At 43.2% G+C, this 261538-nt stretch overlaps 8 protein-coding genes, 1 long non-coding RNA gene and 1 pseudogene across 25 annotated transcripts; 5 read left to right on the top strand and 5 right to left on the bottom strand.

The window, feature by feature from the left end:
* Positions 1–36411: 36411 nt before the first annotated feature.
* On the top strand, positions 36412–82760 carry LOC139387284 (uncharacterized). Its single transcript, XR_011629150.1, has 3 exons — positions 36412–36551; positions 60559–61865; positions 82344–82760. It is a non-coding gene; the product is annotated as an uncharacterized lncRNA (long non-coding RNA).
* A 10894-nt stretch (positions 82761–93654) lies between these two features.
* Positions 93655–120334, bottom strand: LOC139386917 (solute carrier family 25 member 42). Of its 4 annotated transcripts, XM_071132801.1 has the most exons (11): positions 119920–120312; positions 117784–117832; positions 117503–117614; positions 117280–117377; positions 111606–111773; positions 108998–109112; positions 108871–108896; positions 108055–108221; positions 101097–101213; positions 97955–98106; positions 93655–94783 (listed from the first exon to the last, which is right to left on the bottom strand). In XM_071132801.1, the coding sequence occupies exons 5-11, from the start codon at positions 111687–111689 to the stop codon at positions 94458–94460; spliced, it is 987 nt and encodes a 328-aa protein (XP_070988902.1). In that variant the 5' UTR covers positions 111690–111773; positions 117280–117377; positions 117503–117614; positions 117784–117832; positions 119920–120312; the 3' UTR covers positions 93655–94457. The 4 variants fall into 4 exon arrangements, with proteins under 4 accessions (XP_070988902.1, XP_070988903.1, XP_070988904.1 ...); XM_071132802.1 differs by having other exon boundaries at positions 117503–117832; XM_071132803.1 differs by lacking the exons at positions 117503–117614; positions 117784–117832.
* Positions 120335–121622: 1288 nt separating this feature from the next.
* Positions 121623–125690, bottom strand: LOC139387249 (armadillo repeat containing 6). Its single transcript, XM_071133359.1, has 8 exons — positions 125622–125690; positions 125131–125293; positions 124901–124977; positions 124210–124768; positions 123939–124084; positions 123115–123246; positions 122859–122996; positions 121623–122708 (listed from the first exon to the last, which is right to left on the bottom strand). The coding sequence occupies exons 2-8, from the start codon at positions 125249–125251 to the stop codon at positions 122493–122495; spliced, it is 1389 nt and encodes a 462-aa protein (XP_070989460.1). The 5' UTR covers positions 125252–125293; positions 125622–125690; the 3' UTR covers positions 121623–122492.
* A 10242-nt stretch (positions 125691–135932) lies between these two features.
* On the top strand, positions 135933–149491 carry LOC139386499 (MAU2 chromatid cohesion factor homolog). 2 transcript variants are annotated; one of them, XM_071132073.1, is made up of 19 exons: positions 135933–136264; positions 136515–136532; positions 136691–136756; positions 137168–137263; positions 137460–137554; positions 137713–137740; positions 138039–138194; positions 143863–144009; positions 144102–144192; positions 144363–144466; positions 144547–144624; positions 144756–144821; positions 144934–145017; positions 145120–145169; positions 145263–145340; positions 145512–145623; positions 145755–145845; positions 145916–146043; positions 146412–149491. In XM_071132073.1, the coding sequence occupies exons 1-19, from the start codon at positions 136031–136033 to the stop codon at positions 146487–146489; spliced, it is 1800 nt and encodes a 599-aa protein (XP_070988174.1). In that variant the 5' UTR covers positions 135933–136030; the 3' UTR covers positions 146490–149491. The 2 variants fall into 2 exon arrangements, with proteins under 2 accessions (XP_070988174.1, XP_070988173.1); XM_071132072.1 differs by having other exon boundaries at positions 135946–136264; positions 144756–144830.
* Positions 149492–152673: 3182 nt separating this feature from the next.
* Positions 152674–179458, top strand: LOC139386669 (transcriptional repressor p66 alpha-like). Of its 6 annotated transcripts, none has more exons than XM_071132444.1 (11): positions 152674–152893; positions 168483–169046; positions 170447–170588; positions 170890–171018; positions 171231–171308; positions 171407–171535; positions 171827–172042; positions 174332–174605; positions 175495–175937; positions 176131–176374; positions 177068–179458. In XM_071132444.1, the coding sequence occupies exons 2-11, from the start codon at positions 168487–168489 to the stop codon at positions 177202–177204; spliced, it is 2352 nt and encodes a 783-aa protein (XP_070988545.1). In that variant the 5' UTR covers positions 152674–152893; positions 168483–168486; the 3' UTR covers positions 177205–179458. The 6 variants fall into 6 exon arrangements, with proteins under 6 accessions (XP_070988545.1, XP_070988548.1, XP_070988547.1 ...); XM_071132447.1 differs by having other exon boundaries at positions 152708–152893; positions 176131–176260; XM_071132446.1 differs by having other exon boundaries at positions 152711–152893; positions 171851–172042.
* A 170-nt stretch (positions 179459–179628) lies between these two features.
* On the top strand, positions 179629–180979 carry LOC139386825 (NADH dehydrogenase [ubiquinone] 1 alpha subcomplex subunit 13-like). Its single transcript, XM_071132658.1, has 5 exons — positions 179629–179765; positions 180082–180160; positions 180270–180341; positions 180464–180533; positions 180723–180979. The coding sequence occupies exons 1-5, from the start codon at positions 179672–179674 to the stop codon at positions 180840–180842; spliced, it is 435 nt and encodes a 144-aa protein (XP_070988759.1). The 5' UTR covers positions 179629–179671; the 3' UTR covers positions 180843–180979.
* A 3030-nt stretch (positions 180980–184009) lies between these two features.
* On the top strand, positions 184010–187241 carry LOC139386778 (yjeF N-terminal domain-containing 3-like). The gene is made up of 6 exons (XM_071132588.1): positions 184010–184137; positions 184942–185050; positions 185138–185245; positions 185347–185460; positions 185920–186070; positions 186716–187241. The coding sequence occupies exons 1-6, from the start codon at positions 184010–184012 to the stop codon at positions 186907–186909; spliced, it is 804 nt and encodes a 267-aa protein (XP_070988689.1). The 3' UTR covers positions 186910–187241.
* Positions 187242–199135: 11894 nt separating this feature from the next.
* On the bottom strand, positions 199136–203955 carry LOC139386579 (cold-inducible RNA-binding protein B-like). 8 transcript variants are annotated; one of them, XR_011629075.1, is made up of 8 exons: positions 203877–203953; positions 202988–203097; positions 202784–202890; positions 202441–202582; positions 202090–202270; positions 201903–201964; positions 199480–199559; positions 199136–199379 (listed from the first exon to the last, which is right to left on the bottom strand). XR_011629075.1 is itself a non-coding variant. In XM_071132237.1 (7 exons), the coding sequence occupies exons 2-7, from the start codon at positions 203085–203087 to the stop codon at positions 201548–201550; spliced, it is 627 nt and encodes a 208-aa protein (XP_070988338.1). In that variant the 5' UTR covers positions 203088–203097; positions 203877–203955; the 3' UTR covers positions 200578–201547. The 8 variants fall into 8 exon arrangements, 3 of the variants coding, with proteins under 3 accessions (XP_070988338.1, XP_070988341.1, XP_070988340.1); XR_011629074.1 differs by having other exon boundaries at positions 202420–202582; positions 203877–203951; XR_011629076.1 differs by having other exon boundaries at positions 202468–202582; positions 203877–203951.
* A 24524-nt stretch (positions 203956–228479) lies between these two features.
* Positions 228480–229845, bottom strand: LOC139386777 (zona pellucida sperm-binding protein 3-like; annotated as a pseudogene).
* Positions 229846–236144: 6299 nt separating this feature from the next.
* On the bottom strand, positions 236145–246573 carry LOC139386776 (zona pellucida sperm-binding protein 4-like). The gene is made up of 9 exons (XM_071132586.1): positions 246029–246573; positions 244998–245113; positions 244735–244922; positions 240427–240524; positions 240134–240291; positions 239823–240015; positions 236638–236782; positions 236463–236538; positions 236145–236230 (listed from the first exon to the last, which is right to left on the bottom strand). The coding sequence occupies exons 1-9, from the start codon at positions 246571–246573 to the stop codon at positions 236145–236147; spliced, it is 1605 nt and encodes a 534-aa protein (XP_070988687.1).
* Positions 246574–261538: the final 14965 nt, after the last annotated feature.

Raw genomic sequence — 261538 nt, 5'->3', positions numbered from 1 at the left:
AATTTGAAGATACTTCAGTATAAAAAATATGAAAATATATAAATCTCCATCATCATTCTGAGCCTGCCTGTCCTTCGCCTGTCTGCTTTTCTTTTGTCATTCATCCATCTGTCTCTCCCTCTATCTCACCATCCATCCATCTGTCTCTCCCTCTATCTCAACATCCATCCATCTGTCTCTCCCTCTATCGCACCATCCATCCATCTGTCTCTCCCTCTATCTCGCCATCCATCCATCTGTCTCTCCCTCTATCTCGCCATCCATCCATCTCTCTCCCTCTATCGCACCATCCATCCATCTGTCTCTCCCTCTATCTCGCCATCCATCCATCTGTCTCCCTCTATCGCACCATCCATCCATTTGTCTCTCCCTCTATCGCACCATCCATCCATCTGTCTCTCCCTCTATCTCGCCATCCATCCATCTCTCTCCCTCTATCTCACCATCCATCCATCTCTCTCCCTCTATCTCGCCATCCATCCATCTCTCTCCCTCTATCGCACCATCCATCCATCTGTCTCTCCCTCTATCTCACCATCCATCCATCTGTCTCCCTCTATCTCACCATCCATCCATCTCTCTCCCTCTATCGCACCATCCATCCATCTCTCTCCCTCTATCTCACCATCCATCCATCTGTCTCTCCCTCTATCTCGCCATCCATCCATCTGTCTCTCCCTCTATCTCACCATCCATCCATCTCTCTCCCTCTATCTCGCCATCCATCCATCTCTCTCCCTCTATCTCGCCATCCATCCATCTCTCTCCCTCTATCTCACCATCCATCCATCTGTCTCTCCCTCTATCTCGCCATCCATCCATCTCTTTCCCTCTATCGCACCATCCATCCATCTCTCTCCCTCTATCTCACCATCCATCCATCTGTCTCTCCCTCTATCTCACCATCCATCCATCTCTCTCCCTCTATCTCGCCATCCATCCATCTCTCTCCCTCTATCGCACCATCCATCCATCTCTCTCCCTCTATCTCACCATCCATCCATCTCTCTCCCTCTATCTCACCATCCATCCATCTCTCTCCCTCTATCTCGCCATCCATCCATCTCTCTCCCTCTATCGCACCATCCATCCATCTCTCTCCCTCTATCTCGCCATCCATCCATCTGTCTCTCCCTCTATCTCGCCATCCATCCATCTGTCTCTCCCTCTATCTCGCCATCCATCCATCTGTCTCTCCCTCTATCTCGCCATCCATCCATCTGTCTCTCCCTCTATCTCGCCATCCATCCATCTGTCTCTCCCTCTATCTCACCATCCATCCATCTGTCTCTCCCTCTATCTCGCCATCCATCCATCTGTCTCTCCCTCTATCTCGCCATCCATCCATCTGTCTCTCCCTCTATCTCGCCATCCATCCATCTGTCTCTCCCTCTCTCTCGCCATCCATCCATCTGTCTCTCCCTCTATCTCGCCATCCATCCATCTGTCTCTCCCTCTATCTCGCCATCCATCCATCTGTCTCTCCCTCTATCTCGCCATCCATTTGAGCATTCTGTCTGACCAGTCTGTTTATGTGGAGATTATGTAGACAGGGGTTGTACATTTTTCCGCATTACAAACCGTCGTTCCACACAGTAACAGCATGCTGTACAAATGTGATGGCTTTGTACTTGACCGGACGCTAAATCACCTCTTAGCACTGGAGGATTTGTCTAAAGTGTATGTGTGGGCTGGAGGAACAGGGAATGCAGGGCTTGAATACTGCTTCAAGAGGTGCATGCTTTTGTTCTAGCACTAACACATCTGATTCAGCTAATCAAGGTCTAGATGGTTACTTCATTCATTGAATCGAGCGTGTTTGTGCTGGGCTTGAACAAAAGCACCTCCATCCGCTCTCCAGAACCTGGGCTGGTGACTACTGTGTTAAATGTTATGATATCTATGATACCTCACTATGTGGCTGCAGTATACCTCCAGTTTCTTCCCTAGCCCATCCCCAGTCTACCTACTGACTCAGTGTGGTCTGGTCTGCAGTGCTCAAGGTTGCACTGCTCGCTAATATAAACAGACCACAGGAGCCTCAGGAACTGCAGGGCTGAACTCTGATCTCTGCGGTGAAAGGTTGGCATAATTGAAACCTGGAGAGAGCTCTGGAGAGCTGAACAGTATACTGCGTCAGAGAGAGTCCTGACCTTGAAGGTCATCTTCCTCCCCCTTCCTCATCCTCCCACCTCGCCCATCTCTTTTTCTTTCCCCTGAGCTTCCTTTAATGATTTGATCATATGCACCTCGCGCCATCGGAAACTCCACACCTGAACGGTGTCCAATATTCACCTCCTTGCTGTCATGGTACTTACTGTATCAAATTCTGAGAGGTCTTTGGAGAAGCTAACCTGAAGGACACAGAGATGCTGAATGGTGAAAATCCTTGTTTGCTGTGGTTTTATCTTGGGTGTCCCCAAAACACGTGTAAATAATGGACTATTCATTTTGCCTTCCTTTCTTATACTGATGTTAAAATGTTTATTCTATTCTACTGAGCCATTTACTTTATGTTCGTATTCTTATATTTCATTACGTCTTATTGTTGTTGCATTGTCGAGTGGGAATCTGCCAGTCAGCATTTCATTGGACAGTGTATATCATGTGTATCCTGTACATACGACGAATGCAACTTGAAAATTGTTAGGGTGTTCTGCAGAATCAGTTATTCTCGTCTGTAAAAGCAACGGAAGAGACGCCTAAAGCTCAGTTGGTAGAGCATGGCGCTTGCAATGCCATGTTTGTGGGTTCGATTCCCACGGTGGACCAGTATGAAATGTATGCATTCACTACTGTAAGTCGCTCTGGATAAGAGCGTCTGCTAAATGACTAAAATGTCAATGTAAAAATGTAAAGCTATTCTGACGGTCTTGGAAAGAAGCAGACATGCCATTGGCTGACCTCAAGGTGTGAGACACAATATATCATTGTACAACAGCTTCGCTAAAAAACACTGCATCCCAGTTTGAATACCTTAAGGTTTCCTCATTGCTTCCCTCCTTGGCCCATCTGGCTATTCTGGATTGGTGAATGGAATAAGGAAGAACCAAACCTGCTTGGTAACATAACAGATGTGATTGTTGAAGTGGATTAAAAGCCTGCCCACACACTGTGCTTCAGCAAGGCGGCCAATGGTCGCCCCCTAGTGCAGGGGTCCTTGCAATCTGAGATCCATTGGACGTCCAACTCTGATGTCACCCCTTTGAAGATTGAATTTAAAATGGTTAAGGTTAGGGTTTAGTGTAGGGACATCCCAAGGATCATGGATAACACTAACCCTAGTGTGGGATTGATTGAATAGTATCGCCATCCAGTGGAGGCAGTTGGGGACACATCCAACACACTCAGACAGGAGAGAAATCCTAAGCAGTGAAAACTCATGTGCCGAACTGGGCAGTTCAGTGCCATCTTGATTCAGGACAGAAGGAGAGACACTCAACTGGAGAGGGTTGTACAGCAGCAGCATACTATTCCACACTGGTTTTATCGACACCCAAAAAAAACACTATTGGAAAAATATTGACCGGAGAAGAATACATATGCATATATTCCCCCTCATGAGACTGAAAAGGTTTGGCATGGGTCCTCACATCCTCAAAAAGTTATACAGCTGCACCATCGAGAGCATCCTGACCGGTTGCATCACTGCCTGGTATGGCAACTGCTCGGCCTCCTACCGCAAGGCACTACAGAGGTTACTGTGTACCCCAATACATCCCTTGTGCCAAGCTTCCTGCCATCCAGGATCCCTATACCAGGTGGAAGGCCCTAAAAATGGTCAAAGACGGTTCTCTCTGCTACTGCACGGCAAGTGGTACCGGAGCGCTGAGTCTAGGTCCAAAAGGCTTCTTAACAGCTTCTACCCCCAAGCCATAAGACTCCTGAACAGCTCATCAAATGGCTACCTGCCCCCCACCCCGACCCCCTCTTTTACGCTGCTTCTACTCTCTGGTTATTATCTATGGATAGTCACTTTACCTCTACTCACATGTACATATTACCTCAATTACCTCGACTAACCGGTGCCCTCGCACATTGACTCTGTACCGGTACCACCTGTATATAGCCCCGCTATTGTTATTTTACTGCTCTTTAATGATTTTATTTTTATTTCTCACTTATGTATTTTTTACCTAACACTTGTTTTTCTTAAAACTGAATTGTTGGTTAAGGGCTTGTAAGTAAGCATTTCACTTTCATTTCACTGACAAATAACATTTGATTTCATTTGACTTGATTTACATTGGATGCTGTAGCAGGCTATAATCAATCCACCATCCTATAGTTACTTGTTATGAGCTATTCACATTTTTACCACGAGGTGTCAGGCTTTCCCATAGCAATGACAGCAGCCATACGCCAGCCCAGCTGTAGAGGGATTCACCTTTTCGGAGGGAGTTTGCTTCCCTTTCACCAATCTCCTTTTATTCACATTGAGACGCATTGGAAAATGAAACAATGCATTTCAGGGGCCCAGTCACTGACTAATATATGTAAAGGACCCAGTCACTGACTAATATATGTACAGGGCCCAGTCAACTGGCTAATAAATGTAAAGGGCCCAGTCACGGACTAATATATGTACAGGGCCCAGTCACTGACTAATATATGTACAGGGCCCAGTCACTGGCTAACATATGTAAAGGACCCAGTCACTGACTAATATATGTACAGGGCCCAGTCAACTGGCTAATAAATGTAAAGGGCCCAGTCACTGACTAATATATGTACAGGGCCCAGTCACTGACTAATATATGTACAGGGCCCAGTCACTGACTAATATATGTACAGGGCCCACTCAACTGGCTAATAAATGTAAAGGGCCCAGTCACTGGCTAATATATGTACAGGGCCCATTCACTGACTAATATATGTACAGGGCCCAGTCAACTGGCTAATATATGTAAAGGGCCCAGTCACTGACTAATATATGTTCAGGGCCCAGTCAACTGGCTAATAAATGTAAAGGGCCCAGTCACTGGCTAATATATATACAGGGCCCAGTCACTGACTAATATATGTACAGGGCCCAGTCAACTGGCTAATAAATGTAAAGGGCCCAGTCACTGACTAATATATGTACAGGGCCCAGTCAACTGGCTAATAAATGTAAAGGGCCCAGTCACTGACTAATATATGTACAGGGCCCAGTCAACTGGCTAATAAATGTAAAGGGCCCAGTCACTGACTAATATATGTAAAGGTCCCAGTCTTTTGGCTAATGAATGTAAAGGGCCCAGTCACTGGCTAATATATGTACAGGGCCCAGTCACTGGCTAATAAATGTAAAGGGCCCAGTCACTGGCTAATAAATGTACAGGGCCCAGTCACTGGCTACTATATGTACAGGGTAAGTATGTGTGTGTGTGTGTGTGTGTGTGTGTGTGTGTGTGTGTGTGTGTGTGTGTGTGTGTGTGTGTGTGTGTGTGTGTGTGTGTGTGTGTGTGTGTGTGTGTGTGTGTGTGTGTGTGTGTGTGTGTCTTCGTCGGTATCTCACTGTATGCCAAACTCCCATGAAACTCCTTCAGGGTGTAGCTGTAAAACCAGACAGTTCTATTTCCTCTGTTGACAAAACACAACTACTGAGACAACCTTTGTGACGCAAATAGGTTTCACATTAAAGGTTGAGGAAAACAATAGGTTTCACATTAAAGGTTGAGGAAAACAATAGGTTTCACATTAAAGCCATAAAGCTTCTCTATGTCCCTAATTGAAGCCTGTCTATTTCTATCTCTCTGGGACCCCAAAATGACGTCCCCCCCCAAATGAATCACAAATTACCCTTCTCATCCATGGCTGCTCACCCTTTCCCACCCAAATCAAAAGGGGGGGAGTCACTAGAGGTCATGTCTGGGCACCCCCCAGGAGAATAGCAGGGTTTCTGTCTGCCCGTCCCTGCCCAGCCCTTTAACAGCTCTCTATGGTCCCTATAGCAACAGCCAGGGTCTAGAGAAGGCCCCAGACTGGGGTGTCCAACCAGATGTCCATAATTAACGTTATTATACGGAGGTGTCAGCCCAGCTAGTCTCCCCTTAATAGATGCAGACACTCTCCCAGACCAGCCAGTCTCATCTCCATAGAGGCAGACACTCTCCCAGACCAGCCAGTCTCCCCTTAATAGAGGCAGACACTCTCCCAGCCCAGCCAGTCTCCCCTTAATAGAGGCAGACACTCTCCCAGACCAGCCAGTCTCCCCTTAATAGAGGCAGACACTCTCCCAGACCAGCCAGTCTCATCTCCATAGAGGCAGACACTCTCCCAGACCAGCCAGTCTCACCTCCATAGAGGCAGACACTCTCCCAGACCAGCCAGTCAGTCTCATCTCCACAGAGGTAAACACTCTCCCAGACCAGCCAGTCTCCCCTCTATGACTGGCGAGCGGAGTGTGTGTGTGTGTGTGTGTGTGTGTGTGTGTGTGTGTGTGTGTGTGTGTGTGTGTGTGTGTGTGTGTGTGTGTGTGTGTGTGTGTGTGTGTGTGTGTGCGTGTGCGTGTGTAGGCTGGGTGAAAATGACTGTCCAGTGATCACATTCCATGTTTTCATGTGACCCACCAGTTGATCATAGTGATGACGGCTCCAGCCATAATGAGCCAGTGTTGAGCCACAACCCAGCAGGAAACACCACCTACACACCCACTTAGAGAGCACTGCTTTAGGGGTTCAAATTGACTACATTATATATCATTATAGCGCATTCTGCAGAATCGATTATGCCTTTTGTCTGTCTGAGCATTAGTGAGGTCGGGCGCTGATATTGGACGATTAGGCCTGGCTCCGCATTCGGTGTTCCAATTCATCCCAAAGGTGTTCGAAAGGGTTGAGGTCAGGTCTCTGTCAAGTTCTTCCACCGATCTCAACAAGCCATTTCTGTATAGTCCACGCTTTGTGCAAGGGGGCATTGTCATGCTGAAACAGGAAAGGGCCTTCCCCAAATTGTTGCCACAAAGTTGTAAGAACAGAATCGTCTAGAATGTCCTTGTACACTGTAGAGTTAAGATTTTCCTTCACCGGAGCTAAGGGGCCTAGTCCAAACCATGATAAACAGCCCCAGACCATTATTCCTCCTCCACCAAATTTTACAGTTGGCACTATGCATTGTGGCAGGTAGCGTTCTCCAGATTCCTCTGTTGGACTGCCAGATGGTGAAGAGTGATTCATCACTCCAGAGAACGCGTTTCCACTGTGGCAGAGTCCAATGGCGGTGAGTTTTACACCACTCCAGCCAACACTAGACATTGCGCATGGTGATCTTAGGCTTGTGTCCGGCTGCTCAGCCATGGGAACCCATTTCATGAAGCTCCCAATGAACATTTATTGTCCTGACATTGCTTCCAGAGGCAGTTTGGAACTCGGTTGTGAGTGTTACAACCGAGGTCAGGCAAATTCTATGTGCTACTAACTTCAGCATTCTCCGGTCCCATTTTGTGAGCTTGTGTGGCCTACCACTTCACGGCTGAGCCGTTGTTTCTCCTAGACGTTTCCATTTCACAGTAACAGCACTTACAGTTGACAGGGGCAGCTCTAGCAGGGCAGGAATTTTGACAAACTGACTTGTTGGAAAGTCACTGAGCTCTTCAGTAAGGCCATTCTACTGCCAATGTTTGTCTATGGAGATTGCATGGCTGTACACCTGTCAGCAAATCCACTAATTTGAAGGGGTGTCCACATACTTCTGTATAAATAGTGTACATACAATTTACAGTACAAAATCATAGAAATAGCATGAGTTTCCTGCCCTCATCTGAGCTCCAGAATAACTAACTGAACCATTGTGGATTAGACAGCAGCACATTTCAGAAGATCAATCAAGGATCACTCAGATTTAGCCCAATCAAAGGTCAACACAATGACTAAGATATTATCGCCCCTGGCTTTCTATAGGTCAAGCCCTGACCTGGTCAATCTGATCAGCCCTGATTGGGTTAAAGACGCATTCGTCTGCTGTCCGTCAAATGACATAAGAGGTCACTCAATCGATGCACTGTCCTATAGTTTATCAACACTCTCCCTGGTCACCGACACACTCCCTGACCATAAAGGTCAAGGGGTCATCTGACTCTCTGTCCCTGACCAGTCCCACTTGTCTGCGTTACATAATGAGTTTCAAGCAGATTTGTCTGTAGACAAGTATTTTACAGCCAGGCAGGCAGTCTGTAAAAAGGACTGTACAGCCAGGCAGGCAGTCTGTAAAAAGGACTGTACAGCCAGGGAGGCAGTCTGTAAAAAGGACTGTACAGCCAGGCAGACAGTCTGTAAAAAGGACTGTACAGCCAGACATCAGTCTGTATAAAGGACTGTACAGCCAGACATCAGTCTGTATAAAGGACTGTACAGCCAGGCATCAGTCTGTATAAAGGACTGTACAGCCAGGCAGGCAGTCTGTAAACAGGGACTAACGGAGCCACTGAAATGGTAGACATAGTGTGTAAATCATGAACAACAGAATGGCCAGTTGGTGATCCAGTCAGTGGTCTGTACGGCTCAGTTGTTTATTTGTTGGTGTCATGTGGATTTCAGCCCCAGTCCAGTTGTTTATTTGTTGGTGTCATGTGAATTTCAGCCCCAGTCCAGTTGTTTATTTGTTGGTGTCATGTGAATTTCAGCCCCAGTCCAGTTGTTTATTTGTTGGTGTCATGTGAATTTCAGCCCCAGTCCAGTTGTTTATTTGTTGGTGTCATGTGAATTTCAGCCCCAGTCCAGTTGTTTATTTGTTGGTGTCATGTGAATTTCAGCCCCAGTCCAGTTGTTTATTTGCTGGTTTTTTGTGTTCAATAATATACCATATGAAAAAATGCATACATACAAAATGTGAACAAATAAAAACAGTTCATATACATTAGAAAACATTCTAACGTGTATTGCCTTCGTCTGGTCCACAGCACCCCAGTGCCTTTGGAGTGTGTTCTCCGATCCTGAACCTGATCGAGTTGCAGCCCATCAGTAACATACCTGATTGGGCTTGATTAGCTAGGTTAGCCCTGGGGCTGGAACATAAATATGCACATCACAGCCCGTGGATTTGAAGATTTTCATAGATTTCTATGGGATTTATTCACTTTGGGGTCAGGGGTCATAGAGCCAGACACGATTTTATGGGTCCTCAAATAGAGAGAAATGGGGAGGCATGGGGTGTCTGGGCGAGATCAATTATAGGGTGGCTAGACACATGACGGTCACACTCCATGGTTCTCCTCTATGGTGTTTCTCATGTTAAAACTGAATTCCTCTTACGGTGATTCTCATGTTAACACTGAATTCATCTTGCGGTGTTTCTCATGTTGAAACTGAATTCATCCTAGGGTGTTTGTCATGTTAAAACTGAATTCATCTTAGGGTGTTTCTCATGTTGAAACTGAATTCATCTTAGGGTGTTTCTCATGATAACAAGGAAATCATCTTATAGTGTTTCTCATGTTAAAACTGAATTCATCTTATGGTGTTTTTCATGTTACCACTGAATTAATCTTATAGTGTTTCTCATGTTAAAACTGAATTAATCTTATAGTGTTTCTCATGTTAAACTGAATTCATCTTAGGGTGTTTTTCATGTTACCACTGAATTCATCTTATGGTGTTTCTCATGTTAACACTGAATTCATTTTATGGTGAGAAACACTATAAGACTAATTCAGTTTAAACATGAGAAACACTATGAGATGAATTCAGTTTAACATGAGAAACACTATGAGATTAATTCAGTTTAACATGAGAAACACTATGAGATTAATTCAGTTTTAAAATGAGAAACACTATAAGATTAATTCAGTTTAACATGAGAAACACTATGAGATGAATTCAGTTTAAACATGAGAAACACTATAAGACTAATTCAGTTTAAACATGAGAAACACTATGAGATGAATTCAGTTTTAACATGAGAAACACCCTAAGATGAATTGTTTCTGCAGCATTGACTCCCCTGTACATAGCCTTGCTACTGTAATTTTATTGTTGCTCCTTAATTATTTGTTATATTTCAACAAACAAAAAATCTTAAAACTGACCTGTTGATTAAGAGCTTGTAGTCAGCATTACTGTCATGTACCTGTTGTAGTCAGCATTACTGTCATGTACCTGTTGTAGTCAGCATTACTGTCATGTACCTGTTGTAGTCAGCATTACTGTCATGTACCTGTTGTAGTCAGCATTACTGTCATGTACCTGTTGTAGTCAGCATTACTGTCATGTACCTGTTGTAGTCAGCATTACTGTCATGTACCTGTTGTAGTCAGCATTACTGTCATGTACCTGTTGTAGTCAGCATTACTGTCATGTACCTGTTGTAGTCAGCATTACTGTCATGTACCTGTTGTAGTCAGCATTAATGTCATGTACCTGTTGTAGTCAGCATCACTGTCATGTACCTGTTGTAGTCAGCATTACTGTCATGTACCTGTTGTAGTCAGCATTACTGTCATGTACCTGTTGTAGTCAGCATTACTGTCATGTACCTGTTGTAGTCAGCATTACTGTCATGTACCTGTTGTAGTCAGCATTACTGTCATGTACCTGTTGTATTCAGCATTACTGTCATGTACCTGTTGTATTCAGCATTACTGTCATGTACCTGTTGTAGTCAGCATTACTGTCATGTACCTGTTGTAGTCAGCATTACTGTCATGTACCTGTTGTAGTCAGCATTACTGTCATGTACCTGTTGTAGTCAGCATTACTGTCATGTACCTGTTGTAGTCAGCATTACTGTCATGTACCTGTTGTATTCAGCATTACTGTCATGTACCTGTTGTAGTCAGCATTACTGTCATGTACCTGTTGTAGTCAGCATTACTGTCATGTACCTGTTGTAGTCAGCATTACTGTCATGTACCTGTTGTATTCAGCATTACTGTCATGTACCTGTTGTAGTCAGCATTACTGTCATGTACCTGTTGTAGTCAGCATTTCACTGTCATGTACCTGTTGTATTCAGCATTTCACTGTCATGTACCTGTTGTATTCAGCATTACTGTCATGTACCTGTTGTAGTCAGCATTACTGTCATGTACCTGTTGTAGTCAGCATTACTGTCATGTACCTGTTGTAGTCAGCATTACTGTCATGTACCTGTTGTATTCAGCATTACTGTCATGTACCTGTTGTAGTCAGCATTACTGTCATGTACCTGTTGTAGTCAGCATTACTGTCATGTACCTGTTGTAGTCAGCATTACTGTCATGTACCTGTTGATTAAGAGCTTGTATTCAGCATTTCACTGTCATGTACCTGTTGTATTCAGCATTACTGTCATGTACCTGTTGTATTCAGCATTTCACTGTCATGTACCTGTTGTAGTCAGCATTACTGTCATGTACCTGTTGTATTCAGCATTTCACTGTCATGTACCTGTTGTAGTCAGCATTACTGTCATGTACCTGTTGTAGTCAGCATTACTGTCATGTACCTGTTGTAGTCAGCATTACTGTCATGTACCTGTTGTAGTCAGCATTACTGTCATGTACCTGTTGATTAAGAGCTTGTATTCAGCATTTCACTGTCATGTACCTGTTGTATTCAGCATTACTGTCATGTACCTGTTGTATTCAGCATTTCACTGTCATGTACCTGTTGTATTCAGCATTACTGTCATGTACCTGTTGTAGTCAGCATTACTGTCATGTACCTGTTGTAGTCAGCATTACTGTCATGTACCTGTTGTAGTCAGCATTACTGTCATGTACCTGTTGTAGTCAGCATTACTGTCATGTACCTGTTGTAGTCAGCATTACTGTCATGTACCTGTTGTAGTCAGCATTACTGTCATGTACCTGTTGTAGTCAGCATTTCACTGTCATGTACCTGTTGTATTCAGCATTTCACTGTCATGTACCTGTTGTATTCAGCATTTCACTGTCATGTACCTGTTGTATTCAGCATTTCACTGTCATGTACCTGTTGTATTCAGCATTACTGTCATGTACCTGTTGTAGTCAGCATTTCACTGTCATGTACCTGTTGTATTCAGCATTTCACTGTCATGTACCTGTTGTAGTCAGCATTACTGTCATGTACCTGTTGTAGTCAGCATTTCACTGTCATGTACCTGTTGTATTCAGCATTTCACTGTCATGTACCTGTTGTATTCAGCATTTCACTGTCATGTACCTGTTGTATTCAGCATTTCACTGTCATGTACCTGTTGTATTCAGCATTACTGTCATGTACCTGTTGTATTCAGCATTACTGTCATGTACCTGTTGTAGTCAGCATTTCACTGTCATGTACCTGTTGTATTCAGCATTTCACTGTCATGTACCTGTTGTAGTCAGCATTTCACTGTCATGTACCTGTTGTAGTCAGCATTACTGTCATGTACCTGTTGTAGTCAGCATTACTGTCATGTACCTGTTGTAGTCAGCATTTCACTGTCATGTACCTGTTGTAGTCAGCATTTCACTGTCATGTACCTGTTGTAGTCAGCATTTCACTTTCATGTACCTGTTGTAGTCAGCATTTCACTGTCATGTACCTGTTGTAGTAAGCATTACTGTCATGTACCTGTTGTAGTCAGCATTACTGTCATGTACCTGTTGTATTCAGCATTTCACTGTCATGTACCTGTTGTAGTCAGCATTACTGTCATGTACCTGTTGTATTCAGCATTTCACTGTCATGTACCTGTTGTATTCAGCATTTCACTGTCATGTACCTGTTGTAGTCAGCATTACTGTCATGTACCTGTTGTAGTCAGCATTACTGTCATGTACCTGTTGTATTCAGCATTTCACTGTCATGTACCTGTTGTAGTCAGCATTACTGTCATGTACCTGTTGTATTCAGCATTTCACTGTCATGTACCTGTTGTAGTCAGCATTACTGTCATGTACCTGTTGTATTCAGCATTTCACTGTCATGTACCTGTTGTATTAAGCATTTCACTGTCATGTACCTGTTGTATTCAGCATTTCACTGTCATGTACCTGTTGTATTCAGCATTTCACTGTCATGTACCTGTTGTATTCAGCATTTCACTGTCATGTACCTGTTGTAGTCAGCATTACTGTCATGTACCTGTTGTATTCAGCATTTCACTGTCATGTACCTGTTGTATTCAGCATTTCACTGTCATGTACCTGTTGTAGTCAGCATTACTGTCATGTACCTGTTGTAGTCAGCATTACTGTCATGTACCTGTTGTAGTCAGCATTACTGTCATGTACCTGTTGTAGTCAGCATTACTGTCATGTACCTGTTGTAGTCAGCATTACTGTCATGTACCTGTTGTATTCAGCATTACTGTCATGTACCTGTTGTATTCAGCATTACTGTCATGTACCTGTTGTATTCAGCATTACTGTCATGTACCTGTTGTATTCAGCATTACTGTCATGTACCTGTTGTATTCAGCATTACTGTCATGTACCTGTTGTATTCGGCATTACTGTCATGTACCTGTTGTAGTCAGCATTTCACTGTCATGTACCTGTTGTAGTCAGCATTTCACTGTCATGTACCTGTTGTATTCAGCATTTCACTGTCATGTACCTGTTGTAGTCAGCATTTCACTGTCATGTACCTGTTGTAGTAAGCATTTCACTGTCATGTACCTGTTGTAAGTCAGCATTACTGTCATGTACCTGTTGTAGTCAGCATTTCACTGTCATGTACCTGTTGTAGTAAGCATTTCACTGTCATGTACCTGTTGTAAGTCAGCATTACTGTCATGTACCTGTTGTAGTAAGCATTACTGTCATGTACCTGTTGTATTCAGCATTTCACTGTCATGTACCTGTTGTAGTAAGCATTACTGTCATGTACCTGTTGTAGTCAGCATTTCACTGTCATGTACCTGTTGTATTCAGCATTTCACTGTCATGTACCTGTTGTATTCAGCATTTCACTGTCATGTACCTGTTGTATTCAGCATTTCACTGTCATGTACCTGTTGTAAGTAAGCATTTCACTGTCATGTACCTGTTGTATTCAGCATTTCACTGTCATGTACCTGTTGTATTCAGCATTTCACTGTCATGTACCTGTTGTATTCAGCATTTCACTGTCATGTACCTGTTGTATTCAGCATTTCACTGTCATGTACCTGTTGTATTCAGCATTTCACTGTCATGTACCTGTTGTATTCAGCATTTCACTGTCATGTACCTGTTGTAGTCAGCATTTCACTGTCATGTACCTGTTGTATTCAGCATTTCACTGTCATGTACCTGTTGTAGTCAGCATTTCACTGTCATGTACCTGTTGTAGTCAGCATTACTGTCATGTACCTGTTGTAGTCAGCATTACTGTCATGTACCTGTTGTAGTCAGCATTTCACTGTCATGTACCTGTTGTAGTCAGCATTTCACTGTCATGTACCTGTTGTAGTCAGCATTTCACTGTCATGTACCTGTTGTAGTCAGCATTTCACTGTCATGTACCTGTTGTAGTCAGCATTACTGTCATGTACCTGTTGTAGTCAGCATTACTGTCATGTACCTGTTGTAGTCAGCATTTCACTGTCATGTACCTGTTGTAGTCAGCATTACTGTCATGTACCTGTTGTAGTCAGCATTACTGTCATGTACCTGTTGTAGTCAGCATTACTGTCATGTACCTGTTGTATTCAGCATTACTGTCATGTACCTGTTGTATTCAGCATTACTGTCATGTACCTGTTGTAGTCAGCATTACTGTCATGTACCTGTTGTAGTCAGCATTACTGTCATGTACCTGTTGTAGTCAGCATTACTGTCATGTACCTGTTGTATTCAGCATTACTGTCATGTACCTGTTGTAGTCAGCATTACTGTCATGTACCTGTTGTATTCAGCATTACTGTCATGTACCTGTTGTAGTCAGCATTACTGTCATGTACCTGTTGTAGTCAGCATTACTGTCATGTACCTGTTGTAGTCAGCATTACTGTCATGTACCTGTTGTATTCAGCATTACTGTCATGTACCTGTTGTAGTCAGCATTACTGTCATGTACCTGTTGTATTCAGCATTACTGTCATGTACCTGTTGTAGTCAGCATTTCACTGTCATGTACCTGTTGTAGTAAGCATTACTGTCATGTACCTGTTGTAGTCAGCATTACTGTCATGTACCTGTTGTATTCAGCATTTCACTGTCATGTACCTGTTGTAGTCAGCATTACTGTCATGTACCTGTTGTATTCAGCATTTCACTGTCATGTACCTGTTGTATTCAGCATTTCACTGTCATGTACCTGTTGTAGTCAGCATTACTGTCATGTACCTGTTGTAGTCAGCATTACTGTCATGTACCTGTTGTATTCAGCATTTCACTGTCATGTACCTGTTGTAGTCAGCATTACTGTCATGTACCTGTTGTATTCAGCATTTCACTGTCATGTACCTGTTGTAGTCAGCATTACTGTCATGTACCTGTTGTATTCAGCATTTCACTGTCATGTACCTGTTGTATTAAGCATTTCACTGTCATGTACCTGTTGTAGTCAGCATTTCACTGTCATGTACCTGTTGTATTCAGCATTTCACTGTCATGTACCTGTTGTATTCAGCATTTCACTGTCATGTACCTGTTGTATTCAGCATTTCACTGTCATGTACCTGTTGTAGTCAGCATTACTGTCATGTACCTGTTGTATTCAGCATTTCACTGTCATGTACCTGTTGTATTCAGCATTTCACTGTCATGTACCTGTTGTAGTCAGCATTACTGTCATGTACCTGTTGTAGTCAGCATTACTGTCATGTACCTGTTGTAGTCAGCATTACTGTCATGTACCTGTTGTAGTCAGCATTACTGTCATGTACCTGTTGTAGTCAGCATTACTGTCATGTACCTGTTGTATTCAGCATTACTGTCATGTACCTGTTGTATTCAGCATTACTGTCATGTACCTGTTGTATTCAGCATTACTGTCATGTACCTGTTGTATTCAGCATTACTGTCATGTACCTGTTGTATTCAGCATTACTGTCATGTACCTGTTGTATTCGGCATTACTGTCATGTACCTGTTGTAGTCAGCATTTCACTGTCATGTACCTGTTGTAGTCAGCATTTCACTGTCATGTACCTGTTGTATTCAGCATTTCACTGTCATGTACCTGTTGTAGTCAGCATTTCACTGTCATGTACCTGTTGTAGTAAGCATTTCACTGTCATGTACCTGTTGTAAGTCAGCATTACTGTCATGTACCTGTTGTAGTCAGCATTTCACTGTCATGTACCTGTTGTAGTAAGCATTTCACTGTCATGTACCTGTTGTAAGTCAGCATTACTGTCATGTACCTGTTGTAGTAAGCATTACTGTCATGTACCTGTTGTATTCAGCATTTCACTGTCATGTACCTGTTGTAGTAAGCATTACTGTCATGTACCTGTTGTAGTCAGCATTTCACTGTCATGTACCTGTTGTATTCAGCATTTCACTGTCATGTACCTGTTGTATTCAGCATTTCACTGTCATGTACCTGTTGTATTCAGCATTTCACTGTCATGTACCTGTTGTAAGTAAGCATTTCACTGTCATGTACCTGTTGTATTCAGCATTTCACTGTCATGTACCTGTTGTATTCAGCATTTCACTGTCATGTACCTGTTGTATTCAGCATTTCACTGTCATGTACCTGTTGTATTCAGCATTTCACTGTCATGTACCTGTTGTATTCAGCATTTCACTGTCATGTACCTGTTGTATTCAGCATTTCACTGTCATGTACCTGTTGTATTCGGCGCATGTGACAAATAACATTTGATTTGATTTGATTTATTAATCACAAAATTCTGAATGATGACGATGTCTTCTGTCAGATAAGATTCCCCTGTTCAATGCCTTCCCTTCACCTGGCATGTGGCTAAAACAGACTACTGTGAACCCCAATGCCTTTCCACAAAATTAGGGGACTTCACTCCTATAACAATTCAGGGGATCATCAAAAGCATAAAAAAGACCAATGCCTTAGAAATGGTCATGTCCATTGATTTAAGGCACCTGCCCAACTCTAACCATAAGAGCAAACAGTTCAGAGTGCATCAGTTCCAAATGAAAAAGTGAAAAAAGTTCATGCAAGAGCTACAGTTTACAAGCCCAGGCTGGACTACAGTAGCCTGCAGTGCCTTCAGTAAGTATTCACACCCCTTGACTTTTTCCAGATTTTGTTGTGTTACAGCCTGTTTTGTTTTTTTTGGTCACTGGCCTAGTCACAATACCACATAATGTCAAAGTGGAATTATATTTCTATACTTTTTTACAAATTAAAAAAAATATATAATGTTGAAATGTCTTGAGTCAATAAGAATTCAACCCTTTTGTCATGGCAAGCCTAAATAAGTGCAGGAGTACATATCTGCTTAACAAGTCACATAATAAATTGCATGGAATCACTCTGTGTGAAATAATAGTGTTTAACATGATGTTTGACTACCTCATCGCTGTACCCCACACATGCAATTATCTGTAAGGTCACTCAGTCAAGTAGTGAATTTCAAACACAGATTCAACCACAAAGACCAGGGAGGGTTTCCAATGCTTCACAAGGAAGGGCTCCTATTGCTGGATGGGTAAAAAAAAAAAGAGCAGACATTGAATATCCCTTTGAGCATGGTGAAGTTATTAATTACACTTTGGATGTTGTATCAATACACCCAGTCACTACATGATACAGGCGTCCTTCCTAACACAGTTGCCGGAGAGGAAAGAAACCGCTCAGGGATTTCACCATGAGGCCAATGGTGACTTTAAAACAGTTACAGGGTTTAATGGCTGTGATAGGAAAACACAGAGGATGGATCAACAACATTGTAGTTACTCCACAAGACTAACCTAATTGACAGAGTGAAAATAAGAATGCAAGTACAGAATAAAAGTAGTGCAAAACATGCATCCTGTTTGCAACAAGGCACTAAAGTAATACTGCAAAAAATGTGGCCAAGTAATTAACGTTTTGGCCTGAATACAAAGTGTTATGTTTGGTGTAAATCCAATGCAACACATTACTGAGTACCACTCTCCATATTTTCAAGTGTTGTGGTGGCTGCATCATGTTATGGATATGCTTGTAATCATTAAGGACTGGGGAGTTTTTCAGGATCCTAGAGAATCCTAGAGGAAAGCCTGGTTCAGTCTACTTTCAACCAGACACTTTGAGATTAATTCATCTTTCAGGAAGACAATTACCTAAAACACAAGGCCAAATCTACGCTGGAGTTGCTTACCAAGAAGACAGTGAATGTTCCTGAGTGGCCAAGTTACAGTTTTTACTTCCTGAATATGGTTGTCTAGCAATGATCAACAACCAATTTGACAGAGCTTGAATAATGTTTTTAAGAATAATGGGCAAATGCTGCACAATCCAGGTGTAGAGTCTCTTAGAGACATACCCAGAAAGCCTCACAGCTGTAATCGCTAGGTGCTTCTACAAAGTATTGCCTCAGGGGTGTGAATACATATGTAAATTTTCGAAAAACATGTTTTCACTTTGTCATTATTAGGTTTTCTGTGTAGATGGGTGAGAAAATAATGTATTTAATCAATTTTTAATTCAGGCTGTAACAAAACAAAATGTGGAATAAATCAAGGGGTTTGAATACTTTCTGAAAGCACTGTATATAATTTATGATGTCCTTCAGAAAGTGACGTAGGCTCCATGGTCTCATTTTAATTGAGGTATACAGTAATTGTCTAGATCACGATTTTGTAGACGCCATGTTAAATTCGTTATTTGACAAACATATGATTTTTCAATGATCCCATTTCATAGCAGTTCCACTGCATTTTTAAAAATTGTTCCCCTTTAATCAGGGACTGATTTAGATCTGGGATACCAGGTGTGTGCAATTAATTGTCTGGTAGAACAGAAATCCAGAAACCTCTGTACATCGTAGGGTAAGAGTTGAATACCCCTGTCCTACAGTATATGGTGTGAAGAAACTAGACCTACATGATTTTTCAAGTCAAATGTAAACTAAATTACTTCTGAAATAAATGATCATTTTCTTTTCCACAAAATAGGCATATTGTGTAGTTTAGTTTAAATTTACTTTTTTGTGTGAAGTTTATGCCTTTAGGCCTAATACAAATATTCGCAAAAATCTAGTTTGGGCTGCTTTATATTCAGGCTCTTTACTTTTTTGAATCACTTTAGACATATGCAACTACTGACATGATGACGAGTTCCTCAATGCCTATAACTCAAAAGGTTGACGAACTCCCCACCACAGAGAGCGCGCGCTATTTTTTCATAATGAGCTGCACGACACGCCTTGAATTGCAATAGAGGCTCGCGCTTTGAGCTTGAACTTGACTGTCGGAATGTGCCTCGTGGGAACAGGCCAGAGTTTGCCCCCTCCTTTCATGATGCACAATTTGGTGTCAACTCGAATTATCATAAAACCCAGCCTGCTTCAAATTAAGGGACGAGAGGTGCTGGGAGCTAGTCTCTCTCACATCCAAGGCAGGGGAAGAATTAAGAGCTCCCTCGGTGAAGAAGCTCACTTGGGTACGTTTATTTTACAGACATTTCTACTTGAGAAAGTTTAGGCCTAATATTTAATCCTAGGTACTTGTGTAACGTTAAACGAGAAATATTTGTAATTACTCACATTTTGATATTGACAATAAGTAAACGTTTGTAGGCAATATTTATTTTATTGTATAAATTTCCAAGTAGGCCTATGCTGAATATTAGCCTAACCTTTATAGAGCATCATTAACATTTACAAGAGTGTGATGTCGGCTTGCATGTCAGCCTATTCCACTTTTACTCAAGTGGGCCTAAGAAACTAGAGGTCTATTCTGATTCAATTATTTTCATCTTATTTTTAACATTTATTTCGTTAACATAATTTCTTATTTCCTTGCAGGTGACTTTCAGACATAACAACAGGTAATTAAAACAGGCATGCACACCTTGTAGTAAAGCAATTTATGTTTTTAAACATAAAAAAAACATGTATTTTGCAGTGTACATTTGCAGAAGGTTGTACTTAGTAAATTATTTTCAAAATATTAAGTATTCAATGTATACATTTAAATATACAGTAAAGTAGACAATAATGCATTTGTCTGATACAGTTTTGGTTATACATGTATAACCTTATTTGAATTAGCTCCCAAAAAATATATTTTTTTCTTTTTATTTTTGGGTTCTTGGAACACATATATCTTCATCATATAAAATGTAGTCCACGATTCAGTGTGAAATTCTTATCAGGATTGTTAACATGATTATAATCATAACACTATCATTATTATACAACTGCAAATCAATTGTTTGCCTAATAAGACAGTGTGCTATAATACCTGAATATAATAATCATGAGCAGCCTGAGATTACTCAATCTCTATCTTCATTGAATCATTTCCCTCTCAACATGGCTGATGTTACTGCATGGTACCGCACGCATGGCAAGCGGTGCCGGAGCTCAAGTCTGGGACCAAAAGACTCCTGAACAGCTTCTACCATCGAGCCATAAGACAGCTGAACAGTTAGTCAAATGGCTACCCGGACCCCCCCAAATATCTAAATGTTGCAACTGCAGCAAAGGTGGCACCTGTTATTTCCAGAGGGAAAGAAAATAGATGATTCAATGCTTAAACAGGAAACTGTCTTGGTAATTCTTTAACATTTAACTTCTACTAGTTATGCATTTTATTCCCCACTGAAAATCTATCTATGTCTCTATCTCTGTCTCTGTCTCTGTCTCTGTCTCTGTCTCTGTCTCACTCACTCACACACACACACACACACACACACACACACACACACACACACACACACACACACACACACACACACACACACACACACACACACACACACACTCACTGAAAATAACAGGTGTACATTTTGCTCTGATAATAACAGATACAGTAGTCTAGTCTAGTGAATGTGGCCCTAAAAAAAGGCTGTGTTGATGCTTTACTACTGTTGACCATGTAATGTACTTGAACTCATCATGACTTGTTGGCCACCAGAAGCATATACAGAGTTTGGGAAACTCGGTCTTGATATTTTTAATTTTAATGACACAATGCTGGCACCAAAAGCTAAAACACATTCTAATTTCTAAATTAGACGATTTTTGTGTAATGTTTTCTATCAACAAGGAGGACGGTTTGGTGAACTGTGTTTTTGCCATTTTGTGCATGGCTACGGTAGTCCAATGCAACATGCAAATATTGTAGAGTAAGCATATCCGCGGGAATTAGCAGTGCTGAAAGTGCTGCAGCACCCCTGAAAAATCAGAATAAAAAAAACATTAAAAAATATATGTATTTATATTTTATAAAGTGCAGGGCTTTTAAATGAATGCATGCCCTCGGGAGCTGAAATACTGCTGTGTTTATATTATTCCTGGCTAATCAATTCATTGTATTGATTGTCCAGTTAAAAGTTAACCCCGAAAGATTCTTCAAAAGTTAATCGAGGATCCAATTAAAAGGGGTTATTTGAAGAACTTATAGGAGTTCCCTCACAGTTTCAATTTGGAGAACCTCTAAAGGATATTCCAGGAACCTTTTCTTTTTAGAGTGTAGGACGGTGCACAATTGGCCCAGCCTCGTCCGGGTTAGGGTTTGGCCGAGGAAGGCCGTCATTGTAAATAAGAATTTGTTCTTAACTGACTAGCCTGGTTAAATACATTTTTATCATTAGCCAGGGCTAGTTTGGATCTTTACACATTTTGTCTTTAGATAGATGATCGTGTTTTTTTTCTTCATATATGTTGTTGTTTTCACTGTCTGTTTCCTCACACCACATTCTTCCATGCTAAATAGACATAATAATCCATAAACTCTCCATACAATATTTAAATATTTGGAGACTTATTTTAAATACACTTGTTTGACTATTTTGATCATATATACCTCGAGACTGTATCTGTATTTTCCTATGAAAAAGGCTTCACACACCATGATGTATAAAAACATGATAAATACCCTCACAACCAAATATAATGTAACAAAAGGGTCGTTTCTTTATTTATTTTTTTTATTTTTTTTTCACCTTTATTTAACCATGTAGGCTAGTTGAGAACAAGTTCTCATTTGCAACTGCGACCTGGCCAAGATAAAGTTTAAATGCAGTCCTTCACAATATGACTGCATTAATGATGTTAAACAATTTGCAGTTTTTCTACAGTGAACTACGTTATTTTGGACACAGTTAAACTAAATGTTGCAGTTGAACTGCAACATCACTGCACCTGAAAACACCATACACTGCAACATCCCTGCACCTGAAAACACCATACACTGCAACATCACTGCACCTGAAAACACCATACACTGCACCTGAAAACATCATACACTGCAACACCACTGCACCTGAAAACACCATACACTGCAACATCCCTGCACCTGAAAACACCATACACTGCAACATCAATGCACCTTGAAAACACCATACACTGCAACATCACTGCACCTGAAAACACCATACACTGCAACATCACTGCACCTGAAAACACCATACACTGCACCTGAAAACACCATACACTGCAACTTCACTGCACCTGAAAACACCATACACTGCACCTGAAAACACCATACACTGCAACATCCCTGCACCTGAAAACACCATACACTGCAACATCACTGCACCTGAAAACACCATACACTGCAACACCACTGCACCTGAAAACACCATACACTGCACCTGAAAACACCATACACTGCAACATCCCTGTACCTGAAAACACCATACACTGCAACATCACTGCACCTGAAAACACCATACACTGCAACATGTGGTATTAAATGTGGTATTCTGTGGTATTCTATAAATTTGGGATTTTGAACACGTAACTTAACATGTCAAGTAGCTATTTTTTGAGAAAGCGTTCATTCTACAGGACTTTACTCTCGTGAGGCTATTCTCACAATTTTTCTCTGACATAATTTTGAATTGATGGCATGTACCCACAGAATACCTTTACAGTATATAATTTACTCCTGCATATTGGGGTATGATATCAGTGGCATAATCATTAAAAAACAACTTTAATGCGTATATAGAACACACCTGTGAAGCATGATGGAAGTGGTGTATTCCCCCATTATCTCCAAAAAAAAAATTTTTTTTATTTTTTATTTTTTTTATTTCACCTTTATTTAACCAGGTAGGCTAGTTGAGAACACGTTCTCATTTGCAACTGCGACCTGGCCAAGATAAGGCATAGCAGTGTGAACAGACAACACAGAGTTACACATGGAGTAAACAATTAACAAGTCAATAACACAGTAGAAAAAAGGGGAGTCTATATATACATTGTGTGCAAAAGGCATGAGAAGGTAGGCAAATAATTACAATTATGCAGATTAACACTGGAGTGATAAATGATCAGATGGTTATGTAAAGGTAGAGATATTGGTGTGCAAAAGAGCAGAAAAATAAATAAATAAAAACAGTATGGGGATGAGGTAGGTGAAAATGGGTGGGCTATTTACCAATAGACTATGTACAGCTGCAGCGATCGGTTAGCTGCTCAGATAGCAGATGTTTGAAGTTGGTGAGGGAGATAAAAGTCTCCAACTTCAGCGATTTTTGCAATTCGTTCCAATCACAGGCAGCAGAGAACTGGAACGAAAGGCGGCCAAATGAGGTGTTGGCTTTAGGGATGATCAGTGAGATACACCTGCTGGAGCGCGTGCTACGGATGGGTGTTGCCATCGTAACCAGTGAACTGAGATAAGGCGGAGCTTTACCTAGCATGGACTTGTAGATGAAAAATAAAATAAGTCATCTGTAAATAATACTGTAACATCAAATCACTTATCAAACTTTATTCAAAATGCATTTACATTTAAATACACTTTAAAGTAGGCTTGTTTACATATTTGTTGACGTATGTTTTATCTAGAGGGTTGTATTGTAAACTCACTTGGTTGAAACTATTTACGGTCTTGTACTGTACTTGACGCTTTAAGACCGTAAACGTACATAAAAAAAACATGTATTCTCTCAATTTTATAAGGATGGCTTATATGCATTGATAAAACTGTTATTACGTAATAAATTACCAAGTAATTACTGGTTAGTAATTACTGGTTAGTTTATTTGTGAGTTATAGCAAATAAACATATTGCTCAATAAATAGCATACCATCTGAAATTTAAAATTAAGCGTTTGATGCAATTTTCAGACTAAGCAAGTACCTATCGTTATAAATTATGTAGGTTACCAAATCATCGTCCTTATTCATGCGGTCAAATTATTTATAGGCCATATTGAAATAAAAGGAAATTTAAAAAGTTGCAGCGCTCCTTTTAACCATATAGATTTATCGTTATTTTGTCACGGAATTACAGCACAAGTTGGTTGGTGCAATTCAGTAAATGTTAGTTTTCTTTAGGATCAATTCAATTTGTGCTGAATTAATCTAACACTTAAAATGAACTTCAACCAATACAATCGAACATCAAAGTTTGATTCTGGCCTCGAAATATCAGTACGATGACGTTTAGACGGCAGGTCAAACCAAATAAACATATCCACACGTATTTAGGCGTAGGCTAGCGTAAAATAACGTATAACCTTCTCAAAATGTGAATGACGTAGCCTATACATTAGGTGACATTTTGCCTTTATCGTTTCTTAATTACAAATGCAAATATGTTAACTAAAGACTCCGAATGAAGCACTGAATACTGTAGTGAAACATTAAATATAATTGGTGAATTGTGTCCCTCCATTAGCTTTCTATGACTGCATGAAATGTCCATCCAGTTTTTGAAGGTGTGTGTTTGAAATATTACCTGAACATTTTACAATCTGTATAAGCGTACCATTCGTTTTTCAAATGAGAAGGCAAACACGCAAATAAAGCATTTTAATTTATGATACAGTCTGTAGCCTACTTCAGGCTAATTTACAGGGATAGGCCTAAACAAAGGCTCACCTAAAACACATATTCACATAGCTATCTCTCCCTCTAATTGTCTGTGTATCGTGTTTTTTCGTGTAGTCAATAACTGACAACCTATATATAACTGTATAAGGACATTAACGCTGCAGTCTACACTGTAGTCCAATCCACTGAAGACAATGTTCATGTCCCCTGTCACCAAAGAGCGTCGCTGTTTCTACCATTCGTGTACTGTAGGATGGGGGGGATTTTTCCTCCCAACGTTTTGACATTATTAATTCCGAGAGATATACTGTATGTTCTATATCATTTTATTTGGGTCATTAGCCTACATTCTTAGCATACAATCCATTACGTTAGATACGTTCATATTGTACTTTCATATTGAAAAGCAGATGCTTACAAAGTATTTTTGTTTAAATATAATAATTCAGTAGTTTGTTTGCTTTTTAGACGGTTAGCCCTGTTAGTATTATTCCTTATTATTACAAGTTACTATATGAGTATACAGACTAAAAATGAAGGTTCCTCAATGGTTCTTTGATTAAGGTGATGGTTCTATGTGGAACCATACTAACCCAAATAATAAATATTGGAGTCCTTCAGTGTTTTTTGTGATTCAAAAAGGGATATTTCCTATTTAGTGATAATTCAAATCTAGGGTCGGCGCCTCATTAGAATATTTTGGGGTGTGGTTTGCTCACAGCACTTTCCTCCATAAAGGTTCTATAATTATTTATTTATTTACAATAAAGGGTGTTTTATATCCCCCAAAAGAGTTGTAACCATAGCGAACCCTTTTTAGTGCTATATAGACACTTTTTTAATGGTTATTTGTAGGACCTTAGGAAAGGGTTCACTATACGGGTTCCATTTAGAACCTTATGATTATGGTTCTTTATATAACCTTCAAAATAAGGTTCCATATAGCACCAAAAGGCGTTGCGCTATGGTTACAAGCCGAATAACCCTTATTTGCCACTATATAGAACCAACTGTTTTGAGTGTGTATGTTTATATAACCTTCAAAATAAGGTTCCATATAGCACCAAAAGGCGTTGCGCTATGGTTACAAGCCGAATAACCCTTATTTGCCACTATATAGAACCAACTGTTTTTAGTGTGTATGTTACGGCATGGGCTTTAGACCTACTGAAGATTAGTATAGAAAAAATATAGTCCCAGGCCCACGATGCATTTGAGTTTATTTGGCTTGATACAAAATAACTTGAATGATGAAGATTATGGGCTGCTTCATTCTCGTTTGTAAAGAAATCATTTGGTTCCTTTAAGTTTCCTATATCTGGCGTCGATAGGGTAACAGTAATTCCAACTGACAAAACTGTTAAAAAAAAATCGCTCAAATAAAGATTCAATGTATATTTTTCTTTGTTTAACAGGAGTGACAGTTAGACCTGAATAAACAAGGATTATTTATGGACAAAAGTGTGTGTGTGTGTGTGTGTGTGTGTGTGTTTGTGTGTGTGTGTGTGTGTGTGTGCGCGCGCGCGTGCGTGCGTGTGTGTGTGTGGCTCCATCGTGAGTGTTGCTTTCATCCAACAATTACATTTCTTAAATAGACTATCACCTCATAATAGTCTGGGGTAGTAGTCCTAGGTAAGCTACTAGCCGAGTATGTAGCAAGCAGTATACGCCCTGAGCATTGCTTTTCCATAAAGTCTTCCGATTTAATCGTACACCTACCTATATACCATATATGGTAACCTCTTCGGATAGCATCGCCTGACCATCGTTAGCATTTTTATTTTCGTATCTCCCGCGACAAGCACTGCACCTATTACCTCACTGTGCGACAGAAGGCAGAGAGGCAGATGCGTCATTGAGGAGTAATTAACGCGCTAACATTAAACTTGAGCATCAGCACGGTGGCACTGTTTCTGTCTCGTTGCCAAAGCCTGGCTGTTTGCTAGGAGGATAACGTCGCGATAAACAATAGCCTCGGCATTGTTTTTCCCCATCTTCATGGTCCTACATAATTTTGAAGCTAAGGAAAGCAAGATAATACAATATTGGAACAGGTTTCTAGTGAATGCAAGGTAGGTTGTGGCATAGGTGGTTTAGGTCTGGCATGTGGTTATGCTGATATTAATTTCAGACCAACAGCCTTTGTATTGGTCCATATTTCTGCAAACATCTTTTGACACATTTGATATGTCGCCTCCCTCCTCCGCCCCCCACCTCTACATCCATCCATCCCCTCTCCATCTATAGCTTGCTGCTCTCTTCCTCGCTGTCTTTCTCATGCACCCCTTGTTCTCTCTCCCTCTTTCTCGCTGTCTTCCTCACACAACCCTTGCTCTCTCCCCCTCTCTCTCTCTCTCTCTCTCTCTCTCTCTCTCTCTCTCACTCGGTTGTGTCTGGAACAAAAACGATAGGGTACGTACATTTTGAGAGGCGCAGAGAATAGGCGATCACGCAGAGTAGGAACAAAAGCCGTCTGTTATGAAAGGACCAACGAGTGAAGCTGCAGTGTTTGGGTTTCTAGCCACGTTCGCCGATGCCGCGTGAGTGGAGGGGAGAAACAACAGATTCCAATCGCTCTCTCGTGGTCTAGGCTGGGGAGAATACTGCGTGTGACTCCATTTAGTACAATAACCTTATTTATCTCTCTTGCCATTCAAGCACAAGTCATCTTTTTTGGGAACATTTTAGTAGGATAAACTTAATTGATTAATTTGATGAGCAATTTTAACTTTTGAAATATCTTTAACATTAACCAAAAAGGATATCTGGTACTATTTTGGATTATAAAGATGCCCATTGTAAGTATGAACGTTGCTGGTGGTGATACTGTTAGATGTTAAGAGTTTTGTTCACCTGGTGATTGAGGATATTTCGAGTTGCATTTCATCTGGCATAATTTAGTTCGTTTTGGGTAGTTATTTTATCTTTCTATTTTTTTTTTTTTTTTTGTAATACAAATCATTATTATTATAGTCATCATTATAATTTTTGGCCTACGACTTATTCTCTAAATGTAACTTAATAACTCTTCCAAAGTATCATAGCCTATTACATAAGGTATAGAGAGGCCCCCCAGCGTTAAGAAAATGTTCCGAGATTGTTTAGGGATTGTTCAGAGCCTGGGAAAATGTTTCGGGGCCTACGGAGTGACGTGCTGACGAGACTCTCTTTTTCGGGGGACCTCGGGGCTACCAGACGGTATTGTTATGATAATGATTTCCAGCTCCCTGTTGAACTTGATGTTGACTTCTTTCTTTGGGGCAAATTTTTCTCTGTCACTTGTTTGTTGCGAAATCTTCCAGGAGTCTGCATGGCAGGGATTGTGAAAGGGACTATATAATGTACACCAAGGCTGATTTGAGTATAGACTGATCCATAGGCCGAAATTATTTTCTAACCCTTATTTGTATGAGGTTACAGTAATTGCAATTTCTTCACGTGAAATTATGTCGTTACTTTATGGAAGTGATAATGTTGCCTGATAGGCTAATCACTAAATGTACTGTGCTATCCCATTATTATCCTGTGGGGCATCTGCAGGGCAAGTCGTACAGATTTACGCAGATGTGCAGATTAATTTAATACATTTAGTTTATCATGTGGCATGGGATGAATCGAATGAATTTAATATAACATCATTTTTCTGTTAAATGCTATTTCCAGTTATGCATTTTAGCGGCAACAGGTGCGGGCGGTACTGGCCTTAGCCGTTGTACTGAATGGCCAGCTGCCTATGCGCATGTCAAATTCTTCTGAAAAAATTGAATGCAATTTTTCATTTAAATATTTTGTGCAATTTTGCAACATGGGGACTGAACTTGGATGACATCACATAAAATTAATGCATTTCCCACATATAAATATAATACATTGTATTTAGGTCAAGTGTAGGTCTATTTTGTTATAAGAACACCATTATTTGTGTTTAAGTCATTTTATAGGACTAACTGGTGATTATTTGAGCTCCCGTTTTCTACTAATGTTTATGCTAAGAGGCTGCACACGCATGCCTTACAGGCAAGCGCGTGCTCAGTGGGCTAAAGGTTTGCTCGTCCAATCAAAATTCAATAAGATGATCTCAATTCATCACAATGCTGCATAGTGATAGGCTCACATCACGGCATGTCTTGTGATAGGCTAATAAATACTCTGTGTTGCTTTTGTCCTCACACGGTTACAAGTACTTTGTCTTCCCTGAATTTTAGTAACCATGTCCGTTTTTCTATTACAAAGGGTTTTACGTGATTGTTGTTCAGTTCACTATGAGGAATGCTGTAAGGAGCGACGCATAGCCTATGCTAGACCTTGACAAAGAACCTTTCTCATGTTATACAATCCAGGCTAGGCCTCGAGTAGCCATAACATGACAGTATTATAATCCCTTGGGATGCGGTACCGTTTCACTGTAATTATTGTGACCCTATAGGCCTACGTGAACTCTATATCAATGTCTCCCAAGGTGTACCTTCGTGATAACGATGTGGCTCATGTGTTATAATCAGATATGCTATCTGATGCAAGCAGGTATATTTCGTTCTGTTTAAATCTCCCTCTTCTATCTTTATTGGTAGTCTAACACTCATCATATAGCACACACACATACCCAAACTCACACACACACACACTCACGTGCGTGCGCGCGCACACACACACACACACACACACACACACACAAACACGCGCGCGCATTCTAGATGGGAAAGGCTCTTTCTAACTTTATGAGTACAGTGAGATGCAATACTGCCTCGTTTCCAGTAGATCGGACAGATCTCTTTATCAAAAGATGTAGGTTGTTCATTATCCTGCAATCTCATCTATCTCTTGGCTAAAGCTATCCATCCTAACATGCTTGATAACGTGGTACATCCGGACTGAGTACACTATCAGAAGTAGATTACCGTTTAAATGTGTAGAAGCGGCCAAACAATTTCAGCACCGTGGACAGAGACTTAGAATGAAGGCCGAGAATGAGTTGAATTCCTCTGCTTTAACGAGGGAGTTGGAGCCGATTTCCAAGTCATTGCTTTAGCAAAGCTTTACAGTTAAGACCTCCTGGTGCTTTCACACGAAGGAACAACACTTATTTATGTGCTGGTATAATTTCCCTTTTGGGTAAATGTGTGTTTTTACAGTGTGTTTGGCTGTGGTTGTAAGAGTGTGTAGAGGGAGAGAGAAGATGTTCTGGTCATGTTTGATGTAGAATGAATATTTGACTAAATGCAGATCTTCCTATAACACCTCATCATGGTGTAAAATCTCAAACTGTTGTTGGCTTTGAAATAGAGGATATTAGAGTGAAGATAATGTGGAAAATACCAAATCCCATTAGTGCAGTAAGAAAACTGAGGAAGCAGCAGTGATGAACATTATTAAAATAGCTGCTGAGATCAACAGGTAAGAGAGAATGTAGGCCAGCCAGCTAGTTGACCCAAAGTAGGCCAGCCAGCTAGTTGACCCAAAGTAGGCCAGCCAGCTAGTTGACCCAAAGTAGGCCAGCCAGCTAGTTGACCCAATGTAGGCCAGCCAGCTAGTTGACCCAATGTAGGCCAGCCAGCTAGTTGACTCAAAGTAGGCCAGCCAGCTAGTTGACCCAAAGTAGGCCAGCCAGCTAGTTGACCCAAAGTAGGCCAGCCAGCTAGTTGACCCAAAGTAGGCCAGCCAGCTAGTTGACCCAATGTAGGCCAGCCAGCTAGTTAACCCAAAGTAGGCCAGCCAGCTAGTTGACCCAAAGTAGGCCAGCCAGCTAGTTGACCCAATGTAGGCCAGCCAGCTAGTTGACCCAATGTAGGCCAGCCAGCTAGTTGACCCAATGTAGGCCAGCCAGCTAGTTGACCCAAAGTAGGCCAGCCAGCTAGTTGACCCAATGTAGGCCAGCCAGCTAGTTGACCCAATGTAGGCCAGCTAGTTGACCCAATTCACCGCTCATCATGAGAGACATTAATTAGCAAGAGCTTGTTAGCAGAACCACTCAGATGATGAGAAGCTCAGAAATGAATATTTGGAAGTAGGCTAATTGGATAAATTCCTTGAAGCACAAGTTTAGAATATGTATGTGCGAAAGAGATGATCATCAGCCCTATAAGTAGCCTATGCCTAAAAATACTGGTTTGTTTTTTACAGCAATCTTATTACTTTGAAATAGTCGTTATGGCATGCGGAGTATAGAACACTATAGCAGAAATAGGTATATTCAAAGGCATTATGAAGCTTAAGCAAAAGCACAAACGTTGTCTTATTCTTTCCTATTATAAGTCGTAGATCGGCCTATACCTCATTAAAAACTCTTAATTGAAATGTTCAAAAATAACACGAATTTTGGTTAAGTGTAGCCCTTGATTCGTGAGCATGTTTTTGCTATATTTTGAACGGTGTAATTTAGGACTTTTCACAGTTGTAATGAATAATATTTTCCACTTTACCTCCCCTGACTATTTTCATGCCTTTCATATTGTAAAACATTTTATCTTTGACCAAATTGTGATGACTATTTAAAAATGTATGTGGTGAATAAATTGAAAAAAACTTGAGTAAACGGAGACAACATGCAGCCAAATATAAGTGATTGGACAATCTATAATCTAAGAAATACATTTGTATTTTTGCCAGGTAAAAATGAATGCTGAGTGGACCTATAGAGGTCCTTTCTCAAATAGGCCCGCTGTTAAAACGGTGGGTGGTATAGGCATTCCCTAAACTACTTCACGAAATTACCCTTTATGATGTCATGTATTATGAAATCAACATCACTAGCTCCTTCAATTCCATGTTTGGGATTTTGACAAAACCCTTAGGCCTGGTGATTATATGTAGCTATTTCAGTGCATATTACCACTGAGCGTTTTATAGGCTTATATATAGGCCTATTTATGTTAACCACAGCATTGCTGTAAATGTGTAAACCTTAATTCTGACAAACTAGCAGTGCTGCACGGGATTCTCAAGATAATGCTCAATATTCCCAAATGACATCCAACTATGTTCTTGCTGCAAAGGTTAGAGTTGTATAAGCCTTAAATTGCTGGTTGACTTGTCTATTCTGAGAGTATGTTTGGTGTCTCCATTGTATATACGCTTGTGGAGAATATAATGGACTCATCCAGTTAGGGCTACACCACAATAATGCATTTACATAGTGAAATGCACCATGAATATTTACATTTTACGTGTGTGTGTGTGTGTGTGTGTGTGTGTGTGTGTGTCTGTGGTGGTCAGGGCGGTTTGGGATTAGTAGGCGGGGCGCGCGGGGGAGTTAACCAATGAGCATATTGTGAACTATCTCATGCTCGTCAGTTGCAGCCTGTGTGTCAGGGAGGCGACACCATTCTGTAGCCTATGGATATCTGCCGTGGTATATTCTCATATAGTCTACTTTCTTCAACTTGACACTGAAACCTTAATTTGCCTTACAGGCTATCTACATATTCTTACTAAAAACACATTTTAGAAATTGGAATAACAAAAATGATGAACGGATACTACGAACTGTGCATCTGTGAGTAAGATGTCTTTATTTTAAGATGTGCATAATTTTTATTCATTGTATTGTCATAGGTTATAAAGATAATATTCTGAACTGTATTAGTCTTTGTGTGAAATTGTATTTTTGGGATGAGTAAGAGATAGCCTTAAGAAGTTCATGTTGCCTAGTGATGGCTTTAAGTACTATGCTTTTCGTGTACCCTCAGCATTTTCTCTTTTTTTTGTCAATATTAGCAATAACAACATGTTATTTGCTGAGAATTTAATTAAGGCGCTTAGGCAGTTTTGTTGCAATAGCCTATTTGCTACCCAGCGCATGCATTGCCTTTCTTATAGTTTTGCGTTAGGTCTATGTGATTTACTAAAATAATACCCTATCTGAATGTAACCTAGCCTATAGGCTACTCTAAATGATAGCCTTTTTAATATTATATTTTAAAGTTCGAAAGATGGGTGTGATATTTTCAGATTTAAGTCGGTAAATCGTTGAACTTGATAGATAAGACTGTGTGTGTGGTGTGTGTCAGCTACGTAGGTAGCATTCCCTTACATAGCCCTATCTACACAAATAAATAAATAAATATATTTATATACATGGCATGCATACATATGCTGGGAGAACAGCATCGTTGTCTACGGAGCTATACGGTGTGTTGGCAGTGCGGGAGAGCCCATCGAGCGCCTCGCTCCAACGACTGTTTCTGCTCCATGTGACCACAAACAGCGGATACGCAGCGGCCCCTTTAAGAGACGACGGGTTCGTTTGTGTCTTTGGTTATCTAGCTGTATGAGTTATAATTTCATAAAGCTAGAGAACCGAAAGTATAAACTAATTCCAAGGACTTCAGAAGCCGGGCCTGCGTCGAGGTGGCTATGGTCTGGGCAGGGAGAAGGTAGGGGGGCGCTGGATGCTGCACATGTCTGTGCCAGTTCAGAACACCCAAAATGCCGACGTGGGGATTCAAGTCGATTCCTGCCTGCTGAGAAACGGTAGATAGGTTTGGATTTAGTGTATTCAGGTGTGAAATTATAAATCTAAAAATGAATCAGTTTAAACTGATGTGTAGCCTATCTTGTATACGAGCTGAGAATACGCTGGCTGCGCTGTCAATGGATGCGAACAGTCGAGCATCTTGATGCTTGGACCTAATACACATTTCTAAATAGTTATAGAGTTAAGCTGCTGTACTTTATAACCAGAAAGGCAAATGAGGAATATAGAAATGCAAGACAGTTGTTCTGATAGTGTTATTGCTATTCGGTCTGGAAAAACAGAAGAAAGGCTAAAGAAATACATTTCGTCCGATTGGTCAGTTCTGAGGTGTCACTTGGTTCTTGAAGCAGCGATATCAGCAGGCAGGTCACCCATGATACAAGTCAGTATTCGACGTCCATCCATGTCTCAGGACGTCGGGAGGTGAAGTGGAAACCGGCCACTAGGAGCAACAGTGAGCACTGTTACCTTCAAGTAGGCTTTACATAAATTGAAACCCACTACTAAGTAAGGCTAAGTAAAGCTATACATTTCACAGAGATGTCTGATATGCAACAAACTCTCACGTCTCATGTCAGAATTAGACATTCATCCATGTATCTTAATCATCTCAAGGTTGCATGTTCGAATCCAGCAATAGAAAGTTGTTTTTGATGTTTTCCTTTTAAACCTATCATTAACCTTAACCATTACATGAACCATTATGAGTTAATGCCTAAACTTAACCTTGGAACAATACAAAGCAGTAAGCAAACACTTCGAAATTTGATGTTTGGAACAACTTAAAAATGTGACATTTCTGAAACATGGATTAACTTCCAATTCTGATGTGAGATTGTGAGAGCTTGTTGCATATCAGACATCTCTGTGAAATGTATAGCTTTACTTAGTGGTGGGTTTCAATACTGTATATTTAAAATAATCCTGATAGTCAAACCAATATATTCACCTTCCTACTATAGCCTACCTGTATTTTGGGGCAAAAACATAATGAAAAGAAAACATAAGTTGCATAGCATACTGCCTAGGCTACCTTATCATTTTGATGACAATCATAGACGATTACAATTGGATTTTGTGTATTTGCCAGGGGCACAACTTTCGCTGAGGACGGGGGGACATTCCCCACATTCTGAAACTGCATTTTTGTCCCCCCCCCCAGTTTTATCATTGGAATGTGATACGAAATGAGGCAACGGTGTGCTTTAGGACCATGCTGACGCCTCCGAGTGGATGGGTAGGCTGTTTGGCGTGTTTATCAGACTGAAAAAATGTAATAATAATATTATGTACCTCCCACTTCTAAAACCAAAGTTGCGTCCCCTGCACCCCATCCAGGACCTATATACCAGGTGGTGTCAGAGGAAGGCCCTAAAAATTGTCAGACTCCAGCCACCCTAGTCACAGACTGTTTTCCCTGCTACTGCACGGCAAGCGGTACCGGAGCGCGAAGTCTAGGTCCAAGAGGCTTCTAAACAGCTTCTACCCCCAAGCCATAAGACTCCTGAACACCTAATCAAATGGCTATCCAGACTATTTGCATTGCCCCCCCACCCCCCCCCTTTACACCGCTGCTACTCTATGTTGTTATCATCTATGCATAGTCACTTTAATAACTCTGCCCACATGTACATATTACCTCAACTAACCGGTGCCCACGCACAGTCACTCTATACCGGTACCCCCCTGTATATGGTCTCACTATTGTTATTTTACTGCTGCTCTTTAATTACTTGTTACTTTTATTTCTTATTCTTATCCGTATTATATATATATTTTATATATATATATATATATATATATATATATATATTTTTTTTTAAACTGCATTGTTGGTTAGGGGCTCGTAAGTAAACATTTCACTGTAAGGTCTCTACACCTGTTGTATTTGGCGCATGTGACTAATACGATTTGATTTGGTATTAGCCGTAACAACAGTCGTTCTGCCATCTTCAAACTTTAGGTTTTACCTGTCAAGAACTGAGTGATAGCAGATTCATGTTGTTGGCTACAGCCACATACATATTGTTAGGAGAGACACAGGCCTCTATGTAGGGTGAGAAGGAGTGTTCATTTGAATGCACACAAAACAGGTTCCTGTATTTTGTTTACTGTATACACAGAATTTATGTAAATCCCTCTCACCACGTCAGAAGAACAGAGTGTATGTACTTTTTACTGTAAGAAAGAAATAGATCAATCTTCTCTATTCAGCTCCAAAATAGTATTTTGATCTCAGTATCACGGTTGTGTTGCCCTTGTGTGGAGAAGTAATGAAACTAATTCATATAGCTGGTCAGTGACAGGTTCTCAACATGTTATGTAGCCTATAATGTTTTCCTCACGATTCCATCTATATTTACTGATAATGATTGCATGTAACTGGTGACAGTTAACTGCTGGAGGTGTGTATTTGAGGCATAATAATGTTTATTCTGTTGAAGTTCCTGAAGTAGACGTTGGTTGTTCATAATGCGTACAGTACAGTATTTCAGACCAAGTTCAAAGTGAGTTTGAATAGTCATTCTGAGGAGATTGTTCTAGAATTGAACAACGTAACACAGTACAGAATAGTTTCTGTTCTATTTATACCATTCTTAGAATGATCATAAATAAGGATCTATCTTTGGCTGTGAGTGACGTGTCATAGCCCACATTCTATTTGGAGGATGAGTGACACATAGCTCAATCTTTGATGTATACTTCTGGGTTGTTGAAAGTTTGGCCTTGAATTGGAATGAGAATGTAGGAAGAAGAGTAGGAGTCTTCTTGGCTGATGTTTGGATGATTTGAAATGATCTACACAGACTCTTCCTCAATCTCTAGTTGACTACTAGAAAAGTAGCAGTAGAGCAACGGAACACAGAGACACAAGCAAAACTTCAGAATTGATCAATGACATGTGTTTTCAGTTGATACAATACATGCTATAATTGTATGATTTTTAAGGTTAATATACTCAAAATAATTAACGTCATTTGTCTTTTTGAAAACTCAGGCCTAGGTGTGCTTGCTATATCCTAATTTGTATTCTCCGATATCCTTTATACGGTTATAATGGTTGATAATGGTTAATAACAGTTAATAATGGTTGATATTTTGATCAACAGCATTGTAACCCATCATGTCTCTCAATAATTGTTTATTTCAGGAAGAAGAAAAAGTGATTGTACATACTGGAAGGTGCACCTGTCAGAAAACAAGATGGCATCTCATGTTACCTTGAGGCCTCAGATACCAGGGACTGGGAGGAGGATGGCCCAGGTCAAACCTACAAGGATCAACCACCAATTTACAGGTAACAATACTACAGATAAAAACATAAAATATATCATATTCCACATATCCTTTCACTTAATATTCAGTTTACCTTTCGTTCTTCACGGGTGCAAATACTTAACAAGTTGGCCCTAAGAGTACGGCAGTAGTTAAAACGAGTAGTTAAAACGTTGGTCCTCAAACCGTATATACATCAATTGAGAAGTCTGAGACGTATGCATATGATGCTCTTGCTTGTATATTAGGTACCGTGGTGTAGCTACTAGCTAATGCAGTCATCCCCAGTGTTGTGTTCTGGTACAGAATAGTTTTCTATTGTGCGGAAATAAATGAGAGAAAGGGAGTGGAAGTTAGTCCATTATTGAGATGTGTTTGTTTTACTAGTGGCGGTAATTTTGTCTCAGTCGATAGGTCATCTTGGGTTTTGGGAAGGTGCTACATGTCTTAATTTCACCCTGCTTCTCACAGCAGGCACATAATCCTGGAGCAACAGGAAATGTGAATTATTATGTGGATTATAATTCATTGACATTTTTCTAGGGGTTGATACATTTTCCGACAGGGCAAACCAAGTCATTCAATTTAAAGTGGAAATTAGAAACTTTAGAAGCCATTTTAAACCTTGAATACACTACAATTAGCATTTCCTGCTGAGCAGGAAAATGATCTGCGAAAACAGTGATCAAAGTAGATCTGTATGTAAGAACCCTAAGCTGTGTGTGTTGTGTGTGTTGAGGACAGAGACCATGGATAGATACTTCATACAACTTAGACAGCATGGTAGTTTTCCAAATACCATATCTAATAATTAAAACAATTTGAAATACATAGTTAATAGTTAACATAGTTAATTTTTTAATTGTAAAATATTTCATTTCAAAATGTTCACAGCCTCAGGTCATGAGGACATGTATTTAGATTGTAAAAATAAATACACTTTTAGTAATTAATATAGGCCTATACAGTATTTGCAGTCCAAGCCAAATGTACTATTATTTTGCTGTCTAATGTTTGAGTTAGGGTGAGGCTGCAAGGGTCGGTTCAACGTTACTGTTCCTCAAACCACACACTTCCTAAATATTATTTTGAACAAACTGAATACCAACTCCAAATATAATTTAGTTTATTCCTTTATCCTCTGAAATGTTTTCATTTTTCACATTCTACATTCTTGTTCTCTCTCTATTTTACTCAGAGACACACACTTCTTTTTATCCTTTTAAAATACTGTGATCAAGTGGCTTGCTATAGCTAAGGTGCAGGGGAGTTGGGTGTCTAATCCATATTTGAGAGCCTTTGCTGCGGTGCCTTATCTCTTTAAGTGAGCAGGGGCTCATCCTGGGTTTGGGACTGCTCATGTGGAAAGGCTGTTCTGGTGGCTCTGTCTGTTTCACCCCTAATTCCTAAGCAAGCCACCCCCCCTCACCTCTTTTTCTCATTCTTTCTCTGTTCCGCTTTCTATTCATGTAACCCCGATCTGTTAATATTTTGTTCACTTTTTCTTAAGGAATAGTCATATTTTCTAGGACACTTTTAATTCTTAGATGTCATTTTTAGAAATATGGCAGTATTTTTGTTGATGCTTATGTTAGAGTAAAGACCCGTTTTAAGACCTACCTTCACAAACATTGAATATTTAAAGATGTACTTAAAGAAATGACAAAGAGTACCTAAACAAGAAGGCCAGGTCCAAAGCAAGGTCAAATCATCATGGCTTCCAACCTTGGGGCGTTCAGTTGGAGGCTAGCTCAGTGAAATGTCTTGAGAGGGTCTTTGACTTGCCTAGACTTTCCCAAGCTTTTATATTACCGTATGCAAAGACTTCTCTGTGCGCTGCTCTCAAACGTGGATGTAAATTATGCCCTGAGCATTATGCAGTCTGATTTGAGTAACATCTCTGCAAATGAATGCAGTGGTGGTGGTGGTGGTGGTGTGTGTGTGTGTGTGTGTGTGTGTGTGTGTATGTGTGTGTGTGTGTGTGTGTGTGTGTGTGTGTGTGTGTGTGTGTGTGTGTGTATGTGTGTGTGTGTGTGTGTATATGTGAGTGTGTGTGTGTCATGACAGGGGAACTAATGTATGTGGAGTGCATTAATAAACATCAGAAACAATCACAGACCTTTAGTTCATTTGTTGGCTTTTTCCTATTTTCAACCATAACAAAATATATTATGAAAATTCCCCAATTGTCTCACAAGAAGGTCTGTGAGTGAAATGACAGAGAAACAATATTAATCTAGGGAAGGCGATACAAAGGCCTGCAAGTCAAATTTACACATGTATAGTTTGTGTGGTTGAGGGGCTTCAGGCCCTAAGAGCAGAGAGAGAGAGGAGAGAAAGCTCTGGTATTTCTATGCAAACTAGGGCTGGAATAATGAGAGGAGTGTGTGGGGGTGGGAGGGGTGGATGGAGGAGGGAAGGGTAGGGGGGTTCGTGGCAGGTTTTGAAAGGCAGCCGGCTGTAGACTGAATGGGAGAGAGAAACGGGGGAGACAGACGGGGGGGGGGGGGGGGGGGGGGGGGGCATGGGGTACAGGGGGACAGGGGGGTAGTGGTAGGGGCCCCATTGGTATGGCCCATCCACCAGAGCAGCTGTGAAAAGAGGTCTCGTCTTTTTCCCACGCCCAGCAAGACGCAAAACAGTAGTTCAGCTCGCTAGGGTCAAGTCCCATCGCTAATATATACACACACATGCATACAAACACGCAGAGAAAAACATTCATGTATAAAAGTTGTGCAAATGAATGAGCTGTCTGGGAGGCACTCTGACATGGAGACACCTGCCATTCTCCCAGAACACACTGCAGCCTCACTTGGGGCCACTGGGTTCGATGGGGAGACAAATCATTCCTCATTTCAACTTGAACTTACACTCTCAGAAGAACAAAAACACTTTTTAAAGTCTTGATTTTAGCTGCACAAGTACTGCATCTCTGTTTTAAAATATTGTTATGTAATGCATTTTGCAATGGAACATATATTTCAGGATTTGTTTAGACACATTTTTGAATCGTTCAGATAGTGATATAGCCGGTCACATATTATTACATTCAGGATGTTATGATGCTCTAGAGAGATGGTTAGTTACGGTTGTGTTGTATTACGTTGTGTTGATAGCTGTTATATTCCCACCCACACTCTGCACCCCCTGCAGACAAACTCAGACTCATAGCCTTGAGCTTGGCTGTGTGACACCTAGAATGCTTTGGGAGAAAACACAAAAGACAGCACATTTAAACAAGGAGAGAATGGGGGTCAGTGGGTGGGTGGGTGGGTGGGTGGGTGGGTGGAAGACATGACAACTTTAGAGGAATGTCTTGCAGGCGGACTCTCAGTGTGATTCCGGTCCTAATAATGGGGGCATGGGTGTGAAAGGGAAAGGGGACATTTTAGTATTCAGCTATACACACAGAATACAAAATACCATCTTTGATTCATGCAAGTATTCTATCGCCAGGCTCTGTGATAACAATAAAGATATGAGAGCGAGGGAGAGAGCATTTCAGGAAGTCTTCAGAATGTTGTCGCAGCTGCGTGTTCACTCTCATATCAGAGCACATTTAAAATGTTTAGTCACGATTTGTAACAAAATAGTTAGTTATTAGAGGATATCACCTTAAAATGTTTTAGGCTTTTAAAAGCTACCTAATATTGTTGACATATTCATACAGTCCACACATATTCTACCACTGGTTTCATTGTTTGAGGTGAGCCGTTATATAGATGGCAAAAATGGTTACTGTGGTCTTGTCTTACTGTTCGTTGCAGTGGCATCGACACCCAGAGCCCTGACACACACAGTTTTCTCCTTCTTCTTTCTCTCACTGCCTGTGCACTACCCAGAACGGTGCCGCACTCAAATCACTCCTGCCGCCGTCCTCGGCTGCATCCATGCTACTCTGAGCTGTGTCACACTAATATTGCTCCCCACTTGACACGATTAACTATCCCGCTTTACGTTCCGCAAAATTAAAAGACACAAGCCTTCCAGTCCTTTGAGTGAACAGTTATTAAGCACTCATCCCTCTCCTCTCCTCTCCTCTCCTCTCCTCTCCTCTCCTCTCCTCTCCTCTCCTCTCCTCTCCTCTCCTCTCCTCTCCTCTCCTCTCCTCTCCCCTGCCCTGGTATTCAGACAGAGGTGGAGAATAGAGAGGGGCACCTCCTCCTAATTAGCTCTGTGTAAAGACGTATTGTGAGCGTCAGTGTGCGTATGGAGAGGATCTGTGCCGCAGGCAGTGGGAGTATTGTGAGGTGATGTATAGTCTGTTTATTGGGTTTGTTCGTGGAGTTTAAACCCTGCTGTTTGAATAGAATACACTCTCTCCTCTCACTCTCTCATCTTTACCCTTTGAAGGGACAGGAGTGAAGAGAGAGAGACAGACTTTTACCGTACTACATATCAAATAAAATTGTATTAGTCACATGCGCCGAAAACAACAGGCTCCACAACAACAGACCTTACAGTGAAATGCTTACTTACAAGCCCCTAACCAACAATGCAGTTTCAAAAATAAAAGAGGTGGGCAATGCAAATAGTCTGGGTAGCCATTTGATCAGATGTTCAGGAGTCTTATGGCTTGGGGGTAGAAGCTGTTGAGAAGCCTCTTGGACCTAGACCTGGAGCTTCGGTACAGCTTGCCATGTGGTAGCAGTGAGAAGTCTACGACTGGGGTGGCTGGAGTCTTTGACAATTATATAATAGGGTATATACTGTGTTGTTTGTATTTGAAGTGTAGATTAACAATGTCTTACATGCGCCACTTCTGAACTGCAGCTGACGTCCCCTCTGAATTCCTATAACCACTGCAGCTATAAGACCATATACTGAAGGAGAGACGGATATAAACTGAAAACAGAATGGGTGTGGAGAGGAGAGCTGATGAGAGGAGATGGGGGGGAGAGATGAGTGAAGGGGGAAGTAGGGAAATGAAAAAGAAGCCAGAGAGCATACCTGCCTGCCTGGTCTGCCTGCCTGATCTGCCTGCCTGCCTGGTCTGTCTGCCTGGTCTGTCTGCCTGGTCTGAGATTGTAAACGTCAATCAAAATGGAGACAGACAAAAAAGATAGAAATACAGACAGATATCCACTTTGCCCAGATTTGCCTTCCCTTCTTCTCCCTTTCTCTTTCTTATTTTGTTCTTTTCTCTCATTCTCTTGCTTCCTCTTGTTTTTATGTCGTGTTTAACATGTTTTAATTGAGTTAGCTATATCCGTCTGCTCTCCCCTCTCGTTCCTCTTGGTTTACTGCTCCTCCAGGGTAGGTTGAAGGAGTTCTACCATTGTAATCCTTTACTACAGGACAAAGCTGACCCCCCCCCCCCCTTCCAACCACAGGGGTCTTTTAGCCCCCCAGTGAGTAAGAAGGTCTCTACTCTAAGCTATGTCCCCTGTAACCACAGACAACTAGCCCCCCAGTGAGTGAGAAGGCCTCTACCACTATAAACTACCTCCCCTGTAACCACAGACAATTAGCCCCCCAGTGAGTGAGAAGGTCTCTACCACTACAAACGACCTCCCCTGTAACCACAGACAACTAGCCCCCCAGTGAGTGAGAAGGTCTCTACCACTATAAACGACCTCCCCTATAACCACAGACAATTAGCCCCCCAGTGAGTGAGAAGGTCTCTACCACTACAAACGACCTCCCCTGTAACCACAGACAACTAGCCCCCCAGTGAGTGAGACGGTCTCTACCACTATAAACGACCTCCCCTATAACCACAGACAATTAGCCCCCCAGTGAGTGAGAAGGCCTCTACCACTACAAACGACCTCCCCTGTAACCACAGACAATTAGCCCCCCAGTGAGTGAGAAGGTCTCTACCACTATAAACGACCTCCCCTATAACCACAGACAATTAGCCCCCCAGTGAGTGAGAAGGTCTCTACCACTATAAACGACCTCCCCTATAACCACAGACAATTAGCCCCCCAGTGAGTGAGAAGGTCTCTACCACTACAAACGACCTCCCCTGTAACCACAGACAACTAGCCCCCCAGTGAGTGAGAAGGTCTCTACCACTATAAACGACCTCCCCTATAACCACAGACAATTAGCCCCCCAGTGAGTGAGAAGGCCTCTACCACTACAAACGACCTCCCCTGTAACCACAGACAATTAGCCCCCCAGTGATTGAGAAGGTCTCTACCACTATAAACGACCTCCCCTATAACCACAGACAATTAGCCCCCCAGTGAGTGAGAAGGTCTCTACCACTATAAACGACCTCCCCTATAACCACAGACAATTAGCCCCCCAGTGAGTGAGAAGGTCTCTACCACTACAAACAACCTCCCCTATAACCACAGACAATTAGCCCCCCAGTGAGTGAGAAGGTCTCTACCACTATAAACGACCTCCCCTATAACCACAGACAATTAGCCCCCCAGTGAGTGAGAAGGTCTCTACCACTACAAACAACCTCCCCTGTAACCACAGACAACTAGCCCCCCAGTGAGTGAGAAGGTCTCTACCACTATAAACTACCTCCCCTGTAACCACCGACAATTAGCCCCCCAGTGAGTGAGAAGGTCTCTACCACTATAAACGACCTCCCCTGTAACCACAGACAATTAGCCCCCCAGTGAGTGAGAAGGTCTCTACCACTATAAACTACCTCCCCTGTAACCACCGACAATTAGCCCCCCAGTGAGTGAGAAGGTCTCTACCACTATAAACGACCTCCCCTATAACCACAGACAATTAGCCCCCCAGTGAGTGAGAAGGCCTCTACCACTACAAACGACCTCCCCTGTAACCACAGACAATTAGCCCCCCAGTGAGTGAGAAGGTCTCTACCACTATAAACGACCTCCCCTATAACCACAGACAATTAGCCCCCCAGTGAGTGAGAAGGTCTCTACCACTATAAACGACCTCCCCTATAACCACAGACAATTAGCCCCCCAGTGAGTGAGAAGGTCTCTACCACTACAAACGACCTCCCCTATAACCACAGACAATTAGCCCCCCAGTGAGTGAGAAGGTCTCTACCACTATAAACGACCTCCCCTATAACCACAGACAATTAGCCCCCCAGTGAGTGAGAAGGTCTCTACCACTACAAACGACCTCCCCAGTAACCACAGACAACTAGCCCCCCAGTGAGTGAGAAGGTCTCTACCACTATAAATGACCTCCCCTATAACCACAGTCAACTAGCCCCCCAGTGAGTGAGAAGGTCTCTACCACTACAAACGACCTCCCCTGTAACCACAGACAATTAGCCCCCCAGTGAGTGAGAAGGTCTCTACCACTATAAACGACCTCCCCTATAACCACAGACAATTAGCCCCCCAGTGAGTGAGAAGGTCTCTACCACTACAAACGACCTCCCCTGTAACCATAGACAACTAGCCCCCCAGTGAGTGAGAAGGTCTCTACCACTATAAACGACCTCCCCTGTAACCACCGACAATTAGCCCCCCAGTGAGTGAGAAGGTCTCTACCACTATAAACGACCTCCCCTGTAACCACAGACAACTAGCCCCCCAATGAGTGAGAAGGTCTCTACCACTATAAACTACCTCCCCTGTAACCACCGACAATTAGCCCCCCAGTGAGTGAGAAGGTCTCTACCACTATAAACGACCTCCCTTGTAACCACAGACAACTAGCCCCCCAGTGAGTGAGAAGGTCTCTACCACTACAAACGACCTCCCCTATAACCACAGACAATTAGCCCCCCAGTGAGTGAGAAGGTCTCTACCACTATAAACGACCTCCCCTGTAACCACAGACAACTAGCCCCCCAGTGAGTGAGAAGGTCTCTACCACTATAAACGACCTCCCCTATAACCACAGACAAAGCGATATATTGAGGAGACTATGTTTTGTCACTGCAATGGTAGTGATTTATTGTTGGGGGTTTTTAGACTTTGGGGGAAAGCTGTGAGCTGTCTGTTGAGATTATATTCCTTCACTCACTCTGCAAACTCATATTGGGGCGGCAGGGTAGCCTAGTGTTTAGAGCATTGGACTAGTAACCGAAAGGTTGCAAATTAAAATCCCAGAGCTGAGAAGGTACAAATCTGTCGCTCTGCCCCTGAACAGACAGTTAACCCACTGTTCCTAGGACGTCATTGAAAATAAGAATTTGTTCTTAACTGACTTGCCTAGTAAAATAAATAAAAAATAACAGGACAATCAATATATTCAGTTGAGCCTATAGATGTCTTATTAGCCGATCTCCTTCCCTCTCTCTCTTTCTCTCCCTAGGCTACCATTCCTCCGCCCTTCCCTCTCTCTTTCTCTCCCTAGGCTACCATTCCTCCTCCCTTCCCTCTCTCTTTCTCTACCTAGGCTACCATTCCTCCTCCCTTCCCTCTCTCTTTCTCTACCTAGGCTACCATTCCTCCTCCCTTCCCTCTATCTTTCTCTACCTAGGCTACCATTCCTCCTCCCTTCCCTCTCTCTTTCTCTACCTAGGCTACCATTCCTCCTCCCTTCCCTCTATCTTTCTCTACCTAGGCTACCATTCCTCCTCCCTTCCCTCTATCTTTCTCTCCCTAGGCTACCATTCCTCCGCCCTTCCCTCTCTCTTTCTCTCCCTAGGCTACCATTCCTCCTCCCTTCCCTCTCTCTTTCTCTACCTAGGCTACCATTCCTCCGCCCTTCCCTCTCTCTTTCTCTCCCTAGGCTACCATTCCTCCTCCCTTCCCTCTCTCTTTCTCTACCTAGGCTACCATTCCTCCTCCCTTCCCTCTCTCTTTCTCTACCTAGGCTACCATTCCTCCTCCCTTCCCTCTATCTTTCTCTACCTAGGCTACCATTCCTCCTCCCTTCCCTCTATCTTTCTCTACCTAGGCTACCATTCCTCCTCCCTTCCCTCTATCTTTCTCTCCCTAGGCTACCATTCCTCCTCCCTTCCCTCTATCTTTCTCTCCCTAGGCTACCATTCCTCCTCCCTTCCCTCTATCTTTCTCTCCCTAGGCTACCATTCCTCCTCCCTTCCCTATATCTTTCTCTACCTAGGCTACCATTCCTCCTCCCTTCTCTGTCTTTCTCTACCTAGGCTACCATTCCTCCTCCCTTCCCTCTCTCTCTTTCTCTACCTACGCTACCATTCCTCCTCCCTTCCCTCTCTCTTTCTCTCCCTAGGCTACCATTCCTCCTCCCTTCTCTATCTTTCTCTACCTAGGCTACCATTCCTCCTCCCTTCCCTCTCTCTTTCTCTACCTAGGCTACCATTCCTCCTCCCTTCCCTCTATCTTTCTCTCCCTAGGCTACCATTCCTCCTCCCTTCCCTCTATCTTTCTCTACCTAGGCTACCATTCCTCCTCCCTTCCCCCTCTCTTTCTCTACCTAGGCTACCATTCCTCCTCCCTTCCCTCTATCTTTCTCTCCCTAGGCTACCATTCCTCCTCCCTTCTCTCTATCTTTCTCTCCCTAGGCTACCATTCCTCCTCCCTTCTCTCTATCTTTCTATCCCTAGGCTACCATTCCTCCGCCCTTCCCTCTCTCTTTCTCTACCTAGGCTACCATTCCTCCTCCCTTCCCTCTCTCTTTCTCTACCTAGGCTACCATTCCTCCTCCCTTCTCTCTATCTTTCTCTCCCTAGGCTACCATTCCTTCTCCCTATTATCCCTCAAGTCCGAAGCCCTGGGCTACTCACAAAATCCAATAAATTATATTTGTCACGTGCCGAATACAACTGGCGCAGACTTTACCGTGAAATGCTTGTTTATGAGCCCTTATCAACGATGCAGAGTAACACAAGAGGACCACAATAAAATACGCAAGAATGGAGCAGGGATTACCAGTACCAAATCAATGTGGAGCTATATACAGGGAGTACCAGATCAATGTGGAGCTATATACAGGGAGTACCAGTACCAAATCAATGTGGAGCTTTAAACAGGGAGTACCAGATCAATGTGGAGCTATATACAGGGAGTACCAGATCAATGTGGAGCTATATACAGGGAGTACCAGATAAATGTGGAGCTGTATACAGGGAGTACCAGTACCAGATCAATGTGGAGCTATATACAGGGAGTATCAGTACCAGATCAATGTGGAGCTATATACAGGGAGTACCAGATCAATGTGGAGCTGTATACAGGGAGTACCAGTACCAGATCAATGTGGAGCTACAGTGGGGCAAAAAAGTATTTAGTCAGCCACCAATTGTGCAAGTTCTCCCACTTAAAAAGATGAGAGGCCTGTCATTTTCATCATAGGTACACTTCAACTATGACAGACAAAATGAGGAAAAAAAATCCAGAAAATCACATTGTAGGATTTTTAATGAATTTATTTGCAAATTGTGGTGGAAAATAAGTATTTGGTCAATAACAAAAGTTTATCTCAATACTTTGTTATATACCCTTTGTTGGCAATGACAGAGGTCAAACGTTTTCTGTAAGTCTTCACAAGGTTTTCACACACTGTTGCTGGTATTTTGGCCCATTCCTCCATGCAGATCTCCTCTAGAGCAGTGATGTTTTGGGGCTGTTGCTGGGCAACACGGACTTTCAACTCCCTCCAAAGATTTTCTATGGGGTTGAGATCTGGAGACTGGCTAGGCCACTCCAGGACCTTAATGCTTCTTACGAAGCCACTCCTTCGTTGCCCGGGCGGTGTGTTTGGGATCATTGTCATGCTGAAAGACCCAGCCACATTTCATCTTCAATGCCCTTGCTGATGGAAGGAGGTTTTCACTCAAAATCTCACGATACATGGCCCCATTCATTCTTTCCTTTACACGGATCAGTCGTCCTGGTCCCTTTGCAGAAAAACAGCCCCAAAGCATGATGTTTCCACCCCTATGCTTCACAGTAGGTATGGTGTTCTTTGGATGCAACTCAGCATTCTTTGTCCTCCAAACACGACGAGTTGAGTTTTTACCAAAAAGTTATATTTTGGTTTCATCTGACCATATGACATTCTCCCAATCTTCTTCTGGATCATCCAAATGCTCTCAAGCAAACTTCAGATGGGCCTGGACATGTACTGGCTTAAGCAGGGGAACACGTCTGGCACTGCAGGATTTGAGTCCCTGGCGGCGTAGTGTGTTACTGATGGTAGGCTTTGTTACTTTGGTCCCAGCTCTCTGCAGGTCATTCACTAGGTCCCCCCGTGTGGTTCTGGGATTTTTGCTCACCGTTCTTGTGATCATTTTGACCCCACGGGGTGAGATCTTGCGTGGAGCCCCAGATCGAGGGAGATTATCAGTGGTCTTGTATGTCTTCCATTTCCTAATAATTGCTCCCACAGTTGATTTCTTCAAACCAAGCTGCTTACCTATTGCAGATTCAGTCTTCCCAGCCTGGTGCAGGTCTACAATTTTGTTTCTGGTGTCCTTTGACAGCTCTTTGGTCTTGGCCATAGTGGTGTTTGGGGTGTGACTGTTGAGGTTGTGGACAGGTGTCTTTTATACTGATAACAAGTTCAAACAGGTGCCATTAATACAGGTAACGAGTGGAGGACAGAGGAGCCTCTTAAAGAAGAAGTTACAGGTCTGTGAGAGCCAGAAATCTTGCTTGTTTGTAGGTGACCAAATACTTATTTTCCACCATACTTTGCAAATAAATTCATTATAAATCCTACAATGTGATTTTCTGGAGAAAAAAAATCTAATTTTGTCTGTCACAGGGAGAACTTGCACAATTGGTGGCTGACTAAATACTTTTTTGCCCCACTGTATATATAGGGAGTACCAGTACCAGATCAATGTGGAGCTATATACAGGGAGTATCAGTACCAGATCAATGTGGAGCTATATACATGGAGTATCAGTACCAGATCAATGTGGAGCTGTATACAGGGAGTACCAGTACCAGATCAATGTGGATCTATATACAGGGAGTACCAGTACCAGATCAATGTGGAGCTATATACAGGGAGTATCAGTACCAGATCAATGTGGAGCTATATACAGGGAGTACCAGATCAATGTGGAGCTATATACATGGAGTATCAGTACCAGATCAATGTGGAGCTATATACAGGGAGTACCAGTACCAGATCATTGTGGAGCTAGATACAGGGAGCACCAGTGCCAGATCAATGTGGAGCTATATACAGGGAACCAGTACCAGATCAATGTGGAGCTATATACAGGGAGTACCAGTACCAGATCAATGTGGAGCTATAAACAGGGTGTACCAGTACCAGATCAATGTGGAGCTGTATACAGGGAGTACCAGATCAATATGCAGCCATATACAGGGAGTACCAGATCAATGTGAAGCTATATACAGGGAGTACCAGATCAATGTGGAGCTATATACAGGGAGTACCAGATCAATGTGGAGCTATATACAGGGAGTATCAGATCAATGTAGAGCTACATACAGGGAGTACCAGGCTGGTTGGGTTGTGTATCGGAGGACGCATGACATTCAGCCTTCGTCTCTCCCGAGCCCGTACGGGAGTTGTAGCAATGAGACAAGATAGTAGCTACTACAACAATTGGATACCACGAAATTGGGGAGAAAAAAGGGGTAAAATGTTTTACAAATTTAAAAAATAAATTTGTGGAGTGGTTGAAAAACTAGTTTTAATGACTCCAACCTAAGTGTATGTAAACTTCCGACTTCAACTGTACATGAAGGCAGGGTAAAGTGACTAGGCATCAGGATAGATAATAATACGGTATTTGAGGTAGATATGTACATGAAGGCAGGGTAAAGTGACTAGACATCAGGATAGATAATAATAATAAGGTATTTGAGGTAGATATGTACATGAAGGCAGGGTAAAGTGACTAGACATCAGGATAGATAATAATAATAAGGTATTTTAGGTAGATATGTACATGAAGGCAGGGTAAAGTGACTAAACATCAGGATAGATAATAATAAGGTATTTGAGGTAGATATGTACATGAAGGCAGGGTAAAGTGACTAGACATCAGGATAGATAATAATACGGTATTTGAGGTAGATATGTACATGAAGGCAGGGTAAAGTGACTAGACATCAGGATAGATAATAATAATAAGGTATTTGAGGTAGATATGCAGATGATGTCAGGGTAAAGTGACTAGACATCAGGATAGATAATAATAATAAGGTATTTGAGGTAGATATGTACATGAAGGCAGGGTAAAGTGACTAGACATCAGGATATATAATAATAATAAGGTATTTGAGGTAGATAAGTACATGAAGGCAGGGTAAGGTGACTAGACATCAGGATAGATAAAAAGGACAGAGTAAAATAAAGGACAGAGTAGCAGCAGCATATGATGAGTGTAAAAGTGTGTGAGTGTACATGTGTTTGTGTTCAAATTAAATCAAGTTTTACTTCTCACATACATATGTTTAGCAGATGTTATTGCGGGTGTAGTGAAATGCTTGTATTTCTTGCTTCAACAGTGCAATTATCAGGTTTCAGGTAAGACCCAAATGCAGACTGTGTTGAAATAACAATGTTTATTACAGCAGCAGGAGCAGGCAAACAACAGGTCAAAGCAGGCAGGGGTCGATAATCCAGAGTAGTGGGCAACGGTACAGGACGGCAGGCAGGCTCAGGGTCAGGGGTAGAGTGGTCAGGCAGGCTCAGGGTCAGGGGCAGAGTGGTCAGGCAGGGTCAGGGGCAGAGTGGTCAGGCAGGCAGGCTCACGGTCAGGGGCAGAGTGGTCAGGCAGGTGAGTTCAGAGTCAGGACAGGCAAGGGTCAAAACCAGGAGGGCGAGAAAAAGAGAGAATGTGTGTGTGTGTGTGTGTGTGTGTGTGTGTGTGTGTGTGTGTGTGTGTGTGTGTGTGTGTGTGTGTGTGTGTGTGTGTGTGTGTGTGTGTGTGTGTGTGTGTGTGTGTGTGTGTGTTGTATTTTTGAGTATTGTGTAGTAGCCTGAACCTATCGATGTTACATTGAACTAGGTGAATGGAATATGAATGATTGTCATCCAACATGTTGTAATAGAAATAAGGCCATCCTCATGAAAAAAATAATCCTCCTCCCTCATCTTAAACAGCACGACCGCCACTGGTATGTGTATATGGTCTCGTGAGTGTGTATATATAGTCGGGTGAGTGTATATAGTCTGGTCAGTGTATATAGTCTGGTCAGTGTATATAGTCTCGTGAGTGTGTATATATAGTCTGGTGAGTGTATATAGTCTAGTGAGTGTGTGTATATATAGCTTGGTCAGTGTATATAGTCTGGTCAGTGTATATAGTCTAGTGAGTGTGTATATATAGTCTGGTCAGTGTATATATTCTAGTGAGTGTGTGTATATAGTCTGGTCAGTGGATATAGTCTGGTCAGTGTATATAGTCTGGTCAGTGTGTATATATAGTCTGGTCAGTGCATATAGTCTAGTGAGTGTGTATATATAGTCTGGTCAGTGTATATAGTCTGGTGAGTGTGTATATATAGTCTGGTCAGTGTATATAGTCTGGTGAGTGTGTGTATATAGTCTAGTGAGTGTGTATATATAGTCTGGTCAGTGTATATAGTCTAGTGAGTGTGTGTATATAGTCTGGTCAGTGTATATAGTCTGGTCAGTGTATATGGTCTCGTGAGTGTGTATATATAGCGTGGTCAGTGTATATAGTCTGGTCAGTGTATATAGTCTAGTGAGTGTGTGTATATAGTCTAGTGAGTGTGTATATATAGTCTGGTCAGTGTATATAGTCTGGTGAGTGTGTGTATATAGTCTAGTGAGTGTGTATATATAGTCTGGTCAGTGTATATATTTTAGTGAGTGTGTATATATAGTCTGGTCAGTGTATATAGTCTGTTCAGTGTATATAGTCTGGTCAGTGTGTATATATAGTCTGGTCAGTGCATATAGTCTAGTGAGTGTGTATATATAGTCTGGTCAGTGTATATAGTCTGGTGAGTGTGTATATATAGTCTGGTCAGTGTATATAGTCTGGTGAGTGTGTGTATATAGTCTAGTGAGTGTGTATATATAGTCTGGTCAGTGTATATAGTCTGGTGAGTGTGTGTATATAGTCTAGTGAGTGTGTATATATAGTCTGGTCAGTGTATATATTTTAGTGAGTGTGTATATATAGTCTGGTCAGTGTATATAGTCTGTTCAGTGTATATAGTCTGGTCAGTGTGTATATATAGTCTGGTCAGTGTATATGGTCTCGTGAGTGTGTATATATAGCCTGGTCAGTGTATATAGTCTGGTCAGTGTATATAGTCTGGTCAGTGTATATAGTCTGGTGAGTGTGTATATCAAAGTCTGGTCAGTGTATATATAGTCTGGTCAGTGTATATGGTCTCGTGAGTGTGTATATATAGCCTGGTCAGTGTATATAGTCTGGTCAGTGTATATAGTCTAGTGAGTGTGTATATATAGTCTGGTCAGTGTATATATTCTAGTGAGTGTGTGTATATAGTCTGGTCAGTGTATATATAGTCTGGTCAGTGTATATAGTCTAGTGAGTGTGTATATATAGTCTGGTCAGTGTATATAGTCTGGTCAGTGTGTATATATAGTTTGGTCAGTGTATATAGTCTAGTGAGTGTGTGTATATAGTCTGGTCAGTGTATATAGTCTAGTGAGTGTGTATATATAGTCTGGTCAGTGTATATAGTCTGGTCAGTGTATATAGTCTGGTCAGTGTATATGGTCTCGTGAGTGTGTATATATAGCCTGGTCAGTGTATATAGTCTGGTCAGTGTATATAGTCTAGTGAGTGTGTAGATATAGCCTGGTCAGTGTATATAGTCTGGTCAGTGTGTATATATAGTCTGGTCAGTGTATATAGTCTAGTGAGTGTGTATATATAGTCTAGTGAGTGTGTATATATAGTCTGGCCAGTGGATATAGTCTGGTCAGTGTATATAGTCTGGTCAGTGTGTATATATAGTCTGGTCAGTGCATATAGTCTAGTGAGTGTGTATATATAGTCTGGTCAGTGTATATAGTCTGGTGAGTGTGTGTATATAGTCTAGTGAGTGTGTATATATAGTCTGGTCAGTGTATATAGTCTAGTGAGTGTGTGTATATAGTCTGGTCAGTGTATATATTCTAGTGAGTGTGTATATATAGTCTGGTCAGTGTATATAGTCTGGTCAGTGTATATAGTCTAGTGAGTGTGTGTATATAGTCTAGTGAGTGTGTATATATAGTCTGGTCAGTGTATATAGTCTGGTGAGTGTGTGTATATAGTCTAGTGAGTGTGTATATATAGTCTGGTCAGTGTATATATTCTAGTGAGTGTGTATATATAGTCTGGTCAGTGTATATAGTCTGTTCAGTGTATATAGTCTGGTCAGTGTGTATATATAGTCTGGTCAGTGTATATGGTCTCGTGAGTGTGTATATATAGCCTGGTCAGTGTATATAGTCTGGTCAGTGTATATAGTCTGGTCAGTGTATATAGTCTGGTGAGTGTGTATATCTATAGTCTGGTCAGTGTATATATAGTCTGGTCAGTGTATATGGTCTCGTGAGTGTGTATATATAGCCTGGTCAGTGTATATAGTCTGGTCAGTGTATATAGTCTGGTCAGTGTATATAGTCTGGTCAGTGTATATAGTCTGGTGAGTGTGTATATATATAGTCTGGTCAGTGTATATATTCTAGTGAGTGTGTGTATATAGTCTGATCAGTGTATATATAGTCTGGTCAGTGTATATAGTCTAGTGAGTGTGTATATATAACCTGGTCAGTGTATATAGTCTGGTCAGTGTGTATATATAGTCTGGTCAGTGTATATAGTCTAGTGAGTGTGTATATATAGTCTGGTCAGTGTATATAGTCTAGTGAGTGTATATATATAGTCTGGTCAGTGTATATAGTCTGGTCAGTGTATATAGTCTGGTGAGTGTGTATATCTATAGTCTGGTCAGTGTATATATAGTCTGGTCACTGTATATGGTCTCGTGAGTGTGTATATATAGCCTGGTCAGTGTATATAGTCTGGTCAGTGTATATAGTCTAGTGAGTGTGTATATATAACCTGGTCAGTACACTTCAACTGTGAGAGACGGAATCTAAAACAAAAATCCAGAAAATCATATTGTATGATTTTTAAGTGAATAATTAGCATTTTATTGCATGACATAAGTATTTGATCACCTACCAACCAGTAAGAATTCCGGCTCTCACAGACCTGTTAGTTTTTCTTTAAGAAGCCCTCCCGTTCTCCACTCATTACCTGTATTAACTGCACCTGTTTGAACTCGTTACCTGTATAAAAGACACCTGTCCACACACTCAATCAGACAGACTCCAATCTCTCCACAATGGCCAAGACCAGGGAGCTGTGTGTAAGGACATCAGGGATAAAATTGTAGACCTGCACAAGGCTTGGATGGGCTACAGGACAATAGGCAAGCAGCTTGGTGAGAAGGCAACAACTGTTGGCACAATTATTAGAAAATGGAAGAAGTTCAAGATGACGGTCAATCACCCTCGGTCTGGGGCTCCATGCAAGATCTCACCTCGTGGGGCATCAATGATCATGAGGAAGGTGAGGGATCAGGCCAGAACTACACGGCAGGACCTGGTCAATGACCTGAAGAGAGATGGGACCACAGTCTCAAAGAAAACCATTAGTAACACACTACGCCGTCATGGATTAAAATCCTGCAGCGCACGCAAGGTCCCCCTGCTCAAGCCAGCGCATGTCCAGGCCCGTCTGAAGTTTGCCAATGACCATCTGGATGATCCAGAGGAGGAATGGGAGAAGGTCATGTGGTCTGATGAGACAAAAATAGAGCTTTTTGGTCTAAACTCCACTCGCCGTGTTTGGAGGAAGAAGAAGGATGAGTACAACCCCAAGAATACCATCCCAACCGTGAAGCATGGAGGTGGAAACATCATTCTTTGGGGATGCTTTTCTGCAAAGGGGACAGGACGACTGCACCGTATTGAGGGGAGGATGGATGGGGCCATGTATCGCGAGATCTTGGCCAACAACCTCCTTCCCTCAGTAAGAGCATTGAAGATGGGTCGTGGCTGGGTCTTCCAGCATGACAACAACCTGAAACACACAGCCAGGGCAACTAAGGAGTGGCTCCGTAAGAAGCATCTCAAGGTCCTGGAGTGGCCTAGCCAGTCTCAAGACATGAACCCAATAGAAAATTGTTGGAGAGAGCTGAAAGTCCGTATTGCCCAGCGACAGCCCCGAAACCTGAAGGATCTGGAGAAGGTCTGTATGGAGGAGTGGGCAAAAATCCCTGCTGCAGTGTGTGCAAACCTGGTCAAGAACTACAGGAAACGTATGATCTCTGTAATTGCAAACAAAGGTTTCTGTACCAAATATTAAGTTCTGCTTTTCTGATGTATCAAATACTTATGTCATGCAATAAAATGCAAATTAATTACTTAAAAATCATACAACGTGATTTTCTGGATTTTTGTTTTAGATTCCGTCTCTCACAGTTGAAGTGTACCTATGATAAAAATTACAGACCTCTACATGCTTTGTAAGTAGGAAAACCTGCAAAAGTGTATAAAATACTTGTTCTCCCCACTGTATATAGTCTGGTCAGTGTATATATTCTAGTGAGTGTGTATATATAGTCTGGTCAGTCTGTATATAGTCTAGTGACTGTGTATATAGTCTAGTGAGTGTGTATATAGTGTGTGTATATATAGTCTAGTGAGTATGTATATAGTGTGTATATATAGTCTAGTGAGTATGTATATTGTGTGTACATATAGTCTAGTGATATGATGTGTATGTATAGTCTAGTGAGTGTGTATATGATGTGTATGTATAGTCTAGCGAGTGTGTATATATAGTCTAGTGAGTATGTATATAGTGTGTATATATAGTCTAGTGAGTATGTATATAGTGTGTATATATAGTCTAGTGAGTATGTATATAGTGTGTATATATAGTCTAGTGAGTATGTATATAGTGTGTATATATAGTCTAGTGAGTATGTATGTAGTGTGTATATATAGTCTAGTGAGTATATATATAGTGTGTATATATAGTCTAGTGAGTATGTGTATAGTGTGTATATATAGTCTAGTGAGTATGTATATAGTGTGTATATATAGTCTAGTGAGTATGTATATAGTGTGTATATATAGTCTAGTGAGTATGTATATAGTGTGTATATATAGTCTAGTGAGTATGTATATAGTGTGTATATATAGTCTAGTGATTATCCATATAGGTTGTATATATAGTCTAGTGAGTATGTATATAGTCTAGTGAGTATGTATATAGTGTGTATATATAGTCTAGTGAGTATGTATATAGTGTGTATATATAGTCTAGTGAGTATGTATATAGTGTGTATATATAGTCTAGTGAGTATGTATATAGTGTGTATATATAGTCTAGTGAGTGTGTATATGATGTGTATGTATAGTGAGTATGTATATAGTGTGTATATATAGTCTAGTGAGTGTGTATATGATGTGTATGTATAGTGAGTGTGCGTAGGGTCAATGCAGATAGTTTGGGTACCATTAATTTACACTTTAGCAGTCTGGCTATTTAGCAGTTGGCTATTTAGCAGTCTGGCTATTTAGCAGTCTGGCTATTTAGCAGTCTGGCTATTTGCGATAGAAGTTGCCTCAGAGCCTGTTGATCCAAGAGCTGATGCTCCGGTACCGTTTGCCGGACTGTAGCAGAGTGAACAGTCTATGACTTGGGTGGCTGGAATCTTAGCCAATTTTTCGGGCCTTCCTTTGACAACGCCTGGTATAGAGGTCTTGGGTGGCAGAGTGCTTGGCCCCAGTGGTTTACTGGGCTGTCCGCACTACCCTCTGTAGCGCTTTGCGGTCAAGGGCAGTGCATTTTCCATACCAAGTGGTAATGCAGCCAGTCAAGATGCTCTCAATGTTGAAGCTGTAGAACTTTTTGAGGATCTGAGGGTCGATGCCAAATCTTTTCAGCCTCCTGAGGGGGAAAAGGTGCTGCCGAGCCCTCTTCACCACTGTGAGGATGTGTGTGGACCATGTTAAGTCCTTAGTGATGTGGACACCAAGGAACTTGAAGCTCTCAACCCGTTCCACAACAGCCCCGTCGATGTGGATGGGTGCGTACTCTCCCCTCTTTCTCCTGTAGTCCAAGATCAGCTCCTTGGTCTTACTGATGTTGAGGGAGAGGTTGTTGTCCTGGCAACACATTGCTAAGACTTTGACATCATCCCTGTAGTGGTGACATACAGAGAAGCACTGTATTTCTCTCTCTCTCTCAATTCAATTCAATTCAAGGGGCTTTATTGGCATGGGAAACATGTGTTAACATTGCCAAAGCAAGTGAGGTAGATAATATACAAAAGTGAAATAAACAATAAACAAACACATACACAAACACCCCTCTCTTTCTCTCTCTCTCTCTCTCCACATACACAAACACCCCCCACTCTCTCTCTCTCTCTCTCTCTCTCTCTCTCTCTCCACATACACAAACACACCCCTCTCTTTCTCTCTCTCTCTCTCTCTCTCTCTCTCTCTCTCTCTCTCTCCACATACCCAAACGTGCCTCTCTCCCTCTCTCTCTCTCCACAAACACAACCCCTCTCTCTCTCTCTACATACACAAACACACCCCTCTATCTCTCTCTCTCTCCACATACACAAACACACCTCTCTCTCTCTCTCTCTCTCTCTCTCTCCACATACACAAACACACCCCTCTATCTCTCTCTCCACATACACAAACACACCCCTCTCTCTCTCTCTCTCTCCACATACACAAACACACCTCTCTCTCTCTATCTCTCTCTCTCTCTCTCTCTCTCTCTCTCTCCACATACACAAACACACCCCTCTATCTCTCTCTCCACATACACAAACACACCCCTCTATCTCTCTCCATCCTCCATTTTCCTTTCACCTCTCAACTCTCCATCCCTCTCTCTCTCCGCTCCTGTATTTATAATGCAGTGCCTTTACTCTGTGCTTGGTGGAAGGCTGCTAACATTGTCCACCCCACCCTCCTCTGCTGGTGAGGAATGGGGAGTTAACACCCATGTCTGAACCTTCTCATAACCCCCCTCTGCATAGGGCATCGTGGCTGCACCCCTGATCTATCTGGTCCCACTCACTACTCTTTCCTATCTTAGGCAAACACACTCCCTCATAAGCATGCACTGATATTCGAAGGACACACACGGACACACGGCCACACACACACAGAGGAGTTCTCTACTCCAATCCTCTACTGAAATACAAGATCAACCATTACTTCCGTAACACTACCAACCTTGCTTTTTTACCAACATGTTAACCAACCACATTTGCATTCATTTTCAAATCTCCCAAATGTCTCTCACCATCATAGCTATGTTTACTATCATGCTTATCATCCCCATAGGTTGACATCTCCTGGCCCCTGGATCTGTTAGACATAAATGGGTTCTGTGTGTGTGTAGTTGTGGTGCGAGGCCCAGGTCAACTCTTTCACAGTGTAGGGAAGAAAGGTCAAAGGGCATATGGCTACATAAAATAATGTCCCCTCTGCTGTTACCATGAGAACAGGACCCAGGACACCATCAGAATAATATCCCGTCAATGCACTTGGGGATGACTGAGACAAGGAGACAGGGATTTCAGAGACTTTAGGAAACCTTGGGGATGACTGAGACAGGGGTTTCCGAGACTTTAGGAAACCTTGGGGATGACTGAGACAGAGAGACAGGGGTTTCAGAGACTTTAGGAAACCTTGGGGATGACTGAGACAAGGAGACAGGGATTTCATAGACTTTAGGAAACCTTGGGGATGACTGAGACTGGGGTTTCAGATACTTTAGGAAACCTTGGGGATGACTGAGACAGAGAGACAAGGGTTTCAGAGACTTTAGGAAACCTTGGGGATGACTGAGGCAGGGAGACAGGGGTTTCAGAGACTTTAGGAAACCTTGGGGATGACTGAGGCAGAGAGACAGGGGTTTCAGAGACTTTAGGAAACCTTGGGGATGACTGAGACAGGGGTTTCAGAGACTTTAGGAAACCTTGGGGGTGACTGAGACAGGGGTTTCAGAGACTTTAGGAAACATTGGGGGTTACTGAGACAAGGAGACAGGGATTTCAGAGACTTTGGGAAACCTTGGGGATGACTGAGACAGGGAGACAGGGGTTTCAGAGACTTTAGGAAACCTTGGGGATGACTGAGACAGAGAGACAGGGGTTTCATGGACTTTAGGAAACCTTGGGGATGACTGAGACAGAGAGACAGGGGTTTCAGAGACTTTAGGAAACCTTGGGGATGACTGAGACAAGGAGACAGGGATTTCAGAGACTTTGGGAAACCTTGGGGATGACTGAGACAGGGAGACAGGGGTTTCAGAGACTTTAGGAAACCTTGGGGATGACTGAGACAAGGAGACAGGGGTTTCAGAAGACTTTAGGAAACCTTGGGGATGACTGAGACAGAGAGACAGGGGTTTCAGAGACTTTATGAAACCTTGGGGATGACTGAGACAGAGAGACAGGGGTTTCAGAGACTTTAGGAAACCTTGGGGATGACTGAGACAGGGAGACAGGGGTTTCAGAAGACTTTAGGAAACCTTGGGGATGACTGAGACAGGGAGACAGGGGTTTCAGAAGGCTTTAGGAAACCTTGGGGATGACTGAGACAAGGAGACAGGGGTTTCAGAAGACTTTAGGAAACCTTGGGGATGACTGAGACAGAGAGACAGGGAGACAGAAGACTTTAGGAAACCTTGGGGATGACTGAGACATGGAGACAGGGGTTTCAGAAGACTTTAGGAAACCTTGGGGATGACTGAGACAGGGAGACAGGGGTTTCAGAAGACTTTAGGAAACCTTGGGGATGACTGAGACAGGGAGACAGGGGTTTCAGAAGGCTTTAGGAAACCTTGGGGATGACTGAGACAAGGAGACAGGGGTTTCAGAAGACTTTAGGAAACCTTGGGGATGACTGAGACAGGGAGACAGGGAGACAGAAGACTTTAGGAAACCTTGGGGATGACTGAGACAGGGATTTCAGAGACTTCAGGAAACCTTGGGGATGACTGAGACAGGGATTTCAGAAGACTTTATGAAACCTTGGGGATGACTGAGACGGGGATTTCAGAGACTTTAGGAAACCTTGGGGATGGCTGAGACAGAGAGACAGGGATTTCAGAGACTTTAGGAAACCTTGGGCATGACTGAGACGGGGAGACAGGGGTTTCAGAGACTTTAGGAAACCTTGGGGATGACTGAGACAGGGAGACAGGGGTTTCAGAATACTTTAGGAAACCTTGGGGATGACTGAGACAAGGAGACAGGGGTTTCAGAGACTTTAGGAAACCTTGGGGATGACTGAGACAGGGAGACAGGGGTTTCAGAATACTTTAGGAAACCATGGGGATGACTGAGACAAGGAGACAAGGGTTTCAGAAGACTTTAGGAAACCTTGGGGATGACTGAGACAGGGGTTTCAGAAGACTTTAGGAAACCTTGGGGATGACTGAGACAAGGAGACAGGGGTTTCAGAGACTTTAGGAAACCTTGGGGATGACTGAGACAGGGAGACAGGGGTTTCCGAAGGCTTTAGGAAACCTTGGGGATGACTGAGACAGGGGTTTTAGAAGACTTTAGGAAACCTTGGGGATGACTGAGACAGAGAGACAGGGGTTTCAGAAGACTTTAGGAAACCTTGGGGATGACTGAGACAGGGAGACAGGGGTTTCAGAAGGCTTTAGGAAACCTTGGGGATGACTGAGACAGAGGTTTCAGAAGACTTTAGGAAACCTTGGGGATGTTATCAGGAAGATATTAGTGTAAATACTACAATTATAACATCAGATGGTGATATAAGGTATTGCAGCATATTATTCAAACTAAAACAAAAAAAATGAGCAAGCTTTGTTGTCACTCTTAGTGTGTAGTAAATTGTATATGGCAATAATGCTTTGAAATGAACATCTACCATTTTGTTATTATGAACTTAAATTCAACGTATGAAGGCATACTGTGTGTTTATGCATCTATTGTGTTACTGCCCTGTCTTTGCATTTCTGTAGAGTTTGTTTGTGTCTAGTAGTCTTGGGGCTACGCTACTAAAGCACAAGTTGGCATTTGCTTTCCACATCTCCATCATCAAAGAGCTGGTGTAAAACATTTGCATGAAGCGGAGAGATGTTGAATGCTAAAGGTGAAGTGTAAAAAAATATATAACTCTGTATTTGTCTCCTTTCACAGATGGAGGATGAGAAAAAGAAAGAGAGTGGGTGGATGGAGTGAAGGATGAAGGCTGAGTAGACAACTGAACAGAGACGGGCCCTATGCGGCAGTTCATTCGTTCATCGCCATGGGCTCTTGTCCTCCTCTCTCCTCCCCTGGTCTATACTCCCATCACAGGGTCGTTTGGAGTGTGTGAGGCCCAAAAACAGAGCTTGTGAGTGGGCTGGCGATGCAGGAAGAAGTCCCTGCTGGTTACCAGCACCTCTGGAGCTGACGGCAAAATAAATCAATATGGAGAAGAAAATGTTACCCCACAGCCTAGAGGCCTGAAGACCTCCAGAGGAGAGGCCCATCTCAACCTTGCTCAGCCCCAGCCAAAGTTCCTGAGACTAGGCCTGGGTCCCTACCCGCTCTTGGTGTGTGTGGTTCTGCTGCTGGAGGGGGCCTCCCAACAAACAACACATGATACACGCTCTCCTGAGTTATTGTTTCTTTTTTTGAAAGAATGCTTAAGGGGATGGGATATCCCTCTCTCTTTATTTATGTTTTCTTAAAAATAAGATTGACATACTCCCCTACCTTCCCTGTGTTGCTGTGTGTAAATGCTGGCAGAGGGGTTCACATTTTTATTCAGACTTCAAATCCACTCACTGCTTATTCCCTGGGACACTTTTACATTTGACAAAGAGACCGTTTACACTGGTGTGCTTCCTCCAAAGCAGTATACAAACCACAACAACCACTAAAATTGACATTTTTTTAAACTTATGTTTATTAGGCTCTTTATTGTTAAATTCCAATGTATTTTTTTATTTGGCATGATCAAAGACCATAGAACGAAAGACTAAAACCCAGGCTCAGTAAAACCCAGGCCCAGTAAAACCCATGTCAGACCTCCATTCAACACAGTTCCATTCTGACCAGCTAGAAAAAAGGGACAGAAAGGATCCTGGACAACACAAGACCACGACAAGGATCCTGGACAACACAAGACAACGACAAGGATCCTGGACAACACAAGACCACGAAAAGGATCCTAGTCAACACAAGACCACGAAAAGGATCCTGGACAACACAAGACCACGAAAAGGATCCTGGACAACACAAGACCACGAAAAGGATCCTGGACAACACAAGACCACGAAAAGGATCCTGGTCAACACAAGACCACGAAAAGGATCCTGGACAACACAAGACCACGAAAAGGATCCTGGACAACACAAGACCACGAAAAGGATCCTGGACAACACAAGACCACGAAAAGGAGCAGTACAGATGACTGGACACTCCCTGAAGAACACAGTACCAGCAGAGACACGCATACAGTGAGCGCCAAAAGTATTGGGAGAGTGACACATTTGTTTTTGTTTTGGCTCTGTACTCCAGCACTTTGGATTTGATATAATACAATGACTATGAGGTTAAAGTGCAGACTGTCAGCTCTAATTTGAGGGTTTTTTCATCCATATCGGATGAAAATTACAGCACTCTTTGTACATAATCCCCCCATTTTAGGGGACCAAAAGTATTGGGACAAATTCACTTAAATGTGTATTAAAGTAGTCAAAAGTAGAGTATTTGGTCCCATATTCACAGCACGTAATGACAACATTAAGCTTGTGACTCTACAAACTTATTGGATGCATTTGCTGTTTGTTTTGGTTTTGTTTCAGATTATTTTGTGCCCAATAGAAGCGAATGGTAAATAATGTATTGTGTTATTTTTGAGTCACTTTTATTGTAAATAAGAATATAGTATGTTTCTAAACACTTCTACATTAATGTGGATGCTACCATGGTTACAGATAATCCTGAATGAATCCTGAATAATGATGAGTGAAAATGTTACAGAAGCACAAATATCATATCCCCAAGACATGCTAAACTTTCACCATTACAATAACAGAGGTTAGCATTTTTGGGGGGGGGCATAACATTTGTGTGTATGTAACTTTCTCACTCATCATTATTCACAATTCATTCAGGATTATCTAATAGTAATGATATCATCCACATTAATGTAGAAGTGTTACGAAACATAGTCTATTCTTACTTACAATGACTCCAAAATGACACATTACATCATTACATTACATCTGCACTTTAAAATCACAGTCATTTCAAATCCAAGTTCAGAGCCAAAACAACAACAAAATGTGTCACTTTCCCAATACTTTTGTAGCTCACTGTATGTTACCTGGTAAGAACATACTTTTCCACTGTTACACACACTGACAATTCTTCTTCTTTCCAACACTGAGCAATTCCCTATCATTTAAATATCACATAAAACAAAATGATACCTGTATAGCCCCCATCATAATATGGTTGTGAGAAGAAAACGAACACACATAACCCACAAATCCGCATTGCTCTCGAGTAGTATCTCTTTCCTTACAGATGTACTGTACCCTGCTATTGTCTGGTAGTGTTATGTACTAGGACAAGCCCATAATGATGGGTCTCTATCACACCCCTTCTTTCTTGGTGAATGTGCAAGCTGTTTGTTATAAGGCTTTAGTGCCAAGCTACCATCGTAGTCACAGTAACACAGCGCCGTTGTTTACATCCAGACGGGCACAGCCTCAGACAAAATGGCCACCGCTCAGTTCCTCTGCCAAAGATGGCGGCCAGCGGTGTCTCTGTTCTAGCACCATCTGTGCGACCGTTACCTTGCCCGCCATATGCAAATCTAGGCTAATTGCATTTGCATTTCCGCTTGATTTAGTAAGCGTGGGTGCTGACACAGCTAATTCCTCGTAAACATGCCGTAGAGGTGTCTGTACGCTAAGTAAAAAGGCTTGTCACCGCTGTTCGTTTCCCTCGTGGTGTGTGTGTGTGTGTGTGTGTGTGTGTGTGTGTTTGTGTGTGTGTGTGTGTGTGTGTGTGTGTGTGTGTGTGTGTGTGTGTGTAATATTGTGTTTTATAGCTGTTAATGTGGCTGGTAGAAGGAGTGATCTGGCGGTGTCATATGAGGCATGTGTGTGTCAGTCTGGGATATTCCCCCGTATGCAAATCACTCACTGTACAGAGAGACAGGGGCTTTTGTTAATCAAATGCCCTAGACACACACACACACACACACACACACACGCTTATTCACACGTGTACACAGACATGCTATGCACACACACACACATCACAGACACGCGTGGGCGCTCATTGACACACACACACACACACATGCGAGTACACACACACGTAAATGAAAAGCGAGACGGACAAGAACACACACACCCAGACTGTAATTGGGCCTGGAGATTCCCAGGCCCAATGAACTCCAGACAGACAGACCATAATAGCCTCATTACCATGCACATTGGTCTCTCATAGTGGGTCGTCTGGTTTCCATGGCATTGGACACAACTATATGTATAGAAGCCAGTCGCCAAGCTGTGCTGTAACCAACTGCCATGACGGGATATAATAGAAGTGAGAGATTAAATGAGAGATGTAGGATGAGAGGGGATGGAAATAGCATTGAGTCATTCACTCATTGTCTTTTGAGCTGATACTCTCCTTATTGCTAAAAATACATCTCTGATAATATTGCTTTCAAGGATCTCCTTGTCATTATTTTCAAACATGTCAGACAGATGGGGGAAAATGCTCTTAAAATACATTTTAAAAACTCTGATGTGAGGCATAATTTCACAGCACATTTTCTCATCTGAGTTGTCTAGTAACTAGCCGGTACTGTCAATTCATTCAAATGATATAGTCTGGGAATTAGGAGGATAGTGATGAATGTCAAAAACATCCTCTGGCGCATCGTTCCCACAGTTACATTTAATTGAGCGTCTCAGTTTTTGGGCATTAATTAATTTGAGGCGAATGGTCTGAGCAGCTGAGCGACAATGCAGTCTTTGTATTTGCATTCGCCTATGCAGCTAGGCAGCTGCAGCAGTTAGCCCTGTACAGTTGGCTATACTGTGGGCAAAATGGCGGTCACGCGAATCATAGGGTCTGTCTGACGATCGTGGGAGCGGAGGGGAGGGAAGGGAAGGGGGGCAGCGAAGAGGGGTGATTGGGGGGGGGGGGGTACATTGGGGGGTTTTTGGGAGTCTGGGTGAGGGGGAGACTGTGGGGTGATTTGTGGGTCTAGACTTGAGGGGTTGGAGGGCATCGGGGATGTGTTTCGGAGGGTTGAGAGTTTGGGGGGGGTGTAACTGTCTCGTTTGCCCAGAAACTATTAATAGAGGGTCCAGGGAGGAGGGGGGATAGCATGTCTGGGTCTGAATATGTGTGTGTGAGTGTGTGTGAGTTTGTGAGTCATTTACATATTCAGTGCAGCGAGGGAGCCCATATGCTGTCCGACGACCCAAACATATACACAACCCCGGTCTCCCCATTAGCGGAACACAGTCATCCTTCGCTCCTATCAAAGAAGGATGATGCTTTTCTAAACATGACGGAACGGCCACACTTTAACAAGGAGGTAGAACACACACACCACCAGTAACACTATTACAGCTCTAGTCTCATGTTGAATACATTAATGATATTCTGCATCATTCTGTCCAATCAGAGGATGGAAGGCTGATTGGAGCCAATAGAAATGGATAATAAAACAGGAAGAGGAAGCAAGAAGGAGCGAAGTAGAGAGTTTACCCCTGCAATGCCAGAGAGGGAGAAATCAACAACACTATAAACTCTGAGAGAGGAAGGAGAGAGAAATCAACAACACTATAAACTCTGAGAGAGGAAGGAGAGAGAAGAGGAGAGGGAAGGGGTACTGGTGAAATATGAAAGTGCTACGGCAGGTCGAGAAGCTATAATATAGAGACATACGTTGTGCAATTGTGCAATTCACAGACAATACAATACGACTTAATGAATACTCTCAGAGACAGTTAAAAACATGTAAATGACAGCAATTCGACTGAGATGTTCAGTATTAGCAGTGAAGACTGGACATATGACATAGAAATGAGTTCTGATAGAGGTTTTGTTCTCTCGGTATGACAAAGGGAGATCGCTCTACAGTCATAGACCAGGGTAGTCTTGTGGCACACTAATCTGAATATAGTGATGATATCACCAATGGAATTCATAGCGATCGCTCATTACAAAGTGCAAATGATTTAAGGCAGGGTTTGGGGGGCTCGCCCATACTAAAAGAGAGTTTAGAGAGTGATACTAAAATATGGTTTAGGGAGTGATACTAAAAGTGGGTTTAGGGAGTGATACTAAAAGTGGGTTTAGGGAGTGATACTAATGTGGGTTTAGGGAGTGATACTAATGTGGGTTTAGGGAGTGATACTAAAAGTGGGTTTAGGGAGTGATACTAAAAGTGGGTTTAGGGAGTGATACTAAAATATGATATAGGGAGTGATACTAAAGTGGGTTTAGGGAGTGATACTAATGTGGGTTTAGGGAGTGATACTAATGTGGGTTTAGGGAGTGATACTAATGTGAGTTTTAGGGAGTGATACTAATGTGGGTTTAGGGAGTGATACTAAAAGTGGGTTTAGGGAGTGATACTAAAAGTGGGTTTAGGGAGTTATACTAAAGTATGATTTAGGGAGTGATACTAAAATATGATTTTGGGAGTGATACTAAAATATGATTTAGGGAATGATACTAAAATATGATTTAGGGAGTGATACTAAAGTGGGTTTAGGGAGTGATACTAAAATATGATATAGGGAGTGATACTAAAGTGGGTTTAGGGAGTGATACTAAAGTGGGTTTAGGGAGTGATACTAAAATATGATTTAGGGAGTGATACTAAAGTGGGTTTAGGGAGTGATACTAAAGTGGTTTAGGGAGTAATACTAAAATATGATTTAGGGAGTGATACTAAAGTGGGTTTAGGGAGTGATACTAAAATATGATATAGGGAGTGATACTAAAGTGGGTTTAGGGAGTGATACTAAAATATGATATAGGGAGTGCAGAGCTTGCGAGGGAAAGAAGTCAGACAGCCAGACACAATGAGGATCTCCATAATGTCCTATATGAATACTGCTTTGTGCTGGTGATGGAGAGATGGACAGGGGGGTGAACAGGCTGGTCCTGGAGGTCTGGACTGGGAGCCTGGGAACGTCAGGCACTGGCTAGACGGACACCAAGCCCAGAATGTCTCTGCAGCAGGTGAAAGAGGACCCCAGAGTTCAAGGGTCAAGGCCAAAGGGGGGACCGAGGGGCCAGTTTCTCTCTCTCTCTTTGTAAGTGCGTGTGTAGGGCCACCACTCTGTCTGGGTCTAGCCGGATGCTAATGGATGTTCAGGGCTGTTTAATAAGCAGTAGCCATCTTTTGTTTGGAGATCAGAGCTCCTCTTTCAGATGAGGAGATGGTCAGACTGGCTGCTGCTGCAGGGATGGGGGTGAAGAGGTCCTCCATCATCTGCAGTCACTCAGACCCTCTGGAATAACAGACAGGCAGACTGCCTCAGGTTAGACCTCCCCTACTGAAAGTGTGAGATTGTTTGATGATTGACATTCTGATTTCAGGCGTTCCGGAAACTTCCCTGACAGCAGGGTTGGGTAGGTTACTTTCTAAATGTATTCCGTTACTCCTCAACCCTGCCTGTCAGCTACTAAGACATGTTAGGAAACATGTTATATGTGAAACATTTATAATGCAATGTGTTCCACCAGACAGTTATAATGCAGTGTGTTGCACCAGACAGTTGCCTGATCGATCCTGTAATAAGACATAAAACTGTGTTGTATTGCATTCACTTTAAAACATGCACTATTGAAGGTCCAACCTGTAACAGATGAGTTTGTATGAAAAGCATTAGTACAGAGGAGTCGCCCACACTCCGCCTTTACTCTCTCTTCCATCCAAACCATTCAGTTCAGCCTTCCCCTGCACTGAGTGCTGTACCTCTATAGCCTGATTATAATCCATGGTAGGTCTTTAAGAGAGGACACCATTACCTCATCAGGATTTCTCCAAAGGGAGGAAGTGAGTGAATGGGTGAAGGAGGGCAGCTCTAACTGTCTCGCTTCTCTCCTTTATGCGTTGGGTTGTAAGCTTCATTAGCTGTGCTGAAAGGCACAACTTCTTCCCAGTCTGCTCAATAGGCCCATAGACCCTGTCTTACTATCCCTGAGTTTGAGAATATTGTGTGTGTGTGTGTGTAGTGTCCCAACCTTCATATGCCACAAGGCCTCAGATTCTCTCTCAGACTTAAATCAAGCCTAGAAATGAGTCAGTCTTTCTCCCTCTCGTCTGTCTCAGCTCTCTCTCTCTCTTTCAGCTGTCTGCCTTCATATTGAATGGGTTTCCATATCAGCTCTCAGTCCTTATTCTTAAATCCTTGTTTTATTGATTCACACCTTCCTTTTCATCTCATCCTCTATTGTTTTATCTGGTAATCTCATCCTCTATTGTTTTATCTGGTAATCTCATCCTCTATTGTTTTATCTGGTAATCTCATCATCTATTGTTTTATCTGGTAATCTCATCATCTATTGTTTTATCTGGTAATCTCATCCTCTATTGTTTTATCTGGTAATCTCATCATCTATTGTTTTATCTGGTAATCTCATCATCTATTGTTTTATCTGGTAATCTCATCATCTATTGTTTTATCTGGTAATCTCATCATCTATTGTTTTATCTGGTAATCTCATCATCTATTGTTTATCTGGTAATCTCATCATCTATTGTTTTATCTGGTAATCTCATCATCTATTGTTTTATCTGGTAATCTCATCATCTATTGTTTATCTGGTAATCTCATCATCTATTGTTTTATCTGGTAATCTCATCATCTATTGTCATGTTTGCTAATCTCATCCTCTATTTTCTTATTTGGTCATCTCATCCTTTATTTTATTATTTGGTAATCTCATCTTCTATTGTCTTATTTGGTCATCTCATCCCCTATTGTTTTATCTGGTAATCTCATCCCCTATTGTCTTATTTGGTCATATCATCCTCTATTGTCTTATTTGGTCATCTCATTCTCTATTGTTTTAGTTGGTCATCTCATTCTCTATTGTCTTAGTTGGTCATCTCATTCTCTATTGTCTTAGTTAGTCATCTCATTCTCTATTTGCAAAATGGCAGATTCTGAAGAAAGATCTCAGCCCAGTTTAGCTCATTCCTGTGCAAATAGTTCACACACACATATGCAGGCGTGCACACACACACACACATATGCAGGGACGCACACACACACTCAGGCACGTGCCGACACACGCGCCCAGACACACACACACACACACACACACACACACACACACACACAGACACACACACACACAGTCAGCTGGGCAGTCTAGAAACACATTGAGAGCTATTCTGATGCCGCCACAACTATCTCTGCTAATACCCACACCACACACACGTGAACATGCACACCACATACAGACGTAGGGTGATGAAATTAGTTTTTCAGCTAGCTTCCCTAATAAGCCATTCCTCTCTTGCCTGAGACTCAAGTCATTCTCTCCCTCATCTTCCTCTTTCTGTCAGTCAAGTTCAAATCAAATCAACTTTTATTCAAATCAAATCCAATTTATTTGTCACATACAGATGGTTAGCAGATGTTAATGCGAGTGTAGCGAAATGCTTGTGCTTCTAGTTCCGACAATGCAGTATTAACCAACGAGTAATCTAACCTAACAATTCCAAACTACTACCTTATACACACAAGTGTAAAGGGATAAAGAATATGAACATAAAGATATATGAATGAGTGACGGTACAGAACGGCATAGGCAAGATGCAGTAGATGGTATCGCGGACAGTATATACATATGAGATAAGTAATGTAGGGTATGTAAACAAGGTATTGGTCACATACACATGTTTAGCAGATGTTAATGCAAGTGTAGCGAAATGCTTGTGCTTCTAGTTCCGAGAGTGCAGTAATATCTAACAATTCTACAACAAATACCTAATACACACAAATCTAAAGGAATAGAATAAGATTTTTTTCAGATACAGTTGAAGTCAGAAGTTTAAATACACCTCAGCCAAATACATTTAAACTCTGTTTTTCACAATTCCTTACATTAAATCCTAGTAACTGTCTTAGGTCAGTTAGGATCACCACTTTATTTTAAGAATGTGAAATGTCAGAATAATAGTAGAGAGAATTATTTATTTCAGCTTTTATTTCTTTCATCACATTCCCAGTGGGTCAGAAGTTTACATACACTCAATTAGTATTTGGTAGCATTGCCTTTAAATTGTTTAACTTGGGTCAAATGTTTCAGGTAGCCTTCCACAAGCTTTCCAAAATAGGTTGGGTGAATTTAGGCCCATTCCTCCTGACAGAGCTGGTGTAACTGAGTCAGGTTTGTAGGACTTCTTGCTCACACACTTTTTCAGTTCTGCCCACAAATTTTCTATAGGATTGAGGTCAGGGCTTTGTGATGACCACTCCAATATTGTGACTTTGTTGTCCTTAAGCCATTTTGCCACAACTTTTGAAGTATGCTTGGGGTCATTGTCCATTTGGAAGACCCATTTGCGACCAAGCTTTAACTTCCTGACTGATGTCTTGAGATGTTGCTTCAGTACAGCCACATAATTTTCCTCCCTCATGATGCCATCTATTTTGTGAAGTGCACCAGTCCCTCCTGCAGCAAAGCACCACCACAACATGACTCTGATACCCCTGGGCTTCATTTTTGGGATGGTATTCTTCAGCTTGCAAGCCTCCCCCTTTTTCCTCCAAACATAATGATGGTCATTATGGCCAAACAGGTTTTTGTTTCATCAGACCAGAGGGCATTTCTCCAAAAAGTATGATCTTTGTCCCCATGAGCAGTTGCAAACCGTAGTCTGGCTTTTTTATGGCGGTTTTGGAGCAGTGGCTTCTTCCTTGCTGAGCAGCCTTTCAGGTTATGTGGATATAGGACTCGTTTTACTGTGGATATAGATAATTTTGCACCTGTTTCCTCCAGCATCTTCACAAGGTCCTTTGCTGTTGTTCTGGGATTGATTTGCACTTTTCGCACCAAAGTACATTCATCTCTAGGAGCCAGAATGCATCTCCTTCCTGAGCGGTATGACAGCTGCGTGGTCCCATGGTGTTTATACTTGCGTACTATTGTTTGTACAGATGAACGTGGTACCTTCAGGCGTTTGTAAATTGCTCCCAAGGATGAAGCAGACTTGTGGAGGTCTACAATTTTGGCTGATTTCTTCTGATTTTCCCATGATGTCAAGCAAAGAGGCACTGAGTTTGAAGGTAGGCCTTGAAATACATCCACAGGTACACCTCCAATTGACTCAAATTAAGTCAATTAGTCTATCAGAAGCTTCTAAAGCCATGAAATATAAGAAATATAAGATAAAATAAATAATTCTCTCTACTATTATTCTGACATTTCACATTCTTAAAATAAAGTGGTGATCCTAACTGACCTAAGTAAATTAGCCTATCAGAAGCTTCTAAAGCCAAGACATAATTTTCTGGAATTGTCCAAGCTGTTTAAAGGCACAGTCAATTTAGTGTATGTAAACCTCTGACCCACTGGAATTGTGATACAGTGAATTGTAAGTGAAATAATCTATCTTAGCAATTGTTGGAAAAATGACTTGTCAAAACCATATTTTGTTAACAAGAAATTTGTGGAGTGGTTGAAAAACAAGTTTTAATGACTCCAACCTAAGTGTATGTAAACTTCTGACCCTCAACTGTAAATATTTGGACGAGATCATCCCCCAATTTATAATATTACTACTGTCTACACTCTGGATCACTCAAAAGTTAAAGAACAGTGCTCTGCACTGATTTATAGAAATGTGGTCTGGTGTGAGTTGAGTTGGAGCACCCAGTGTAAATCTGTATGGTGGACTCCCAGTGTAACCCCTGTTGACGTTCAGAGGACTGATGGCATAGCACAGTCCACAGAATAGATTCTAGTACAGTATGTAGATCATAGATAGTAGTCGTTTATATGTTACTGTTTATTTGGACTTAAGAATTGTAACTTTTCAGATTTCTGCATGTATTTTAGTCTAGGTCACACCTTGCTCACAGGTTAAAAAGACGGATGAAAGTAGAGTGAAGAAAAACTATTAAAACCACGGAGGGAAAGAGGGAACGAGGGATGAGAGGAATGACTCAGAAACAGCGGCTTTGCTATCTGCAGTCGTGGGAGAGAGAGAAAGAAAGAGAGAGGAGAGGAAGAGAGAGGGAGAGAGAGAGGGGAGGGATTAAGAGAGAGAAAGAAAGGAGAGGGAGAGGGAGAGAGAAAGGGTGGAGGGGATAAAGAGAGGGAGAGAGAGAGAAAGAGAAGAGGCAGAAAGAGGGGGGTTGAAGTGAGAGAGTGTACAATGCTGTGGCCTGGTTATAGGATCCTCAGGGAGAGAAACACATAGTTCCCTGCTAAGTGAGTCAGGACTGGGCTGGCTGCATGGGTCTCTGTTCCGGCAGCAGAAATCTCAGCACCCCACATTGAAAGGCTCTCTCTCTCTCTCTTTCTATTTGACCTAGGCCTGCGTCATGCAGCAGGACTAAGCAGGATTTCAAACCTGTAGGATTTGCATGCATGATATACAGTGTAGTGATGACATGTAGACAATAGTAAAGAGTAAACACAGTTAGGTAAGGTGGTTGAGAAATGTGTTAAATTACCATGGAAACTGGTGTAGCTGTTTAATGGCTTCATAAACATAAGGAAGGAACACAACTCTGCTGGTGTTTTTAAACTGATGTTTCATATTGGCTCATATTTTCCTCTCATATTTTTTTCTCCCCTCTTCACTTTCCTTCCATTCTCCTCTTCCAGTCCAAGTTCGCTTTTGTGTAGTTTACATAAAAGACGTTCCAGGAGGTGTGTGTGTGTGTGTGTGTGTGTGTGTGTGTGTGTGTGTGTGTGTGTGTGTGTGTGTGTGTGTGTGTGTGTGTGTGTGTGTGTGTGTGTGTGTGTGCTAGACAAGCGTGCAAGCATATGTGTGTGTGTGTCTAACAGACAGTCCCTGACCCTTGACCCTAGCCTGCTGTGAGGCTGTAGTTCCCATAGTCTGGGGGCCGTAGCAACACACGGGCATGCGCGCACACAGCAGCTCTGGTGGCCTAGCTGTCCCCTGGCCACCCATTCAGGACTCAGTCAGGGCCACTTAAAGCACAGCAGACTGAGACGAGGTGTGATCCAATGACATGTATTTATAATGAGCGGGCCGCAGGGACGTCTTTGTTGGACGGACACAATATCAGGAGCAGGGACAAAAAGAGAGGGACAGAGAGAGGGGGGAGAGACAGAAAGAGGGAGAGAGGAAAAGGGGGTGAGAGAAATGGTGGAGAGAGCAAGAGAGAGGGAGAGAGAGAGGGTGGGGAGAGCGAGAGAAAGAAGGAAAGAGAGAGAGAGAGAGAAAGAAAGAGAGTGTCACGATCGTCGTAAGAAGCGGACCAAAATGCAGCGTGGTATGTGCTCATCTTTTTAATAAACAGAGAACACTTGAACAAACTATACAAAACAATAAACGAATAACGACCGTGAAGCTATAATGAGAACTGTGCTGACACACGCAACTAACATAGACAATCACCCAGAACCCACAATGACAAAACAGGCTACCTAAATATGGTTCCCAATCAGAGACAACGACTAACACCTGCCTCTGATTGAGAACCATATCATGCCAAACACAGAAACAGACATACAACATAGAATGCCCACTCAGATCACACCCTGACCAAACAAAACCTATAAAGCGAGAGAGAGAGAGAGACCCCCCAACCCCAACTACCCCTCTCCCCAGTCCCAACTACCCCAGTCTGGTGTGGATGGACTGCCCCCTAACCACCCCTCTCCCCAGTCCCCACAACCCCAGTCTGGTGTGAATGGACTACCCCCTAACCACCCCAGTTCCCAGTCCCCTCTCCCAGGTCCCCTCTCCCCAGTCCCCCCTCTCAGTCTGATGGGGTGGGGTGGGAACAGCCTGGTTTATATCTTTACATTGGTGTTAGAGTGTATGAGAGTTAGGAGTTGGGGGATATGGTTACAATATAATTATTCTGAGGGGTTGGGGGGCAGAGAGACGGGGTGTCATAATTAAGCCTTGTGTGAACCAGTGTCTGCCCCAGTCTACATGGATTGTCCATGTCTGAAACAGTGTCTGCCCCAGTCTACATGGATTGTCCATGTCTGAAACAGTGTCTGCCCCAGTCTACATGGATTGTCCATGTCTGAACCAGTGTCTGTCTGCCCCAGTCTACATGGATTGTCCATGTCTGAAACAGTGTCTGCCCTAGTCTACATGGATTGTCCATGTCTGAAACAGTGTCTGCCCCAGTCTACATGGATTGTCCATGTCTGAAACAGTGTCTGTCTGCCCCAGTCTACATGGATTGTCCATGTCTGAAACAGTGTCTGTCTGCCCCAGTCTACATGGATTGTCCATGTCTGAACCAGTGTCTGCCCCAGTCTACATGGATTGTCCATGTCTGAAACAGTGTCTGCCCCAGTCTACATGGATTGTCCATGTCTGAAACAGTGTCTGTCCCAGTCTACATGGATTGTCCATGTCTGAGCCAGTGTCTGCCCCAGTCTACATGGATTGTCCATGTCTGAACCAGTGTCTGTCTGCCCCAGTCTACATGGATTGTCCATGTCTGAAACAGTGTCTGCCCCAGTCTACATGGATTGTCCATGTCTGAAACAGTGTCTGTCTGCCCCAGTCTACATGGATTGTCCATGTCTGAAACAGTGTCTGTCTGCCCCAGTCTACATGGATTGTCCATGTCTGAACCAGTGTCTGCCCCAGTCTACATGGATTGTCCATGTCTGAAACAGTGTCTGCCCCAGTCTACATGGATTGTCCATGTCTGAAACAGTGTCTGTCCCAGTCTACATGGATTGTCCATGTCTGAACCAGTGTCTGCCCCAGTCTACATGGATTGTCCATGTCTGAACCAGTGTCTGTCTGCCCCAGTCTACATGGATTGTCCATGTCTGAAACAGTGTCTGTCTGCCCCAGTCTACATGGATTGTCCATGTCTGAAACAGTGTCTGTCTGCCCCAGTCTACATGGATTGTCCATGTCTGAAACAGTGTCTGCCCCAGTATACATGGATTGTCCATGTCTGAAACAGTGTCTGTCCCAGTCTACATGGATTGTCCATGTCTGAAACAGTGTCTGCCCGAGTCTACATGGATTGTCCATGTCTGAAACAGTGTCTGCCCCAGTCTACATGGATTGTCCATGTCTGAAACAGTGTCTGTCCCAGTCTACATGGATTGTCCATGTCTGAAACAGTGTCTGCCCCAGTCTACATGGATTGTCCATGTCTGAAACAGTGTCTGCCCCAGTCTACATGGATTGTCCATGTCTGAAACAGTGTCTGTCCCAGTCTACATGGATTGTCCATGTCGGAAACAGTGTCTGCCCCAGTCTACATGGATTGTCCATGTCTGAAACAGTGTCTGCCCCAGTCTACATGGATTGTCCATGTCTGAAACAGTGTCTGTCCCAGTCTACATGGATTGTCCATGTCTGAAACAGTGTCTGCCCCAGTATACATGGATTGTCCATGTCTGAAACAGTGTCTGCCCCAGTATACATGGATTGTCCATGTCTGAAACAGTGTCTGCCCCAGTATACATGGATTGTCCATGTCTGAAACAGTGTCTGTCTGCCCCAGTCTACATGGATTGTCCATGTCTGAAACAGTGTCTGTCCCAGTCTACATGGATTGTCTATGTCTGAAACAGTGTCTGTCTGCCCCAGTCTACATGGATTGTCCATGTCTGAAACAGTGTCTGTCCCAGTCTACATGGATTGTCCATGTCTGTAACAGTGTCTGCCCCAGTCTACATGGATTGTCCATGTCTGAAACAGTGTCTGCCCCAGTCTACATGGATTGTCCATGTCTGAAACAGTGTCTGCCTGCCCCAGTATACATGGATTGTCCATGTCTGAAACAGTGTCTGTCCCAGTCTACATGGATTGTCCATGTCTGAAACAGTGTCTGCCCCAGTATACATGGATTGTCCATGTCTGAAACAGTGTCTGCCCCAAACAGTGTCTGCCCCAGTCTACATGGATTGTCCATGTCTGAAACAGTGTCTGCCCCAGTCTACATGGATTGTCCATGTCTGAAACAGTGTCTGTCTGCCCCAGTATACATGGATTGTCCATGTCTGAAACAGTGTCTGTCTGCCCCAGTCTACATGGATTGTCCATGTCTGAAACAGTGTCTGTCCCAGTCTACATGGATTGTCCATGTCTGAACCAGTGTCTGCCCCAGTCTACATGGATTTCCCATGTCTGAAACAGTGTCTGCCCCAGTCTACATGGATTGTCCATGTCTGAACCAGTGTCTGCCCCAGTATACATGGATTTTCCATGTCTGAACCAGTGTCTGTCTGCCCCAGTCTACATGGATTGTCCATGTCTGAAACAGTGTCTGTCTGCCCCAGTCTACATGGATTGTCCATGTCTGAAACAGTGTCTGCCCCAGTCTACATGGATTGTCCATGTCTGAACCAGTGTCTGTCTGCCCCAGTCTACATGGATTGTCCATGTCTGAAACAGTGTCTGCCCCAGTCTACATGGATTGTCCATGTCTGAAACAGTGTCTGCCCCAGTCTACATGGATTGTCCATGTCTGAAACAGTGTCTGTCTGCCCCAGTATACATGGATTGTCCATGTCTGAAACAGTGTCTGCCCCAGTCTACATGGATTGTCCATGTCTGAAACAGTGTCTGCCCCAGTCTACATGGATTGTCCATGTCTGAACCAGTGTCTGTCTGCCCCAGTCTACATGGATTGTCCATGTCTGAACCAGTGTCTGTCTGCCCCAGTCTACATGGATTGTCCATGTCTGAAACAGTGTCTGTCCCAGTCTACATGGATTGTCCATGTCTGAAACAGTGTCTGTCTGCCCCAGTCTACATGGATTGTCCATGTCTGAAACAGTGTCTGTCCCAGTCTACATGGATTGTCCATGTCTGAAACAGTGTCTGCCCCAGTCTACATGGATTGTCCATGTCTGAACCAGTGTCTGCCCCAGTCTACATGGATTGTCCATGTCTGAAACAGTGTCTGCCCCAGTCTACATGGATTGTCCATGTCTGAAACAGTGTCTGCCCCAGTCTACATGGATTGTCCATGTCTGAAACAGTGTCTGTCCCAGTCTACATGGATTGTCCATGTCTGAAACAGTGTCTGTCCCAGTATACATGGATTGTCCATGTCTGAAACAGTGTCTGTCTGCCCCAGTCTACATGGATTGTCCATGTCTGAAACAGTGTCTATCCCAGTCTACATGGATTGTTCATGTCTGAAACAGTGTCTGTCCCAGTCTACATGGATTGTCCATGTCTGAAACAGTGTCTGCCCCAGTCTACATGGATTGTCCATGTCTGAAACAGTGTCTGTCTGCCCCAGTCTACATGGATTGTCCATGTCTGAAACAGTGTCTGCCCCAGTCTACATGGATTGTCCATGTCTGAAACAGTGTCTGTCTGCCCCAGTCTACATGGATTGTCCATGTCTGAAACAGTGTCTGCCCCAGTATACATGGATTGTCCATGTCTGAAACAGTGTCTGCCCCAAACAGTGTCTGCCCCAGTCTACATTGATTGTCCATGTCTGAAACAGTGTCTGCCCCAGTCTACATGGATTGTCCATGTCTGAAACAGTGTCTGTCTGCCCCAGTATACATGGATTGTCCTTGTCTGAAACAGTGTCTGTCTGCCCCAGTCTCCATGGATTGTCCATGTCTGAAACAGTGTCTGCCCCAGTATACATGGATTGTCCATGTCTGAAACAGTGTCTGCCCCAGTCTACATGGATTGTCCATGTCTGAAACAGTGTCTGTCTGCCCCAGTCTACATGGATTGTCCATGTCTGAAACAGTGTCTGTCCCAGTCTACATGGATTGTCCATGTCTGAACCAGTGTCTGCCCCAGTCTACATGGATTTTCCATGTCTGAAACAGTGTCTGCCCCAGTCTACATGGATTGTCCATGTCTGAACCAGTGTCTGCCCCAGTATACATGGATTGTCCATGTCTGAACCAGTGTCTGTCTGCCCCAGTCTACATGGATTGTCCATGTCTGAAACAGTGTCTGTCTGCCCCAGTCTACATGGATTGTCCATGTCTGGAACAGTGTCTGCCCCAGTCTACATGGATTGTCCATGTCTGAACCAGTGTCTGTCTGCCCCAGTCTACATGGATTGTCCATGTCTGAAACAGTGTCTGCCCCAGTCTACATGGATTGTCCATGTCTGAAACAGTGTCTGTCTGCCCCAGTCTACATGGATTGTCCATGTCTGAAACAGTGTCTGCCCCAGTCTACATGAGTTGTCCATGTCTGAAACAGTGTCTGTCTGCCCCAGTATACATGGATTGTCCATGTCTGAAACAGTGTCTGCCCCAGTCTACATGGATTGTCCATGTCTGAAACAGTGTCTGCCCCAGTCTACATGGATTGTCCATGTCTGAACCAGTGTCTGTCTGCCCCAGTCTACATGGATTGTCCATGTTTGAACCAGTGTCTGTCTGCCCCAGTCTACATGGATTGTCCATGTCTGAAACAGTGTCTGTCTGCCCCAGTCTACATGGATTGTCCATGTCTGAAACAGTGTATGTCCCAGTCTACATGGATTGTCCATGTCTGAAACAGTGTCTGCCCCAGTCTACATGGATTGTCCATGTCTGAACCAGTGTCTGCCCCAGTCTACATGGATTGTCCATGTCTGAAACAGTGTCTGTCTGCCCCAGTATACATGGATTGTCCATGTCTGAAACAGTGTCTGTCTGCCCCAGTCTACATGGATTGTCCATGTCTGAAACAGTGTCTGTCCCAGTCTACATGGATTGTCCATGTCTGAACCAGTGTCTGCCCCAGTCTACATGGATTTTCCATGTCTGAAACAGTGTCTGCCCCAGTCTACATGGATTGTCCATGTCTGAACCAGTGTCTGCCCCAGTATACATGGATTTTCCATGTCTGAACCAGTGTCTGTCTGCCCCAGTCTACATGGATTGTCCATGTCTGAAACAGTGTCTGTCTGCCCCAGTCTACATGGATTGTCCATGTCTGAAACAGTGTCTGCCCCAGTCTACATGGATTGTCCATGTCTGAACCAGTGTCTGTCTGCCCCAGTCTACATGGATTGTCCATGTCTGAAACAGTGTCTGCCCCAGTCTACATGGATTGTCCATGTCTGAAACAGTGTCTGCCCAAGTCTACATGGATTGTCCATGTCTGAAACAGTGTCTGTCTGCCCCAGTATACATGGATTGTCCATGTCTGAAACAGTGTCTGCCCCAGTCTACATGGATTGTCCATGTCTGAAACAGTGTCTGCCCCAGTCTACATGGATTGTCCATGTCTGAACCAGTGTCTGTCTGCCCCAGTCTACATGGATTGTCCATGTCTGAACCAGTGTCTGTCTGCCCCAGTCTACATGGATTGTCCATGTCTGAAACAGTGTCTGTCCCAGTCTACATGGATTGTCCATGTCTGAAACAGTGTCTGTCTGCCCCAGTCTACATGGATTGTCCATGTCTGAAACAGTGTCTGTCCCAGTCTACATGGATTGTCCATGTCTGAAACAGTGTCTGCCCCAGTCTACATGGATTGTCCATGTCTGAACCAGTGTCTGCCCCAGTCTACATGGATTGTCCATGTCTGAAACAGTGTCTGCCCCAGTCTACATGGATTGTCCATGTCTGAAACAGTGTCTGCCCCAGTCTACATGGATTGTCCATGTCTGAAACAGTGTCTGTCCCAGTCTACATGGATTGTCCATGTCTGAAACAGTGTCTGTCCCAGTATACATGGATTGTCCATGTCTGAAACAGTGTCTGTCTGCCCCAGTCTACATGGATTGTCCATGTCTGAAACAGTGTCTATCCCAGTCTACATGGATTGTTCATGTCTGAAACAGTGTCTGTCCCAGTCTACATGGATTGTCCATGTCTGAAACAGTGTCTGCCCCAGTCTACATGGATTGTCCATGTCTGAAACAGTGTCTGTCTGCCCCAGTCTACATGGATTGTCCATGTCTGAAACAGTGTCTGCCCCAGTCTACATGGATTGTCCATGTCTGAAACAGTGTCTGTCTGCCCCAGTCTACATGGATTGTCCATGTCTGAAACAGTGTCTGCCCCAGTATACATGGATTGTCCATGTCTGAAACAGTGTCTGCCCCAAACAGTGTCTGCCCCAGTCTACATTGATTGTCCATGTCTGAAACAGTGTCTGCCCCAGTCTACATGGATTGTCCATGTCTGAAACAGTGTCTGTCTGCCCCAGTATACATGGATTGTCCTTGTCTGAAACAGTGTCTGTCTGCCCCAGTCTACATGGATTGTCCATGTCTGAAACAGTGTCTGCCCCAGTATACATGGATTGTCCATGTCTGAAACAGTGTCTGCCCCAGTCTACATGGATTGTCCATGTCTGAAACAGTGTCTGTCTGCCCCAGTCTACATGGATTGTCCATGTCTGAAACAGTGTCTGTCCCAGTCTACATGGATTGTCCATGTCTGAACCAGTGTCTGCCCCAGTCTACATGGATTTTCCATGTCTGAAACAGTGTCTGCCCCAGTCTACATGGATTGTCCATGTCTGAACCAGTGTCTGCCCCAGTATACATGGATTGTCCATGTCTGAACCAGTGTCTGTCTGCCCCAGTCTACATGGATTGTCCATGTCTGAAACAGTGTCTGTCTGCCCCAGTCTACATGGATTGTCCATGTCTGGAACAGTGTCTGCCCCAGTCTACATGGATTGTCCATGTCTGAACCAGTGTCTGTCTGCCCCAGTCTACATGGATTGTCCATGTCTGAAACAGTGTCTGCCCCAGTCTACATGGATTGTCCATGTCTGAAACAGTGTCTGTCTGCCCCAGTCTACATGGATTGTCCATGTCTGAAACAGTGTCTGCCCCAGTCTACATGAGTTGTCCATGTCTGAAACAGTGTCTGTCTGCCCCAGTATACATGGATTGTCCATGTCTGAAACAGTGTCTGCCCCAGTCTACATGGATTGTCCATGTCTGAAACAGTGTCTGCCCCAGTCTACATGGATTGTCCATGTCTGAACCAGTGTCTGTCTGCCCCAGTCTACATGGATTGTCCATGTCTGAACCAGTGTCTGTCTGCCCCAGTCTACATGGATTGTCCATGTCTGAAACAGTGTCTGTCTGCCCCAGTCTACATGGATTGTCCATGTCTGAAACAGTGTATGTCCCAGTCTACATGGATTGTCCATGTCTGAAACAGTGTCTGCCCCAGTCTACATGGATTGTCCATGTCTGAACCAGTGTCTGCCCCAGTCTACATGGATTGTCCATGTCTGAAACAGTGTCTGTCTGCCCCAGTCTACATGGATTGTCCATGTCCCCAGCCTACATGGATTGTCCTTGTCTGAAACAGTGTCTGCCCCAGTATACATTGATTGTCCATGTCTGAAACAGTGTCTGCCCCAGTCTACATGGATTGTCCTTGTCTGAAACAGTGTCTGTCTGCCCCAGTCTACATGGATTGTCCATGTCTGAAACAGTGTCTGCCCCAGTCTACATGGATTGTCCATGTCTGAAACAGTGTCTGTCCCAGTCTACATGGATTGTCCATGTCTGAAACAGTGTCTGCCCCAAACAGTGTCTGCTGAGCCTCACGATTAAGTCCAACCCCTCTGCCCTCAGGTTGCTACTGGTACTCAGTCATCATACAGTATGTCATATCGGTCCCCAATAATGTTATGTTGTAAAGTACACATGTTGACATTCTCCCATGCAGAAGTTGTGTTTGGTTGTTTGGTGCCTTTGCACGAAACACATCTCTATCCCTATCCTGCAAGCTTATATTTTTCCCACTTAGAGAGGAATTTAGGATCTGACTTAGATTTCTCTCTTTGTTGCAATGCATGAAATGTGACTCCAACTAGACATTTTTTTGTATTGATATTGTGCTTTCATGTCCTTATGGAATCTAGTCTATTGCATTTGGATATTGGTTTCTGGTCAAAATGCGTAGATCTGAATTGAGATCTTGTTTTAAACTGGGCGTGGCTGTCTTTTATGATCGATCATTATGACTGTTACTATTCCTTATTCGAAATGAACGTGAACACACCAGGAAGTGATGTTAGCCTAATGGACATTGTGCAGTGCAGACAAGTCATAGGGCCATAACATTGCAAAAGCCAGACAGGAGACATGTGTCTCTGAGTGTGTTTGTGATTGTGTCTGTGCGTTTTCCCAGAGGTGTCATTTTGGGGGTCCTAGCTGACTGCTCTTCCTCTAAACACCCCCATCCCAGACATAGAGGTCAGGGGTAGGGGGAGCCCAGACACACACACACAGGCTGTGTGTGCTGACCTGTGTCTATGTGCAGTCTATTGCAGACTGAGGGGACAGACACACGCTAACCGCAGAACTGACGGTAGGAGATGGGAGAGAAACACATGGACAGTGTGTTTCTTATGATCATCACTACTTTCATTACCCACTGCACATACACACACATACAGCATCATCACCCTGCCATTGCAGTAGCCTGTATCAGCACCACTATACTCCACCAGCATTCTGGACTGACAGCAATAGTATCTTACTGCATTTCTGTGTTCAAATAAATCGAATCAAATCTAAATTAATTTGTCACATGTGCCGAATACAACAGGTCATTTTGGGGGACAGGTCATTTTGGGGGTCCTTGCCGTGAAATGCTCACTTACAAGCCCTTAACCAACAATGCAGTTTTAAGAAAATTGAATTTAGAAAATATTTACTATATAAATTAAGGTAAAATATAGATTTTATTTTTTTATTGTCCACAGAGTGGTTTCAATAGTATTTTAACAGCATTGAACAATTGAAAGACCCACATATGATCTAACTCATTGTCTTTCTGTGTCCTTACAGACGAAGGAAGGCGCTGGATTGGACCAACCGGATCACAAGACCTTGTGGAGCTCTCCCATTGGTTCACACAAGAAAAGAGCGGGAAAAATACTCCTTTTACTTCAAGCTTTCTATGAAGATTCATGGAATGTTGCATAACATGGACATCTAAAACGGGACAAAATCACAATACAGAAATTGCCTCTTCAATATTGCTATTTAATTTTTATGTACACTCACCTACGTTTATCATAGCTGACTGTTGCTTTCTGTTCTCTGAAACCATTCTATTTTTTTATTGTTGCAATGATCACATATAATTAGTTTCGTTTTTTAAAGATTTTTTTCTGAAAAAAATCAGTGTGTATGTATAATATCTAATTGATGCCGAGTACAGTAATAATAGAACAGAGAAATATATCAATAAAACTGCTTTGTTTTCTGAAAGCATTTTGAATCTTTTTTTTTTTTTATATATGTCAAATAATGTTTTGACTCGTGGCTTTAGTTAATTATCACCTCCAAAGAGGTATATTTGTAATTTAGCAAAGAAAACCACCTCTGTTTTGAATTCAAATTCCACTTCACATATCACATGCAATAGAATAAATATAGTAATCAGAGACTTTAACACCCAGTAGAACCCAGCTTCATAAATGAATACAGAATCTCAATAGATGAAAGGAATAGTCAAATCTCTATGGAGCTGACTCTGCCAGTCCAGCAGGCATTGCTGGCATTACCCAATACCAGTGGTGTAAAGTACTTTAGTAAAAAATACTTTAAAGCACTACTTAAGTCGTTTTTTGGGGTACCTGTACATTACTTTAAATGTTTTGACAACTCTGACTTTTACTCCACTACATTCCTAAAAAAAATAATGTACTTCTTACTCCTGACATTTTCCCTGACACACAAAAGTACTCCTTACATGTTTAATGCTTAGCAGGACAGGAAAATTGTCTAATTCACTTATCAAGAGAACATCCCTGGCCACCCCTACTGCCTCTGATCTGGCAGACTCACTAAACACAAATGCTTCGTTTGTAAATTATGTCTGACTGTTGAAGTGTGCCCTTGGCTATCCGTAAATTTTAAAAATAAGAAAATTGTGCCTTCTGGGTTGCATAATATACGGAATCTAAAATGATTTATACTTTTACTTCCGATACTTAAGTATATTTTAGCGATTACATTTACTGTTGACACTTGAGTATATTTAAAACCAAGTACTTCTTAGACTTTTACTCAAGTAGTATTTTACCCCGTGACTTTCACTCTAACTTGAGTCATTTTCTGTTAAGGCATCTTTACTTTTGGGTACTTTTTGGGTACTTTTTCCACCACTGCCCAGTACCCCCCGCCCCCAGTGAATTTAAAGCTGTTTATTATGAACAAAGCTGGTTGATGAATATATTCCACTGTGACTGAAAACGGTCTGAACGTTTTTATTGGATTCAAGAACTCGTTAATTTAAAGCTATAAAGATTTTATTACTGTAAAGCCTGCCTGGTTTTTCATACTGTATGTAGGCTACTATATGGAGATAAGGAGTTAAAAATCAATGGCAATTCAAGGATTTCAATTTGCGATTGGTGTACAGGCCTATTCGTTTTGGAAAGTGTAGTTGTAAATTTTAGGCTACACATTCATTTACCAACAACGCTGGGGGGGGGGGGGGGGGGGTCATGTACAATAAATTATATCTAAAGTCCTATTTAATTTTTGGTTTAAAAGTGTAGACCTAGGCTGTACGCTACAGGTTATACGCCAACATTGTACGCATAGAAAAGGCACACAAAAGCCATGTAGACATTGGTGTAAATTACTGAGGTATAATAAGGTGTAAATTACTGAGGTATAAGAAGGTGTAAATTGCTGAGGTATAATGTGTAAATTACTGAGGTATAATAAGAAGGTGTAAATTACTGAGGTATAATAAGAAGGTGTAAATTACTGAGGTATAATAAGAAGGTGTAAATTACTGAGGTATAATAAGAAGGTGTAAATTACTGAGGTATAATAAGAAGGTGTAAATTACTGAGGTATAATAAGAAGGTGTAAATGGAGATTTTTTTTTTATTATTATGCCATCTAAATAATCTGTAAGATGTGTAGAAAATATTCGTACAATGTTCTAACAATTGTAGTAAGTTGTTATAACCCCTTGATGTTAACAACGCCAATCATCCTAAAACTGGCGTTAATAATTATGTAGGCTAATAACAAAGTTTAGCCTAATGTAACATTAACTTTTTGTTCACCCTAAATCTTTTTTTCGATTGATATCTAAACAAGAAAGTATATAAAAATGAATACAGGTTGCAGTTTGAATGTTTTTTAAGCTCTTGAAAATGTTTAGACATCGAAGTTTTATTTTAAATAGTGCTAAATAAATAAATTAATTATAGGCTGGCTGTATTATGCTCCCATAAAGGATCACATGCATTTTAACATTGTCTTAATTTTTCATATTTTTCAGCAGCAAAATTTCATATGCAACAAATATCTAAATAATCAATACAATTGCAGCATATAAAACAAAACGTTTTTCTTTATCGAATACGTTTATTAAAAACGATAAATGACTTTAAATGCTAAGGAGAAATATCTGAGAGTATATAGTTATTGTCTAAATAACTAAATAAATGTCTATGGGAGCAAGAAACAGAAAGCCAAATTTAAGGGATTTTTTAGATATCTTGACGTTTACTGAAAGCACATAATTCATATTCCAAACTCCTATGTAGTTCTCTAGCCACTAATAATAGTGTGTGTTGACCATACACATCCTCCTACTGTACATGCATATATCCTCCTCTCTACTGTTTGTCCAACGCAAACATCCATCTAATACATTAGCCTCATTATTATAAGGCCAACACCAAATACAGAGCTTTCCCACGTCAATACAAACTAGTGTGGCCAATTACATCTGGCTGCTAAAGGAGGCATGTTGAATTTTTGTTGTAAATTAAAGTCATTGAATAGCCTACAAATGTTGCTCTCAGAAACACAAGTATATCAAATAAAAACATATTTAAAAAAGTACTGCGCATAATAACATTTTCACATTTTGCTTGGATGTCTTATGATATAAAAATGAAAGAATGAAAATGCTCTTCGTTTTAATTGAATAATTAAACATTTACTTTACCTTGATATATAGAAAACACTGATTTATTTCCATGTTTTAATCCCATTCGACTTGGTCTCTCCCACTGGTGGAATCTGCTGGTGGACTCTTCCATCCAGCCCCGCAGTAGTTCCGTTATGTGTGAGCTCCGATACATCAAGAAGCCAATGAGGAGCCCTGTGTGACTCTTTACTTTGGTGTGTCTAATTAACATAATTACCATAACGACAGTAATGGGTCTTTTAATGTGGAGTAATTATGTATAAAACATTTCACATCCAATACAGTATTCTGTGCACGGTGATGGTTCTGTAGGAATGTTGTTCTACTCAATATGTTATGTTGCATATGTTATTGACCTGATTATTGCGCATCAAGGGATAAATAAAGTGTTTTTGTATTGTAGTGATGCAAGATGCAAGATAATAAAAGCAGTAAAGTCCAACTTTACTCACCTGACAGATTCGGATACAATTTTATCATCATCTATCATGCTTGTTGCAGCCTATTCCGGCACACTGAAAAGCATCAGTTAATGAGAGCTAGGGTAAATACATGTATTTCTCACCAATTTACTTCAGTGTATGGATGTAGGTATCAGGGACATTTCTATGATTTTAAGACATTATGGGGCTTAGCCCAATGCCAGTAGGGGGTTCCGGGGGCATTCTCCCCCAGCAAAACAAGTTACAAATTTCAACTGATAAATTCATGATTTTGGTGCACTTTTTTATTAAGAGATTAGAACATTGAGAGATTAGATATTTTTTTAGGTAATTTACACTTTCCCACCTGCCACAGCAGACACTGCCTGTACTCAATTACAGTTGCTAATGTGGGTCTCTCTACTCTGGAACAAATACATCTATACTGTATTGTCAAAAAGCCACTCAACTTCAAACAGACTGCTGTGATTTGATGTGGGTGTTACTGTGTGTGTTCGCAGGTTGGAAGAGTTGGCCAAATTGTTTAGCAAATTAGCTTCAGCGGGCTGCTTTGCGGCCTATCTCTGGGGCTTGTTAGGGACCGTCAATAAATCACACAATGTAAATTAAACAATATTTTCATGTTGTACATATTTTAGTTCTCATTATATGCTTACAATATTTATATTTTAATTTCTACAATGTATATTTTGTTTGAGGTTTTTAAGTCATTTTAAGCTATTGGAATTTTCATGATTGTCCCTAATTAGCCCCACAGGGATATCCAATGTCAAGCCAAATTTACCACAGGGATTACAACTGGGTCGTGTGGAGCTGCATCCTGAATTGATGATTACTTGTGTGCTGTCAGCTGTCAGCAGGATTGAAACAAACCCAACGTTCATTTACGTTGTGATGCAGTCATGACCACAAGTCTCACAAAACTCAGTTTTGAACGACTGTTGTCAATTTTCACAGTATAATACATTTTTGACTTATATTGTTGCCAAGAGCAACACAACTCCAAACATGACAGATAAGAACTTACATAGCCCCATATGAATATAAAGAGACATGAACCCCAAAAAATGTACCTTTAGAATGGAATATGTTTTAAGACCCCTGATTAATTTCATTTCGTTAATGTGAGATCTTTAGATAACATAACATTTGAGAACACATAACTTAAAGGGCCTATATGTTTTCAATGTTTTGTTCACCTACAATCTAACCGCAAAGGTGGCCATCTTTCCCCCTGTTTTTCTGGCTTCCCTACCCCTTCTAAGTTCGCGTTTGTTTATTCATCACATACACACGATATACACAGAGTACACAGTGAAATGAATTGCTCACTTGCAGATTAACCTCTCAACAATGTAACCACAATATAAAAAGTAAGTAGCTATGTGAATAAAAATAGTCAAAAATAAAAGCTCAATTAAATAATTTTATAAATTTTATAATGGGCTTTTTTGATATAGTTATATAACCTATTTGGAAATAACAGACATGAGCCAAGCATATTTACCTGTAGCATAGAATAGGTTATAACACCATGATTCATTTCATTTGGTCAGTTCTACCACCTCAACATTGCTCATCTTAAAACAGGGTTAAATATAATGTTGTAGTAAAGCTTCAGTGTCACTGTCAGAAGATATGTGCTTCAGTCAAAAAAAGGTTCTCTCATCTCTTCGGTATCAGCTAGCTAGCCAGCCAGTAGCTACCGAAGTGACTAGGAGCCAGTAGCTACCGAAGTGACTAGCCAGCCAGTAGCTACCGAAGTGACTAGGAGCCAGTAGCTACCGAAGTGACTAGGAGCCAGTAGCTACCGAAGTGACTAGGAGCCAGTAGCTACCGAAGTGACTAGCCAGCCAGTAGCTACCGAAGTGACTAGGAGCCAGTAGCTACCGAAGTGACTAGGAGCCAGTAGCTACCGAAGTGACTAGGAGCCAGTAGCTACCGAAGTGACTAGCCAGCCAGTAGCTACCGAAGTGACTAGGAGCCAGTAGCTACCGAAGTGACTAGGAGCCAGTAGCTACCGAAGTGACTAGCCAGCCAGTAGCTACCGAAGTGACTAGGAGCCAGTAGCTACCGAAGTGACTAGGAGCCAGTAGCTACCGAAGTGACTAGGAGCCAGTAGCTACCGAAGTGACTAGGAGCCAGTAGCTACCGAAGTGACTAGGAGCCAGTAGCTACCGAAGTGACTAGGAGCCAGTAGCTACCGAAGTGACTAGCCAGCCAGTAGCTACCGAAGTGACTAGGAGCCAGTAGCTACCGAAGTGACTAGGAGCCAGTAGCTACCGAAGTGACTAGCCAGCCAGTAGCTACCGAAGTGACTAGCCAGCCAGTAGCTACCAAAGTGACTAGCCAGCCAAGCTAACTACAGAAATGAAACCAACCAAATACACTTGCTGGAAATAAACACTTTTCCTAATATCATGACTTATATCAAATGTGCATGTGCCAAATACAACAGGTAGACCTTACAGTGCTTACTAACAAGTCCTTAACCAACAATGCTTTAAGAAGTTAAGAAAAACTTGTTCAGTAAAAAATAGATATGTAAAAAAAATATATAATAATAAAAGTAAATAATTAAACAGCAGCAGTAAAATAACAATAGCAAGGCTATATATAGGGGGTAGCAGTTCAGAGTCAATGTGCAGCAGCTCCGTAGACAAGCACCATGGTCTTGTAGTGGATATGAGCTTCGACTGGAAGCCAGTGGAGTGTGAGGAGGAGCGGGGTGACATGGGGGAACTTGGGAAGGTTGAACACCAGGCGGGCTTCAGCTTTCTGGATAAGTTGAAGGGGTTTGATGGCACAAGCGGGGAGCCCAGCCAACATCGAGTTGCTGTAGTTCAGACGGGAGATCACAAGTGCCTGGATTAGAACCTGCACCGCAGCAGCCAATCACAGGCGTGAAAGAGTGGCTTTTATTGCCACTCTTTCGGAAGAAGTTCATAATATCTAGACTGACTGAGTGACAGGCGTTCTGCTGAGTGATGACTAGACCCACATGGAATCCGTGCTCATAGAATTCCTACGAAAATCTGCAGAATTTCAAATAGAATGCATAGGATTCCAAAGCTAAAAATAAGTTGCCTCTGAAAGCAAAGTTAAGCTAAGTGATGACATTGACATCTAACCGGTGCTGTAGGGGTGGAGGAGGGGTCAAGGGAAGCCCGGGCTCTGGCTGGGCCACTCAAGGACATTCAGAGACTTGTCCCGAAGCCACTCCTGCAATGTCTTGGCTGTGTGCTTAGGGTCGCTGTCCTGTTGGAAAGTGAACCTTCGCCCCCAGTCTGAGGTCCTGAGCGCTCTGGAGCAAGTTTTCATCAATAATCTCTCTGTACTTTGCTCCGTTCATCTTTCCTTCGAGCCTGACTAGTCTCCCAGTCCATGCCTCTGAAAAACATCCCTACAGAATGATGTCACCACCAAGCTTCACCGTAGGGATGGTGCCAGGTTTCCTCCACCGTACATCTGCATTGCTTGCTGTTTGGGGTTTTAGGGTGGGTTTCTGTACAGCACTTTGTGACATTGGCTGATATAAAAAGGGCTTTATAAATACATTTGATTGATTGATTGATTGATTGATGTGACGCTTGACATTCAGTCCAAAGAGTTTAATCTTGGTTTCATCAGACCAGTGAATCTTGTTTCTCATGGTCTGAAAGTCCTTTAGGTGCCTTTTGGAAAACTCCAAGCATGTGCCTTTTACCGAGGAGCTGCTTCCGTCTGGCCACTCTACCATAAAGGCCTGATTGGTGGAGTGCTACAGAGATGGTTGTCCTTCTGGAAGGTTCTCCCATCTCTACAGAGGAACTCTGTCAGCGTGACCATCAGGTTCTTGGTCACCTCCCTGACCAAGGCCCTTCTCCCCTGATTGCTCAGTTTGGCCTGGAGGCCAGCTCTAGGAAGTCTTGGTGGTTCCAAACATCTTCCATTTAAGAATGGAGGCCACTGTGTTCTTGGGGATCTTCAATACAGGAGAAATGTTTTGGTGCCCTTTCCATATCTGTGCCTCGACACAATCCTGTCTCGGAGATCAACAGACAATTCCTTCGACCTCATGGCTTGGTTTTAGACAGGTGTGTGCCTTTCCAAATCATGTCCAATCAATTGAATTTACCACAAGTGGACTCCAATCAAGTTGTAGAAACATCTCAAGGATGATCAATGGAAACAGGATGCACCTGAGCTCAATTTCGAGTCTCATTGCAAAAGGTCTGAATACTTACGTAAATAAAGCATCTGTATTTATTTTTAATACATTTAAAAAAAAACTGCTTTTGCTTTGTCATTGTGGGGTATTGTGTGTAGATGTTATTTTATTCTTATTTAATCCATTTTAGAATAAGGCTGTAAAGTAACAAAATGTGTGGAAAGAATCAAGGTGTCTGAACACTTTCCGAATGGAGTGTACGTGTTAGAATGATACAAGATATGAAAGAGTAAGTGAAAAGTGCCTAGCGCTTAAGAGCATTGGGCTAGTAACCGAAAGATTGCAGGATCTAATCCCTGAACTGACTTGGTGAAAAATAAATACAAATCTGTCGATGTGCCCTTGAGCAAGGCAGTTAACGCTAATTGCTCCTGTACTGGGTGGGTTTCCACCGAACTACAAGAGGCTACTTGAGTCTAAGGAGTGGACCAAGCTGTAGTAAGTTAGCTGCTGTGCCTTGCCCGATCTCTGTCAAGGTCAAGTTCAAGGCAGGACCAACGAAGCACAGAGACAAACCCTATAATAGTGTTGCACTGCCGTCTACTGGCGTTTTACAGAAGGTTCCATTTTGAACTTGAGTTGCTCTGGGTATGATGAACCCGAGAGGGATCGTGCCAGTTCAGTAGTCATGTAGCACTCTAGTGGCCACTCCTGTTCATGTCATGCTTTCATCCTACTTGAAACATGTACAAAATATTTGTACAACATTGTAAGTCTTACATCAGAACCTTTTAAAGAGAAATAAAATATATATTTTTGTACTTTAGCAGTTATAACAAGCATCAGTAGTAGTAGGGAATGTCAACATCCAGCTTTATTTAAGAGAATTTCATGTTCTTCATAGAAACACCATCACTAAAAGACTGAACTCAGATCATATGCATTAGTTTCATATACATTCTGTTGGCACAAATCATTACAATTTACAAAACAGTCTTATGTTCATCAATGCATTAAAAAAAAACAGTCACATGCATGAATACTGTTTGCAGGTCTGTGAGTACTGTCTCAGCAAGAGATGGTCTAAAAATATTTTTGCTTACATTTTTTAAATCTGCATTAGGTACATATAAATCACTCCTGACTCATAAAAAGCACACACACATCTTTCAGAATCGAGTTTTCACTTGCATTGTGAATCTGTTTTTATTATTCAGTCTTGCTGTAGGCCACATCAAACGCAATCACAAAAACAACTTGTGCATTCATTTGATAAAATCTGAACTCAGAAAACAATTCAAACCCATGGCGCTTGGGCATTGCCTGACTGTTTAAGGGGTTTCTGGTTCATTGATCATCTCTTCAATGCAACCGTTTTGAAGGTGCTAATAGGATACATTAGTGTACTTTTTAGGACACCCCCACCCCCCCCAATGGGGAATCCACAAGTAGCAAAAGAGTTAGAGAGATCATTTGTAATTGTGTTAGGTACTCAATTGTGGGTACAACGCCAGAGGATGATCCTGGATGAATACCTCCTTCGTATTGGAGCAGGGCCAGAAGCTCTACATTCATATTTAGAAGTTTGACCCCTGAACTCCAAAGCTACTCATCAATTTTCCTCCTCTATTTTATTATAAACATCTGATATATGAAAAACACAGAGGCCCGAGGAGAAAAATTAAGCAACCCACAAAAAGTTAGTGAAGTATTATATCAGTCATTGTAAAACAGTTACTACTCCTCTCTTAGGCACTTAAAATAATCAGTAACAAGAGCTGGGACTTAGTCACATATCACATTTTGCAACCAAGCGCACTAACTATAATAGAGCACAGCACACACAACAAAACCTCAAAGTCGGTCTGGGTTAGGCTGAAAGGTAGGACGATGATGTTGTCCATGCACACAGATCTAGGGTCAGTTTTACGTTAGCTCCCGCTCAAAATTATGGTTAGGATTTGAGGAAGTTATGCTGATCCTGGATCTGTGCCTAAGGGCCAACTTGAACCGAGAGCAGGCAGACAGTAGCTGTAGAAGGTATACAGGACACCAGTGCAACCAACTGTGTTGTGAAGAGACTAAGAGAGTGCAAGCATCACAGAACACCACAACCAGAAAAACTGTACAGAGTAGAGGAGGGCAGTCTGTCTCATTTTATAGGAGGGGTTTCCTTTTATGGGGTCCCTGTGGAATAGCGCTCCCCAATCCAGGTACTGGAGGGTCCCTGTGGAATAGCGCTCCCCAATCCAGGTACTGGAGGGTCCCTGTGGAATAGCGCTCCCCAATCCAGGTACTGGAGGGTCCCTGTGGAATAGCGCTCCCCAATCCAGGTACTGGAGGGGCACTGTGGAATTAGCGCTCCCCAATCCAGGTACTGGAGGGGCACTGTAGAATAGCGCTCCCCAATCCAGGTACTGGAGGGGCACTGTGCAAGCTGGCTGTCACTCAAACAGGTCTCTGAGTGGACTACTAGGAGGCATGTGCTTTATCATAACTTGCACTGAATGATATCCCCTGAACGTTATGAGGTGCGTTTATTTTAATAATAGTGCTGCAACGACTAATAAGATGCAGATGTCTATCTGGATAAATCCTATTTAAAAAAAAATCATATTTCTGTACAGAAATGATAGCCAGCACGCATAGTGGTCCTATAGAAGCAGAATCAGGGAGTGCTGGGGCTACTCAGAGCAGCAAACATCTCCCCCAACTCTACGTCACCCCCCCCCCCCCCCCCCAAGTCACCCCTCCCCGTCACCCCTCCCCTCCCCCGGCCCCACGTCACCCCTCCCCTCCCCCACGTCACCCCTCCCCTCTCCCGGCACCACGTCACTCCCTGTCCCCGTCACCCCTCCCCTCTCCCGGCACCACGTCACCCCCCCCTCCCGGCACCACGTCCCCCCCCACCCCTCCCGGCCAGTCAAGTCTGTAGCCAGGCTAAAGATTGAAGAACTGGACACTATTAAAATATATACCAGTGGCCTGTTTTAGTACTGTGGACGTGTTACACTCACTGACTGACTCAACACTGAGAAACATCCTATTGGCTGTTAGGTTAACCCATATATATGTCTGTTAGTTAAACTCATTTTCTACAGGTTAGTGAAAAAACAGCTGTGTATTGTCACTCACTGTATTCATTGTACACTGAGTGTACAAAATATATGTTTCACCTTTCCTATATTATGTTGCACCCCCTTCTGCCCTCAGAACAGCCTCAGTTTGTCGAGACACGGACTCTACAAGGTGTCGAAAGCGTTCCACAGGGATGATGGCCAATGTTGATTCCAATGCTTTCCACAGTTGTCAAGTTGTCAGGATGTCTTTTTGGGTGGTGGACCGTTCTTGATACACAGGAAACTGTTGAGTGTGAAAAACCCAACAGCGCTGCAGTTCTTGACACAAACCTGTGGACCTGGCACCTATAACCATACCCTGTTCAAAGGCACTTAAATCTTTTGTCTTGTCCATTCACCCTCTGAATGGCACACATACACAATCCATGTCTCAATTGTCTCAAGGCTTAAAAATTATTCTTTAACCTGCCTCCTTCCCTTCATCTACACTGATTGAAGTAGAAATAACAGGTGACATCAATAAGGGATCATATCTTTCATCTGGATTCACCTGACCAGTCTGTGTTATGGACATGTTTTGTACAATATGTATATTTCTTGTGAGAACTTCACTGTACCAAAAAAAAAAAGATTAATATCAATCTTCTCTAGTCATAAATCATATTATTAATTACAATGCCTGTCTTGTATATGCTTTGGTATAACTCATTAAACAAAAATCATCAACCAAACAAAACAAAATCTCATGGGGGCACATTGTCGTTTGATAAAAGTCAAATCCAACTCATGTGGAAGGAGATAGACAGGAACAACTCATCTGATCCAGACTGTTGGAAGGTCCCCTATTCAAGTAGGGACGCAAGGCAAGGGAGACACCCAGAAGGTGTGCGTTGTCACTCTGTCTCACACACACATACACACACATACACACACACACACACTTGTGTATTTTGTGTGAATATTACACACATGAAATAACTGAACATATTGCACCTGAACACGACGTACAGGACCATAGTGTGTATATTATGACCCACCAAATGTACCTCTTATGAGACTTCATGCCTCCATGTACATACACAAAGATGAAGACATTCATTTCACACACTGTGTGTGTCCACTGTGCTGACCTGGATCACTCAATCACACATTCCCCAATCCGTTATGCCTTGACCCTAGAAAACGACAATGTTTGTTTTCTCATCCTGGCCTTCACGTCGTTTGTGCCGAGGTTCTCATAGAGCGACTGTCCTGCTATTATCTATGGTCCTCATTCCCCTCGCCGTGGCCTTCTCAATCCCTCCACCAGTCTCTCCCTACTGCTTACCTGTTATTATACCTCAGCTGGTACAACTTCTTCAGAAGGATCTGTGTCATGTCAAAGGTGGTGAAGCTGATGCCCACAGCGATGGGCCCTTTGACCCAGTTCATACTGAGGCCCTTGTAGAGTCCACGCACCACGCCCTCCTCCGCCACGATGTCCCGCATGGTACCCAGGATGGTGCCATAGGTGTGCCCAGTTACGCCCGCCGTCTGCATGCGCCGCCGCACCACATCCAGCGGGTAGGAAGCCGATTGGCCCAGGAGACCTGCGCATGCCCCGAACACCAACCTCTCGTACGAGTAGGGCTGGGGGCGACCGCTCCGCTCTGGAGAGTGTGAGAGAGATGGAGAGAGGGAGGGAGATGGAGGGAGATGGAGGGAGAGGGTGAGAGAGGGATGGAGGGAGAGGGTGAGAGAGATGGAGGGAGAGAGGGGGGGTGAGAGAGATGGAGGGAGAGAGGGGGGGTGATAGAGATGGAGGGAGAGAGAGATGGAGGGAGAGAGAGGGGGAGAGAGAGATGGAGGGAGGGAAGGGGTGAGAGAGATGGAGGGAGGGAGGGGGTGAGAGAGATGGAGGGAGGGAGGGTGGGTGAGAGAGATGGAGGGAGGGAGGGTGGGTGAGAGAGATGGAGGGAGGGAGGGTGTGTGAGAGAGATGGAGGGAGGGAGGGTGGGTGAGAGAGATGGAGGGAGGGAGGGTGGGTGAGAGAGATGGAGGGAGGGGGGGTGAGAGAGATGGAGGGAGGGAGGGGTGAGAGAGATGGAGGGAGGGAGGGGTGATAGAGATGGAGGGAGAGAGGGGGGGTGAGAGAGATGGAGGGAGAGAGGGGGGGTGAGAGAGATGGAGGGAGGGAGGGAGGGTGAGAGAGATGGAGGGAGGGAGGGAGGGTGAGAGAGATGGAGGGAGAGAGGGAGGGTGAGAGGGAGGGAGGGAGGGAGGGAGGGAGGGAGGGAGGGAGGGAGGGAGGGAGGGAGGGTGAGAGAGATGGAGGGAGGGAGGGAGGGAGGGTGAGAGAGATGGAGGGAGGGAGGGAGGGTGAGAGAGATGGAGGGAGGGAGGGAGGGTGAGAGAGATGGAGGGAGGGAGGGAGGGTGAGAGAGATGGAGGGAGGGAGGGAGGGTGAGAGAGATGGAGGGAGGGAGGGTGGGTGAGAGAGATGGAGGGAGGGAGGGTGGGTGGGTGAGAGAGATGGAGGGAGGGAGGGAGGGTGAGAGAGATGGAGGGAGGGAGGGAGGGAGGGGGGGTGAGAGATGGAAGGAGGGAGGGGGTGAGAGATGGAGGGAGGGAGGGGTGAGAGATGGAGGGAGGGAGGGGGGGTGAGAGAGATGGAGGGAGGGAGGGTGGGTGAGAGAGATGGAGGGAGGGAGGGTGGGTGAGAGAGATGGAGGGAGGGAGGGTGGGTGAGAGAGATGGAGGGAGGGAGGGTGGGTGAGAGAGATGGAGGGAGTGAGGGGGGGTGAGAGAGATGGAGGGAGGGAGGGGGGGTGAGAGATGGAGGGAGGGGGGGTGAGAGAGATGGAGGGAGGGAGGGTGAGAGAGATGGAGGGAGGGAGGGAGGGTGAGAGAGGGTGAGAGAGATGGAGGGAGGGAGGGAGGGAGGGAGGGTGAGAGAGATGGAGGGAGGGAGGGAGGGAGGGAGGGTGAGAGAGATGGAGGGAGGGAGGGAGGGAGGGAGGGTGAGAGAGATGGAGGGAGGGAGGGAGGGAGGGAGGGTGAGAGAGATGGAGGGAGGGAGGGAGGGAGGGAGGGAGGGAGGGTGAGAGAGATGGAGGGAGGGAGGGAGGGTGAGAGAGATGGACGGAGCGAGGGAGGGTGAGAGAGATGGACGGAGGGAGGGAGGGTGAGAGAGATGGAGGGAGGGAGGGAGGGAGGGTGAGAGAGATGGAGGGAGGGAGGGAGGGTGAGAGAGATGGAGGGAGGGAGGGAGGGTGAGAGAGATGGAGGGAGGGAGGGAGAGGGTGAGAGAGATGGAGGGAGGGAGGGAGAGGGTGAGAGAGATGGAGGGAGGGAGGGAGGGAGGGAGAGGGTGAGAGAGATGAGGGAGGGAGGGAGGGAGGGAGGGATGGGAGGGGACAGGGTCCATGTCAGTGGGAAACCTTATATTTACATTATCAGCAATACAGTGCATGGCTGACTAGACAGACAGACTGGACAGAGAAAGACACACTAGACAGATTAGATACAGACTAGACAGATTAGATACAGACTAGACAGAGAGACAGACTAGACAGATTAGATACAGACTAGACAGAGAGACAGACTAGACAGAGAGACAGACTAGACAGACTAGACACAGACAGACTAGACACAGACAGACTAGACACAGACAGACTAGACACAGACAGACTAGACACAGACAGACTAGACAGATTAGATACAGACTAGACAGATTAGATACAGACTAGACAGAGAGACAGACTAGACAGAGAGACAAATTAGATAGACTAGACAGATTAGATACAGACTAGACAGATTAGATACAGACTAGACAGATTAGATACAGACTAGACAGAGTAGATACAGACTAGATACAGACTAGACACAGACTAGACACAGACTAGATACAGACTAGACACAGACTAGATACAGACTAGATACAGACTAGACAGAGAGACAGACTAGACCGAGACAGACTAGACAGAGAAACAGACTAGACATAGAGAGACAGACTAGACAGAGAGACAGACTAGACAGAGAGACAGACTAGACAGAGAGACAGACTAAACAGAGAGACACAGACCAGACATAGAGAGACAGACTAGACAGAGAGACAGACTAGACAGAGAGACAGACTAGACAGAGAGACAGACTAGACAGAGAGACAGACTAGACAGAGAGACAGACTAGACAGATTATAAACAGACTAGACAGTCAGAGAGAGACAGACTAGACAGATTATATACAGACTAGACAGAGAGAGACAGACTAGAGAGATTATATACAGACTAGACAGAGAGAGACAGACTAGAGAGATTATATAGACTGGACACAGACTAGACAGAGACAGACAATAGACAGAGAGACAGACTAGACAGATTAGATACAGACTAGACAGAGAGACAGACTAGACAGATTAGATACAGACAGACTAGACACAGACAGACTAGACACAGACAGACTAGACACAGACAGACTAGACACAGACAGACTAGACAGACTAGACACAGACAGACTAGACAAATTAGATACAGACTAGACAGATTAGATACAGACTAGACAGACTAGACAGTCAGAGAGAGACAGACTAGACAGATTAGATAGAGACTAGACAGATTAGATAGAGACTAGACAGAGAGACAGACTAGACAGATTAGATAGAGACTAGACAGAGAGACAGACAATAGACAGAGACAGACTAGACAGATTAGATAGAGACTAGACAGAGAGACAGACAATAGACAGAGAGACAGACTAGACAGATTAGATAGAGACTAGACAGAGAGACAGATAATAGACAGACAGACTAGACAGACACGACAGCTGAGACACTGTAGTACCTGCATGCATTTTCTTGAGAGTCTCGTAGGTGAAGAAGCTGAGTCCAGCGTAGGGCACCACACCCAATATGGTGGGGGTGAAACCACGATACAGTGTCTTCAAACCCTCCTCACGAGAGATACGCACAAACACATGGATTATGTTACTGTACCTGAGGGGAGAAGAGAGATGGGATGTAAAGTGCGAGTTATTCGCAGCACCACAAACAGTCTGTGTGTGTGTGTATACAGTGCATTCGGAAAGTATTCAGACCCCTTGACCTTTTCCACATTTTGTTACCTTACAGCCTTATTCTAAAATGGATTAAATCATTTTTTCCCACTCATCAATCTACACACCATGTCCCATAATGACAAAGCAAAAACAGGTTTAGAATCTTTTGTAACTGTATTAAAATTTAAAAAACTGAAATATCACATTTACATAAGTATTCAGATCCTTTACTCAGTACTGTGTTGAAATACATTTGGCAGCGATTACAGCCTTGTGTCTTCTTGTGGGTTTGACGCTACAAGCTGGGCACGCCTGTATTTAGGGAGTTTCTCACATTCCTCTCTGCAGATCCTCTCAAGCTCTATCAGGTTGGATAGGGAGCATCGCTGCACAGTTATTTTCAGGTAGGTGTCTCAGGAGATGTTCGATCAGGTTCAAGTCCAGGCTCTGGCTGGGCCACTCAAGGACATTCAGAGAGTTGTCCTGAAATCACTCCTGCATAGTCCTGGCTGTGTGCTTAGGGTTGTTGTCCTGTTCAAAGGTGAACCTTCGCCCCCCAGTCTGAGGTCCTGAGCGCTCTGGAGCAGGTTTTCACTAAGGATCTCTCTGTACTTTGCTCCGTTCATCTTTCTCTCGATCCTGACGAATCTCCCAGTCATCAAACAGGCAAAGCATCAATTCAGGACTAAGATCGAATCGTACTACACCGGCTCCAAAACTCGTTGGATGTGGCAGTGCTTGCAAACTGTTACAGACTACAAAGGGAAGCACAGCCGTGAGCTGCCCAGTGACACAAACCTGCCAGACGAGCTAAATAACTTCTATGCTCGTTTTGAGGCAAGTAACACTGAAACATGCATGAGAGCATCAGCTGTTCCAGACGAATGTGTGATCACGCTCTCCTCAGCTGATGTGAGTAAGACCTTTAAACAGGTCAACGTTCACAAGGCCACAGGGCCAGACGGATTACCAGGACGTGTACTCCGAGCATGCGCTGTCCAACTGGCAAGTGTCTTCACTGACATTTTCAACCTCTCCCTGTCGGAGTCTGTAATACCAACATGTTTCAAAGAGACCACCATAGTCCCTGCGTCAAAAAACACTAAGGTAACCTGCCTAAATGACTACCGACCCGTAGCAATGCTTTGAAAGGCTGGTCATGACTCACATCAAAACCATTATCTCAGAAACCCTAGACCCACTCCAATTTGCATACCGCCCCAACAAATCCACAGATGATGCAATCTCTATTCCACTCCATACTGGCTTTTCACACCTGGACAAAAGGAACACCTATGTGAGAATGCTATTCATTGACCACAACTCAGCGTTCAACACCATAGTGCCCTCAAAGCTCATCACTAAGCTAAGGACCCTGGGACTAAACCCCTCCCTCTGCAACCTAGGACTTCCTGATGCCCGTACCCCCCCCGCCCCCCAAACCAGGTGGTAAGGGTAGGTAACAACACATTCGCCACGCTGATCCTCAACACGGGGGCCCCTCATGGGTGCGTGCTCAGTCCCCTCCTGTACTCCCTGTTTACTCATGACTGCACGGCCAGGCACAACTCCAACACCATAATTGAATGATGACAACAATGGTAGGCCTGATCACCGACAACAATGAGACAGCCTATAGGGAGACAGACTAGACAGTGTGGTGCAAGGACAAAAACCTCTCCCTCAACGTGATCAAGACAAATGAGATGATTGTGGACTAGAGGAAGAGGACCGAGCACGCACCCATTCTCATCAACGGGGCTGTAGTGGAGCAGGTTGAGAGCTTCAAGTTCCTTGGTGACCACATCAAACAAACAAACTAACATGGTCCATGCACACCAAGACAGTCATGAAGAGGGCACAACAACGCCTATTCCCCCTGGCATGGGTCCTCAGATGCTCAAATAGTATTACAGCTGCACCATCAAGAGCATCCTGAAAGGTTGCATCCCTGCCTGGTATGGCAACTGCTCGGCCTCCGACCGCAGGGCAATACAGAGGGTAGTGCGTACGGCCCAGTACATTACACGCCCCCCACCCCCTTCTTCGCTGCTGCTACTCTCTGTTATTATCTATGCATAGTCACTTTAATAACTCTACTTACATGTACATATTACATCAATTACCTCGACACACATTGACTCTGTACCGGTACCCCCTGAATATGGCTCAGACATTGTTATTTACTACTGCTCTTTAATGATTTGTTAATCTTCTCTCTTACATTTTTTTTGGGGGGGTTTCTTAAAACTGCATTGGTAGTGAAGGGCTTGTAAGCAAGCATTTCACTGTAAGGTCTACACCTGTTGTACTCGGCACATGTTACAAATAACATTTGATTTGAGTTCCTGCCGCTGAAAAACATCCCCACAGCATGATGCTGCAACCACCATGCTTCCACGTAGGGATGGTGCCAGATTTCCTCCAGACGTGACGCTTGGCATTCAGGCCAAAGCGTGGTGCCTTGTAGCAAACTCCAAGCAGCCTGTCATGTCATGTGCCTTTTACTGAGGAGTGGCATCCGTCTGGCCACTCTACAATAAAGGCCTGATAGGTGGAGTGCTGCAGAGATGGTTGTCCTTCTGGAAGGTTCTCCCATATCCACAGAGGAACTCTGGAGCTCTGTCAGAGTGACCATCAGGTTCTTGGTTCTCATAGCAAAGGGTCTAAATACTAATGTAAAAAAAAAAGGTATTTATGTTGATCATTTTTAATAAATGTGCGAAAATGACTAAAAACCTGTTTTCACTTTGTCATTATGTGGTATTGTGTGTAAACTGATGTGGAAAACAAAATATTTTATACATTTTAGAATTATCCTGTAACGTAACAAAATGTGGAAAAAGGGAAGGGGTCTGAATACTTTCTGAATGTACTGTGTGTGTGTGGGAGTGTGTGTGTTCTCAGAGGTAGGGGTAGTTGTCTTACATCTCCTTGGGCGTGACAGCCATCCTGGCTCGCACCATGTCCAGAGGGTAGGTGAGCATGGCAGCTGTGGTACCGGCCATAGAACCCGCCAGTAACCTTGGCACCGGCGGCAGGGCTCTGGAACACAGCACACAGGATACATAAGGGCCTGATTTGACAATCTTTGAATACCTAGGCTCTGATCCAGGCTTGAGAAACCTGGAAAAAAACAGCAGACAATAGGCAGAGTTGCAAAGAAAAAGTCATATCTCAGACTGGCCAATAAAAAGACAAGATTAAGATGGGCAAAAGAACACAGACCCTGGACCAAGGAACTCTGCCTAGAAGGCCAGCATCCCGGAGTCGCCTCTTCACTGTTGATGTTGAGACTGGTGTTTTGCGCATACTATTTAATGAAGCTGCCAGTTGAGGACTTGTGAGGCATCTAGTGTGTCTAGTTTGAGAAACAAGACACACTAATGTACTTGTCCTCTTGCTCAGTTGTGCACCGGGGCCTCACACTTTCTATTCTGGTTAGAGCCAGTTTGCGCTGTTCTGTGAAGGGAGTAGAACACAGCGTTGTACGAGATCTTCAGTTTCTTGGCAATTTCTCGCATGGAATAGCCTTCATTTCTCAGAACAAGAATAGACTGACGAATTTCAGAAGAAAAGGTCTTTGTTCTAGCCATTTTGAGCCTGTAATCGAACCCACAAATGCTGATGCTCCAGATACTCAACTAGTCTAAAGAAGGCCGGTTTTATTGCTTAATTAAATCAGAACAACAGTTTTCAACTGTGCTAACATAATTGCAAAAGGTTTTTCTAATGATCAATTAGCCTTTTAAAATGATAAACTTGGATTAGCTAACACAACATGCCATTAGAACACAGGAGTGATGGTTGCTGGTAATGGGCCTCTACGCCTATGTAGATATTCCATCCAAAATCAGCCGTTTCCAGCTACAATAGTCATTTATAACATTAACAATGTCTACACTGTATTTCTGATCAATTTGATGTTATTTTAATGGACAAAAAAAAGTGCATTTCTGAGTAAGCCCAAACTTTTGAACGGTAATTTAGTTACGAATGTTAAACCAGTACGGCTGGTCTAAATGGATAGCCACTTTTCATTCATCTAGTAAACCCATAATTCACATCGCTTCTGATCTCACTCATCAGCCTATGAGCAAGGCAATTCCACCACGGTTGCTGATTAACCTATTGGCTTAATCGCAAATAATCATTATCCTTTCTTTCAACCAATGGGCATGACTCTTGAGTTGAGATATAAATACTCCTCCTACCTTGTGTCTCCAACTTGTTGTTTTAAAGCAACAGTCTTCCAACAACCTTCCACCACCACCAACATAATAATCTTAAGGCTCGTCATTGGAACTCCTTTCCCCAGCACGGGAGTTTCGGTGCCTGCTGACCAGCATTGGGCAACCTATCATCAGCATCTGGCTCTGGGGAGCATTGCTCGGAGACGAGGCCTAACCAAAACTATTCAATGAAATGTCTTATTATATTCAGTCTCGGTTATCATTCAGTTAAGCCTGTACTCGATTTAAGTTTTTAAAGGGTCAATCGGTGATTGCGTCATTAATTATGACTTTAAAATGATCTACACACGCCCACCCATTAATTCTTGAAGAATATAACTTACATAATAAATGCCTAATGAGCTTTTGTCCAATTGTCATACCCAATCAGAACCCAAAATATTTGTATTTATTTTATTTAACCAGGAAGGGCTCATTAAGATTTGAAATCTCATTTTCAAGAGCCTCCTGGTCAAGATAGGCAGCACCAAGTCATTAACAATTAGACAGACAACATGACAAACAACAAGTAATCTAGTAAAAACCATAGAAATCACAGGAGTATAACAAAATCATAAAACAGCAAATTAAAAAGATTGACAGGTCAAGGAATAGCCTCAAAATCCTTCATCAATGATTTAAAAACACCAATGTGAAACGACAAGTTCTTCCAGTTTAAAAATATTTTCTAAGGCATTCCAAGCTGATGGCGCAGAGTACATAAAAGCCCTTTTATCAAATTCAGTTCAGCCATTTGGAACAGTTAGCAGGTCACCTCCCTGACCAAGGCCCTTCTCCCCCAATTGCTCAGTTTGGCCTGCCGGCCAGCTCTAAGAAGAGTCTTGGTGGATCCAAATTTCTTCCATTTAAGAATGATGGAGGCCACTGTATTCTTGGGGACCTTCAATGGTGCAGAATTCTTTTGGTACCCTTCCCCAGATTCGTGCCTCGACACAATCCTGTCTCGGAGCTCTGCGGACAATTCCTTCGACCTCAAGGCTTGGTTTTTACTCTGACATGAACTGTCAACTGTGGGACCTTATATAGACAGGTGTGTGCCTTTCCAAATCATGTCCAATCAATTGAATTTAACACAGGTGGACTCCAATCAAGTTGAAACATCTCAAGGATGATCAATTGAAACAGGATGCACCTGAGTTTAATTTCAAGTCTCAAAGCAAAGGGTCTGCATACTTATGTAATAAGATAAGTATTTGATTTTTTATATATTTTGCAAAATGTGGGAGTCATTATGGGGTATTGTGTACAGATTGATGATAATTATAATTTGTAAAATTCATTTTAAAATAAGGCTGTAATGTAACAAAATGTGGAAAAAAAAGTGAAGGGGTCTTAATACTTTCCGAATGGACTATATCTAGCTGGCTAGCTAGAGACTTGTGATCTTCAGCAGTGTGACACAGTTAACAATTAACGTTAACCATGTTAGCATTACATTCCTCCTGCTAGTGTCTCAGTATTTATGCTGCGGGGGGCTAGGGTCAGTTTGTTATATCTGGAGTACTTCTCCTGTCCTATTCGGTGCCCTGAGTGAATTTAAGTGTGCTCTCTCTAATTCTCTCTTTCTTTCTCTCTCTCGGAGGACCTGAGCTCTAGAACCATGCCTCAGGACTACCTGACATGATGACTCCTTGCTGTCCCCAGTCCACCTGGCCGTGCTGCTGCTCCAGTTTCAACTGTTCTGCCTTATTATTATTCGACCATGCTGGTCATTTATGACCATTTGAACATCTTGGCCATGTTCTGTTATAATCTCCACCCGGCACAGCCAGAAGAGGACTGGCCACCCTACACAGCCTGGTTCCTCTCTAGGTTTCTTCCTAGGTTTTGGCCTTTCTAGGGAGTTTTTCCTAGCCACCGTGCTTCTACACCTGCATTGCTTGCTGTTTGGGGTTTTAGGCTGGGTTTCTGTACAGCACTTTGAGATATCAGCTGATGTACGAAGGGCTATATAAATACATTTGATTTGATTTAGTAGCCTTTTCGCTCTGGGAGACCTGTACACAATGGATACACCAATGTGTACCGGCCTTCCAAAGTAAAGAGGCTATCCTGTTAGCTGATGTTACCAATAATAGTTTTTCCTGTCAGCGAACACGTCTAGGTCTAGTTCCTAAAAGTTATAACTTTAGCTACCTAGCCAGTTATTTAGCTGGCTATTCATGACTACATCTGGCTATACAGTCGTGGCCAAACGTTTTGAGAATGACACAAATATTAATTTCCACAAAGTTTGCTGCTTCAGTGTCTTTAGATATTTCTGTCAGATGTTACTATGGAACACTGAAGTATAATTACAAGCATTTCATAAGTGAAAGGCTTTTATTGACAATTGCATGAAGTTGATGCAAAGAGTCAATATTTGCAGTGTTGACCCTTCTTTTTCCAGACCTCTGCAATCCACCCTGGCATGCTGTCAATTAACTTCTGGGCCACATCCTGACTGATAGCAGCATATTAGTGCTCCATCATGCTGGAAAAGGCATTGTTCATCACCAAACTGTTCCTGGATGGTTGGGAGAAGTTGCTCTCGGAGGATGTGTTGGTACCATTCTTTATTCATGGCTGTGTTCTTTGGCAAAATTGTGAGTGAGCCCACTCCCTTGGCTGAAAAGCAACCCCACACATGAATAGTCTCAGGATGCTTTACTGTTGGCATGACACAGGACTGATGGTAGCGCTCACCTTGTCTTCTCCGGACAAGCTTTTTCCCGGATGCCCCAAACAATCGGAAAGGGGATTCATCAGAGAAAATGACTTTACCCCAGTCCTCAGCAGTCCAATCCCTGTACCTTTTGCAGAATATCAGTCTGTCCCTGATGTTTTTCCTGGAGAGAAGTGGCTTCTTTGCTTCCCTTCTTGAGACCAGGCCATCCTCCAAAAGTATTTGCCTCACTGTGCGTGCAGATGCACTCTGCCAGCTGCTATTCCAAGCTCTGTACTGGTGGTGCCCCGAACCCGCAGCTGAATCAATTTTAGGAGATGGTCCTGGCGCTTGCTGGACTTTCTTCGGCGCCCTGAAGCCTTCTTCACAACAATTGAACCGCTCTCCTTGAAGTTCTTGACAATCCGATAAATGGTTGATTTAGGTGCAATCTTACTGGCAGCAATATCCTTGCCTGTGAAGCTCTTTTTGTGCAAAGCAATGATGACAGCACGTGTTTCCTTGCAGGTAACCATGGCTGACAGAGCAAGAACAATGATTCCAAGCACCACCCTCCTTCTGAAGACTGAAGCTTCCAGTCTGTTATTCAAACTCAATCAGCATGACAGAGTGATCTCCAGCCTTGTCCAAGTCAACACTCACACCTGTGTTAATGAGAAAATCACTGACATGTCAGCTGGTCCTTTTGCGGCAGGGCTGAAATGCAAATGAACTGAATCCCCAAAAAGCATTTCCACTGCATGGCAAATAGGGACTTTGCAATTAATTGCAATTCATCTGACCACTCTTCATAACATTCTGGAGTATATGCAAACTGAGGCAGCAGGCTTTGTGAAAATTAATATTTGTATCATTCTCAAAACTTTTGGCCACAACTGTACATTGCTTTGGCCTACCTAGTTAACGTTATTACAATTCCTAGCTAGTTGTCTAACACTAGCCGTAAACAGCAGCATTGACTTCCTATTTTAAAAGGCCTTGAGTAGAATAACTAGCTAGCTAGCTAATTTACGTTAGTATTTGAAACCATCCAGTCCTTTGATTAAATGTCTATCATATACAAAGTATTATTCGTTTCTGGCAGTGTAGATATGATATCCACCAACACATTTGAAAAGACAGTACAACCCCAATCGAAGTAATTACAGATTTACCCTTTTCTCAACATTGTTCTGTTCTACTGGAAACCTGCCTTTATCTATGTTTACGGGTGTGTGTAATGTGTTCATCTCCCTCCCGTGCGACACCCCCAGGTGTGAGCCAGCTTTGAGAAGGTTCTGGAGGATCTGACTCGCTACATGGAGGAGATGGAGTCTTTGATTAATCACAGGAGGATAGGATTAGCAATAATCTGCAATGGACGTTACCAACAATGAGAGATAGGCTACACCTACAGTCAGACCTTTACTAGGAGGTGTGTGTGGATGTGAGTGGTCTTTCTTCATCTCATCGTTCACTGGTCATTTCTGTCATGCCCTGATCTCTAATTCCCCCCCTCTCTCCTTCCCAATCTTTCTCCCTACCCCTTTTCTCCCTCTCACAGTGTGAAGGTGGTGTATAATGAGCTCCACAACACTCATGGCCATCTGCGCTGGTGGAAGAACACCCACAGACTGGGCATGCCCACTGACTAGCTTCAGTTCCAGGTGTGCATGCGTGCGTTGCACCTGGAACTGAGACCAGTCAGTGGGCATGCTCGGTCTGTGATTGTTCTTTGTCGATGTTACATGAAAATGCTCAAGCACGCGGTACACTTTTGAAAATGGTATTATCCCGACAATTGAATTTAGAAACACTTGTGTGTAGCCTACAGCCACGTGTGCATTGTTGAGCTAAACTGTGTGGATTTGTCTTTTCTAGAACTGTCCCAGAGTCTGTTTTGAACTTGTAGACATTTTTTTTAATCATCCCATAGATGACGGGGCGTCCTTAATTTCGAGCCTTGGAGGGAATTATTTTATGAAGACATAAAAAGTATTTGGTTGTAATTGTAATGTTGCAATATTAAATAGGGTACCAAGGGTGGCCAACCATCCTCCAGGAGAGCATTAAAAAGGAAGTTGTTGTATTTTGAGACAAGCTTGAATATGCAAAGAAGCCAATAGGCAGAATGTAGCCTATATATCTCTGTCTGATTCTCTATGGTAGAAGGATAGTAATGCATTTTGTAAAGTGGCATTCTTGCATCATACAATGACATGAAAATGGTGTTACATAGTGGCAAGTGGTAAAAAACAGTCATATCAAGCCTTGCTTGTTGATAAGTTGAATAGTTTCATTTGCTGTGGAGTGCTAAGGGGAAATATGCACCCTCTGGGTCCTCAGGACCAGGATTAACTAATGCGGTTCTGTCTAGACTAATCACAATCCTCATCATTTTTAATAAAGTGAACAAACTTTGTTTCATATTCTTGTTGATTTGTGCTAAGGAGGTCCAGTAGGTTCATATGAATAGTAGTGCTGAATGTATTACAATCATGTTGGTAGGGTTGACTTGAGTTAAATATTGTTATGTTTTGGTATTGTAATGCATACTGCAACTGGTCTCATCACCTGCTGCTTGCATTTCAATAGCTAAGTTGTTTATGAATTACACAATTGCCAGAAGGAGAGGATAAATCAGGCTAAGATGCTTGCTTGAACATCAGTCAACAGCCATATTAGTGCAGAACAACATTGCCTGGACACTTATATGTACGATTTTGTGATGAGATTCCAAATAATATTGGAGATATGACCGAAGAGTAATACTCCAAATTACAGAACTAAATTTGGCACACCCGTTGAGAACACAATTCTCTAAAATAGTCAGCAGATGGTGCCACAATGCGCTCGCTACTTTTCTTGCTAGAAGAATGGATAAAACATTTAGCATTCTCCGTAGGGATTCTCTAAGAATATCTTATTCCCTATTAGGCAGGAACCTAGCCTCTGGACAAGATTAGTTTATATATGCATGGTTACTCACTTTCCCTGGAAGCCAAAGTATCCACCCAGTAGTCTCTTGTACTGCTCGTGAGCACAGAACTGGATGGCAGCGTAGGGGATGACCCGCACCATGGTGGCAGAGTTGCCCCTCCACAGGCTGAGGAAGCCATCCTTCAGGTAGGTCCGATAGATCAACCTATACGCCTCCTGGGGGTGGACCAACAGCATGGGGTCTCATCATCATCATCATAAACAGCATCTTCATCATTATCAACAGTATCACCATCATCACAAAGGGGAATACACTGGTGGAAAAAGTACCCAACTGTCATACTTGAGTAAAAGTAACGACATTCAAATTCTACTTGAGTAAAAGTCTACAAGTAATTGGTTTAAAATATACTTAAATAATTGAAAATTCATTTTATTAAGCAAATCAGACGGCACCATTTTGTTGTTGTTGTTTATTTACGGAAAGCCACGGCCACAGAACATTCAGACGTCATTTACACACGAAGCATGTGTGTTTAGTTGAGTCTGCCAGATCAGAGGCAGTAAGGATGACCAGGAATGTTCGGTTGATAAGTGTGTGAATTTGACTATTTTCCTGTCCTGCTAAGCATTCAAAATGTAATGAGTACTTTTGGGTGTCAGGGAAAATGTATGGAGTAAAAAGTACAATATTTTATTTAGGAATGTAGTGAAATAAAAGTAGTCAAAGTAAAATAAAGTACAGATACAAAAAACTACTTAAATAATACTTGAAAGTATTTTGACTTAAGTACTTCACACCACTGGGTGAATCATGAATCATCATCAAATGAATTTTACACAGTACATGGGTCAAACAACTCACCTTGGCAGAGAATCTTGCTGAGGACACTACAATGAAGGAAATAAATAGACAAAAATGTATGACATTGAAAATAAAAATAACTGATTCCTCACTATTCCAAAAGCATGTGAGAAGTGTTGCTGCCTACCTTGGAAGATTATCTTGGTTCTGTCCAGCGGGGCCACAGCGGTTTTGGCCAAGGCTCCAGCTAAGGCCCCTGAGAGGAGGGAGTTAACCACGGACCGTGTCTGGGGCTTTAGACCCTGCACAGACAGATAGATGGACGGAGAGCAGGAGGGGACAAACATGACCAAAAGGGGTCAATTGTTAACTACTAACAAAAACAAAGACATTATGCATAAGTAGTTCATGTAGGCCTATGAATAAGTAGTAAGAGTTTCCATACAAAACAATGCATATGACTTTCGGTGGAAAAATAAGATTTAATGAAGATTAAGATTTATTTAGATTTAATGAGATCAACAACATTTCCCTGCCTGGGAGTGCCTTGATAGATTCATTCTAAACTAAAACTAATCCAATACAGGCATCTTGTTAACATTTTAAAAACACATGTCATAACTCAGCAAGTCCAAACACCTTCAGGCTATTTGATGGGGTTATTCCAAGCCTGCCAGCCACTCCTCCCTGTCATAATGTAGTTATCCAACTTAATGTCCCTACATGCAGGACAGCAGACCAGGCCTGGTTCCACAGCCTGTCCCGAGTTAACCCAAGCCTGTCCCGAGCCTCTCCCTAGCTAACCCAAGCCAATACCAAGCCTGTCCCGAGTTAAACCAAGCCTCTCCCTAGCTAACCAAGCCTGTCCCGAGCCTCTCCCTAACTAACCCAAGCCAATACCAAGCCTGTCCCGAGTTAAACCAAGCCTGTCCCGAGTTAAACCAAGCCTGTCCCTAGCTAAACCAAGCCTGTCCCTAGCTAAACCAAGCCTGTCCCTAGCTAAGCCTTGTTTGAGTTGCAGTAGATCAGTAAACTTGGCTTGCATGAGACAGAACAAGTTAGAAATGGGCCCAGACTTGGTTAGAGACTGACCCAGCTAAGCATACAGGACTATTCTTAGAGGAGCAAACGGTTAAGGGAACACTATTTGTTCACCACACAGGCTTTGAAGCACCGGACTGATGGTAATGCCGTTTTGCCATCTAAAGATCTGCCAGCAAGAGCAGAGTGAGTGAGCAGCAAGAGCAGAGAGCGAGAGACTGAGTGTGAGAGAGAGAGAGAACAGAGAGTGAGAGACAGTGTGAGAGAGAGAGAGAGCAGAGTGAGATAGAGCAGAGAGTGAGAGAGATCAGAGAGTGAGAGAGATCAGAGAGTGAGAGAGAGCAGAGAGTGAGAGAGAGCAGAGAGTGAGAGAGAGCAGAGAGTGAGAGAAGCGAGCAGAGAGACAGAACAGAGAGTGAAGAGAACGAGAGCAGAAAGTGAAGAGAGCGAGAAAGTGAAGAGAGAGAGCAGAGTGAAGAGAGAGAGCAGAGTGAAGAGAGAGAGCAGAGTGAAGAGAGAGAGAGCAGAGTGAAGAGTGAGAGAGCAGAGTGAAGAGAGAGAGAGCAGAGTGAAGAGTGAGAGAGCAGAGTGAAGAGAGAGAGCAGAGTGAAGAGAGAGAGCAGAGTGAAGAGAGAGAGCAGAGTGAAGAGAGAGAGCAGAGTGAAGAGAGAGAGCAGAGTGAAGAGAGAGAGCAGAGTGAAGAGAGAGAGCAGAGTGAAGAGAGAGAGCAGAGTGAAGAGTGAGCGAAGTGAAGAGAGCAGAGTGAAGAGAGCAGAGTGAAGAGAGCAGAGTGAGCAGAGAGTGAGGAGTGGAGAGAGCACAGTGAAGAGCACAGTGAAGAGATTGAGCAGCGAGAGCAGAGAGTGAGAAGAGAGTGAGAGAGAGCTGAGAGAGAGCGAGGCATAGAAAGAAGGAAAAATAGAGAAATAAAAGAGGGAAGGACTGGGGGAGGCTGTGTGTCCAGTTGAATGGACTGGCTCAGCTCATCCCACTCCTCCTCTCCTCTGTCCTCATTTACTCCATTCCTGAAACGTCTCACACAGCGGCCAATGTAAGAATAAACAAACACACTCAAGTGGAAAAAGTAAGAGACTGGGAGATAGGCCAGTGTGTGTCAACTGTGTGTGTGAGACAAGAAAAGATAACCAGCCCTGACAATGAGTCATAAAATAAAATAAATACTGACAAGAAGTCAATGGTAGAAAAACAAGACAGAAGAATGTGGCCCTGTTTGAACATAGAAGTATCTTGTTACTGGCATTAAATCACTCCTAGAACGTTGTGAACCGACTGTAAACAACAGACAGCTGTACCTTAATATTCTAAATGATAAACACGTTGCACACCACTAGGGGGGAGAAGGAGCAGAATAGAGCCAATACAGAATATAGGCTATCTTTGCCATGCATATCCTCATATCATGGCTTTGAGTTATTTTGTTTAAGCCTACTGTTTGTCTTTAATTAAGAAATTGTTTTTAGTCCGGAATAATTTATTATCTTGTCCAGGTTAAGGCATGACCTTCCTCCACACAAAGGAAAGCCATTGGAAGCTATAGTTATGGTGGGGAAAAGGCCTTATTCCAAACCGGCTCCTAGCCCCTACGCAAAACAATATGTAGACCTGCAAAGGTTGGACTGGGAATTAAGGGTTGGGTCAATAATGGAGCCAAAGTTTGAGTTTTTCCTAATCACATGACCAGACGGGGCAAAACTCCAGGCCCCAGCCAATGAACACATTAAACGACAGCTTACCTCTGCCTGGCTGTCGGAGGGCAGTGGCAGCACCTCTCCTTGTGTGAGTGGTGTTGCCTGGTGTTGCTGGACTCCATTCCCCATCCCCGTGGACTACGACGCTCACCAGCCGCTGCCCACACTCATACACACCGGCCACCGGGAGGCGCCAACGCCAACTACCTGAAACTAGGAACGGCAAGGCCCAAGGGACAAACAGAGAGGGGAAAACACATGAATGAACATGTCAATGCAGATTCTTGTCTCAAGCAACCTCTCTACTGATTGCCACGGTTTGTCAGCTGAAATGCAACACTGACAAGACACTAGAATGAATTAGGTCACACAACAACAACAACAAATGCCCCAGTGCTCCACTGAACAGATCTTAACTACAGTACGCCAAATCCCTGTAGATCAACTGACATGACAAAGAATGGGTTAACAGAGCAGAAACTCTATGGACGACAGCTCAATTAGTGAATTAACTCATCAGGGCACATTAATAAAGACCCTGTGAGAGGCTTTGCCTTCAGGAGTAATGCCCCTGTCAAAGAGAGCTCTCTGTTCCACCCTTACACAACCGTTGGTGGTCTAGGCTAGCCCTGTATTTACACAACCGTTGTTAGTCTAGGCTAGCCCTGTATTTACACAACCGTTGTTGGTCTAGGCTAGCCCTGTATTTACACAACCGTTGTTGGTCTAGGCTAGCCCTGTATTTACACAACCGTTGTTGGTCTAGGCTAGCCCTGTATTTACACAACCGTTGGTGGTCTAGGCTAGCCCTGTATTTACACAACCGTTGGTGGTCTAGGCTAGCCCTGTATTTACACAACCGTTGGTGGTCTAGGCTAGCCCTGTATTTACACAACCGTTGGTGGTCTAGGCTAGCCCTGTATTTACACAACCGTTGGTGGTCTAGGCTAGCCCTGTATTTACACAACCGTTGGTGGTCTAGGCTAGCCCTGTATTTACACAACCGTTGGTGGTCTAGGCTAGCCCTGTATTTACACAACCGTTGGTGGTCTAGGCTAGCCCTGTATTTACACAACCGTTGGTGGTCTAGGCTAGCCCTGTATTTACACAACCGTTGGTGGTCTAGGCTAGCCCTGTATTTACACAACCGTTGGTGGTCTAGGCTAGTAGCCCTGTATTTACACAACCGTTGGTGGTCTAGGCTAGTAGCCCTGTATTTACACAACCGTTGTTGGTCTAGGCTAGCCCTGTATTTACACAACCGTTGTTGGTCTAGGCTAGCCCTGTATTTACACAACCGTTGGTGGTCTAGGCTAGCCCTGTATTTACACAACCGTTGGTGGTCTAGGCTAGCCCTGTATTTACACAACCGTTGTTGTTCTAGGCGAGCCCTGTATTTACACAACCGTTGTTGTGCTAGGCGAGCCCTGTATTTACACAACCGTTGTTGGTCTAGGCGAGCCCTGTATTTACACAACCGTTGTTCTAGGCGAGCCCTGTATTTACACAACCGTTGTGCTAGGCTAGCCCTGTATTTACACAACCGTTGGTGGTCTAGGCTAGCCCTGTATTTACACAACCGTTGGTGGTCTAGGCGAGCCCTGTATTTACACAACAGTTGTTGTGCTAGGCGAGCCCTGTATTTACACAACCGTTGTTGGTCTAGGCGAGCCCTGTATTTACACAACCGTTGTTCTAGGCTAGCCCTGTATTTACACAACCATTGTTCTAGGCTAGCCCTGTATTTACACAACCATTGTTCTAGGCGAGCCCTGTATTTACACAACCATTGTTCTAGGCGAGCCCTGTATTTACACAACCATTGTTCTAGGCTAGCCCTGTATTTACACAACCATTGTTCTAGGCTAGCCCTGTATTTACACAACCATTGTTCTAGGCTAGCCCTGTATTTACACAACCATTGTTCTAGGCTAGCCCTGTATTTACACAACCATTGTTCTAGGCTAGCCCTGTATTTACACAACCATTGTTCTAGGCTAGCCCTGTATTTACACAACCATTGTTCTAGGCTAGCCCTGTATTTACACAACCGTTGGTGGTCTAGGCTAGCCCTGTATTTACACAACCGTTGGTGGTCTAGGCTAGCCCTGTATTTACACAACCGTTGGTGGTCTAGGCTAGCCCTGTATTTACACAACCGTTGTTAGTCTAGGCTAGCCCTGTATTTACACAACCGTTGTTGGTCTAGGCTAGCCCTGTATTTACACAACCGTTGTTGGTCTAGGCTAGCCCTGTATTTACACAACCGTTGTTGGTCTAGGCTAGCCCTGTATTTACACAACCGTTGGTGGTCTAGGCTAGCCCTGTATTTACACAACCGTTGGTGGTCTAGGCTAGCCCTGTATTTACACAACCGTTGGTGGTCTAGGCTAGCCCTGTATTTACACAACCGTTGGTGGTCTAGGCTAGCCCTGTATTTACACAACCGTTGGTGGTCTAGGCTAGCCCTGTATTTACACAACCGTTGGTGGTCTAGGCTAGCCCTGTATTTACACAACCGTTGGTGGTCTAGGCTAGCCCTGTATTTACACAACCGTTGGTGGTCTAGGCTAGCCCTGTATTTACACAACCGTTGGTGGTCTAGGCTAGCCCTGTATTTACACAACCGTTGGTGGTCTAGGCTAGTAGCCCTGTATTTACACAAACGTTGTTGGTCTAGGCTAGCCCTGTATTTACACAACCGTTGGTGGTCTAGGCTAGCCCTGTATTTACACAACCGTTGGTGGTCTAGGCTAGCCCTGTATTTACACAACCGTTGGTGGTCTAGGCTAGCCCTGTATTTACACAACCGTTGGTGGTCTAGGCTAGCCCTGTATTTACACAACCGTTGTTGTGCTAGGCGAGCCCTGTATTTACACAACCGTTGTTGTGCTAGGCGAGCCCTGTATTTACACAACCGTTGTTGGTCTAGGCGAGCCCTGTATTTACACAACCGTTGTTCTAGGCGAGCCCTGTATTTACACAACCGTTGTGCTAGGCTAGCCCTGTATTTACACAACCGTTGTTCTAGGCTAGCCCTGTATTTACACAACCGTTGTTCTAGGCTAGCCCTGTATTTACACAACCATTGTTCTAGGCGAGCCCTGTATTTACACAACCATTGTTCTAGGCTAGCCCTGTATTTACACAACCATTGTTCTAGGCTAGCCCTGTATTTACACAACCATTGTTCTAGGCTAGCCCTGTATTTACACAACCATTGTTCTAGGCTAGCCCTGTATTTACACAACCATTGTTCTAGGCTAGCCCTGTATTTACACAACCATTGTTCTAGGCTAGCCCTGTATTTACACAACCGTTGGTGGTCTAGGATAGCCCTGTATTTACACAACCGTTGGTGGTCTAGGCTAGCCCTGTATTTACACAACCGTTGTTGGTCTAGGCTAGCCCTGTATTTACACAACCGTTGTTGGTCTAGGCTAGCCCTGTATTTACACAACCGTTGTTGGTCTAGGCTAGCCCTGTATTTACACAACCGTTGGTGGTCTAGGCTAGCCCTGTATTTACACAACCGTTGGTGGTCTAGGCTAGCCCTGTATTTACACAACCGTTGGTGGTCTAGGCTAGCCCTGTATTTACACAACCGTTGGTGGTCTAGGCTAGCCCTGTATTTACACAACCGTTGGTGGTCTAGGCTAGCCCTGTATTTACACAACCGTTGGTGGTCTAGGCTAGCCCTGTATTTACACAACCGTTGGTGGTCTAGGCTAGCCCTGTATTTACACAACCGTTGGTGGTCTAGGCTAGCCCTGTATTTACACAACCGTTGGTGGTCTAGGCTAGCCCTGTATTTACACAACCGTTGGTGGTCTAGGCTAGTAGCCCTGTATTTACACAAACGTTGTTGGTCTAGGCTAGCCCTGTATTTACACAACCGTTGGTGGTCTAGGCTAGCCCTGTATTTACACAACCGTTGGTGGTCTAGGCTAGCCCTGTATTTACACAACCGTTGGTGGTCTAGGCTAGCCCTGTATTTACACAACCGTTGTTGTGCTAGGCGAGCCCTGTATTTACACAACCGTTGTTGTGCTAGGCGAGCCCTGTATTTACACAACCGTTGTTGGTCTAGGCGAGCCCTGTATTTACACAACTGTTGTTCTAGGCGAGCCCTGTATTTACACAACCGTTGTGCTAGGCTAGCCCTGTATTTACACAACCGTTGGTGGTCTAGGCTAGCCCTGTATTTACACAACCGTTGGTGGTCTAGGCGAGCCCTGTATTTACACAACAGTTGTTGTGCTAGGCGAGCCCTGTATTTACACAACCGTTGTTGGTCTAGGCGAGCCCTGTATTTACACAACCGTTGTTGGTCTAGGCGAGCCCTGTATTTACACAACCGTTGTTCTAGGCTAGCCCTGTATTTACACAACCATTGTTCTAGGCTAGCCCTGTATTTACACAACCATTGTTCTAGGCGAGCCCTGTATTTACACAACCATTGTTCTAGGCTAGCCCTGTATTTACACAACCATTGTTCTAGGCTAGCCCTGTATTTACACAACCATTGTTCTAGGCTAGCCCTGTATTTACACAACCATTGTTCTAGGCTAGCCCTGTATTTACACAACCATTGTTCTAGGCTAGCCCTGTATTTACACAACCATTGTTCTAGGTTAGCCCTGTATTTAGCCATCAACAGAAAAGTTGCTGTATGGTGTTTTCTACACATTCACGGCTGCTTTGACAAAGATCTCACTTGGAGTTTATGACAACTAAATAAAAGTAAAGGACATTTAAAAGTTTCCACCACAATGTATCCAGACTGAGCGTTAACATTGAAAGAATGAAGAGAGAGACATTTGAGAGCAACAGGCTACTTGAGTTACCCCTCTGTCTGTCTGCCCTACATCTCAGGGCTATAATAAGTTACTGGGCAACATTTCATCAACAGAAGCACCTCTGGACTGGCATAGCACAAAGCTGCTGCTGCTTTCTGGGTGAAAGGTGTCTGTCCAAGGCAGAGGCGACACTGAAGAACACCACCATACACTAGGGCCGTCATGATAAAAAAATAAACTAAGGTGATAACATGAGGCTGTTTTTTCCAACATTTGGACTGTTTTCCTCAAGAAATTAAGTCTGATTCATGTTTTGTTACTCAGAAGTATTGTGGCAAGGTATCTCGATACTGGTGACAATTCTACCAAATACAGCTCAGTGAGCTCACACCTACTCTTATATTGTGCAGGCGTACACACACACACACACACACACACACACACACACACACACACACACACACACACACACACACACACACACACACACACTTTTATTTTATGTTTTTTTCTCAGGGTCGTATCGCAAACAACAAAGGGAATAAAGTGCACCACATAAAAAAGAAAATGAGTGACTAAACTAAAATATGGAATTGGCAGTCAGACACACAGAATAAACTGTGTATACCCACAGAGGGACTCCACCTCATCCTACTCTGAGAAAAGAAACAAAGCAAGCTAAATAATCTCTGTCGAGGATATCTAGGCCAACCTACAGGTCTTTCAATTAATCATTACACTGCAAAATCACCCATTCTTGAAACCCAGACTGAACCGCCTTCTGGGAATAGCGAGGAGAATGAGGGATGAAAATAGCAGTATAGAGGGATGAGCCTAGAAAGAACAAACGGGGACTGTTGGAAGACGCGTAGTCAGTGGCAACTAATATTGGCATCCCTACAGCATGGCCAAATACCAACCTGCAGAAAAAGCAGTCAAACAGCCCCCACCCCTCTCTCATGCTCCTGAGTCATGAAATGTGACGTGTCAGCTGCATTCTGCCATGACAACAGAAGACCTGAGGAACATATTCATGGGTTGTCACGTTACATGTCATGAACAAACACATCAGTCACAATAGAGTACTGTATTTCTAGTCAATTCTAAGTAATCCTTTAAAAATAGAAATTTAATTGGACTTACATGGTAGGTGTGTTGGTACAGTAGACTACTCCCCAAACTAGTCTAGACCTGCTGTACTAGAAAGAGCTGATCCCAGACCTAAAACTCATTTTCTCCGGGTTCTCTCTTGTCCCTATGCAGCAGACATATGGTGAGCAATACGTTTGGAACATTGAATTGCAATCAAATCACAGTATCAAATTGCAATACATATCCTATCGGTAACTAGGTATCGTGAAGTCCCTGTCAAAATCCCAGTCCTAATGCTTTGTACCACACAAGGAGGGTCCTCGTCATCTTACCTGCCACACATCCAGGATTTCCCAGCATCTTTGCAGGAACTAGTCGTTTCTATATGACGCGGCAGTGAGGCAAAGTCCATACAAAACATAGATGTAATATCTTTGAGTTGTTGTAGAGTGGACATGGTTATTTCTGCAACTGGACACGGACATTTATAAAAGATACCTTTCCCCCCCGAATTGAGAACCTAGACAGTATCGCCAAGAGCAAGTTAGTTGAAACATCTATGGGAGCGTTTTGTATAAGTTAACGTGTAATGCCCAGAAATGGAAACATACAGTGCATTCAGAAAGTATTCAGACCCCTTCTCCACATTTTGTTACTTTACAGCCTTATTCTGAAAATAATTAAATAAATAAAAATACTCATCAATATACACACACAATACCCCATAATGACAAGGCAAAACCAGGTTGTTATACATTTTGGCAAATGTATATAAAAAAACCCAGAAGTAACTTATTTACATAAGTATTCAGACCCTTTCATTGAGATTCAAAATTGAGCTCAGGTGCATCCAACTTGGAGTCCACCAGTGGTAAATTCAACTGATTGGACATGATTTGGAAAGGGCACACACCTGTCTATATAAGGTCCCACAGTTGACAGTGCATGTCAGAGCAAAAACCAAGCCATGAGGTCAAAGGAATTGTCTGTAGAGCTTTGACACAAGATTGTGTTGAGGAAAATATCTGGGGAAGGGTACCAAAATATTTCTGCAGCATTGAAGGACCCCAAGAACACAGTGGCATCCATCATTCTTAAATGGAAGATGTTTGTAACCACCAAGACTTCCTAGAGCTGGCCGCCAGGCAGGGAGGTGACCAAGAACCTGATGGTCACTCTGACATAGCTAGAGTTCCTCTGTGGAGATGGGAGAACCTTCCAGAAGGACAACCACCTCTGCAACTCTCCACCAATCAGGCCTTTATGGTACAGTGGCAAGACGGAAGCCACTCCTCAGTAAAAGGCACATGACAGCCCGCTTGGAGTCTGCCAAAAGGCATCTAAAGGACTCTCAGACCATGAGAAACAAGATTATCTGGTCTGATGAAACCAAGATTAAAATCTTTGGCCTGAATACCAAGCGTCACGTCTGGAGGAAACCTGGCATCATCCCTACAGTGAAGCATGGTGGTGGCAGCATCATGATGTGGGAAGGTTTTTAAGGGGCAGGGACTGGTAGACTAGTCCGGATTGAGGGAAAGATGAACGGAGCAAACTACATAGAGATCCTTGATGAAAACCTGCTCCAGGGCGCTCAGGACCACGAACTAGAGCAAAGGTTCACCTTCCAACAGGACAACGACCTTAAGCACACAGCCAAGACAACGCTGGAATGTCCTTGAGTGGCCCAGCCAGAACCCGGACTTGATCCAGATCGAACATTTCTGGAGAGACCTGAAAATAGCTGCGCAGCGACACTCCCAATCCAAATTCTAAACCTGTTTTTGCTTTGTCATTATTGGGTATTGTGTGTAGATTGATGAGGGAAAAACGATTTAATCCATTTTAGAATAAGGCTGTAACGTAACAAAATGTGGAAAAAGTCAAGCGGTCTGAATACTTTCCGAATGCACTGTTTTCACATATCTGGGGTTCAATCTGCATCTAGCTTACTGTACTAACACACCTACCAAATGTATGGGAATATAGGCATATAACAACAGGTTATACACCATATAGTAAATGTAACCTAGATATTCAGAATGTTTACATATTACATATTTAGGCAGCAAAGGATTAGCTAGCTAGGATTTATATCTTCTTCCAGATCAGATGACACACACACACACACACACACACACACACACACATATGTGTGTTGACAAAATAACAGTGACATTGGACAAGTGGCTGCACACAGTGACAAAGGCACCAGAAGTTGACAAAGAGGGACAACTTTTACATTCCTGGAGTGTCATCTCTACATGTATGTTAGCAAACTAGACATTAACTAGTGACTAGCCAGGGTAACTAACCTATATATACGCACTGCAGATAATGCTAGCTAGCTACTGGATGTTGAAACAGCATCTGGTCATAGCAGGAGACCCGTTCCCTTCTATGCCGACACTGGTTCAACTGGTTGTTAATTTTATCAATAAGCAGTTACACGAGCATTGTTATCTTACCTTTTCGGTATCCTAGCACCCCCTGTGGATCCTTCCGGGTTTCCTTATTTTTTTAAATTAATTTACAGACGTTTTCTTTAAATATTCAGTTGGCAGCCTGTCTCCACCCTACGCCGTCCTTGAGTTTAGCGATGGCTATCGAATTGATTCTGCACACCAAAATAACTTAGCTAGCAGGGTTAGCGAGCTAGCTAAACAGCGATCTGTCACGTCAATGTTCAAAGTGTGTCCACGTTTTGAATATAAAACTCTTGAAAGTTGAACACTTTCGTGTCGCTAACGTTTTCAGATCCCGGAGGCACTGTCTGTGACATTATTTTCTGTTTCATTGCCCCAACTATGACTTTAGTAACTGTCACCTTCCATGCTGCTCTGTATCTGCTGTGACACCGCTAGCAGCAAGCTTTGCAAGGGCGAGTGCGGTGGGGTACTGGGAAGTGAAGTCATTGGGAGGTGACGGATGCTTCGATAGGTCCGTTTGAGGGGCGTTAACGTAATAAACGAAAAGCTTTTGTTGGGAATCATGAGTTTTTGTGAGTCTATGAATTTTGCAACGAAAAATGCAAATAACAAAAGAGGGCTCACATATATAGAGTTGAAAGTTAATGTTCTGTCTGCAATGTGCAACACAAAGTGCCATGTCTCTATTTTCAGAACGTGAGTTCCCCTTATAGACGATAAATTGAACAGCAGGTGTGTTAATCAATTTATCATCTATCATCTATGCACACCATGTAAACTCTCCAGGACCAGGATTATATAGCACTGTCCAATATAGAGATGAGGTTCATGCATAACATGTTTTATCCATCTTCATCTGATCCTAGTCCCTCAAATCAAAGTTTACTGGTTGAGTACACAGATGTTCAGTTATTGCAGGTGCATCGAAATGCTTGTTCTGCTAGCTCCAACCGTGCAGTAAAACATAGCAATAAAAATGCACACATAATACAGAAAATTGAAAAAACAATTATATAGGATGAGCCATGAATACAGTATATGCATATAAAGTGGGTGAAACAGTTTGTAGACATGAATGTGACCAGTGTTCCTGACTGCTGGGCAACACCTCAGACTGGTTCTACAGCTTTTTTTTTATCATTGTAGGTCAGAGAGAACAGTATCCTAAAAAAAAAAAGTCTAAACAACTCATCCCCTTCTTGTCACTAACCAATGGGAGTTCAGTAAACAACATCCTTTAGTTCACTCAAACATAGAAGAGAGTCCCATACACACACCAAAGCTCAGCCACTCTCACAGTTTAGAAGTACGGTACTGTACCCACATCCAGTTTGGTTCCTTTCAGCTGCAGGGTGGTAACGTCATGAAAGAAAATCAGACACCAGCACACTGCCGAATGCTTCCGCAGTCCATCAACAGGTGAATCTTAACATCTATTTAAGATTAATTTTGACTCAGGTCTCCAACTGACGTCAATGCATATTACATGTTTTACTTAAATGGAAGTTAGAATTCACTCCCAATTGCATCATTGCACTTGAACTGCATGAGCATTCAGAGTGTACTGGTGTCTACTTTTCTTTCTCCCCTCTCGCTCACACAAATACATGCAGACACAGGTAGAACACCCTCAAGCCAATGGACAGTCTAAATCAGACACACATCAGATTTCATAATGTTTTAGATTCATTTTGTGCAGCTGCAAAGAGAACCTAGTTTAGATCAGCAAAAAAATGCAGACATTTTGAATCAGTTGGTTTTAATACACTTCATGTGCCGATCTCTCTGAGGAAAAGGCATGTATCAGAATTTCCAGTTTCCTACTATAACAGGAGACAAACAGGTAGACTTAAAAATTGACACTTTAAGAGTAAAAGTGTTGCAAGTTTGGGGTCAAACTGAAGTCAATATTTGAAAAAAGGTACTCTATTTTAAATTAATTGAATTACTTCAATTCTAATTTAACCCACCCGCAGAGCATTGTTAAGGAATGTTTGGAGGGGAAAAAAACCATGTTATGCACATTAAAATCTAAAATGTCCAACTCAGCAAAGAAACAATTTCGGAGTACAGGCAAAAGCCACATTACAATGAAGCTACACAGAGAGAATGGAGTGCAAGAAAGCATGTTTGCAATCAATTAAGTACACTTCAAGAATTTATAATAGACCTGGTAAATAAAACTAAAACTTCAATTCTGATGAAAGAAAATGGCTGTAAAAGTGAAAATACAACTAATAACCACACAAATATTTACAGTAAATAATAATACATTTAAAAACATTACAAGTCCAACAGCTTTATCCCCCTCTGTACTCCTTCATACAACTCTGCTTCCCAGGCATATCAGAAACTTGATGAGGCCATTTATTAGGATTAGCAGTTTTATTGACTGTGTTCAGGTGTTCTGAGTGTAGTGGTCCCCAACCCTGGTTCTGGAGAGCTGCAGAGTGTGTGAGCTTTTATTATGGCTTTGAATTGACACGTCCTGTTCAAATTAGCAGTAAATTAAATCAACCAAGGTTGTTATAGCTGGGCTGGAACAAAACTATGCACCTCCTGTACATCCTCCAGACCAGGGTGGGTGACCGAGGGCCTTTCAGACCTTAATGTCAATCTCTGGTGAGGCTGCCCTTCTTGCCCGTCCACAGCTCTCGGAGCTCTACCTGGCAGCCAAGGTCCCTGAGGGCAGCTTTTGCCAGGTCGCCACAGTCCCGGTGGGCCGCCAGAGCCTGGGCGATGAGGGCCTCTGCTCCCATCTCCAGGATGGGCTGGTTGAAGTGAGTCATGCGCGCCACCAGGTTCCTCAGCAGCATACATCCCTGTTTCTGGGGAACACACACACAGAGAGAGACAGACAAAGAAAGAGAGAGAGATAGTATTACATAAATATGGCAGGCTAAAGAAGGTTTGATCACCAGTTATAGCCCTATGTAGTGCCCATGGGGAACTGATTCCTTCTTGTATCCTCGTATTACCTGCACATTGACCTCATCAGGATGGGTCTTCATAGCCAGCAGAGCAGCCAACGCACCGCCTTCCTCCATAATGACTTGGCAGTTGTTGGGTTTGCGCAGAGCAACGACAGAGAGAGCAGCACAGCCCTGCTCACACACCTAGACAGGAGAGATGGGCACAACATAAAAGCCACAAAAATGTATAACATGTTTAAACAATAAAGACTTGTGAAATAATTTGTCAAAGTCAGTCAACTGCATGAAATGAAAGGCTCACCTGAGCATTGCCCATGTGTCTGTTCATGGCGATGACGATGAGCTGTACTCCACCGGCATTTGTGACAGCATCCTTAACATCATCATTTCCTGCAATGGCCCTCAGAGCGCTGAGTACCTGCCTTGTGAGCTCCTGGAAGGGACGTGAACTAGTTAGTGAGCAATTCAGATAACCACAAGTCAAAACAATCTCATGTAATAAAAAAAAGACAGAAACGTCATCTGAAGTAGCCTTTTGGGGGGGGTGGGGGGGGTCTCTCCTCTGGGATCCCCAAACGTTTACATATTTTGCTTTAACCCTGAACTAGCACACCTGGGGTGTATTCATTAGGGGTCTCCCGAGTGGCGCAGTGGTCTAAGACAGAGGCGTCATTGCAGTTCCTGGTTCGAATCCAGGCTGCATCACATCCGGCTGTGATTGTACGCCACCCTGTGTGACTCCCAATTGACCCAGTGTCGTCCGGGTTAGGCCGACATTGTAAATAAGTATTCGTTCTTAACTTCCTTGTCTAGTTAAATAAATGTTCAATAACAACAAATAAAAAAATTGCACACCGTAGCAAAATATTCCACAAGGGAAAATGTTTTGCTACGAAAACGAGTTTCTAACTGACAAATTCAGACAGGCTCCTCCCCGTTTCGTTGCTTGCTTCTATTTGGTTTCTAGTGAAAACTAATGAAATAATTTGTCAAAAACAGTCACTTGATGACAAGTTGAATCAGGTATGCTAGTTGTGGAATAGTTCAAATACATGGAATGGCTGTGGGTCCACAAGGAGAGGTTTGAAAAAGGCTGGTCTGAGGCACTTTGTCAGCATAACTTACCTGGGACTCATAACTGTCTGCCAGCAGGGTCATCATGAACTTTAACCCTCCCAGGTCACAGATGTCCTGACAGAACTCGTTCCTCACGGCCAGGCTGGACAGAGTAGCACACAGCACACTGAGGACGGGGGTATTCTCTGGGTGTGCTGAGAGGGAGAAAAGAAACACAGAAGAGGTGATTCACCAAGAATAAAACATGTGAACCTACCATCCTGAATACTCAAAGATATCATTATCTTTCATAGTATCTTCCTTTGGACATTTCTATTACCTTTAGCAGCCTCCACAATAACTTTCAACCCATTGTGTTCCATAACAATCATCTTGGCGTGTTCGTGAGCCTGTCCAAAAGGAACTCTTATGTCATCGTCAAAGGTCATGTACCGGAGGGCATTACAGGCCTCTTTGACCAGATCGGAGCGTCCAGTGTGTCGCTTGATGGTACCGGTCAGCAACGGCAACACTCCAGCCTTCACCAAATCCTGCCTGTTCTGCTCGTGCTTCAAACAGAAATGGCGGACTGTACGGATGGCAACTAACATCAGTGCAGGGTCTGTCTGGTACATGCCAAGGATGCTCACAAGGAGATCCTTGCCCTCTGAGTCAAGGAGGTCTGGCTGGCCATCTGTCAGAGCGGCCAGGGCAGAGAGTGCGGCCAGCAGAGCCTCCTGTTCATCCAGAGTCGTTCTACAGCAGGAGATGATTGTAGGATAGGCATCTTTCTGGGCTGCCAGGTGCCTCTGGGCGAAGCCGAGAGAACACTGCTCAGTGAAGCGTTTCAGATCTGCAGCCATACTACTGTCAGATGCTATTTGAAGGGATTCAAGGGCCTGTAAATAGAAACGGTACAGAGCTGTGGCATGATGGGTGGCATCCTGTACTTTTCTGTACTGTGAAATGTAATGCACTTGGTGATGACTTATGTTGTGTTGTCATCTGTGCAGAACATACTCCATACCAACCTGAAGGACCTCATGCTCCTCTGTTTGGTGATCACCTGCTGTCGGCACAGTTTTCACTATACAGCTGAGGTCAACCCCTGGGAAATATGGAGGAAAAACAGAGAAGGGAGATTCATTCAGGATCAGGGGGTTTATCTTATACATTGCCTATCATACGGTTGAGTTACAGTAGGCGTGCACGTTTCTCCTACAATGTCAGATTCAGATCAAATCATGTAACGTTAGTATACCTTGAGACTCAAACTGTTCTACCGCTTCTCTTAAGGCCTCCGCAGTGTCCATGTCGAAATCATCGATGTTTTCCTTGACCACCGCATCGAAGGTCTCCTGTGTGATCCTGCGACAGGCCATGTCTGCAACGCTCAGCTCAACTCGAAGAGACGAAGACCAAGACTGAAATGCAATTAAACGATTGCAAAATCAGAAAGGACCCAACAGTCTACTCCAACATGATTATTGTTGTGGGCTGTGTGTTGCTGGTGACACAAACGTCAGATAACAACCGCCTGCTTAAAGATAGCACGCGTACTAGCTAGCTACACCCCTAGCTAGCTAGCTCAACTTAGCCATCAGCACACAAAGATAGATACCGGTATCTAGCGAACTATTTTTCAGATAGCCGAGATGCTTTAAGAAGACGTTTAGACATACGTTTCTAATGTGTTAACTTAGAATAGAATTACCGGGAACTTCACAAAATAACAGATCATGTATCACTTACCACCGCCCAGTGGCTGTGCTGCTGATAATGGGCACGTTTGAGTGGTAAGGTAACCGACTAAATAAATGTCGTGTGTGGTGGGGGGTAGAACAGACATAGACTGTCCAGAACAGACTATGGGAGGCACACAGTACTACATAGATAGAGTCATGGCTACAATGAACTCTATTCCACATAAGGTGATGCAAGCAGGAAAAATCAGATAAAAATACACCTTATGGAACAGCATGGACTGTAAAGAGAAACCCGTACACGGTAAAAATGTTGTAGAGTGGAATCATACATTTTGTGTTGTGGATATCTGGTGGTGTGGATATGAAGTACTGTTTTGTTTTATGTGTAATATAAATGTCAATGTGTTTGGACCTCAGGAAGAGTAGTTGCTGCCTTGAACGGAGTCAAAAATGTGGTTTCTATATGTTTGAAACCATGCCACCCTACTCTGCTCTAGCCATTACCACGAGCCCATCCTCCCCGATTAAGGTGCCACCAACCTCTTGTGATTCCTTCGTTTGACATGGTGGGATCTTTTTTTGTGTCAGTAAAATGAATGGCGGCAGAAGCACCTTTATGAGCAAGTATTGATATAATAACCATTATATTGAAGTAAACTTGGATTTTTAAATGTATTTAAAATTTAACCTTTATTTAACTAGGCAAGTCAGTTAAGAACACATTGTTATTTACAATGAGGGCTTAGGAACAGTGGGTTAACTGCCTTGTTCAGGGGCAGAATGACACCATATGTTGTGGTCCTCCCACTACGACTAGGCAAACCATGCAGTTTATTAGGCTACAGATGAAATAATTAATGAAGAATTTAACGGGGTGGTGAAAGTGCAAGGTGAGCTTGATGCTTTTCCCACCACGACTTGTTGGGAAAGCATGCAGTTTATTAAGCTACAGATGAAATAAAGTTATGATGAACTAACTTCACAGGGTGCTGAAAGTGCAAGGTGATGAGCTTAATGCTTTTTTCCAATACATATTGAGGGTCTGATTCTGGTGACATGATGATCGATGCTGTTTTGACTGCTGTTTGACAAATATTCTTGCTCTTATCCATAATAATTTCATCATGTAGGCTATACGTGCGCTCTAGCCAACAGCGCGCAGAATCCGCTGTTGGCTAGCGCGAATTTGCCAATACCAGAGTGGACACACTCGCTATATAATGCAAACATTTTTTTGTGAGAAAACCACCAGTAGAGTTGAAAATGCGATGGAAACCCATTTAACTTGTATGTTTTTTTTTCGGTACATGAGAATTTAACAGCAAAATGTATTTTTGTGTGTACTATGTCATCACGTACAGGATTTGATCTGCAACAGGTCAATATGATGAAAACATCTCTGGTGGGAAAATGTGCACATTGTTTTTATGCAGATTTTTGAATAATTTGCATGAAAATCTGTCACCAATTAAATGGAAACCTAGATACTAACCACGAAACAGAAAGTTTTGGTACAATTGTATTATCAGGCAACAGATTAAATAATTTATGCTGAACTTTGCAGGGTGGTGAAAGTGCAAGGGGTGATTTTGATGCTGCTTTCCAATAAATATTGAGGGTCTTATTCTGATGGCATGATGATCAATGCTTGACAAATAAAAACATGATCACTTGTATCCATAATAATCTCATCATGTAGACGAGCCTATCCGCACAGTCTACACACTTGGTTAGAGCGCACGTGGCAAGCCCAGAGTGAGCACATTTGCTATTTAACACAACAGTTTTTATGACAAAACCATCAGTAAATCATCAGAGTTGAAAATGTGATGGAAACCCATTTAACCCCAAAATCACATTTATTTGTATATATGTACTGTACACATGAACTGGCTCCTGTTTCAGTCATGTATTTGGTGACTATTCCTTGTGGGTCAAAAAAAATACAAATAATGATTGGTTGACAATAGAGCCTCCCACAACACAGGTGATGGCTGCAGGATGAAGTTGGTGAAGAGCAACTGCAGAAACTTGCAGTCAAAATGTCATGACCTTAGATCACATTATTTTTAGTAAAGTTCATGCAGTCGACATGTAGGTGCAAGTGTCATGGGTAAGGGATCCATCTTTTGTCAAATTAATGTCCTAACCTTAACATGATGCGTAAATTCTCCTTACGTGCTATGAAAAGTCAAATCTGATGTTCATTTGACAAAAGCTGGATCCCTTTGAAAGAGAGTGACTAACGATGGTCAAAGACTTGACAAAAGTGATCCGCTCGAACGCGCCCTATGACTCAAACCCAACTGGGGAGATTACGCAAATAACGTCACAGCGTGGAAGCCGATATTGCTGGAATTGTTCAATTATAAACCTACTGATGTCTTGCCACAGTTTTCTTACATGCATACAATGCCAAAAAAGATGCACAACTGTTTCTGGGTGGTGTTAGTGTTCAAATACTGGAGAGTTGAGACCAAATCACGGACGCTGGACAGAGTGGATTTCAGTTGTAACAAAAGACAGTTTTAATGAGTCAGAGATATCTTGTCCCGCAGTTTTACGTGCACGGACCTAGTTCACATAACTCGGCAAGGAGCCAGGTGAAAAAGAGGCCTATACAATGGTTACACACATTTTTATACATAGAATAAAGTAGGTGGAGTCTTGTCGTTTCGGTCTTCTTGACTGGTCGGAGGGTTGGAGGCGGGCCTTGCTCTAGCCAGAGCGGGCCCCATTGGTGCACAGCAAAAGTTCTTTGCTCTTGGGACCGGCCAGTTAGAGGGAGATGAGATGTGTGTTTATATAAGGAAGAGGGGGTCAGTCTTCTGGCTGGGTGTATGTGTTCTTACGACGGAATGTCTTTGTTTATATGAGCTATGTGTATGAATATTTATATAACAAATCCCCCTCTTCACGTCTATTAGACGTGAAAACTATAGCAGAAAGGTGGCGGTTGCAATCGTGGGTATACATAAGGTGGTGCTCCTAACCTTGTCTGATTTGCATGGTGGGTCTGTAGGTGTAGTGCTACGTTTGGGACGGGAGTGATTGGAGGGAGTGATATCAGGAAAGGAGTTAGGGACATGTGTAGGGGTTGGTGTATGTGATGTGGCAGGGTGAAATAGTTGTTCAATTAACCATGTGAAAGTCCTAGGGTTACTCCAAATATCAGTATGAATATCACAAATAAGGGACCAGATATCCCCAGCCTCACCCAGAGAGGGAGAAATTTCCCTCTAACTGGGCGAGGTTCCCTTCTCAGGGGAGGCGGAGTTTGATGCCGCATCACCTGAGGAAGGAGTGTCTTCATTTGGAATCGAATTTAGGCCGCTCAAATCAGCTCTGACTTCAGTCAGTGTTCTAGAAGGAATTGGGGCTGGGGTGCAATGTGTAAGGCGGTGTCAAGGTGTGCCTGATTTACCTTTGACCTGGACTGAGTGTGAAGTAACCTCCTTCACTTCGTACGGTCCAGTCCACCTGGGTTCCAGCCACTTTCTCTTGTGGACTGTAACCCTCACCCCGTCACCAACCTTTACCTTCAGTAGTGTCGTGTCCCCCGGCAGCTCCCCCTCCTGGACCTTGTGAACCTGGGTAGAGAGTGCTGCAGAGAGAACCGTCAGTTTTTTCACATAATTAGACATTACAATTTGTTGTACATCAAGGGCGGGCATATGACCTCCCTCCCTTGGTGGACCATGCATGACTCTACCAGTCATTATCCCATGAGGCACATACTTTAGCTATCTTAGCTTTTGCTTTTGGTTTGACGTTCCACCAGATTTTGGGATTGGGGCCTGTACACAGATCCAAATCTGTGGGTTATGCCAAATCTTTCTTCCACCTGTCTCAGGTGTTTGTTAAATGTGAGCCATTTGTCAAATTTGATTTGTCTTGGGATGCCATACCTGGGTATTAGTTTGGTTTGTAGCCACTTAAAAGACTGACCTAGCATCCTCCCCTTTTGTTAGTATTGCCTCTACCCATTTGGAGAACCTATCTACTATGACTAGGAGATAGAGTTTGCCTTTAGATACATTTTCGGGGCCCATGTCGGTGTAGTCTATCCTAATATCCTGAAAACATGCATTAGGTATTACGTATGAGCCCATTGGTGTTTGATATGGTTTCTTTGGGTTGTGTCTGTCACAACCATTGCATTCGTCACAAAATAAATCATCGTCATAAAATAAGTCAGTCATATTTTTTATGTGAGGGTGCCACCAGATGTGCGAGGCCTTTTTGGAGGGTCTTTAGTTTGCCTTCGTGTGTGGGGCCATGTGTTTCTCATAAAAGTTCTGGGTCCATCAGTGTGGCCTGCTTCATGGGCATGGGCTGAGTCTGTATAGATATTCAGTCTTTCCTTTTCCTCTGATGAGGACCTGCGTCAATCCGATGATTTCAGCTAATTTGGCCGATGCTGGTTGAGGGATGATGGCTGATTGAAGGGTGACATCACGAGGTGAGCTGTTTTTTCAATAGCTTTTGCTACTGCAGCAACGTATCTGGAGCATGTTGACTGTCCTACCTCAATGTGGTCAAGTTTGAAGAGTAGTACATCAAGACCCTTCTCTCCCCCTCTTGTTTCTGGAATAGGACGGATGAGGTGAATCCTTCCCTTTCAGAAACATCCAAATGGAACTTGTTCTTGTAGTCAGGTGCAGTCAGAGCTGCTGCCGCTGATAGATCTGTTTTCAGGAATGCTATGGCTGTTGATGCTTCAGCCGTCCAGGCCAGGGGTGCATGGAGGTTCCTTGATCGTAGGATGACCGGTGCTGCCACCCCCTCTGGGCCACACCCAATGGTACAACACCTGATAGGTGGGGTCAGGTGCATCATGTCTTCGTCCCAGTCTGCAGTGTAGAGGCAGTCATCAGTTTCTGTTGCATTGAGTGTGCAATGGATCTCAGCTTGGGGAGTCTTATATGGGTGCAGAGTGTAGATTTGAGCTTTCAGTTGGTTGAACTTAAACTGGATGTGAGGGGTGGCAGGCCCTGTGGGTAGGCATTTTAGCCAGTACACTTCTTGGGCTTCAGACAGTGTGGTCATCGGCAGGAGTGGCATCCTCATCATTCTTACTGGGTGATCAGGTGTTGAAGTGGGAGGGTTGGTTGTAATCTTGCTGCTCCTGCTGCATGTGGCTAGATTCTGGGTGGTTGTATGCTGGCTGTTGCTGATGCATGGGTGTGGGTCCTGGTTGCTGATGTTGCAGAGGTGGGTTTCCCCCACTTCCTCTTGCTCTCCATTGCTGTTGCTGCGGGGAGAGTGGTTTCATGCAATCTCTGGCAAAATGACCGGTAATTCCGCAGTTAAAACACTGGTAATTTCCCCCTCTGTGTTGTCCAGTGTAGGGACCCCGTCGAGCCCATACTGGGTGTTGTTGTTGCAGGATATACTGCTGTGGGTGAGGGTATTGGGGTGGTGGGGCTGCCTGCTGTTGGATCATCTGAGAGACAGTCTGTGCCACGATTTGGGAGATGTCTGTTTTGGTTCCCGGCTCCTTCGTTTCTTCCGCCACCATCTGTTTCTTAGGTTTTTCTCCTTGTTGTGCTTCCTTCAATTGGAGTTTCAGGAGTTGTACCTGGAGGGACTGCACCTGGCTCTCAGCACCCCCTCTTTCCTTGTTGTGCTGGGTCACATGGTGGTGCACATGCGTATTGAATTGGGTCAGAGGAAGTGCAATCAACCCTACCGTTCCTCTGAGTTTGGTTTTAACATCTCCAGGACACCCGTTGACCACCATTTCCTTCCACATGCTGAGTGTGGTATCAGTGTGATCGAATGGTTCTTCGTGGACCGATCTCCATGTGGTCTTAGCCCTGTCCAGGTATGCTGCAGGTTGCTCACCTGGGTTGATTGTAAAGGAGGATAAGGTGGCATGGTTTCTTTCTGTAGGGTATGCTCTCCGTAGAACTTCCCATAATCTGGTACGGAAGTGGTCTATGGGCAGTGTTGGGGCCCGCCATCCAAGGTCAGCTGCTGTCATGAGGGCCTCCATGGTTCCGTGGTCGGTGGCTCTTGCTAGAAGTGCTTTCATGTCTCCTAGGCAGAGTTGCAGGCCTGACGTAAGTGTCTGCAGTTGAAGTAGCCACGCTGAAGCTCCTCCATGTAGGCTAGGCATCTGTCCCATCAGTGTTGTTAAATCAGTCATTTTCCAGGGCTGGTACTCCACAGTGTGTGCATCACCTGGTGTCGGTCGCAGGGGGTACTGTCCTGCCATCTCCTGCTCTCGCTCTCTTCTATCAGCAATTCTGGAGGACCGACGGAGTGTTTCGGACCCCATTGATTCGGTAACTTTGGTTACTGTTCCTCTCCTTATGCCTTCCACACGGTAGGCTCCCTCTCTGTTGTTATCTTGGTTAGCTATTAGCTCCCTGAGTTCCTTAGCTCGAGCTATTGATGATTTCAGCAGCTCCTGCATCTTAGTCACGTTTGGAGCTCCCATTGGAGCTGGGGTGAGCACCATGTCAATTTCTTCTTCGTTTTCGATATCCATGTTCTGATGACAGTCCTCCCTATCCGTCTGATAGAAGTGGTTTGAATCTAATCTTGTTTGTAAGTGTCCTCTGGTTTCAGAGGTGAGAGAGTTCACAGAGGAGCATTGCGGCCTCCGTTCCTGGGGGAGGTCTCCTGCTCCTGGAATCCCAGTTTCGAACTGTTCACATACCATATGGCCAGCCGTTATCCCCAGGGTAATTTCCCCTTTTAACTCCCCTTGGTCTATTCTCAGAACTGGAGCCTGTATTGTGGGAGGTGCCCTGGGTAGGAATGGGTTGTGTGACGGGCTCCGGTGATTTTGTCCCTTTGAGTATGGCTGGGGCTGAACTGCCTCCATTGTCAATTGTGGATATAGTGAGGGAGAAACGGCCACAGGGGGAGCCGTGGGCAAGTTCTCAGGCGGAGCTTTAACATCCCCCGACGCCACAATAGCCACGCCCATCATGTCTGGTGTGTTTTTGGGCAGCACCCTCCTACTCTCCTGTATGGCCCATGTACCTATCTTGAGCTCCCCCTCTGCTCTCTCTCTCTCTCTCTTGTACCTACTTTTTTGAACCTGTGTATGTTGTTTCTCTCCGCCTCACTCGCTTTTGCATGCTCTACTGCGTCCTCTAATTCTGTCTGCATATCTTGGAGTTTCCCCCCTGTAGGTGGTCCTCCGCTAAAATAACCTGCTTGTGTCCATCTTATCCGTAATCCTTTCCACACTTTCTCCACTTTCCCATACTGTTTTTTACCTCCCGCTCTATCAATCATACTCTGATCTAAATATTCATTGAATTTTAGCTTGGGCGTGGTAGCTGCAGACATTTTATCTAGTTCGTCTGATAATGTGTATACTGCGTTATTTAGGTATATTCAATCCTTACTATGTGGTGTTTATTTCTATCGTTGTATGCGTAGCCTGTCCCTGGTCGAGACAAAGGGGGTTATCAGTATGTGACGCCCGCCACGTGTGTATTTCACCGGTATTTTATTTGAATTTGTTCAGCGATTCGTTTAGGTATTTTCTATAAATGATTATGCGATTTCCTTTTGGAACAATATATCAGTGAATATATGCGGTTCTATAACAATTTTCAGAGTAATTCTAGCTCTTTAGGAAATATAGATAGAATGTCTAGACAACCAAGAGTTGTTCAGTGAATTATTTAAATACTTTCTGTAAACAATTCAATAAATTCCTTTATGAACTTATATCAGTAAATTCGAGCGATTCTATAGCAATTGTCAGAATAATTATATATCTTTAGGAAATATGGATAGAATAGAAAAACCCAAAAATCAGTGTGTAGCTTTTAGCGTCTGTCAAACAAAGTCTGTACTAAGCTCGGCGGCTTATTTAAATACTTTCTAGAAACAATTCAGTAAGTTCCTTTATGAACTTATATCAGTAAATTCCAGCGATTCTATAGCAATTGTCAGAATAATTTTAAACTTTAGGCAATATCAACAGGAATGAAAAAAACGAAAATCAGTATTCCATTCGATACTAAGGTGGCTTTGTCTACCAGCACGTGTGCATAATAGCCCAGTTACGTATCCCAACCTACTCCGCGACAAACGTTTCTTTCAATTTAATTTCCCCCATCTCCAAATCATGGAATGTCAACTCTGGTTCATCTTATGTTTATTGTTTGATGTGCAATAGCCACATCATTCCCGATCTCTGTCTAGTGGAAGGCCAAACGTACATATCCTGTATCTACTCGACTACACCTCTTACAAAACCTATTAAATAATACACAGCTTTTTTAATAGGGCATTTTTCATGCAGATTCATTCAATCCAACCACACCTCCACAAGACCTATTCGATGTTATATGTATCAACAGGAGATTTTACTTGCAGATCCGGTTCATCTATCATTCAACTATAACCACACCTCCACAAGACCTTATTCGATAGTACAGAACGTATCAAAATAGGAAATGTTTACTTGCAGATTCGGTTCATCTATCATTAAACTATAACCACACCTCCACAAGACCTTACTTGCAGATTCGGTTCATCTATAACCACACCTCCACAAGACCTTACTTGCAGATTCGGTTCATCTATAACCACACCTCCACAAGACCTTACTTGCAGATTCGGTTCATCTATAACCACACCTCCACAAGACCTTACTTGCAGATTCGGTTCATCTATAATTCATTCATTCGTATGAAATTCTCATTGAATTTCCAACATCCATAATTGTGTCCATTACGTGTTAAAACACAGCCACTATTTAACGTCACCTCTATACACAACCCAATACATATATAATTAGGACAGTTTTCTATGCAGATTTCAGAACAAATAGGGTCCCTGGAGGAATTTAACACATTGGTCAATCACAATTCACACATTCCTATTAAAATAACTGAGTATAGGCCCATTAATAAGAATATATATATATATATTTTTTTACAAAACAAGATATCTTTAATCAATGTCTTAGGTTCTTATGTAAAAAATTTTGGCACCGATTCATACTCACGCCCAGTACTTTCTGATCAAAATTTGGTTTAGACTATAATACAATATGCAGATTTCGATATAACGGGCTCTGCTCACCTTTATATAGAGCGCTCCGATCAGATTTCCTGAGGCAAGATGAATGGCTGGGGAAGTCACTCTTCCGTCTGATTTTTTAGCCGTGATCAGTCTCGTCCTCTTATAATAGATCTACTTATAATAGATCGAATTCAAGAACAACCATCCTCTGCTACCAATTCTGTTAGTGTTCAAATACTGGAGAGTTGAGACCAAATCACGGACGCTGGACAGAGTGGATTTCAGTTGTAACAAAAGACAGTTTTAATGAGTCAGAGATATCTTGTCCCGCAGTTTTACGTGCACGGACCTAGTTCACATAACTCGGCAAGGAGCCAGGTGAAAAAGAGGCCTATACAATGGTTACACACATTTTTATACATAGAATAAAGTAGGTGGAGTCTTGTCGTTTCGGTCTTCTTGACTGGTCGGAGGGTTGGAGGCGGGCCTTGCTCTAGCCAGAGCGGGCCCCATTGGTGCACAGCAAAAGTTCTTTGCTCTTGGGACCGGCCAGTTAGAGGGAGATGAGATGTGTGTTTATATAAGGAAGAGGGGGTCAGTCTTCTGGCTGGGTGTATGTGTTCTTACGACGGAATGTCTTTGTTTATATGAGCTATGTGTATGAATATTTATATAACAGTGGTCATTACAAAAGGAGCAATTTGAGTTGATGTTTTCCTTAAACTTCTTCATATAGTGGTTGGCAGGATAATATTTATGAATAATGTTAAAGGAAACTTCCTTAATTTTGTTAACAAGTAGGTATGGGTCCTTGTGTAATTGTAATGTGATATTGTACCCCCTAGCTCGATTGTCTATTGTTTGTAATCTATGTATGCTTGTGTTCCCTCATGAGCTTTATGTATTGATTTGAAATTAATAAAAAATAAAATACAAATAAAAAAAATATATTGCTGGAATTGATTGCTACGTTATTATACTGTAAATAGTTAAACATGTACGCAAGTCCTTCAAATAAATCGTCTCGGCTAGGTTGAGCTTTCGTAAAATAAAAAGGTTCCGCATACTTTTTTTTCTAGTTCTGTTAAAATACTATTCACTGCTGGAAGTCAAAGATAATCCATACAATATACATATATTGGACTCAGGTAAACATATTTTGACAAGCTATATCACTTTTACAAATGATAAATAAATGCATGTATTGTGTTTATGCAAACGTAAATCAACTGCATGTCCCAAGATGCAAGGGATCTCCGTGATCGCTGCCATTGAAATCGCGTGGGGTCGCTTGCTCCTACGCGCAGATCCAGGATCAGCTGACCATTTCCCAACCTAACCATAGTAATCAGAAGTCAGAGAGCATAACCGATCCTAGATCAGCGCTCTGGAGCAAACTCGCTGAACAACGGCAGTGGTGCGATAGCGACTGTTGATGTTTTTGTTGTCAGTAAGATGGCGACAAGCGGAGAGGCCCCGGAATCTTGGTACCTAGCTCTGCTCGGCTTTGCGGAACATTTTCGCACCTCAAGTCCTCCGAAGATCCGTCTCTGCGTCCACTGTCTGCAGGCGGTGTTTCAGTTCAAGCCGCCGCAGAGGGTCGAGGCCCGAACTCATCTCCAGCTGGGCTCGGTACTCTACCACCACACCAAGAACACCGAACTCGCCCGAAGCCACTTGGAGAAAGCGGTAAGCATTCCCCAGAAACTCCGTGGATGTGTTTTATAGGGGAGGGAAAGGGAAGGCCGCAGCTTTGGCAAAGCTATCGGTGTGTTGTTGATCAGAAAAGTGGACGAGAGTGGTTGATTATCAGTGAGGATATTTAATTATCGCGCGTCAGCTTATAATAATTTTTGGGACATCAATCAAACAATGCAACATTGCATGTACTAAACAGATAATGAAACTAATTTTCGCATTCTGTCCCCCCCCCCCATAGTGGTTCATATCACAACAAGTATCCTTTCGTGTGTGTGTGTGTGTGATAGAGAGCGAGCATGCATGCATCTACCTGAACAAATGTTTACTATGTCTCCATGCCCCGTACGTTTTTTTTCTTCATTGATGCTAGTGTTATCATGCAGAAAAATACATTTCCTTTACAAGTAATACCAGATCCCTCAGTTTGAAGATGTCAAATTCGAGGCAGCAAGTCTTCTGTCAGAACTGTATTGCCAACAGGTAAGTGTAGTATTGTTCTCATTTCCAACCTGTGGCCCACCTTCACCTTGCACTATTACCTGAATTCAATCAAATGTCAGTGTTAAACATGCCTTGCTTATCTGTTCACATGTTTATCTCAGCATTTTTGTTTGTCAACCTTTTGTAAGACAAAATATCATACTCCATTATTTTGGCTTTGGCTGTTATGTCATCATAAAATAGGCCTAATCGGTAATCCTTGCGTTGTCTTTTCCCTCATTAAGCTGCTTTTGCATGTAAGTGAACTCTGAAACAGTAAGATTAACTAGGATATGTTAGTTGGTTTAGCAAACACTTCTGATTTGTAGTGTCCTATACAGTATTGTTGTAAAAGTTATTTATTTAAGTCAATGAACTGATGATTATCTCTGATCTGGTCTTTCTTTGAAGAATCTGGTTGATTCGGCAAAGCCCTTGCTGCGGAAGGCCATCCAGATCTCCCAGCAAACTCCCTACTGGCACTGCAGATTGCTTTTCCAGCTGGCGGTAAGTCAACCTAACAACCTGATAACCAACCTGTAAAATGACTGAAATTTAAAAATTCAAATCAGTTCTGAAGTCGAGGTTCACAGAAATGTATTTAGCTGTTATTCACCTCAATTTACATCTATATGGGTCATTAGTTACTTGTCTTAAATAGTGGATAAAAGTTTTCTTGTCCTTTTTATTTATTTTTCTTCAGCAACTGCACACACTGGAGAAGGATCTGGTGTCAGCTTGTGACCTCCTGGGGGTAGGGGCAGAGTATACCAGGGTAGTGGGCTCTGAATACACCAGGTAGTGTATCATGGTAGAACACAATACAAGTAAAACAGTGTAACAGTTCTAGTAATGTCTGTACTTTATCAAGGTGTTGTTTTACTGCCCTGAGGACTAGTGTTGTGGTCTGGTCAGGTAATGTTACTGATATCCTTGTTTTCTTTCTTCCTGCACAGAGCTCTCTTTCTGTTGAGTAAAGGAATGGTAAGTTGAGAAATATACTAATCATGTCAAGACATTCTCTCATGACGATGAATTAAAATCGAATAATGATAAAACTAAGTAAATTCAATATTCAATTCTGCTGAAACCACTTAGACCATTGCTGTTTTTTAATGAATACTTACTTACCTGCATTAATAGTCACTAGCGGATAGACATTGTTGTAATGGAAGTTTTGAGGCATCCTACTTTAATCATTTGTAAGAAAAATATATTTTTAGGGACAAAATTGCGCCTGTTTTAAGAAGAGTGAAATGTCACCCTGTGTGTTTGTCTAAAGCTGCTGCTGATGGAGAGGAAGCTTGGGGAAGTGCATCCTCTGCTGACTCTGTGTGGGACCATCGTGGAGAACTGGCAGGGAAACCCCATCCAGAAGGAGTCTCTCAGGGTGTTCTTCCTGGTGCTGCAGGTCACACACTACCTGGACGCTGGACAGGTACAGAATCAGAATCAACTTTATACGCCAAGTACATTTACACATACCTGGAATTTGACTTGATGAAGTAGACAGAATATAGACAGGAATGTACACAATCTACATACAGTGTCTTGCGAAAGTATTCGGCCCCCTTGAACTTTGCGACCTTTTGCCACATTTCAGGCTTCAAACATAAAGATATAAAACTGTATTTTTTTGTGAAGAATAAACAACAAGTGGGACACAATCATGAAGTGGAACGACATTTATTGGATATTTCAAACTTTTTTAACAAATCAAAAACTGAAAAATTGGGCGTGCAAAATTATTCAGCCCCCTTAAGTTAATACTTTGTAGCGCCACCTTTTGCTGCGATTACAGCTGTAAGTCGCTTGGGGTATGTCTCTATCAGTTTTGCACATCGAGAGACTGAATTTTTTTCCCATTCCTCCTTGCAAAACAGCTCGAGCTCAGTGAGGTTGGATGGAGAGCATTTGTGAACAGCAGTTTTCAGTTCTTTCCACAGATTCTCGATTGGATTCAGGTCTGGACTTTGACTTGGCCATTCTAACACCTGGATATGTTTATTTTTGAACCATTCCATTGTAGATTTTGCTTTATGTTTTGGATCATTGTCTTGTTGGAAGACAAATCTCCGTCCCAGTCTCAGGTCTTTTGCAGACTCCATCAGGTTTTCTTCCAGAATGGTCCTGTATTTGGCTCCATCCATCTTCCCATCAATTTTAACCATCTTCCCTGTCCCTGCTGAAGAAAAGCAGGCCCAAACCATGATGCTGCCACCACCATGTTTGACAGTGGGGATGGTGTGTTCAGCTGTGTTGCTTTTACGCCAAACATAATGTTTTGCATTGTTGCCAAAAAGTTCAATTTTGGTTTCATCTGACCAGAGCACCTTCTTCCACATGTTTGGTGTGTCTCCCAGGTGGCTTGTGGCAAACTTTAAACAACACTTTTTATGGATATCTTTAAGAAATGGCTTTCTTCTTGCCACTCTTCCATAAAGGCCAGATTTGTGCAATATACGACTGATTGTTGTCCTATGGACAGAGTCTCCCACCTCAGCTGTAGATCTCTGCAGTTCATCCAGAGTGATCATGGGCCTCTTGGCTGCATCTCTGATCAGTCTTCTCCTTGTATGAGCTGAAAGTTTAGAGGGACGGCCAGGTCTTGGTAGATTTGCAGTGGTCTAATACTCCTTCCATTTCAATATTATCGCTTGCACAGTGCTCCTTGGGATGTTTAAAGCTTGGGAAATCTTTTTGTATCCAAATCCGGCTTTAAACTTCTTCACAACAGTATCTCGGACCTGCCTGGTGTGTTCCTTGTTCTTCATGATGCTCTCTGCGCTTTTAACGGACCTCTGAGACTATCACAGTGCAGGTGCATTTATACGGAGACTTGATTACACACAGGTGGATTGTATTTATCATCATTAGTCATTTAGGTCAACATTGGATCATTCAGAGATCCTCACTGAACTTCTGGAGAGAGTTTGCTGCACTGAAAGTAAAGGGGCTGAATAATTTTGCACGCCCAATTTTTCAGTTTTTGATTTGTTAAAAAAGTTTGAAATATCCAATAAATGTCGTTCCGCTTCATGATTGTGTCCCACTTGTTGTTGATTCTTCACAACATTTTTTTATACGTTTTATATCTTTATGTTTGAAGCCTGAAATGTGGCAAAAGGTCGCAAAGTTCAAGGGGGCCGAATACTTTCGCAAGGCACTGTACATACAGTATTTACAGTGCCTTGCAAAAGTATTCATCCCCTTGGCTTTTTTCCTATTTTGTTGCATTACAACCTGTAATTTAAATTGATTTGGGTTTCATGTGACGTACATACACAAAGCAGTCCAAATTGGTCAAGTGAAATAAAATATCTTGTTGCACAATATTCAACAACAAAAAATATGGAAAAGTGGTGTGTGTATATGTATTCACCTTCCCTTTGCTATGAAGCCCCTAAATAAGATCTGGTGCAACCAATTACCTTCAGAAGTCATATTTGTTAGATTGCACACAGGTGGACTTTATTTTAGTGTCACATGATCTGTCACATCTCAGTATATATAAACCTGTTCTGAAAGGCCCCAGAGTCTGCAACACCACTAAGCAAAGGGCACCATGAAGACTATGTAGTTCTTCAAACAGGTCAGGGACAGAGTTGTGGAGAAGTACAGATCAGGGTTGGGTTATAAAAAAAATATCTGAAACTTTGAACATCCCACGGAGCACCATTAAATCTATTATTAAAAAATGTAAAGAATATTGCACCACAACAAACCTGCCAAGAGAGGAGTGCCAACCAAAACTCGCAGACCAGGCAAGGAGGGCATTAATCAGAGAGGCAACAAAGAGACCAAAGATTACCCTGAAGGAGCTTCAAAGCTCCACAGTGGAGATTGGAGTATCTGTCCATAGGACCACTTTAAGCCGTACACTCCACAGAGCTGGGCTTAATGGAAGAGTGGCCAGAAAAAAAGCCACTGCTTAAAGAAAAACATAAGCAAACATGTTTGATGTTCGCCAAAAGGCATATGGGAGACTCGCCAAACATATGGAAGAAGGTACTCTGCTCAGATGAGACTAAAATTGAACTTTTTGGCCATCAAGGAAAACACTATGTCTGGTGCAAACCCAACACCTCTCATCACCATCTCCACAGTGAAGCATGGGGGTGGCAGCATCATGCTGTGGGGATGTTTTTCATTGGCAGGGACTGGGAAACTGGTCAGAATTTAAGGAATGGGCCTCCCGGGTGGCGCAGTGGTCTAGGGCACTGCATCGCAGAAACTCTGGGTTCGCGCCCAGGCTCTGTCGCAGCCGGCCGCGACGGGGAGGTCGTGGGGCGACGTATAATTGGCCTAGTGTCGTCCGGGTTAGGGAGGGTTTGGCCGGTAGGGATATCCTTGTCTCATCGCGCACTAGTGACTCCTGTGGCAGGCCGGGTGCAATGCACGCTAACCAGGTCGCCGGATGCACGGTGTTTCCTCCGACACATTGGTGTGGCTGGCTTCCGGGTTGGATGCGTGCTGTATTAAGAAGCAGTGCGGCTTGGTTGGGTTGTGTTTCGGAGGACGCATGGCTTTCGACCTTCGTCTCTCCCGAACCGGTACGGGAGTTGTAGCGATAAGACAAGATAGTAACTACTAACAATTGGACACCACGAAATTGGGGAGAAAAGGGGGTAAAATAAAATTAAAATAAAACAATTGAAGGAATGATGGATGGCGCTAAATACAGGGAAATTCTTGAGGGAAACCTGTTTCATTCTTCCAGACATTTGAGACGGGGACGGAGGTAAACCTTCCAGCAGGACAATGACCCTAAGCATACTGCTAAAGCAACACTCGAGTGGTTTAAGGGGAAACATTTAAATATCTTGGAATGGACTAGTCAAAGCCCAGACCTCAATCCAATTGACAATCTGTGGTATGACTTAAAGATTGCTGTACACCAGCAGAACCCATCCAATTTGAAGGAGTTGGAGCAGTTTTGCCTTGAAGTATGGGAAAAAATCCAATGGCTAGATGTGCCAAGCTTTTAGAGACATACCCCAAGAGACGTGCAGCTGTGATTGCTGCGAAAGGTAGCTCTACAAAATATTGACTTTGGGGGGGGTGAATAGTTATGCACGCTCAAGTTTTCTGTTTTTATTTCTTGTTTCTTTCACACACAAAAAATTGCATCTTCAAGGTGGTAGGCATGTTGTGTAAATCAAATGATACAACCCCCCCAAAAAAAATTCATTCCAGGTTGTAAGGCAACAAAATAGGAAAAATGCCAAGGGTGTGAATACTTTCGCAAGCCACTGTAAAATATAGATACAGTAGACCTCACTCACTTAGCAGACGTGGGATAATGCCTGAGTTTTTTTGAAGTCCTGATTATGTGGTCCATGGTCACAAAATAAAAAGATAAGGGGCCTGTTGTCAAAAATGTACAGTTGAAGTTGGAGGTTTACATACACTGTAGCCAAAAAAAATGTAACTCCGTTTTTCAAAATTCCTGACATTTAATCAGAGTAAAAATTCCATGTCTTAGGTCAGTTAGGATCACTACTTTATTTTGAGAATGTGAAATTATTTATTTAAGCTTTTATTTATTTCATCACATTCCCAGTGGGTCAGATGTTTGCATACACTCAATTAGTATTTGGTAGCTTTGCCTTTTAAATTGTTTATCTTGGGTCAAACATTTCGGGTTGCCTTCCACAAGCTTCCCACTTTAAGTTGGGTGAATTTTGGCCCATTTCCTCCTGACAGAGCTGGTGTAACTGAGTCAGGTTTGTAGGCCTCCTTGCTCGCACATGCTTTTTCAGTTCTTCCCACAAATTTTCTATGGGATTGAGGTCAGGACTTTGTGATGGCCACTCCAATACCTTGACTTTGTTGTCCTTAAGCCATTTTGCCACAACTTTAGAAGTATGCTTGGGGTCATTGTCCATTTGGTAGACCCATTTGCGACCAAGCTTTAACTTCCTGACTGATGTCTTGAGATGTTGCTTCAATATATCCACATTATTTTCCTCCCTCATGTGGCCATCTATTTTGGGAAGTGCACCAGTCCCTCCTGCAGCAAAGCACCCCCACAACATGGCGCTACCACCTCCGTGCTTCACGGTTGGGATGGTGTTCTTCGACTTGCAAGCCTCCCCTTTTTCCTCCAAACATAACGATGGTCATTATGGCCAAACAGTTCTATTTTTGTTTAATCAGACCAGAGGACATTTCTCCAAAAAGTATGATCTTTGTCCCCATGAACAGTTGCAAACCGTAGTCTGTCTTTTTTGTGGCGGTTTTTGAGCAGTGGCTTCTTCCTTGCTGAGCGGCCTTTCAGGTTATGTCAATATTAGACTCGTTTTACTGTGGATATAGATACTTTGGTACCTGTTTCCTCCAGCATCTTCACAAGGTCCTTTACTGTTATTCTTGGATTGATTATCACTTTTCGCACCAAAGTACATTCATCTCTACAAGACAGAACGCGTCTCCTTCCTGAGATGTATGATGACTGCGTGGTCCCATGGTGTTTATACTTGCAAACTACTATTTGTACAGATGAACATGGTACCTTCAGGCATTTTGAAATTACTCCCAAGGATAAACCAAGCTTGTGGAGGTCTTTTTTTGAGGTCTTAGCTGATTTCTTTTGATTTTCCCATGATGTCAAGCAAAGAGGCACCAAGTTTGAAGGTAGGCCTTGAAATACATCCACAGGTACACCTCCAACTGACTCAAATTATGTCAATTAGCCTATCAGAAGCTTCTAAAGCCATGACATCATTTTCTGGAATTTTCCAAGCTGTTTAAAGGCACAGTCAATTTAGTGTGCCTTCTGGAATTGTGAATTATAAGTGAAATAATCTGTCTGTAAACAATTGTTGGAAAAATTACTTGTCATGCGCAAAGTAGATTTCCTAACCGACTTGCCAAAACGATAGTTTGTTAACAAGAAATTTGTGGCATGGTTGAAAAACAAGTTGTAATGACTCCAACCTAAGTGTATGTAAACTTCTGACCTCAACTGTATAAAATAGGACTTAATTAACACGGCAAGATTTAGGAGCAATATGCACGCAGAGATGAAGTCATCATACAATTCCAGATGTAATCCCACTTGAAAAGGCACATAACCGATGTAATAAATATCTTTGGGCTGATAGGTGAAGAGTGTGAAGCCTTGTCTGAAGCAGTTGCAGCAGTGCATCCAGACCATCTCTACACTCCACGACGATGAGATCCTACCCAGTAACCCTGCCGACCTGTTCCACTGGCTGCCCAAGGAGCACATGTGTGTCCTTGTCTACCTGGTGGGATACAGCTACTGCAAGTGACCTTTGACCTCTATTGGTCATATTGTTCTTGTCACGACAGACTTTACTTACTTGTTTTTCTTCCACAGGTGACAGTCATGCACTCCATGCAAGCAGGCTACCTGGAGAAGGCCCAGAAATACACAGACAAAGCTCTCATGCAGCTGGAAAAGCTCAAAAGTAAGTCAATGGAATCCTCACCATAGAATTACATATACAGGTCATTTAAAAGGATCTCTGTGATCCTCACCCTCTCTCAATCTCCCAGCGATTTTTCAGCTGTAGAAGTATTGTGGTTGTCAGTGACTTTCTGTTGCTGTTGATGCTGCTGATATTGATGTGTTTTCCAGTGCTGGACTCCAGCCCCATCCTCTCCACATTCCAAGTCATTCTTCTGGAGCACATCATCATGTGCCGACTCGTCACTGGTCACAAGGCCACGGCATTGCAAGAGGTAGGGAACATGCTTAACATACACATGAATTCATGTAAACGGATAGATTTTCGTGATGCTGATGGTTTCCCTCTTCTCAGATCTCTCAGGTGTGTCAGCTGTGTGCACAGTCTCCCAGGTTATTCACCAACCATGCATCCCAGCTACACACCCTGCTAGTGAGTAGCTTTCTAGCCTTGGATTTCTATTTCTTATATCTGTACTTTGTGCAGTGGACAGGTAGTTGTTCTGTTATGATTTTCTATGTTGTGCCGATCACCTCCCTCGTCACTGTTGTGGTCTGTTCCAGGGTCTCTACTGTCTCTCAGTGAACTGCATGGATAACGCTGAGGCGCAGTTCACTGCTGCCCTGCGGGTGAGTGACGTGAGTGTGTCTACTAAGATATCTATTGGCAAAATTAGTAACCTCCTTAGTTTGATATTTCTGGGTGTGTTAATTGAAATACATCTGTGTTTCACTCTTCCAGCTGACGACGCACCAGGAACTGTGGGCGTTCATTGTAACCAACCTGGCCAGCGTCTATATCAGGGAGGGCAACAGGGACCAGGAGGTCAGAGGACATCTGGGGTGCATTCAGGATAGCAGGGTTGTTGTATGTGATGAATGTGAGTTCTTCACCTGACGTAATATGTCCCTGTTTTTGTTATAACAGCTTTATAACCTGTTGGAGAGGATAAATCCTGATCACAACTTCCCTGTCAGGTAAGAAAGTGTTTGTATGTTTATCTATGTATTTTTGCAATCTTGCGATTGATGTTTGATTCTAAATGGACTCCTCTACTCCTCCCGTTCCAGCTCTCATTGTCTGCGAGCAGCAGCCTTCTACATCCGTGGACTGCTCTCTTTCTTCCAGGGACGCTATAATGAGGCCAAGTAAGTTCAACCATGGCTCACCAGAAACTATTTCTTGATGTACATCTCCATTACATCACATACAAATAATATCTTCACACGTTTAGAATACCTGCTCAGTTGGAAAGAAAGCCGAAGAGCGCGGCTGTGAAACCTTAACAAAAACGTGTTAGTGACTGTGTGTCGCGTTAGGCGTTTCCTGAGGGAGACTCTGAAGATGTCCAATGCTGAAGACCTGAATCGTCTGACTGCATGCTCTCTGGTCTTACTGGGGCATATCTTCTACGTGCTCGGGAACCACCGGGTGAGATCACATCACAGGGCTCTCCAGGATCATATTGCAGTGTTTCCAAAAGCACATCTTTTCTCGGAGTAATGCTAGGAGGTGTGATTGAATCTTAACCATGCATTTGGTCCTGTCTGTATTTCCGCCAGGAGAGTAACAACATGGTGGTCCCAGCCATGCAGCTGGCCAGCAAGATCCCTGATATGTCAGTCCAGCTCTGGTCCTCGGCTCTGCTCAAGGGTAAGGCAACACCTGTCTGTGTGTGTCTGTTTTTGAGATGTACTGACTGAAATGACTGTTCTCCCTGTAGATCTGAACAAGGCATGTGGGAACACGATAGACGCCCATGAAGCAGCTCAGATGCACCAGAACTTCTCCCAGCAGCTCCTGCAGGACCACATCGCTGCCTGCAGCCTCCCTGAGCACAACCTCATCAGTGTATGATTCATCAATCACTCAATCTTTATAACCCATGCACTGCCTTCCAAAGCATAACTTCATTTGGATAAGAACTGATCAATCAGTATATCAGTTAGTCATCCATCAATATCTTTGTACTGTACCATGGTGAATATTTATACACAGAAAATACACAACAAGTACATGCACAGTTAGAGGAATGATTTTATTTTATTAGTATCATCATTAGCTGACACCATGACGATAGCTTGTCTTCCTGGGGTCCGACACATAGCGAAAAAATACTTTACAGACAAATGACTTTACAATTGACATTTAACAAGTAGACATTCCAGCTAGAGGAATGAGTGTGAGACAGTGAGCTGACAGACTGTGTGTTGTTGCAGTGGACGGATGGACCTCCTCCAGTGGGTCAGTTCCAGGCCCAGAATGGACCCTCTACCAGCCTGGCCAGCCTGCTCTAAGGACCACCACACCATGAGAGAGAGAGCTGGAGAGAGAAAGGAAGGGAAAGGTTGAGGGGGTAGAAGAGGGACAGAGATGTGAAGGGGCAGACTTATATTCCGCTGATCTGCATACAGCCTGGATGCTGGTTTGTTTCAGTATTGACCAGTTTCATTGTAGTTACTATGCCAACAAGCATAGCTAACCAATGCTGAAACAATACTACATATTTTATCTAGAATTCTAAAGATCTTAACTTGTTCTTTCAACGGTAGGACTTTTTTAGTGGGAAGGTGGTGGGACACGCAAAAGGTGTTTATCTTTAGGTGGTGAGATGAGAGAGAACTGAGCTTACACCTCAGAGAGACTGCCACTGGGCACTGCATTAGCAGGGCGTACACATAATGAAACTATGCACCTTTATAGAGTTGAAATGTAATGTGATGAGTAGCCTGGAGTAGAAGCTAGCTTTTTGGTCTAGCTGGCGGTATGAATGGTTGACATTGAATTGCTGACAACTAAGGTACCATAGAAGGTTTTCACACACAGAGTTGTGCCCCGAACTCAAGGCAGAACAATAATCCAGTTGAAGAAAGAAGACCATCTCTGTGACACTGCAGCGACCTGAGATAGAACCTAACCATCGTTTAAAGTTCTACACTTTGTCCCCCAAGTTTCATTGTTGTCAAGCTCCTAACAACGGTCCTGGAGTGGGAAGTTAAGACATTGGATTGGGTGAATATTTTAATATCATATTCTTTTTTAATGGCAAGTTGAATTTGGGAGGCAATGTTTGAACCCATTTTTTTTCAGTAGGCGGTAACAAAACTAAAACTACATTTTATCTAGATACAGTGCCTGTGGAAAGTATTCAGCAAACCCTTTGCTTTGAGACTTCAAACTGAGCTCAGGTGCATCCTGTTTCCATTGATTGTCCTTGGAATGTTTCATCAACTTGATTAGAGTCCACCTGTTGTAAATTCAATTGATTGGACATGATTTGGAAAGGGACACACCTGTCTATATAAGGTCCCGCAGTTGACAGTCCATGTCAGAGCAAAAACCAAGCCATGAGATCAACAAAATTGTCTGTAGAGCTCCGGAACAGGATTGTGTCGGCACAGATCTGGGGAAGGGTACCAAAAAATATATGCTGCATTGAAGGTCCCCAAGAAGACAGTGGCCTCCTCCATTCTTAAATGGAAGAAGTTTGGAACCACCAAGACTCTTCCTAGAGCTGGCTGCCTGACCAAACTGAGCAATAGGGGGAGAAGGGCTTTGGTTAGGGAGGTGACCAAGAACCCAGAGTTCCTCTGTGGAGATGGGAGAACCTTCCAGAAGGACGACCATCTCTGCAGCACTCCACCAATCAGGCCTTTATGGTAGAGTGGCCAGATGGAAGCCTCTCTTCAGTAAAAGGCACATGACATCCCGCTTGGAGTTTGCCAAAAGGCATCTAAAAGACGCACACCATGAGAAACAAGATTCTCTGGTCTTATGAAACCAAGATTGAACTCTTTGGCCTGAATTCCAAGTGTCACGTCAGGATGAAACCTGGCACCATCCCTACGGTGAAATGTAGTTTTAGCATCATCGTGCTGTGGGGACGTTTTTCAGCGGCAGGGACTGGAAGACTAGTCAGGATCGAGGCAAAGATGAATGGAGCAAAATACAGAAAGACGCTTGATGAAAACCTGCTTCAGAGCGCACAGCTCCGCCGACTGGAGTGAAGGTTCACCTTCCATCAGGACAACGACCCTAAGCACACAGCCAAAACAACGCAGGAGTGGCTTCGGGACAAGTCTGAATGTCCTTGAGTGGCCCAGCCAGAGCCCAGACTTGAACTCAATCGAATATCTCTGGAAAGACCTGAAAATAGCTGTGTAGCAATGCTCCCTATCCAATCTGACAGAGTTTGAGAGGATCGGCAGAGAAGAATGGGAGAAACTCCCCAAATACAGGTGTGCCAAGCTTGTAGCGTCATACCCAAGAAGACTCAGGGCTGTAATCGCTGCCAAAGGTGCTTAAATTTTTTTTTGAAAAAAATGTTTTTGATTTGTCATTATGGGATATTGTGATGAGGGCGGCAGGGTAGCCTAGTGGTTAGAGCGTTGGGCTAGTAACCGAAAGGTTGCAAGACTGAATCTGTCGTTCTGCCCCTGAACAAGGCAGTTAACCCACAGTTATTGAAAATAAGATTTCATCAATTTTAGAATAAGGCGAGTGATTAACAAAATGTGGTAAAAGTCAAGGGGTCTGAATACTTTCCGACTGCACTGTATGTTATTCCTACTCATATTTTCCCTTTTGTTCCACCGTTTGTTTATTTACCTTGTAAAGCTCCCTGTATTTTAGACATCTAAAAGGTATTGTCCCCCTGAAAACTCCCAAGTGCACCCAGAGAGAGGCACTGCAGAGTCATTTTTGAGCAACCTGTTGGTGACATGGCAGAGAACACTTGTATTATTTTACAGAACTGTTTAACGAGTAAGGGTTTGTCAACTATCAAATCTATCACCAACTTTTTCAAGAATAACACACTCCTTAATCACTCTGTAATTATATTTGATTGTCATTGTATTGTATCACAATGCAGACTTAGTTTAGCAGCCTTATAAACAATAATACGTTGCAAATATTTCCCTCTTTATTTTTAACAAATGAATCCATTTATTCGATTTTGTAAAGTTTGACTATTTATATACCATGTTTGACCATATTATATCGGTTTCACTATTTATTTTTGCAGGTACGTTTTTGTATAGATATGGCAGAAAATATAAATGTTTTGTGACCTTTTTCCCCAATGTGTATTTTTATGTTTCTTATGAATGATTTAAACATGTAAATACTAGGTTTGGTCAGTTGTGAAACAAAATGCTAGAGCTACGACGACTGCCTTGTGTTTTTATTTTCAAGTCTACATTATACTACAAGGTTATAATAGGTTGGTTACCCTGCTCATTACAGTATTTTAGAATTCTGGTTTTGTGTTTTTAAATAAAAGATTTCTTTCAACACATCAAGACTTGAAAAAAAAAAAGATAATTGTAAAAACAAGTTCTCTTTTGCATCAACTGTATTTTATGCTGAACTGAACATTCCAAATCAACACGTTATCATCTTCAACTTTGATTTGTCCAGAGCATTGATGCATAACATCTAACTGCTCTTTTTAACCCATGGACCACACACATATGTGACAAATTTGATATGTGACACTCAAAATGCTTATTTTCACGTTTATGCTTAAAGGCACATTTATGCCCTCAATATACAGTATGTGGGAAGACGTTTTCCCTTTGAATGAAACTTGTTGTTGGGATTATACAGTTAATGGGTGTGGGGATTGTCGCTGCATTGGATTTTTGTCATTTAGCATACGCTCTTATCCAGAGCAACTTACAGTAATGAGTGCATACATTTCTGTACTGGTCCCCTGTGGGAATCGAACCCACAACCCTGCTGTTGCAAGCGCCATGCTCTACCAAAAGGCTGATTGTGTAGTGTCTTGACCAATGTTTGAATTACAATTTGACCCAAAGGTTCCCTAAAAAAAATAGTTGTCTAGACCAATGTTAATATTCTTAACCTTTATGGAGCTTTCCATGTTAATATTCTAAATGAAATATTTCCTTGATTCCCAGTGTCCTTGATGCCTCAACGGCTTTCACAAAACACAGGTTCCTTCCCTCAGACCTTCCTGTTTTGAGAAGGAGGTTAAGGAGGTTAAGGAATCAAGGAATCAAGGACACGAATCAAGGAAAGATTCTTAAGATTTACCCCATAGTTGTTCTACCACAGGGACATTAAGGAAGTCAGTAGAGGGTTCCCCCTAACCACTGATACAGGGTCAGATATTTGAATCCCCCTAATGGTAAAGGCTAGGGATGTGGTGGCATAATCTCATCCTAGATCTGTAGTTACAGGCATATTCTACCTGAAGCGTACGTGAGACAGTTACTGAGATCAGTCCTCCAGACTAGTCACATGTTTGTCTTTATGTCTGATTTGCAGAGCCTAGTGTAGAAGCCTGAGGTGGACTAGCTTGAGGTAAAAGTTGCCCTTAAATGCAGGTCTAGGATCAGATTAACCAACGCTTGATCTAAATCTTAGACTTTATGGAGGTGACAAAATACTGAACCCGTGTCAGAGTGTAGAGGCCACTTCTACCTCCTCAGACCGCTCCAATGAAAGGGCAGGATAAAACCACCAATAACCCCACAATCTGCTTCATCTCAATATAACGAATGCAGATGATTACCCTCCAATGGTTTTGTGAAAGGATAGAGTAAAGAGAGATGAGCTTGAAAGAGAAAGAATGGGAAAGGGGGAGGAGGGGGGGGGGGGGTGAGATTTCAAAGCACTGCTGTGAGTGTGATACTAGCCACTGATGCTTATTAGGTAATAGGTGTCTTAGCAAAGCTATGTGAAGGAGGAGGCCCTAGCACTTCCTGCCAAATAGTGAGTGGGGCTGATCGTGACTGCGACGGCTACTTCCTGCTTTGTACAGTACTTAATGGGGATTAAGTTGAAGCTGTCATGATGTTACTGGCGGCCATTACCTCATGCAGGGAGAGGAGAAGCCACAGTCCGTGACCATACCACAGTAAAAGAAACGCTGTGTGAATCTGAAATTAGGACGTGGTTCTTATTGGTTGATCGCCACAATGTGTTGTGGTTGATGAATATTTAGCAGAGATCATTCATATGTTCACGTCTTAATGAAAGATGCATAAGGAATGTAGTCTGTTTTCTCACCAATGCTTACTGTAAATAGAGAGAAAAAACAGGGAGACTGAGTCAGAGAAAGACATGGAGTCAGAGAATGTAAGGGGACCATAACAGGAACAAAAATACATCACAAGCACAAAACCTCCATTGTATTACATTTACAAACGTACAAGTGCATGGGATATAAAGTCATGATTTGATAGTGCCAAGAAGAGAGCTGAGAATGGTAAAGGAACCCAGACGCTATGTGAAGGGAGTGGTATTCAGTCTGTGATGGACGGGTCACTAGTCAGATGCTCTGACTGCAGTAGTCCATAACAATGAAGCAACCTGACTGTCTTCAGTAGTCTTCTATATTAGTAGCCTAGTCTTCACTCTTAGTCCTAAGGCGCGGCAGGCTTTTGTTTTATTCTAATGCTACAATACCAGGTTTAACTAAGCAAATAACGATCAAGACCCTAGCTGAATCTCACATTTAGTGTTGGACTCGGGGCGTATAATGCTGGTTGAGTGGACAGGTCTGACATCATCCAGGCAAAGCAAAAACAGACCCATTCACTGCCTGATTAACAAGTAACAGGGCTTTACTCTGACACGAGCAGACAAGGGAACCTGTGAAGAGATGAGCGAGATGTGTGGCGTGATGATGTATGAAGTCATTTAGGGCCAAAGATAAGGCTACCTTGACTAACCTTAAACATTAGGGAGGGGAAACAAAACTGACCTCAAACCAGTGTATGAGGCAACTTCACCATGTGTCTTTGGGGAAGAACAGCATAAGAATTAGCTGAAAGGGGCATTCACTTTTTTGAGTATCCCTCCCCCAGTCCCCCTGCTCTTTTGAGCATCCATCTCCCCACTTCTCCCCCTTACCCACAACCTGAGTACTTGGAGTATAATGACGTTGACACTGGTCTAAGGTCAGTATTGTTAGCATTGGGGCAGGGTAAAGTAAGCTAAGCTGATCCTGGATCTGTTCGTAGAGGCAACTTGAACCCACATCTCCACACTTCCCTTACATTACCTTAAAAAAAACTCAGGTTAGGTGAGCTGTGGTCATTTCTTATTGAGATTAACTGGATTATAAGAATGAAATCGAACATTCTACCAAGTGTGGGGTCTCAATCATGAATGCCCAAAGGTAGGCTATTCACCATGGTATTGATACTGCTGATGTTGATACACTTTGCTTCTGTATTGTCTTCTGACCTGTTATGAAAAGAGAAGGAGATATATGGCATCCACCATATCCACTGTGCACGTGAATAGGGTTCAGCCTCAGACCCATGTCTATGGCAACTGATCTGGGATCCGTTCTCCTTATTCCTCCTCGCTATGCTAAAAATCATCCTGATCCTGGATCAGCTGTTACTTGTATCTTAGGCAAGAAGCAACCACAAGACCTAGGGGACCGTGGCATGGTTGTGCTACTTTGCCCCTTGGTGATCAGTGGTTATAGACGTGCACTTGGTCCCCCTGGCGTGCTGAAGCGCGCATGCCCACTGCGGTGACGCCGCGGCTCCATGTGTGTTGAGAAGCGCATTATTTGGCAACAGAGGCGGTAGCGGGGAGGGCAGAAAAAAAGAGGGTATCCCCTGTATTTTTAAATAACATCGAATTATCGGAGCTGATTGTCATCCTAAATACCTTGGACGACCCGCAGTCGACGGATCGCTGTCGAATCGACCGAGTAAGTTGATTGAGGTGTCCCGAAGTTTTTTTGTGGAAGTGGATTGAGGGAAGCCTTTTATTCGGACTTGTCGCGAGCCAGCTCCTCTTCCTCCACCTATCTGTGACGATAGAGAAGCTGATGGGCTGTTGAAAAGTAGCACTTCTCCGCAGAGCAAAAGCTACGGTTGGGAACGGGAAGGGCGGTGCATACGTTTTATAGAAGTCGCATCTCCAGACTTTATTGTTATGACTACACATAGTCAGACGATATTTAGTATTTTAATAATGTCACTTCGAAACTATATTTTTTGAGTTGAGTCGACCGAACAGAGACAGTCAATCTGAATCGGATTGTCGAGTGTTTGTTCGTTGGACTGGGAGTTAGAATTATTTTTAGAGCAGCACTTGGCTAGTTAGCCTTTTGACAACCCAGGTAGTTTGCCAATGCGAAGATAGCTAATCACGAACTACTAAAACATGTAGCTAATATAGTTTATATATATATATTTATATATATTAGCTAACTAGCTGAGACATTTGGCCAGTGTTGGAGTTACAATTTTCCGCTGGCCGTCTTCTCCCCACCCCAAAAGCAAGCTAGGCTCAGCTAACGTTACTTCATTGTCTTGTAGGTCCGGGTACCTGGTTGTTTTTGTTTAAAAAAAAGTTTAGGTAGCAAGCTAATTATTTGCTAGCAATTTAAATGCACCAAGTTACGGTTTCGTAAAGTGCGTGTATTGTGCTTCACTTTGTTGCCAAACAAATATCTGGACAGGTAGCTAAGATGGCACGAGTGCTAATGATAAATTGGCATTATGCTAGCTAGCTAGTTTATTTTCATGGTTGTGCGATTTATAAACATGCCAGCTATTTCCTCCATTTACGAAAAGCCGGTCAAAATAAAGCATGGGCTGTGTTTGGTCTTTAAAGGGGCGAGTTTGCATTTTCGGTATTTGTATTGTTTTTAATGGAGGTTCTACTGTATCGGATTAAGAGTCCCTGGTAATCTTCCTACTTCTCTGTGACGACCATGGTCTTCCTCCTCTTAAAGCTGAACGCACACACATTTACACACTATTTTTCTCCAGCCTAGCGGTATGTATAGGCTGGTGCAGTGCCCTGCAAATGTATCTGAGCCAGCCTCTGTTACTTTGTGCTGTACTGCATGTAGCTACAGAGATCAGTGAGTTGTCAGTGCCTGGTACCTATGCTGGTTCCTTGGGTCCTGAGTTTTTCCTGGTCAGATCACGACACAGGAAATTCTGACCCCTAGTTATGTGTAACCAAGTAGTACGCAACAAGGTCATATTTTATCATATGGAAATGGCTTGCAAGATAAGGCTATCTGTCTAATTTAGTGCTAACTCTGGTTTCTGTTAGGAATTCTAGTGTGGCAAAAAAATAGAAACATAAAGGTTCTGGAACAGGACAATCAGTTGTTCATCAGAACAATAGATTTGGATGTTCTTTGCAATGTGATGTCACATGGCTGCTTTGGGGGTGCGCTTAGTCAAGAGGACCTTATAGGTGTCCTCACATTGCCGGTGAGAAATTCTGGCCGCATAGTAATGTAGAGTTGGATGGAGAGTGGCAGAGCAGAGTCTTTGTAAGCCCTTCTCTGGCCTTTGTGATTGCATCCCTAACATTCACTTTATAGGGTTGAGAAACAGGTCCAAACAATTCACTCATGTTGATTTCCAAGAATGTCTGTTCCTGTGATTTAATGCAAGGGGCGTCAGGTAGCCTAGTGGTTAGAGTGTTGGGCCAGTAACCGAAAGGTTGCTAGATCAAATGCCCGGGCTGAACAAGGTAAAAATCTGTCGTTCTGACCCTGAACAAGCACTGTTCCAAGGCCGTCATTGTAAATAAGAATTTGTTCTTAATTGACTTGCCTAGTTAAAAAAAGGGGAGGGGGCGGTCTGCCGTTTAGGTATATGTAATATTGCAAACGGTCAACCCTCATTGAAAGTATTGTTTTTTAAATTGTATCTTTATTTAACTAGGCCAGTCAGTTAACACATTCTTACTTTCAATGATGGCAGGAACAGTGGTTTAACTGCCTTGTGCAGGGGCAGAACGACAGATGTTTCAGCTCGGGATTTGATCTTGCAACCTTTCGGTTACATGTCCAATACTTTAACCACTAGGCTACCTGCCGCCCCAACAAACCACCTGTAGGCATAGCCGAGGGAAGTAGGGATGCTCCAGTACCCTTAAAAATCAGGTGTGCTGCGGGAAAAAATTGCAGCACCCTAAACATCGTCCCGCGGCTGCGCCTGTAGGCCTAAACTGAAGAGAGAATTATCTTCTGTGTAAAGCAATCCTGAATGATGGAGACTGTTTGTCGTCAGTCTTCTGTAGTCAGTCTCCTGTCGTTACCAGTGAAGTGGTCATGCAAACTTTCCTCAACAACAGCAAGGGTTCCAATTACATATGGTCTCTAAAGGTAGTGGGCAGGGCCAAGGGTAATATTTTTTAATAACATGAGAGATCTGCTGTCCATGTTGTGGACGTTTGTAACAGTTATGGAGGTGACATTATTTGTGTCAAGGGGACACTCTAGACTACACTCATTGGCACCCCTGTGTTTGGAACCCTGCTCAAAGTGGCATTGACTTTACTGTGTCCCACTCCCAGGCGTTCATTACATTGTCTAAACAAACACTTATCCTTGTGGATTTGTGTGTGTGTGTGTGTGTGTTACTGGTTCTGAACTCAATAGCCGTTAGCCTATGTAAATTTTGTTAGGCAAATGCGCTGATGCCAACAATTCAAATTCTAGACCAGTTCTCTGTAGTTTGTTTGCAGCATACAAACAGATGCCCAAAGTAAACCATTGAATTGCACAGTTCTGAAAAACCCAGCCACTAGCTATCGGTGTAGAAAGTTCAAGTATCCTAGAGAGGTAGCCCCGTCAAAGCTCATCCAAGCAGCTCATTGAAATACTACACATTTTCTGTCTTTCTCTTCTCTGACCTTTTACCACCTGTCCTGTCCAACAGGCCATGGGTCATAGGTTAACACAAGTGGTGTCTAACAGGGTGTTTGTAGCCTATGGTGTGAGAGGCCTGCTTTTTGTCTCCTCTGTGTAAGGACACGTCGGCCCTGACTCCACATAGACACAGGGATGGCTAAGCCTTGGAAGATCTGCCACTCACACTAATTACACTAATTACGGTTGGAGCTAGGAACACAGTCATTTCACTACACCCGCAATAACATTTGCTAAATATGTGTATGCGACCATATTATTTAGGCGGCACAGGGTTATTAACATATGTTGTTTTGTCTTAATGTAGGCCTATAATCTAGTCTGAAAGAGCAGATTAGACATGTATTGATGCATTGTGAAGGGTCTCAGTCCCCCTGTGTGTCTTATCTTCAAATATTACATGGTTTTTAGGAGAGTCTTATTTTGGCTTGAGCCAGTCCCATCGTTGATCTAGAGCAGTGGTTCCCAAACTTTTTATAGTCCCGTACCCCTTCAAACATTCAACCTACAGCTGCGTACCCCCTCTAGCACCAGGGTCAGCGGACTCTCAAATGTTGTTTTGCCATCATTGTAAGCCTGCCACACACACTATACAATACATTTATTAAATAGTAACCGTAAAACACCAGTCTCAACGTCAACAGTGAAGAGGTGACTCCGGGATGCCGGCCAGTTTGTGAATACCTTATCTAAAGGTTCCAGATGTAATGTATGGTTCTGCGTAGATCCATTGAGCTGGTTCGAATCCCGCAGTGCAGATAGCTAGATATATATTTTCACCAAGGTAAAGGTCTGTATTCGTGAGTAAACGGCATGCTGAGGCGGCTGCTGAGAAGAAGTGAACTTGGTCTGGTTGTAGGTTACAGAATCCACACAGGGCCTGGGCATGGATATGTTAGCTACAGCAGAGATTGAGTTTTTGCTGATTTTCTGACCTTGGAAAAGTATCATATCATTGCACAGCCTACATCTGCTTCCTGTCGTTGGAATGAACGTCTCCAGAAGCCATTTTCCTGATTCTCTCTATGTTCTGAGAGTCGATGATCATGTTCTAAAGCTGATACTTGGATATCAAGAAAATTATAATTTAAATCACATTTAATTTGTCACGTGCGCCGAATAAAAAGGTGTAGACTTGACTGTGAAATGCTGACTTACAAGCCCTTAAAAAACCATGGAGTTAAGAAAAATAAGAATTTAGAAAATATTTACTAAATAAACAAATGTTAAAAAAATATATATAAATAAATTAACAATAACGAGGGGGTACTGAGTAGAGGTCGACTGATTAATCGGAATGGCCACTTTAATTAGGTCCAATTTCAAGTTTTCAAAACAATCGGAAATCGGTATTTTTGGACACCGATTTAAATATATATATTTTTAATATATATATATTTTTTTGCTGTATTTGTATTTATTTATTTTTACACCTTTTATTTAACTAGGCAAGTCCAGTTAAGAACACATTCTTATTTTAAATGACGGCCTAGGAATGGTGGGTTAACTGCCTTGTTCAGGGGCAGAACGACAGATGTTTACCTTGTCAGCTCGGGATTCAATATTGCAAACTTACAGTTAACTAGTCCAACGCTCTAACCACCTGCTTTACATTGCACTCCACGAGGAGCCTGGCTGTTACACGAACGCAGTAAGAAGCCAAGGTAGGTTGATAGCTAGCATTAAACTTATCTTGTAAAAAACAAACAATCAATTAATCATAATCACTAGTTAACTACACATGGTTGATGATATTACTAGTTTATCTAGCGTGTCCTGCATTGCATATAATCGATGCAGTGCGCATTCGCGGAAAAAGGACCATCGTTGCTCCAACGTGTACCTAACCATAAACATCAATGCCTTTCTTAAAATCAAGTATATATTTTTAAACCTGCGTATTTAGTTAATATTGCCTGCTAACATGCATTTCTTTTAACTAGGGAAAATGTGTCACTTCTCTTGCAACAGAGTCAGGGTATATGCAGCAGTTTGGGCCGCCTGGCTCGTTGCGAACTGTGTGAAGACTATTTCTTCCCAACAAAGACGGCCAACATCAACAAATGGGGGATGATTTAACAAAAGCGCATTTGCGAAAAAAGCACAATCATTGCATGACTGTATCTAACCATAAACATCAATGCCTTTCTTAAAATCAGTACACAGAAGTATATATTTTTAAACCTATATATTTAGCTAAAATATATCCAGGTTAGCAGGCAATGTTAACCAGGTGGAATTGTGTCACTTCTCTTGTGTTCATTGCAAGCAGAGTCAGAGTATATGCAACAGTTTGGGCCGCCTGGCTCATTGCGAACTAATTTGCCAGAATTTTGCGTAATTATGACATAACATTGAGGGTTGTGCAATGTAAAAGGAATATTTAGAGTTATGGATGCCACCCGTTAGATAAAATACGGAACGGTTCCGTATTTCACTGAAAGAATAAACGTTTTGTTTTTGAGATGATAGTTTCCGGATTTGACCATATTAATGACCTAAGGCTCGTATTTCTGTGTGTTATTATGTTGTAATTAAGTCTATGATTTGATAGAGCAGTCTGACTGAGCGATGGTAGGCACCAGCATGCTCGCAAGCATTCATTCAAACAGCACTTTCGTGCGTTTTGCCAGCAGCTCTTCGCAATGCTTCAAGCATTGCGCTGTTTATTACTTCAAGCCTATCAACTCCCGAGATTAGGCTGGTGTAAACGATGTGAAATGGCTAGATAGTTAGCGGGGTGCGCGCTAATAGCGTTTCAAATGTCACTCACTCTGAGACTTGGAGTAGTTGTTCCCCTTGCTCTGCATGGGTAACGCTGCTTCGAGGTTGGCTGTTGTCGATGTGTTCCTGGTTCGAGCCCAGGGAGGAGCGAGGAGAGGGACGGAAGCTATACTGTTACACTGGCAATACTAAAGTGCCTATAAGAACATCCAATAGTCAAAGGTTAATGAAATACAAATGGTATAGAGATAAATAGTCCTATAATTCCTATAATAACTACAACCTAAAACTTCTTACCTGGGAATATTGAAGACTCATGTTAAAAGGAACCACCAGCTTTCATATGTTCTCATGTTCTGAGCAAGGAACTTAAATGTTAGCTTTCTTACATGGCACATATTGCACTTTGTTTTTGCACTATTTAAACCAAATTGAACCTGTTTCATTATTTATTTGAGGCTAAATAGATTTTATTGATGTATTATATTAAGTTAAAATAAGTGTTCATTCAGTATTGTTGTAATTGTCATTATTACAATAAAAATAATAAATCGTCTGATTAATCAGTATCGGCTTTTTTTGGTCCTCCAATAATCGATATCGGTGTTGAAAAATCACAATCGGTCGACCTCTTGTACTGAGTCAATGTGCGGGAGTACAGGTTAGTCAAGGTAATTGAGGTAATATGTAGGTTAGGGTAAAGTGACTTTGCATAGATATTAAACGATGAGAAGCAGCAGAGTAAAAAAGGTGGAGGTCAATGCAAATAGTCCAGGTAGCTGTTTGATTAGCTGTTCAGGAGTCTTATGGCTTGGGGGTAGAAGCTGTTAAGAAGCCTTTTGGACCTAGACTTGGCGCTCCGGTACCGCTTGCCGTGCAGTAGCAGAGAGAACAGTCTATGACTAGGGTGGCTGGAGTCTTTGGCAATCTTTAGGGTCTTCCTCTGACACCGCCTGGAATAGAGGTCCTGGATAGCAGGAAGCTTGGCCCCAGTGATGTCCTGGGTTGTACGTACTACCCTCTGTAGCGCCTTGCGGTCGGAGACAGAGCAGTTTCCATACCAGGCCTTGATGCAACCAGTCAAGATGCTCTCCATGGTGCAGCTGTAGAATGTTTTGAGGATCTGAGGACCCATGCCAAATATTTTCATTCTCCTGGGGGGGGAATAGGCATTGTTGTGCCCTCTTCACAACTGTCTTGGTGTGTTTGGACCATGATAGTTTGTTGGTGATGTGGACACCAAGGAACTTGAAGCACTCAACCTGCTCCACTACAGCCCCGTTGATGAGAATGTGGGTGTGCATGGCCCTCCTTTTCCTGTAGTCCACGATCATCTCTTTTGTCTTGATCGTGTTGAGGGAGTGATTGTTGTCCTGGCACAACACTGCCAGGCCTCTGACCTCCTCCCTATAGGCTGTCTCATCATTGTCGGTGATCAGGCCTACCAGCGTTGTCGTCTGTAAACTTAATGATGGTGTTGGAGTCGTAATTGGCCATGCAGTCATGGGTGAACAGAAGGGGACTAAGCACGCACCCCTGAGGGGCCCCCTTGTTGTGGATCAGTGTGGCAGATGTGTTGTTGCCTACCCTTAAGATATGCAGTAAAGAAAAAACAGAAAACATATGCAGGGTTGCAGACTTAGACACTGTTTCTATTGACCGGTAGTGCTTGTGCAGCGGCCTGATAGTGTGTTTTTGTCTGACTGTTGTATGAAAGACCCAGCTGTAGACTTCCAGATGGTTAAGGTCTGTGATGGTGGTGACAATGATGAAGTTGATCGTAGTTGGTATCATTTAGAAATTGCCTCCTGGTGAGACAGAGAGCATTCCATAGGTAAGGTTACTTGCTTTCTTGTCAGTTTGTTGTCATGGTTACATTCCTTTTGGGCTAAATCCCATTCAGAGTCAGTGCCATGGTAAATGCCCTGTTTTGGCAGGCGTTACATCACAAGCTATATACATTGGGGCAAAAAAGTATTTAGTCAGCCACCAATTGTGCAAGTTCTCCCACTTAAAAAGATGAGAGGTCTGTAATTTTCATCATAGGTACACTTCAACTATGACAGACACAATGAGGGAAAAAATCCAGAAAATCACATTGTAGGATTTTTAATTTATTTATTTGCAAATTATAGTGGAAAATACGTATTTGATCACCTACCAACCAGTAAGAATTACGGCTCTCACAGACCTGTTAGTTTTTCTTTAAGAAGCCCTCCTGTTCTCCACCCATTATCTGTATTTACTGCACCTGTTTGAACTCATTACCTGTATAAAAGACACCTGTCCACACACTCAATTAAACAGACTCCAACCTCACCACAATGGCCAAGACCAGGGAGCTGTGTAAGGACATCAGGGATAAAATTGTAGACCTGCACAAGGCTGGGATGGGCTACAGGACAATAGGCAAGCAGCTTGGTGAGAAGGCAACAACTGTTGGCGCAATTATTAGAAAATGGAAGAAGTTCAAGATGACAGTCAATCACCCTTGGTCTAAACTCCACTCGCCGTGTTTGGAGGAAGAAGAAGGATGAGTACACCATCCCAACCGTGAAGCATGGAGGTGGAAACATCATTCTTTGGGGATGCTCTTCTGCAAAGGGGACAGGACGACTGCACCATGTTGAGGGGAGGATGGATGGGGCCATGTATCGCGAGATCTTGGCCAAACACCTCCTTCCCTCAGTAAGAGCATTGAAGATGGGTTGTGGCTGGGTCTTCCAGCAATGCAACGACCCAAAACACACAGCCAGGGCAACTAAGGAGTGGCTCCGTAAGAAGCATCTCAAGGTCCTGGAGTGGCCTAGCCAGTCTCCAGACCTGAACCTAATAGAAAATCTTTGGAGGGAGCTGAAAGTCCGTATTGCCCAGCGACAGCCCCGAAACCTGAAGGATCTGGAGTAGGTCTGTATGGAGGAGTGGGCCAAAATCCCTGCTGCAGTGTGTGCAAACCTGGTCAAGATCCACAGGAAACGTATGATCGCTGTAATTGCAAACAAAGGTTTCTGTACCAAATATTAAGTTCTGCTTTTCTGATGTATCAAATACTTATGTCATGCAATAAAATGCAAATTAATTACTTAAAAATCATACAATGTGATTTTCTGGATTTTTGTCCGTCTCTCACAGTTGAAGTGTACCTATGGTAAAAATTACAGACCTCTACATGCTTTGTAAGTAGGAAACACTACCGATTTTGCAGGTTATCAAATACTTGTTCTCCCCACTGTAGCTTCCGTCCCTCCAATCGCTCCTACCTGGGCTCGAACTAGGAACACATCGACAACAGCCACCCTCGAAGCATCGTTACCCATCGCTCCACAAAAGCCGCGGCCCTTGCAGGGCAAGGGGAACAACTACTTCAAGTCTCAGAGCGAGTGACATTTGAAACGCTAACTAGCTAGCCATTTCACATCGGTTACACCAGCCTAATCTCGGGAGTTGATAGGCTTGACGTCATAAACAGCGCAATGCTTGAAGCGTAGCGAAGAGCTGCTGGCAAAATGCACGAGAGTGCTGTTTGAATGAATGCTTACGAGCCTGCTGCTGCCTACCATCGCTCAGTCAGACTGCTCTATCAAATATCAAATCATAGACTTAATTATAGCATAACACACAGAAATACGAGCCTTTGGTCATTAATATGGTCGAATCCGGAAACTATCATTTCGAAAACAGAACGTTTATTATTATCGCATATACCCTGACTCTGCGTGCAATGAACGCAAGAGAAGTGACACAATTTCACCTGGTTAATATTGCCTGCTAACCTGGATTTATTTTAGCTAAATATGCAGATTTTAAAATATATACTTCTGTGTATTGATTTTAAGAGAGGCATTGATGTTTATGGTTAGGTACACGTTGGAGCAACGATGGTCCTTTTTCCGCGAATGCGCACCGCATCGATTATATGCAATGCAGGACACGCTAGATAAACTAGTAATATCATCAACCATGTGTAGTTAACTAGTGATTATAATTGATTGTTTGTTTTTTATAAGATAAGTTTAATGCTAGCTAGCAACTTACCTTGGCATCTTACTTCATTCGGTAGGCTCCTCGTGGAGTGCAATGAGAGGCAGGTGGTTAGAGTGTTGGACTAGTTAACTGTAAGTTTGCAATATTGAATCCCGAGCTGACAAGGTAAACATCTGTCGTTCTGCCCCTGAACAAGGCAGTTAACCCACCGTTCCTAGGCCGTCATTGAAAATAAGTGTTCTTAACTGACTTGCCTAGTTAAATAAAGGTGTAAAAAAAAACACTTAAATAAATATATAAATATTTGGCCAAATCGGTGTCCAAAAATACCGATTTCCGATTGTTTTGAAAACTTGAAATTGGCCCTAATTAAATTGGCCATTCCAATTAATCGGTCGACCTCTAATATATACTGCCTGGGCACACACACACTTTTTAGTGAGTAGAGGAAGTACAGTATGGTGAGATGTTCAGATCATGCCAATATAGGCCTTTCCTGTGTGTGGCAAAGAGGGAGAGCTTGCTGATAGATGGATCTATCAGTGTTTACTCTGTCCTCGGTACCCCAAGGGGGTTCAAATATTCAAGTAACCAAGTTTTGATTATTAATTAGCTGTTTAGTGCTTGGGCATAAACTAAAACATGCACCCCTTTGGGTTCCCAGGACCAAGTTTGGGAAACACTGGTCTATCAATACTTAAGTAAGGGACAATGTCACAGACAAGTCATCTCAGTAGATTTTTGTGTGGGTGCGTTAGAGGTGTGTGTGTGTGTGAGCTGCCATGGAGATGTAACCTGATATATGTCAGCCATTAAGTCATTTAGATCCTGACCTTTCCTGTTGAAAAGCTGAACTACCCTAGGACCTGCTGCTCATAGGGTTAACATCCACTACACTGTAGACCGTGACATTGCACTGTAAGAATAGGATGACGTTTCCTCCAGACACCACTCTGAAGTCAGTTTATCGTTTTCGGCCCTAATAGATGAGCTTAGAATTTGGGGAGGGTGAGCTGGTCCTAGATCTGTGCCTTGTAGGCACTACTACCTAGTCAGTGCCTACAGAGTTATGTGCAGAGTTGTCATGGTGACAGCAGACATGAGTATGCATCAGTATGTTGGGCGTTTTCATTCCTCCCTCTTTTTAATTATTTCATCTCCCCTCCCCCCCATCACTTTCAATTCAAAGGGCTTTAATGGCATGGGAAACAGATGTTTACATTGCCAAGGCAAGTGAAATAGATAATAAAAGATTAAAGTAAACATTTCACTCACAAAAGTTCCAAAGGAATAGAGACATTTCAAATGTAATTTTATGGCTATTTACAGTGTTATAACGATGTGCACAAATAGTTAAAGTACAAAAGGGAAAATAAATAAACAGAAATATGGGTTCTATTTACAATGGTGTTTGTTCTTCACTGGTTGTCCTTTTCTTGTGGCAACAGGTCACACATCTTGCTGCTGTGATGGCACACTGGGGTATTTCACCCAATAGATATGGGAGTTTATCAAAATTGGGTTTGTTTTCGAATTCTTTGTGGATCTGTGTAATCTGAGGGAAATATGTGTCTCTAATATGGTCATACATTGGCAGGAGGTTAGGAAGTGCAGCTCCATCTCATTTTGTGTGCAGTGTGCACATAGCCTGTCTTCTCTTGAGAGCCAGGTCTGCCTACGGCGGCCTTTCTCAATAGCAAGGCTATGCTCACTGAGACTTTACATAGTCAAAGCTTTCCTTAATTTTGGGTCAGTCACAATGGTAAGGTATTCTGCCACTGTTTACTCTCTCTTTAGGGCCAAATAGCATTTTAGTTTGCTCAGTTTTTTTGTTTATTCTTTCCAATGTGTCAAGTAATTATCTTTTTGTTTTCTCATTATTTAGTTGGGTCTAATTATGTTGCTGGTTGGGGGATCTGTGGGGTCTGTTTGTGAACAGAGACCCAGGACCAGCTGGCTTAGGGGACTCTTCTCTAGGTTAATCTTTCTGTAGGTGAGGGCTTTGTTATGGAAGGTTTGGGACTTGATTCCTTTTAGGTGGTTGTAGAATTTAACGTCTCTTTTCGGGATTTTGATCGTTAACACCAAATTGGCCTGATTCTGCTCTGCATGCATTATTTTGTGTTTTACGTTGTACACAGGATGTTTTTGCAGGATTCTGCATGCAGTCTCAATTTGGTGTTTGTTCCATTTTGTGAATTCTTGGTTTGTGAGCGGACCCCAGACCTCACAACCATGAAGGAAATGGGTTCTATAACTGATTCAAGTATTTGTAGCCAGATCCAAATTGGGATTTTGAATTTTATGTTCCTTTTGATGGCGTAGGCCCTTCTTGCCTTGTCTCTCAGATCGTTCACAGCCTTGTTGAAGTTACCTGTGGCTCTGATGTTTAGGCAGAGGTGTGTATAGTTTTTTTTGTGTGCTCTAGGGCAACGGTGTCTAGATGGAATTTGTATTTGTGGTCCTGGAGACTGGACCTTTTTTGGAACACCATTCTTTTTGTCTTAGTGAGATTTACTGTCAGGGCCCAGGTCTGACAGTGCAGAAGATCTAGGTGCTGCTGTAGGCCCTCCTTGTATTTGTTTTAACCTTTATTTAACTAGGCAAGTCAGTTAAGAAACATACTCTTATTTTACAATGACAGCCTACCCCGGCCAAACCCTCCCCTAACCCGTTCGACGCTGGGCCAATTGTGCGCCGCCCTATGGGACTCCCGATCACCGCCGGTTGTGATACAGCCCGGGATCAAACCAGGGTCTGTAGTGATGCCTCTATCACTGAGATGCAGTGCCTTAGACCGCTGCCCCACTCTGGAGCCCAGCAGCACCAGATCATCAGCAAACAGTAGACATTTGACTTCAGATTGCAGTAGGGTGAGGCTGGGTGCTGCAGACTGTTCAGACCCCTTTCCCTATTCCACGTTTTATTACTTTACAGCCTTATTCTAAAATGGGTTGAATTCATTTTTCCCTTATCAATCTACACACAATAACCCATAATGACAAGGCAAAAACCAATGCATTAAAAAACAGAAATGCCTTATTTACAGAAGTATTCAGACCCTTTGCTAAGAGAGAGAAAATTTAGCTCAGGTGCATCCTGTTTCCATTGATCATCCTTGAGCTGGGTCTACAACTTGATTGGAGTCCACCAGTGGTAAATTCAACTGATTGGGCACGATTTGGAAAGTGACACACCTGTCTATATAAGGTCCTGCAGTTGACAGTTCATGTCAGAGCAAAAACAAAGCCATGAGATCGAAGGAATTGTCTGTAGAGCTCCGAGACAGGATTGTGTTGAGACACAGATCTGAGGAAGGGTACTAAAAGATGTCTGCAGCATTGAAGGTCCCCAAGAACACAGTGTCCTCCATTATTCTTAAATGGAAGAAGTTTGGAACCACCAAGACTTATCCTAGAGCTGGCCGCCCGGCCAAACTGAGCAGTCGGGGGAGAAGAGCCTTTGGTCGGGGAGGTGACCAAGAACCCAATGGTCACTCCGACAGCGCTCCAGAGTTCCTCTGTGGAGATGGGAGAACCTTCCAGAAGTACAAGCATCTCTGCAGCATTTCACCAATCAGGCCTTTATGGTAGAGTGGCCAGACGGATGCCACTCCTCAGTAAATGGAATATGACAGCCTGCTTGGAGTTTGCCAAAAGGCATCTAAAGGACTCAGACCATGAGAAACAAGATTCTCTGGTCTGATGAAACCAATAATAAAATCTTTGGCCTGAATGCCAAGTGTCACTTCTGGAGGAAACCTTGCACCATCCCTACAGTGAAGCATGGTGGTGGCAGCATCATGCTGTGGGGATTTCTTTCAGCGGCAGGGACTGGGAGACTAGTCAGGATCGAGGGAAAGGTGAACAGAGCAAAATACAGAGAGATCCTTGATGAAAACCTGCTCCAGAGCTCTCAGGGCCTACGACTGGGGCGAAGGTTCACCTTCCAACAGGACAACGACACTAAGCACACAGCCAAGACAACGCAGGAGTACCTTCGGGACAAGTCTCTGAGTGGCCCAGCCAGAGCCTGGACTTGAACCTGATCGAATATCTCTGGAGAGACCTGAAAATAGCTGCGCAGGCAACGCTCCCCATCCAACCTGACAGAGCTTGAGAGTATCTGTAGAGAAGAATGGGAGAAACTCCCCAAATACAGGTGTTTTAAGCTTGTAGCGTCATACCCAAGAAGCCTCGGCTGTAATCGCTGCCAAAAACCAGTTTTTGGATTGTCATTAAAGAAGCATTGTGTGTAGATTGAGTTGGGGGAACAAAAAAGATTTTAAAATAAGGCTGTAACATAAGAAAATGTGGGAAAAGTCAGGGGGTCTGAATACTTTCCAAATGCACTGTATGTTGTAGAGGGTGGGGCTCAAGCTGCATCCCTGTCTCACCCCACGGCCCTGTGGGAAAAGTCAGGGGGTCTGAATACTTTCCGAATGCCCTGTATGTTGTAGAGGGTGGGGCTCAAGCTGCATCCCTGTCTCACCCCACGGCCCTGTGGGAAAAGTCAGGGGGTCTGAATACTTTCCGAATGCCCTGTATGTTGTAGAGGGTGGGGCTCAAGCTGCATCCCTATCTCACCCCACGGCCCTGTGGGAAGAGATGTGGTTTTTGGCGGTTTTAACCGCACACTTGTTGATTTTTATAGTATCGTCAGTCCAGTATCGTTTTCCCCCGAACACCGCTTTCCATTAATTTGTATAGCAGACCCTCATGCCAAATTGAGTCATTAGCTTTTTTGAAATCAAATCAACCGTCTCAAATAATAATCTGTCAGTGTAGGAGTGGAGTTTTCATTCCTGGCCTCAAAGGGTTAACCTGCTTCAGCCTCTCTCTCAACCACACACACACACTTGCCAACCGGTTTAAACGGGTTCTTAGGAAAAGTGCTTTGTGTCTCCCAATGAATCCTGGGAAGGGTCATATGTGCCTTAGTGATGTCAGATGGGTAAAAAAAACAAAAAACTTGTCAGGTTTCTTTTATCAGATGAAATGTGTGTGAGTGGCCTAACTACAGTAATGAGTGCGGCTGTGTGTGTGTGTGCTCTGCATATTCGCGGACATAACTATTCTGAGAAATTGAAAGGGGAGGGGGCAATGTGTGGGTGCTGTGTGTATTGCTGAAAAGTGTCCCCTGGTGAAAGTGTAAATGTGGTTGTTTTTTTCCAAAGTCGTAGCTTCCTGCCGTCCGTCACTGGGCAGACGAGAGGCCTGAGTCTTCAATTTGTTTGTTTACTGCATGTATGACACAGAACACAACTCCTCACTTTACAATCTGTCTGTCAGTATGACTGTGTCATAGTCATAGTCTTGCAGCATCTCGAACAGTCTAGTGTTGACTGGTCAAGTCTCTCTACTCCTTGTTTGTCTCTGTCTCCCTATCACTGTGTGTGTGTGTGTGTGTGTGTGTGTGTGTGTGTGTGTGTGTGTGTGTGTGTGTGTGTGTGTGTGTGTGTGTGTGTGTGTGTGTGTGTGTGTGTGTGTGTGTGTGTAAACGGGAGGCGGGGATTAAGAGCAGCTAGCATCTGGGTAGCTGGCACCAAGGTGGTCATGTGTGTCCCAATCCCTTAGCCATCAGTTGCAGTGACACAGAGAGAAAGAGAGAACTAGCTAAGTACTGTAAGTCTCTTACTCCATTCTGTCCCATAGGACAACATCTGTTGCCCACCTAGCTTCATAGAGAGGGACCGAATCTGGCGTTAATGTTTTCTCTGTCCTCAGTAACTGCTTCAGGGTCAGCAATGCCTGTCCAAGGTCTATACACGTTATGCTTTACAACTGATTTGAGGTCAGCTATAGCCACCCTAGTCCAAGGCTATATTCTGCTTGACTATCTATTGATGTCAGCTTTGTCTATTCCAGTGAATGGCTGACCAAGTTTTCTTCTCTCCTTATCTTTGTAGGGGGATGTCTGAGGAGGCTGTTCGTCAGACACGCAGCCAGAAGAGGGCGCTGGGGAGGGAAATCTCACCCCATGATTCTGAAGCACCTCCCACTCAGTCTGACAGCAAAAAGCTCAAACTAGACGGGGCCGAGACTGGAGCTCCGGACCAGGATCATGAGAGCCCAAATGAACCACAACCAGAACCACAACCTGAAACAACGAAGGATGACCAGGACCTGGTTAAACCTCTGGTCAAGCCTGTGGTCCAGCCTGAGAAGGCAACGGAACCAGAACTACCCCAATTAACATTACCGTTAGTGTTACCATCGCACCTGGCAAAAGAGCAAGAGCAGGACCGGGCACCGAAACAGTCAGAACAGAGCTTAGAGAACCGGACTGAGCGGAATGACTGCGGCGACCAGGTAAAGGTGAAGAGTGAGATGCATCTAGATGGGCAGAACCGGACTGTGCGGTCAGAACCGAAGGTGGCCAGCAGCATGATGACGTCAACGGAGGTGAAGGCTACCATTAAAGTGGAGGTCCAGACAGGAGAGCAGGCTCTGGACATGAGCACCTCTAGAGGGTGAGAACACTGTATTTATTCTCTTAAAAACTGATGTGAGATCAGCTCCTTTTACTCTAGTACTAGTAGTAGCGTTTACTCTATACCATTTGAAACTGACTTCAGATCAGTTTTCCCCAATGAACAAAACGTTTTATAATTTGGTTCTGACAGAAGTCTTAAATCGGTTTGGTGTGGGAAAGGGGGAGATCAATTAGATAAACATTATTTTGTACATTTTTTGAGGGGAAGGGGGTGGAGCTTTGTTTGCATAGCTCTCTATGTACTTTGTGCTGCTTCATTTTTGAAACGAGAAACTGTGAAATCACTGGAGAGCCCTTAAAACTCCCCTGAACGAAATGAAGCCTGTGTGTCATAAACCGGTTCCAACTGGCTGTTGCCATGGTTTTCACTGTGGAAAGAACAGCAAGGGGAGGGGGGCAGAGTGAGAGGCAGGGTCACGTGATGATGCCTGAGTGGAGGGTCATGTGACCTGCTTTGGAAGAGTGATTAATCCACAGGAAGTGGTGATGGTGCTGCTAAACCCTGAGGAAGAAGTCACTCAAGGTGTTGAGGAGGAGGCTGGTTGTCCCTCCTTATTCATTAAATATTATATTAATGCCCACTTTTGAGAATTTACAATCTGTCTTTACAATCTGGAATTAGTCAATTACTCTATGTCACACTGTCAACTGAGTAATTCATATCAATACAAGTTTACAGCAAAACAATACATTTCATTGATGCTAATGAAACTCAAACAGAATGTGGTTAGACTAGTGTTGAGCCACTGGCCCACACACATATCTAACATACAACAGATATAAACTGGTAGCCTTCCAGTAGAGACACCGCTAGTCTAGGTGTGAAGAGTTTATAATGCAGTCTCCTCCTACTCCTTATCATGTCAACACAGCTTTATGTTTCCTGGTAAGGGGGCCATTTCTGAGGACAGTTGTCTGATACTGGACACTGTAGATAACAGAGAACTGATCCAAATTGTACCCTCTTCAATATATTCCCTCGGTCCCAAAAGACCCCCGTTCTTTAACAAATCAAATGTATTTAGGAAACCCTTTTTACACCAGTAGATGTCACAAAGTGCTTATACAGAAACCTAAAGCCTATGAGGCTAGCCAGGTGCCACCTGTAAGAGGCTAGCCAGGTGCCACCTGTAAGAGGCTAGCCAGGTGCCACCTGTAAGAGGCTAGCCAGGTGCCACCTGTAAGAGGCTAGCCAGGTGCCACCTATATCTCTTATTGTTGAAGTGCAACTTCGTGAGAAGTGAAACTATAGAAGATATTATTATGAATGTACTCTTGTTACCATCTTGTGGACAACATGGGTTACTACACCTCTCTCCACCTTTTTCAGATTAAATTCAATGTAAATATCAACCCCTTTCTTCTTCCTTCGATTAGGGCCATAAAGAGGGAGCCGTGTCCCCCGTCCCCAGATGATGATGATGATGATGATGTCATTGTCCTGTCAGATAACGATTCCTGCAGTCCGCCGATGAACGGTTTGAACCACTTCAAGGAGCTGGACACAGTCCTACTCATGGTTAGTGAAAGAGCTATACCACCCTCCCATAATGTTCCTCATACCAGTCACTTTCTATGGTTTTCTGATCCTAGATCAGCACTTATAACTAGTCCGGGCCCAGGGCCCTTATCCACAAAGCGTCTCTGAGTAGGAGAGCTGATCTAGGATCAGTTTCAACTTTTATATTGTACGTACAGACAGATCCTAGATCAGCGCTCTACCTCTGAGACACTTTGTGGATTGAAGCTCTGGTCTCTCTTTATGCTGTACCGGTCTTTCTCTCTTTGGTCTAACTAGTCTTTATCTGTTGTCTGTGTAGAAGAGCAGGCCAGAGGAGAGGGATCGCATCATCAAACAGTTGAAGGAGGAGCTGAGGTTGGAGGAGGCCAAGCTGGTGCTGCTGAAGAAACTACGCCAGAGCCAGATACAGAAGGATGCGTTGCAGAAGGTATGGACACATGCAGCCACGGTGAGCTGGACTCACTCTATCGTGATGAGGTAGCCCTGGTTGCCCTTTAAAATCAGTGTTTCCCCCTCGCCCAGGAGGGAATTTGGTTTCCCAGAGTGGAAGATTGGAGTTCAGATCCCAGTCTCGCACACACACAGACAAACCCACACACACAAACAGCTCATTCTGTCCATTTCTGTCTTGTTCCACAGCCCTCAGGATTGTCGGGTTCTGCGGCTCCTCCATCTCTGATCCGGGGATCCATCGCAGCCAGCAAAGGCTCCCAGCAGGTCAGTCACCTGTCTCACACGAACAAGCTTTAATTCACACACAAGTTTATCATGTTAACCAGGTTTCTGTTTATTGCATCGTTTAATTTTATCCCCAGGTGGTGTCAGGTAGGAGTTCAGGCACAGTCATTCCACCTCCTCTGGTGAGGGGAGGGCAGCAGATCTCCTCCAAACATGGCTGCCACAACTCCCAGATCATCATGCCACCTCTGGTCAGAGGGGCACAGGTAAGACACGCCACTACTGATATCAATACTCAAAATGACAGAGTTTTGTGTCTTAGACTATGCTCACCTGTTTTCTTTTTTCTCTCTCTCATTCCCTCCCTATCTCTCCACACTCCCCCCATATCACTGCTTTGTCTCTATAATTGTTCTGTCCTCTGTTGACTGTCCTTTGCCCTTTCCTATATGTCCTCTGTCTGACCTATGTTGGCCCCCTATATCCCTGCCCTGTCCCTGTTCTCCTCCTCTGTCCACTCACTCCCCTGTCCCCCATGTGTCATGTGTCCCGGGTAGCCAATCGCTGTGTCTCCCCAGCAGATCCAGTCTCTCCGGCAGCAGCAGCAACAGCAGCTGTCAGGGTCTGGCTCAGGGAGCTCTGGCCCCCCTCCTCTGCTGCTGGCTCCCAGGGCCAACGTACCTGGCTCTCAGGCCCAGAGAGGCCTCATGCAGTCAGGCCTCATCAGGGTGGGCAACGTCAACAATGCCAGCCTGCTGGTTAACATCTCACAAGTGGGTCAGAGGTTTATCTCGATAACAAATCATTTCTGGGTAACAAATAAGTCGCTTACTGCAATAGGTTTCCATTAAAATGGTTAAAAATAAACAAACTATTTCTCAAGCAAGAATTTGGCTATGAATGTCTTGGATTGGTCTGAGAGGTGAGGGGGAGAGCACCAGAGTGGTGCAATAACCACAGTGTGGACAAAGATTATAGAATTAACCCAAGATAATTCATCTGTGTCTTTTCCAATGGGAGCAAATGAAGCACCGTGGGTAGAACAAGCAAGGAGGTGGGCAGAGCCAAGCACCTTCAAGCTCGATCCCATTGGTGCATTTTAGCATTTAATTGCATATTTTCATCAGGGAACGTCTACTTTTTACGTGTGCACTTCGTTCGTAAAATATTCTACTTTTGGGAACAGAAAACTATTGAGATCTGATTTTTCATTGATGAGAAAATCAGCAGAATGTCGGCCCAGTTCATCTAGCTCCATCTCCTCCCTCTGCCCGCCAATGGACTTCCCTTCATCACCATATTTGGTGGTGAGTGGGTTCTAAATGGATTCTTCAGATTTATACCCCCTGTGAACTATCTGGGCTTCCTCTTTTATCTGTGGTGTGGATCAATCCACCAGCCTGGAGGGACCTAATGGGGAGGGATATGTAACCTGAAATTAGCTATTATACACTATTCAAGTGACACGGCAGGCATCCTTATAGTCTTAGAGTTTTTGTCTGCTTTTTTGAATTGTCTTCAATTGGCAAAAACGTAGCATAATGGTTTTCAGCGCTAAAACATAATGAAAGTCATCTATAGCAAAAGTAAATTCAAACACAAATATAATTTTTTATATAGCTTATGTGCCCACATTATAATACATTTGATGACCAGGGTTAATGCAATTAATTGATTATTGAATGTTATTCGATGAACACAGCTTTGTAGAACCAAAACAAACACATGCCTCTACTCAACACTTAAACTCGAACGATTCGTTTAGATGGCTGCTGCAGCTTGCATACTGTGCTAATCTCTTGCGATTGTCAAGCCGAGAACATTACGCAAAGAGTTGTTCAGAATCTAGTCTGGTTGTGGCCACAATTAGACCTATTTTCAAAGCTATCACTAAATAATCATATTTGTATACTTAGATATCACAAATGGACACTTTTTTTTAGAAGTCTGTCACAAATGACAGCTACAATAAGCCCCTATGGTGAATGAGAGGCTTGTAGAATCATGAAACCTACTGAGTTTTTACTTAATTGTTTGCCAGTAGGGGGTTCTGCATGCTCTTGGCATTACTGAATAAAATGGGTTGAAAGATTTGTTCTTTTGACTGAACGTGTTGAACAGATCTAAGTAATTAAAAAGAGCCAAACTTCACATCACTACTGGGCAGCAGCTACGTAAAAAAGAATCCTGCACTGGCACCGAAATCTCCATGAAATCCAGAACTAATTTATAGAGCCCGGTGATGTCACCAAGCAAGCCAAAACTACACCCATGCAAAACCTGATGATTAGAATATCCTGTGTAGATTGTATTTTCAACCAGCAACTATTAGGAAATAACACTGATTAAATAGTTTTGAATTTGTACAGTGTTAGTTTCATCAGTTGACCAAAAATGATACAAAACACATGAAACAAACACAGTATTTTTAAAGGCTTTGCCAGGGGGGTGGTTCAGACTCTGAGAAGCAGTGATTTAAAAAAAAACAAATATGGAGAACCAAAGTACTAAATTAAATAATTAGTTACATCCTTTTGGCAATTAGCAATAATTTTGAGAAGTTTGGATAGGAAGCCAGTAGTAGTAGTTATTATTTGACGATAAGTGCATTGAATGTGCATTATAAAACAGATATTGTTGATGAAAGATTAAATGCATGATTGTTTTCAACGTTATCATTGCGATCAGCTGGTGCACATGAGGCAGCCTTGCACTTGATACAGATTGAAAATGGCAAGTAGAGATGGTGTTCTCCCCTCTAGGCTAGTGGATCATAGAGTGGTGAGACTTGCAGATTTGATTTGATCAATCCAATTGCATTCACACTTTGGGTATATTGAACCGCTCAAGCTTAGCTAACTTTCCTCTAGAGAATAGACCTGAATTTACAACAGTTTTGATTAATCTGATCTGTCTTGCTGTAAAAAAAAATAATGTTTTTTTAAATGATTGACCTCAAACCTCACCTGGATACCTTCTTCCCCCACTTGTCTCCTCTATTTGTCTATCCCTTCCCTCCTTCCTTCTCCCTCTCATCCGGTCCTCATCCCACTCTCTCCCAGGCCTCTCCAACCAACATGAAGGGTTCTTCTATCTCTTCCCAGTCTGGAAACAGCAGTGTGTCAGTGGTCAACGTGAACGACTCTCCTGCCGCCCGTCAGGCTGCGGCTAAGCTAGCCCTGCGTAAGCAGCTGGAGAAGACCCTTCTGGAGATTCCTCCTCCCAAGCCTCCCGCCCCAGAGCTCAACTTCCTGCCCTCGGCAGCCAACAACGAGTTCATCTACCTAGTGGGCCTGGAGGACGTGGTGCAGAACCTGCTGGACTCCATGATGAGAGGTACAGTACTTATTACACTGGTATTAACTCTAAATTACCCAATACCAGGGTTTCCCAACCCTTTCCTCTGCCCCACCCCATACTCACTACACTGTTATTAACATACTCGCTACACTGTTATTAACATACTCGCTACACTGTTATTAACATACTCGCTACACTGTTATTAACATACTCGCTACACTGTTATTAACAAGCGCGCTACACTGTTATTAACATACGCGCTACACTGTTATAAACAAGCGCGCTACACTGTTATTAACAAGCGCGCTACACTGTTATAAACAAGCGCGCTACACTGTTATAAACAAGCGTGCTACACTGTTATTAACAAGCGCGCTACACTGTTATTAACAAGCGCGCTACACTGTTATAAACAAGCGCGCTACACTGTTATAAACAAGCGCGCTACACTGTTATAAACAAGCGCGCTACACTGTTATTAACAAGCGCGCTACACTGTTATAAACAAGCGCGCTACACTGTTATAAACAAGCGCGCTACACTGTTATAAACAAGCGCGCTACACTGTTATTAACAAGCGCGCTACACTGTTATTAACAAGCGCGCTACACTGTTATAAACAAGCGCACTACACTGCTTATAATCATTGTATATCACTACTAAACCATCACTAGCGGTACAAAACATTTTGCTGATATTAACACTATTAAATTACAGTATTCCATCATCAAAGTTACACAAACACATATTTTACACTCACAGACACTTCATTACACAATAATATCACTTCACCAGGAGAGGTCATGCCCTAACAGCACAATACTGTCAGATGGGTTTCCTCCAGTAGTATTTGATCATTAGGCTTCATATTGAAACCAGTTTTCTCCTGTTCTGTGTAATCCCACTCATCCTCTGTCCTCCCCAGCTAAAACAGGGTTGCCCCCGGTCAAGCCTGCCATCAAAGAGCCCTTCACCTGCATCCAGTGTAGCACCGACTTTACTTGTCGCTGGAGGCAGGACAAGGCCAAGGGCGGGACCATACTCTGTGCTGACTGCATGTCCTCCAATCAGAAGAAAGCCCTAAAGGCTGAGCACACCAATAGGCTGAAGGCTGCGTTCGTCAAGGCCCTGCAGCAGGAGCAGGAGATAGAGCAGCGGATCCTCCAGCAGACCGCCTCCCCTGTCTCTCACACCCCCTCCTCCTCTTCCTCCTCCTCCTCTCCGTCGGTGAAGGCGGAGCATCTGATGTCCCAGCAGCTGAAGCAGGTTCAGGCCCAGGCTAGGGTCTCCTCTTTGCAGCACCATCACCATCACCAGCAGCAGAACAGAGGACAGAGCATTGCACGCCACCACTCCAACATCAAACAGGTAGGGGTGAGACACTTCTCAACAGTTCCCTGAAACTGTCACATCACCACCGGAGCCACTCCAGGCCCTGTCACATTCAATTTGATACAGACGGTTCTGAGATTCTCCTACATACAGAGAGTATGGTTCCCTTGGCTTGTGTGGTCTGTTCTTGTCACTCAATATTCTATATCTTCTTTCTCCCTCCCCCCAGAGCCCTCAGGGCCAGCTCTCCCGTGGCAGTATCCCATCGGTGGGGGTGAGGGGCGTGTCCCACTCCTTCTCCTCCTCCTCCTCTCAGCTGCAGAGCGCTGTGGCCGCTGCGGCCTTGGTCAGCCGGCCAGGTAAGCATGCCCATGTGCGCCCCGCTGCCCAGGGTTCTAAGGGCAGCTCCAGTGGGAACAGCAGCAGAGGTAGCGCCCAAGCCACTGCATGGAGGAAGCAGAACATCAACACAGGTAGACTCTAATACCGACTGGGCCCCCAACCAACCAACCCACCACACCACACTGCCCACAGCTTCTACCTCTACACACTGAACGTTTGTCCCAGTCCAAAAACACCCCCTAGCCCCTTTTACTAGTTGCTTTCCTTTGGGTGTTTGCTGATCTGAGGGAAACAGGTGTAAGCAAAATGTCCGAAGCTTGTCTAAACCTACTGGAGCCATCACCATAATGTTTACTCCTAAGCCAATGGGATAGGGATTGTTTTTGGACTCTGCATCTCACTTCTCTGTGGGAGAATCTCAATTGCATACTCATTGCATCCTCTCTCCTCGCCTCCTCAAAATCTATTGGAGGAGAAGGTCAGAGGGGAGGGACCTCTGGCTTTCTCATCTAATGGGTTTTGAGAAGGAGGCGAGAAGAGAGGACGCGAGGAGTATGCAATTGAGATTCTCCCTCTGTTCCCCTCAATGCTCTGTCTCCTCCTTCCTGCTTCAGTCCTTCTGGTGGCTGGGTTTTTCCTTGGACTCCATGGCTACTCACCTCACCTCCCCCTAGAGTAGAGTTAGTCCATGTCTTCTCTGCTTTGAGATCAATGTTATTTACACGTGTGTGGTTTTGTGCATCTGTGCGTGCTCTTGTGTGTGTGTGGTATTATGCTCCGTGCACTCTCTTCGTCAGAGACTGACCTCTCCCTTCTCTCTGCAGGTGTGACCATGGCCTATGTGAACCCCAGTCTGTCAGTCCATAAGACCTCGTCCACAGTGGACGCCCGCCAGAGAGAGTACCTCCTGGACATGATTCCATCGCGCCCCATCTCCCAGACAGCTAACACATGGAAATAATAATCTCATTCATTACCATTATCAATAACCATTAGCTACTGTTGTCAATGCCAACAATACAGCCCCCCTCCCTCTCCCCCTGAGGACAGTTATGGAAACGCAGCCTCCAAACTTTTGAGGGGAAGCATTCTCAATAAAAAAAATGTCTTAGTGTTTTTGTTTCTCTTTCAAGTCTGTTGTTTCTCATGAGGCTCACCGATGTTTGATCAGTGTGCATAAAGAGCGATTTACACCGGAGCAAAACAAGAAATGCATAAAGGGCTTCCTTCCATATGTTTGTCAGCCATGATGTCTGTGAGTTTATGATGGCTTGAGAATGTTGCTTTTCTCTCAAGAACTTATGCTGGCCTTCTGCCGACTGCGTGTTGATGTCTTACCATGGAAACGATGGACAGCTCTTTACCTATTGGATGGAACTAGGAGCTGATTGGCCCTCTGTCATCTTAGACTCAGCGAATGGGATGCAGACAAACTGTTGGGGTGTGGTCAAGGTGAAATTACTTGGAACTGTTTACTTCATATTCAAGAGTACCCTAAAAAAGCTAAAAGACAAAAAATATGATCTCCAATAAACATTCTCTTTTAAGTTTAAAAGAACTGAGCAATGATGTTTTCAGTACATAACCTCAGTAGCAGTTCATTTGGAATTTGTTTGTATTTACAGTAAGTTATTGGATATGTTTGGGAACTGATGTATAAATGAAAAATTCCTGTCATGATGTTGGTTTTAACAACTGAACAATTTATACTAGCCTCATACACTTTTTAGAAAATAAAGTAAAACATTTTTCCTTCCCATGCATGTTCTTCATCTACAGATATGGTATCTTAATTTGATCACCCTGTTGCAGACGAACTTTCTTGCAACACAGGACATTTTAAAACTTGCAGCGTATCTGAAATGTTAAAAAAGCTTCTAAAGTTTGTAATTTCAAGATTTTCCCTTACGAACAATGTATCAACCGTTACAAAAATGTCCATTAATTATAATTCACATTTTTCCTGTTGCTGCAGGATTCTGTTCCTGCTGTAGGAGAATGGCTCAAATTAAGATCCTACATCTGTATTTGCAATTTGACAGAGCTGCTCCACACTCATGTTTGACATAAGCAAAACAAGTAGAGGATCTCTATATTTGTGTCTGAAGACTCTGCTTTGGATTTCTATTATTCCATTCTGACTTGTCCCTTCATATTTGTAATAACATGTCTGTAAAGAGAACCAATAGTATAATACAGTGTGTCTTGAATTACATGCTAAATTGTTTCCATGGAAGACAAGATTCTAGAATAACAAGAGTCATCACAGGTGTGTTCTGATTACATCTGTTCTATATGTTTTACACTGATTGTCGATTTCTCTGATGAATCAGTGTATTGCTTTTTTTTTTTTAATAATTGATCAAAGTTTCCATATGTTGGCTGAAAAAGTTAAGTCATCTAGAATCATTACACTTTTTGGAATTGGTCTGGAAAAAGTAATTGAATATGGATACTATTTCAATTGGTTTAATATGCTCAAACCTTCTGTATCAATCAATGACACTTGTCATTTTCCAGAATGTTCTCATCTGGGGATGAAAGTTAACCGATTGCAGGTATTGTCACATGCTCTGGGACATCTCAAGTTTAGATTTCTGGTTGCCATATGTTGAAGCTGGGTTTGTTAAAGCAACTTATAGGGGAATTTTAACAAATTTGAAATGTACAAAAGACTGAGGAGAGAATAAAAATGTCTAATATTGAAATCACTCGTTAATTGTTTTTGGTTGGCATCAGGACCAATAACTTGTATTCCAAACAGGCCTGTGGTGAGGTAACTGGATTTACAACAGTGCTCCTGTTCATAAAATAATAATAATAATGTGGCTTCTTCTCTTCCTCAACTACAGTCTCCTACTCCTTTTTCAGTTTTGTTTTGTACTTCTGTAAAAGCTCTCTATGGTTTATAAATAATGAACATGGGTTGTCAAAATTGTTTGAGATTATTTTCAGTGCTAGATCAGATGCCATCATTGAGAACTATGAAAAACAATACACACTGCAGGAACTGAAGTTGGCCCCCAGAACCCCAACTCAACACCGACCACCAGTAACCACCCTGTTTGTTATTCAGGGTAGCTTGGGCTGTTAACTGTCAAGCGTAACCCTCTCATCCCTTTATGCATAATACAAAATGATGTTCCAATTTGTTTGGTTTAATTTTTCCCAGCTACAGAAAGTAATAATAAAAAATAAACGTAATTTGAACCCTTTCATTTGGTCTGAATGAGTCATTAAATGATTGATTATGCCAATCATAGCGTGATTTTTTTTTCATGACGTGATTTTCCACGCGGCAGTTTTGATCTGCTTCGGATGGGGGCGATAGAGTCCATTCAACGCAGTTCAGCTCCCGCTGCTGTCACGCTAGAAGCAGAACACCTTATGACGTCACGCTCCGGTCTGTTTTGGAGAAGGGGTGGAAGATGGCGGCGTCCAAGGTGAAGCAGGACATGCCTCCTCCGGGGGGTTATGGTCCCGTTGATTACAAGAGAAATCTCCCCAAAAGGGGACTCTCTGGTTAGTAAATTAATTACAATTGTATTGCATTGTTTAAAAGTTCGGAGTAGATCGTTTTATAGTCAGGCCTGTCAAACAAGGGACGCTAGCTAACGTTAGTTAGCTAATGTCTTGCCAAGTTTAATCATTTGTGTGATATTGTAAAACAAAAAAAAGAGTTGTTCCCCTGTTTGTTATCCCAGTACTGTATTTTATTCACAAATTACAACTGAGGTAGCACCACAATTCAATTGCGTAAGTATATGGGTAGCACAGACAGGGTTTGGAGATGATCTTGATTAAATAAATTGCTGACCGTGAATATTCTAATTTTCAGGGTATAGCATGCTCGCCATTGGAGTTGGTGTCATGTGTTTCGGTTATTGGAGACTCTTCAAATGGAACAGGGAGAGGAGGTAAACATTTCCGTAATGGAGTTAATGTCAATTGTAACAGTTCAGGTCATTGAGGTGGGGTTTATTGTTGGTCAATGACCTGCTGATCTTTTCTGATGGTGTGTTGTAGGCGGTTGCAGATTGAGGAACTGGAAGCAAGGATAGCTCTTCTGCCTTTGCTGCAAGCAGAGCAGGACCGGAGGTAAGATAAGCACCAACATTGACACACAATCAAATGCTACTTCAACCGGGTACAGGTAATTGACCAATTTTGGCCATGAACAATCAGTTGTTTTAGGAGCTCTGAATTTATTTCCCCAAAAGGCAACTACGGATGCTGCGGGAGAATCTGGAGGAGGAAGCAGTCGTAATGAAAGATGTCCCCGGCTGGAAGGTAAAGACATATGCTTGATTTTATTTGTGTCTAGACAGATGTTTGTTTTATTTGTCATGAAGCTGCAGATGGTTGTTTTTCTAAATGTTCTAGAATAAGCACTTGAATGGAAGCAAATAACTCTCAGCAATGCTGCTTGATCTACAGTGATGAGGAATAATAAGCTCCTCCTTGTTTGTGTCTATTTAGGTGGGAGAGAATGTCTTCCACACAGACCGCTGGGTGGCCCCCCTCACAGAGGAGCTGTTTAACCTTAGACCCCGGGAAGAGCTTCTACACAAGCGCTTTGGCTTCCTGTGGTACGTGTAGTCGCCCCCAGTCCAACCGCGTCACTACAGTACTCCTCGGCTACTATACCAGTCACAGCCACTAACCTGTTGACCTGAGTCCACAACTCAACACAGCTTGTAAATGTTCTATATTAAAGTGATCTTTTCTGTACCTCATACTGGTTCTGGTTCTTGTTTTATATCATTACTGAAGGCATATTACAGGTTAAACAGGATCTTGAATGTATTCTGTTCTAAAGCCTACATATGGTTGTCATCAGGTTCAAGCAATTGTTTTTAGCTCAGAGGAAATTAATTTGCATAACAATGATAGTCTATCCAACATGGAAGCACATTTTCAAAGCACAGACCCAGTCCTTCCTTAACAAGATGCAATAGAAAAGGAAAACATTGTGTCCTTCAGGCAATGTGTAAATTGCCTGAATTAACAAGGGGTTGTCTGTGCAGCCCCACATTCTTCCTTCCAGCTCACATGGACGGAGTGATTCTGTTGAGCGCTGCCAAACATTGGCTACTCTTCAGACTATTTTAAGCCTTTTTGGGGAATTTCAACCAAAGAAACTTGTTTCCTGTTTTTAGCCTGCTATTCAGTGAGATTCAGTCATTGTTGTGTAAGGAGTATTAAAGTCTGGAAGTGTGTGTTGGGTAGACCACCCTGTGTGTTAAGCAGCTGCTCTTCATTGTGCTGGCACCTGTAATAACAGGAGGCCTGACTGGGCAGTGGCCAGTAGAGGCATGGACCATCTCCAAGCTCATTCAGGAGGGCACAATCATAGCAGAATGCCCAGCCGCAAGATAGAACTGTGTTGTCTAGAACCGACTCTCGTGTGAAGTAGAATCTCTGATCTAAGGTCATTTGTGCATGTTATTATTTCCTTATGGTTAAGGTTGGGGCAGGATAAGATGATCCTAGATCTGTTCTAGTTTCCCCAAATTTTGTCTCATTCAACAAAGAAAGTGGCCAGCACTGGTCACTGCACCCAGACTATGTTCAACATTCACACTGAAAGAATGAAACCTGTGACAGATGGAAAGAGTCTTTCCTTCAGTTATTCTCAGCCTCTCGCTGTTTCTAAATGACGTACCCCTGTCTTCTGTTGGAAACGCTGCTTCATTATGTGTAGATAAAGGAGTGAGAAGCATCAATGCTGTGATTTTATGTCCAGTTCATCAGTGGGGGCTCAAATTGGTAACTAAGTCCCTGCATCTGGCACACACCCCTCCCAGCTGCTTTGCTTTCCAGCTGTGTGTGTGTGTGTGTGTGTGTGTTACCCCTTGCTTTAGTTGGAATGAGCTGTTGACTTTGAACCAATCAGATTCACCCACAGTAAGTCCTGGAAGGGCATTAACACTCAGACAGGATGTGTGCATCAATGTGAGTTTGGGAGACGAGAAACTAACAGAAGAAATAGCAAGGAAGAGAGCTAGACCAAAAAAAAATCAAATTTGCTCCAGAGTTACAATTTGCTCTCTCTCCGTCACACATTCTGAAGATGGACTACAGCTGTTCTAACCTAGAGACACTCAGAAAGCCTCTCCGCTACCTCAGGTGAGAATGAACACTGTCACACTCATGACTCTTTAAGGCATTGTTATCAATGGGTGGTTGTTTTTTCATGAGTAGTGTTTTAGGAAACTCAGCTACTTTGTCCCACAAAAAGTCTTAGTGAGTTTACCCAATTGTATGAATTGCTCTTAATTTCTCAAATACTTGCAACAGGAATTTGAAAAAATATGTTTCCTATGTTAATATTCAATATTCCAGAAATTGTGACTGAGACAGGTGTTAGATTGATTGTGGTGGTATGTTATGAATAATCCCACTGTGTGACATTTTGGAGGATTATTGTGGCCCCATAGGGATTAGGAAAGGGATTGGGAGGTCTTTACCTGCTTTTAGATGTGCTCTTTTAAATCAGACCAATCTAATAAAAATGTAGTACACTGAACAAAAATATCAACGCAACATGTAAAGTGTTGTTCCTATGTGTCATGATCTGAAATACAAGATCCCAGAAATTGTCCATATGCTCAAAAAAGCTTCTCAAATGTTGTGCACAAATTTGTTTACATCCCTGTTAGTGAACATTTTCTCCTTCACCAAGACAATCCATCCACCTGACAGGTGTGGCATATCAAGAAGCTGATTAAACAGCATGATCATTACACAGGTGCAGCTTGTGCTGGGGACAATAAAAGGCCACTCTAAAATGTGCAGTTTTCTCACATCACAATGCCATAAATGTCTCAAGTTGAGGGAGCGTGCAATTGGCATGCTGACTGCAAGAATGTCCACCCCAGCTGTTGCCAGCTAATGTAATTTTTATTTCTCTACCATAAGCCACCTCCATCGTTTTAGAAAATGTGGCAGTATGTCCAACCGGCCTCATAACCACAGACCACGTGTAACCACGCCAGCCCACTCCACATCTAGTTTCTTCACCTGCGGGATCGTCTGAGACCAGCCACTTGGACCGCTGATGAAACAGGGGGTTTGCACAACCGAAGAATTTCTGCACAAACTATCAGAAACCGTCTAAGGGAAGCTCATCTGCTCGTCGTCCTCACCAAGGTCTTGACCTGACTGCAGTTTGGCGTTGTAACCAACTTCACCATTGAATCTCGGTTTCAACTGAACCGGGCAGATGGCAGACAAATCAAACTTTGCACCGAATACAACACATGCACACATGCACCGAATACAACACATGCACACATGCACCGAATACAACACATGCACACATGCACCGAATACAACACATGCACACATGCACCGAATACAACAGGTGTAGACCTTACTTACAAGCCATTAACCAACAATGCAGTTAAGAAAATACCTAAAAACAGTAATTAACAAATAATTAAAGAGCAGCAGTGAATAACAGCTTGTATGGCATTGTGTGGGAAAGCAGTTTGCTGACGTGGTGGCAGTGGGGTTATGGTATGGGCAGGCATAAACTACAGACATTGAGCACAATTGTATTTTATCAATGGCAATTTTAATGCACAGAGATACCATGATCCTGAGGCCCATTGTTGTGCCATTCATCTGCCGCCATCACCTCATGTTTCAGCATGATAATGAACGGCCCCATGTCGCAATGATCTGTGCACAATTCTTTGAAGCCGAAAATGTCCCAGTTCTTCCATGGCCTGCATATTCACCATACATGTCACCCATTGAGCATGTTTGAGATGTTCTGGATCGAAGTGTACGACATCGTGTTCCAGTTCCCGCCAATATCCAGCTTCGCCCAGCCATTGTCGAGTGGGACAACATTCAACAGCCAGATCAACTCTTATGCAAAGGAAATGTGTTGCCCTGTATGAGGCAAATGGTGGAGACACCAGATACTGACTGTTTTTCTGATCCACACCCTACCTTTTTTTTTATAAGGTATCTGTGATCAACAGGTGCATATCTGTATTTCCAGTCATGTGAAATCCATAGATTAGAGCCTAATGAATTTGTTTACATTGACTGATTATATGAACTCAGTAAAATATTTGAAATTGTTGCATGTTGCGTTTTATATTTTTGTTCAGTGTAGTATTTAAAGTTGTTTTTTTCACAGAATACCTCATCCTCCAAACCCCTAAAAGAGCAAGTTTAGTGCAACATCCGAGACAAGGAAAATAAAAGACGAAGAAACCTTTAGAGGAACCAGTTGCAGCAATCCAGCCCCCCATGCCCCATGCTCTACTCCCCCTTGTTTCCCCTACCCACCACCGGCTTCCAATCCAGCCCCCCATGCCCCATGCTCTACTCCCCCTTGTTTCCCCTACCCACCACCGGCTTCCAATCCAGCCCCCCATGCCCCATGCTCTACTCCCCCTTGTTTCCCCTACCCACCACCGGCTTCCAATCTGAGGCAAAGAGGCAGTGCTAGATACCCCCCAGAATCACTCATTCATTATGGATATATATACTGTTAACAGAGCTGTGTATTAGAGCAGGATTCACTGAAAGTTCAGCTCCTTGCTTCCTGATCTCATATGGGGTGGCCATTGATTAGACAGCAGTGATATAATACCCCCCACTCAGAGTTTAACCTCTTTCAGGACACTTAAGTGTTCTCTCTCTCTCTCTCTCTCCCTCCCCTCCCTCCCTCCCTCAGTAATGAGGAGGCTGCGGCCTTGGAGGCAGAGTTGTTGGGAGAGTATCGCTTTGGACCGCAGCAACTGATGGAGATCTGGGGCCATGCCTGTGCCATCGCTATCACCAAGGTATGTGTTCTCTTGTTCTTCCTTTAAGGGTAGTTTTGAGTTAGGCAATTGGATGACATGATATACAACTTCTTTCCCTGTGTGCAGGCCTTCCCCCTGAGTTCCCTCAAGAGGCATCCTACAGTGTTGGTGATCTGTGGTCCCAGTCAGAATGGCTGTATTGGTCTGGCCTGCGCTCGCCACTTACGCATGTTTGTGGGTAACCTGCCAGTGAAGTGAATTTGTTTTTCTGAACTAACTAAAGGGCACTTCTTTGACACTCAGTCCCTCTTCCCCTCCATCTATCTCTGTGCCAGGACTATATGCCCACAGTGTACTACCCCAAGCGCTCTACTCTGGCCCTGCACCGGGACTTTACAGTACAGTGTGAGAAAACGGACATCCCTTTCCTCTCATTTCTTCCCGCAGAGGTAAGGGAACTACTACGAGCTAACCAAGGTTCATTTGTATTGTGTAGCCGCCAGACCACCATGCCATGATTTTGCAAAAAGAAACGAGACTCTCTAAAATGTGGAATGTTCACACGGGTTGTGTGTGAATGGTGCTCGCTCCCGAGTGGCTCACTACATCCTCAGTGCTAGAGGCATCGCTACAGACCCTGGTTCAATTCCAGGCTGTATCACAGTGGTCTAAGGCACTGCATCTCAGTGCTAGAGGTGTCACTACAGACCCTGGTTCGATTCCAGACTGTATCACAACTGGCCGTGATTGGGAGTCCAGTGTTGTCCGGGTTAGGTCTTGGCCGGAGTAGGCCGTCCTTGTAAATAAGAATTTGTTCTTAACCGACTTGCCTAGTTAAATAAAGATAGAAAAATACATGCCATTCTACTGGTTAGTGGACTGACTGGCGTGTTTGTCTTGTCCTACAGGTGCAGCTGATAAACGATGCGTATAACCTGGTGGTGGATGCCATCTTGGGGCCGGAGACAGAGCCGTCTGATATCAGTGAGCCCTACAGCAGCATCCTGCTCACCCTCAGACACATCCGTATCCCCATCGCCAGTGTGGACATCCCCTCAGGTAACCACACCTACACACACCTGTCTGACAGCATCTACCTGCATGGTTACCAGGGGCTAAAAAGCTATCCAAGTGTACTGTTATTTAATGTCTGATACCATGGACTTGTCTGATGATGCCACTCTTTTACGCTGCTGCTACTCTCTGTTTATCTTATTTGCATAGTCACTTTAACTCTACATTCATGTACATACTACCTCAATTGGCCCGACCAACCAGTGCTCCCGCACATTGGCTAACCGGGCTATCTGCATTGTGTCCCACCACCCGCCAACCCCTCTGTTACGCTACTGTTACTCTCTGTTTATCATATATGCATAGTCACTTTAACCATATCTACATGTACGTACTACCTCAATAAGCCTGACTAACCGGTGTCTGTATATAGCCTTGCTACTCTTATTTTCAAATGTCTTTTTACTGTTGTTTTATTTCTTTACTTACCTACACACACACACATACTTTTTTTCTCTCTGCACTATTGGTTAGAGCCTGTAAGTAAGCATTGCACTGTAAGGTTGTATTCGGCGCATGTGACAAATAAACTTTGATTTGATGTCTTATTTTACTGCCAGTATCAGATAAACTCAAACGTCATATGATAATGTTGGATAAACTAATTGATTTCAGGGTGTGTGATTTCAGGGTGGGACGAGGCCAACGTTGACTGTATAAACCCGACAGTGCTCATCTCCCTCATGGCACCAAAGAAGTGTGCTGTCGGTTTCAGTGGGACACATTACCTGGTGGGACGCATCCTGCCCTATGACATCCAGAGGAAGTATGAGCTCAATGCACCAGAATACCATGGCACAGACTGTCTGGTTGAGCTAGGGTAAACAAACAGATGCTCTGTTTTTCCAAGGGTTTCATCAACTATTTAGAAGTGTAGACCTTCCTTCATCCTTGAGGTTCTCTACTGAGTAAATATTATTGCTTTTCACCAAACATTTCACATCAGATCAAGGGATGAAGGAAGGATGCCTTATTTGTAATGAGGATATTTAGCAGATCTCTTTCTTAGTGTAACAAGGAAATAGAGCTTTCTTTATATTCATAATCTCAGAAAACCGGTCAGATTCACCAGCTTGGTTCTAAACCGTGAGGAAGTTTGCAAAGCTGTATAAAATATGATGTACCGTTTGCCAAAATAAACACGAGCTGTTAATAATTGGTCTATGTTCATGTTTTGGTTTAGTGAAGAAAATAGTTGTTGAACACAAATGAAACAAAAGTATGTGTAATGTGGTATCGACACTGGGAGACTGCTCTCTGACACTATGTACCATCTCTTGTTGTTGTGCAAGGCACTTAACCCCCACAAAGTAGAACACCTGTTAGGCAACTGTATCAACCCTCAGTCTGGAGAGCCACTGTGTGTGTAGGATTTTGACCCAGCCTTGCTCAAACAGTTTATCAAGGTCCAGTTGAGCAGCTCGTTTCTAAAATGTGGTTTGTTGAGGGGGACTGGAATAAAAGCCTGCACACTCAGTAGCTCTCCTGAAGGATGGTTGACCACCCTTGATGTAAAACATTGCAATAGAACAACCAAATAAGTTGTATGCTTTTTGAAATAATTCACTCATTCAATATAGCAAAGATCAAATGGCTATGGTAGGCTACAAATATTTTTATTCAGCTGAAGCCAGCCCATAAATGTACCTTTTCTAGTTTAGTCATATTTATTTTAGCTACCTTAGAAGTGTTTACTTTGCATGCTGCTTAGCATCTATTGAGTTGCAATGTCCCATACATTGGATGCCCAAAATCAACTGGAACTATCTACAAAACAAGTTAAGGCACATAATCCTAAAGAAATATCCATATTTTCCCTAAAATTACTGATCGCAAATAATCAAATCAAATCAAATTTATTTATATAGCCCTTCGTACATCAGCTGATATCTCAAAGTGCTGTACAGAAACCCAGCCTAAAACCCCAAACAGCAAGCAATGCAGGTGTAGAAGCACGGTGGCTAGGAAAAACTCCCTAGAAAGGCCAAAACCTAGGAAGAAACCTAGAGAGGAACCAGGCTATGTGGGGTGGCCAGTCCTCTTCTGGCTGTGCCGGGTGGAGATTATAACAAAACATGGTCAAGATGTTCAAATGTTCATAAATGACCAGCATGGTCGAATTATAATAAGGCAGAATAGTTGAAACTGGAGCAGCAGCACAGTCAGGTGGACTGGGGACAGCAAGGATATAACAAATTATTATTTTGATTCACGTTTCAATTCAACGTGATTGACCCGAATCCCAACTAATACAATGCGAAGTGAATCGTTCGTTTCGTCGAAAATAAGTGTTAAATGAATCGTTAAAAATTAAACCAGCTTTGTGTGGCCTTTGTATCGCGCGTATCTGTGGAAAGTTTGGGAGACGACGAAAACATTAACACATGCGAATAATAGCTAAACAGTTAAGTAGAGGCTACGTTTTGTTAGTCTGTTCTCTATCATATTTCATAGGCTAGGCCTGCCTACCTGCTACTGTAATGTGGGACCAAATCACTATTATTCAAGTCGCAAGGTCCGAGTCCCAAGGACAATATGTCAAGGCTTGAGTCAAGTTCAAGTCATGCATTCTAAGAGCAAGTCAAGTCGAGTCACAAGTTAAGTCAAGTTAAAAAAAAATGTATACATGCAATGACTTGTTCAACTACAAATCTTGTCTATTTATTCAAACTACCAGACAGTCCTTTTCATTATTTTGTCTACAACACATTTTGATCAGCCAATGTAATTGTAAAAGAGGGACCTTGTAGCAGTCATAAGGGCATGAAATCCAATGTTGAAATCCAATCCAGTGAAATCCAATCCAGTGATCCAATGGTGAAAGTGCCATATCATACAAAATATACAAGTAGATTTACCAAATATACACAGGCAACAGCCTCAGTATCAGGTTTGACCTGTCCTACCTGAACGGACACAGGTAGAGGGCAAGACTGTACAGCCTCCCCCTGAGAAACCAAATGGACTCTGTCTGACAGGAGCTCCAACAGGTAGGCCTGCATAATATAAGCACTTGGAACACAGACCCATACAATTACCCAATTAGCAAATACAACCAATAAACTGGTTCTACAATATAAATGGAAATTTCCACATCCATTGTTACATTCGTCTTAATCAGACCTAATGATATTTCAACACCATGCATACATGGAAGGCTACGTGGAGTGCAGGCCACATAGCCTATTTCTATGCGCTCCTATCACACACAACTAAAATGACAGATACATGGGACACAAACACACGGAACTCTGACATAACCCGTGAAATATGAACAAGGAAACCATACATTGAATTAAATAAAAATAAAATCTATACCTGTTTGGTTCTAATTATCAGAGTAAGTACTCGGACACTATGAAAGCGTACACCAAGTTTATTATTCGAAAAGGATTGAACAGCTGAACAGACAAAAACATTTTCACACAAGCACTGATATTTAACCCTTTCTCCTAGGCCAAGTCTCCTCCTACACATCTGAACAGCCAATGCATCTCTGTCGCTAGACAGAACCTTAGTGATATCTGTTCTTCCTCACTTCATCTGACCTGACCTCTGCCCCAAAGTGCTCACTCCTCCCCAACTCACAGCTGTCATGGTGACTGGTACCAGACTGTGTCTCTTCTCCTCCCAGTGGATCCCTCCCATAGGATCCCTGATGGCTAACAATTACATATCCTGACATAATGTAAACATTATACAATACCCTCTCTCCCTCACTGACATGAATAAGTATATTTCAGTACCCAACATACCTAACGAGTCTTACGAACTTTCATGTGCACTATAAACATGGCACTCAGAGCAGGGTAACAAATGGTTGGCTAAATGGAAATGTATCTGTAGGCCTATCAAACATGGAACAGAAATGCCTACTTGTTGCAATAAACAGTACGGGGATGGAATGATGAAACGCTAGCAATTATTGTAGTATTAGATGGAATATAGATTTACCACATAGGGCCTATGCATTTAAACGTGTGAAAGCGACAGCCAACATTTCAACAAGAGAAAAAAAGCACCCTCCACTGGAAGGAGTATGGAGAGAGCATGTGAAGAGCTGGAGAGAGCATGTGAAGAGCTGGAGAGAGCATGTGAAGAGCTGGAGAGAGCATGTGAAGAGCTGGAGAGAGCATGTTAAGAGCTGGAGAGAGCATGTGAAGAGCTGGAGAGAGCATGTGAAGGGCTGGAGAGAGCATGTGTAGAGCCGCACCAGTCATTGCCACAGTAATAATAAGATATCTGTGTTCAAATCAAAGTTTATTTGTCACGTGCGCTGAATACAACAGGTAGACCTTACAATGAAATGCTTACTTACAGGCTCTATCCAATAGTGCAAAAAAGGTATTAGGTGAACAATAGGTAAGTAAAGAAATAAAAACAACAGTAAAAAGACAGTGAATAATAAGAGTAGCGAGGCTATAAAAGTAGCGAGGCTATAAACAGACATTGGTTAGTCAAGCTGCTTGAGGTAGTATGTACATGTAGATATGGTTAAAGTAACTGCATGTTTATTTTTTATTTTTTACCTTTATTTAACTAGGCAAGTCAGTTAAGAACAAATTCTTATTTTCAATGACGGCCTAGGAACAGTGGGTTAACTGCCTGTTCAGGGCCAGAACGACAGATTTGTACCTTGTCAGCTAGGGGATTTGAACTTGCAACCTTTCGGTTACTAGTCCAACGCTCTAACCACTAGGCTGGATATATGATGGACAGAGAGTAGCAGTAGCGTAAAAGAGGGGTTGGTGGGTGGTGGGACAATGCAGATAGCCCGGTTAGCCAATGTGCGGGAGTATTGGTTGGTCGGGCCAATTGAGGTAGTATGTACATGAATGTATAGTTAAAGTGACTATGCATATATGATAAACAGAGAGTAGCAGCAGCGTAAAAGAGGGGTTGGGGGGGGGGGCACGCAATGCAAATAGTCCGGGTAGCCATTTGATTACCTGTTCAGGAGTCTTATGGCTTGGGGGTAAAAACTGTTGAGAAGCCTTTTGGTCCTAAACTTGGCACTCCGGTACCGCTTGCCTTGCGGTAATAAAGAGAACAGTCCATAACTGGGGTGGCTGGTGTCTTTGACGATTTTTAGGGCCTTCCTCTGATGGCGGCTGGTGTAGAGGTCCTGGATGGCAGGCAGCTTTGCCCTAGTGATGTACTGGGCCGTACGCATTACCCTCTGTAGTGCCTTGCGGTCGGAGGCCGAGCAATTGCCGTACCAGGCAGTGATGCAACCAGTGCTCTCGATGTTGCAGCTGTAAAACCTTTTGAGGATCTCAGGACCAATGCCAAATCTTTTTAGTTTCCTGAGGGGGAATAGGCTTGTCGTGCCCTCTTCACAACTGTCTTTGTGTGTTTGGACCATTTTAGTTTGTTGGTGATGTGGACACCAAGGAACTTGAAGCTCTCAACCTGCTCCACTACAGCCTTGTTGATGAGAATTGGGGCGTGCTCAGTCCTCCTTTTCCTATAGTCCACAATCATCTCCTTAGTCTTGGTTACATTGAGGGATAGGTTGTTATTCTTGCACCTCCCGACCAGGTCTCTGACCTCCTCCCTATAGGCTGTCTCGTCATTGTCGGTGATCATATTGATAAGTCACCTTGTCCTAGAGAGATACAGTGCATTCGGAAAGTATTCCCTACCCCTTTACCGTTTCCACATTTTGTTATGTTACAGCCTTATTCTAATATTGAGCTGGCCGCCCGGCCAAACTGAGCAATCGGGGGAGAAGGGCCTTCGTCGGGCTGATGATCACTTTGACAGAGCTCCAGAGTTCCTTTGTGGAGATGGGAGAACCTTCCAGAAGGACAACCATCTCTGCAGCACTCCACCAATCAGGCCTTTATGGTAGAGTGGCAAGACAGAAGCCACTCCTCAGTAAAAGGCACACGACAGCCCGCTTGGATTTTGCCAAAAGTTACCTAGACCATGAGAAACAAGATTCTCTGGTCTGATGAAACCAAGATTGAACTCTTTGGCCTGAATGCCAAGCATCACGTCTGGAGGAAACCAGACACCATCCATATGGTGAAGCATGGTGGTGATGAACGGAGAAAAGTACAGAGATCATTGATGAAAAATTGCTCCAGAGCGCTCAGGACCTCAGACTGGGGCGAAGGTTCAACTTCCAAAAGGACAACAACTCTAAGCACACAGCCAAGACAACGCAGGAGTGGCTTTGGGACATTCTTTGAATGTCCTTGAGTGGCTCAGCCAGAGGCCGGACTTGTACCCGATCAAACATCTCTGGAGAGACCTGAAAATAGCTGTGCAGCAACGCCTCCCATCCAACCTGACAGAGCTTGAGAGGATCTGCAGAGAAGAATGGGAGAAACTCCTCAAAACAGGTGTGCCAAGCTTGTAGCATCATACCCAAGTAGACTCGAGGCTGTGTAAAATCTCTGCCAAAAGCGCTCCAACGATGTACTGAGTAAAGGGTCTGAATACTTATGTAAATGTTTTTCTAAAAACCTGTTTTTGCTTTGTCATGGTGGGGTATTGTGTGTAGATTGATGAGGGGAAATGTAATACATTTTAGAATTAGGCTGTAGCGTAACAAAAGGTGGAAAAAGTCAAGGGGTCTGAATACTTTCCGAATCCACTGTATACACGGTTATCAAAACTTCACACCAGGGTAAGCCGACACGAAACAGCCCTTATGGTTTGGCTAGGTCCTAGCCGAACTGTAGCATGCTGACGTCCCGAACTCGGCTAGCCGAACCCTACGAGTGTGCTTACACACTATTGATCTTGGCTGATATGTGGATTTATTGGTTGATAGGTGTATTTTTTAAAACATTTTAAGCAATTACATTAACAGGTATTAATTTCCATTACTTTTCAGATTTGTATCATTTTCCAAAACCTTTCCAGGCCTGGAAAACACCTGGATAAAATTCCATGACTTTCCCAGCATTTTCATGACTGTATGAACCCGACACCACCTAAACTCAGCAAAAAAATAAACATCCCCTTTTCAGGACCCTGTCTTTCAAAGATATTTCGTGAAAATACAAATAACTTCACAGATCTTCATTGTAAAGGGTTTAAACACTGTTTTCCATGCATGTCCAATAAACCATAAACAATTAATAAATGTGCACATTTGGAACGATTAAGATACCAACAGCTTACAGACGTAGGCAATTAAGATCCGTTAGGAAAGCTTTGGACACTAACGAGGCCTTTCTACCGACTCTGAAAAACACCAAAAGAAAGCTGCCTAGGGTCATCGCTCATCTGCGTGAACAAGCCTTACAGGCTAACCACACTGCTCGTGTCGCAAAATAAATTTAGGAATCTGTTATTCAGTTATTGCACTCATTGCACGCACGCGCCAACGAGCGTCTGCATTGCCAAGGGCTAAAATAGAAGTCCTTTCTATTTGTGACGCAGATCGCGCTGCAAGTTCTGCCTCTCCCATCTCCTCATTGGTTTATAGAAGCAGGTACTCACGTGCCATCTCCTCATTGGTTATACCCACGTGGGTGACTGAAAGACGAACGAGGTCAGTGGCGGTTATGCACCTAATTTATGAAAGTTGCCAATCGCAATGTAAAGTCAAGAGAAGACAAAGCCTGGAAAAAGAGAGATGACTAGAAATGATTTGGTTGACCGTTTTGTGTGGATTAATTGGCAGAGTAGAGGACCTTGTGCATTTCAGGTAAAATAACAACTCAATGTTAATATCCCAGGACAAATTAGCTAGAAACGAGCTAAATTGCTGTAAATGTTGAATGCTTTTCGACCTGTTCCCAAATGAAATGTAATTGGCTCAGTTTGTTTTGATATTATAACCTGCGTGTCGTGATCGCGTTTGGTGTAGGGGAACAAAATACATTTATGCACGATGGCGCACGCGCACAGCCAGTTTGGGTTACGTGTTAGGCATGCCGCAAGGAGGCATGAGGACTGCAGATGTGGCCAGGGCAATAAATTGCAATGTCTGTACTGTGAAACTGTGAGCTATAGGGAGACAGGACGGACAGCTGATCATCCTAGCAGTTGCTGACCATGTGTAACAACACCTGCACAGGATTGGTACCTCCGAACATCACACCTGCAGGACAGGTACAGGATGGCAACAACTGCCCGAGTTACACCTGGAATGCACAATCCCTCCATCAGTGCTCAGACTGTCCGCAACAGGCTGAGAGGCTTGACTGAGGGCTTGTAGGTCTGTTGTAAGGCAGGTCCTCACCAGCAAAGTCACCTATGGGCACAAATCCACCATTGCTGGACCAGACAGGACTGGCAAAAAGTGCTCACTAATGAGTTGAGGTTCTCTTTCAACAGGGGTGATGGTCAGATTCGTGTTTATCGTCGAAGGAATGAGCGTTACACCTGTCATTGCAGGCAATCTCAACGCTGTTCTTTACAGGGAAGGCATCCTCCTCCCTCATGTGGTACCCTTCCTGTAGGCTGATCCTGACCCTCCAGCATAACACCACCAGCCATACTGCTCATTCTGTGAGTGATTTCCTGCAAGACAGGAATGTCAATGTTCTGCCATGGCAGCGAAGAACCTGGATCTCAATCCCATCGGAGTGTGAGGGCTATTCCCCCCAGAAATGTCCGGGAACTTGCAGGTGCCTTGAGCGGGTAACATCTCACAGCAAGAATTGACAAATCTAGTGCAGTCCACAAGGAGACGCATCATAGTATTAATGCAGCTGGTGGCCACACCAGATACTGACAGTTCATTTAGATTTTGACACCCCCTCCTTCTTTAGGGACACATTATTCCATTTCTGTTAGTCACATGTCTGTGGAACTTGTTCAGTTTATGTCTCAGTTGTTGAATCTTATGTTCATACAAATATTTACATGTTAAGTTTACTGAAAATAAACAGTTGACAATGAGGACATTACTTTTTTTGCCTTAAAACATGGGATTGGTTACAGTCTATGACTTCATTGAAGTTCACAATATATCTTATTGTTGGCGTAACAGTTAAGAGCATAGTGCCAGTAACCAAAAGGTCGTTGGCTCAAATCCCTGAGCCAAACGTGAGCCAACGTGAAAAATCTGCCCTTGAGCAAGGCACTTCACCATAATTGCGCCTGTAAGTCACTCTGGATAAGAGCGTCTGCTAAATCACTAAATGTACATAGAGACATAACTAACTAAACATAACTAAATTCCACAATACCTCTTTCACCATCTGGCTTGGATTCTCTGTCGACACGGCGCCCCGCCGCACCACCACGACTGGTCTGCCAACGAATACTCCATCCGCTGTGCCTTCATCCGGCCTCCGCCGGAGCAGACTCTCCTACTAGCCCAGGGCTACTAACTTTAAACACTGTGTCGCTAGCGTAGTAGCGGCTCCCCTGTTCAGTCTACTGCTGCCCCCTGGACACTATGATCAGTTGGCTACATAGCTGATGCCTGCTGGACTGTCCATTAATCACGGTACTCCATTCTGTTTATTTATTTTTTATCTGTCGGCCCCAGCTGCAAACTCAGGCTCTGTGTGTAGTTAATCCGACCCTCTCTGCCTAGTCATCGCCATTTTACCTGCTGTTGATGTGTTAGCTGATTAGCTGTTGTTTTAGCTAGCTCTCCCAATCAACACCTGCGATTACTTTATGCCTCGCTGTATGTCTCTCTCAAATGTCAATATGCCTTGTATACTGTTGTTCAGGTTAGTTATCATTGTTTTAGTTTACAATGGACCCCCTAGTTCCACTCTTCATACCTCTGATACCTCCTTTGTCCCACCTCCCACACAATGCAGTGACCTCACCCATTACAACCAGCATGTCCAGAGACACAACATCTCTTATCATCACCCAGTGCCTGGGCTTACCTCCGCTGTACCTGCACCCCACCATACCCTGTCTGCACATTATGCCCTGAATATATTCTACCATGCCCAGAAATCTGCTCATTTTATTCTTTGTCCCCAACGCTCTACGTGACCAGTTTTGATAGCCTTTAGCCGCACCCTCATCCTACTCCTCCTCTGTTCCGCGGGTGATGTGGAGGTAAACCCAGGCCCTGCATGTCCCCAGGCACCCTCATTTGTTGACTTCTGTGATCGAAAAAGCCTTGGTTTCATGCATGTCAACATCAGAAGCCTCCTCCCTAAGTTTGTTTTACTCACTGCTTTAGCACACTCTGCCAACCGTGATGTCCTTGCTGTGTCTGAATCCTGGTTTAGGAAGGCCACCAAAAATTCTGAGATTTCCATACCAAACTATAACATTTTCCGTCAAGATAGAACTGCCAAAGGGGGAGGAGTTGCAGTCTACTGCAGAGATTGACATTACTTTGCAGGCTTACTTTCCAGGTCCATACCCAAACATTTCGAACTTCTAATTTTAAAAATGTATCTCTCCAGAAATAAGTCTCTCACTGTTGCCGCCTGCTACCGACCCCCCTCAGCTCCCAGCTGTACCCTGGACACCATTTGTGAATTGATCGCCCCCCATCTAGCTTCAGAGTTTGTTCCGTTAGGTGACCTAAACTGGGATATGCTTAACACCCTGGCAGTCCTACAATCTAAGATAGATGCCCTCAATCTCACACAAACCATCAAGGAACCCACCAGGTACAACCCTAAATCTGTAAACAAGGGCACCCTCATAGACCTTATCCTGACCAACTGGCCCTCCAAATACACCTCCTGTTTTCAATCAGGATCTCAGCGATCACTGCCTCATTGCCTGTATCCGCTACGGGTCCGCAGTCAAACGACCACCCCTCATCACTGTCAAACGCTCCCTAAAACACTTCTGCGAGCAGGCCTTTCTAATCGACCTGACCCGGGTATCCTGGAAGGATATTGACCTCATCCCGTCAGTTGAGGATGTCTGGTCATTCTTTAAAAGTAACTTCCTCACCATCTTAGATAAGCATGCTACGTTAAAAAAATGCAGAACTAAGAACAGACATAGCCCCTGGTTCACTCCAGACCTGACGGCCCTCGACCAGCACAAAAACATTCTGTGGCGGACTGCAATAGCATCGAATAGTCCCCGCGATATGCAACTGTTCAGGGAAGTCAGGAACCAATACACGCAGTCAGTCAGGAAAGCTCCAACCTCGGCCAACACCCCCCCCCCCCCCCCCCCCCACTGCTACTCGCACAAGCCTCCCCAGCTTCTCCTTCACCCAAATCCAGATAGCAGATGTTCTGAAAGAACTGCAAAACCTGGACCCGTACAAATCAGCTGGGCTTGACAATCTGGACCCTCTATTTCTGAAACTATCCGCCGCCATTGTCACAACCCCTATTACCAGCCTGTTGAACCTTTTTCATATCGTCTTGAGATCCCCAAGGACTGGAAAGCTGCCGCAGTCCTCCCCCTCTTCAAAGGGGGAGACACCCTGGACCCAAACTGTTACAGACCTATATCCATCCTGCCCCGCCTATCTAAGGTCTTCGAAAGCCAAGTCAACAAACAGATCACTGACCATCTCGAATCCCACCGTACCTTTTCCGCTGTGCAATCTGGTTTCCCGAGCCGGTCACGGGTGCACCTCAGCCACGCTCAAGGTACTAAACGATATCATAACCGCCATCGATAAAAGACAGTACTGTGCAGCCGTCTTCATCGACCTGGCCAAGAGTTTCGACTCTGTCAATCACCATATTCTGATCGGCAGACTCAGTAGCCTCGGTTTTTCTAATGACTGCCTTGCCTGGTTCACCAACTACTTTGCAGACAGAGTTCAGTGTGTCAAATCAGAGGGCATGTTGTCCGGTCCTCTGGCAGTCTCTATGGGGGTGCCACAGGGTTCAATTCTCGGGCCGACCCTTTTCTCTGTATATATCAATGATGTCGCTCTTGCTACGGGCGATTCCCTGATCCACCTCTACGCAGACGACACCATTCTGTATATTTCTAGCCCTTCCTTGGACACTGTGCTAACCTCCAAACGAGCTTAAACGCCATACAACACTCCTTCCGTGGTCTCCAACTGCTCTTAAATGCAAGTAAAACTAAATGCATGCTTTTCAACCGTTCGCTGCCTGCACCCGCACGCCCGACTAGCATCACCACCCTGGATGGTTCCGACCCAGAATATGTGGACATCTTTAATTACCTAGGTGTCTGGCTAGACTGTAAACTCTCCTTCCAGACTCACATTAAGCATCTCCAATCCAAAGTTAAATCTAGAATTGGCTTCCTATTTCGCAACAAAGCATCCGTCACTCATGCTGCCAAACATACCCTCATAAAACTGACCATCCTACCGACCCTTGACTTCGGCAATGTCATTTACAAAATAGCGTCCAATACTCTACTCATCAAACTGGATGCAGTTTATCACAGTGCCATCCACTGTTACTGAAGCACCTTATACCACCCACCACTGCGACCTGTATGCTCTAGTCGGCTGGCCCTCACTACATATTCGTCGCCAGACCCACTGGCTCCAGGTCATCTACAAGTCCATGCTAGGTAAAGCGCCGCCTTCTGTTCACAATGGCAACACCCACCCATAGCATGCGCTCCAGCAGGTGTATCTCACTGATCATCCCTAAAGCCAACACCTAATTTGGCCACCTTTCCTTCCAGGTCTCTGCTGCCTGTGACTGGAACGAATTCTGGAACGAACAAAAATCGCTGAAGTTATTTCCCTCACCAATTTTAAACATCTGCTATCTGAGCAGCTAACCGATCGCTGCACACAGTCCATCGGTAAATAGCCCACCCAATTTAACTACCCCATCCCCATAGTTTTTGTATTTTTCTGCTCTTTTGCACACCAGTATCTCTACCTGCACATGACCATCTGATAATTTACCACTCGTGTTAATCTGCTAAAATTGTAATTATTCACCTACCTCCTGCCTTTTGCACACAATGTATAGTCTCCTTTCTTTTCTGTGCTATTGATTTGTTTATTCCATGGGTAACTCTGTTGCTATGCTTTCTTGGCCAGGTCGCAGTTGTAAATGAGAACTTGTTCTCAACTAGCCTACCTGGTTAAATAAATAAAAATAAAATAAGAGTTTATTTACTAGTTATTGGAAGAGGTGAAACTATTGACTACATCTGTCTAGAGCTATGAACAAACACGAGGAGAGTATCTTTTCATTTTATTTTTTATAACATGTTAGTATGGTGTCCCATAGACAAATCACCCTACCTAAAGCAGTTTCCCCAAAGAGATGCAGCTTGTAGGATCTCTATACATAATGTTTAAGATGGGAAATATGTTTTCCCAAAACTCCTGGGAACCAGTGACTGCATTGAAGACACCACTCAGCCAATGCAGAGTACTGGGTTGATGTGTTGACTCCACTGCTGCTCACACCACCTCCAGACACTGGACCTAAGACCAAGGAATGAAAGAACTAGTCAATATTGCATAAATCATACATTTTCAGAGCATTTGAAATGGCAGCTTAACGGAAACTGTACAAAAGACAAACCTGGAAGACTGCTGCAGAAGATTCCAGTTTATCACCATCTGACACACTGGAGAGTTCAGTCTCCAAAAAGTTAACTCACCCTAAAAGAGAAGACAGTCATGACATTAGAACAGAATCTCACAAAGACAACAGGACTTTGGCATGCAACAGCTTAACTTGTTCAACTACCCAGACTTTATACACAATGCTTAGAACCACGCTATAAGAATAAAAACAGAGCAAGAAACAAAAACACAAATCAGTGGGTTGTACATCAAGAGGGGCAATTGAGGTGATCACAATTGAGTTTGACTGAAATACATACAAGACATGACGGAAGAGTATTCGTACGGAGGCCAGGTTGTCATTTCGCTAAGGCACATTTCAAGAGGGGGCAGTTGGACTTAAGCATCGTGTGTTGCAAAATGGCCAGGGGACGTCTGACTGGCAGTCTCTGCAGCAGGGGGACAATGGCTAAAACATTGCTGGAAATAAAAATTACTGAAGGATGTGAGCAAAAGGAGTTTACCTCACGTGAACTGGCCTATTGATTGTCCACAAATGAACTAGGCAAGAGAGCAGCTTTCACTTCTGATGAGCACTGGTTGGTAGGAGCAACACGTCATTCGCCAAGGACTTGTAGACATTTTCTGTAGCTGAGCAATGAAGCATTAACAGGACCCCCCCCCCACCCTCATGAGTAGGCCACACTAGTCATGTCAAGATCATACAATATTCCTCTAGGCAAATAAACTACCCATTTATTTACCAAACCACTAGTGCCCAGTGGCATCAAGTACTCAAACTAAACTGTTAAGTGCAACTATAGTCAAAGCGTTGACTACCAGTACCCCACTAACCATTAGCCACTAAAAGCTAAACCCCACACTTAAGCCTCAGAGGGAAAAAATGCCAACAGAAGTTAATTAAAATACTGGCACCATGGCACTTCCTGTGAAATGCAGTATAAAGTTATTCCCAGTTTTGGGATGTATATGTTTGAAGTCTCTGTAGTACCAGAGAAGTTAAAAACCACAGAAGGGACACATTTAAATGCTATGAAGATACACGAACTGGCTAAATGCTAACCTCCCCATAAGTACGTTCAAGGCACACGTATTTTCAACAAATCGTTTTAATGGGCTCCATGAAGCCAAAATTGACAAAAAAAAATAATCTTCAATGTTGATGATACAAAGAACAGAAAGTACAAAATCGTTCCCAGGTGGAATATTGGGGAAGAGTAGTAACAGTATGAATTGTTTTTTTGTTGTTCTCTTTAAGTTAAGTCCATTATAACAAGCACATTTAAAATGCAGGCTTCTGAGCAGAGCAAAACACAGTGGGCAGACTGTAGCCCACTGCAATTTGCAACTTCATGAACAGCCGGCCACTTCAGGCGTGCAGTGTCACCAGCCTTTAAGGAATTCACTCTTTTTGGAAACTTAACACAGGACCGTCGGCTATATCAAGAACCTCAATGGTATGGGTGAAGGCATTGCTGCCTAGCAACACAAGGAATGCATTCATAAAATCCAAAAAGCACTTCCCGGCCAGTTTTCAAAAGCATCTAAGTGGAATATTTTTTTTTATATACTGTTTTAAAACTTGGCAGGAGGTAGGTCGGACATTGTCGTTTAAAACAAAAACAGGAAGTTAACAAGCCCCATTGATATCCCCAATATTAATATTTAGGATTCAAATGGTGATGTCAGACAGTGCTGGATAGGAACAGGGCGTAGAAAGTAACTGAGGCTGTTATTCAAAAACAGCCATGTGAAGCAATATTTGAGTTCACTAAATGTGCAGCACCAACAAGTCAGACATTATGCTTTATCAATTGAAATGCCATAAGAGCAAATAGAGATGCATCCTTTAGAGAACATCGCCAACTGGAACTTCTATTAAACATGGTTTGTAAATGAATGGCCGAAACCCAATGGCTAAATTTAGAGACGCTCGAGCTACTTAAACACAGAATAGGACTACAAAAAATCATCAGGTCAACACGTGGACAAATTTCTTGAGAGGAGCGCATCTTTTTAAATACAGCCAGCCAAGGGATGATCTTGAATCGGGGGGCAGATTTTTACTCGTGAGCAGCTGAGGACAAGAAGTGGGCACACAGACACTGAGTTTAGGAAACAAGTTCACGAACATTTGAGTTTGACACATCCAACATGGTTACCCACTAAACAGTCGCAAATAGCTGAACCAACTAGTGTGGGAGGTCTCTCTGTATAAACAGTGCTGGGCGTAAGATGCAAATATGATCCCAGCAAATTGAATGAGTTCAGAGTACAAGGGAGGGAAGGAACGGCGCATTGAACTAGATGGCATTCTATACTAGTCAGAGGAATAGATTTGATTCCAGAACCTTGAGGAAGTGTCCTAGGCCTATTGATGCAAGCACATCATTATGTAAGTACACAACTCATACATACCATAACTGTCGTAGCTGTCTCTGTAGGATCCCCCAGAGCGATCCCCGTAGCCTCCCTGGCCCCTAACATTGGAGGAGAAAAAAAAAATATATAGGTAAGGTCGCTGTCCGATATAAAAGATGCAAGAGGGGAATTTCTACAAACAATTTGAGCATCTCTTAATTGGCAGTCGGACGTGTCGCCTCACCTATTGTCCCTGTATCCTCCGCCACCGGAAGAGTATCCTCCACCACCGCCGCTCCTGTATCCACCACCACTTCCATAGCTCCGGTCTCCGCCGCCACCGCCATAGCTCCGGTCTCCGCCGCCACCGCCATAGCTCCTCTCACCATATCCCCTGTCACCACCACCACCATATCCTCCACCACCTGGGAACAAACAAGCACAGGCTGTTCAAAAACCAACTCATATTAAAGGCAAAACACACTGAAATGTTTGACTACGGCCAAGAGGGAGGGCAGGACAAACGCTAATGGAGGATGGGGAGCACACCATTTTGCAGAATGTCTGCCCATACCTCGCGAGTAAACTCGCCCACCTCTTCCTCTCCCCCCTCCATATCCACCTCCACCGCCATATCCACCACCGCCTCTGGACCCTCTGAATCCACCACCTCCGCCTCCAGAACGACCACCACCCTTGCCTGCCTCGTCCACACGAATTGTTCTGCCGTCAACTGACTGCAAGAGAGAAAGGGGTTAACCATTTGTTTTATGTATGGGTTTAACACATTGACATTTGTCTGGGTGGTCCGTCATATTGTTTATAGCTGTACAACATTTCTAGTGGTAGGGCTAGATATTCAAACAGGTGCGCTATAATAATTATACATGCAAAAACGAGGTAAATAAGCTTCCTTAGAAAATGATCAACATATCTACCTTGCCGTTCATGCCATCCAATGCATCCTTCGCATCCTCGGCATTATCGTACTTTACGAAGCCGAATCCACGAGATCTTCCCGTTTCTTTGTCCCTGATGACATCAACTGAGCGAGACCAAAACATCAATTAACCAAAGTTCCCAATTTCTGATAATATATTTAGTAGCCAACCATCGCGCAAATAAAATTACTTAGGACGCACCTTTTGCTATGTTTCCATACTTAGCGAAAGCTTCAGCCAGAGATTCTTCTGTTGTGTCGAAGCTCAGGCCACCGACGAAAAGTTTTCCTTCGTCGGACATGTTTCTTTGTCTGCAAGGGAAAAAGCCCGGGTCAAACCAAATCCCATTAGGTGTCGTTACCTGGCCATTTCCATTAATATCAAACGTTACATAACGTACTCCCGATACCTACATGAGTTGCAAATCTAGCTAGGTCACATCTAGGGTAGTTAACAAATTGTCTGACGCACATTGCGCACAACATAATTAGCTCCGTTAGCGCTAGGCCAACCTGTCAATAATCATCGGAATTCAGGCTAATACAACATTTTAGAACGTTATTTAACCTGCTATGGTGGAAAACAAATTAAGCGTAAACCGTACGCGCGGATTAGCCGTCTGGCTAAATGAGTATTACATTTTTTTTTGAAAAAAAAAAAAAAAAACAGGCCAAGAAAGGGAGCGCCATTTTACACCACGTTGTTGGCCTGCTTCGCCAGCTGGTGCTAAGCTAAAGGCGGAGACGCAGCCATCTTTACAATGAAGTTGATAGCTAACGTAAGGTGAAACTAGAACTGAAAATAGAAAAATAAAAAGGGTTAAATATCCGTGTATTTAAATTTGTTTACTAGCTAGTTCTCGCAGAAAAACTCAAAAATCAGCTTAAGTGAACTGGCGAAATACATGTCGAAAATTAACGTTAACGAGTACTTTCGCTAGCTAAAGCGGCTTTCGAACCACGTTTATTCAACAATAACTAAATTTCTATAATTTACACAATAATTATTTAGAATACCTAAAGACGACCAAAATAACCATAAATTAGGCAATCAGCTAAATACACCAGCCACAAAATATACAAAAACATACCTTTTACGGACAGAACGAGAAGAGCTGGTGTTTAGAGAGGCACGTCGTCACAAAAGAAATGGAAGCGCACTCTGTCTATGACGACTGTTAGCGAAGTATTTAAACGACTTTGCGGGGGGGGGGGGGGGGGCGTGATCTTGTCTTATTTGAATATGGGCACATCTTTTTCGCGGTAACAATTGATACAATTATAACAGCTATTCAATTATATGAGTTTGCTATTTGAGTTTGTAAACTTATACGCCCAATGTCTTTGACACTTTTAAAGTCAGTCCAAATTGGGTAATATTTGAATAATTATTCAGGCTACTTTGCCCACTAGTTTTATATAGGCATTTTTCTAAAACATTTATCCAGAAGTGGAAAGGATACACATGTCAATGGTCCAGTGTGTCCATGCATCTCACAGTCCACTTTTTCTGCATGTACTGTATGTCACCCAATGCATAGGCTTGGTTTACTTGTCTCTGCAACTGTAGGCCTTAGTCAAGCTACTGTGCTTTTCTTCCTAAAGCATTATTGAAAGAAGAAGAAAAATAACCAGACCTTGCCAGATTTTGATGCTGGCATGAATCGGTATATGGAATTCTTTGACCTTTGGCATTAGCCTGCATCTAAACTGAACAAAAATATAAACAAAACATGCAACAGTTTTAAAGATTTTACTGAGTTACAGTTCATATAATCAAATCAAAGTTTGTCACGTGCGCCAAATACAACCTTTACAGGCTCTAACCAACAGTGCAAAAAAAGGTAATAATAGGTAAAGAAATAAAAACAACAGTAAAAAATATCAGTTATATTTTACCTTTATTTAACTCGGCATGTCAGTTAAGAACAAATTCTATTTTTCAATGACGGCCTAGGAACAGTGGGTTAACTGCCTTGTTCAGGGGCCGAACAACAGATGTTTTACCTTGTCAGCTCCGGGATTTTATCTTGCAACCTTTCGGTTACTAGTCCAACGCTCTAACCACTAGTCTACCTGCCACCAGAAATAACAGTAGTGAGGCTATATACAGTAGCAAGGCTATAACAGTAGCAAGGCTATATACAGGCACCGGTTAGTCGGGCTGCTTGAGGTAGAATGTACATGTAGATATGATTAAAGTGACTATCCACATATGATAAACAGAGAGTAATAGTAGCGTAACAGAGGGGTTGGCAGGTGGTGGGTGGCGGGATACAATGCAGATAGCCCGGTTAGCCAATGTGCGGGGGCACTGGTTGGTCGGGCCAATTGAGGTAGTATGTACATAAATGTATAGTTAAAGTGACTATGCATATATAATAAACAGAGAGTAGCAGCAGCGTAAAAGAGGGTTTGGGGGAGGCACACAATACAAATAGTCCGGGTAGCCATTTGATTATCTGTTCAGGAGCCTTATGGCTTGGGGGAAAAAATGGTTGAGAAGCCTTTTGGTCCTAGACTTGGCACTCCGGTACCGCTTGCCATGCAGTAGTAGAGAGAACAATCCATGACTGGGGTGGCTGGGGTCTCTGACAATTTTTAGGGCCTTCCTGTCACGTCTGCTCCCGCTCTTCCCCCACTGGCACTTGAGGGCGCCAGGCTGCCCTGCATCACGCACTCCTGCCATCTTTTACGCACACCTACCTTCCCTCGTCACGCGCATCAGTGATATTGGACTCACCTGGACTCACTCATCACCTGTTTACCTCCCCTATATTTGTCAGTTCCCCTGCTCTGTTCCCAGCTGCTGCATTAATAGTTTGTTGTCTGTATTACTCGTTTGCTGACGCTGTTCCTGTCTCGTTCTATATTAAATGTTTGACTCCCCGTTCCTGCTTCGTCTCTCCAGCATCACGCATGTGACAGAATGCAGCAGCCAACATATGAAGCATCGGGAGCACTGGCGTTCTGGATGGTGGTGACTTCAGCTCTGGGTCCCCGCCGATGGAACCGGGGGTGCCTAGCCAGCTCGTCGGGCTTCCACACCCTAGCCTTGCCCCGGTTGGCGCCCATCCCACGTCGGGCCTCAGACAGATTTTCTGTTCTTGTTTGCCCAGCCGGCCCAGGAGTTCTGGTGACGTCGGGGTGGATTCCGCCGCCGATGGAACTGGGGGTGCCTAAGCCAGCCCGTCGGGCTTCCACGCCCTGGCTGGCTCGAGAGGTTTCCTTGCCTCGGTTGGCTCGGCAGGTTTCCACCCCGTGTCACACTCCACCGGATCATCGGGCTCCCTCGCTGCAGCAGGATCGCCAGGCGTCTTGCCTCAGCCGGCTCGCCAGGCTCCCACCGGTTTGTTGGGCTTCCACACCCCAACCGGCTATCCCAGCACTCATGTCTCGGCCAGTGCGCCCAGGCGGGACACCGGGTGGAGCCCCTAGAGAGGGGGGGTACGGTCAGGTCTGCTCCTGCTTTCCCCCCCCTGGCGCTTCAGGGCGCCAGGCTGCCCTGCATCACGCACTCCTGCCATCTTTTACGCACACCTGCCTTCCCTCGTCACGTGCATCAGCGATAGTGGTCTCACCTGGACTCACTCATCACCTGTTTACCTCCCCTATATTTGTCAGTTCCCCTGCTCTGTTCCCAGCTGCTGCATTAATAGTTTTTTGTCTGTATTACTTGTTTGCTGACGCTGTTCCTGTCTCGTTCTATATTAAATGTTTGACTCCCTGTACCTGCTTCGTCTCTACAGCGTCATGCATGTAACACTTCCTCTGACACCACCTGGTGTAGAGGTCCTGGATGGCAGGCAGCTTAGCCCCAGTGATGTACTGGGCCGTTCGCATTTCCCTCTGTAGTACCTTGCGGTCGGAGGCCGAGCAATTGCCGTACCAGGCAGTGATGCTCTCGATGTTGCAGCTGTAGAAACTTTTGAGTCAAATGGTGGTCATATAAGGAAATCAGACAATTAAAACATATTCATTAGGACCTCATCGAAATATTTCACATGACTGGGAACACAGATATGCATCTGTTGGTCACAGATACCTTAAAAAAAAAGGTAGGGGCGTGGATTAGAAAACCAGTCAGTATCTGGTGTGACCACCATTTGCCTCATGCAGCACAACACATCTCCTTCGCATAGAGTTGATCAGGCTGTTGATTGTGGCCTGTGGAATGTTGTCCCAAACCTCTTCAATGGCTGTGCAAAGTTAATTAATATTGGTGGGAACTGGACGCTGTCCAACACATCGATCCAGAGCATTTCAAACCTCAATGGTTAACATGTCTGGTGAGTATGCAGGCCATAGAAGACCTGGGATATTTTCAGCTTCCAGGAATTGTGTACAGATCCTTGCGACATGAGGCCATGCATTATCATGCTGAAACATGAGGTGATGGCAGCAGATGAATGGCAGGACAATGGGCATCTCACAGTTCTCTGTGCATTAAAATTGCCATCAATAAAATGCACGTAAAAATTGTGTTCGTTGTCCGTACCTTATGTCTGCCCATACCATAACCCCTCCGCCACCATGGGGCACTCTGTTCACAAGGCAACCATACCGTTAAACAGCCACCACTAGAGGCTGCTACCTATACCCATAGACTAGAAATCATTGGTCACTATAAGTAATGGAACACTAGTCGCTTTGATAATGTTTGCATATCTTGCATTTCTCATCTCATATGTATATACTGTATTCTATACTATTCTACGGTATCTTAGTCACTTTAATAATGTTTACACATCTTGCATTACTCATCTCATGTGTGTCCTGTATTCTATATTATTCAACTGTATCTGAGTCCATGCGACTCTGACATCGCTCATCCATATATGTATATATACACTTCATTCCTTTCCTTAGTTAGATTTGTGTGTATTGGGTATATGTTGTGAAACTGTTAGATATTACTGCACGGTTGGAGCTAGAAGCACAAGCATTTCACTACACCCGCAATAACATCTGCTAAACACGTGTATGTGACCAATACATTTGATTTGATTTGACATCAGCAAACTTCTCGCCCACACAACACCATACACACTGTCTGCCATCTGCCCAGTACTTGTGACATCTGTGGCATTGTGTGACAAAACTGCACATTTTAGAGTGGCCTTTTATTGGCCCCAGCATAAGGTGCACCTGTGTAATGATCATTCTGTTTTAACATCTTCTTGATATGCCACACCTGTCAGGGTTATATTGGCAACTGAGAAATGCTCACTAACAGGGATGTAAACAAATTTGTGCAGAAATGTTAAGAGAAATAAGTTTGTGTGTATGGAATATGTCTGGGATCTTTTGTTTCAGCTCATGAAACATGGGACAAACACTTTACATGTTGCTTTTATAATTTACATGAACATGTATAGGGTTATTGATTTTGAGGTGAACTATTAGTGGGCAGTGCTTAATTTGTCAATTGGGAGGTGCCGGGAAAAAAAACAAGCCGAGCCCTGGAGGCTCTGATGTAATTGAACGTATGAAAGAGAGAAAGAAATCACCTTTATAATAAAGCATTCCATGCATAACATCGCTTTTGCGCGCTGGCATAGTTCACTAGAGTAGAGGCGCTTGGAGAAGATGCACACATAGTGATTTTTATTAAAGCCTATGTTCCGGGATAAAGGTTACCTTTTATAAACGCATTTCATGTAATTCTACATAATATTTATTAGATGACTAGAGACTTTAGCATAATCTTTTTTAATACCTAAAAAAATGTAGAATCTGAGATCAATAAAAAAAAGACCTTGTCTTGCATCTATCAATAGCCTAGGCCTAGGTGTGTGGAGACACATATTGTACAAAATGAAGAGAAAATTAGAGTCCTAAAAAAGCTTTCCAGTTTCACTGACTTACCCAATAATGCGCAGCTGACTCACCGGCGATGGACGATGCGCTCGTGCCAAAAGCCTATCTCTCTCTTGTTTTACTTTCTAAAGCAATGTTTTTCGCTCAACAGGACTATTTGAAAGTTGCAAACATATTTGGTAGCCCAATAGATTGTTCCAAAATTTAACCAGAATTTTTTTTTTCCTATTAATGAAGTCGCGCAAAAACGTGTGTATTTTCCTATGAATTAAGTCGCACGAAAATGTGTCTTTTCACACGAATTTAGCCACACAGAAACGAACGAAATATGCTGAAATATTTTATAAATATTTGCACGAATTGAGTGTGGGATTATGTTTGCAACAGCATGTAGCCAAAACAGGCGTTTTGCAATATTTAAAATAGAAACATCGCGGGAAAACACAGGGTTGAAAGCAAATGGATTCCGTTGAAGAGAGACTAATCTGTCTGGAGGCTACTAGGGCAATGCCGTTCTACACTGTCTTTTTTTATGTCCCATATTTATTTACAGTATCAATCAAACGTTTGGACACACCTACTCATTCCAGGGTTTTTCTTTATGTTAACTATTTTCTACATTGTAGAATAATAGTGAAGACATCAAAACTACGAAATATGGAATCATGTAGTAACCAAAAAAGTGTTAAACAAATCAAAATATATTTTAGATTTTAGATTCTTCAAAGTAGAAACACTTTGCCTTGATGACAACTTTGCACACTCTTGGCTTTCATTGACAATTACATGAAGTTGATGCAAAGAGTCAATATTTGCAGTGTTGACCATTCTTTTTCAAGACCTCTGCAATCCGCTCTAGCATGCTGTCAATTAACTTCTGGGCCACATCCTGACTGATGGCAGCCCATTCTTGCATAATCAATGCTTGGAGTTTGTCAGAATTTGTGGGTTTTTGTTTGTCCACCTGCCTCTTGAGGATCGACCACACGTTCTCAATGGGATTAAGTACTGGGGAGTTTCCTGGCCATGGACCCAAAATATCAATGTTTTATTCCCCGAGCCACTGAGTTATCACTTTTGTCTTATGGCAAGGTGCTCCATCATGCTGGAAAAGGCATTGTTCTTCACCAAACTGTTCCTGGATGGTTGGGAGAAGTTGCTCTCGGAGGATGTGTTGGTACCATTCTTTATTCATGGCTGTGTTCTTAGGCAAAATTGTGAGTGAGCCCACTCCCTTGGCTGAGAAGCAACCCCACACATGAATGGTCTCAGGACGCTTTACTGTTTGCATGACACCTTGTCTTCTCTGATGAATCCCCTTTCAGATTGTTTGGGACATCTGGAAAAAAAGCTTGTCCGGAGAAAATGACTTTACCCCAGTTCTCAGCAGTCCAATCCCCGTACTGATGTTTTTCCTGGAGAGAAGTGGCTTCTTTGCTTCACTTCTTGACACCTGGCCATCCTCCAAAATTCTTTGCCTCACTGTGCGTGCAGATGCACTCACAACTGCCTGCTGCCATTCCTGAGCAAGCTCTGTACTGGTGGTGCCCTGATCCCGCAGCTGAATCAACTTTAGGAGACGGTCCTGGCGCTTGCTGGACTTTCTTGGGCGCCCCGAAGCCTTCTTCACAACAATTGAAGTTCTTGATGATCCGATAAATGGTTGATTTAGGTTTTATTTGTATTTATTTTTATTTCACCTTTATTCAACCAGGTAGGCTAGTTGAGAACAAGTTCTCATTTGCAACTGCGACCTGGCCAAGATAAAGCAAAGCAGTTCGACACATACAACAACACAGAGTTACACATGGAATAAACAAACATACAATCAATAATACAGTATAAAAATCTATATACAGCATGTGCAAATGAGGTAGGATAAGAGAGGTACAATGCAATAAATAGGCCATGGTGGCGAAGTAATTAAATTTTTTATTTTTTTATTTCACCTTTATTTAACCAGGTAGGCTAGTTGAGAACAAGTTCTCATTTGCAACTGCGACCTGGCCAAGATAAAGCATAGCAGTGTGACACAGACAACAACACAGAGTTACACATGGAGTAAACAATAAACAAGCCAATAACACAAACAAGTCAATGACACATTAGAGAAAATAACGTCTATATACAGTGTGTGCAAAAGGCATGAGGTAGGCAATAAATAGGCCATAGGAGCGAATAATTACAATTTAGCAGATTAACACTGGAGTGATAAATGAGCAGATGATGTGCAAGTAGAGATACTGGTGTGCAAAAGAGCAGAAAAGTAAATAAAATAAAAACAGTATGAGGATGAGGTAAGTAGATTGGGTGGGCTATTTACAGATGGACTCTGTACAGCTGGAGTGATCAGTAAGCTGCTCAGATAGCAGATGTTTAAAGTTGGTGAGGGAAATAAAAGTCTCCAACTTCAGCGATTTTTGCAATTCGTTCCAGTCACTGGCAGCAGAGAACTGAAAGGAAAGGCGGCCAAATGAGGTGTTGGCTTTGGGGATGATCAGTGGGATATACATGCTGGAACGTGTGCTACGGGTGGGTGTTGTTATCGTGACCAGTGAACTGAGATAAGGATAAGCTTTACCTAGCATAGACTTACAGATGACCTGTAGCCAGTGGGTCTGGCGACGAATATGTAGTGAGGACCAGCCGACTAGAGCATACAGGTCGCAGTGGTGGGTGGTATAAGGTGATTTGGTAACAAAACGGATGGCACTGTGATAGACTGCCTCCAGTTTGCTGAGTAGAGTGTTGGAAGCGAAGATGTAGATGACATCGCCGAAGTTGAGGATCGGTAGGATAGTCAGTTTTACTAGGGTAAGTTTGGCGGCGTGAGTGAAGGAGGCTTTGTTGCGAAATAGAAAGCAGATTCTAGATTTGATTTTGGATTGGAGATGTTTAATATGAGTCTGGAAGGAGAGTTTACAGTCTAGCCAGACACCTAGATATTTATAGTTGTCCACATATTCTAGGTCAGAACCGTCCAGGGTGGTGATGCTAGTCGGGCGGGCGGATGCGGGCAGCGAAAGGTTGAAAAGCATGCATTTAGTTTTACTAGCATTTAAGAGCAGTTGGAGGTCACGGAAGGAGTGTTGTATGGCATTGAAGCTCGTGTGGAGGTTAGTTAGCACAGTGTCCAAGGAAGGTCCAGAAGTATACAGAATGGTGTTGTCTGCGTAGAGGTGGATCAGGGAATCGCCCGCAGCAAGAGCGACATCATTGATGTATACGGAGGTGTGTATTTGGAAGGCAAGTTGGTCAGGATAATGTCTATGAGGGTGCGAATGTTTACGGATTTAGGGTTGTACCTGGTGGGTTCCTTGGTGATTTGTGTGAGATTGAGGGCATCTAGCTTAGATTTTAGGACAGCCGGGGTGTTCAGCATATCCCAGTTTAGGTCACCTAACAGAACGAACTCTGAAGCTAGATGGGGGGCGATCAATTCACAAATGGTGTCCAGGGCACAGCTGGGAGCGGAGGGGGGTCGATAGCAGGTGGCAACAGTGAGAGACTTATTTCTGGAGAGATTCATTCTTAAAATTAGAAGTTCAAACTGTTTAGGTATAGACCTGGAAAGTATGACAGAACTTTACAGGCTCTCTCTGCAGTAGATTGCAACTCCTCCCCCTTTGGCAGTTCTATCTTGACGGAAAATGTTGTAGCTGGGTATGGAAGTCTCAGAATTGTTGGTGGCCAGGATTCAGACACGGCAAGGACATCAGGGTTGGCGGAGTGTGCTAAAGCAGTGAGTAAAACAAACTTAGGGAGGAGGCTTCTGATGTTGACATGCATGAAACCAAGGTTTTTTCGATCACAGAAGTCAACAAATGAGGGTGCCTGGGGACACGCGGGGCTTGGGTTTACCGCCACGTCAACTGAGGAACAGAGGAGGAGTAGGATGAGGGTGCGGCTAAAGGCTATCAAAACTGGTCGCCTAGAGAGTTGTGGACAAAGAATAAAAGGAGCAGATTTCTGGGCGTGGTAGAATATATTCAGGGAATAATGTGCAGACAGGGGTATGGTGGGGTGCGGGTACAGCGGGGGTAAGCCCAGGTACTGAGTGATGATAAGAGAGGTTGTATCTCTGGATAAGCTGGTTATAATGGGTGAGGTCACTGCATGTGTGGGAGGTGGGACAAAGGAGGTATCAGAGGTATAATGAGTGGAACTAGGGGCTCCATTAACTAAAACAATGATAACTAACCTTAACAACAGTATACAAGGCATATTGACATATGAGAGAGACATATAGTGAACCATAAAGTAATCACAGGTGTTGATTTGGAGAGCTAGCTAAGACAACAACAACAGCTAATCAGCTAAAACAAACAGTTAAAATGGCGATGAATGGGCAGAGGGTCGGTTAACTACACAAAGAGCCTGAGTTCACCGCTGGGGCGGGCAGATAAAAAAATAAAAATAATAACAATATAGCCATTATACACTGGAATGGTAGAATGTGCAGAAGATCAATGTGCAAGTAGAGATATTGGGGTGCAAAGGAGCAAGATAAATAAAGAAATACAGTATGGGGATGAGGTAGATTGGATGGGCTATTTACAGATGAGCTATGTACAGCTGCTCTGACAGCTGGTGATTAAAGCTAGTGAGGGAGGTAAGAGTCTCCAGCTTTAGTGATTTTTGCATTTCTTTCCAGTCATTGGCAGCAGAGAACTGGGAGGAGAGGCGGCAGAAGGAAAAAATGGCTTTGGGGATGACCAGTGACATATACCTGCTGGAGCGCGTGTTACGGGTGGGTGCTGCTATGGTGACCAGTGAGCTGAGATAAGGCGGGGCTTTACCTAGCAGTGACTTGTAGATGACCTGGAGTCAGTGGGTTTGGCGACGAGTATGAAGCGAGGGCCAGCCAACGAGAGCGTACAGATCGCAGTGGTGGGTAGTGTATGGGGCTTTGGTGACAAAACGTATGTCACTGTGGTAGACTGCATCCAATTTGTTGAGTAGAGTGTTGGAGGCTATTTTGTACATCGCCGAAGTCGAGGATCGTTAGGATGGTCAGTTTTACGAGGGTATGTTTGGCAGCATGAGTGAAGGATGCTTTGTTGCGAAATAGGAAGCCAATTCTAGATTTAACTTTGGATTGGAGATGCTTAATGTGAGTCTGGAAGGAGAGTTTACAGTCTAGCCAGACACCTAAGTATTTGTAGTTGTCCACATATTCCAAGTCAGAACCGTCTAGAGTAGGGATGCTGGACGGGCGGGCAGGTGCGGGCAGCGATCAGTTGAAGAGCATGCATTTAGTTTTACTTGCATTTAAGAGCAGTTGGAGGCCACGGAAAGAGTGTTGTATGGCATTAAAGCTCCTCTGGAGGTTAGTTAACACGGTGTCCAAAGAAGGTCCAGAGGTATACAAAATGGTGGTGTCTGCGTAGAGGTGGATCAAAGAATCACCAGCAGCAAGAGCGACATCATTGATGTATACAGAGAAGAGAGTCGGCCCGAGAATTGAACTCTGTGGCACACCCATAGAGACTGTCAGAGGTCCGGACAACAGGCCCTCCGATTTGACACACTGAACTTTATCAGAGAAGTAGTTGGTGGACCCGGCGAGGCAATCATTTGAGAAACCAAGGCTGTTGAGTCTGCCAATAAAAATGTTGTGATTGACAGAGTCGAAAGCCTTAGCTAGCTCGATGAATACGGCTGCACAGTAATGTCTCTTATCGATGGCGGTGATGATATCGTTTAGGACCTTGAGCGTGGCTGAGGTGCACCCATGACCAGCTCTGAAACCAGTTTGCATTGCGGAGAAGGTACGGTGGGATTCGAAATGGTCGTTAATCTGTTTGTTAACTTGGCTTTCGAAGACCTTAGAAAGGCAGGGTAGAATAGATATAGGACTGTAGCAGTTTGGGTCTAGAGTGTCTCCCCCTTTGAAGAGGGGGATGACCGCTGCAGCTTTCCAATCTTTGGGAATCTCAGACGATACGAAAGAGAGTTTGAACAGGCTAGTAATAGGGGTTGCAACAATTTCGGCAGATTTTAGAAAGAGAGGGTCCAGATTGTCTAGCCTGGCTGATTTATAGGGGTCCAGATTTTGCAGCTCTTTCAGAACATCAGCTATCTGGATTTGGGTGAAGGAGAAGTGGGGGAGGTTTGGGCGAGTTGCTGTGGGGAGCGCAGTGCTGTTGACGGGGGTAGGGGTAGCCAGGTGGAAAGCATGGCCAGCCGTAGAAAAATGCTTATTGAAATTCTCAATTATAGTGGATTTATCGGTGGTAACAGTGTTTCCTAGCCTCAGTGCAGTGGGCAGCTGGGAGGAGGTGCTCTTATTCTCCATAGACTTTACAGTGTCCCAGAACTTTTTTGAGTTTGTGCTACAGGATGCAAATTTCTGCTTGAAAAAGCTAACCTTAGCTTTCCTAACTGCCTGTGTATATTTGTTCCCAACTTCCCTGAAAAGTTGCATATCACGGGGGAAGTACGATGTAAATGCAGAACGCCACAGGATGTTTTTGTGCTGGGCAAGGGCAGTCAGGTCTGGAGAGAACCAAGGACTATATCTGTTCCTGGTTCTACATTTTTTGAATGGGGCATGCTTATTTAAGGTGGTGAGGAAGGCACTTTAAAAAATAACCAGGCATCCTCTACTGACGGGGTGAGGTCAATATCCTTCCAGGATACCCGGGCCAGGTTGATTGGAAAGGCCTGCTCCCTGAAGTACTTTAGGGAGTGTTTGACAGTGATGAGGGGTGGTTGTTTGACCGCAGACCCATTACGGATGCAGGCAATGAGGCAGTGATCTTGGTTGAAAACAGCAGGGGTGTATTTGGAGGGCAAGTTGGTTAGGATGATATCTATGAGGGTGCCCATGTTTACGGATTTGGGGTTGTATCTGGTGGGTTCATTGATAGTTTGTGTGAGATTGAGGGCATCATGCTTAGACTGTAGGATTGCCGTGGTGTTAAGCACGTCACAGTTTAGGTCACCTAGCTGCATGAGCTCTGAAGATAGATGGGGGCAATCAATTCACATATGGTGTCCAGGGCAACGCTGGGGGCAGAGGGTGGTCTATAGCAATCGGCAACAGGTGCAATCTTACTGGCAGCAATATCCTTGCCTGTGAAGCCCTTTTTGTGCAAAGCAATGATGACGGCATGTTTCCTTGCAGGTAATCATGGTTGACAGGGAAGAACTGTGCCGGCCGTTAAAAGAAGAGGACTAAGGTGCAGCGTGGTGAGCGTACATGTTCTCTTTAGTTTGAAAATGACGCCGAACAAAACAATAAACACTACAAAACAAACCGTGAAGCTAAAGGCTAAGTGCCCTAAACAAAGTCAACTTCCCACAAGACAGGTGGGAAAGGGCTACCTAAGTATGGTTCTCAATCAGAGACAACGATAGACAGCTGTCCCTGATTGAGAACCCTACCTGGCCAAAACATAGAAATACAAATAATAGAACATAGAATACCCACCCCAAATCACACCCTGACCAAACCAAATATAGACATAAAAAGGATCTCTAAGGTCAGAACAATGACTCCAAGCACCACCCTCCTTTTCAAGCTTCCAGTCTGTTATTCGAACTCAATCTGCATGACAGAGTGATCTCCAGCCTTGTCCTCGTCAACACTCACACCTGTGTTAACGAGAGAATCACTGTCATGATGTCAGCTGGTCCTTTTGTGGCAGGGCTGAAATGCAGTGTAAATGTTTTTGGGGGATTCAGTTCATTTGCATGGCAAATAAGGACTTTGCAATTAATTGCAATTCATCTGATCACTCTTCATAACATTCTGGAGTATATGCAAATTGTCATCATACAAACTGAGGCAGCAGACTTTGTGAAAATGAATATTTGTGTCATTCTTTTGGCCACGACTGTATGTAAAAAATAAAAAGACGTGCTAACAACAGCTGCCTGATTTAGCTTTTGGTATATTTGGCCTTTTTATACATGTTCTGTATTTTCACTGAAGAAAGCAATAATTAATCAACACACTACTGTGAATAAATGGACACTAGGTGTTATAAAACAGAAACTGCTGTCCATACATAAATTGTGAGAAATGCTCAGTCTGAAGCCATTTGGCTATGGGTTTCACAGCTTTATAATAATAACAATACAAGTTATATCGCATTAAAAAGGGTTTATTTACAACCTATAAGATATATATAAGATATAGAGAATAGTGGCATAGGAGAGTCTGAAATGAATGAAATACCCTAACCCTAAGATATGTCCAATGTCAGCAGCAATTTCCATTGAGAAAAGCTCAGTATGAAGCCATTCGGCTATGGGTTTCACAGCCCTATATTAATGATATGTTATATCACCTTAAAAGGGTTTATTTACAACCTCTGGGGTATAACATGTATAGCAAAGTAGTATAGGAGAATCAGACATATAACCCCTAACTTGAGTTCAGTCTTCACCAATGAGAACCGAGAGGGGCCTAGCTTCGTCCTTTATGAATGGGAAAGGCCTTGATTCTAGGCCGTAGAAAATTCTCCATCCATCTCATTAGATCAGAACAGGGTGGATCAACAGTGATTCATATAACTGGTTTGCATCCTAAAAAAGTATAGTTGTGTTTTGCTGCATAACACATAATTTTGTCTACCCATATGATGTGGATCATCGTCAGGTTATTAGATGTATAAGCTTCTGTAACAAAATATAATTGGGCATAGGTGAGGATAACAGAGCAGAGAGAGGGAGAGAGAGAGAACATAGACAGTTCATCTCTTTCTAGTTCTGCGAGTGATACAGGTGTGCTTCTCTCTCTCACCACAGCAATGGCCACATGTTGGTCTATGCAAGCTACAATGTTGCGCAAACCATAAACACGGGCCGGCCCAACACAAATCAATTCTTAGAATGCCAGGCACATTTTTCACATTACGTGTTTTAGGGGGCAGGAGAATTACAGAGAAGTCAACTTGAATTAATTCTGATTAATTTTATTATAATTTTTACATTGCAAACAGTGACAATTATTTTTCATGCCAAGAGAGGTACTGATCCTGGCAAATGGGTTCTGGAACAAAACAGTCTAAAATTGAGAGGTGCCAGAACCTGTTCTGGCAAGATCCGTCTCAAATTAAGCACTGGGAGTGAGCATAGGGAGAGAGGCGAGCTGTTGTAAACTTTTTGACACAACATTTATTTGAATTCTGAACCTATTTGTGTGTGTGTATGTCTTGCCTGCTCTGAGACCTCTATCCCCTTCTTTATTAAGTCGAGGAGACAAGAGTTGTCTTTGTTAGGAAGTGTGAAAGGGAAGGTTGGTCCCTTCTGGTTCATGAGTGTACTTTGTACACAGACCCACAAAGAATTGGAAAACAAATCCAATTTTGATAAACTCCCATATCTATTGGATGAAATTCCACAGTGTGCCATCAAAGCAGCAATATTTGTGACCTGTAGCCACAAGAAAAGGGCAACCAGTGATGAACAAAGACCATTGTAAATACAACCTATATTTATGCTGATTTATTTTCCCTTTTTGTACTTTAACTATTTGCACATCATTATAACACTGTATATAGCCATAATATGACATTTGAAATGTCTCTTTTTTTTTTTGTGAGAGTAATGTTTGCTGTACATTTTTTATTGTTTATTTCACTTTTGTTTATTTCTATTTCACTTGCTTTGGCAATGTAAACAAATGTTTCCCATAGCAATAAAGCCCTTTGAATTGAACTTTGGCTCCCTACAGGGGTGATAGTCGATAGTTGGTGAAGGATCTACCCCCCATCTAGAATAACAAAGATGTGACCATCCCCCACCTCACGGAATGCAATGTGGTTCACACTGGGGCAGATGGCTGTCCCATTCACAGTAAACTCTTGATTGTGTGGATGGAAATGAGAATTCTGGCCATGTGACCAAGATATATCCCCATGTAAATGAACAGCAAAACCCCCACAGAAGACACAGTAAATGCAAAGTTGTTGGGTGCTAGGGCACGCTATACGTGCAGCATAAGGGATAGTGTTTTAAATGGTGGCAAAATCATCAATTACAATGCAGGCCCTGAAGTTTTGAAGTATTGAATTCATTTTCAATTCTCTATCTAACCCTTCACATGTGGAATGTGGAGTTTTTCCATTCACGTTGTTTCCACAAAGTACAACGGTTAGAGTATAATCAGTGTTCCTCTCCATAACCCAAAGTGTGCAACACCGCTATCTGCTGGCTTGAAAAGGTAGATTTTTCAGTGTCCTTAGACTTTCTATTCCTTTCCTACTCTTTTTCATGTTGACATTATATTTAAAATTTCAGTCAGTTAGCAGACGCTCTTATCCAAAGCGACTTACAATTAGTGCATTCATCTTAAGATAGCTAGGTGAGACAACAACACAATCACAATCGTATCAAGTACCCTCAAGTTCCCTTAACAAATTATTTATCGGCAAAGTCAGTGGTCCCTTCTTCCTCCTCCTCCTCCGGTCCTTTATGGGTTCTATTTCTACAGGTTTATTTTTTCTTTAATTTTCTGTTGAAATAACCTTGTATTTAAACGTACCGCCACATGTTATCCTCACCTATGCCCAATGAGCTACTTGATGGGGAAACAATTTACTGAGACCAGAAGAGTAATGCCCGGCTATGAAAAGCCAAGTGACATTTACTCCTGATCTACTGACCTGCTGCACCCGCTACTGTCACCCCCCTCCAGGTGTCGCCCATCTTCCCCAGTGTATTTATACCTGTGTTCTCTGTTTGTCTGTTTCCAGTTCGTCTTGTCAAGCCTACCAGCGGTATTTCCGTACTCCTGTTCTTTCCTTTAGTCCCTGTTTTTTTCTCTAGTCCCCGTTTTCACGGTTTTCACCATTCTGCCTGCCTTGACCCTGAGCCTGCCTGCCGTTCTGTACCTTGTGACACTACCCTGGATTATTGAACTCTGCCTGCTCTGAGCCTGCCTGACGTTCTGTACCTTTCGGACTCTGCTCTGGATTACTGACCTCTACCTGCCCCCTGTTTTTATAATTAACCTTTGTTACTTTGAACTCTGTGCATCTGGGTCTTCTCCTGAGCCATGATACTCTACAACCACTGTGATTATTATTTGACCCTGCTGGTCATCTATGAACATTTGAACAACTTTGAGAACGATCTGGCCTTAAACTGTTATAATCTCCATCCGGCACAGCCAGAAAACGACCACCCACCCCTCAGAGCCCGATTCTTCTCTAGGTTTCTTTCCTAGGTTCCTGCCTTTCTTGGGAGAGGTGAGTGCAGACAGTGGGGAAGCCAGGATGCTGTAACCCCGGATAAAGTTCCGATAAAAGTTGGTGAATCCCAAGAAACATTGCAGCTGCACCATGGACATCCACCGCCAATCTCACCTTTCCGGGATCCATCTGTACACTCCCTGCAGTGATGATGTAACCGAGAAAGGGAATGGTTGAGCGATGGAATTTGCACTTCTCTGCTTCTACAAAAAGCTGGTTCTCCAGGATGGTGTTGGAGAACCTGTCGGATGTGGAGCACGTGTTGAGGTAGAAAAAGACAAAACGGGTTCAACATGTCACTGTGAAGTTGGTGAGACCGCGGAAGTCGATGCACGGGCACAGGGTTTTGTCCTTCTCCACAAAGAAGAACCCTGCAAAGGCAGGGGAGGCAGAAGGACGGATGAACCCTGCAGCTAGGGAGTCCTCAATGTAGGTCTCTATAGCCTTGGTCACCGGAACTGATAGAGAGTACAGTTGTACCCGGGGTGGAGTGGTGCCTGGGAGAAGATCAATCCCGCAGTCATATGGTCAGTGCGGTGGAAGCGATGTGGCCCGTGCCTTACTGAACACCTCCCAGAGGTCCTGGTACTCCGCGGAAATGGCGGAGAGGGCCGGGGCAACTTCCGAAACCCCAGTAAGACAGGCAATGGCCACGGCAGAACGGGCTCCAGCCCATGATGGCACCAGCAGAACAGTCAATGAGGGGATTGTGTCACTGGAGCCAGGAGAATTCCAATAACACAGAACCTTCCATGACACACGTAGGTTGATGGAGGTGGTATTGTGGGTGACCCGGCTTATAGAGCTCCCGTCCAGTGCTCTAACATCCATGGGAATGGAGAGGGGCTGAGTGGGGATGTTCAGCTCGGAAGCCAGGGTAGTGTCCATAAAGCTTTCACTTGTCCCAGAGTCGATGAGTATCAAATCAAATGTATTTATATAGCCCTTCTTACATCAGCTGATATCTCAAAGTGGATAGTAGAGCATCGAAAACTTTCTTAACCTCTGACCCGAACTACTCATGACTGATGCATACAGCCGAATGTTGTTCTTATACTGCCGTAGCCCAGGCGAGAGGCCTCCCGGACATCAGCATGATGAGGTACGCTATCTTAGAGTGGGGAGAGGGGAATGAGGAGGGCTGCAGCTCGATCAGGTGCCCGACTCTCCATCGAAGCGTTCTGGGGGAGGTAAGCTGGGTTCCCGGGAAACAGGGATGACAGGGGAGGCAGCGCTGCTATCAGTCGGGTTACTGAGGGGCTGGGAGGTTACCACCGTGGAAGGGTGCCTAACAGACAAACTGCGGAATTGCTCCAGCAATGTGTTCAATGCTTGGTCATGGCGTGCGGCCAAGGTCTGGAACCCTTTCATAAGACCACAACGCAACTCCTCGTGCCTTCCAATGGTGACTCCTTGGGAGGAGATGGCGTTGCGGAGCTGGTCCGAGTCTGCTGGGTCAGTCATGGCCAGTTCGTACTATCACATTTCAGGTAAGACCCAGATGCAGACAGTGTCGAAATAACAACAGTTTATTACTAGTACAATGGGCAGGCAAGACGACAGGTCAAGGTAGGCAGAGGTCAATAATCCAGATAGGGTGCAAAAGGTCCAGAACAGCAGGCAGTCTCAGGGTCAGAGCAGGCAGGGGTCAATAATCCAGTGTGGTGTGGCAAGGTAGAGAATGACAGGCAGGCTCAGGGTCAGGGCAGGCAGATTGGTCAAAACCAGGAAAAACTAGAAAACAGGAACTAGAACAGACAGGAGCAAGGGAAAAAAAGCTGGTAGGTTTCACAAAACAAAATTAACTGGCAACCGACAGACAGGGAACACAGGTATAAATACCCTGGGGATAATGTGGATAATGGGCGACACCTGGGGTGGGGTGGAGACAAGCACAAAGATGAGAGAAACAGATCAGGGAGTGACACTAGAATATAGTATATACTGTACATATAAAGTGGGTAAAATAATATGTAAACATTGTTAAAGTGACCAATGTTCAATGTCTCTACATGGGGCTCTAAGGTGCAGGGCAGAGTACCGGGCAGTAGCCGGCTAGTGATGGCTGTTCAACTGCCTGATGGCCTGGAAATAGCTGTTTTTCAGTCTCTCTGTCCTGGCTTTGATACACGTGTACGTACTGTCTCCTTTTGATAGATGGTAGCAGGATGAACAGGCCATGGCTCGGGATGAGGGACAAACAAATATCAACTCATTCATTTTGATTCAATAGTGTAATGATAAAGTAAGTAATATTGATGTAAATATGGGCCTGTATTCATCAAGCGTCTCAGAGTAGTAGTGCTGATCTTGAGTCAGGTCCCCCCTGTCCATATAATCTTATTCATTATGACCTAAAATACAAAACTGATTCTATACTGAACAAAAATATAAATGCAACAATTTCAAAGATTTTACTGAGTTACAGTTCATAGAAGGAAATCAGTCAATTGAAATAAATTCATTAGGCCCTAATCTATCGATTTAACATGACTGGGCAGCCATAGGCCCACCCACTGGGGAGCAAGGCCCAGCCAATCAGAATAAGTTTTTCCCCACAAAAGGCCTTTACAAACATATTAACTATTTTGAGTGGAGGGCAGTACTGTTGCAACTCACTTTTTCTTGTGTCCGAAAAACAACAGTGGAGGTCTGGAGGGAGGGTAATTTGGCCAGACAGGAAGACAATTCTGTTCATGCTGCCAGTACCTACAGATCTGCTATCCTAATTTGATCAATCTGTTGTCGAGAACATTTTCAGGGAAATGCTAATTATAGTGTACTCAAGGTTTAAAAGGCTTCTAAATTTTGTAACTTCTACTTTAAAACGTCAGACTTGATTTACCCTAACAAAATCGTATCAACCCCTACAAAAATGTAAATTAATTATAATCCACATAATAATTCCCATTTCCTGTTGCTGGAGGATTATTTTCCTGTTGTCAGAAACAGGGTCAAATGAACAGTGCATCTGTATGTGTTTGTCTGCTGGAGGCTTGTCTGTGCTTGAGAAGACAGTGTGAGTATGAGTGAGGCGAGAGGACGATTTGTTCCAGACAAAGCCTGCTTGCACGATGCCACCCCCGTCTGTCTCACACACACACGCCCCCGTCTGTCCATCTCTGCCCACCATCCCGGCTGTCTCACAGTCTAGTGATATCGACAGGCATGCCCTCTCGCCTACTCCACTACCAGCGCTGAGGGGGCTAAAATAAAGCTTCTGCCGTTGTCATGGAAATACTTTGATACTTGAGGAGAGAGCATGCTGCAGAGAGATGATTTTACAGTAGGCTAGAGGCCATTTTGAAAGGGAGGTAATAGAGTGCACAGTGGTATTGTTCTCTGATTCTCATTTCTCTATATGAGAATCTTATCTTTCCTTTAGGTTTCTTTTTTTCCAGGTAAAGGACATTTCCAATATTTTGCTGTATACTCTTTATTTGAATTTAAATCACAGAGAGAACCAGATCAACGTTCACTACCAAGTGCTTCAGAGAAAGGCAACTCTCCATCCCTGACCCCCCCACCCCCCCCCCCCCCCCAAGCCATATCTCAGACTGGCCAATAAAAATAAAAGATTAAGATGGGCAAAAGAAAAGACACTGGACAGAGGAACTCTGCCTAGAAGGCCAGCATCCCAGAGTCGCCTCTTCACTGTTGAGACTGGTGTTTTATGGGTATTTAATGAAGCTGCCAGTTGAGGACTTGTGAGGCGTCTGTTTCTCAAACTAGACACACTAATGTACTTGTCCTCTTGCTCAGTTGTGCACCAGGGCCTCCCACTCTTTCTATTCTAGTTAGACAGTTTGCACTGTTCTGTGAAGGGAGTAGTACACAGCGTTGTACCAGAGCTTCAGTTTCTTGGCAATTTCCCACTTGAAATAGCCTTCATTTCTCAGCAAGAATAGACTGACGAGTTTCAGAAAGTTTTGTTTCTGGCCATTTTGAGTCTAATCGAGCCCACAAATGCTGACGCTCCAGGTACTCAACTAGCCTAAAGGGGGACAGTTTTATTGCTTCTTTAAATCAGAACAGTTTTCAGCTGTGCTAACATAATTGCAAAAGAGTTTTCTAATGATCAATAAACCTTTTAAAATGCTAAACTGGGATTAGCTAACACAATGTGCCATTGGAACACAGGAGTGATGGTTGCTGATAATGGGCCTCTGTAGATATTCCATAAAAATCTGTCGTTTCCAGCTACAATAGTCATTTACAACAACATTAATATCTACACTGTACTTCTGATCAATTTGATGTTATTTTAATGGACAAAAAAGGTGATTTTCTTTCAAAAACAAGGACATTTGTAAGTGACCCCAAACTTTTGAATGATCGTGTACATCAGACAGCAATGAGCTTTGCCTTCATATCCATTCTAACAGACTATTCAGCAGCTTACTCAGGACAACTTTGGAAATAAGCATTTTGATGAATGATTGATCAATTACACACCTTGATGTTTTTTGTACTTCAAATTAAATCAGATTTAATTCAATAGTCTGCAACAGAGATTGCTGTGCTTTTATATTCTACATTTACAAGGAGTGTAACAGATTACATACAGTGGGGCAAAAAAGTATTTAGTCAGCCACCAATTGTGCAAGTTCTCCCACTTAAGATGAGAGAGGCCTGTAATTTTCATCATAGGTACACTTCAAATATGACAGACAAAATAAGAAAAAAATGCAGAAAATCACATTGTAGGATTTGTTATGAATTTATTTGCAAATTATGGTGGAAAATAAGTATTTGGTCAATAACAAAAGTTTCTCAATACTTTGTTATATACCCTTTGTTATTATATACCCTAAGAGGCTCCTCTGTCCTCCACTCGTTACCTGTATTAATGGCACCTGTTTGAACTTGTTATCAGTATAAAAGACAATTACAGGCCTCTCTCATCTTTTTAAGTGGGAGAACTTGCACAATTGGTGGCTGACTAAATACTTTTTTGCCCCACTGTATAAGGTGAAATCTGGTTGTGATAATGCAGCAGCCACAGGAATCCATAGAAACAGATAGACATGTCAACAGTACTCATTAGGACACAGTCTGATTGAAACTTGCTTAATATTAGCACCATGTGCAGTGTTCCTAAAATAGTTGCGTAGATAAAGTATCCCAACACCCTGCTTTATGCGTGACTAGCTGCTATGACTCAGTGATTAATGACACATCGTGACTCAAGCTCCTCTGTACTTTAGAGGGAGAGGACTTGCTTAATCAATGTTTCTCACCTCAACCCTCAGCCCCTGAACGGTTGTTCCACGAAAACTGTTCTTCCCATTGTTATCTAGTGCCTAAAAGGTATCAGTTGAAAATGTGTTATTGCATGATCAATTTGCCAAACGTATGCGTGTACCAATCTGCTATGTAGTTACATCTCCCATGTTGGCTATTGTGACTTGAACATGGTGATTCGTTGTGATTCTTTCTTCAGTTCAGAGGTTATTTTCTCCTTGCAGTTCTGTGGTCATTGAGCACTGAGTATATTATGGTATTGACACAGTGAGACCAGCAGAGGGCTCTCAACTGTAAACTAATGGTCCGCGTCATCCCTTCCTCAGGATGAACTTGAGCTCAAGGGGAGAATCTGAATTGCATTTCCTTGATTCATCGCATCCTCTAATTCCCTCCTTCTCAAAACCCATTGGATGAGAAGGTCAGAGGTCCCTAAACATCTGACCTCATACAATGGGTTTTTAGGAGGAGGCGAGGACAGGAGCAATCAAGGAAATGCAATTCAGATTCTCCCAACGTATAAATTGCCCTTCCATCTCAATGAGGGCAACCATAGAGATGGATAGAGTTCACTACTTAGAAATAACCAGTTTTTGCTTGAACATTGCCATTGCCCGGGCAACCATTATTTTGAAGTAGTCAACAATTATACTTGTGAGCAAACATTCCATAACTGCAGGTGGCAGTAAATCGCCAACCTTGGCTTTATACCTGTTCAAACACCACATTCCAGGTGGCAGTATGCACCCTTTCAGTTTGTTTACCAACTCATAGAAGTAGAACATTGACTACTTCAAAATGGAGACAGCCTCAATGGCACTGCCCGTGCTCTCACAGGCACCATACTGGTACAGATACAAAGATGAGTCATCTAAGTCTATGGTTGCACTTATAACCACATACTTTATCCAGGACAAATGAGAAGGCATTGTATGATCAAGATGAACGGAATGACTGCCTGTTCCTAGAACTCTGTCAGCAGTGTCAAAGGATGCATGTCTGACTGTACGCCAAGTTTTCGGGTTCGTGCTTGCAGTGTGTGTATAAGTTTACGAGTGTACACTAGATATGTTCCTGTGTGTGTCAGTATAGCACATTGGTGAAGTGTGTCTTTCATAGTGTAGGAAGTGAAGTGTGTCTTTCATAGTGTAGGAGGTGAAGTGTGTTCGAATGGAAGCATGTGTGAGGGGGAGGCCTAATGCCCCATCAGAGGTGATACTGTCGGTCTACAGTCTGTCTTGTCCGTTACTCAGACCCAGCGCTGACAAACACTAGCAGGATATGGGACGAAGCAAGCACTAGGTCCACTTCTCCCACACCAACCCCTTCACCACTCTATCTATTATTTGTTTTATCCCCCATACAGTGTGTCTTCCTACCTAGCCCCATCCACTTCATGTATTTCAGAACGTCCTGCCCATCTCTCCCTCTGGTTTCATATACCCTCCGCCTCCCACACTATAGCAGGCTGATAAACATGTCTGCGTTGGTGTTTTGTCTTAGCCTCCAAAGGGTGTAGCATGACTGAGAAGGCTACAAAGAGGGCACAGCTTCAGCGACAGCTGGCCAGCCCACTCAAAACAGGGCTGCCAGATTAGCTATTCATTGCGCTATCTATATGAATGTCAACCGTATGCATCATCTCTCATGGCTTCGCGTTTAAAGCAAATTAGCAGTGGCGGAAAAAGTACACAATTGTCATACTTGAGTTAAAGTATAGATACCTTAATAGAAAGTAACAAGTAAAAGTGGAAGTCACCAAGTTAAAGTCAAACTATTTGGTTCTAAATATACTTTTGTATCAAAAGTAGAAATAATTTCAAATGCCTTATATTAAGCAAAGCAGACCGCACCATGTTCCTTGGTTTCACGGATAGCCAGGGGCACACTCCAAAACTCAGACACCGTTAATCAAAAATGCATGTGTTTAGTAAGTCTGGCAGGCCAGAGGCAGTAGGGTGACCAGGGATGTTCTCTTGATTAGTGTGTGAATGGACAATTTTCCTGTCCTGTTAAGCATTACTCATGTATAACAAGTAATTCTGCATGTCATGGAAAATGTAGGGAGTAAAAAGAACATTATTATATATCTAGTGAAGTAAGAGTTTCCCAAAATATAAAATAGTGAAGATTAACTACTTACATACTTTAAAAGTATTTCACACCACTGCAAATTAGTATCCAGTCTTGATTTTCTGTAAGAATTTAAGAAATCAAGTATTTTTCAGACCAATTAGAGTTTAATAGCAAAATAACTTAACAAGACAGGCAAGTTCAGGTCATCGGCTACCCCCCAGACCAAAAACAAAACTACAATAACCAGCGCCATCAGAGGAATTATTTATCCAATCACATTTGTCAGGCAACAAGTAAATCCATCACTAATGGATCTAATGCAATCAACCATGACTAGACCTCTACTAATTCCACTGAAATGTTAAACATTACCTGTCAGGCATTAATTGTCTACTTTGCTTGTTAAATGTTTGCATTGACTTAATGTAATATCGTTACTTCTGTGTTAAGGCTGCAACTAGCTTCTACCCCAAGCCATAAGACGAACAGTTAATGAAATGGCTACACTATTTACACGGACTCCTGCACACTCCCTATCATATGCTGCTGCGTAGGTAATCAAGATACATTAACTTTTACCCCTATACCTTGTACCTGTATATAGTAATTTTATTGGGTTAACATTTCCTTCAACTCCGCATTGTTGGGAAGGGGCTTATAAGCAAGCGCTTCACAGTAAAAGCCACACCTACTGTAGCCATCAAGTGATGGATATTTTGATCTGATCTCCAGGTTAGATAACAGTAGATCTCCCTTAATTTAGTATGATAGTATTAGTTGGTGGATGTCCAGCCCCGTCATACAAAACTAAGAATCTGCAACATGCATGATATTACGAATTCCAACATTAGCTACATGGCTAATGCTGACAAGGTAGCTAACATTAGCTTAACATCTGGGTTAAGGTTGGCTAACATGTTAAGGAGTTGCAAAGTAGCCGTGATAATTTCCAAACATTTGGGATGCTTGACAGTTGAGTTACACGTACCCATCCACCTTCCTTTCGCCTCAAGTAACCTTCATTCTTATGCAACCACTGAGTGTATGGATTCATGTTTACTATGACACATCTGGTTTATGAGGAAACTGCATTGAGCCACAGGAAGCTAAGCCAATGGGCAGCCTAATAATTCTCCACATCCAATGTTAAGTTCCAAAGATGTGAGCATCTAGTCAATGCAGAAAATTGGGGCTAAGTCAGTAGGGTTGCTATATTTAGACACGGGTAATCCACTATATACACATCATTCTCCAATCTGAATGGTGATAATGCTACACCTTCCAGAATTAGTCCCAGCAGACATCCTCCCCGAAACAAGTTGTTAAAGTAGTAATATTACTCGTGGACAATTACGGGCCCAGGGTAGCTTTACCTTCCCACCGCAAATCTGAGGAGAGTAGACGCACATTACCAGTGATGAGCTAAAACAGGGAAATATGATATAGCTCTGGCTTTAACACCTACCTGAATCACTGTCCAGATCTCCAGCCTTCCTCGCAACACAGCGGAAGTCACAGCAGCCACACATCTGGTCATCCCCACCTGCAGCCTTCCAGCTACAGATAAATATGAAGGTTAGTTTATATAGCAGCATGTCATAAAGGTACTATACCCACAACCCAGCTTATACATACCCATCAGTGAAAGAGCAGGCCTTGTTCTCAGCATCAATGGGGGAAGAGGCTGCAGATGCTTTCAGATGACATGTAGAGCTGTTGGGAATCATTCTGTGGTTGGAACCTGAAGGACTCCAGCTGAAATGGGATCTTGTCATCCTGGGATCTGGACAGGAACTGGGATCTGGAGCCGGTCAACTTGGCATCAACCAGACACCTGAGGAGACCAGGGGTCAACGTTAGGCTTCAGGGGTTACATTTAAGGTAATATAAGAGGAGTCAAACTGACAACTAAACTCACCCATGGTCCTCAATGAAAGAATATCTAGGGACAGTGTGGACATCAGGCTCCAAGGTGGCGACACAGCGGTCCACAAAGACACGGAGGGGAACGTGGTGGTACGGCATGACCAAGGCTTCCATGTTGATGATGTCACCAAGATAGTAATGGTTGGAGGGCCTCTCAAACTGCCAGTCAGCTGGAAAGACGAGTGGCATGTCAGTGTGGGTTTACACACAGGAAGAGGCTTCCAGTCAGGTTTACCTACCAGTCATTAACCTCAGGGAGAAGTAGAGGAGTTCCTCTGCCACCATGTTGGAAATTTTGGGGATCCAGGTTGGCTTCAGGACATTGCTGCTCACATCGTGATTCCTAGAAACAAACACGGACTATGGCATTACTTAAACCTCAGAATGATGTGGGTTGTCAAAGTGAAGAACGCAACAATAGTTACCTCAAGTAGTGGCACTCAATATCAACCATAGCTGCACTGGTCTTCACTAAGTTAAGTGTTAGCAAGAGGTTTTGGCTCATAGACAAGCGTGAAGGTGTAGATCAGCACATCCTCAGTCATCTAGGAACAGGATCATAAGTCAAGCATCAGACAAGAATGATGAGTCACATTATTCAGGAAGTTAAACAGCAAATGTGACATACCGTCAGCTCACTGCCACAGCCATGCAGCTCTGATTCAAAGGTGATCACATGAGCGTCAGTGTCCTCCTCAGTGGCAGGACAACCTCCTAGCGTGATACGCTGTGGCTGTATGAGCCGGCCAATCTCCAGCAGGTCCTGCTTCACCTTCACACGGACCAGACATCAAGTCACCACACTGTTGGTCGCCACCTGCGGCGGCCACTCAAGCACGGTAGGCTTGCGCTCAGGCTTTTCAACTTTATGATAGTTCAAAGTCAGAGGCTTCTCAAAGGCCTGCTTAGACTGGGAACCCTCAGGCTCTTCAACAGCCTCGCTAGGGTCCGGCCTTGCAGGCTCTTCTTGCACTGGCTTCTGAGAGTCAAACCTGGCTGGGACTTCATCGTGCAGAAACCCTGATCTCGGATAAAACCGTCTGGAGTCCCACACATCACTAACAACACAGCCAAAGGCCACAACCAACAGAAGCCCTGCAAATGATTACCAGAAACCCATCAGTGGGAATACATCTTTGTTTTTCTTCTGCAGTTTGTCAAACCATTTTATAACCCCTTCAGCAATCAGCTTTATTCTGGCCCAGACCTGACTAACCAAACAGGTGCTGAGGAATGTGAGGTTGAATGTCATTTAGCTACCATTGGCCACCTTCCTGCAGACAAAATCAAGTATACCTGGGGCTTTATTGAGGAGGGCTCAACTTTACAGAGCATTGATAGAAATGTATTATGTAGAACAGACATGTCTACATAGTATTAACAATTATGTCAATTACATATATTGTATTTCTATCAGAAACATTTTAAGTTGCATGTGGGTTGCAATTGCAACCTACTGAACCCTCAACTTATTCAGTGGGTACAGGGCAGAACAATCTATAGCCCTGCTCCACTTCAAATACTTGTATGTATCAGTCCCAATAATATATAAACTCAGAAAAAAAATAAAACGTCCTTTCTTCAGGACCCTTTCAAAAATAATTTGTACATATCCAAATAACTTAATTGTAAAGGGTTTAAACACGGTTCCCCATGCTTGTTCAATGAACCATAAACAATTCATGAACATGCACCTGTGGAACGGTCGTTAAGACTAACAGCTTACAGACTAGAGGTTGACCGATTAATCGGCATAATTAGGGCCGATTTCAAGTTTTAATAACAATCGGTAATTAGCATTTTTGGACGCCGATTACATTGCACTCCACGAGGAGACTGGTAAGTTGCTAGCTAGCATTAAACTTATCTTTAAAAAAAACAATCAATCAATCAATCAATCTTAAATCACTAGTTAACTACACATGGTTGATGATATTACTTGTTTAACTAGCTTGTCCTGCATTGCAAATAATCAATGCGGTGCCTGTTAAATTAGCATCGAATCACAGCCTACTTCGCCAAACGGGTGACGATTTAACAAGTGCGTTCATGAAAAAAAGCACTGTCGTTGCACCATTGTACCTAACCATAAACATCAATGCCTTTATTAAAATCAATACAAGTATATATATTTTTAAACCTGCATATTTAGTTAAACAACATTTATGTTAGCAGGTAATATTAACTAGGGAAATTGTATCACTTCTCTTGCGTTCCGTGCAAGCAGTATATTCAGCAGTTTGGGCCGCCTGGCTCGTTGTGAACTGTGTGAAGACCATTTCTTCCTAACAAAGACCATAATTAATTTGCCAGAGTTTTACATAATTATGACATAACATTGAAGGTTGTGCAATGTAACAGCAATATTTAGACTTATGGATGCCACCCGTTTGATAAAATACGGAACGGTTACGTATTTCACTGAAAAACATTTTGTTTTCGATATGATAGTTTACGGATTTGACCATAATAATGACCTAAGGCTCGTATGTGTGTTATATTATAATTAAGTCTATGATTTGATTGAGCAGTCTGACTGAGCAGTGGTCTGCGGCAGCATGCTCGTAAGCATTCATTCAAACAGCGCTTTCCTGAGTTTGCCAGCAGCTCTTTGCAATGCTTGAAGCACAGCGCTGTTTATGACTTCAAGCATATCAACTCCCTAGATTAAGCTGGCAATACTATAGTGCCTATAAGAACATCCAGTAGTCAAAGGTATATGAAATACAAATGGTATAGAGAGAAATAGTCCTATAAGACCTACAACTTCTTAACTGGGAATATTGAAGACTCATGTTAAAAAAGAAACTTAAACGTCAGCTTTTTTACATGGCACATATTACACTCTTACTTTCTTCTCCAACACTGTTTTTGCATTATTTTAACCAAATTGAACATGTTTCATTATGAGACTAAATAGATTTTTATTAATGTATTATATTAAGTTAAAAATAAGTGTTCATTCAGTATTGTTATTGTGATTATTATAAATAAAAATTTGCCGATTTAATGGGTATCGGCTTTTATTTGGTCCTCCAATTAATCGGTATCGGCGTTAAATCATAATTGGTCGACCTCTATTACAGACAGTAGGAAATTAAGATCACAGTTATGAAAACTTAGGACACTAAAGAGGCCTTTCTACTGACAGCTGATCGTCCTCGCAGAGGCAGACCACGTGTAACAACACCTGCACAGAATCGGAACATCCGAACATCACACCTGCGGGACAGGTACAGGATGGCAACAACAACTGCCCGAGTTACACCAGGAACGCATAATCCCTCCATCAGTGCTCAGACTGTCCGCAATAGGCTGAAAGAGGCTGGACTGAGGGCTTGTAGGCCTGTTGTAAGGCAGATCCTCACCAGACATCACCGGCAACAACGTCGCTTATGGGCACAAACCCACCGTTGCTGGACAGGACTGGCAAAAGTGCTCTTCACTGACGAGTCGCGGTTTTGTCTCACCATCATTTGCGTTTATCGTTGAAGGAATGAGCGTTACGCCACGGCATGTACTCTGGAGAGGGATCGATTTGGAGGTGGAGGGTCTGTCATAGTCTGGGGCGGTGTGTCACAGCATCATCGGACTGAGCTTGTTGTCATTGCAGGCAATCGCAACGCTGTGCCGTTACAGGGAAGACATCCTCCTCCCTCATGTGGTACCCTTCCTACAGGCTCATCCTGACATGACCCTCCAGCATCACAATGCCACCAGCCATACTGCTCGTTCTGTGTGTGATTTCCTGCAAGACAGGAATGTCAGTGTTCTGCCATGGCCAGCGACGACCCCGGCTCTCAATCCCATTGAGCACATCTGGGACCTGTTGGATCAGAGGGTGAGGGCTAGGGCCATTCCCCCCCCAGAAATGTCTTGGAACTTGGTGGAAGAGTGGGGTAACATCTCAAAGCAAGAACTGGCAAATCATCTGGTGCAGTCCACGAGGGAGATGCACTGCAGTACTTAATGCAGCTGGTGACCACAACATATACTGACTTTTGATTTTGACTCCCCCTGTTCAGTTTGTCTCAGTTGTTGAATATTATGTTCATACAAATATTTACACATGTTAAGTTTGCTGAAAATAAACGCAGTTGACAGTGAGAGGATGTTTCTTATTTTGCTGAGTTTACATTATTGAAGGCATAGAACATTAGATCTTACCTACAAGGAGGATAAAGCGTGCATAATACAATTATGAATATGGCCAGAGTTAAAACTCGGATTATTACATGTCTACCTGAAGCCTTCTGTTACACTGGAATATCTTAAACTCCCCAATTTCTCTTTGCGGCAATATGCTCACTTGGTTAATAGTATGGATCACTAACTACGTTTCCATCCAACAATTTCATACGGATGAATTACATGGCGCATGAGAAGTCACGACCAGGCCGATGGAAACATGAAATACCGGTACAATTTTATAAATGCCGACATGCAATTTGTTCATTCGACATGGTGGGATCTTTTTGTGTGTAAAATTAATTATGCAAATAGCGGTGTAAGTGAACTTTGAGTCACACATGTTATGTGGTCATCCCATTACGACTCGGAAAAGCATGCAGTTTACTAGGCTACAGATAAAATAATTTATGAACTTCACAGGGTGGTGAATGTGCAAGGTGATGAGGTTGATGCCCATTTCAAATAAATATCGAGGCTACTATTCTGGTGACATGATGATCGATGCTTGGCTTCCGTTTGACAAAAACATTCACGCTCTTATCCATAATAATCTCATGTAGACTAGTCTTCACACACTATATCTGCGAGCTGTTGGCTAGAGTGCAGGTGCCAGGCAAGACCAGAGTAGGCATAGGTGCAATTTAAAGCAAGATTTTGTGACAAAACCACTAGTAGAATAAAAAATGCGATGGAAACATATTGAACTTTAGATTTGTATTCAGAACGTGAAAATGTATGCACAAAAAAAAAAAATGACCACTGACTTTTATCCGCAAAAAGTCAATTTGGTGGTAACGCCACTGGTGGAAAAATGCGCATGTTTTCTTTATGCGGATTCTAGAGTATTCGCATAAATCTATCGCCAATTGGATGGAAACCTAGCTACTGAGACAAAAAAAAAGATTGCATAGTTAAACAAACCATAACTGTTTTTAACAATTTCTACTCAATTTGACAAACATACCGATGCTAAGTTTAACAGAATGATGGCACAAACAGCAAAAACGTTCATACTGTTACCAAACTTTTGTGGATAATTGTATGTTATATCTTTGCAATCATTGGCTTATTTGACAGCCTACATTAAGGTAAAAAAAAACAAGTCTCATCTCTTACCATGGAAATGCCCATATATACTGAACCAAAATAAAGTGTTTATTACATGAGATTAAATAAGATGCCAGAAATGTTCCAAATGCAACATTTCCCAAAAAATTGGGCCACACATTTGTTTACTTCACTGTTATTGAGCATTTCTCCTTTGCCAAGATAATCCATCCACTTTACAGGTGTGACATATCAAGATGCTGATTAAACAGCAGGACCATTACACAGGTGCACCTTGTGCTGGGGCCAATAAAAGGCCACTCTAAAATGTGCAATTTTGTCACAACATAATGCCACAGATGATGGAGCGCGCAATTGGTATCTGACTGCAGGAATGTCCACCAGAGCTGTTGCCAGAGAATTGCATGTTCATTTCTCTACCTAAAACTGCCTCTAACATTGTTTTAGAAAATTTGGCAGAACGTCCAACCAGCCTCACAATGGCAGACCACACCATCCCATCCACATCCAACCTTTTCACCTGCGGGATTGTCTGAGGCGGTGCTGAGGAGTATTTTTGTCAAATAAAGCCCCTTTGTGGGAAAAACTCATTCTGATTGGCTGGGCCTGGCTCCTCAGTGGGTGGGCCTATGCTCTCCCAGGCCCAAATGGTTGTGTCCTTGCCCAATCATGAGAAATCCATAGATTAGGACATAATTTATTTGAATTGACTGATTTCCTTATATGAACTGTAACACAGTAAAATCTTAAATTGTTTTATATTTTTGTTCAGTATAGAAAAGCTACTTAGACTGTTCTGTGTTTTGGCCTTGAACAGGGCTCTCCTGGAGAGCTACCCTGTAGGTTTTCACGACAACCCCAGTTTCAACAAACCAGGCTCAGTTTATCAAGCAGATAATTATTATACTCAGGTGCAGTGAAAACCTACAGAAGGGTAGCACTCCAGGAACAGGGTTGGAGTGGCCTAGCATAGAATGATAGTTCTACACAACCTTGACCACTGCTTTCAATGATTCCAGGAATAAGACAATGCCTTTACATAACAAACCTGACTAGATTTACAGATCCTATATCCACATTTCTGTGGTAAGAGTAGGTTTTAATATCCACAAATAAGTCAATATAATTTGGAGGGTACAACTGTTTATTAGAAACGAATACGTTGCGAAATCAGGAACCCATGTTTTATCATAGCCATGTAAACACGAAATTTAGCGGCAGAGCTAAAGCTTGTGTCTGATGTCATGCCTAAACTGCTGTTTAGCCGTAATCAGGATATTTTAGACAAACCTTTACTTTGCGGTACATTCTTCATTCTCGATTCAGAAGGTTCCAGAGTCTTATAAACTAATTTGTCCAGTTGCAGATGGAACTCCAAAAAACCAAGAATATTCTGAAAAATATTAAATCCACTGTTTGTATCTAATGAGAAATGCCTCTTGCATGTGTATAGAACTTTGTTTTGGTCGCACTGTGTGATGCGCTGATGTCTACTTCTACGCGTTGCTGCACCGTGTCGCATAGAAAAGAGTAGTAGTCCCTGCAATATGTTGGGAAAGGCGAGGGAACTCCTCACTCGGTGCAAAAAAGTGGATTTAATATCTTTCTGAATAGTCTCATTTTTGGAGTACCACCTGCAACTGGACAAGGACGTTTATAAGAGACACGTTTCTTCCGTATTAAGAAATTAGAAACAATCGCCAGGTAAAAGGTTCGTAGAAAAAGTACTGCCAGTGCTTTTCAATACCTACACTGTAATGGGTATGGAAGGACGGAGTACATCATTTCATATCCTGCTACAAACTGTAGCTAGTATCAGTAGTTTGAAGGCTAGGCTGGCTTTTTGTCAACCAGGACCACTTCTCCACTGGAGACCACAGCAGTTTGCCTAGTCTTCCTCCAAGCAACATCTCTTCCTGTAAATCACAACGGAAACGGTTAAGAACAGAACCTGGGTCATATTCACAACCACAAAGCATCTGAGCCTAGGATTGTTGATTTAGGATCAGTTGTCTTTTAAATCATGCTAATGATTAAGGTTATGGACAGGAATAATCTGATCCTAGATCAGCACTCGTACTCCGAGACACTTTAAATATGGGCTATAGTGTCCAAACAAGGCCTTTGTAAAGGGAGAATACTACCCACTTTGTTTGTTGCATTTTGGTTCACAGGAGTCCCATGGAGTAGGGTAGCACAAAGATGCACTACAGTGGATGACAATCTGGCAAGAGTACAGCATAAAATCAGTTAGTGAAAAGCCAATGGCACATCAAGTTGTGTGTATTATATCAAATAGGTATGAATAAAGGTAGCCAATTACTGTATCTTTGCGGGGAGCCAGAGTGTGATCCACAAAGGTAAACATCTTGAGGATGAAGCGTTTGTAGTGGCTGGGGTACAGAAGGCCAGAGGAGAGTTCCACAGGGACCATGGTGGTCTGGTACTTATAATTCTGGTAGGAACATCTGGAGAAAGAGAAAAGAGTAGTTGAAACTTCATGTTGCCAAGCCTCAATTCCAAATACACTCAACAAAAATATAAATGCATTATACAACAATTTCAAAGATTTAACTGAGTTAGTTCATAAAGGAAAGTCAGTAAATTGAAATAAATTCATTAGGCCCTAATCTATGGATTGCACATAACTGGGAATACAGATATGCATATGTTTGTCACAAGATACCTTAAAGGTAGGGTGTGGATCTGAAAACCAGTCAGTATCTGGTGTGACCACCATTTGCTTCATGCAGCGCAACACATTTCCTTCGCAGAGAGTTGATCAGGCTGTTGATTGTGGAATGTTGTCCCACTACTTTTCACAGGCTGGGCCAACTTGCTATATACAGTATATTGTCGGGAACTGGAACACCCTGTCATACACGTCAATCCAGAGCATCCCAAACATGCTCAATGGGTGATATGTCTGAGTATGCAGGCCATGGAAGGACTGGGACATTTTTAGCTTCCAGGAAATGTGTACAGATACTTGCAATCTGGGGCTGTGCATTATCATGCTGAAGCATGAAGTGATTATGATGGATGTGTCATGACGTTGCCCTATTTGGGTATAGCAAGCCCCATCCCCCTCTCCCTGCCTCCCTCAACTAGGCTGCTGTGGTCAGAGAGAGGTCGTACATTCCTGAGAAGACCCTGCCACATAGTATAAGAGGCAGAGTACATTTTCATAGAGCACAAAGGAATTTCTTCCACCTCACAGAACTTGAGGTATGAACAAATTTCATTTTCCGGAGAAAGTATAAAAGATCGGTGAAGAATCCAGCTGGTCCGTTTGTTACAACTTGGGGAAGCTCATGGGAGATGGTGTGGCCACATTACCATAACGCTGTTTATATAATAGCCTCATAAGGTTTACATCCAATTGTTGTATAAGATGAATGAGTGAGTATGATACTGTTTGTGAAATTGTGTAATATGATTTTGGACTGTTGAATGAAGGAAAATACAATTCCCTTTTGACTTGAACTAAATCAGAGGACCGCCCCTGAGCCCAGTTAGGGTCAGGCATCCTGGGACAGCCCCTTTTCTGCAATTCCGAATAAAACCCAACTTTGGGAAATGATCACCAGACCATGTTTTTCTCCATTAGGAGAGGACGAAGGTTGCGGAATCTTTTAACCATACCATGTGGTTAAACTCTGAGACTATCGATACCGACAGAATAAGAACAAGTCTTTGATATTAATTACTAGTCTGCAGCTAGGAATTCGGTATCATTGAACACGAAGAACGACAATCGCAGAAACATCCATTCTATAACAAATGAATGAATGTCACTCTGAACTATCCCTTCTAACCAAGACAGAGAGAGAGGACAAAACTCTCCAACAGAAACAAACTTTTCACCAGCGATCAAGACGACACACTGAGTGTAAATATATATATTGATTGCAATTGTTCCCAAATTAGTGAGCGTTCATGTGCAAAGGATTATCATTTCAATTGTTATAATTTTCACTCTGTAGTGACTTCTTAGTCGACCCCCACTTCCCCTTTTGTCTTATAAGCCTCCATGCCTGTTTAGCCCACTAGGGCACATTCCCCTATAATTTCTTATAACCACATTTTTTGTTTGTTTGTTTGTTTATGCATTCCTGTGAATTACTTAGTTAGTAATAAATAAGTTATTTAAGACAATTGATATATGGATGACTCAGAAGACTGGGTTTGTGCAGATAACCAACAATTTACGACGTTTGGAATGAGATTAACGTGAGGTAAAGTAAATCATTAATTAATTTGAAGACTAATTGATCAGATAAAATATCCGAAAAGTTATTTTTAGGAAATGATAACTTTGTAATCTGAATCTTTTTCCTTGGTGCCCCGACTTCCTAGTTAATTACAGTTACATGATTAATCAGTTGATCGCGTAATACTAATTAGAGAATCTTTGATAAAAACTATAAGTCTTCAATTTAATGATAGTAAAGACACGACAGATGAATGGCACAACAATGGGCCTCAGATACTCATCACGGTACTGTATGTCTGTGCATTCAAATGCAATTGTGTTTGTTGTCCGTAGCTTATGCCTGTCATAACCCCACTGCCACCATGGGGCACTCAGTTCACAACGTTGAATTCAGCAAACTGCTCGCCCACTCGATGCCATGCAATCTGCCCGGTACAGTTGAAACCGGGATTCATCTGTGAAGAGCAGACTTCTCCAGCATGCCAGTGGCCATCGAAGGTGAGTACTTGCCCACTGCAATCGGTTACAACGTCGAACTGCAGGCAGGTCAAGACCCCGGTGAGGACGATGAGCATGTAGATGAGCTTCCCTGTGATGGTTTTTGACCGTTTGTACGGAAATCCTTTGGTTGTGCAAACCCACAGTTTCATCAGCTCTCCGGGTGGCTGGTCTCAGACGATCCCGCAGGTGAAGAAGCTGGATGTGGTTCCTGGGCTGGCATGGTTACACATGGTCTTCGATTGTGAGGCCGGTTGGACGAACTGACAAATTCTCTAAAACAACATTGGTGGTGGCTTATGGTAGAGAAATGAACATGAAATGCTCTGGTAACAGCTCTGGTGGACATTCCTGCTGTCAGCATGCCAACTGCACGCTCCCTCAAAACCTAAGACATCTGTGGCATTGTGTTTTGTGACAAAACTGCACTTTAGTGTCCTTTTATTGTCCCCAGCACAAGGTGCACCTGTGTAAATGATCATGCTTTTTAATCAGCTTCTTATGCCACACTGGTCAGGTGCATGGACTATCTTGGCAAAGGAGAAATGCTCACTAACAGGGATGTAAACAAAAATTTGGCATATGGAAGATTTGAGATCTTTTATTTCAGCTCATGAAACATGGGACCAACACTTTACATGTTGCGTTCACATTTGTGTTTAGTGTACATAGTGGTAGATGATGCAATCTGAAGTCACATAATGACGAAATGTCAAACATATTGTTCAAAATACATATTTGAAAAAATGAGCAAGACATGCAAAATCAAGTGGATTAGTACTGTAGTTACTCACTTTTCAATGAGGAGGTCCCACTGGGGCATGCTGACAAGGCTGGGGTCAGAGGTGGTCCAGCAGCGCTCCAGCAATAGGACCAGGTTGGGATCCTTCTTCTCCAGGAGGCGCACCTCAACGTATACAGGTTGTCTCAGGACTTTAGTGAGAGGATAGTCTTCCTCAGTGTAAAACGATGTGAAGGCACTGGACTCTGGAAGTCAGACAGGATTCAAGAAAAAAAAATGCATGTAAAAGTCAATTATAAAAAACAATATGTTTGAAGTTCTACAAATTGACACAGAACAAGTCTGAAATTAAATAAACCTTACCATCTTTACATGTCTTGGTGTCACAAGTTCCTTTGGCCAGTCTGAGTTCCAATCTGAGCGGTCCCATAACAGCAACCGGAGCAGGTGCAGGAACACTGTTCACCTCAATAACCAGAGCCTTCACCGCAGTATTGGAGTACTTACACTGGAACAGCAGCCTAGAGAAGGAGACCATGGCAGTGACTGATACAGTAGGATCTTGAAGCATATCAACACTTTATGGGCTAAATCTGGATGCAGGAAACTAGCTCTTGGGAATCAATAAAATTCAATCTTACAGAGAGAAGACTCACTCAAATTGGCTGTCTCTGGTGATGGCGCCTTGGGGTACGACCCCCACTTCATAGGAAGACACCATCCTGTTCTCATAAACCATATAACCATTTTCCTCCTGCAGGGGAGAGTCCACTGTTAAAGGGCAACTCCACCACCTTTAAATCTCATTTTCAGGATCTTCAGCATGATACCAGTGTCAACATTTCTGAAAATGGCACATTTCTAAGTTTGGTATCATCAAACTGAAAAACAGTGATTTTCAAACACTATGAGATTCGTGGTGATGTGAGGAGCATGAAAATACCTTGGGCTCAGGGCTCTAAATGAACATTTTTTAAGAATCTTTTTCATTTTCCCAACATTAAAAATGTAGGAGCACCGCAGGAAATGTAGGAGCACCGCAGGAAATGCAGGAGCACCGCAGGAAATGTAGGAGCACCGCAGGAAATGTAGGAGCACCGCAGGAAAATACGATTTTTTTAAATTGAGATACAGCTCATATTCGGCCTATATGAATTCCAGCTACTTTTGAAGCACACGTGACCTAGAAACTAATATGTAACACTAAAGATATTAGTTTATTATAAAAATGTAAAATATTCATACGAATATCTGTCATTGAAATTACAAAGTCATTTTATATAAACACCATTGGTCAATCTGTTAATGGTAAACTTAATCTATATGCAGATTATACTATTATGTATGCTTCTTCCGCTACTGTTGATCTGGCTGTGTCAAAACTAAGCTATCCAGGAATCCTTTGCTGATTTAAAAACTTGAGCTTAATACTGCCAAAATGAAATGCATGTTATTTTCAAACTCTTGTAAGAATGTTTCAACTACATGTTCACTCATTAGATGGTTCTCTAATCGAACACCTTCCCGCATATAAATACTTAGGCATTTGGATAAATATGGATTTGACATTTAAAAAATATATAGATGAGTTAAGATTTAAAGTTATTTTTCTACAAAAAAAATATTGTGGCTTTCTCTCAGCAAGTAGGAAACAGATTATTCAGTCAACCTTTTATCTGTTGATTATGGTGATATTATTTATCAAAGTGCAGCTGCTACTACTCTTAAACCTTTGGATGCCATCTACCATAGTGCCCTTCATTTTGTTACAGGTGACAGTTTTGATACTCATCACTGCATCCCATTTCAAAAGGTTGGCTGGACTTGGCTAAAGACCCGTAGAGCTCTACATTAGTCACTTTTTGTTTACAAGACCCTACTTCATAAATTTACCTCTTATCCATCTTTTTTTTGCTGTTGAAGTATAGACAACTGAGTTGCCTAACCCGTTCAAAGGATTGGTTAACTCTTGAGGTTCCTTAGGTAAATCTGCTTTTAGTTTTAATGCACAAAATTCAAAATTTGTTTAATCTTGTTGTGCTGGTGCCGTTCAATTTAAAGTATTGATTGAGGTCTTATTTGTGGATGAATGTAACTGTTTTTTTGGGTGATTTGAGAAGTTTATTTGTGCTTCCCATGACACTGTTTTTGTATTATAATAACATTTCTATAATATATATATATATATATATATACATACACACACACACACACACACACACAGTTGATGTCGGAAGTTTACATACACTTAGGTTGGAGTCATTAAAACTCGTTTTTCAACCACTCCACAAATGTCTTGTTAACAAACTATAGTTTTTGCTAGTCGGTTAGGACATCTACTGTGTGCATGACAAGTCATTTTTCCAACAATTATTTACAGACAGATTATTTCACTTATAATTCACTGTATCACAATTCCAGTGGGTCAGAAGTTTACATACACTAAGTTGACAGTGCCTTTAAAAAGCTTGGAAAATTCCCGAAAATGATGTCATGGCGTTAGAAGCTTCTGATAGGCTAATTGACATCATTTGAGTCAATTGGAGGTGTACCTGTGTATATATTTCAAGGCCTACCTTGAAACTCAGTGCATCTTTGCTTGACATCATATAAAAATCAAAAGAAATCAGCCAAGACCTCAGGAAAAAAAATTGTAGACCTTCACAAGTCTGGTACATCCTTGGGAGCAGTTTCCAACACCTGAAGGTACCACATTCATCTGTACAAACAATAGTACGCAAGTATAAACACCATGGGACCACACAGCCGTCATACCACTCAGGAAGGAGACATGCTCTGTCTCATAGAGATGAACGTACTTTGGTGTGAAAAGTGCAAATCAAATCCCAGAACAACAGCAAAGGACCATGTGAAGATGCTGGAGGAAACAGGTACAAAGGTATCTATTTCCACAGTAAAATAACCTGAAAGCCTGCTCAGCAAGGAGCCACTGCTCCAAAACCACCACAAAAAAATCCAGACTACTGTTTGCAACTGCACATGGGGACAAAGATTGTACATTTGAGAAATATCCTCTGGTCTGATGAAACAAATATAGAACTGTTTGTCCATAATGACCATTGTTATGTTTGGAGGAAAAAGGGGGAGGCTTGCAAGCCGAAGAACACCATCCCAACCGTGACGCACAGGGGTGGCAGCATCATGTTGTGGGGGTGCTTTGCTGTAGGAGGAACTGGTGCACAAATGATGTGGATATATTGAAACAACATCTCAAGACATCAGTCAGGAAGTTAAAGCTTGGTCGCAAATGGGTCTTCCAAATGGACAATTACTCCAAGCATATTTCCAAATTTGTGGCAAAATGGCTTAAGGACAACAAAGTCAAGGTATTGGAGTGGCCATCACAAAGCCCTGACCTCAATCCTATAGAAAATTTGTGGGCATAATTGAAAAAGCGTGTGCGAGCAAGGAGGCCTGGAAACCTGTCTCAGTTACACCAGCTCTGTCAGGAGGAATAGGCCAAAAATTCACCCAACTTATTGTGGGAAGCTTGTGGAAGGCTACTCGAAACATTTGACCCTAGTTAAACCATTTAAAGGCAATGCTACCAAATATGAATTGAGTATGTAAACTTCTGATCCACTGGGAATGTGATGAAATAAATAAAATCTGAAATAAATAATTCCTTCTACTATTATTTTGACATTTCATTCAGTGGTATGATTGATCTCCGGAAGAAGCTATCCCTTTTCCTTTCTTTCTGTGTCCCCAAATGTTTGGATATACTGGTAAAGTTACTAGGTTGTTAGCTAGCTAGCCAATGATGGAACAATGTGTAAACAAATGTTTAACAACGCATGAGTAGTTTTAGAACAGCCCAGGGCACATTTATATACAGTATTGTACAGATCTCTTATTGCTCAAATAAACAGCAAACCTGGTAAAGCAACACCTCGCGGCACAACGCTTCTCCCCCATTTGACCTAGATAGTTTGTGTATGCATTGATATGTAGGCTACGTGTGCCTTTTTTAATGTATGTAGTTCTGTCCTTGAGCTGTTCTTGTCTAGTTCTGTATTATGTTTCATGTTTTGTGTGGACCCCAGGAAGAGTAGCTGCTGCTTTTGCAACAGCTGATGGGGATCCTAATTAAAATACCAAATGACATGGTTTATGAATATAAATTGCAGTCCCGGCGATCCGCTCTAGGAAGATAAAGCCCTGATTGGGCTAGATGCAAGCCATTTTCGCTGTAGTAATGATGCAACCATGACTCTATTGAATCTGCACTTGGAAACAAAAGGTACAGCAAAGCCTTATCATTACAACAAGTATTATTTGGGAGTTTAGAGCCCTGCTTGGGCTAGAATCTTGTTGTAGGTTTTGAATATCACCATTTTTACTTTTAATTCTACCCTGTGATGTCACAGAAGCACTTTTAAGGCTCGCTCTTTTTAACCACAGATCATAGAAACGCGCTGTTTTCACATATATAGACACTGGTTTGGTGCTGGAGATTATGAAAATGAAGTTGAAAAGTGGCGGAATTGGCCTTTAAACGTCCAACAATACAACCATTTTTATCTCTAACAAATCATTTCTGGGTAACAATGATGGGCTTAAATTAAAATGGTCAAAAAATAAACTAAAATAGCCTCTTAGCAAAGAGCAATTTCTCATGCAAGAATTTTGCTAGGACTGTCTGGGAGTGGGAAGGGGAAAACTGAAAACGAGCTGTGATTGGTAGAAAGGTTTGGAACTTTATTTCCTAATGGTCTCTTAACTAATTTACTACCAAAACTCCATCCCACCAAAACACTGAAATTTCAGGCAGTCTTTTCAAACAGCTCTGACACTAAAAGGGCATTATCATAACTTTCACAATATTATTCCAACCTCATAGTGTGGAAATGTATATCAAAAACAGGAATCCTGTTTTCTACTACGCTGGGCCTTTAATACTGAGCCACTGTACACAATGAATATTCTGTCTCTCTACTCACCTTCAGAGTGGTTCCACAGGCTGTGACAGGGAACTGGTATATGGCAAAGGCTGAAGTGATGCCAACAGGACTGCAGGGGCCGTTGTTTCCCCCCAGCAGAATGATGGTATCAATGTCTATTTTGGGCCAAGTGGCATTCCTGGCCACCACCACCACAAACTGAGCATCCATGGTACACTGCACAGTCACTGGGGAAAGATACATTTTTTATGTTTTGTTCAAATACAGAGCATTACAAGGAAGAAGATCTATCAGACGCTCACCTGCCTTCCCATAGTAGCACTGCTGTCCATTGAAGCAGCAGTCGATAGCCTCACATTGAGCCAAAGTAATTTTAGGGGTTCCACATTGCACTGTATCCTTAGACTCGACTTGGCATCTCGGATTTTGAATTTTAGTTACTGCTGGCCACTGGGGAGTCTGCAGCTGTGGTGCCTGGGGAGTCTGTAGCTGTGGCCCCTGGGGAGTCTGCAGCTGTGGCCCCTGGGGAGTCTGCAGCTGTGGCCCCTGGGGAGTCTGCAGCTGTGGCCCCTGGGGAGTCTGTAGCTGTGGACCTTGGGGAGTTTGCAGCTGCTGCGCCGGGCCCTGGGGAGTCTGCAGCTGTGGCCCCTGGGGAGTCTGCAGCTGTGGCCCCTGGGGAGTCTGCAGCTGTGGCCCCTGGGGAGTCTGCAGCTGTGGCGCCTGGGGAGTCTGCAGCTGTGGTGCCTGGGGAGTCTGTAGCTGTGGACCTTGGGGAGTCTGTAGCTGTGGCCACTGGGGCTCTGGTCTCTGGGTGGTTTGCTGCTGTGGTCCCTGGGGCTCTGGTCTCTGGGTAGTTTGGTGCTGGGGCTCTGGTCTCTGGGTGGTTTGCTGCTGTGGCCCCTGGGTCTCTGGTCTCTGGGGAGTCTGCTGCTGTGGCCCCTGGGGCACTGGTCTCTGGGGAGTCTGTAGCTGTGGCCTCTGAGGAGCCTGGGGAACCTGCAGCTGTGTCCCCTGGGGCTCTGGTCCCTGGGGAGCCTGCAGCTGTGGCCCTTGGGGTGCTGGTCTCTGGGGAGTCTGCAGTTGTGGCCCCTGGGGTGCCGGCCCCTGGGGAGTCTGTAGCTGTGGCCCCTGGGGAGCCTGCAGCTGTGGCCCCTGGGGCTCTGGTCCCTGGTGAGCCTGCAGCTGTGGCCCCTGGGGCGCTGGTCTCTGGGGAGTCTGCAGCTGTGGCCCCTGGGGTGCCGGTGCCTGGGGAGTCTGTAGCTGTGGCCCCTGGGGAGCCTGCAGCTGTGGCCCCTGTGTCTCTGGTCTCTGGGGAGTCAGCAGCTGTGGCCACTGGGGAGTCTGCAGCTGTGGCCACTGGGGAGTCTGCAGCTGTGGCCCCTGGGGCTCTGGTCTCTGGGGAGTCTGTAGCTGTGGCCCCTGGGGCTCTGGTCTCTGGGGATTCTGCAGATGAGGCCACTGAGGAGTCTGCAGCTGTGGCCACTGAGGAGTCTGCAGCTGTGGTCCATGGGGCTGTGGCCACTGGGGCTCGGGTCTCTGGGGAGTTTGCTGCTGTGGCCCCTTGGACTCTGGTCTCTGAGGAGTCTGCTGTTGTGGCCTCTGGGGCTCTGGCCTCTGGGGAGTTTGCTGATGTGGCCCCTGGGGCTCTGGCCTCTGGGGAGTTTGCTGATGTGGCCCCTGGGGAGTCTGCAGCTGTGGCCCCTGGGACTCTGGCCTCTGGGGAGTCCGCTGTTGTGGTTTCTGGGGAGTTTGCTGCTGTGGCCACTGGGGCTCTGGCCATTGGGGCTGCTTAGGCTTAACTTGAGGTTGGGGGTTGTTGGTTGGAGGAAACCACCAGTTGGGCTGTGCATCAGCATAACATGCAAACACTACCAACATAACAAACCTATAGGAACACCACCTCACTGCCATACCTGCTCAATAAGATATAAGCTAAGTATCTTTCTTCAGTAAGACATGTATCTGCAATACTGTCCTTTACAGCCTGTTCTGCCTAATGCAGATATATATACCTGATTGAGAATGATAAAATGCTAGAAACTGACACTGTAATCAAAATCAATCCCTTTCTAACCCTGTGCAATTAAATAGTCAGCACCTTATTGGTTAGACTAGAGTCACTGGCCATATCCTGAAATAACCACTAGTAGTCCCAGTGGATATAAGAATACAATTCCAGTTGCAAAAATTGATCGCAACAAGGGAACAAAAATCAGCTTCAAAGCAGAAAAATTGTTCAACCTCCATTAGGAAGAACACAGCTTATATACCCTGAGCTATATGATGTAATACATCGCTATGTGTGTACGTGTTCCTCTGTGTCCTCGGTCCTTGTACTAGGACCTTCAGCGATTAACTGACGTCAATTACTATTATCAGCGAACAAGAGACATGTAAAACCATTCCAAATATTCAGTCGACACCTTGAGTGTCTGTCTGGAGACTACAGAGTTGATAAGTACTGTATGTGAATCATGTAGGTTACAGAGACTCTGAATATGTTATACATTGTCAGTCACATGCAATTTATATATGAACATTAGTGATCTTACATTTCTCCATTACACTTCTTATGCCCTTCAGGTACATCTGAATGATTGGATAGGTATAAACAATGATTGCAGCCCTGTTAAGCTTTCACCATATTGCTTTAAACCCATCCAATACCTACATATTCCACAAGTGCTAGGGCTATGAAGGTTCATTGATTGATTGATTTTATTTGAAGTAAAAAATGCATATACACACATTTCACATATTTTACACAAAGTAAGTGACTTATTTCCATTGTGGTTCCTTAAAGAGAACCTGCAGTTAGGCATTTCCAAGGTAACGGATTTATGCTTTTGACGAAGATTTTTCTCTTTAAAATGGATGCCAAACAAAAACCATTCATTTAAAAGTTTAACAAACCATTACAACTCTAAGCACAAGGACTACTTTGAATAACTTACACAGATCATTTCACAAAAACACATTTACTGGAAGAACTGTGCAGATGCAAAGTTTGGCAACAGAACTATGGTAAAATCTCCCTCTGTTTTTTATGCGACACTGTTTTTCAAAATATCTGTTTCACAAGTTTGTGCTGTACTGTAGATGACTGTGCTGTCCAAACTTGTGAAACATCGGCGTCTATGATTGGTTCAGATTTGATCTGGTCCGGCCCAATCAAATTTGGTCTTTTTTTTAGGGGACAGAGCTCATTAGAATTAATAGCCAGTGTTTAGAATAATAGCCACATATGCAAAAGAAGGATAGTGCATATTTCTACCTTTGTGGACCTATTCAGGATACATCACCATGAAGAGAGTGATATTCATATCCGTAATTATGCATTTCATTAGCTTATTGCAGTGCCAGAATAGGTGCAAAAAAGTTCCTTTCTCGGTCCTACATTTCGTGCAATTTGGTGAAGTGTCCGGGAACATACAGTTTAATTTAACAGGGGTATTTAGGAATTTGTAGTTTAGTCTTCTTAATATTTGGACTAGTAAGTAGGTAATGCCAGATCTTCAGCCATACCTCCTTATCAAATTCTGTACCTAAATCGTTTTCCCACAACCTTTGAAAAGGGATGAAGGCGGATCATGCAATTATTATACTGGACAAAGATATAAACGCAACAATTTCAATGATTTTACTGAGTTAAAGTTCATATAAGGAAATCAGTCCATTAGAATAAATAAATTAGGCCCTAATCTATGGATTTAACATGACTGGACAGGGGCGCAGCCATTGGTGGGCCTGGGATGGCATAGGCCCACCCACTTAGGAGCCATGCCCACCTACTTGGGCGCCAGGCCCAGCACAAGGTGCACCTGTGTAATGATCATGCTGCTTAATCAGCTTCTTGATATGCCACACCTGTCAGGTGGATGGACTATCTTGACAAAGGAGAAATGCTCACTAACAGGGATGTAAACATTTGTGAGAAATATGCTTTTTGTGCTTTACATGTTGCGTTTATATTCTTGTTCAGGATAGATGTTAGCAATTATTCATTTGATAAATATAGATGTGGTTAATTAATTCTTCAACTTCTTATAACTGAAATCTCAGCTTTCCTTCTTCAATAAACATAAAGATAGATTTATTTAGGTACCAGGGATGTTGTATTCAGTCCAGATTTCGATAATTTACTTAATTGCATTCAATCCACTATGGAACAAGTCAACGAACCTCATAAGACCCAGCGAGAGCCACTTATAGAAGTCGACCTTTGAGAACACATTGGCAAGTCAGGGTTAAAAGCGATAGGAGGAAGTAAAGAATGCCTGTTTGAAATACCCAATTGCATTCTGCAGTCTGCCTATGCCATTCATTTGTTGTACATACTGTATTGAAGGTCTTCCTGTCATCACAAATGTGTTGACTCACAAACAAAGGATTCTTCAGAGGTAAAGGATGACTCGAATTGTGCTTCATTCGGAACCTATAGGGATTCCGGTCTGTCCAAAGTCTAGAACAACAAATTGCGAGTTTGGGCAGACCCAGACCACCCATACATTTAGGTTTGACCAGAGTAAAGTTGTCAAGTGTGCTCTCTCTCCGGCCTTTAGGTCACCAGGCTGCTCATGATGGCGCACACCTGTCACCATCATTACGGGCACCTGCGCGTCATCACTCACCTGTACTCCATCAATTCCCTGATTGCCTTCCCTATATATGTCACTCCCTTTGGTTCCTTCCCCAGACCTTATTGTTTCTGTATCATGTCTGTGCGTTGTTGATGTTGCTTAGTTTGTGTAATGTGTTTTTTTTCCATTTAAATACTCACTCCCTGACTCTCAGCGCACATCGTTACAAGAGTACTTAATTCAGTTTTTTTTGTTACGCCATATTAACCTTTTGTTGATTCTTATTTTTTTCAATGAATCAACAAAACATTGAAGGTAAATAACAGGGCAACATAAGAAATAGTTTCTGGGAGTGTGGACCAACAAATCAGGTGTTTTTTAAATTTTGTTAACGATGGGAGTGCAATTTTCTTTAAACAGATTTTTTTATTTAGAGTTGATAAGTTCTTCCCAGATATTTGAATCCATTTGGTTTCCAAGAGAATGGACAGACAGATCAGCTCCTCTGTTAGCGGGCTATCTAGCAAACAAGCATTTGATTTGCTTTGTGTACAGAGAATTTACCAAATTGGGATATGTTATCAACATATGTGGAATGGATTTCACTGGGTTTACAACATAATGAAATATCCTCTGCATGTCTTAAGTTCTTGTTCTGCACTAGTGGGACTTCTGATAATCTCGTTAGAACGTATGGATTCTGCCAGCGGTTCTACGACCATCAACAAGAGAAGGGTAGACAGAGGGCAGGCTTGCCGGGTCCCTTTACTCAGGCCGAATTCTTGAGACCTTAAAACAGGGGTGTCAAACTCTGTCTATGGAGGGCCTAGTGTCTGCAGTTTTTTTTTCCTCCTTTCAATTAAGCCCTAGACAACCATGTGAGTTGAGTTTTTTGTACTAATTAGTGACTTTAATTCATCCAAGTACAAGGGAGTAGCGGAAAAACCTGCAGACACTCGGCCCTCCATGGAATGCATTTGACATTTGCCTTGAACCATTACTAGAGACCATAGCCCTGGGACTAGTATAAATCACTTGGACCCATTTTCTGAAATTAGCACCCATTTTGGCAGAACAGGGAATAGGAACTTCCATTTAACTCTGTCGAACACCTTCTCAGCATCTAAGGACAACAGTATCTAACCAAAAAACCTGATATTACTGCAGTGCTAGACTCTCTACACTGGCTTCCTGTTAAAGCTAGGGCTGATTTAAGGTTTACTGCTAACCTACAAAGCTGTCACGCCCTGACCATAGATTGCCTTTGTTTCTCTATGGTTTAGTAGGTCAGGGTGTGACTGGGGGGTATTCTAGTTTATTATTTCTATGTTGGTGATTTGTATGATTCCCAATTAGAGGCAGCTGGTAATCGTTGTCTCTAATTGGGGATCATATTTAAGGAGTTATTGTTCCCACCTGTGTTTGTGGGATATTATTGTGTTTTGTGCACCACGTAGTGAAGTTTCGTTGTTAGTTTATTTGATTTGTTTTGGCTAAGTTTCACTTCATAATAAATATGCGGAATTCAACATCCGCTGCGCCTTGGTCCGTCTCTACTCACGTACGTGACAAAAGCATTACATGGACTTGACCCTACCTATCTTTCCTATTTGGTCCTGCTGTACAAACCTACACGTACGCAGGCCTCTTTATTGTCCCTAGAATTTCTAAGCAAACAGCCGGAGGCAGGGCTTTTTCCTGTAGAGCTACATTTCTATGGAATGGTCTGCCGATCCATGTGAGAGACGCAGACTCGGTCTCGACCTTTAAGTCTTTACTGAAGATTCACCTCTTCAGGAGGTCCTATGATTGAGTATAGTCTGCGCCAGGGGTGCGAAGCTGTCTCTGCCTGGCCAGCTTCCCTCTCTCCACTGGGATTCTCTGACCCTATTACAGGGGCTGAGTCACTGGCTTACTAGGTGCTCTTCCGTGCCGTCCCTACGAGGGGTGTGTCACGTCATGCCAAGCTTTTTTTGCACTATACTCTACTCGAGTGGGTTGAGTCACTGGCGGGATCTTCCTGTCCGGTCGGGCTCGTGCGGTGGAGGAGATCTTCATGGGCTATACTCAGTCTTGTCTCAGGGTAGTAAGTTAGTGGTCTGTTGATATCTCTCTAGTGGTGTCGGGGCAGTGCTTTGGAAAAGTAGGTGTGGTTATATCCTGTCTGGTTGGCCTTGTCCTCTGACCCCCCCTCCCTTGGAACCCTGACCTGTTCACCGGACATGCTACCTTGTTCCGGACCTGCTGTTTTCAACTCTACTGCACCTGCTGTCTCGACCTCTGAATGCTTGGCTATGTAAAGTCAACTGACATTTCCTCCTGAGGTGCTGACCTGTTGCACCCTCTACAACCACTGTGATTATTATTTGACTTTGCTGGTCATCTATGAACATTTGAACATCTTGGCCATGTTCTGTTATAATCTCCATCCGGCACGGCCAGAAGAGGACTGGCCACCCCTCAGAGCCTTGTACCTCTGCCTTTCCAGGGAGTTTTTCCTAGCCAACGTGCTTCTATATCTGGATTGCTTGCTGTTTGGGATTTAAGGCTGGGTTTCTGTATAAAGCACTTTGACATCTGATGTAAAAAGTGTTTTATAAATACATTTGATTTAAATTTGATGTAGAAGGAGTCATGCTCATTTAAGTGGTCGATAACAAACAGTAATGTCATTATCCGAGTAGTTTAATAAATTCTGTTTGGTTTAATAAGTGAGGGGAATAGGGTATCTAGTCGTCTGGCTAATCACATTATATACAACATTTGGTAACGGAATAGCAAGACAAGGCAATGTTTCTTAAAATTACATACAATATAAACGGAACATGTTAAGTGTTGGTCCCATGTTTCATGAGCTGAAATACAAGATCCCAGAAATGCTCCAGATGCACAAAAAATGTCTCTAAAATGTTGTGCACAGATTTGTTTCCATCCCTGTTAGTGAGCATTTCTCCTTTGCCATGATAATCCATCCACCTAACAGGTGTGGCATATCAAGAAGCATGATCATTACACAGGTGCACCTTGTGCTGGGGACAATAAAAGGCCACTCTAAAATTGTGCAGTTCTGTCACAAAACACTGACACGAATGTCTCAAGTTTTGAGGGAGCGTGCCGGAATGTTCACCAGAGCTGTTGCCAAAGAATTTAATGTTAATTTCTCTACCATTTGAAAGAATTTGTCAGTTCGTCCAACCGGCCTCACAACCACAGACCACGTTTATGATATTGTGTGGGCAAGCGGTTTGCTGATGTCAACGTTATGAACAGAGTCCCCCATGGTGGCAGTGGGGTATTAGAATGGGCAGTCATAAGCGACGGACAACGAACACAATTTAATTTTATTGGAGATTTGAATGCACAAAAATACCGTGATGAGATACCAAGGCCCATTTTTTATTAAAGTATCTGAGACCAACAGATTCCCAGTAATTTGAAATCCATTGATTAGGGCCCAATGAATTTATTTCAATTGAATGATTTCCTCATATGAACTGTAAGTCATTAAAATCAATAATCATTGCATATACACTAAATCATTGCATATACACTAAAACTAACAATGACATTTCAAATCAGACTCATCCTCTCACAGTAGTTGCATCAGTCTTCAAAAGCAGTCAATCAAAACCATCTAACCCATAGCTGAGTGCTTTTGTCACACCCACTCCTTTCCACACGCAAACTACTCTCCTTTTGACACACCCACCTGCCCTCACCCCGGCCGCCATATTGGGATGCAGCTACCCCCTATTCCCAGTTATCCCTATAGCTTCACCTCTTCCATATTTTTCCAGAGTTCCCAGTTGTCTTGAAAGCACCATAAAGCCTTGTTCACACTGCAGGCCTTAATGCTCAAATCAGTTTTGTTTTTGAAATCCATTTTGCAATACTGATTGTACAAACAGAAAGTTACAAGTGAACAAATTGGATTTGTGTGTGTTCAGACAGCAGTAATTTGCTGACATGGCTACGCTAGTTGTCATAGTAACGACGGGTGTGGGCGGAGTGGTGCAGGCTGATTGGTGGTGCTCGTGCTTCCTATCACACAGTAGTTATGTAGCAAGCTAAGGTGACAATGCCTGCCATGGACGTTTCTTAGATACTTTCAATGTTCAAAATCATGGTGTAAGAACACTTAAAGCCTTAAAGGAAAAGATGATCCAACTTTCAAAACGAGTCCATTTAAGATGGATTTCATTTAAGAGCAGTTGAAGGCCACGGAAGGAGTGTTGTATGGCATTGAAACTAGTTTGGAGGTTAGTTAACACAGTGTCCAAAGAAGGGCTAGAGGTATACAGAATGGTGTCGTCTGCGTAGAGGTGGATCAGGGCATCACCCGCAGCAAGAGCGGCATCGTTGATATATACAGAGAAAAGAGTCGGCCCTACTCTGACAGGAATGGGAGTGAAATTCTAGGGTCAAGTTCGGGGCAGGATCAACAGTCTACAGCACATATGTCAGAGTCAAGGCCCGCGGGCCACATCCGGCCCGCAAGAAGGTTTTTTACGGCCCCTGGGATGATCTTGATTTATTATTAGAACCGGCCCGCAGCAAGCCGGCAGCCCGCAGATCTTTTACACGCACCAATACTACATTTCCCACAATGCAAAGGTGACGCACCGAGCAGTAGGCTGCTTCATTTCAATATTTATTGGCACAGCAGTCGTCAGCATCACAGTAAAATTAACTTTCAGATACCCATCAAAAATGGCAAAACGGAAGGTGGATACTGAGAACCGGGGGTTTCAAACAAGGTGGGAGTCGGAGTATATGTTCACGAAGGTAGCTGGAAAACCTGTGTGTCTTCTGTGTGGAGAAAGTGTGGCGGTACTGAAAGAGTATAATCTGAGACGACATTATGAAACGAAACACGCGGACAAAAACAAGAATATGGACATGGAACAAAGGCTACAAAAGGCAGAGGAATTAAAACGAGGCCTCAAATCTCGACAGGCTCTGTTCAAAAAAGCCAAATCACAAGGCCAGGCTGCTGTCAAGGCCAGTTTTATTTTGGCAGAAGAGATCGCTAAATCAGCCCGGCCATTTACGGAGGGGGATTTCATCAAAAACTGCATGATTAAAGTTTGTGACGAAGTTTGCCCAGAAAAAAGGCAACTCTTTTTAAATGTGAGTCTGAGCAGAAACACCATTGCCGAGAGAGTAGACCAGTTGTCCATCAATCTAAAAGAGCAGCTTGTGAAAAAGGGAAAAGATTTTATTGCATATTCCTTGGCTGTGGATGAGAGCACCGACATTTCTGACATTGCCCAGTTGTCAATTTTCATCCGCGGAGTGGACTCCAACCTAAGCGTGACAGAGGAGTTTTTGGCTTTACGTCCTATGCATGGCACAACTACGGGGCATGATTTGTATGAAGAGGTGTCAAGATGTGTAAATGAGATGGAGCTGCCTTGGGAAAAACTCGTGGGTTTGACAACCGACGGAGCACCTGCGATGTGTGGACACAGGAGCGGACTGGTGGCGAAGATACGGGAAAAGATGCAAGAGGAAAACGCGACAGGTGAGCTGACAGCTTATCATTGTATCATACACCAGGAAGCGTTGTGCGGTAAAGCCTTGAAAATGGAGCATGTAATGAGCATCATCACGCGCACAGTTAACTTTATCAGAGCCAAAGGTTTGAATCACCGCCAGTTCAAGGCATTTCTGACGGAGTTAGAAACGGAGCATGGTGATTTGCCTTATCACACAGAGGTGCGATGGCTAAGCCAGGGAAAGGTGCTTCAAAGATGTTTCGAGCTTCGTGAGGAGATTTGTCTGTTCTTGGACAGCAAAGGGAAAGACACAACACAACTCCGAGACGAAATGTTTCTGTGTGAAATGGCTTTTCTGTGTGACATTACGAGTCATCTGAATGCAATAAACTTGCAGCTGCAGGGTCGGGATCGTGTCATCTCTGATATGTACAGTACAGTGAAGGCATTTAAAACCAAACTGACTCTGTGGGAGACGCAGATGCGGAAAGAAAATTTGAGCCACTTTCCCAGCTGCCAGACCATGAAAGAGAAGCTCTCTACCAGTGCGTTCCCGAGCACACAGTTGGCTGATAAAATAGGTATGCTTGCCGCTGACTTTCGACGCCGATTTGCTGACTTTGAAGCACAAAAAAGCAGGTTGGAACTGCTCGGTAACCCATTTGCTGTTGACGTGGAAAGCTCACCACCAAACCTCCAAATGGAGTTGATTGACCTCCAATGCAATGATGCACTGAGGGCAAAATATGCGGCAGTGGGTGCTGCGGAGTTCGCCCGTTTCCTCCCCGGCACAATGCCCCAGCTGCGCATCCAGGCTGCTCAAACGTTGTCTATGTTTGGCAGCACATACCTGTGTGAACAACTGTTTTCTTTGATGAACCTGAACAAAACATCACACAGAAGTCGACTTACTGCTGAACACCTCCACTCAATTCTGAGGATTTCTTCAGCTCAGAGCCTTACCCCGAACATTGATGAACTTGTGGAAAAGATGGGACACCACCAAGTATCACCCTCAACCTCAAACAAGTGAACATTACTGTGCAATCACATATTTAGAGTTTTTACTCAGTTCAAGTTTAAAAGTTAAAATTTAATATTTGTTTTCACTGCATGTTACTTCTCCTTAAACAAAGTGTTGTTTTTGATTAATAGATTTTTGCACTTTATTTTTTTGTATTTCAATCCAATTATATTTTAAAAATATTTCAGTTGAGTGGATGATAGAAAATTGCTATTATTGTTTTTTCTTTGAAGTAAATTTAGCCCACTTTTGCTAAAATAGAAAATATAGTCTACTGATGGTGCCTTGAATACCGGTTTCTTTCATTTAATGTTCATGTTATGGGGATATTTATATAAAGGAAATTTGTCTTTTGTGTCTGTTGAAAATTAAAGATTACTGACAGAGCCATAAGAAAATATTGCTTTATTTATCTGATCATATTGTAATATATTTGTTAGGTTTTCAGTAGGTTCAATTAGGTTCACTAGACTATATGCGTCATTTAAAATTTTTTCAATGAACATTCGAACAGTCCGGCCCTCGTCTTGTAGCTGATTTTTTTATTTGGCCCTCCGTCCATTTGACTTTGACACCCCTGGTCTACAGGAACGGGCAATACATTAATAGTTATAAACAGAGTTTTTTGGGCAGAAGTATGTAATGTGTGGAGCATATAATTGTGACCTCTATCTCACCAGCAGGTCATAATTCTGACCACTATATTATGTACCCTACTGGTCATAGTTAAGACCTCGTAATGACCAAAATGTTTCTTCGGCTGTCCCCATTGGAGAAGCCTTTTTGGTTCCATGTAGAACCCTTTTGGGTTTCACATAGAACCCTCTGTGGAAAGGGTCCTACATGGGACCACAAGGGGTTCTACCTGAAACCAAAAAGGGTTCTTCAAAGGGTTCTCCTATTGGGACAGCCAAGGAACCCTTTTAGGTTCTTGATAGCGATTTTTTTTTCTAAGAGTGTACTGTAAAAAGTATTACAGAGGATAAAGTTGGATATTAAAAACAGTGTTAGTTACATTTCTATGTGTTTCCACAGTGACCAATTAAAGATAATCTGCAACATATTCTTACATTTAAAATAGATCAAGTAATGGCAAAAACAAATCTACATCACAATGTTTCACACATCTACATACAGTAATTGTTTCATAATTCACTCAGACATTAGATGCATAGAAAGACTGGGACAGAGTATATAAAGGCCCATTGTTTTATTTGATTAAGGATTAATCAGAGTGGTGTGATGGGGTAGATCCTCATCAAGGAGCTCTGAACACAGAAGGCGATCTGGAGCCTAGTGGCCCTCTTGAAGAGTCATGTGATGGGTCAGATCTGCAGTGAATATAATCAGCACATTACAACTTGATCAATTTGAGAATTTTAAGAGAACTAGAAAAGGACGTTATTTTTGTGGCAGTTATTGCTTTAAAAAAAGAGAAACTTGCTCATGTACATACTTTGCGTCCTTCTCCACCACGGCAGTCAGGGGCATATTTTAGAACTTTCCAGAGGGCCTTAAAGACACACCAGTTTTCTGGCTTTCATGACACTTACTGTAAAAAGAGAAGAAAATAAATGAATGATTTGCGTAATGTGGGCATGCAGGACACGAGAGAACAGCAACGCTCAGTAAAATATCTCTAACAGTCAGAATCTACGAAAAGTGGTAGCAAAGGAATGTCTGCTCTTCTGTTCCTTTTATATTGAAGTGGGACATTAAATGCATTGGTCATCAATCTGAAACATTTTAAGAAAGAGGATATCAAAATTAGATAGAAGTTAGATAATGACAATTTTTAACTCATCTCAGATTGTTGAGGAGGAAAAAATGCATAACCTGGCAGGGGGGTCTAGGTGTTCTCCCCCAGAACTTTTTTGGGCATCTAAAGCGCATTTCCTGAAATTTAACACAATCCAATATGCTGTCTATATTTAGAACAAAAAGTAAGCAAAAATGCCCACATTCATCAAACTAGGTAAGAGATCATTATTAAATATGTTTAAGTGATTAATAATACTGAACGAGATCAAAGGTACAGTGCCTTGCGAAAGTATTCGGCCCCCTTGAACTTTGCGACCTTTTGCCACATTTCAGGCTTCAAACATAAAGATATAAAACTGTATTTTTTTGTGAAGAATCAACAACAAGTGGGACACAGTCATGAAGTGGAACGACATTTATTGGATATTTCAAACTTTTTTAACAAATCAAAAACTGAAAAATTGGGCGTGCAAAATTATTCAGCCCCTTTACTTTCAGTGCAGCAAACTCTCTCCAGAAGTTCAGTGAGGATCTCTGAATGATCCAATGTTGACCTAAATGACTAATGATGATAAATACAATCCACCTGTGTGTAATCAAGTCTCCGTATAAATGCACCTGCACTGTGATAGTCTCAGAGGTCCGTTAAAAGCGCAGAGAGCATCATGAAGAACAAGGAACACACCAGGCAGGTCCGAGATACTGTTGTGAAGAAGTTTAAAGCCGGATTTGGATACAAAAAGATTTCCCAAGCTTTAAACATCCCAAGGAGCACTGTGCAAGCGATAATATTGAAATGGAAGGAGTATCAGACCACTGCAAATCTACCAAGACCTGGCCGTCCCTCTAAACTTTCAGCTCATACAAGGAGAAGACTGATCAGAGATGCAGCCAAGAGGCCCATGATCACTCTGGATGAACTACAGAGATCTACAGCTGAGCTGGGAGACTCTGTCCATAGGACAACAATCAGTCGTATATTGCACAAATCTGGCCTTTATGGAAGAGTGGCAAAAAGAAAGCCATTTCTTAAAGATATCCATAAAAAGTGTCATTTAAAGTTTGCCACAAGCCACCTGGGAGACACACCAAACATGTGGAAGAAGGTGCTCTGGTCAGATGAAACCAAAATTGAACTTTTTGGCAACAATGCAAAATGTTATGTTTGGCGTAAAAGCAACACAGCTCATCACCCTGAACACACCATCCCCACTGTCAAACATGGTGGTGGCAGCATCATGGTTTGGGCCTGCTTTTCTTCAGCAGGGACAGGGAAGATGGTTAAAATTGATGGGAAGATGGATGGAGCCAAATACAGGACCATTCTGGAAGAAAACCGGATGGAGTCTGCAAAAGACCTGAGACTGGGACGGAGATTTGTCTTCCAACAAGACAATGATCCAAAACATAAAGCAAAATCTACAATGGAATGGTTCAAAAATAAACATATCCAGGTGTTAGAATGGCCAAGTCAAAGTCCAGACCTGAATCCAATCGAGAATCTGTGGAAAGAACTGAAAACTGCTGTTCACAAATGCTCTCCATCCAACCTCACTGAGCTCGAGCTGTTTTGCAAGGAGGAATGGGAAAAAATTTCAGTCTCTCGATGTGCAAAACTGATAGAAACATACCCCAAGCGACTTACAGCTGTAATCGCAGCAAAAGGTGGCGCTACAAAGTATTAACTTAAGGGGGCTGAATAATTTTGCACGCCCAATTTTTCAGTTTTTGATTTGTTAAAAAAGTTTTAAATATCCAATAAATGTCATTTCACTTCATGATTGTGTCCCACTTGTTGTTGATTCTTCACAAAAAAATACAGTTTTATATCTTTATGTTTGAAGCCTGAAATGTGGCAAAAGGTCGCAAAGTTCAAGGGGGCCGAATACTTTCGCAAGGCACTGTAATTTAATAATACATCTTGTGTTGCACCTTTAACCAAAACCTTTAACCTTTATTTAACTAGGCAAGTCAGTTAAGAACACGTTCTTATTTACAATGACGGCCCACTCCGGCCAAAACCGGACGACGCTGGGCCAATTCTGCGCCTCCCTGTGGGACTCCCAATCACAGCCGGATGTGACACAGCCTGGATTCAAACGAGGGACTGTAGTGATGCCTCTTGCAATGAGATGCAGTGCCTTAGACCTCTGCGCCACTCGGGAGCCCAAATGAACAACTGTTGAAAAAATACACACTTTTGATTGTCTTTATTAAGACATCCTCTATATGAAATTTCAGCCAGCCCGATCAGCCAGCCCGATCAGCCAGACCGATCAGCCAGACCGACCAGCCAGACCGATCAGCTAGACCGATCAGCCAGACCGACCAGCCAGACCGATCAGCCAGCCCGATCAGCCAGCCCGATCAGCCAGCCCGATCAGCCAGACCGATCAGCCAGACCGACCAGCCAGACCGATCAGCCAGACCGACCAGCCAGACCGATCAGCCAGACCGATCAGCCAGACCGACCAGCCAGACCGATCAGCCAGACCGATCAGCCAGCCCGATCAGCCAGCCCGATCAGCCAGACCGACCAGCCAGACCGATCAGCCAGACCGACCAGCCAGCCCGAGCCGCCTGCCCGATCAGCCAGCCCGACCAGCCAGACCGATCAGCCAGACCGATCAGCCAGCCCGACCAGCCAGACCGATCAGCCAGACCGATCAGCCAGCCCGATCAGCCAGCCCGACCAGCCAGACCGATCAGCCAGACCGATCAGCCAGCCCGACCAGCCAGACCGATCAGCCAGACCGATCAGCCAGCCCGATCAGCCAGCCCGATCAGCCAGACCGACCAGCCAGACCGATCAGCCAGACCGACCAGCCAGACCGACCAGCCAGACCGATCAGCCAGACCGACCAGCCAGACCGATCAGCCAGACCGACCAGCCAGACCGATCAGCCAGATCGATCAGCCAGACCGATCAGCCAGCCCGAGCCGCCTGCACACCCAGAAGTCCAGAAGTCTAGTCAATAACTCAACTCTCTCCCAACTCAATTTCTTTCCGAGGTGACACCTTGATTTGGAAACAAAATTCGAAACCAAAAAAAACACATACACCTGAAATATACATGAACAAACAGAAACATCTCATAGGACTGATAATACCGTAGAACACTTTTTTTTTACTGGCAATATGGCTGGGTCGCCCCGTCCTGTCCCTAGGGGTCCAACACCCTGCAGCCCCCGAACCCAACACACCCCACAAAGCTTTAGGATCTTAGTGAAACATTCTTTATTTGTTTTGGGTGTGTTAGGTCAAGTCCAGAGTGACAACCCACAGGGTGGCAGACCCCCAGGAGCCAGGACTAAGCAGCCCAGCAGCTTGGTATTGTTTAAAAAGGTATCTCCCTTGACGTGGGCATGTTTTCAATACAGACTCCTTTAGTCGTACTGTGTTCCATATAAGGCATCCAGATCTTATGGAAGTTGCCCAGTATACCCTTAATCTTGTAATAAATCAAATCCAGTGATACATAACTTGACATTGTGGAAAGATAACCAACCTTCCAATTAATGGCAATGCATTTCTTAGCCACTCTAAATGCTTGGTTACACAGTTTCTTCAGATAACAGTCTCCAGTATCAACATTTCCAATCAAACAAAAACAGGGAAATAAAATGCTAAAATAAAAAAAACATACTCATAACATCACAAGACCATTACATATGCAAACATGTCCCCTTTTGTGTTTTACACCTCCAGCAGAGGAATGACATTTCTGAGTGCATGTAATTCAGTTTCACTGGCATATAGTATGTTCTATGGATGGCCTTAAACTGCAGTAATTTATGTCTGAGATGATATGAACATGACTGGGCCTTCAACAATATCTGTAGGTTAGGCTACTATGGTGAGCGAGCGATGCACCTTTTCATTTTCAATAAGTATTGATTACCCATTTATTTGTCTCTGCCTGCAAATCGTCCTCATAAAAGGTAGGCTATATCCTATAGGGCTACGCAAAATGTAGCAA

This window comes from Oncorhynchus clarkii, chromosome 28, assembly GCF_045791955.1.
Source record: "Oncorhynchus clarkii lewisi isolate Uvic-CL-2024 chromosome 28, UVic_Ocla_1.0, whole genome shotgun sequence".
Classification (NCBI taxonomy): domain Eukaryota; kingdom Metazoa; phylum Chordata; class Actinopteri; order Salmoniformes; family Salmonidae; genus Oncorhynchus; species Oncorhynchus clarkii.
The sequence above is the reverse complement of the archived record's forward strand: the minus strand, read 5'-3'. Positions and strand labels throughout refer to the sequence as shown.

Excerpts from the sequence above, each read along its gene's own strand:
- LOC139386917 (XM_071132800.1), bottom strand. The coding sequence starts at position 111,689 with ATGGGGAATGGAGTCCAGCAACACCAGGCAACACCACTCACACAAGGA. Across the intron at positions 109,113-111,605 it reads CCTCCGACAGCCAGGCAGAG|GGTCTAAAGCCCCAGACACG; the intron begins GTAAGCTGTCGT and ends CTGTCTGTGCAG. Across the intron at positions 101,214-108,054 it reads TACTTTGGCTTCCAGGGAAA|AGCCCTGCCGCCGGTGCCAA; the intron begins GTGAGTAACCAT and ends GCTGTGTTCCAG.
- LOC139387249 (XM_071133359.1), bottom strand. The coding sequence starts at position 125,251 with ATGGCCTGTCGCAGGATCACACAGGAGACCTTCGATGCGGTGGTCAAG. Across the intron at positions 124,769-124,900 it reads AGGAGCATGAGGTCCTTCAG|GCCCTTGAATCCCTTCAAAT; the intron begins GTTGGTATGGAG and ends TTCTATTTACAG. Across the intron at positions 122,709-122,858 it reads CTGATGAGGTCAATGTGCAG|AAACAGGGATGTATGCTGCT; the intron begins GTAATACGAGGA and ends TGTGTTCCCCAG.
- LOC139386499 (XM_071132072.1), top strand. The coding sequence starts at position 136,031 with ATGGCGACAAGCGGAGAGGCCCCGGAATCTTGGTACCTAGCTCTGCTC. Across the intron at positions 144,193-144,362 it reads GCAGCTGGAAAAGCTCAAAA|TGCTGGACTCCAGCCCCATC; the intron begins GTAAGTCAATGG and ends TGTGTTTTCCAG. Across the intron at positions 144,625-144,755 it reads CCCAGCTACACACCCTGCTA|GGTCTCTACTGTCTCTCAGT; the intron begins GTGAGTAGCTTT and ends GGTCTGTTCCAG.
- LOC139386669 (XM_071132444.1), top strand. The coding sequence starts at position 168,487 with ATGTCTGAGGAGGCTGTTCGTCAGACACGCAGCCAGAAGAGGGCGCTG. Across the intron at positions 170,589-170,889 it reads TGGACACAGTCCTACTCATG|AAGAGCAGGCCAGAGGAGAG; the intron begins GTTAGTGAAAGA and ends TTGTCTGTGTAG. Across the intron at positions 172,043-174,331 it reads TGCTGGTTAACATCTCACAA|GCCTCTCCAACCAACATGAA; the intron begins GTGGGTCAGAGG and ends ACTCTCTCCCAG.
- LOC139386825 (XM_071132658.1), top strand. The coding sequence starts at position 179,672 with ATGGCGGCGTCCAAGGTGAAGCAGGACATGCCTCCTCCGGGGGGTTAT. Across the intron at positions 180,161-180,269 it reads AAATGGAACAGGGAGAGGAG|GCGGTTGCAGATTGAGGAAC; the intron begins GTAAACATTTCC and ends GGTGTGTTGTAG. Across the intron at positions 180,342-180,463 it reads CAAGCAGAGCAGGACCGGAG|GCAACTACGGATGCTGCGGG; the intron begins GTAAGATAAGCA and ends TTTCCCCAAAAG.
- LOC139386778 (XM_071132588.1), top strand. The coding sequence starts at position 184,010 with ATGTTTGAGATGTTCTGGATCGAAGTGTACGACATCGTGTTCCAGTTC. Across the intron at positions 184,138-184,941 it reads AACTCTTATGCAAAGGAAAT|TAATGAGGAGGCTGCGGCCT; the intron begins GTGTTGCCCTGT and ends TCCCTCCCTCAG. Across the intron at positions 185,051-185,137 it reads GTGCCATCGCTATCACCAAG|GCCTTCCCCCTGAGTTCCCT; the intron begins GTATGTGTTCTC and ends CCCTGTGTGCAG.
- LOC139386579 (XM_071132237.1), bottom strand. The coding sequence starts at position 203,087 with ATGTCCGACGAAGGAAAACTTTTCGTCGGTGGCCTGAGCTTCGACACA. Across the intron at positions 202,891-202,987 it reads GTATGGAAACATAGCAAAAG|TTGATGTCATCAGGGACAAA; the intron begins GTGCGTCCTAAG and ends GGTCTCGCTCAG. Across the intron at positions 201,965-202,089 it reads GGAGGATACAGGGACAATAG|GGGCCAGGGAGGCTACGGGG; the intron begins GTGAGGCGACAC and ends CTCCAATGTTAG.
- LOC139386776 (XM_071132586.1), bottom strand. The coding sequence starts at position 246,573 with ATGTTGGTAGTGTTTGCATGTTATGCTGATGCACAGCCCAACTGGTGG. Across the intron at positions 245,114-246,028 it reads CCACAGCTGCAGACTCCCCA|ATGCCAAGTCGAGTCTAAGG; the intron begins GTGGCCACAGCT and ends TCAAAATCCGAG. Across the intron at positions 236,231-236,462 it reads ACCAAAATGCAACAAACAAA|GAAGAGATGTTGCTTGGAGG; the intron begins GTGGGTAGTATT and ends TGTGATTTACAG.